At 43.2% G+C, this 288,358-nt stretch overlaps 1 protein-coding gene and 3 pseudogenes across 1 annotated transcript; 3 read left to right on the forward strand and 1 right to left on the reverse strand.

Annotated features, from left to right (window-relative positions):
- The first annotated feature begins 32,020 nt into the window (after positions 1–32,020).
- RAD18 (RAD18 E3 ubiquitin protein ligase) lies at positions 32,021–184,828 on the forward strand. Its single transcript, XM_066612984.1, has 14 exons — positions 32,021–32,074; positions 35,904–35,985; positions 42,105–42,166; positions 48,425–48,495; positions 59,500–59,846; positions 61,915–61,989; positions 63,144–63,243; positions 67,124–67,308; positions 80,479–80,555; positions 88,652–88,712; positions 105,668–105,805; positions 110,239–110,401; positions 148,220–148,282; positions 183,749–184,828. The coding sequence occupies exons 1-14, from the start codon at positions 32,021–32,023 to the stop codon at positions 183,843–183,845; spliced, it is 1,575 nt and encodes a 524-aa protein (XP_066469081.1). The 3' UTR covers positions 183,846–184,828.
- A 5,007-nt stretch (positions 184,829–189,835) lies between these two features.
- LOC136638957 (protein MEMO1 pseudogene) lies at positions 189,836–208,499 on the reverse strand (annotated as a pseudogene).
- LOC136642972 (5S ribosomal RNA) lies at positions 190,781–190,898 on the forward strand (annotated as a pseudogene).
- Positions 208,500–241,293: 32,794 nt separating the features above from the next.
- On the forward strand, positions 241,294–241,408 carry LOC136642994 (5S ribosomal RNA; annotated as a pseudogene).
- The last annotated feature ends 46,950 nt before the right edge of the window (positions 241,409–288,358 follow it).

The raw sequence follows: 288,358 nt of genomic DNA on the forward strand, positions 1-288,358 counted from the left end.
TGGGAAGGACAGAGTGGATAGAGAGATGCTCTTTACAATCTCACATAACACCAGAACCAGGGTATGTCTATTAAAATTGAGTGTTGGGAGAGTTAGGACAGACAAAAGAAAATATTTCTTTACTCAGCGTGTGGTTGGTCTGTGGAACTCCTTGCCACAGGATGTGGTGATGGCATCTGGCCTAGATGCCTTTAAAAGGGGATTGGACCAATTTCTGGAGGAAAAATCCATTACGGGTTACAAGCCATGATGTGTATGTGCAACCTCCTGATTTTAGAAATGGGTTATGTCAGATGCAAGGAGGGCACCAGGATGCAGGTCTCTTGTTATCTGGTGTGCTCCCTGGGGCATTTGGTGGGCCACTGTGAGATACAGGAAGCTGAACTAGATGGGCCTATGACCTGATCCAGCAGGGCTGTTCTTATGTTCTTAACTACAATTCCCAGGAAGCCTTGCAGGTCTCTTGTTATCTGGTGTGCTCCCTGGGGCATTTGGTGGGCCACTGTGAGATACAGGAAGCTGGACTAGATGGGCCTATGGCCTGATCTAGCAGGGCTGTTCTTATGCTCTTAGGGGCATAATGTATTGCCCCAGTGCCCAAGGCAGTGACATCACGTGATATAGTGACATCACACAATGTCATGACATCACTGCACCAGGTTCTTTCTGAAGGGTGGGGCGCAGCTGGCTTTGCGTTCCTTGTTACGACTTCTGTGGAGGCTGGGAGCCTTCACAGAAGCTGGGACGAGGAATGGAGATGTCACCGGTGCCCCACTCTCAGGGAGAATGTCACGTGATCCTTCAGGGCAGGGTGCCTCAGGGCTAGGAGCCTTCACAGAAGTTGGGGCAGGGGGCGGCAAAGCCACCAACGCCCAACCTTCAGGGAGCACCCGGACACATGCCTTTCAGGCTCTGCCTAAGTTACTCTGCTGCTGCCAGCAATCCCATGCACTGGCAACTATCAAATGACAGATGCTGCCTGCTTTCCTTTTCCCTAATGGTACTTTGAAAGTTCTGCACCATTGCAAGAATCAGTGCAGGTGTAGTATGAAATAGGCAGGGTCAGCCCATGGAGGCTGATGGACATGGTCGCCTCAGGCAACAGATGCAGGAAATGCCCATCTCCATCTACAAACTTGTCTACACTGCTACTCTTCCCACTCTCTAGATTGGAAAAGGAAGAGAGGAACAAAGCGGGAAAGCAAGTCTGGAGGAGAGAAGTGTGGTAGACTAAAACCTGGAGACACTTCAGCTCACCACTTTCCTCCACACTTCCTCTTTTTCTCAGTTTTCCTCTTCCTTTTGCAATCCAGGGAGTGGGCAGAACAAGAGGCTGGCACATCTCCAGGTAAAGGACAGCAGCCTGGAGTCACTGGGCTGCTTCTGGATACAGGCATTCATATCGGAAATGGTCATCACCAGTTCAGGAAGTCTTACCCTGAAGAAGTGTAAGAACTCCCTGAGTTGGTTTGGCAGATATTGGGAATTCATAGTATTTAGCTGAAATTATGGGTCAGTCTAGTTAACTGTGTTCTGCTGTTGATATCAAAGTCAGGACAATTTTATCATAAGTTTGTTACTGAAGGGCTCCAACTTTAAAATTTAACCTTAATTAGTGATGATTTTTAAAATTCACACACACACACACACACACACACACACACACACACACACACTTCTGCTTGTTTGAAAGATGAAAATATGGGATCAATGATCCAGGAAACCTTGACATTTTTGGTTAAGTAGTTGAATTGAGAACCAAGACAAACGTCTATTAGGGACCAAGATTAAGGTCAGCAAAGGCAATTTCAGATGTGATTAAACTGGGAATTGCCTGCTTGAACCAAAGTGTATCACATTCATCAGTGAACACTGCTTTGCTTTTCCTCTTCTTGATATTTGATCTCAACTCTGTGCAGACCCAGACTGGTTTATTATTACACACCAGGTAGGTTCCCAGTGTGATTTCCCAACCCAGCCTCTCTCATGTGTAATAGCTTCACAGAAAGATTAAATATTGTTCCTGGCTGTTTTAGAAAAAGTCTTCAGATGGCAAGTCCAATTTCCCCCCCCCCCCCAGTCTATACCACTGAGCAGCAGAGTTTGATATTCACACTAGTTGTTGTTGGCCTAAAACTGTTGGATTATATAGATTTTTCCCCCCTCGATACATTTTCCTTTACATGTCCAAGGAAAACCAATTTCATTAAATGACCAGACATTCACTGACACTTGGTATGAACTGCTGAAGAGTTGAAAGCAAAATGTTTGTTGCTCTGTAAGTCTCCTGAAGGGACCGAAAATAAATAAAAGTTGGGGAGGAAAAATCAACACGAGAAACTGTAAAAATTTTCAGTGATCGACGACAAATTACGATAATGCTGCTGTTGGACTTGAATGCTGCTTTTGGATTTGAAATTAAATAATGGATTGTTTTCCCTGTTGCATTCCCAGTGTGTCTTGCCAAGTAAAGCATAACACAGGAAGGGGATTTTCATTTTAATGACAGATCTAGGCCAAAAAAGCGTAATGCTCAGAAGAAAATACTTCTTTGTTCACCTTTACGTAATAGTTTGATCTCCTTACAGCCCAGTCCTAACTACGGTTATGCAACTCTTTATGACAGTAGAACATAGTTCATTTGTCATAAATGGCCATACAATGGTGTGCTGTGTGTGCCACAGGTAACCATTTTGGGGCCATTGTCCCAACTTATTAAGACAAGCTGGGCAGGAGGGACTTAAAAACAAAAAGAAGGGTTACAGCACCATCTTCACACAGTCTCTGAGGCCAACCTGATAGTTGCATCTCTCCAGGTCAGCTAATCTTTTCAGTTAGAGACTCTTCATTCAACTCAGTGATGAAGTTTGAGGGGGTAGTTAAGGGCCCAACTAATTTGTCAAATCATCTGGGTTAATATCGCTGGCGCTGCTTCGAGTAGACCTGGTGGCCAGGTATGGGCTTACTCGGGGCAAGGGAACAAAGGTTCTCAGATGTCGAGAAGGCCTCCTGAGGCCAAAACTCCCTCACAGGATGCAGCATTGGTGCCACTGTATCACCATGAAGGGAGTTAGGTAGGACTGGGCTATCTGCATGTCTACCATATTGGGAGGAAGGCTGCTGTCTGGAAAGCCATGGGTGTTGGCAGTGACAACTATGGTCCCAGTTTAATCCCAGCTAAAGAAAGAAAAGGGGAGTTGTGGTGAAGTGTCACAAGTTTACGTGCTGAAACTTGAATTCTTGCTTCCCTTACAATGTGTATCAGTGATAAATAAGAATTCCACAAGCATATGAGGCTGGATGCACCCTAAACATTCCCTGGCCTTGCACAATGCTGTTTGAAAGGCAAATTAAGAACCCGAGAGTTAAATTTCTGATTTGAAAAGAAGTTGATCTCTGGTAATCCACTCATACTTATTAAGTACCATCTTTCTAATAAGCCTGAAGGCTAACAAGGATGCTGCGTACTTTGAATTGTCTGTTTTCCCTCACAAATAGCAGTGGGTTTCACTTTCTCCATTAAAGAGAAGTTAATTCTGTATCACTGCGAATATGACTTAATTAATAAAGGATTCTCCATTTTCATTCACTAACAAGTATTTGAGCTGATGAAAGACAGGCAACCCTCCTCCTCCCCCCAATGTATTCTGATAAAGTAAAATAAAATAAAGCTGATACAAAATTTATAGTGCAAGCCTATGTGTTTCCACTCAGTAGTAATTCCCACTTACAGCCCAATCCTGAACCGTCGGGCATGAAAGCAGTGCCAGAAATGGCTACTGTGGTATCCTGAGTGTGCCAGGCAGCTGGTGGCAGCTCCCGATACCTCCTCGTAAGGCAATCAGCTCTGCAATGGGGTTACTCAACTCTGCATTAGCTATTTAGCCGGTGCAGAGGAAAGATGCCTCGTCTTGGGCCATGAGGTCTGACACAGGGCTCTGGATTCGGTGGAGCTGAGCTCCTCTGGTCTTGCTCTCTCCTGTCCCGCTCCCTCCTCCCGCTGCCCTCTGCCTGCCCCAGAACGCCTCCTCCCCACCTCCACTCCCACCCCAACTTACCTCTCCACCTCCTGGCACTTCACATGGAGTGTTGGGTGATGGACAATGGGGCTCCAACCAATGCTGTCCCAGTGCGGGCTTGCACTGGACCAGCTTCAGTGCTGGGTTGATGATAATGCTTGCAAACATGCCTTATGGCATGTTTGCGACAGTGCGCGCTGGCAGTGAGCTGGCATGCACAGTTCAGGATTGAGTCCTTAGTTCTGTGGGCCTTACTCTCAGGAAAGTGTGTATAAGATTGCATTCTTAGGTTTGTAGCTTACACATTTGGTAGAATTCTTTGCAGTAAAATCCACAACTTGAGAGTTACCTCAAGTTTCCTCATTATAAGTCACAAAGTCTACCTGGGTAGACATGTACCTTTCTTCCAAGTACTCCTTCCTGCAGTGCTGGTGTCAGGGCTGGCCTTGCCATAAGGCAGAGTGAAGCAGACCACTTCAGGCAGTGGGCTGTGAGTGTGAGCCACAAGGCTGAACACAGGTGGGTCTCTGGGTTAACCACAGCAGCCCACTCAGCACCCCCTCAAAGTACTTTACAAAGGAAGGAGGGCAAAATGGCCCCCGTACTGCTTTTCTTCTTCCTTTCCCCAGAGGAAAAGAGACCCCAGTGGGAAAGGAAAGAACTGAAGGTGTGGTTTTTAATCAAGAAAATGTTAAAGGGGAAACAAAGTGCACCATTTTGTGCTCTGCTTGAGGCCAGTGTCTCCCATTAAATTTGGAGTTCTGAATGTTGAAATTCTGCTTTCTTTCCTTATAGGAAGGCTGGAAGAAAAGTGTATGGACTTCTCTAAACTCCACACAAAGGAGTTAATCCACAGTGATCATGACTTATGGTGAGTTGGACTTATCTCCTTTGTGCAGAGCTTAGAGAAGCTTTGACACTTTACTTCCAGATAATCCACAGTAAGAGTGTCTCCTTGTGGTGGGCTGAACATACCTAGTTATAGGAATACTAAACCTGGGCTATTTATTAATTGATTAAGGTGTTGGCTGGATTGGAAGCAGCCTTGTAAATCCACAGGTTCAAAGATCAGTTTTAGCAGGAACAGGGATTAGAAAAAGCGCAGGTCATTTTCAAAGGGTGCTCATTCATTTTAAATATGTATCCCCCCTGTGTCTCTGATCAAGGCATCTTACAAAAATGAGATCAAAATACCCACATATCTTGGGTGGGAACTTAGGAGGCAATATCATAAGAGTGCAGCTAGCAAGAGTGCTGGCAAATTGCAGAGGTGTGGGGTGCAAGGCAGGTCCCCAACTGATACTCTGACTGTAGGTAAGGTTCAGCCAATCATAGCCAAAGTTACTGTCTGCCTGTCTGGAACGAACATCTTGAATTTTTTCCTAGCCACTGGACTATTAAAAGAATGGGGGAGAGTTTCACAAACTTCTTTGTTTCTGGTATTTGTCATCTTTGTGCCAGAAGGCAGTGACAGAATCGTACTACTGTTCAATTAATAAAACATTGCCATAAAACATGAAAATCCGTCCATAACAATAAATCAACAAAACTCAGCAGCATGTGGTCCCCATTAAAAGACCAGTCAGTCAATAGAAAAACCCAAGGTTAAAAAAATAGGGAACGTAAAGGGCAATATAAAATGCACCCATGCAATAGTTACACTGCAGTCCTATGCACACTTACCTGGAAGTAAGGTCCATTGACTACAATGGGAGTTCTGAGCAGACATGCCTAGGATTTGGCTGCTATTTGTTTATTTCTCATTTGAAACCCTTCCTTTCTGCCAAAGCCCTTGAGCAGCGGACTGCAGATAATAAGGGCAGTAGCCTTGGGCAGATTTAGGGGCCTGGCCCTGATGAGAAAAATGGGCCTTGCCTTGTCCAAGATCTTAGGAGTTATTGCTTTGCTGTAGCCAGCCATAGGAAATTATTGCATGATAAAATGATGCAATGGCTATGGCACATCGTACCATTCAAAAATAATATTAATAATTTAAATAATAATATTTTCCATTCCCTGATACCAGAAACCTGTCATATTTGACGGCTTTCACAAATAAATGATATTGAATTACGATCCAGATGAGAAAACGGCTTCTTCTCTGAAACAGGATCACATGGGCCATACCTTTAAAAAATGGGGGAAGGGAATGTTGGTCAAATGGGCTTTAAATGTTGACAGAATTCTTCGCAACGAGGATGCTGATCTATTATATGGCAAGCTTTGGGTCTCATGGAAATTGTGGAGCCATGAAAAATAGGTTTTAAATACAATTAATTGAAAACATACTTCTGTATGTTGGAGACTGTTAGAAGCTAATCTCATTATAAGTTTTCAGTTTCATTTTGCGGTTCTCAAAATGTGGTTTTTAGTATTGTGCCAAGCTGAACTAGGATATTAAACTACCATCTTCTGAAGAGAACGCCTGGGGGGGGGAGGAGGCAGTTGCTCCCTTCCCGTAGTTCATGGACGTTGTCTGCATGAAGAGAGAGACTGATTTATGGCCCAATTCTAACAACCTATGAGGTGATGCAGTGGTGGCAGTGCAGCCTCTGCTGTACTCCATGGGGCGTTTTGCCTGCTGGAGGACTCCCTGGGGTAAGGGGACATCTGTCCCCTTGCCCCAGGGTAAGAGCCAGCAGCCACCATGGGTCAGCTTGAACCTACACCATCAATATTACTGGCACAAGTTTGCACTGATCCATGAAGATGAATTAGGCCCTGGAAGGGGGTTAGGATTTGGCAGGCACCACTGCCACCAAACATGCTCCCTCCCACCCCCACACCACCCATCCCCCAACCCCAGTTTCCTTCCCATTCTGCCCTTCCCTTGCCCCTATTCCTCCCTTCCCCACATGTCCTATGCCATCTTACTTGCCTTGGAGGGTCCTCTGGGATCCACTGCCAAGCGTGGGAAGGCTTTGGCTGACTCAATGGTGGTCCAGCAGCCAGCGCTGTCAGAGTACACTTTGCAGCAATCAGTGCCAGTGGAACGCACGTTTCGTTGGCACTGCGGCTCAATAGGATTGGGTTGTTGGTGTTAGCAAATGGGTTCCAGTCTGACTTAGGAGTCAACCAATTCACTTCAGAGGATGAAAAACTATCACTGGCAGCCAATGAAGAAGAAGTCCTTGACTCATAGGACTGATTCATGAATCCATGTGAGACTCTTGAATCTCAAGGTCAGGAACTGGGCCTTGGCTGCCCAGCAGAGAGGTATTGCTGAGAGCTGCCTGTTAAGGATTCCTTTGGTTGCCTCCTAACTCTCCAGTTCTGAAATTTTCCCAGACCAGAAACAAAGCCCAATTAATGGCAAATCAGAGCCACATGCTGGTTTCAGATGGCTTTGGAAAAAGATTATTAAACTAATTAATGGGGAATAGGAGTAACAGTGGCTATCAGCTGTGCTAACCAGGTAGAACCTCCAATTTCAGAGACAGTATCCCAGTAGAAGCAACAGCATGGGAGACCTAATGGCCCAATAAGGGTGTGGCATCCCACCAGTTGTCACTCTGTCTTTTTCCAGTGCAAATAATTTCATTATTCTGGTATCAGTTTGTGTTCTGTTGGTTATCCAGCCCAGCCAGGTAGGATCACACTCAATGTCCAGTGCTCAGGAGAAGGCAGGGCTTTCAAAGTGTGGTGGTATGGTATGTATGCAAGGCAGACAAAGCCCAAAGTTTGAGGGTTCAAATATAAATGTTTAGTTAAATGTTACAAATGTATCTTCCTAAATTTATTGTTTGTGACTATGAAAAATTTCCAGTACCAAATAACTCAAATGTTTGTATCCTAAATTAAAGAGCATATTGTTGATTTCATATACCTTCCCAAACATAGCACATTACATAGCAACAAACCCAGCTACAAACTATAACCTTGAAGACAATTATAATCTCTTTACATTGAACTACAGTAAGCCAGTCTCAGTCTCAGAGATGGAACTATAAAGACTATACTAAAATATAATGAAATCAGTAGCTACATTCATCACTTTCTTCTTCTTCTTCTTCTTCTTCTGGATTTATTCTCAATTACAATAGAACCCATTTACTTTATATCTCACCCATTATACTGTAGGAAAAATTCCATCCCTCAGAGGTGAGAGATCATGTTGTATTTTGCTGAGCAAAACAGAACTCAAGACCTTGAATGCATTTTAGTGACCGCATCAGAATTATTTTCTGTGATGAGTTGGATGTATAAATAAAGACAGAGTTCTCTTTAGTGAAGTGGAAAATAGCTTTATTGAGCTGCAATGAGAGATTATAAAAGTAGGCTTATTTTTCACTGGTATGTTTTGTTTGCTTTAATATTCTGTTTTCAAAATGATATTAAAAAAAAACACAGGACAAAACGCATTAAGAATGCAATCCAAACATCACCCTGGGCTGGCTTAAGTACCTTAAGCCGGCCCAGGGGTGACACAAATGTGCCTTAAGGCACATCTGCACCTCTATTCGAGTTAGGGCGGGCAGCAAAAGGATGTGTATTGGCCTCCCAGTGCTGGAGCAAGCCATGGCAGAGGTGAGTTTGTACCGGTGGAGGGCCACTGGTGCAGGGGGTTTGGGGAGGGCAAGGGAGGGTGTTTTGAGGATGTTCTGGGGCAGGGGGAGGGTGGACCAGTGGGTGGGCTGGGCCCAGACATAGGGTGGGACTGATCTCTGGCACTTTAATCAGATCCTAACCCCTCTCCTGAGCCGCCGGCCTAAATCCAAGTTCCTCAGATCTGCACCAGCGATTTAGCTGGTGCAGATCTGAGTAGGCCCATTGCAGTGGCTGGGGTAGTGCTTGGGTTAAGGGGAAAAATATCTCCTGGCCCCAAGTTGTGCCACACCCACCTACAACCTTGCATTTGATATAGTGCACGCCAGGCGGTCTGCCTGTTCCAGCGCAGGTTAGGATTGGGCTGTTAAGAGGAAATCTTGGTTAAATCAGGCAACTAGGAAATCTGAACTAATGTTCCTGATACCTCAGTGTCTCCTCTTGTAAAATGTGCTTTTCCCTTCACTCAAGCCTATCTGCTACTAGCTCTTTAGTCTTTATACTCTTCTGTATCTGTGTCTTCTGCCATTCTGTCAGGGTTCTGGGTGTTTAAAAAAGTCAACATGCTCTACAAGATAACCCAGGTTCTGTACATGGAAAAGCTAAATTTGGCAAACGCCATAAATTATGTCAGTGATGCACCCTCAGAAGGGAGCCAGATCACCCGTGGTGAATTTACACCCTCTTAGTTCAAGAATGCATCTCTGGAGATCCTGGTTGTAAGAGCTCTGGTAGATTTGACTACACCAGTAGTTTTCATGCTTTTAGCAATGGAACTCACTTTTTAGAATAAAGTGATGTCATGACCCACCAGAAGTGATGTCATGAGCGGAAGTGACATCATCAAGCAGGGAAATTTTTAACACTCCTAGGCTGCAATCCTAGCCACACGTACCCAGGAGTAAGCCCCATTGACTATCATTGTTAAATGCATACACAAAGTAGCCTGTTAAAAGTACAAATCTATAACATTTCCCCAAATGTGGTCACATACCATGGTAGCATCAAGTTCAATATTTTAAAAATAAAATATTAAAATGAATGGGGACCCATCTGAAATGGGTTTGTGACCCACCTAGTGGGTCCTGACCCACAGTTTGAGAGTCACTGGACTACACAATGAGTTGGAAGGTAGCATTTAAGAAAGGAAGAGCAGGAGGGAAGAATGGAGTGGGAGGATTGGGGACATAACTGGGTCGGGGGGGGAGAAACGGAGGGTAGGGAGGAGATGGGACCTGGTAGATTCAGTGGTAATGGTGCACACTGGATACTACCCCCTCCATTTTGATATCTCTCCCTTCCTCTCCTCAGACATCACTACCAAAAGTGTTGGAGTATGTCAGAGGAGACCCAGCAACAGCCCCAGGACTTTCTTGGAGATAAGTGTGTGTGGGTTTTTTCCATTCAGTGGTGTCCAACTCTTGACAACTTAATAGGCGAGAGCTCTCCCTGCTACCTTGTCAAGCACACCTTCTTTCAATTGTTGAATATTCATTTTTGTATCTGATTGGAAGGTATCAAGCCAGCATGTTTAATGGAGGTAAGTACAATCACTACCTCCCAGTTGCCTTTGTATTGCTCCAACCCCCTCCCAGTTGGATGCAGCATGTGCCTTTTTGGTGTGGCTGTATCAGTGTGGCTGGTGGGGGATAGGATTGGGGCATAAGAGGTCTAGGCAAATAAAAATGGCATCACCTGGGACTGAATAGAATACCAAAATGGGACTAGGTATACTTTTTTGTTGAGGGAGTTCTGCAGATGTTGGTCTATTATGTTCAATTTTCATTTTGTTTCCTACATGGAATAAACAGACTGAATCTTCATTTGTGATTTATGGAGCAGTAAATGCACTGAGTGAAAATGACCTTCTAATTTCATCTGTTTGTATTCACTAATTAAAGGAACCTTTTAAAACACAGAAGTAACTTTTTTTTGTCATTTATTTATTTATTTAACTATAATAAACATAAAATAGAAAAACAAATACATACATAAACAAAATTCCAATAAAGCAGCACGAGCGAAGCCAAAACATTCCCATACTTATAATCCAAATACATACAGTCCAAACATTAACAAATGTTAATCTATACCACTAATACTTCAAAATCAATCTTCAGATCCAAAATACCTCAAATCCCCATCCTCTCTCTGATTCAAAAAATCAATAACTGGACTCCAATTCTTCAAAAAGGTTTCTGTTGAATTCTCCCTAAGCAAAATTGTTAATTTATCCATCTCCGCATAATCCATAAATCTTATCCACCATTCCTCCATCGAAGGTATATTCATAGTCTTCCAATTTTGAGCATAAAGTATTCTGGCAGCACTTATCATATACAAAAATAAAACTTCATTTTTTCTTTCCACATACTCATCTGTCATACCTAATAAAAATACTTCTGGCTTCAATTGTATATTTGTTTTTAAGATCAACTGTATCTGTGCATGAATTTGTGACCAATATTTTTTAACTTTTGAACACGTCCACCACATGTGGTAAAATGTTCCCTCTTGTTTCTTACATTTCCAACAACTGTTGGACATAGTTTCATACATGTTAGCTAATTTACTTGGTGTCACATACCAACGATAGATCATCTTATATATATTTTCCTTAATGCTAACACTCAAAGTAAATTTTGTCTGTTTTATCCATAATTTCTCCCATCTGTCCATTGAAAGTTCATAACCCGCATTTTTTGCCCACTGGATCATGCATTCTTTAACCTGTTCATCTTCTGTTTCAAACTTCAAAAGCAATGTATATATTTTAGATATTACCTGCTCATCTGATCTTAATTGTTTCTCCAATATTGTCTCTCCCTCTTCAAAACCATATAATTTTTTATCAATTTTAAATCTTTCTAATAATTGTAAATACATAAACCATTGGCAGTCAAAACCCTCTACAATCAATTCCTCTCTAGACTTCAAAATACATTGACCTTGATTACAGTTCAATAAGTTCTTATACAATAACCATTTATCTCTTGGTACAGTTCCCAAACCAAAATGTGCTTCTTGTGGTGAAGTTAAGAGTGGAATTTTGTTGTAAAACCTTTTCTTATAACGATTCCATATCTTCCACAGTGCATGTCTAACATAATGATACTTGAATTCCATATTCACTTTCAACTTATCATACCAAAGATATCCATGCCAACCAAATCTTAAATCATATCCTTCTAACTTCAACAATTTTTTGTTTTGCAACAATATCCATTCTTTAAGCCACAGAAAGCAACATGATGCATAATAAGTCTTCAGATAATCAGATCAGGCAGTCCTAAACCTCCTCTTTCTTTTGCATCTTGAAAAATCTCAAGTTTCACTCTTGGTTTTTTCCCTTGCCATATAAAACCTGTCACATCTTTCTGCCACTCTTTAAAAGGTTTATCAGAAAGTAATATTGGTATATTCTGGAAGAGAAAAAGCATTTTTGGTAGTACATTCATTTTAATTACAGATATTCTTCCCCAAAAAAGATAATTTCAACCTTTCCCATCTTGCAAAATCTTTTTTAATTTCACCCCAAACTTTAACATAATTATTTTGAAATAACATACAATTTGTGTTTGTCAAAATAATACCTAAATACTTAATCTTCTTCTCCACTTTGAACCCAGTCTTATTCATCAACTTCGATTGATCTTGTTCATTCATATTTTTAGATAAAATTTTAGTTTTCTGTTTATTTATCTTAAATCCTGCTAATGATTCAAACTTCTTCAACTTAAGCATCAACAACTCTATGTCTTTTAAAGGTTTTTCTAAAATCAAAACCATATCATCTGCAAATGCTCTTAATTTAAAGCATTCATCTTTAATCTTTGCACCATGTAGTCTTTCATCTTGTCTAATATCTCTACACAACACTTCTAGGGCAAGTATAAATAAAAGTGGCGACAATGGACATCCTTGTCGTGTTCCCTTTTGAATCTCAAACACTGTTGATAGTTCTCCATTTACCACTACCTGCACAGTTTGTGATGTATAAATTGACTTTATCCATTGTATAAAGTTCCCTCCAAAGTTCATCTTCTTTAAGACAGCAATCAAGAAAGTCCAACTCAAATTGTCAAATGCCTTCTCAAAGTCCAAAAAAATCAATGCTAATTGTTTCTCTATCCTTTTATCATAATATTCCAGCAAATCCAATACTATTCTAATATTATCACTCATGTGTCTTTTCGGTAAAAAACCACATTGATCTTCATGTATAAGATTTTGTAATATCTTCTTCATTCTGTTTGCTAAAATTGCTGTAAATATTTTACAATCATTATTCAACAAGAAATAGGTCTGTAATTTTTTATATCCATCAAATCCTGTCCTTCTTTAGGAATCAAAGTTATATTTGCTATTCTATATATAATAGAATAACTCTGTGTGAAGTTGTAGAGGCAATAAAGAAGATTAATATAGATAAAGCTCTGGGTCCAGATGGTTTAACAGGTAGATTCTATAAATGTTTAGAAGAAGAAGTAAGTTTACCATTGCTTAACACGATGAATGATATTTTGCAGACTGGGAAAATGCCAGATTCATGGAAAGCAGCAAGAAGTAACTTTTGATCGATTGGCTTGGCCTCACTGGAGTGAATGGCAAATCCTTGGAAAATGGACTTGGTCTCCAAATGTCCAATTTGCATCAGTTTTTTTGTTCTCATTCTATCTATAATTTATCTCTGAATTTATTTTTCTAGTCTCATTTACTGTCATTGTTATAGGCAGCAAAAAATCTTAACAAACAGCCAATACTAAAAACAAACAGAAACGTTTGCATAGAAGTAAATCCCAATGAATTCAATGGGACTTGTTTTGTGGCAAGTAAGCTAGGATTATGGCCTAGCCAAGGCATGTTAGTTCATAAACATGCAGACCGTTTGAAAAGTCATATACAGCAGTCTCCTTCCATTGTTGTTTTCCTGGGGGAAGAATGGGTAGGTCAAGCCTGATCATACTGCCAATAAAAGATTAATGGATAAAAAGAAGGGGAATTCATCACTTCACCTCTATTTAACCTGCTCCTCCTCTTGCAAGGAAGATGGAAAATACTTAAAAAGAACTTTCAAAGAGCCTGTAGTCACTATCCCATATGTCTTACATAGATGAAATGCCTATAGGGTTTTTTGAGACATCAACACAAGTTATATCTATTGATTTTTATATATCCACCAAGGAAATATAAGAGACACAAACAAAACCGTTTTCCTTCAGAGTGAGTTATTGAACCACCTTACAGTAATATCTCAGGCATGTAGGGTGGTACATGATAGCCGCCCCTAGGGTAGCTGCAATTTGATTTAGGACACTGTCCGGAAAGATGTCACCCCCCCAATCTTTCTTTCCTCTGTCCCTCCTTCCCCAACATCCAGTTTTATCCCTTACACAGGCAGTATTTGTTGGTTGCAGTAATGTCCAATTCCTCTTCCAATGAGTTTAATAAGTACAAATATATTGTTATAAGAATACTGTGAGGTAGTTTAGGATGAGACACACTCAAGGTATATTGCTGCATACACCATTGGTTTGAAAAGGTGTTTTCAACAGATTTTTAAAAATAAAAAAATGCTACTCAGTGACACTTCATAGCAGAAAGGGAATCTGAACCTGGATTTCCTGCATCCAAAGCCAATCCATGCCGCTTCATCGGGGTGATGTTGGGGCATTAGGTTGTGCATTGATGGCACAGTCATCAGGGTTCCTGCTATACTGTGTGCTGAGATGGTATGCACTGAGATACTCTGGTGGAATTACATACAATTACCATGAGAAGTATTGCTTTCCCCAATATCAGTTTAGTGCTGAACTGCTGAACAAGAAGTTCTCATGTGTGCATGTACGCAGAATTGAGGGTGCAATGGTTTGCAAGCACTAAGCATTGAAAAACGAACTTTGCAAAACAGAAAGGAAATCATGTCATTTTAAAAACTCATTTTATTCCATACTGGGGTGGTTCTGCATGTGTTGTATGCACAAATGGGTGGGATACGTGCACGTCTGATTCAGCTGTATGAATGTGCCCTTATACCAATAGTCTCTCTTGATACTGTCCTGGGCTTGGGTTACATTATATCTGATGTGAAAATACTATATAGACTTATAAAAAGACTGCACTGAGTTAAGAAACAATGGAGAAGGGAATTCACATCTGTTGCACCAAGCAAAGCAAAAGTGGAAATTAGAAGTGGAAATTAGAATTCTTAAAAGTTCTGTATGTCTTAAAAAAAAACAACAATTTAGATCTCTATGCCAAGAATTTAAAAACTCAGTCCTGATTGATGAGACTGCCTGGCAGTAACTTATGGCTTAAATTGAATTTGGTAAACATAAAATGCTGTGACATACAATATTATTACTTCTGCAATTTCTTATTGCTCTGGCATTCTGCACACCTACTGGTGGATGAATGTTGTGATTAGATTACACAATGTCTGCTAGGGCTGTGCTGGATATTCTCCAGTGAACATTTTTGGTGTGCAGGTGGTGGCTGTGGCAAAGAAGGAATATTGTCTGAATTCCTCCAATTTTTACCTCCTTTGCTCCTGTTTGCAGGCCCCAGAATAGGTTATTTTCATGAGAAAACCAACTTCTAGGTGACCAATTTTCAAATCTGTGTATCTTGACTATTCCTCCATGAATCTGCACAAAATTTGGAGAGGCAGTGGCACTTTTCACCTGGGCACAATGTGGTGAATTACAGGGGAATTGGACAGATGGTTTGGATTTTATTACTGACGGAATATTCAGCATTTATAATGCTGGAAGGAGATTGTTATGCCTCCCTTAATTTTATAGGTGGGATCTTAAGAACATAAGAACAACCCCACTGGATCAGGCCATAGGCCTATCTAGTCACAGCGGCCCACCAAATGCCCCAGGGAGCACACCAGATAACAAGAGACCTCATCCTGGTGCCCTCCCTTGCATTTGGCATTCTGACATAGCCCATTTCTAAAATCAGGAGGTTGCACATACACATCATGGCTTGTAACCCGTAATGGATTTTCCCTCCAGAAACTTGTCCAAACCCCTTTAAAAGGTGTCCGGGCCAGATGCCATCACCACATCCTGTGGCAAGGAGTTCCACAGACCAACCACATGCTAAGTAAAGGGCAGGGCAGGAGGTCTGGTCTAGAGGGTTGAACTTCCGTTTGCCTGAAGATAACATCCGAAGGTCGCCAGTTCGAGGCCACCGGCACCGTGCGACCTTGAAGCAGCTGACAAGCTGAGCCGAGTTATTCCATTTCCTCTGAGCGTGGGAGGATGGAGGCCAGATCAGAACGAAACATCTGAATTGTTGTAGCTCTTGAAAGACAGAGCCTTCTTTCAATTGTAAAAATCCCTACAGGGATTTTAATTAGCCTGCCTATGTAAACCGCCTTGAATAAAGTCTGAGGAGAAATCTGAGGACCTAGAAAGGCGGTATATAAAAACCTTTATTATTATTATTATTATTATTATTATTATTATTATTATTATTATTATTATTATTATAGAAATATTTTCTTTTGTCTGTTCTAACTCTCCCAACATGCAATTTTAGTGGATGTCCCCTGGTTCTGGTGTTATGTGAGAGTGTAAAGAGCATCTCTCTATCCACTTTATCCTTCCCATGCATAATTTTGTATGTCTCAATCATGTCCCCCCTCAGGCGCTTCTTTGGTGCTGACATGCACCACAACCACTACCTCCTTCCCAGCACTGTCTACCAGCCTGTCTAGACAAGAAGTGATGCCCGCAACCTTCGCACCAGGCAGGCAAGTCACCATGCAGTCCTCACATCCATCGCAAACCCCCCTCTCTATGTTTCTAATAATCAAATCCCCCACTACAAGAAGCCCCCGACCCCCCTCCTGCCGAGGAGTATCCTGAGTGCGTTCAGATACGGGCCCGTCCCCTGGAGAAGGGGCCCCGCCTAGGGGATTTTTTCCCTCCTCTCCAGGATGACATCCTCCAGCCCCGAGACAGCCGAGGAACTGCACGCCTGAGGTTGGGACGAAGCCTGATTGTCCCTAGAAGTCTCCCCACGGTCCTTCTCTGCCTTCCTCTGCTTCTCCAGGTCAGCCACCAAGGCTTCAAGGGAGCGGATGTGTTCCCTGAGACCCTGGAGCTTCTTGCACCGAGGACACACCCATCCATCTTGGTATCCACTTATTTGGTATCCACTGATTTGACTCACCACTGATACCGAGGTCCACCTTTAAATGCCTTGTAACAAGGAAAAAAGCACAAAAATCCAATTTCCTACCTTTGCGCTGTTAAATAATTATAATTTTATTCCACAAGATTCCATTATTCACCCCATCTAGTGACTGAATGCAGTATAGCATTCTGGGGTGACAATGGAAGAGCAAGAAACCTGGAAGTGGGTCTTCAAAGCTATTTTTCCAATGATTTGATATCCACTGATTTTTTTTGTTCACTTGGGGTTCCAGAACAGAACCCCAGTGGATAACGAGGCACGGCCTGTGCCAGCACATGGCCTGTGCCATGCCTGAATAAGACATGCATGCCATAAGATCCAACGATAAACAAATCAGGTAGAGATGCTAGACCAGTGATTCTCAACCTTTTTCATCTCATGTCACACTGACAAGGCACTAAAATTGTCAAGGCACACCATCAGTTTTTTTACCATTGGCAAGGCACTGTGCTACTTGTAGGGAGCTCAAATAACCCAATTGCCCTACTAATTAATGACCCTCCCCCAACTCCAGCGGCACACCAATGTGCCATGGCACAGTGGTTGAAAATCACTGTGCTAGACTAACAGTGTAATTCTACGTATGTCTACTCGGGAGTGGGTCCCAGTGTATTCAGTGGGACTTACTCCCAGGAAAGTGTGCATAGGATTGCAGCCTAAAAAACTAAAGAATACCAGTCAAGACTTCTGTTTCAAAAGCAATGGCTCATGGGAGTGGAGAAAAGTGATCCCATTTTGTACTTTTGCACTGGGCCAAAGAGATGATGAGGGGGAAAAGGAATGTTTTATATTTTAATGGCTCCTGGCCAGACATATCTTTTGGTGGGCAGGTTATTGGTTAAAGTTTCTAGACGCTTAGGGCTACAAATCTGTACACACTTTCTTGGGAGTAAGCCTCATTGAATACAATGGGACTTACTTCTGAAAAGACAGGCATATGCTTGTGCTGTAAGTGATGCTTCCTTAATGGGAATTAATGGGAATTGGGAGATAACTTGAAATCTTTTTTGAGTTGTAGCTGTCAGGTGTGAAGATGACACCTAATCTAAGGGAAGAGGCTGATGTGAAGCAGAGCTCGCTGTTTGGGAGGGGGGATAGGATTTGGTGATAGCTTCTGCTGCCATCTTCTCCCCTGTTCCAGGCCTGATCTGCCCTCCAGCCCACCTGCCTCTGCCCAGATTTTCCCCTCCCCGTCTTTCCCGGCCTCTCCTCCCCAAAAAAGTCTTCCTGCCACTGGACTGATGTGGGCATCTCCCCCAGTGGCGAAGTGCTTTACAGCCCTTTTGCGACACCTAGTGTCAGTGCTGCAAGGGTAGTGTTGGTGCTGGGGCTGTAATTGGGCTGTAAATGTTACATCTACCATAAATGCATGAGCAGATGTTGCAACTGAACATCTCCATGTGTGTTTTTAAATCTTATCAACATGTAAATTTTCTGTGAGTGAGTGAGTTCTGTGAGTGAGTGAGTTTGGTGGATGAAGATCTTATGCTTTTTCTTGCCCTGTGAAATAAACCCCATGATGCATTATTTGTTGTTAAGAGATAGTATTCCCTCTTCCCAAATGTCATTAGACAAATGACATTGTTCTACACAGAGCTCAGGCAATCCAAGGACATCAGTACTTCAGGAGAGACTTTCAAGCCTAGATAATCTCTCAAGATTAGCCACAGCAGCAGTTGAACAAACTTGCTCTCAGCTGCATTCCTACATGACCATAAACAAACAAGATATCAAGAAGTCTCACAGCCCAGAACACCATGTAATTCAAGACATCGATTTCTGAAGTAGAAAGCAGGACACTCAAGATGCCGTCACCATGTGATATGCCAGAAATGAACCTCAACATCAGGTGAAAAAGTTAACATTTAGATAAGATCAAGTCTTCTGTACTAGCTACAGAAGACTTTGGGCGCAATCCTAGCCAACTTTCCAGCACTGATGTAAGGGCAATGCAGCTCTGAGGTAAGGGAACAAACATTCCCTTACCTTGAGGAGGCCTCCGTGAGTGACACCCAACTGCAGGATGCAGCACACGTCCCATTGGCACCACTATGCCAGTGGTGGAAAGCTGGTTATGATTTGGGCCTTTGTTGTTTAACTAGCATGCCCAAAGAAGAGTCACTAACATAAAATGCACTGGTTGTAATAAAGTAAACCTTCAGTTTACCTCTGAGTTTTCACCATTTTGCAGTTTCCACAACAGAGCCACATTATTAGTCCATATTCTGCTTTTCAACCAAAAAGTTCACAAAGCAGTTTACAGACAAAGGGCGCAATACTAACCAACTTTCCAGCACAGGCATAGCGGTGCCAATGGGACCTGTGCTGCATCCTGCAGTTGGGGGGCAGTCACAGAGGCCTCCTCAAGGTAAGGAAATGTTTGTTCCCTTACCTCAGAGTTGCATTGCCCTTATGTCAGCACTGGAAAGTTGGTTAGGATTGTGGCCAAAATCAAATAGCTAAATGGTCCCCTGTCCCAAAAGGGATCACAGTCTAAAAAGATGCAGAAGAACACCAGTAAAGAGCCATTGAAAAAGACACTGTCTTTTTCCAGCTGTGGTGAAAAGGGACAGTCACTTTCCCCCTGCTAAACAGAAGAGGAGCATCACTTCAAAAAGTACCTCTTTGCCCAGTTAGCTGGGGTTAGCACTTCAAATTCATTTATCAGCAGCCAAACCCTGGGGAAGTAACCATTCTTAGAGAAATGCTGCAGATCCATTTTCTGCCTTTCGGAGATGAGAATGATGAACATGCGACTCCTGTGACCCCACATGTTTAGTAAAATAGATTTCACTCGTTGGCTAACAGCCCAATCCTATCCGTTTCCCTACCATAGATGCAGTTGCGTCAAAATGGGCTGTGCGGCACCACTGCTATGGTGGTGGTAGGTAGATGGGGAGGCTTGGGAGAAGTAAGGGAAAATATATCTCCTTACCTCACCATAAGCCTCCCAATCACCAAAGGGTCTCCTCAGACCAGCGCCAGCCCTTTGGCTGGTGCATGTCTGAGTAGAGAAAGGCGGCACGTTCGGAGACAAGGAAGGAGACAGCGTTCTGGTGCAGGTTGTGTAAGCCATGACACCCACACTCCTGTCCCTTACACGCCCCATTATGCCCACCCCCCCCTCCCCGTTCTGCCCATCCTGCCAGCTTCCCTGTGCTTCCCTGCAGAGCCAGGTGCAGGAGCAGGTAGCTGCTGCCATTTCAAAGGGCAGATCCAAAATGGCAGCTGGCGGCCTGCTCTTTGTGACACCACAAGGCCTTTGCGATGTTGAAAGGAATGTTATGGCATCGCAACTAACCTTATAGGACTGGACTGTTATTGCCATATAGCTCTTTGTATGCTGCGTTTGTTCACCTGTCAAAGACTTTTATTAATGACTGGTTTTATTTCACAGCCATCTTTATCATCTGTTAGACTCATTGTTCTTTCATGTTGATCTCGGCAAAACAGCAGAATAATTGAATGAGGCAGAATCTCTGCAATATGAAGCCTCTTATCAGATCTGGCCAACCAGCCCGCGCAGGCCAAAAATCTGTCAGCTTTAGAGTCATGTAACTCTGTTGATTTCATTGTGGCTGCAAAATAGCAATTGAGCGCATAAATTCAGATGGCTGCTATTGGTGTGAATATCTGACAAATGGTCGACAGAAATCAGTTAATGGAAAATGGCACATGGCAAAAAGAGACAGTCAAAGATTTAAACACCTACTGTTTCAGCGCTGTCAGCCTCCCCTGGCACACATCTTTGAAATTGTACACAATTATTTTTTACAATTGAAGTTGTTGTCCTTATTGAAACCAGCAACTTCATCTATCACACTATTACTGCTATCAAAATTTATTTTAACAGTATCTTATTTTCCAGTTCACATCACCATGGAAAATCCAAGGTGCAACTCTGTACTGTTTGGCTGGGTGATATTGCATGGTTGATATTTTATTTCTGTTTATTTCCTTTAATTCAAGATGGGCAGGAGGCATGCACTTAAACATGTGCCTAGATGCTAGAGAGCAAAAAACCAATTATGTGACCAGAACTGCCTTCCTGGACTCCTGAGTTTGGCATAAAAAACATTTGTAAAACAAAAGAAAGCTTCACACTCCCAAAGGTCCACACTAACCCCATGACTGAACAATCTAGAAATGATCCAACAGCCATCCTGCTGGATCCATTCCACACTCTATTCCCATCCATATCACAACTGGATGGGAAAACAAAGGCAGAACCCAGCAGCAGTCCAATACCAGCAATAGAAGATCTCCTGATGGGTAGCCCAATGTCTCCATGTCGGGTGGCCAGCCTGTCACAGAGGCTCTGGATCCGGAGCAAAGCTCCACCCGTCCTGCCTCCCTCCCGCCCCTGGCACGCCTCCTCCCCCCTCACTGGAACACGTGCTCGCGGCCTCCCGCCACACCTCCACCTGCCTCTCTACTGCTCGGCGATCTGTGCGACCACTGAGTGGCGGAGTTCCAATGCTCACCTGACGCTAACCCAGTGCCGGCTAGCGCTGGGCTAGCACTGGTGGAACATCAGTGCTAGGGCCCGCAAACGTGCCTTGCGGCCATTTGCGACAGTGCGCACCGGCAGTGAACCAGCATGCAAAGTTTAGCATTGGGCCCTGAGTCATCCCACCTAAGAATCACACTGGATACTGTTGGGCAAACATTTTTAAAACCCTTGGTTGTAGAACCTCATGTTTGCTTCATTGTTCATTCTACCTATACCATTGCACACTGTTTTGCTGTTAATCTGTGGAATATTAATCTGCTGGTGCTGTGTCTAGTCATCCCTATTTCATGCTCCATGTCAACCAGGACAGTTACACCCAGCCACCTCCTCTCCTTGCCAGCCTTCTATCCCCCAAGAGCTACTGAAGCTGCTGAGCCAGCCTGAACTGGTCAGCCACTTTCTGGGCCTCTCTCTCTCTCAGCACCGTACCTTCCTTCCCTCCAAGGAATGCAATGCGGCAACCATGCCTGCTCCTTTCAAGGCCTCTGTCTAATTGCCTGATAAGGGCTTGCTTCATAGTTCTCTTTCTAAGACCCCTCTTGCCCAGGGAGATTTGCTTGGTTGACCCTTTGCTGCCACGACCGCTGCAACTCAAGCCTTGCAGAATTAGAATAGCTAACCTTGGTCCGTGCTGCAACTTTCCCGAAGACCCACCAAAACCCCATTATTTTCCCTGTCTTTGCTCTGTGTAAAGTCAAATTGATTGGGCACTTAGCAGTTATCCCCTTCTCTCTGTAAGTACTGTGTGTGTGTGTGTGTGTGTGTGTGTGTGTGTGTGTGTGTGTGTGTGTGTGTGAGAAAGCTTCTTCTAATTTTTGTACAATGGGGCAGTGACAGGGGCTAGGGATGGGCAGATTGGCAGCAGTGGTGGCTGCTAAATCCTAACCCCCTTCTTGGTTCCAATCCTGCAGAGATGGTCCACACAAACCTGTGCCAGCTATTTAATATACAATTATTCCCTTATCCAGAGAAGTCCTCCTGGACTGCCCCTCCCTCATCACAGGATGCAGTTGAACCATTTTAGTGCTGCTGGATCGGTGGGGTGGGGGAGAATAGGACTGGGCTCAAAATATGTATATTCTGCCAATGTAGCAAGTGCCATTGCACAACTAAATTCAAAAGAAAATGGACAATACAACAGATAGGTTTGACAATCAAGATAAAGCCAGCTACATGCACAAATCAGGATTTGTATTCCGACCCACTGCTTACTCAGGATTCAGTGTGTGATAACCACTTTGTGTTTATTGATTTCTAGTTTAATACATCTACCATCAATTGCATTTGGCAAGCAAGATCAGCAGAACGCATTAATCACCAACACTTCCTCTTTCAAATCCCATGTATTTTATATCTGAGAGATATTGTTTCCATCTAGAGTTAAGGATATCAATCTCCAAGAGAAAGCATTTTAGTCACAGGTAAATGTACACTTCTATGAGCCATGTTATCAAAGATGCAGCCTGGTAAAGCTGCAATCTTATACAGTATACACTTCCCTGGCAACAAGCCCCACTGAAAACAATGGCACTGCCCTCTGAGTGGACACACAGGCTTGCGCTGTAATCCATTTCTCCAGTCGAGGAAATTCATCTCTTTGGCTACCAATTTCCAAATGATGAATTAATGGTGGGTTAGCAACGATAATCTTTTAACAAAGATAACCAATGAGGGTTACTTCCACATAAGATTGCAGCCTTTAGGATATTTGGGGAATTTGTTTTAAACAGATCAGGAACTGCTTGGGCGGGTTAGGAGGGCTCTTCTTTATTTTAAATGAATGTTTAAACTCATATTTACTGTACACTTTTAATTTAATTGATTTGATTTGGATTTGTGGCTGTCGTTGTTCCCTGCATTTCTCCTGCAGTTGTCTAAGGGAGAATACCATATCAGTGGTGGACCTGCTGGCTCGGAATCCGCACTGTGATTCTGGATAAACGCTCTCTGCAAGTACCTGGAGCCTCTTTAGTGCAACTCGGGCAAACAACTTTCCTACAACGCTAAGGAGAGAAATGCCACGGTAGTTGTTGCAGTCACCCCGTCACCTTTGTTCTTGTACAGCGTGATGATGTTTGCATCCCTCATGTCTTGAGGTACTTCACCTTCTCTCCAGCAGAGACAGAGGATTTCATGCAGCTCAGTAGCGATGATCTCTTTGCAGCACTTTAGGACTTCAGCAGGGATGCTGTCTTTTCCAGGTGCCTTGCCAAAGACAAGGGAGTCCAGGGCCACGTGAAGTTCTTCTAGGGTTGGTTCACTGTCAAGCTCCTCCAGCAAAGGCAGGCACTCAATGTTGTTCAGTGCTTCTTCGGTGACTACATTTTCTCTGGAATATAGCTCAGAGTAGTGCTGCACCCAGTAGTGCTGCACTGAGCGGCCCGCTTGGAGGCAGGCTGTGCAGCATGGCCTTTCCCAGTTTGAAGAGACACTTTGTCAGCAGTCTGAGGCAAAGAGGCAAAGAAGGAAGGCCCATAGCCAGGGAGACAGACCAGGCTGCACTTGCTCCTGGTGTGGAAGGGATTGTCACTCCCGGATTGGCCTTTTCAGCCACACTAGACGCTGTGCCAGAACCACCTTTCAGAGCGCGATACCATAGTCTTTCATAGTCAGACTGAAGGTTGCCAATACTGATTTGGATTTGTCATATGAGGGTTAAAAATTTCCCTGCTTGATGATGTTACCTCTGGCCATGACATCATTTCCAGGTTAATGACATCACTTCTGGTGGGTCTCAACAGATTTTAAAAAGTGGGTCTCAGTGCTAAAAAGTTTGAGAACCACTGAACTAGCTGATAAAAGGCACACCTACTTCCAATTACCAATGAATCTATAAAAGCTACAGGAAGATAGTTCATAGATCATCCCTTGTCTCGGCTTGCACGTATCAAGAATATGCCATTGTATACAGAAGATGGATTGTTTTCTTTCCTGAGGTGCAGGCCCATTTATCTTTGTTCAGTTAGGCCACATGAGACAAGCGAGGACTCCTATTTGGTGTGAAGGATTTTCCCTCCGATATAGGCATGGATATTAGGACAACAGAAGGAGAAAAAAAAAGTGATTCATCCACAATGAGGACTGTGGGACAACTTTTAGAGATGCTGAAACACGAGGCGGAAAATGATGCACCCACATGGTGCCCCTGAATCTTCTCAGATCATTATATCAGTAGCTGCCTCTTCCCAAGAAGCCCTTTGAATTTCCTATGAATCAAATCATTGTTTGGGGATTTGGAACAAGAAAAATAGAGAAATGATGCCAGAAAACCCCCAACAACCTACAGAATCTTGAAAGATTCTCATGCCAGATCCCCAAAATACTTATTCATCTGTGAGGAAATTAGAGTCTCACTTGTAGGACATATTGGTGTTTCATGAAGCAATAGGACCATGACCTATTCTGAATAGTATTGATATCCACAATGTGTCCAGAATTCCAAGCAGAAATAGGTAGTTTCTGGATGGCAGAACATAATGTCAAGCCAGTGATTCATATCATATGGAATTATGTTATTTGCTTTGTAGGATGGCTATAGGAAGGGTAAATATTACAAATACAGAGGGAAAGCGGCTCTCCTACAAGGCAAATAACATCACGTGTTATTATGTTTCCCAAACTGCTGGTTGCGAGTCGATTTTTGGTGGGTCATGGAAAGTTTTCGAAACATGAAGAAGAAAAAAAACAGTTAGCAGAAGAAAATTGTTAGCTGGTATGAGGTAATCTTAGCCCAAAATTAAAAGTCATATTTTCTGATTTTCTCTAGTAATTGGCTTGCTATAGATCATGGGTGAACTCAATTTCAGCCTTTTGTCTGGCCTGGAAGTCCCTAACTGTACAACTTGCTCTCCACTTCAGCTGGGTATCCTGGAATGACTGTCAAGGTTTTGGGGAACAGTCCTTGAGTTTCATTTCTAGAGATAGTATAGCAAATATCTACACACAGGCATACTATATGTAAGGTCCCTAGCAGCCTCAGGAACACAGGACCCCAATTATTATTAATTAATAATGTATTAATTATTTTATTAAAGAAAACATTATTTCTTTCTGGATATCTTTTCTTGTCTAGTGGATTGCGATAGATAGTTATTTTTAAAAGTGGGTCCCAGTACTAAAAAGTTTGGGAAGCACTGTATTAGGTTATATGTGTAGTATTCTTCTCCCAAGAGCAGCAGTTTAGGACACTGATGCAACTGCTGATGTAACCATAGTTTTCTTATCATAAGTGCAATGCATTTGCAAATGCATTGAATAGACTTAAAAAAAAAATTAATTCTGTAGTTCGTGGCATTATGTCATCTTGCCATTTACCTTCAGGGTAAATGTTAATCTTGTGCATTTCCAATATAGGTGAATTGCTATTAGAAATTGTATCTACTACAAATTGTAATAAAAAGTTGGAAATATCAGTGCGTGTCACAGCAAAGACTCAAAAATGTGCAACAGGAAATACAACAATGGGGAAAACAAATAAGACATTTTATATACTGAATGTTTCTAAACAAAGTTTAGAAAGTCTGGGGCATTTGGTGGGCCGCTGTGAGATACAGAAAGCTGGACTAGATGGGCCTATGGCCTGATCCAGCAGGGCTGTTCTTATGTTCTTAAAGTTGATATTAACTAAAATTATCTTCATTTTGAATAACAGAACATACTTGGAATGACAACAAAATTAAAACTGTTTCAACTGGATGATATTAAAAAAAAATGATTTTTGTAAGATGAATGACATCATTTTTCCCAACAGAATTGGAGTCTAGTTATTTGGGGAGGAGTTGTAAATTGGAGGAAAATGGAGGAAAGAGTTTACTCCTACACATACTCAGAAGTAAGTCCCACTGAGTTCTGAGAGTCAAACAAGGCATGAAGTTAGATGCATTGCATAGAATAGAATTTTTTTTTTTTTTTAAGAAAAAGCCAACCCCCTTGAAAACAGCAGTTGCAGAGGACCCAAAACAGCTTGGGGGACTGCACAGAAGTGAGGTGCAGGACAGAGGTGAATTTTTACCCCTTGGCCTCCATGTCTTTTTCTGCCCCCCATTTTCGGTGGAACCCTAAAAGTGCCATTGTAGTATGCTTCTAAGTCAGTGTGCTGAGGATGAGGCTGCAGTTTTTCATTCTAGCATGGCTTCAGGACATATTCCATAGGAGGATGCCTGTGAACTATGCTGCTTATGGTTCCATATGTGGCAGTGACATGCAACAGGGGAGGGATTCTTGTTTTTCATTTTCACTCTTTTAGAGGAGTGGGCAGCATCTGCCTTGCTCTGTGGATGTTCGGTGTAAGTGGCCATTCAGCCAATGCACAATTTCTGTATAAGTAAGTACATTGTGTACAAACAGCTGTCTAATGGAAGTAAAGTATATGAAACGCCTAATGGCAGGGTAGACGATTATGAGTGTAATGGCAGAACAATTAGAACTAAGAGAGGCGCTCTGAATCTAATGGACTGTAGAAATTAGGGCTATTAGCTGTATGGAGACGTTTGGGCCAAAGTAATGCCAACTGCCAAAGTAGTAGGTTTGTGAAAAGCCAGACATTCAACTGTTTCTTTGGGATCCCACAACTTATGAGACAGAGGCTATTGTGGAGGAACAGCCTGTCTGTAAACAGTCATTATATATAACATGATGATGAGCTTTGGAAATAAATTGAACTCCAGCTAAGATGACCTTGAATGTGTTTCAGGGGAGCAAACACTTCTGTACCAAGGTGTTGACAATTACTTCCTTGCCATTCAGAATAAAAGTAGTGGAAAAATACTGAAGAGTCAACATTGCTGAAGTCACAAGGAAGGCTGATGTCATATTATTCTTGTAGTACAGGTGCCAATTGAATCAATTTCAGGTTTACAGGACACGCTAGAGATTTCATCAGAAGAGCTGTAAAAGCCTGCTTTCCCATTACCGGGAACGCAGTCAGAGTGTGTGAGGCTGCTATCAAAAAATGACAGCATATTTGTGGTTCCTCTTGTCCCCTGGAGGGCAATATGAGTGTTAGCTCAATAAATTATCTGTAGATGTTTGAATGTTAGCAGAATTCTAAAAGAAAAATAAAGGGGGAAAAGGGCTGTGAAGTAGTATGCTTTGTGTATGTTCTGGTGCTGTACAGTTACTTGTAAACTGGGCTGGCCTAGTTATACCCAGTGTGTAATTAGTCTGTGGAACTCCTTGCCATGGGATGTGGTGATGGCATCTGGCCTAGATGCCTTTATGCCATGGGATGTGGTGATGGCATCTGGCCTAGATGCCTTTAAAAGGGGATTGGACAGATTTCTAGAAAAGTCCATCACAGGTTACAAGCCATGATGTGTATGTGCAAACGCACATACAATGTGTCACAAATGTGCAACAAGCAGCTGCCTCAGATGGCCAGGTGCAAGGGAGCGGTAACAAGATGCAGGTATCTTGTTGTCTTGGCATCAGTTGGCCATCAGTTGGGCCACTGTGAGATATAGAAAGCTGGACTAGATGGACCTTTGGCCTTATCCAACAGGGTTCTTCTTATGTTCTTAATACATATGTATGTTCTTAATACATATTAAATACTACTGTATTTCTGTGAATTCAATGGTGGCATTGTGAATTAAAGAAAAATCTGTGAAGAACAGGGCGAAAGGATGAAGGAGGAACATTAAGCATTTTTACACACTTTTGTATATAAATTATAGAATTGAGCTGTATGTTTATTTTAAAAGCACTCTGCTTTAAAACAGTATCAGATTACCATATATCAGTGGTTCTGATGCATTTAGCACCAGGACCCACTTTTTAGAATGAGAATCTATCAGGAACCACCAGAAGTGATGTCATGACCAGAAGTGACATAATCAAGCAGCTAAATTCTTAACAATCCTAGGCTGCAATCCTATCCACATTTACACAGGAGTAAGCCCCCTTGACTATCATTGTTAAAAGAATACACATAGTGGCTTGTTAAAAGTACACGTCTGAAACATTTCCCCAAATGCAGTCACATACCGTGGTAGCATCAAGTCTAAAATATTAAAAATAAAATATTGAAATGAATGGGGACCCACCTGAAATTGGCTCCTGACTCATTTAGTGGGTCCTGACCCACAGTTTGAGAAACCCTGCTGTATATGGTTATATGGTCATAATAAGGTTATATGGTCATAATAATAGCTAATCTAAAGAATGAGATACAGTTAACAGTCAAACCCAGTGGCCTGTTGGGTGGCTGCTGTCACGCTCTGCAAAATAAAAGCTTTTCTAAATTAAAAGTGATCAAGCCAAGCACTTGTGGAGGTGTCAGTTTCTAAATTTTATTTCCCATGATGTTGTTGAACTTTGCAGTGGCCTTTCTTGGCATCATTTACCAAATGTAAACTTCCGGCCACTGTGTCCTCTCCAGTCACTCTGCTTGAATCTGAGCCAGATATTGGATTTATCACTGCACAACAAACCAATAATAGATCTGTCTTGCACTAGGCCTAAACTAAAAAGCCTGTATAAGCATATTATTTCTTCTAATATACAGTTAGTAATGGGATGACTGAAATAGTTGGCAACTGGAAAATAAACACAAGGTGCTGAAGTACCTTTTACCAATAGCCATTTATGATTCCACTTCATGCCATGGGACATTTGTAATAATGTGCACTGGTACATCAGGATAGTCAGTGCGGTTATAACCATTTTGTTTCTCAATTGCTACTGATAAGCTCATTCTCCAGATTTTGTCTAGCTGGAATCTAGTCATTAAAGGCAATGGTCATAAACACACAGCCCACAGCAGCCATGAACTCAGCTGCAACCTGAACCTGTTAGAACAGTTGTTTCCCCCCTGGTCTTTGTAGGACACAGAGGTCTTTACACAGGTTATGGCCATTACATTCTGAGTGTCCTAGGCAAACAGCCTCAAGACCTGTTTTGCCCATCTAAAAGGTTTTAATTTACTTAAATGAAATAAAGACAAGCTGTGACATCATTATGTCAAATGGCTTCTTTCCCTTTTTCCAGTAGAGGGAGAGGGAGAGAGTTTAGGCTGCATTTTCAGATCTGGCCTGACATCTCTTAAAAAAAATACTACCCAGCAGGGAAATAAAACTAAAGTGGAAGTGATAAATGACATCCTTTAAAAATAAAGTCTTTCAAGGGCCTTTTGCAAAACTGCATTGACAGCAGTGTCCAACAGGCAGAATGGAAAACTGATAATTGGCTTCATTTTTTCCCCTGTTGAATATACTTGTACATTTTGGGTTTAGTCTAATAGAAATACAGTATGTGAAACTGCCTAAAGTTCCCAAATAGTCATAGGGAATAAAAAGAAGCTCTTCAGTGTATTCTGATTAGAGAACAAGTGCTTGAGGCATCAACAGGATCCTGCACCCTCCAAGGAACCACCAATGTCAGTCCAAAGAATGATCCTGTTTCATTTGGTGGCTTTGCCGCTGGGGATCATTTCCAGGCTCTTGTTCCCTCCTGTCCTAGCCCTCCTCTTTATTCTCAGTTTCTACTTGCATCCACTCCCCCTCATCCTTCTCACGGTGTAATTTTAGCAAATGAGTAGAAAACTGCATAGTTGCAGCTGGATATGAAATGCCACATTGTGGATGATACTACAGTTGATACAAGCACTAAATGCACATTTGTGCTTGCATGTTTTCTTAATTACATTAGCAATGAAAATATCCCTGCTGGAGCTCCAAAAGAGAAGCTGGAAGCTTTACTGTCCATTCCTATGCCTTATGATTGCAACCGCTGGAACAAAAACTTTTCCAGGTCTACTGGGCTTCCCAATTCAGAGTCTAGGTGTCCCTGCCCATACAGCATCGACAGCTAGATACAGTAATATGGAAAACCAAACACACTCCTAAGTGATTCTAAAATCATTGAAATATAGGAAATCACTGCAGAAAATTAGCATCATTGTTCTTAGGCTCACACTAGAATGGAAAGTGTGCACCAAAATGTAGCCCCGCAGCTGTGTCCGTGAGCTCCTGTACACTCCTTTGTGGCAAGCAAATCTACATGCCAAAGAGATACTGTAGCAGGCCACTTTCCTCTTGGATCTGACACTGTGTTAGAATTTCACGTATGCATTCCTCGGCCTGGTGCATATGCCTTTTCAGTAGTAGCAGCAGCAGCAGCAGCAGCAGCAGCTGCGATGCACCCAGCATCCTGTGTGGGCAGCAAGGCCAGGTGAGATAGGAAAATGGAAGATCTCAGGAAATTTTGAGACCTGCTCCTTTGGCTCCTGGGTCTCCTTTTTGACTCTGGACTGGGGTACAAATTACCCCCTTTACCCCCTCTCATGGGTGCTGGTGGAGCTTTCTACATTGTAGGAAAATTGCAGCACCATGAATTTTCCCTCTTGTCTGATCTCAGAAGCTGAGCAGGGTCAGGCCTGGTTAGTACTTGGATGGGAGCCCGCTTGGGAATACCAGGTGCTATAGGCTTATACCAGGGGTGCCCAAACCCCGGCCCTGGGGCCACTTGCGGCTCTGAAGGCTCCCAATCTAGCCCTCAGGGAGCCCCCAGTCTCAAATGGGCCTCTGGCCCTCCAGAGACTTGCTGGAGCCTGATGCAACTGCTCTCAGCATGATGGCCAACTGTTCAACCTCTCGTGTGAGCTGTGGGCTGAGGGCTCTCTCCAGTGCTTGCTGTTTCACATCTGTGATGCAGCAGCAAAGGAAAGGCTGGCCTTGCTTTGTGCAAGGCCTTTTATAGGTCTTGAGCAATTGCAAGACCTTCATTCATTCATATAAGTTCCATCTCTAATATATTCACTTATGTAAATTTATTCAAATTTGAAATGTAAATTAATTCTTTTTCTTCTGGCCCTCGACGCAGTGTCAGAGAGATGATGTGGCTCTCCTGCCAAAATGTTTGGACACCCCGGGCTTATACCATAGTCTTTCGAGACTGAAGGTTGCCAACCACAATTGTATTCTGAAGCTGAGTGGCTGAGGACCAGTGATTTAAGACAGCCTTTGGCTGAGATGAAGGAGGTTAGTTGTGCAGTTTCCATTCGCCATGGGTGTCAAAGTGTTGTCCTTATGCACCTCTAGTACTGAACTGTATGTGCCGTTGTCTTTTGTGTGACTCTGAGTTAGGAAACCTCTTTCCCAGGTTGCTTCCCTTGGGTCTGGGCTGGAAAGGGGCTAATAAAAGCATGCTGCTGCTGCTGCTGGAACGCTTCCAAGGCTGAAAAACTGCTCCCAAGCGTCTCTAACTCATGGTGCTGCTTTTTGCACCCGTTTCACCCAAAGCAAGCCGGATTGTACATCGTCCTCCCTGCCCCGGGCACCCCAAGAACCTTCTTTCTTCTTCCACTCCCCAGGAGTCAGCCACCCCCTGCTAGGCAGGTCTGTGCAGCAGGCACTCCAGGGTGCAGCCTGGAAAACAGGCTGGAAGTCAGTTCTGGGGACTCTCATTCATTTCAAGCCTGTGCTCCCAAATCAGCCTTCCTGCTCTGCTCTGCTGGCAAAGGGATTCTATCCAAAGAGCAGGGAATGTCCTTCCCCACCAGATGCCTTTTCAGGGGGATGCCTCTGAGCTGCACTTTCTCAGCCCCAAGAGAGGAACAGACAACACAGGGTCGTGGAACGTGATGCTCTGCTGGCTGCGAAAAACTACATCTCCCAGAAGGCTGAGCGGCGCGTCCGGAAATTGAGTTGTGTCCTATGCATTCCCGGAAGGGACTGAGAGCGCGGGTGATTTGGAGTCCTCCAGGCGGGAGAGGCAGAGTTCTGGCTGCCGCACCATGTCTCTTGCCTTGACTGACTCGCGATGGCCACGTCCTCTGGAGCCCCTGAAGGTAAGTTCAAGTGGAGGGGAGTCCAGCCTGACTGGAAAGGAGTGTGTGTGTGACACTAAGGGTGTGTGTGTGAGAGAGAGTGAGTGACATTAAGGGTGTGTGTGTGTGTGTGTGTGTGTGTGTGTGAGACACTAAGGCTTAAGTTACTTATTTTTTCTCTTATGGTTCAGCCTCAGATGAGGAATCAGTCCTGGAACCCATTTGCACTCTCAGGGTGGTGGTGGTGATCTGCTCTTAAACAGATAATACAATGAGAAAAGGGTGTCTCTGAGCATGTGCAGAGTGCTTTCTCTTTGGCCCAGAAGTAGCATCAGACATTTGATTCAGTAAATGACTGCCTGATCAGGTGTAAGAACATACACCCAGACTATCTGATCAAGAGTGTGTATGATTCACCCAGACTTGGTCCTTGCTTCTGGTACCCCCCTCTTATTAGACCTGTCTTGGGAGTGCTGTGAGGTCATTGAGGGCAGGAGGTCTGGTCTGGGCAGGAGGTCTGGTCTAGAGGGTTGAGCCTCCATTTGCCTGAAGATAACATCGGAAGGCACCGTGCGACCTTGAAGCAGCTGACAAGCTGAGCCGAGCTATTCCATCTGCTCTGAGTGTGGGAGGATGGAGGCCAGAATGTGTGACCAGAACAAGAAAGAAACATCTGAATGTTGTGGTTTCTTGAAAGATAGAAACCTTCTTTCAAATTGTAAAAATCCCTACGGGGATTTAATTTGCTTGCCTATGTAAACCACCTTGAATAAAGTCTAAGGAGAAATCTGAGGACCAAGAAAGGCGGTATAGAAATACCTGTAGTATTATTAGTATTATTATTGTTGTTGTTGTTTGCAGGTGGAAAGTGTACATGTTGAACCTCCTGTCAAAACAGCCAAAAATAGCATCCTTCATTTGATTCAGGAAATGATTGTCTGATCAGGAGTTATTCACCAGAGCTGATCCTTGCTTCTGGTACCCCCTCTTAAGAGACCTGTCTTGGGAATCCTCTGAGGTCTCTTTTTCTCATGCTTTGCAAGTGGGAAGTGTAGATGTTGAATTTCCAGTCAAAACAGCTAGAAGTAGCATCCTACATTTGATGTAGGAAATGGCTGTCTGATCAGAAGTGTGTATCATTCACCCACAGTTGATCCTTGAGTCTGGTACCTCCTCACCACAGTTAATCCTTGAGTCTGGTACCTCCTCTTAAAAGACTTGTTTTGGGAGTGCTCTGACGTTGGTCATGGGAAATTTAGATGTTGAACTTCCTGTCCAAACAAGTCTCAAGTCTCCAGAAGGTGGAGAAGATTGCAATCTTTGAACCGGTTGTAAATGCGTGCAGCATTAACTAAGGATTGTGAAGTGTATGTGTATGACCAGTAAATAAAGAAAATATAGTATTAAAAAATTTGAAAGTATTGGCAATAAGTCTGAACAATTGCTAAGGAAATTATATACAGGAATTATATACAGGAAAATAGTGAAACGTCTGCTATTCAGTCTGCTAATCATTCAATTACAGGTATATAGTTGTGTACAGTTTCTAGTGGCATCCTACAACAGCCAACAGAATGAAAAGAGTTCAGTAAAGTTGTGAATTTAATACTATGACCAGTGTTGATCACACTATGATCAGTGTTGACATCTTTATGTACACTAACTGCCTGAGAATTGAGGATCTGATGAGAGACCCTGTTAGTGCAGTTCGATATTGAGGAAGCTTCATTTGAAGTCATAACTTTTCTTAGGTCAGAACAGATGATTCTCTGTTATAAATATAAAGGAATTGGATATTTTTGTACAAATGTCCAGTAAATCCAGGAATCTGTTAAAACACTCTTCCAGGGCCAGAAGTGATAGAAAGGTAGCAGAATCTTTTCTCAAAATCTTTAAGTAATGACTTTGTCATCTTGATGTTTATGTACCTCATTGTGCATCAGTTTAATTTCTCGGGTATTTTTCTTTGTTCATTGCGGATTGCACTTCAAGCATGTTAATTGTGAAAAGAGTGGCTGTTGCCTCTTGGGTGTATAGACAAATAAGTTCTAAATTATTGAAGCTAATGTGCAGAAGAAAAATCTGTGGGTGCCAGGGCAATTTGGCATTTTGTTTCAAATAAAAGTGGTTTGGGGCTTGAACCTTCCTTATGTACCTTGTAAGAACATATGCAGAAAAGACTTCAACTTGGGTCTATTGTACGGAGAGAATGGTGTCCTTTGATTAGGATTGGGTATTTGATTGGTCAAATAGTGAGTGGTAAGTGGAAACAAACTGCAAGCCGGTCAGCTGAAGAAGCAGAGGTCTGGCACAGTCAAACCACCCAGCTCCCATGACCATGTTTTATACTAACTGCAGTTTTTGGTACACTTCACAGGCAGCCTCACATATAGCATGTTATCAAGTCATGATGTTACAGGTGTATGTGCTCAGGTTTGAATGACTTGGGTATTTATGCAAGTGGCATGCTAGCCCAAGTTGAGGCCCTCCTGGCCACCAGTGGAACTTGGGCGTCAAGGAGCAGCAAAGAATCCAGAAGAATGCCCAAGCAGCATACCTGCTGCTGCAGAGGTAGTGCAACCCCACTTAAAACAGGTTGCCGATCCAGGATCTGAATCATAGATCTCCAAATCAAGAGGAACTCTGTTTTGTCCAAATTTAATTTTAACTTGTTTGCCCTGAACTGCTCCCAGACACTGATCATCTGCATACTGGTAATGGTGACAATTCTAAATTGTCAGATTATCTCCCCCAGCAGTTTCATGTAGATGTTGAACAATATGAGGGGGGGGGGGGGCAGAATAGAACAACCCTGAGGCATGTCACAATCCTAAGGCCTAGGTGAAGAATAGATATCTCCCAATACCACTTCTGTGACCTACTGGCCAGAAGATGATCTTAATGTAAGTATGCGCATTGTCAGCCCAGACCAATTTAGTCAGTAGGTAGTTGATATGATTTTACCTAATCTGACCCATGAGTAGATAAATTCTGAATTAGACAAACTGATTACTGATCATGGTTAAAACACTAATTTTGATTTATTGCTGCATGAATTTAAAATATCAGTTTCTTTTTCAGTGTAAATGTGTCTTTTGGCTCTAATAAAGAGCCATTTTTGGTACATGTGGCATTTGGGGCAGGAAATACCATATGAATGGGAACAGTGGGGTAACTGCTTAGAAGTTTACTGTGTACGTCAGCACATATAAAGTGATCATCCACCTATAGTAAAGTGGTAAAACTAATGTTCCTGTGTATATACCAAGTATACCACTTTTTTGGATTTTTGATCCATAGTTATCCTGGGTTTCTGTGAAGCTAGGGGTGGTGGATGAGTGCCTCTGTATACTGCTTTTGCTGCTATGTAATAAGCTTTTAAGTGCTTTCTGTGTGTTTCCTGTGCTTTCTGTTTGGTTCCAGACAAAAAGAGCAAGAACCAGACATGAAAATAGTATTTCTTATGAATATTTGGACACAACAGTATTTTGTGTTGTGTGTATTTTAACTTTTGTAAGACACCTAGCAGGTTTTAAGAACTTTATACTTAGTAGTATTAGTTTTTAGTTATGCACTGTCAGTAAATTGCATTAGTAAGTGGTAATACCATTCAATGATTAGAGGCTTAAAAAAATTCTTTGTTAGGAGGTGCTTTTTCAAAACTGCTCTTTCATTCTGGATTCTACCAGCAGTTCTCAAACTTTTTGGTCTCAGGAGCCCTTTCCACTTCTAACAATGGCCCCAGTCAGAGAGAGGCAGGGATCTGAGGAGTTCACACTGAGTAACGCTGCTCTAAACTATTCATCTTGCTTTATATTTCTGAAAATGAACTCTGAAAATTCCATTTCAGGAAGTGGATGACTTGTTGCGTTGTGGAATATGCTTTGATTACTTCAATACTGCAGTGATCATCCCCCAGTGTTCACATAACTGTAAGTACAGAAGATTTTGCTTGTATTTACATTTGTGTATTTTTCAAATTTTTGAAAAACTGCTTCCTTCAAAGAACAACTGGAGGATGCTATAAACGTTCTATTTTGATACCTAACTGAAGTTGGCTCCATAATTCAAGCAAAAAAGAAAAAAAAAAAAAAGAGATATATATTTTGGCCCTGTAGTGTAGGTGGCCACCTGAGACATGAATTCCATAAGGAGCAGAGGAAGTGGGAAGTAGTATGCTAAGACTGGAGCAGGAAGTGACATTGCCTGGCAATGGCACAATTGGGAATGCATCCCGGGCCTTTGCAGAGCACCGCTATTTGCTTCCTGAATCAGGGGCCTAAAAGCAGAAGTATACCAAGGCATAGGGTGGAGGGCTATATACCGTGGGCCCTCCTCATCTGCGGGTTTGGAACCCATGGATTTGACTTACTGCAGGTTCTGAACTCATGGCTGGAGGGCCTCACCAAACCTCCTGGATGCAATTGGAAGTGCCTTCATGTGCCTCAAAACACCTACCAGAGGCTTCTGAGATGCACTTCTGGTTTTAAAAAAATCTCTGGGATGCATTCTGAGGCACGTGGAAACTACACGCAACCTCCCCACGCTTAGTAACACTTCCAAACACAACTGGAAGGCACTTATGGTCATGTCCAGATGTTGTCTAAGGGATCCCCCCATTATCTCACTATCTGCAAATTCTGCAGGGGGTATCTGCAGGGGGTCCAGGAACGGAACCCCACATATGCCGAGGTCCCACCTGTTTGGACCGTACTGTGCCCTTGGATGGCATTTCCTTAAAACTATGGCTTGTTCTTTGCCTGCAGCATCCAGCTGTCAGCCCGCACTCCATCCTGACTAACTTCTGTAATAACCCATTCTTACCATAGTTTTTAAAACCACATTTTTAACACTTAACATTTTTTTTTAAAAAATGTTCACTACCACACTACATGTGATGTTCACATCACATCACTAGCCATCACCACACCCTGTGCCAAAACTTCTCTAAGCTAATTAGACCATGTCTGCTTCAAGTTGGGTCAATTCAAGAGTGGCATTTTGCACACAGTGCCACTGGCCTTTTTGTGAAGTATCGCCAATAGTAGTGTATCACTGGTATTATGGCATTGTGATATACACGCATGCCCTGGTATCTGCGGAGGGTTCTGGATAACTGAATCCACTGATATGCAGGATGCACCTTGGAGGCTCTTCTGAGCTCTGCAAAGGCCGCTCGCATAGCCTTGTCAATGGCTATCAATAAGATTTTACTACTATTGCTAGTAACTTTTTATAGTTCTGGATGTGTTTTAAGAGCTTGGGCTGCTCTTGCTTGCTGCTTTTCTCAGAGGTCTTTTCCCCGGGTTTCTTTTTTACTGGTGTGCAATATAGTGGATGTTCGTTATCACGGAGGTGGGCCTCCCTTCTGTTACATCTTCACAGGGGAGTGAATTGAAAGAGGGATGCTGCTTTGAAATGGGATGCTCCTTTCTGACAGTTCCAGGTGCTTTGAAAAGGGACAGTCTTTCCCTGTAAAATCCAGTTTGAAATAAAGTGTGAAACTGTTTGAAGTGAGTCGGGGGTCTGCCCAGTCAGAGGAATAAATTGCCAGAGTAGATGCAGGTGTGGAAAGTTACTGCTGGGAATCAAGAGGGAGGAACCCAGCAGGTGGTTGTTATCTGAGAGTATGGGGTCTACAAGGGCACTCTCTGTCCAAGTGCTGTAAATCTGGAGTAATGCCAGAGATCTGATTAGGAGAAGGCTATATGCTGTGGCAGTGGGCGGACATGACTCAGCCAAAATTAGGATTACAGGTATGTGCAGCTTACCGATGTTCTGACCAGCAAAGAACTGTATATACATCTGTCCCTTGGTGGTCAGTATTCTGCTGGCCTCACTCCAAAACACTGTCCCACCTCCACCGCTCGTAAACCTGAAAGGTTGTTCCTGGCTACTGTGTTGCACACCTGAAAATTGCTGGCTGTTCTGCAGGCCAGAAATTGTCCCAGCAGGCATTGTGCAGGGTCAGCTGATGAACTGGTAACAAGCCAGAGTGCCACCCATTGGCTGGGCCTGCACAATGCCTTCTGGGACGATTTATGGCTGATGGAACCAGCACTTTCAGGTGTGTGGCGGAGCAGCCTTTCAGGTTTGCGAATGGCGATGGAGGTGGGGTGGTTTTTCAGAGAGCTCTCAGAGCAAAGAACTTTGTTCTTATAACAACACTGTCGGTTAACAGCAGGCTTTGGGGGAGTAACCCCATCGTTAACCTATGCATACGTGTACAGGGTGTCCACAAAAACACTCCCTGATTTCAAACAGGTATAACATGCAACTTTACTGTAATAATCTTTCACAGTTAATAGCTTCAGATGCAGGATTTCATTCAGTTTCATGTGGTATAGGGTAGCATTAAAGGCACTCAATGTGCGCCCCTCTGGTTGCTCGGCAAACATCGATGCAAAAGTCCAGTTCGGTCTAGAAGCTCTGCAGCATATCTGGAGTTATCATGCGAACTGCTTCAGTGATCGAAATTTTTAGCTCCTCCAGGGTTGCAGGTAGTGGTGGTAAGTAAACTGTGCTCTTCACGTACCCCCAAAGAAAGAAGTCACAAACAGTTAGGTCTGGTGGCCTCACAGGCCACTTGCAGAACACCTGATCATTTCGTCCAGCACGACCAATCCATCTGTTTGGCAGGTGCTCACTGAGAAATCTCCTGACAGCGAGATGCCAGTGTGGCGGAGCACCATCTTGCTGGAAAAGGTAGTCATCACCCTCAGCAGCTAGTTGTGGAAACATCCAATTGGTCAGCATCTCCAGGTAACTTTGACCAGTAACAGTTCCTCCCTCAAAGAAGAAAGGGCCATACACTGTCCTGTCTGATACAGCAGAAATGAAATAACTGTTGTTAGAGAATCGGTTCACAACATGTTTATCAATATATTTGAATTAGTTTAGATATGATAACATCGTGAAATCAGGGGGTGTTTTTGTGGACACCCTGTATTTGTTTGGACTGGACTATAAAGGGTTTTAGCTATATAAGTGGAGAAGTGATCTTATATAATGCAATGTTACTCAACATTTGTCCTCTGCCATACCACTTCACATGGTCCACCTGTTCAAAGTACCACCAGAAGTAACTGGCAATGATGTCATAACCAGTTATGTCTGGATTGGGAGGCCAGCTGCAATGTGACAAACACCAGTAAGAGGCTAAGGGTGTTCAGGAGGGCTTTTTGAGCTCAGAAAAGCATGCTTTGGAGCCTCCTACAACTGTTTGTTGTGTTGTGTTCCTGGTCTTGCTTCTGGCTGGCCAGGGTCCAGGGGTCCCACAAGTACCACCAGACACTACCCCAAGTACCACTGGTGGTACCCATACTACTGGTTGAGAAACACTGCTAAAGGTTGAGAAACACTGCTAAACACTTTGTGCCTGGAGTGCGATGGATGCTGTGCCCAACAGAACATCGACCTTGCACTGCAGAACTGTGAGGATGTTGTCCTTAGTAAGTAGCTACGTAGTTTATTTTCTGCTATCTTTGAATAGTATGTACTCACTCACTGCTTTGGAACTCTCCTTTTAGAGTTCCAGTATGTGGGATGGAGGAACTTGTTCTTACTAATATGGAAAAACTTTAATAAACCTTTCATAGTACAGGGTGACCCAAAAGTAGGTGGCCAGTAGGTGGAATAAATGTTATCATTTACTGTCCACCTACTTTTGGGTCACCCTGTATATTGCTGGGGTGTCTGCTTGTAAAACCACCAGAGGGAAAGTAGGCTGCTTCAAGGAACCCTTGAAAAGTTTGTGTGGATTTTTTGAGACCCAGTGCACCCTCCCTTCTGCCTGCAGCTGGAACCTGGGGATTGGAGAGGCACAGGCAGGAAGTAGGTGGGGGGGGAGTGCTCAGCGGGCTCAGAGATGGGGTGTGGGTTATTTAAGCTTGGGGATCATGCAAATTGCATTCTTCGTGACCCAGGATACCCTAGATACTTCTTTCGCTGCGGACCTCAGTGTTGCATTCCTGAAACAGTGACTAGAGAGTTGGGCTACTCTGACTAGATAGTTCAGCTGAGAGCTGTAATTAGTTTTGCAGATGGAGATCTATTACCTCTGTGTCACTGCAAAAGTAAATGAAGTGTAATGTTAAAGACTGTTATTTTGGTTCAGCTTCACTGTTTTATCTCTGGATGCATTTCAGCTGCTTTGGGATATGAATATTGAACATAACGTAAATCAGGCCCCCATACGTTCTAAAATGTCTTGCTTCCCACGGGATTGTGCAGTGCAGATCAATTAAGCTGATCCATATGTATGCAGCTGTAAAGCCTAGTTCATATATAGCACCCTGCATTATGTAATATTAATTGTGTGACTACTGGTTTGATCAGCGATGCAGATTTTGAAAGGAATGTTGTTAATGGCTCTGGTCCTTCTTAGTATTCATCCTGATGTCTGATGCAAATGGATTTGTTACATAATTTACATTTGTATATCAGCCCAAGGAATAGTAATGGACGAAGCATAACATCAGAGATACTTGTGTGGAGGAAGGGAAAATCTGGCTGCTACTGTAAATGACTTATGATCCTCATTTGAAAAAATATTCTGATGAGTAAATTCATCAATGAGAGGACAATTAGTAGTTGTTTCTTTTTATACATGCTTTGGATGAAAGGTGGATTAATTTAAATCAATGCAGTTTGATTTAGATTTACAGTATGACTTACATCACTGAAGAAAAGAGAAGTTTTTCTTCAGTCAGATTTCCTCATTTGTAATTAATATTACAGGGCAGGAGGTCTGGTCTAGAGGGTAGAGCCTCCATTTGCCTGAAGATTAACATCCACAAGGTCGGCAGTTCGAGGCCACCGGCACCGTGCGACCTTGAAGCAGCTGGCAAGCTGCAGCTGAGCTGTTCCATCTGCTCGGAGCGTGGGAGGATGGAGGCCAGAATGTTAAACCAGATCGGAGTGTAACATCTTGAATGTGGTGGTTCTTGAAAGAGAGAACCTTCTTTCAATTTGTAAAAATCCCTGCGTGGATTTAATAAGCCTGCCTGTGTAAACCGCCTTGAATAAAGTCTTGAATAAAGACCAAGAAAGGCGGTATATAAATACTGTATATATATTATTATTATATCTTTCCTGAGCCAGCATGAAGAAGAATTGCTTTGCAAAAACAATTAATACATACAGTTCTGCTTTGCAGTTAAATTACAGCTTTATTTTCTATCTTGAAGCATAATCCCACATTCATTTTGGTCTTTTAAAAAGTACCACTTGTTTAGAGATAGGGCAGTGCACAGATGGTGTAATTAATGGATTTTCATGTTAGTTTCTTTGTCAACATGCAAGGACACTAAGCCAGATCGTTTATTTGAAGATAGAGGCTCTATCTAAACACAGAGCTAGGTGTGCTGGATTATGGGCAAAGTGTTCCACAAGGGTTTGTAGCTACTGGGCAGCATTCTTTTATGAGATGGAAGGTTCATACTGTTTGGTTGATAGCTGTAAATCTTGATAGTTTTGCCCCACCCACAGTAAATATAATTGTTAACATTTTTATCCAGGAGTTAGAATGTTGATTAGATGTAACTACAAACCATGGCTTAGCCGTACAAAAATAAATCTTACAGAAGCCAGGAGCTTACATAATTCCATAGTCTTTCCCTTGCACACAATTCCTTTTTCCCTTATTTGAGGCAAGCTATAGTTTGCTGTTAAGTGCAAACCAGCAAACTCTAGTTTTCACTTGCCCTACAAACCAGGATTGGAAACCATGGTTTGAGCCTGGTTTCTAATTAAGTCTTTCATTTGCCTGCCAAGTCTGCCTTGTAATGCTTCTTTTTGCTTTGTGAATTTGGCTGCAGTGTGAGAAATAATCATTTACTGTTAAATTGAGAGTGCAAAGATAACAGTCATTCTTTGTTGTGGTATCCCCAAGGAGTAGGTGACAGTGGCTGTTACCTTTGTGTAAAGGAAATGAAAACTTAGCTTTGAAAATTATGCAACAGGTTTTATCATTGAAAATCAAACTGCAGCATTTGTATTCTTATCAAATAATTTTCTGTTTTCATTATGCTGTGTTCCCCCCCCCCTTTAGATTGTTCTTTCTGCATACGCAAGTCCCTATCCTACAAAGCCCAGTGTCCTACATGTTGCATGGTAAGTGTTATCTCTAGTCATATTTATTTCTGTTTAGGTTAAACAGGTTGTCTTTCTTTAGATTATTTCTCACAGGTCTATAGACAGAGAGAACTTAATCTGAATTCTATTCCAATTCATAGCTTTTAGCACTTTGGGTAGAACACCAGTTCATCAGTGACATGCACTGGACCTAAGTATATATAATGTCCCTTTTCCAGTGATCCTAGTAACTTGACATCAGGCTTCATTAGTTGTGTTGCCTACTTTCCCCGCTTTCTCTTCTGACCTTTCCCTGCTGTGGTCTTTCTTTTCTCCCTCACTCAGTAATGCCCATAGGATGTGATGTGATGGCTCCAGGTATTTGGTGGATTGCTTATCCCCTCACCTGGCAAAATCAGGTTTTCTGAGTCTTGATCGTTTATGTCAGTGTTTCTCAAACTGTGGGTCGGGACCCACTAGGTAGGCCGTGAGCCCATTTCAGGTGGTTCCCCATTCATTTCAATATTTTATTTTTAATATATTAGATTTGGTGCTACCCTGGTATGTGACTGCATTTGGGGAAATGTGACAGACTTGTACTTTTAACAAGGTACTATGTATATTCTTTTAGCAATTATTGTAAATGGGATTTACTCCTGGTAAGTGTGGGTAGGACGGTAGCCTAGAATTGTTCAAAATGTTCCTGCTTGATGATGTCACTTCTGGTCATGACATCACACTCAGTGGGTCCTGACAGATTCTCATTCTAAAAAGTGTGTCCCAGTGCTAAATGTGTGAGAACCACTGGTTTATGTTATAATCTCCATATCTGAAAAAAATATAAAATTAATGTGTGGTGCCGATAGGCGAGTCTGAATTCTATTTTAAGACAAGAAGTTCATTTAAACCCAGATGGTCAAACAAACAGATTATACTGGCACTAAAAGATCAAGTGTGTCTTGCTTGACCTCATAGTATCTCCATGAAAAAGGTCTTCTTGCCTTCTAGGTAATTTATGGTGTTGTTAAAACAACCAAATTAAACAATGTCATCCAACATTTAGAGCCCAATACTATCCACACTTTCCTGGGAGTAATCCCTATTGATTACAAAGGAACTTTTTCTGAATAGCCAAGCATATGATTGTGCTCTTAAAGTAAGTAAATAATACATGAATTAAAGCATCCAAGGGTGCAGAACAGATAAAATCAGCTAAGGGCCCAACCCTAAACAGTGTGCACCAGCTCACCACCGGCAAGCACTGTTGCAAACGTGCCATAAAGCATGTTTGCGAGCCCTTAGCGCTGGCCAAGCGTCGCAGCTAGCCCAGCGCCAGCTGACAGAACATTGGTGCTCCGCCACTCTGCAGTTGCTTAAACCACCAGGCTGTGGAGAGATAGGTGGAGGTGTGGAGGGAGGCGGTGAGGTGTTCCAGGGCAGGTGAAGGCAGTGGAAGAGCTGGGAAAGGGCAGAGAGGAGGCATGCTAGGGGGAGGGAGTGGGACAGGAGGGAGATGGGACTGGTGGAGCTCAGCTCCACCAAGGGCACTGGTGTCACTAGGGGGGTGCGGGGGGTGTGATCCACACCGGGTGACGCGCACTGGGGGGTGACGCGCACTGGGGGGTGACATGCTAAAATTGCGGTACTTAGGAGTAACCCCATCAGATTATATACTGTTGGATGCGGAATTTCGAGTGGAATGCAATGCAAAAAACCAGAGTGAAATATCTCATTTATATCAAAAGTTATGGTCAAAAAACTGGAGAACAAAAAATGCATGGATCCCTATGGAAAGTGAAAGTGAGCCATATTGTGCGTTTACTCGTGAGTAGGCAAACTTGCCTTAGTCCGTTGGAAAGGGCAGGCTTCAGCTGATAAGGTGAACTTTTTTGAGACTTGCAAAGCCAGGTGGACCCTGACAGTGATCTGGTTTAAACAGAAGTTCTTAAATTGAACTGGGCACTGGGAAGGGCTGAAAACCTTACTGGTTTTGGAGGGGGGGGATGTTATCGCAGGCAGGCTACAGAGGAAATTCACTTGGTGGAACAGGGCTGGCTTCTGCTTATTTAATTATTTGTTTTACTTTAATCATTTATACTTATTTATTTTAATTTGCCTGATGATGTCACTTCCACCATGACATCACTTCTGGTGGGTCTTGCACAGATTGTCATTCTGAAAAGTGGGTCCCAGTGCTAAAAGTTTGAGAACTGCTGCAATAAGGTGTTAGTAAGTTGACAACCTGGAGGTGTGTTTGTGTGTGACACCACTAGTGACCAAAATCACTAAAATCATAATTTGGAAGAATAATACCATCATGTTATAGATCAATCAATGCGTAATTTCATGCAGAATGTGTTCTATCTTTGTTCTATCAAAAGGTACAGCCAAAAAACCAGTGGGGGCGGAGCAATGGTACATCACTATGCCCACCACCTGGGGTGTTGCTCCACCCACTGCATGGGGGGTGACACACTGGCATCCTGCACCAGGTGACGAGAACCCTAGTGATGCCACTGATGGAGGGTCTTGATTCTACCACTGCGCAAGGGCTGCCACGGAATCAAGTAGCCCCATTGCGGGGCTATTTCCCTTCCCTTGAGGAGCCGCTGGCAGCTGCCTTAATGTGAACAGGATGCTGTGGCAGCTGTTTCAGTGCTGTGGCAGTCCTGGCTCAACAGGCAGCTTGGATTGGGCTGCCTGGCTGCAGTCTTTATACACACTAGGAGCAAGTCCCATTGAACTCAATTGGTTTTCCTTCTGAGTAGACATGCCTAGGTTTGCATGGATTTTTAAAATCCGCTAGGAGTTCTGGAACGGAAACACAGTGGATAATGAGGGACAACTGTAAAAGGAGAAAAAAAGAAAAAAAATCATTAAAGTTAAATTTAAAAACTATAAAAAATACAAAGAATACGTCTAATAATGTAGCACAGGCAAAGTCGAATGTTCTTATTACTTACAGCTTCATATCTTAATAATCCAATTTTCCACCCATATATAAGTTATATCCCCAACAGCCTGTCATCTCTCTTCTCATTATAGGTATTTCATTTCAGATTATTTCAGATGAATGTTTTCTATTCCTTTCAATCTAATTTCAAATCCACAGCTCATTAACTCATTATTTTCTCTCTCATGCAGAAAGTCAATAACTGATTTCCAGTTTTTCATAAAATTTTCTGTTGATTCTTTTTAAGTAAGGTCATAAGTTTGTCCATTTCTGCAAAGTTGATAAGTTTTGTCCACCATTCTTCTATCAAAGGAATATCTGTCGTTTTCCAAAATGGTGCATAAAGTATTCTAGCTGCATTTATAATATGTAAAAATAAAGTTTCAGATATTTTTTCCACATATTCATCTATCATACCCAGCAAAAAGATTTCAGGTTTCATGTGCACATTTGTTCTTAAAAGATGACCTTCTCTTTGATTGCATTCATTATTGAATGTGAAAGCAGAGGCACTTGGTGATGGGCCTCTGAGAGCAATTTCAGCCTTTGCGCAGGCTCACATGGAGCCCTTCTAGTACCTTAGGAGGAAAAAAAATATAATAAAATCTTGTGTAGGAGTCGCATCAAGAACATACTTTCATAAATTAATTTGCTTCTGTTTTAAAATGAATACATTTCTTTGGTCACAAAACTCTTGGTGTTGAATATGTTCTGCTTTTCAACCCGAGGTTATCTCCAGATATTTAGAATGGATTCATAGGTTAAATTTTTAACTTGTATTAGTCAAACATTTTTCATGCACATGTAAAAATATAATGCAGCCACGTATGTCCGGGTTCAGAATTGATAGCTGCTCCTGCCATGTAAGCTGTCATTGATAGCTGCTTACATGCATTGGTAAGCTTAAGTTTACTGCCATACAATGTATGGAGCGCTATAGCTACTTGTTCCTGAACCTGTGATCTTCTATAATGTAAGTAATCTTCTTCTTTGCTGTGTGCACCCATTCCCTTGTGTGAGCTAAATTCTTTGTGGTGTGAAGTCTCAAATTTTTGCCACTGGCTTTTAGATGTAGTGCCTTAAGGTGAGCCGCTGCAGGCTTGCTCAGTTGCTGGCTTAGGACCCACCCTTATCCAGCTTCCCAGCACGGATGCAGCTGCAATGCAGCCTTGAGATAAGGGAACAAGCATTCCCTTACCTTGAGGAGGCCTCTGTGACTTGCCCCCACTGCAGGATGCAGCACATGCCTTATTGGCATGGCTGAATCAGCTCTGGAAAGTTGGATAGGCTTGGGCCCTCTCTGATGCTATGTGTGCAGCATTTATGTTCCACGATTGGTGCTAGACAGTGCAGTCCTCCAGCCACTTCTGCTGAGACTTCTTCATTTTAGAGCAAAGAAAGCAAGAGACATGGCATTAGTGTTTGCCAATATTTGCACTCTGTTATTCTAGCTGCAGGAAGACTTTAATGTGAGAGAGTATTCAGAGCATGCGTATCATAGCTGGTACTATTTTCAGAGGACTTTACTATGTGCTCTGAATATTTGGGTTGCTCAGTTGTGACTTTTGATGAATTTCTCCTCCTCCAGATTTTGTTGTTGTTAAATTTTCCTTATTTTTGGTTACTTCTAATCCCCCTCCCTCCAGAAGCTCTGTGCTGGCTTATCACCCTAAAAAGCATGTTCTTGAAGCAGCTTCTGTTCTTTATTTGAAACACCATTATCAACCAGCCATGTGCTGTTGGGGATTCAGGGTTTTTCTTCACGTCTGGAGTACCTAAACCCACTGTTGAGACTGGTATGCTCCTACTGATAGGGCCTGTTTATACAGGTAAAGAGATGGGATGGAGAGGCCAAGTGGGTTCTTGTTCTCCCATCAGGTAACAGGATCAGGGCCTCTGAGAGGAATTTTATTGGGATGCAAAGTTCCTTATGGGTCCCTTCCCCAAGGGGGAGGGGCCAATGGGGGCAGGCAGAACAGGGGGCTAAATAAGGCAGGGGGAGGGTGCTGACAACCAGAATAGTCTTTGGAGCCCAGGCGTACCAGGTTTCTTGATGTGGAGCCCAAGTTTACCTGACCATGTGGCACTGGCATTTAAAGAAAGTAATATGGAAAACCAAGCACATTCCCAAGTCTCTCTAAAATCTTTGAAATATAGAAAACGCATTGCAGAAAATTAGCATCGCTGTATTTAGGCTCACACTAAGATGGAAAGTGTCTTCTGTGCACCAAAATGAATTTCTGCAGCAGCTGTAGTCCTGCAGCTGAGTCCCTGAGCTCCTGCCCACTCCTTCATGGTTGGTGGATCCATAAGCCAAAGAGCTACTGCAGGGCTTTTCAAACTGGGGTGTCGCCCAGCATGAGGGCCCTGGCCTCTTTCCCCTTAAGGGGCAGGGGCATCCAGGAGGCATGGACGCAGTCCCCAGGATTGTGCCGCTCAGGAGGCTGCAGGGGCTTAGCTGCACTTACCAGAGCCTCCTGCAGCCTCCCAGGGGTGTGGGGAGTCCTGCGAGGGTGTCTGCAGGGCTCCCCGATGCTTTAGAAGTGAAAGTGGAATGATCGCACCCCACCCCCGCTAAACCGGAAGTGGAGCATGGACACTCGTGCAGGGGTCCCCTCACCCCCGGGAGGCTGCAGGAGGCTGCTCCTGCAGCTCCCTGAGCAGCACAATCCTGGGGATTGCGTAGCTGCCTTTCCGCCATCCCTGCAATGACTTAGAGCAGTTCAAACTCTCCTCGAGAGTTTGATAACCGCTGAGCTACTGTATCAGGCCAGTTTCCTCCCAGATTTGACATTGTGTTAAGGAAGGTCATGGATACATTCCTGGTCCCAGGGTGTATGGCTTGAAGCAGCAGTTGTCACTGCATGCCTGTGGCTGTGCCCCCAGCATCATGCGCAGACAGTGAGTTCAGGTGAGATAGGAAAATGTCAGATCCCAGGAACTTTCTGGGCCCCCTCTGTTGACTCCTGGGCCCCCTTTCTGACCCTGGACCCGAGTACAAATTACCCCCTTTACCCGCCTCACCTCGGCCCTGAACAGGATGACATTTTTACACTGAAGAGTGCAGTCCTAACCATGAGTTAGGCTGCTTGCGCCTCCTCTGGAGCAAGCTGCGCCAGTGCATGAAGTGCCCTGGCACATAGAGGCTGTATCCAGCCTCTATTTTTTTTATGCTATCTTTCATATGTGTTTATATGCTGTCTTTGATGCTTTTATGAAAGGAGAAATGTGCCTGATTTGTATTTGTTTTCTTTTAAAGTAGCAATTTAAATGAGAAAATTTTGAAACACTTATAAATGTATGAGTGTAGTACAAGTTCTTGAACATTTTCTGTTGTTTTCTAGGCAGCTGCAGAACCCGACCTGAAAAATAATCGGCTCTTAGATGAACTGGTAAAAACCTTTCATTCAGCAAGGTACCGCACCATTTTTGCAAATTTCAGATTGAGAATGCAAAGGTGACCTGACTTCCATTTAGGACTGCAGGCTAAAGTGCTCTGTGAAGCTGAGCTTAGAACTCCAAATCTGTGTGTGGTGAAAGGGGATGCAAGGATTCTGGTCCAGGGAACTTATTGGCTGAATTTGAAATTGGTCACTGGGCCATATGGTGCACACAGTATTCCACTCATTCGGGCACGTGTGTGTGCATTCACACGTTTCCCATTCGTTCAGCTCGCTACATTGATTGTAAGCTCTTCTGAGCAATTAATATCAGGAAGCTAGAATGGAGTGAGGAGGTGGTTGTGTGAAAGCAGTGGAAGTGGGGAGAGAAAAAAGGAGAAGTGAGTGTGGGGGTAGTTTATTGCTTTCTCTTATCTATAATAGTAAAATGGGGAGGCTTTTTATGTCTTCTGTGCTGTCTAAATGTTCCAAAATGGAATGTAGCTGTTAAAAAAAAAATTCAGACATGGGATTTGACTGCCAGGTGTCTCAGTAGCCTAGAACAGTGGTTCTCAATGTGGTGGGTAACAACCCTAAATTGAAACCAAAATGGGTCGCTTTCCTCTTAAGGGGAAAGACCCATGAATGGATGTCCCGAAGGTGCCGCGATCGCTGCAGCACCGTGGGCACCCAGGTGCATTTCAACCTACCTGGGGGGACTATGCAGCCTCCCAGAGGGTCCTGGAGGCTCACAGTCCCCTCCGCGAGCATCCCCTGTGCTGCAGTGGGCTCTGATTTGCAGTCAGAACCCACTTCTGGTTTTGGAAACTCCGTGCTTTGGAGCTCCGACTGCAAACCAGAAGTGGAACTCCAGAAGTGCAAACCAGAAGTGCAAATCAGAGCCCACTGCAGCGGTCTGGAGGCTCGCGGAGGGGGCTGTGAGCCTTTAGGACCCTCTGGGAGGCTGCAAAGTCCCCCCAGGTAGGTTGAAATGTGCCTGGGAGCCCATGGCACTGCAACCACTGCAGCACTGTTGGGACATCCCCCCCATCCCAGTCCCTGCTCCCATGAAGACTTACCAGTGCTTCACAGATTCCCGGAGAGTTTGAGAACCACTGTCCTAGAACGTCTGGTAATCAAATTCATTGTTTATTTCTTTGTTTTCACTTAAGTTTTTTTAAAAAAAAAACAATAAGCAAAGCGTGGCCAGGACACGGCATTCATTGTCTTTTTAATAGCAATGTAACATTGGGATCATCTGTTTTTCGAGGTAATAGCCTGCTGGATGGAAGTGAGCAGCACCACAAGAAAGCTGAAGTCGCAAATAAATATGCAATGCTGAGACTTCCTGATAATGATAGTAATAAGACGAGAGAGGCCAGCTGGCAGGGGCCAAGATGGAGTTGACCAGAGATGCCTTGGGCGTCTCTGCTGCTGTGAAAGGAGTATAAATGAGCCCTCAATTGAAATGGAGTGTGACTCATGAAAATTTTCTTACCCCAGGAAAGAGCCCCTCCCCTTTTTGGAAGGCAATTTTTTTTCTGCATAGGATGGCACTCTCTGATACACATTCACATGGTTACTGCCCTCACTATTCCTGATATTTGGGCAGCAGCAGTAGCACTGCAGCACCATTGTTTGGAGGCGGTCAAAATGGCTCTTCCTATTGACATGCCCCTCCATCAGATTTAGCAATGCCCATGCTCTGTATTAGCAAGTCTGAGTGATAGTGCCACTCTTTCTGGAGAGCCATTTTGAATGGGGGGAGGGAGAAGTGCTGTAGCGAAGCTGCAAGAGGCTCACAATGAAGGGGGATACTGGAGGAGCTGCTGGAGTATTTTTTTAGGGAAATAGATACTTGGGCAAGGGACACGGTGGCTCAGTGGGTTAAACTGAGTCGATGAGCCTGTTGACCGCAAGGTTGGCAGTTCGAATTCGCACGGCGGGGTGAGCTCCTGTTGCTTGTCCCAGCTCTTGCCAATTTAGCAGTTTGAAAGCATATAAAACTGTGAGTAGATAAATAGGTACCACCTCGGTGGGAAGGTTACACGTTCTGTGTGCTTAGGCGTTTAGTCATGCCGGCCACATGACCACAGAAACCGTCTACGAACAACTCCGGCTTTTTGGCTTAGAAACGGAGATGAGCACTGCCCCTAGAGTCGGAAATGACTAGGGAACCTTTATCTTTCCTTTTTTAGATACTTGGGCATGACAGTGAAAGCTACTTTTTCCATCTCTAATGACCTGGCATGGGATAGCTTATGAGAGTTCCGTGTGTTGAAAAGTTAGGGTTATGTAAAGTTAAAGCAAGAATAGTACGAAACTATTACTGAAAACTATGTACAAATTAACATGAGCAGAAGAGTGACCACTGAGTCCTTTGTAGGATTACCAACAGAAATTGCTTTATTAATGTCATGCTGATGATAACTGGACTCTGCCACTTAGACCAAATGAGATGACTCCTGTAGTCCAACTAACTACTGGAAAGAGTTCCCATAGTTCAGCTGAGAAGTGAGAAAGGCATTGGTTGCTGTAGCTAGTGCTTCAGGAAGGATAGCTGCTTCTGTACTACCTGAAACTAGTGGCCACAGCTGCTGTCTGCACCTCCAGGAACAAGTGGGGTTCAGAAACAGCCTTATACTGTGAACCTGATCCTTGAAGGGGGATGAAACCCTACCCAGAACAGGTTGTAACCCAGTACAAAATCCACTTTCCTTCTAACACCACTTCTGTCTTGCCTGAATCAAGTTTGTTTACCCACATCCAGTCCTTCCAACTGCATGCGCTGGTTCAAGGCTTCAGAGAGCTGGCTGTCTTCCCCAGATGAATGATGCTACATCACAGACCTTCAATCTCTTCTGATAGCTTCATTGTCATCGATTAGGGAAGAATTTAAAAATAAAACTGCCAATAACTAATTGCTTGTCTACAAATCTGTGGAGTGTCTGCACTTGGAAACATTTGCTACTGGCTGTGTGTGTGTTAGAGGCATATACTACTATGCATGTTGGGGAGAAAGTGGATTGAGAGAGTTTTTTTGCTCTTTTTCACAATACTCAAACTTGGATCATTCAATGAAATGGAATAGCGGGGGAGTCAAAGCAGATAAAAGGAAGTATGCAGTTCAGGGCACAATCCCAACCACATGTTGGGCCAGTGCAATTCCCCTGTGCTGGCCCAGCGGTGTCGTCAAAGTGCCATAAAACACTTTTGTGCCACCGCTGAAGAAGAGAGGGAAGCACACAAACGTGCACCAGCTGTGCCGGCTGAGTCAGGCTGGTACAGGGAGTAGGTGGAGGACAAGAAGGAGGTGTTTCAGGATGGGAGAGGGCAGGTGGTGGGTGAGCAGGAGGTGGGCCAGGATCCGGCACTTGTGTCGGATCCTAACCCCAGTTCTGGGCAACCCTGAGTAGCGCTAGGCTGCTTAAATGTGTGCCACCTCTTGAGGTGGCACAGATCTGTGTAGCCCCATTGGGGCTGCTGCATTGTTACTTGGGTAAGGGAATTCCCCTTGCCCTAGGCTGAACCTTAACTGGCCCCAACCCTGCTCTGGATGCGGGGCAAGCTTGCCTGCTCCAGGACAGGTTAGGATTGGGCTTTCAGAGTTTGAAGCTGTGGTAGCCTCTGGCTTAGATGGCTTTAAAAGGGGATTGGAAAGTTCATGGAGGACAACTGTGTTAACAGCTGTTGGTTATGATAGCGATGAGCTACCTTCAGGTTCAGAGGTAGTTTGCCTCTGAATACCAATTCTTTGAAGCAACAGTAGGAAAGAACTTTTTGCTGAGTTTGCGCTTCTTGGCTTTCCAAAGGATTGTGGGAAATCAGGATCCTGGCTTTGTTGAACCCTTGTTTATCTTACATTCCTAAAATACTAGAAATGCAATTGTCAATGAAAAAGGGCTAGACAAACAGAAATATTAACTCGGGAGGGGGGTTTAAAACATTCTCTTGAATATTTTTGTATGCATATTGTTATTTCACTGAAACCTCCTCCATTTCATGGTTCATTTGCCTTCTCTTTTGTTTCTTCCACTGGGTCTATTTCTTGTGAAGGCAGTGCTGCAACTTGTTATCCAGAGTTCATTTCTGAATATTGTTCTTTACTATTCACAGACTGCAAGAATTGCTTGAATGTGTCAGCTTTGTTTTTTTAGTGCAATGCAGCACAAAAAGTATTTTGGTTTGAACTCTCAAAAGGAGAGCTTTTATTCTGTCTGCACATTTTGTCAGGAATGAAACTCACACAAGAAAGAAAAATGTAGTGAAAAAAGACTCTGGATTGACTAGGAAGGGATATTAAAATGGGGTGCTTATGAAACCATGAAATTTTGTACATGTGTAGTCTAGACCGGGGTGGGCAAACATTTTGGCAGGAGGGTCACATCATCTCTGACACCGTATCGAGGGCTGGGGGAAATTTACATTTCAAATTTGAATAAATTTACATAATAAATACATTAGAGACAGAACTTATATGAAATTTGATACACATATAGCCCATGCGCTTCCATTTCTTCTTCTCTAATTAGCTAATGACTTCCTGTGGAATAAAGTCTTTTGCTCCTCTCCAAGACTGAGAAAGAGAGAATTTTTAACCTTGTGTCAAAACCCCTCCTGCGTTTACTCCTGCCCATCCAAACAGAGCTACGTATTTATAATACTCTCTATCACATGTAACTGGTTAAGGACCCAATCCTATCCAACGTTCTAGCATTGTTGCAGCCACAACGCAGTCCCGAGGTAAGGGAACAAACATTCCGTAACCTTGAGGAGATCTCTGTGACTGCCCACACTGTGGATGCAGTGCATACCTTGTTGGCATGGCTGCAGCAATGCTGGAAAGTTGGATAGCACTGAGCCCTAAGTTTCTGTATAACTGACCTCTTAAGCGAAGTAAATGTTGCCTTTTTCCTTGTTTGCCTTTATGTCTTAATAAACTCCATCTCCTTTGAAAAGCGCAGCCTTGTGTTTACTGGTAGCCTAATTTAGATGCACTTTGAGGTTGTTTGCACTGCTATCTGCGTTAACGATCCCAAAATTGTCAGACACCAAACTTCTGACCTCTATCTCTATAGATATTGCTAATTCCTCCAATAAGAGTTTACTGCAGGCACTCGCCTATAAGGCAATCTCACAGATAAGGTGACGGGATATTTTCAGCCAAAAATCATGAAATGTTCCATGACCCTCAGATAAGTTGGGGGGGGGGGAGTAAAACTTAGGAAAAGGTACAGTGGTGCCTCGCAAGATGAATGCCTCGCACAACGAAAAACTCGTAAGACGAAAGTGTTTTGCGATTTTTTTGGTGACTCGCAAGACAAATTTTAATGGCTGTGCTTCGCAAGACGAATTTTTTTGCATTTGCTCACATTCACCCTAAGGAAGGGGGGATTTTCATGCCAGTTTATGCTCACATTCACCCTAAGGAAGGGGGAGGATCTTCATGCCAGTTTATGCTCACATTCACCCTAAGGAAGGGGGGGGATCTTCATGCCAGTTTATGCTCACATTCACCCTAAGGAAGGGGGAGGAAGACAGCGAAGAAAGTGATGTCAGTGATTGTGAGCAAATGAGCTTCATAAATTCTGAGTTCTTGGGGTTTCCAGAAAACTAGAGTACTCAAACCTTTAAGTCTCTCCATTTGTTAATGACAGTGATAATGGTTCTTAATGCCACTGTTGACTGCTGAGCGAAAGGTTCTTAATGCCACTGTTGACTGAGCGAAAAATACGGTATGCCTTTAAAAAGCACTTAATAAACACTTTGTAAACCAAATTTGACTTTGTTCTGACTTTTTTTGCCCATAGGAATGCATGAATTAAATTTCAATGCATTCCTATGGGAAACCGAGCTTCGCAAGACGAAATTTTCGCAATACGAAACAACTCGCGGAACGAATTAATTTCGTCTTGCGAGGCACCACTGTACTTGTGAGGAAGAGCTGCACTTGCCATGGAACCTGATTGCCCTGTAGCCTGACTGAAAGGGGGGAGGGAGAATCTGACCTGCAGCACTGTTTTTGAAGACATTAACAAGGTGCTTATGCAATACTGTATGCCATTCCCCCTTCTGTGTAAAGAAACAGCCAGGAGGGAGAGAGGAAGTGAGCGAACTTTTTTCCCCTGATTTGCAGTTGTACAGAATTTGTGGATGTTAGGCTTTAGGACCCAACCAGCCAGCCAGCAGCCAGCCAGCCTTCCTGCTGAGACATGTGCTGGCTAGTTGTATTGGGAGAGGTAACGCATGGCCAGCTGGAGTGATATTGCACAGGGTAAGCTCATGTGTGCCGCTCCTCTGGACTTTTCCTGACTTCCCTAACCCCCTGAGTGAGCCACAGGTAGACTGAGGAGATGGTCTACTCTGGATTTTTTGATAAGAATTTATTGCCTTATAGGTGACAGGTCCAGGTAATTCTGGACCAGGCAGATCCAGGCCTGTGATTGTGTTATGCGTGGCATGTGTAAGAATAGGCACACGTGCGTGTGATACCTGTTTGCATTTATGGTTTCACTTTTCCATAAGACATGGGAATTGTTGTGTACATAAGAACAGCCCCACTGGATCAGGCCATAGGCCCATCTAGTCCAGCTTCCTGTATCTCACAGCGGCCCACCAAAGCCCCAGGGAGCACCCCAGATAACAAGAGACCTCATCCTGGTGCCCTCCCTTGCATCTGGCATTCTGACATAGCCCATTTCAAAAATCAGGAGGTTGCGCATACACATCATGGCTTGTACCCCGTAATACTAACAGCTTTCATATGATCTTGCCGCTACAGCTACTTAAGTAAGGGAAACTGACTATGTGGATTGTTCCAAAGATGAGGAGGAATATTTCTTGGAGGTTATATTTGCCCCCAATTTTGCCATGTTTATCACTTACTAGTAAAGTTCCAAGCCTCTCCTTGACTGGAGAAAGACTTGTGTGGAACACATCCTTTGCTGCTTGATACTTCTAATGTCCTTAGTTTGATGCTGGTTGTTCTTTAGAAGCCTTGCAACAATGTCTTCCTTTACTGTGCATGTGTGTGAAGGGGACAACTACTGCTTTTTACTCCGAATGTCCAAAAGTCTGTACTTGAGCAAATTTCTGCGAGCAAACAGAATGATGACAACTCATTTAGGAGGAGGTGCACTTTGCCATGGTCTGTTGTCTGCAGCAAGTACGTTCACCCTCTTTGAGGGTTACCATTACCGATAAAGACTTATAGTGCTGCTGGACTTTATGGTTCTTCCTGTAAAGTTTATGGAGAATGTTGCAGATCTGGAATGTAGTAGTGACTTATTTGGTCCCTGCCCTTGGTCCTTTTGTCCCACCTGCAGGGCCTGCTCCTGACCCTTTAATTCTCCTTCTCAGCTCAACTCTCAGATGGGCTTTTTCTGGCGTCCTTAGGCTGTGTACTCAGGACAGGTTTTCATGCTGTGGAAATAAGATATAAAAATAAGATGCAGACCTTGAAAGAAAGAGTGTCTCCTCTTAATAGTAGTCCATTGTTCCAATTTACTTCACATCCAATACAATTAATGGTGTCCATAACTTTTACACACACCAGAGTGGAATGGTGTTTACAGAGGAGCCATCATCTATTTTATGAGGTAAAGAGGAAATTGTGGTGAGACTTTAATTTGGCTGACCTGTGTTTTAAGGTTAAAAGAAATAGTGCCAGCTTCAGTGGCTCATTGTTAAATGTGACCGTGAACTGCGCAGCTGTGATAATAATTGGATTTCTAGTCAAGTAATTCAGTGAAAGAAATGCAACCATTTCTTTCTTCTTTTCTGTTAGAACTGAATGTGTTTAGTCTGTGTAGGTTTGAGTCATTGATAATTATTTTGATTCATAGTGTTTAAAACTGTGAATGAAATATATAATAGACTTTTCTTATAAGTGTAATACATTTTGAAAGCCCTAAATGACTTGGGACCAGGGTAGTTAAAAGGCTGTCTCCTTTGGAATGATTCCATCCATCCCCTGAGATCAGTGGGGAGGCCTGTTGAGTTGTCCTTCCATCATCTGAAGCATCATTGGTGGGCATGAGGAAAAAGCTGTTCCTGTGGCAGCACCCAGAATGTGAAACTCCTTGCCCCAGGAGATTCTTCATGGCAGTCTCACTGTCCCTTCGCCCTGCACAGTTGCACAAACACTGTTAGCCAAATTCACTTGTTGCAATGCTGCAGGCTCAAGGGATACGAAGAAGGTGTCGCTGGTTGTGATGTGCTGGGTTGCACCACTGTCAATTAGCCAGGGGTGGCCTCCCCTCTCCTTCTTCACCTCTGCCACGGTGATCTGCACACCGCCAGCCTTCCGCCTTCCTGAACAGAGGGCTTCTTCCCCTTCTTTGCTTTCCACGCTTTAATTAAGTGTTGATCCAATCCACACCGGAAACACTTCCTTGTAACGCGGAGATCTGAAAGCTCCTGAGAGGTTTACACCAAATGCTGTTGTGTGCAATGTGAGGGTTCCATAAAACTACAAAGAAGTGTTGGGACTGGCCCCTGCAGAACAAGCTAAGTGCAGGGTGGCAATGAAAAAGGAGCTTCAGAGCATGCAGGACTTGGGAGTATTATTATTATTATTATTATTATTATTATTATTATTATTATTATTATTATTATTAACAGCAGCAGCAGCAGCAGCAGCAGCATACCGCTTTTCAACTAAAAGTTCACAAAGCGGTTCACAGAGAAAAAGCAAATACCTAAATGGCTCCCTGTCCCAAAAGGGCTCACAATCTAAAAAGATGCAAAAAGAACACCAGCAGACAGCCACTAGAACAGACAGTGCTGGGGTGAGGTGGGCCTCACCCTCCTATATTGGTCTAACTTCCCTTCTTCTTCTGCAGCCCTCTCCTTTCCCTGTGAGTACTTATGGGCAAATACTTACCCCATCCCTCAGTGCAAGCTGACAGCCATCAGCTGGACTGGCTGACAGCTGGTAGTGGGTGACAGCTGATGAAGTCACCAGTTGTTGCTCTGCCTCTGAGCTGATTGATGGGCACTTCCTGGACAGTCTGATGGAGCCCTGCGATCCAGCATGCTTCACAAGGTCTCATTTCACGAGGTTTTCCTCCCTTGTGTAAAGTATCTCCATGTAGCTTTTTTTTTTTTTTTTTGCAGGGATATGCAAAAGTTAGAATATTCACATGGCTGACCCTCCTCCATTCAACTTTCCTCAAGTACCTGACATTCTTGAGGTGTTCTAGACTGAGATTCTTTGCAGTTTGGCTACTGTCTTTGTAGTAATGGTAACATCATCACGTAGCCAGATGGATTGGGCTACTTGATGTGCGACTGAGGGCAAATGAAGCCAATCAAAGAGTCCTGATAATTTGATGCTGCTCTGATACCCTCACTGCACCAACTGTGGTGGCAGTACAGAGAAAAAAAAGAGAGCAAAGATTTAAGGTTTGTAAAAAGTGTTTTTAGGTTGAGATAAAATGATCAGAAGAGTTGATCAAAACTTCAAAAAGAAACACAGGAGGTAGCTGGCCGTTTTCTTCTCTGGAGTTTTTCACGTCTGGTTTGGTCATTGCATCCTAACCATGAAGGCTAAAGGAATCCATAACTTCATTACTTTTCTTCTACTTTGTTCCCCAGCATCAGATGCTAAAGTATTAAAAATATTGTCCATGATTTTTCATTATGAATTACCCGCTGGGTTTAGTGTATGGTGTGGTTGCACCCAAAATATAGCCACTAGATGTCTCCCCTTAGCTAACTGTAATTGTAGTGTGCTGTCAAAGGAATGAATGTCTGATAACTCAGTACCTTTGGCTGTATTTAAGTGTTAAACTATAAGTTCTTCTGAATGATGCATGTAGTTGGAATGAACCTAAGTTTTGCTGTCAACCACAGTGTCTTATTTAGAATAGTGTGTTCATAGAGGTGAGCTTCACAGACTGTTACTGTCTTTGAAAAATGCCTTTCTTGGTGGGAATATGATTCTGTTGTGTCACTTTTGGCAGCAGAGCTAATGAAAATTCAGTTTGGTGCCAGACTGTCATCAGTGTGTATTGCAGTGATGTTGTGCTGGTCAAGTATCTAGAATGGCCCTTGGTAACTTCAGTAGGGTGTTCCATTGTGCACCTGTGTTTTGGCATGTCACAAGCCATGTCAGGGGGGAGTGTCTACACTTTCAGACTTCTTTTCCTTCATTGAGCTCTCTGACTTCAGGTTGAGTACTTCCATCAATGGGCTCTTCAGCAATACTGCAATTCAGCTCCCTCACCTAAGAGTGGCTATGGAAGTTACAATTGCTGAGTTCTTCCTCTCATCTCACTTCCCAATTCACCAGTGGTTTCCAACCTTTAGGAGTGTGCAGACCACTGAGGCAAAAATTCGAATTGTTGTGGACCAAATTGGAATTGTTGTGGAGCACATGCAGTGCTGGCTGTGGGTGGTCTGTTCTCCGCCTTCTCTGATGGTCCATGGGGAAGCACTCTCCCATGGAACACCAGAGAGGGTGGAGAATGAACTGCTGATAGTTCAATGTCTCTGCCCTCTGTGGTGGCCCATGAAGAAGCATCTCCCAAGTGAGCACTTCCCCACAGACTACCGGAGAGGGTGACGAATGGACTGTCTGCAGCCAGCTGTTAGTGCTGGCTGCAGGTAATCTGTTTCCTGCCCTCTGGCGGGCTGTGGGGGAGCATTTCTCAACAAGACACTGGAAGTGATCAAAGGTGATTTTTTCCCCCTGAGACCTCGGAGACCATTTCTCAGAGTCTTGTGGACCATCTGTGGTCCACGGACCACAGGTTGTGAATCAGTGAACTAGACAGAGCAGATGGTGTAGGGGACTTTTCTCGCCTCACCCCCCTATATGAATTGGAGGGAATGGGATGCGTTTTAGAGCCCCTTGCGAGTTTGTTTACTTACTTTGTGTTAATCTTTTCCCCTCTGTTTGTCTATGCTATGGAGAGGCCAAAGCATCAATTGTTTGGGTTATTTTTCTTGGGTTTTTCTTTTTTGTAATGGTATACAAAATGCTATGGGGGAAGCGTGATGACTGCACACTGATTTAATTCCGTATTTGTTCCTAGGCGGCGGCTGCTTCCAGTGGACTTCGATTCTCCTTCAGTTTCTCCTTCAGCACTTTTTACCAAGAAAGTTCCTGTTAAGGGCCAGATTTTGGGGTCCTCCACTGGCTTTGCTTTGGAGAAGAAGAAGCAATTCACAGATTCCTTTTCAGCCAACACGGACATTCAGACACCTGCAAGACCCTTAACGCCACCTGCAAAGGGAAGCAAAAAGATCAAAATAAAGCAGGAAGAGAGTTCTGAAGAGGGTGATAAAGCACTTAGTGAAGAAACAGCCAGCACTGGTTCTGCTGCAGGCACCTGGAAAACTGAGATGCCCTCTACTTCAGCAACAAAAGTTGTTACAAAGGGTGAGTAATTGGTCCTTGGTCATTATATAATTCTCTTTTGGTGTAGTGGTATTTCGATTTTCTTACTTAAATGACAGCCTCTCCCTCTGATCTGTGGATAGCAAATCCATGGGTTCCGGAGGGACGCTTGTATCATGTGTTCATCTTTTGGCTCCAAATACCTTAGGCCTGATTAATACTTTTCTATGGGTACTTGATTACAGCTGCAGCAAGCATATATTGTGAAGCAGCCACACACATCTCTAGGCACATAGTGGGTATGTAAGGTAAAGGTAAAGGTTTCCCCCGCACAGTCGCGTTTGACTCTAGGGGGCAGTGCTCATGTCTGTCTCCAAGCCAATGGAGCCAACGTTGTCCAGAGACATCTTCTGTGGTCATATGGCCAGTATGACTAAATACTGAAGCACACGAAACGCTGTTACCTTCCCACCAAAGTGGTACCTATTTATCTACTTGCATTTACATGCTTTGGAACTGCTAGGTTGGCAGGAGCTGAGGCAAGTAACAGGAGTTCACCCTGTTCTGCAGCACCAGGGTCTTGAACTCTTGGGCTGCCAACCTTCCAGCCGACAGTCTTTAACTACTCAGTCACTGCTCCTCATAGTGGGTATGTACTGGAGAGCAAATTGAGGTTTCCTTGTCTGCTGGATTTTCCTGAATGCCCAGAAGGTTCTTTATTCCTTTGTCTGCGAAGTAAATAACCACTGGTGTATTCCTGGCAAATGCTGTGTGAAGTGGGCATTGGCCCCTGGAGTTGTAGAGGTGCACTTCTAGGAGAGTGATTTCTTAAGCAGAGTTCATTCTGCATACAGGAATGAGTTGCTTAAAGACAGACTGCATCTACAATGGTGGTCAAAGCACAACAAAGAGGCTCTTAATGAGGCAGTCAGGACGCCCATAGCCTGCAGCAGAGTGTCTGTTTACCCAACAAAGAGGCTCTTAATGCAAAGAAGAGGCAATTTATCTGTGCAGCCTGCTAATGCCTTGCAGGGAGTGTCTGTTTACACCACAAAGGCAATAGATTGGGCTGAATGTTCACTTAATGACCTAATCGCATAACAACATAGATTGGAGAATGTATCCCCGTCGTTAAGAGATGCACACCTATAGTATCTTCTGTAATTATGACTTTGTGTGGCGCAGGAGCCCATGCGAATTCTGTGATTGTGATGTAGTTTCCAATTCTTGTGACCAGAAAGTAAATCTGGCATGCTGTGCCATAGCTATGTATCTTCAGCAGCAGCCAGAGATTTCTGACTGATTGGCTCATAAATTAAAGTTGGCTGGAATCATATAGAATCTTGAACAAGCAGCCTCTTGCTGGAAGCTCTTGGCAGTTTTCCTGTGTCCTGTTTTTTGAATTCCATTTAAATCGTGCTCAGCCATCTGATGGAAGGGGATTCCTATTAACACCGAAAATGCTGAACAAATATTTAAAAGAAAAGCCTGATTTATGTAACAAGGTTATTTATGACATGTTTACATTCTTGCTCTGTGTTCTTTTGGGTCTTTAACAAAGGCAAGGGGATAACAAAGGCCCATCAGGTGATTACTGCTGAAAGGATTTTGCTGTATTTTTTTTTCAGTTGACCAATTTTCATTTCAAAAATTGACTTTGAGAGTGCTGTATGTAAGTGGCACTTTGCAATTCAAGCCTACTTTATCTTAAAAAAACTGGAAAATTCTGAACTGCTGTTTTGAAATTGGCAATAATGGATATGCCTTTACATTCATAATGTGGAGGGTGGAGTCCCTTTCATAAGCTGGGGTGAGCTGAGTTGAGAACTTCATGTCAGGCAAAATATTGAAGGAGTTGGTGAGGGGGAGGGTATCCCATGCCCATCTGCTGCCTCTGTGCAGTTCAGACTCTTTTCCTACTGTAGCATGTGAGAGGAGGATAGGGAGGGTTTACTTTTCTCCCTTCACATCCACTGCCTCCACCATGGCCTCCCCTAATGGCTAGTGGAGGTAATGCTGGGATCCAAGCATCTTCTTTTGTGGCTGTTAGGGGAAGAAGCAATGCTGAACACCAAGTGAAGGATTGGAGACAGTGGTGCTAGACTATGAGAGGAGGATAACAATGGCTACCTCTCTCCCTCAACATCCAACACAGCCGCCACCTCTTCTTCCTCTCATCATCAGTGCAGGAAGTGTTGGGAGCCAAGCATTCCTTCTACTGTTATAGGAAGATGTGGCATGGTGCTCATCTGAGGGAGAGAGGTGAGCCCCCTGTTCCCTTCTCTTACCTCTCTCCCTTGGCATCCACCACCACTGCTGCTTCCTTAGTGGCATTCACCAGCCATTGGATGATGCTTGCACAGCAGTGGAACCTGAACAGCAGGATAAGGGTTCCCTGTCCTCATCTTGGTGTCACAGCATGGTCACTGCTGCCACCTCACATGGCCAATGGAGGGCATGCTGGAAGCCTAGCATTCCCTCTGTGTTCATCATGGGATGCAGCAGCAGCAGCAGTGGCATTGGAAGCTGAGAGTGAGAGGTTAGTGAAGCGGGCAGTGGTTTGAAGTCACTGTCTCTTATATTCCAGTGAATGACTACCACAACAATGCCAAATGGACACTTAACTTTAATAAATCACGTTGTCCTTTTAAGACATCAATGTCCCTTTAAGTCACAATGTCCCTTTAAGTCTGGAGGGTGCGGGAAGGGGAAAAAAGAACATGCACACTCAGCAGGTGCTAAATCTAAATATCTGAGACGTCCTTTTAAGAGCTTGGAGGAGTAAGAAGATAATGCAGCAGTAAAGGAGAAGTGTGGCAAATTTTTACATCTAGTTCTTAAAAAGTTGAGGACTTGGATGCAGGGAAATGTATAATGGGAACCTCCTGTAAACACACATCCTTTGTTTTTATAGACTGAGTCTTGTATCCCAGATTTCTCCCCTTCAGATGGAAGGCATTTTCATTTGTGCTGGAAAGGGGTTATTCTCTGCTTCATGCCAAATCTTTCTGCTTGATATTCAGACCTCTGTACCTTATGCAACCTGCTGGGGGGTGGGTTCCTGCCTTTGCTCAGACTGAATTTTTGGGCAAGCGCTGGTCTGCTATTCTGAAGAGATGGTGGTGTAGAAGTTTTCTTCCATGACCTTTCCTCTGGGGTTGCTCCTTAGAATACAAATCAGTGTGTGGAAAAGACCTCACAGATGTCTGCATTTATTTCTGTACAAGTGCCAACACGTTTGTGTGTGATTTTTAAAATGTGAAAATGTGTTGAGTTGCTTTAATTAATAAGCAGCCTTTAGGAAAGGTCATGATAATGTGCTTGCCTGAACTTTTTCAGTGGAGTGTCCTGCCTGTGGAGTGCCTATCCAGGAACAGCATATAAACAAGCACCTTGATAGCTGCTTGATAAGAGATGAGAAGAAGGAGAGTCTTCGGAGGTAAGAAATTTGATTAGGTGAGCTTCGAATTAATGTTCCCCATGCTTGCTGCAATGAGATGCTGTTATGAGTCAGACTGTACCAAAATGAACTTTGCTTGTTTGCCTGTTCTGTGAATTACATTCTTTAGATAATGAATGTTAACAGGCATCTGAAAGGGGGGGGGAAACTAATATCAGCAACAAAATTCAGCAACAAAATTCAATTTATTGAAAATTTTGCAGTTGTGCAAGAGTAATTTAATAATTTTAATGAACTTTGCTTGTATAGGATGAAGTATTCCTGCACTAAAGTACGTTGGTGTTTTTGTTTGCCAGCGTTTGCCGCATATTTTGAATGTTTTTCTACCCTCTATCCCTTTTATCTTTTGAGACTACATGCACAAAGTTGGGATATTGAGCAGAGACACAAACCAGAATGGATTTTGACCATTTTGCCCAGATGCCTCTAAAACAGATGTCTTCCCGTCGAATGGGTTTTGCCAAGGTTTACAGAGGTCTGTAAAACCATGAATGAAGTTGGGATTCTGAATAAGGTAGTGTCCGTTGTCTTGATTTATAGTGTGAAACCAGAGGGCTTCCCATGAAATGCAATAGGCAGTACAAACAGGGAAAGCACAAACCTTTAAGAATATTTTTTAATGAAATGAACCAGTGGTCTTGTAGCACTTGTTGCTAAGGAACGTTATCAGTGGCGTTTGTTGCAAATTGCTTTGAGTGCCTCTGGCAGAACAGTGATTCATACATGTTATAAATAATAAAGAAATAATATTTCTGAAATGATATTTCAGAAGATTTTAGGTACGTTTACGGTACACAAAGAGGCCTTGAGTGCCCATGAATTGAGATAGTGAAGGAATGCAGCCCTATGTACCTGTAATTGTTCCTTGTTGTAAATACAGGGAGTACTTTAAGGAATGAATCTCTTCATCTTGTTGTAGTGTCAGATATAGAATGTGAAGCTAGAGGGGACACAGATATTGGTAATCGCAGGAGCCTTTTTTGTACAATGTCATCATGTGCAGTGTACGTGTCCTTGTTCATTCTTAACTATTATTAGCTTCTTGGTCTTTGGAGCTATATGGGAGAGACTCTTGCTTTTAAGATCTCCGTTTCACAAAAGGTGACTTATCTTCTATTGTGGCTTGTAGCATGGCCTCCAAAATGGCAGTGTCCACTTGAAGAATTTGAGCTGCGGCTCACTCTAATCTACAGTTTGTTGCTGAGAGGGGCCTTCCTGCATCTGGCAGCATTACCTGGAAACTCAAGGAAGGGCCTGATTAGGGCTTTTCAGAAAAGTTTCCTAATGCTTATACATGTGAAAAGTGTGGGACTTTCATGTGACAACTAGGGTAAGTTGGCCTGTTTGATCACCTGTGCCATCCTCCACTTCAGCCCTTGACAGCCCAACAGGCCAACAATTGCCAAACTGAATGACCATAAGCACAGTCTGTGTTATGTTGAGTATCTAGACTGCGTCCAAGCATGAAGCACCACTAAAAGGAGAGCCTTTGGGCTGTTTTTGGGCTACTGGGGTTAATATAACTTATTTTAAGCTCTGATTTCAAGTTTGCATTTCATTCTTTACTGGAACAATGAAGAGTACAAGCTGGTCAGATCTAATATGAATTCTGATTTGCAAATGACGCAATACTTGTTGAGAGTCCTGTGTCTGCTTCTGTGGGCTTCCCCTTCTGACCTTCTCTTGTTTTCTGTTAATAAAACCACTGGTTTTAACTAAAGCTTTTAGAGTTCTCCTGAATAAAAAATGTCACTGTCTGGCTTACCAAGTCTCTCAGTTTACCCTTTGCCATGGAAAGACAATTATAAATGTTTGTAAGTAATCTCATTTTTGCTGAGGTCTCTCAGAACGTGAAGAGTTCTAGACAGGTGCTAGTATCATTTTATTTTGACAGCTTTTTGAAAATTTGTTGGTTTGTTTCATTTATTACTAGCAGAAGCAAGAACTTGTATGTTGTTTCTCCCTGGAATTCTGGTTCCCCCTGAATTCTGGTTCCCCCAGAATTCTTAGTAATATGACTGTTTTGTGTAATGTGGTTTATTTTTATCTAGGCGTCATGCTGTTTAAGAGTCTTGGAGAAGGTTCTTGTCTGAGAAGATTTAGCTTCTATGGCTTCTTAAGTATGACCTTGGCAATATGTTTTGTTTGATTTCAATGGTAGTTAGCACATTTAATTTGCCTTTTAGGAATGTGATCTGTTTCTGGTTACGGTATAGAATGGTCAAAATATATTTCAAATATCATTTCCGTAAGACACATAATTATTATTCCATTTGAAAAACCTGTGTCCAACATTGTTAATCTTCTGCAAGTGTTTGCATGGAATTAGGTGCAGAATTGAGAATCTTAAACACCTTCCAGGAAAGCTTAATTTTTATTCTAAAGCAGAACTCTGATACGCATGGGCTTAATTTGGACATCACTGTAAACAAATGTTGAGGAGATGTAAGAATGATCTGGTGTGGTGACCAAATTGGCAATTCATGGTTTGTGATCAGCAGCAATCCAGAATCAGAAACCATGATTTAACAAGGTTTTGCAAGCCATAGTTAAAGCTGCATATGGTTTGATGGTATGCCCAGACTGACAAACCATAGTTATAGTTGTCACTACACCTCTGATAGCCATTATACCATAGACTGGGGAGTCCTGAGCAGAAGGAAAACAAAAGCACACGCACTAAACCATGGTTTGCTTGTATGTGCAAACCATGGTTTGCTCTCTGAAAATGCAGTTGAAAATTCACAGGACCTGTTAGCCCTTTATAAATGGTTGATAATGTTTGAAATGACCATGAAAATGATGTTTGTAAAAGAGTGGAGTAGTAATTGAAGTTGTACTCTCTACACTGGACACAAGACTGACTGTTGATACATTAATGAAAATATGCAAGGAAATAGTTGTATAGCCTTCACCTGCCAGCGTATTCAAGCAACTTTTATTCTGCTTGTGATTTAACATATGCTGTAGGATTGTTGGAAGTAATATAATATAATTGCCCATTGAAAGGTTTACAGTCCCTGTTAGAATGTTAAACAACTCCCTTCCAGAGAGGAAATGTATCTTCGAACCACCTGCACTTCATAGTAGAAAGAATACGATAATTGAAATGAAGCAATTAAAATGACCATCCAGCCTTTTTTTGGATACATTTTATCATTATTTTTCAATATGATGAGCTTAGACTTGCCAAGAAAGCACACTTCCAAAAGAAAAATATTTTTTCCTTTGCTGTGCAGCTGGATGATCACTTGGTTTGCACTGACATTGTTGAATCTCTCCAGTGACACTATGGTCCTAAGCTCAGACTTTCCCAGCCTTGTTTATATAGATTGGAAGGAGAGGATCGATTGGAGTGTTGAGAGTAGGCTCCCAAATTGCTGATATCATTATAGCATATTAGGGCAACTGCTGTGTAAGCACCATTAACTGACACTTGGATTAATTTGATCGTATCAGTACATTTCTCTTTAATACTATGGCACACTTATTCAGAGTCAGAGAATGAGAGCTGAAAAGGACCCAGCCCTCACCGTTCATACTGTTATAGATATAAGTTAATAATAGACTTCGTGAAGTTTTATCTGAATCCAACACTTTTTGATTATAAGATCAGGAAGGGTACAGCTGATTGGGAGGGATTAAAAAAAGGTGGCGACTGAACTCAACATATTGAAACAACAGGTCAGATAGTCGCAAACAAGTCAAGAAGCCTACATGAGCTTTTATTGTAGTATGTAGGCTTCCTTTTCAATTTTTTATTTTTTTTTGAATAAACGTACTGGAGAAAAACTATGTTCAAGAACTCCACAGGAAATGCTTTTGTGATGTATTTCTCCCCTTTTTGTAATTCTTTCAGCTCTGGGCACAAAAGAAAGTTTCTACCTAAAGTGGTTTACAACTTGCTTTCTGATCGCGACTTGAAGAAAAGATTGAAGGAACATGGATTATCCACTCACGGAACGAAGCAACAGCTTATTAAAAGACACCAAGAATTTGTGCATAGATATAATGCAGAGTGTGATTCTTTAAATCCCAAATCAGGTAGGCAGGTGAATTTCAGCTAATGTTTTTTACTCCAACTCTTAGCAGTATTTGCAACAGTAAACTGGTCCGGTCTTTCTTTCTTTCTTTCTTTCTTTCTTTCTTTCTCTCTCTCTCTCTCTCTCTCTCTCTCTCTCTCGCGCACAAGTGTTAAAAATACAAAACAATAACATGTCTCTTCCAGGCAATTTCTTTACCCACCATTTTAAATGACAGTAGTTAAACAAAACTCAACATTTGTTAAATTTCCTGTTTTTTTCCTTTGGGGTTGTCTTTGACTTTTCTTCACATGGAATCACTGCCACATCGGAGATCATTTTGAAATTGTATTTGTATGGCAGCAGCTTGTTTGTGTACAAATAACTGACAGCATAGATCACTGTTCACCATTTTCCTGGTGGTGTTCAGACATAGCATGTGGTGCTAGCTAATCCAATATAACTATATCACACAAGCAGCTTGTTGTTGCCACATGGATGCAATTTACAGTAGCCTCCATGGTTATGGCCATTTTAGGTGGTATCTGTAGCAATCCCATTCTGTTACATTTCTTTCATTGGTGGTGTTGTAGATACTTCTATGTTAGTTGTGTGTTTCTTCATAACAATTTCAGGGTTCAAAAGTACATATTAACAGGATAGATAGTATGTAGATTCTTGCATATTTACTAAGCACAACATTTTTAAATGTATGACTTTCCTAAAGAAACTATAATATCTGGTCACTCAGAACTATGTAACCTGACTACTAGGTGCAGGCAGCTAGTATTAACTAATAAGCTCTTCACACACAGTAGTTCATCAAAAGAACTTGACCATTTCTTTGGCTGTCTGTGGTTGTATAGAAAAGGTTGGGCAATCTGTGTGCTTACTTACTGCATATGAACCACCACCCCACGGTAACTGACAGCTTCCCTTTATAAGTGAGCTCTACACAATAACCATGAGCCACTGCTGTTGTGCAACTTGTTTATCACAGTGGAGTGTTTATAGCTGTCTTTGGGGACTGTGTTCCCTATATCCATATAGGGATATGCTCACATATTGCTCACATAGCCCACTTTGCTGGGCTTGCCACCCCTCCAGGATTGGACCTGATTGTTAGTGACACAGGAGATGAACATTAAATAGCCATACTACCTAAAAGTAGCAATGACCTATGATCCTCATGCCTATGTCCTAGAAGTGTTGTTGGGAAGGGGGAACTAGTCTTTTTTTTTTTTCTTAAGGTGCCATTCCTTCATCTCTTCAAAGAGTAACATGTTCATAGTTTTCTGAATTGAAGTGCTCTGATTCATGGTTGCAACACAGCTCAGTGTAAGGCCTCTCAAATAGCCCTGGATCAAGTTGTGTCAAATGCAATGTCATGCTTAACAGTCAAATTAAAATAATTATAGGCATTCTTATTAAGTCTAACCCTAAAGCTGAAAGGCAGTAGGCACTTTGTTTGGAAAGGCAAGGTGAGACACACAAAGCCCATGCTGGACAGAGTGAATCTGTGGCAGGCAGCTAAGTAGCTTTACTGCTCAGGCAGAAGCAGCAAAAATTCTAAATCTTTTATCTGGGTGTCTGGGAGTGAACACATGCTTCAGTTGCTTTGTTTTATGGATGTTTAATAAATTTTTGCAGGTCTTATTCCTTTTAGGTAGAGACTGCAGCCCCATATAGTATACCAAAGGCCCTAATCTTTTAATTTTTTTAAAATTTTGCACAGGTATATTGGGATTTTGTGACAAGATATCTTCTTGGGAAAATAATTATGTGCACAAATGAAAGTGTAAGTTAAATTGTGTACTTAGAAGCTCTGATAACACTGATGGTGGTGAGGCATAGAAATCATACAAAATGCAGCTGGGGCCACTAGACTAGTGCTACTGAATCTGGGTGAAGGTATCCCAGAGGGCTGCAGCAAAAACAGTCTTGTAGTACCTTAAAGACCAACCAATTTATTTCAGCATAAGTTTTTGTGGACTATGAGTCACAGATGCCTGATACATCTGTTGAAGGCAGATAGTCAACATCCTGAAATAAATTGGTTGGTCTTTACGGCGCTACAAGACTCTGTTGCTTTTAATGTTAGTTACAGACCTTATTTGTATTGGCAAACTTCAGTCTCGAAAGACTATGGTATCGCACTCTGAAAGGTGGTTCTGGCACAGCGTCTAGTGTGGCTGAAAAGGCCAATCCGGGAGTGACAATCCCTTCCACACCGGGAGCAAGTGCAGTCTGTCCCTGGTCTGTCTCCCTGGCTATGGGCCTTCCTTCTTTGCCTCTTAGCCTCAGACTGTTGGCCAAGTGTCTCTTCAAACTGGGAAAGGCCATGCTGCACAGCCTGCCTCCAAGTGGGCCGCTCAGAGGCCAGGGTTTCCCACTTGTTGAGGTCCATCCCTAAGGCCTTCAGATCCCTCTTGCAGATGTCCTTGTATCGCAGCTGTGGTCTACCTGTAGGGTGCTTTCCTTGCACGAGTTCTCCATAGAGGAGATCCTTTGGGATCCGGCCATCATCCATTCTCACGACATGACCGAGCCAACGCAGGCGTCTCTGTTTCAGCAGTGAATACATGCTAGGGATTCCAGCACATTCCAGGACTGTGTTGTTTGGAACTTTGTCCTGCCAGGTGATGCCGAGGATGCGTCGGAGGCAGCGCATGTGGAAAGCGCTCAGTTTCCTCTCCTGTTGTGAGCGAAGAGTCCATGACTCGCTGCAGTACAGAAGTGTACTCAGGACGCAAGCTCTGTAGACCTGGATCTTGGTATGTTCCATCAGCTTCTTGTTGGACCAGACTCTCTTTGTGAGTCTGGAAAACGTGGTAGCTGCTTTACCGATGCGCTTGTTTAGCTCGGTATCGAGAGAAATAGTGTCGGAGATAGTTGAGCCAAGGTACACAAAGTCATGGACAACCTCCAGTTCATGCTCAGAGATTGTAATGCAGGGAGGTGAGTCCACATCCTGAACCATGACCTGTGTTTTCTTCAGGCTGATTGTCAGTCCAAAATCTTGGCAGGCCTTGCTAAATCGATCCATGAGCTGCTGGAGATCTTTGGAGAGTGGGTAGTGACAGCTGCATCGTCGGCAAAGAGGAAGTCACGCAGACATTTCAGCTGGACTTTGGATTTTGCTCTCAGTCTGGAGAGGTTGAAGAGCTTTCCGTCTGATCTGGTCCGGAGATAGATGCCTTCTGTTGCAGTTCCAAAGGCCTGCTTCAGCAGGACAGCGAAGAAATCCCAAACAAGGTTGGTGCAAGAACACAGCCCTGCTTCACTCCGCTTCGGATGTCAAAAGGGTCTGATGTGGAGCCATCGAAGACAACAGTGCCCTTCATGTCCTTGTGGAAAGATCTGATGATGCTGAGGAGCCTGGGTGGACATCCGATCTTGGGGAGAATCTTGAAGAGGCCATCTTGTTTTTAAGTGCCTTTAAAAACAAACTAAAAACCACAACTTTCTAGAAAGAAAAATGAAATGGTTAAATTATTTTAAAGTTGATCATCTGGTTTGCATTTCTTGCTTGCTAAAGAAACTATAGCAGAATAACCTGGAAGCACAGCAATAATTCTGACTAAGGGTCACTGTGATCTTTTGTACCTATACTCAGGACTTTAACTATGACTAATGGAAAGAGGATCAGCAAAGACATTTTCAAAGAAATAAATTGTCAGACTGTTGAGTTGTCTTCTTTTGCTGGAGATAACTACTTGTGCCCTCAGGTCATGTTTTTTCACTGCAAGACTAGTGGTTATATTAACCTTCACTGGGTTGCTCTGCTTCCACCTTATAATGGGAGAAGTATTGGGCAATATTGAATCAGGTTCTCCTTCCATGTTCTTTTCGAGACTCTACAATTATAAAACATTGCCAGTAGTATGATACTGTTTCAAAGTATCTGAAGGGCTGTCATGCAGGAGAAGAATTTACTCTTCCAAGCTCCTGAGAACATGACTAAAACCAATGGGTTTAAACCAGTGGTTCCCAAACTATGTGTACAGTGCCGTAGGGTGCCATGGCGCACTCACAGGGGTGCCATGGGATGTCCCCTGTTACCCCTCCTACCAGCTCTTCTGGGCCAGCATCTTGGATCTCACAAGAATTGGGCACTGCCATCTTGGTTCTTACGAGATTTTGTGAGATCCAATCTGGCAGCATCCAGCCGAACTGGGAAGAAGAGGCTATGGGGGCGAAGTGACCCTGGTAAGTTTGGGAACCACTGGATTTAAAGTCTAAAGAAAAGAAATATTTTCTCTGTCCTAACTCTCACAACGCTCAATTTTAGTGGATGTGTCCTGGTTCTGGTGTTATGTGAGATTGTAAAGAGCATCTCTCTATCCCCTGTTGTGTCCATCAATTCCTTCTCTCCAAATTCAGGATCCTGTATTATGTGTAGAGAACTTGAGGAAATGGAAGAGTATTTTTTTCTTCTTTCCAACTGAGCTGTTTTTTGTTTTTTCTTTTAAATAAAGCAAGGGAGTGTTTCTTCCTTTTGCCAAAGTGCAGGGGGAGATAAAATATGTTCTCCTTCCTCCTCCCCCCCCAGTTCTTTGTGAACGTCAAAGAATGTAAATAGGTGTATGAAGGAGTTTTTCTTTTTTCCTTTGCCTTTATATTATATTTCAAGCAGCTCAGATCCTTAAAATCATAAGAGAAAAAAGCCACACCAGCTTCCTAGATTTACACATACATTTGTTGTTGTTTTTGAAAAAAACACCTCACACCACTTCCTCCTACCTGGATCCTCAAAAGAGCAATTATTTTCTCATTCTCTCTTCCCTCTTCAAACAAAAGGGGGGAGCAGGGGAGGACATACAGGAGAATCATGGGGCACCTGCGTAGGAATCTTGCATTAATGATACCCCTGTCGGTATTCCAGCTGACCAACAAGGCAGCATGAGAACTTATTTTCACTGCAAGACCCATTCCAAGAGCATTACATGACTCCTGAGCAAGTGGCATGAACTTTTCCTATTCCATTGAATAGCCATAGCCAGGCTGCATGAAATACGCTGTGATAAACTGCATACAAAAACTGTTCAGGGCAGCTGCAGTTGGTTTATCAGATGTTATCAGTAATCAGTTAGTAATCAGACAAGCATTTGCAGACCTCAATACTCAGCTAGCAAAGAGAAATACTGAGCTGGTGCAGAGTCACTGCCAAGTCCCACATCCTGATTAGGCAGGAGGCTTTTGGCACAGTCCTAACACATACTCGAAAAGTTCCCTCCTCTCTATGTCTGGTGCCTGGAGCTGGAAATGTTGTCATTGGTGACCAAGCAAGTGAAACTGTAGAATTCTGCCCACAAGTGAGAATTTTGAATAATTTAGTTTAATGCCATCCAAATTGGTTTAGCTCTTATCAGATTTGGAGAAGGATAAGCTGAGGCATTTTTCACTTTATCGACTGGTTTGCTTTTAGATTTGTATCCTGCCCTGTCCGTAGGTTCATGTTGGGCTACAGTAAATGCAAATGGTTTACGTAAATAGGGAACTTTGTTTCTGAAGGTCTCAGGCTATTTCATAAAGAAATCAAACATACTTGCAAGTAAATGGTGAGATTCCCTTCAGCCCCTCATTCCAATCCTGCATTATTTCAATAACCTGAGCCAGAATAAGAACCCTAGCCTAGCCGTGCCTGCTTGGAAGTAAGTCCCATTGAGTTCAGTGAACCTTATAGCCAGATAAGTGTTTACTGCAGTGGTTTCCAAACTCACCTGGATCACAGAGTCACCGCAGCTTCCTGGCTGAGCCAAGCACTGCCATATTGAATCCTGTGAAATCTCTTGAGATCCAAGGTGGCAGTGCCCAAATCTTGTGAGATTTTGCAAGATCCAAGGTGGTGGCACCTGGGGGGGGGGGGGAGAAAGGTAGGAGGGGTGACTGGGGACATTCCGTGATGCTCCTGTGAATTTGTCATGACACCCTGAGGTATCGTGACACATACTTTGGGATCCCCTGGTTTACAGGATTGCCTCCCAGGTGCAATCCTGGCTCCTTTTCCTCAGGACTGAAAAAGGCACCTAAAAAGTTTTCCTGGTTTGTTACCTTCAGATGAAAGGTTAGTATGAGAAGCAGGTAGGATAGCATTTGCAGCTATTAGTGCCTCCTTTCATTGAATGGTGCCTCTGTGGTTAAACTATGGAATGAATGCATATTTGCACTGTGGTAAAGAATTTCAATCCACAACCCATTTTCTCCTCTGTAATTCAAAACGAAATCTTCTGAACAGTTCCTTCTTCCAATGTGGTAATGGAAACATTTCAGCAGTGGATATGGTTCCAGAGAAATTGGTAAGGTATCTTGTGTTCAGTTAATGAAAGGTACTGATTTCCATTTTTTGCTGCTGCAGTTTTCTGACAAGCAGTCACACTCCAAGCGTAAACCATGTGAAAATGCTGAGTTGCTCTTTCTACCCATGTTTGGCTTGCCTTCTTAGAAATTTTGCCCATGGAACACGAATGTGACTTTATCTAGCATCCTGCTTTGTTTGTGAGATTTTTCTGTAGCTATAAAATAATTGGCATCGCGTGTTGGAAGAACTAAAGTTAACAAACGGAATTTGAGAGCGACTAAGATGATTACGGGGCTGGGGCACCTTCCTTATGAGGAAAGGCTACGGCGTTTGGGCCTCTTCAGCCTAGAAAAGCGACGCTTGAGGGGGGACATGATTGAGACATACAAAATTATGCAGGGGATGGACAGAGTGGATAGGGAGATGCTCTTTACACTCTCACATAATACCAGAACCAGGGGACATCCACTAAAATTGAGTGTTGGGCGGGTTAGGACAGACAAAAGAAAATATTTCTTTACTCAGTGTGTGGTCGGTCTGTGGAACTCCTTGCCACAGGATGTGGTGCTGGCGTCTAGCCTAGATGCCTTTAAAGGGGGATTGGACGAGTTTCTGGAGGAAAAATCCATTATGGGGTACAAGCGATGATGTGTATGCGCAACCTCCTGATTTTAGGAATGGGTTAAGTCAGAATGCCAGATGTAGGGGAGAGCACCAGGATGAGGTCTCTACCTGGTGTGCTCCCTGGGGCATTTGGTGGGCCGCTGTGAGATACAGGAAGCTGGACTAGATGGGCCTATGGCCTGATCCAGTGGGGCTGTTCTTATGTTCTTATGTTCTTATGTTCTTAATTATGGAAAACAACTTTTGTGCAAAGTGCTTCTAGGCAAAGGTTTCCAAGTCATGTTTGCCAGGCAGCTTCAAACTCTGAAGGTAATGCACACTACTCTCTCCTGGGAGTGCAGGACATACGAACATAAGAACAGCCCCACTGGATCAGGCCATAGGCCCATCTAGTCCAGCTTCCTGTATCTCACAGCGGCCCACCAAATGCCCCAGGGAGCACACCAGATAACAAGAGACCTGCATCCTGGTGCCCTCCCTTGCATCTGGCCTTCTGACATAGCCCATTTCTAAAATCAGGAGGTTGCACATACACATCATGGCTTGTAACCCGTAATGGATTTTTCCTCCAGAAACTTGTCCAATCCCCTTTTAAAGCGTCCAGGCCTGTCACCATCACCACATCCTGTGGCAAGGAGTTCCACAGACCAACCACATGCTGAGTAAAGAAATATTTTCTTTTGTCTGTTCTAGCTGACTTTCTCAGAATCAGCTCTCTAGGGTTTCAGACAGGAATTTTTTATGTCCTACTTGGAGATGCTAGGCATTGTACCTGGCAGAGAAGGGAGTCAGAGAAGGAGAGAATGGAAATAGCCTTGTTATTCTCTTTTGGAACCGAATCAGGTTCACGTGGCCCCTTGTTTGCTTTGCCTCAAGGATTAAGTAGGTGCCTTTTGCCCTGACCAGAATGAGTGCCTGGAAGTATTTTAACTTGGTCAAGGTGCCTCTGCTGGAGAACTGCCAGTCTTTTACTTTTTGACCAAAACCCTGAATTTCTTGAGCTGAACAAGAAGCAGTCTGCTAGACAATTTTGGTCACTGCTATTGTGTTGCTGTATATACTTTCTCCCCATTCTTTTTGATTTAAATAATTCCCCCAGTAAATATGTATGTGTTTTACAGCCAATCTTAACCTGTGCTGGCCCAGCCAGGCCACATGGCCTGCACTGTATCCAGCGCAGGTTAAGAGGCTGCTGGAGGTCCCTTTGCAGTATGGGGATATTTTTCCCCTTACCCTGACTAATGCCTAGCCAGATCTCTAGGGCTACTCAGATCTCTGCCAGCTATATAACTGGTGGAAGTCTCGAGGGCCCAGTGTAACTCCGGCTGGCCCAGGTGGGGGGTTAGGATACAGCAAAGGAGGCCTCCGCCAATCCTGCCGCCTGTTCCACCTTCCCCACCTCTGAAACACCCTCCTGCCACCATCTCCCAGCCCCTGCACTGCTTGGCATAAAACTCACCTCTGCTGGTAGCCCTGGGTTGCAATGCAATGTTGGTGGGGTGGCACAGGATGCTCTGTTGGCTCTGTTTACTTTCTGGGTGTCGCAATGTGCCTTATGGCACATTTGCGACGCATTCCACCAGTGCAGGGAGTGCTGTGCTGGCGGAGCTTGGAGATAGGATTGCTCTGTGAGTCAAATTTATGCTCCGATTGCCTTTTCCCTCATACCAAGTTGGGAGATGGGTGTGCCATGTCAACGGCCCTTTAGCATGTATGTCTTGAGGAATGTGTGTGTCATTTGTACACATTCTGCCTGGATATTTTTGGTGTCTTCTAACAAATTCTAATTAGTAAAAAAAGTCATGTCTTCAGATTATTAGCATACGGGGAGTTCTGTTCCTTGAGACAGAGAGAAGCATTACATTAGAATATTTTGTGTCTTTGCATCACTTTAAGGATTTTACTTTATTCCTGCCTGATGGTGAGTAGTAACAGCAGGATGTGGTGTGTTGATACACTCTTGCCTGACAAATAAGTTGTTGAACTTGGACAGTTTAAATTTAGATTGCAGATCATCAGAGCTGGAGAGCCTTCAACTGGAGACCTTGCTATTTTCTAATTAGGCACCTACTCTTAGGAGTTAAATACATACTCTAACCCCTGCTAACTGGGTAAGAGGCACTCTTTCAAGTGGGTGCTCTTCTTCTTAGCAGGGAGAGAGTAACTAGCCCACCTCACCCCAGCAGCGTCTTTTCTAGTGGCTGTCTGCTGGTGTTCTTTTGCATCTTTTTAGATTGTGAGCCCTTTTGGGTCAGGGAGCCATTACTTATTTGATTTTTTTCTCTGTAAACCGCTTTGTGAACTTTAGTTGAAAAGCGGTATATAAATACTGTTAATAATAATAATAGAAGAAGACGAAGACGAGACCTAAAGGCCCATTTAGTCCAGCGTGGTGGTTCCTTTGGCCAATCAGCCGCAACAGATATTCAGAGGCATATGGTACTGAACCTGGAGGTGGTGCTGGGCCATCATATATAGAAGCCACTTATAGACCAGTCATCTGTAAATTTGTCTAATCCCTTTTCAAAGCCATGTAAGCTGGTGGCCATCACTATATCCTATGGCAATGATTTCCCCAGATTAATTATGCATTGCATGAAGTCCTTCCTTTTGGCTCTCCTTTATCTTCCACCAGTCAGTTTCATTGGATGACATCTGGTTTTGATGTTGTAAGGAAGGTTGTCTCCACCCCATGTATCAATCTTAGATGTCTCAATCACGAAACCTGTTGCCTTTTTGTTTTTTTGTTTTTTCATTTTGGCTTGTTGTCTATTCCAGCAAATGATGCTGTTCTCTAGCTGTAGACTTCTGTGGTCTTTGTGGAGCTCTTCTTTCAGCTCTGTGACTATGTTCATTTTGCCTGTATATGTTACAGATCAGTCCAACTCCTTGCTAGAGGAATGGTTTACTCTTCAGTCACATGGATCCTGATGTTTCTTTAATCTTTGGCTCCTGCAAGGCGGTTGCTCATTCTACCATATCCTTGCTCCTGTCTTCATCTATCCTCTGTTTGTTCTTGGTCTTGTGGTCTGTGCTTCCACCCTGTGATCTGTCTGGTTCAGTCCCTTAAGGACTGGGATCCTTGAAGTTGGGGTATTGGCTCTACTACCAGGCTTCTCAGATCTGACACTGTGTAAACCATTAAAACAAGGTGCTTGACAAATTGCAGATGAGTAATGGGCTTATTGAGTGGCCTTCATCAAGTCACTTGCTCTCTTTGTTTTCCTATCTGTAAATAGAATTAGAGAAAAGGCATCGCAAGCATGGACATCATAAAAAATTGAATATTGATCTCTGAAAGTGCTTCATAAAAAATGAAATAAAAGAAACATAAGAATTGCTTTTCTCCAGCAGATTGAAAGTCTGCTAGATCAACATTCAGTTTCCTAATGTGGTTTGCACAAATATATGTTTAAAGGAACAGCTGCTCATAATTTGACCTGGTGTTTGCAGAACGCTAAAACAACAGTGGGCTTAAAAAGAGGGTCTACTTAATTTTTTTAAACCTACCTAAGAAGATGTCTTCTATACAGTCACAGCATTGGAATACAGGCTGTCTTCATTTGAGTGGCAATGACTTTCCTGCATCTTAGGAGGAGTTTCCCCCCCAGCTACCTTTGATTCTTTTAACTGCCAGGGATTGCAACTGGAACAAAATTCATGCAAAGCACACACTCATGGCCCAATCCTAAGCTTCCCCGATGCCCAGGAAGACAGCGGCACCAAAATAGCCGCCACTATATCCTATGGGGCAAGGGAAGGGAAGTCTCTTTGGGATAAGGTAACAGCGATTCCCTTACCTTGTGTCAAGCCCTGGTGGACCCTATGGGTCTACAGATCTGCACCCACTATTTAGCCTGTGCAGAATTGAGGAGTCCTGGGTTGATCTCCTTGGCTCTGAAGGGGGCATGGGATGCAGTGGCAGCCTCTGCTGCCATCCCAGCCCCTGTCCCGGGCTGATCTTGCTTTCCCTCTGCCCTGCTCTGCCTCCTCCTCGCCTTCCCTGTCCCCCCTGCCCCCAAAAGCCACCTTGCCACCTGACGGAGGACCTTACTGCTCTGTGCTCCATCTGGGCGTTGCAGAGGCCCAGCTCTGACTGGTACTGGCCTCTCCTCCCATGCTGTGAGGTCACTGCTGCTGCTGAAGTTCTTTCACAATGGCAGATGCTCAGGTAGTGCAGGATCATGCTGTCTGTCAGTAACCCAAACCCTCCCTGGTAAAAGCTCACATTGTAGTCTGAAAGGTTCTGTTAGAAGACAATTAAACCATTATGCAGTATTTTTTCTTCTTCTGTTTTGGAAAATCAGAAGTCTATGTTACAGCATAAGAAAAGGAAAACTCTGAGTTATTTATTTGAGCTTCTTGTATATGCTTCCAAAGTTGAGAATCTAAACTCTTCCATTAGTTTGTTGATGTCCTTTTAAAGCCAGACTTCCCGTGTTACCACCAGAGATATACTTTCTATCTGGCATTGTGATAGTACAAGGTGAAGATTGGAATAGAATTCCATGTTGTAAATCTCTCCTCCGCTCTTCTATCTTTTATACTCACTTTTAACCTCCCTTGATATCTGATAACTGCAATAACCTTGTATTTTTCCAGGAGTTCTATGCCCTGGGTTGCACCCTTAAAAGTTAATTGCTTTGGTCTGACATGCTTTTGGGCTGCATTTGCTGACATACTAACAGAATTTTGGTATTAAAATCCATAGACTCTGAAGTAACTGGTTCTGTCCTGGGCATTTTAGGTCATTTTAGGACAGGCTTTAAAATCAACACACACATTATCCAAATGGAACACAGTTGGAGAAGCCAGAAAATTCTGGTGGTGTAACATACTCTCAAATATTCTGCCTCTCTTTACTTGTTGTTCCCAGAAAGACAGTCATGTAAGTAGAATTCTGCATAGTGCTAACAGACAAGAGGCCTATTAAAACCATTTTCCTTCATGTTTTGAATTCTTATAATTTGTCATCATTGTAGCAGTCCCTCCCATTCTTGGGTTATTTGATCTCTCAGCAACTTACAACAGATCAGTTATATTTCTCTTTCATAAGAAGGGAATTGAAATGGAACGGAGGCTTTGCTCAGCGTTTTGGTCCATTGAGCTGATTGTAGGGCAGGCGTTCAAGACATGTTCTCTTAGGCTCAAATCCCACATGCTGACTTACCCCATCAGCTTTTTATTCATTACGAAACATTAATTTTAATACAGCAATAATCACAAATGTTGATGGAAGAAATCCAAATGTTTCCTCCCCTCCCCCGCAAGTACACACATTTTTACCTTTTGCATGCACAACTAGTGTTCATAGGCTTTGTTTTCATTAAGGTGGTAAACCTGTGCCTCAGCTGGGCAGACAACTGTGTGCTGTCAAAGCAGGACCTAACAGTCTTTGTAGATATTATGTAGGACTTCTGAACTTACCTTTGGCTTAACCAGATCGCAGGTGAGGCAATGCATGTTGGAGGACGTGTTTTGCAACAAGCAAATTCCCTGCACATTTGAAGCTAGGACGTCCTGGAGAGGGTTTTAGCCTTGCCTCATCTCTGTTGGCTTAGTTTTGAATGTGCAAGCAATTTGTTCTTTCACTTAAAAAAGAAATAGCACACATTTGATCTTCCGCCTGCACTCCGTATGCAACTGATAGCATCGCATGAAGCTGCTGATGTACTGTATGTCTTTTGCTTCCAAGGCTCATTGCTGTGGCCCTCTCTCCTAATTCCCCAGTGGAGCACACAATAAGCAAGAGTGATAGATTGTTTATACAATTCTTGGAGTAATAGACCTGTTACTGCCAGAAGCCATGATTATCCCTCTGCCTTTCCTTCCTGTTGCTCTTAGAGTTTCCCTTCTTTGTCTCTCTGTGGTCTCCTTACGCAGCAGCTATTACTGCATTTGTAAAAGTTCTGTGATGCTGAGAGCTGTCAACAGTTGGGTATGTCAAGAAGGTCCCTGAGCTCACTCAGAAAAAGTTAGTAGTTCAACACAGGAGAAATCCATATCATTTCTGACAGCTAGCATGTGCTTATTGATTCCTTCTCTCCTTTTACCGGTTTCCATTGACTCAGTCTTGCCTCCCCAACAGCCTCTCGACTCTTTCCCCCCGTTTAGGAAGAACTTCATTGTTGTTCAAAATGTATTTTTTACAGTCCAACATTTGTACCTGATAGGGAAGTTAGAATATGCTTTTATTTTTGACTCAAGTAAGAATGCCTGTGGTGTTATGTTGCTGCTTAATGGTGTTCATTCATTTCATGTTCACAGTTTCCGATATAGTAAAAGAGCTGGAAAACGACGAGAAAATTCGAGCACAGCTTGAATCCAGTAAACCCGAGAAAGAGGTACGCTTATAAACTTTGACTCAAACTGTAAGTATATGTCTCTTCATTATTAAATGAAGATTCAGTTGGGCTCCGCCTGCCCTGTGGTATTGTTGAGCTTGAAAATACATCCCTTCACAGATAACTTGCACCCAAATTCTAATCAGGCTGCTCAGGTTGAGGGTGACAGTAGCACCTTTGCTGAATTGTAATGTGCCCTTCTCAGAGGTATAACTAGGTCATTTGACACCCAGGACCCATGAATTTTTGTCACCCCATATGACATAATTAATTAATGAATTGTTTATTATTATTAAATATATTATTAATTAAACTATTGATTAATTAATTCACATTTTTATACCACCCTTCCTCTAAGCAGCTCAGAGTGGTGTACATGGTTGCTTCCCTTATTTTGTCCTCACAACAACCCTGTGAGGTAGGTGAGACTGAGAGATAGTAGTAGTCATGACATGAAATGAATAATAATAATAATAATAATAATAATAATAATAATGGCCAGAAAATAAATGCAGTGAATATTTCCCCACAAGCAATGGATGAAATTCTGCATCAAATGGTATATAACATGATGGTATTATTCCTACCGGGTAGATGGGACTCGTCAGCCTAGGAAGGCAGCTCATCTAAGAGAAGGAAACTCTGACCTCAAACCTCCACTGCCTTGTGGCTACATCCAGTTGTGGAAAAGGCTTCAGGAGTCAACCTCGAGGCAAAATCAGGAGCCGGAGTCCCTTAGGCAGTTCATGGCTGAACACAGTCACGTTCTGGCAACTCCTGCGACGCCGCTGGAACCAACCGTATTGGCTTCTGCCTTTCCATTGGACCATTCCAGCGACGTGGAGAGGGGGGATTTGCTGCATGGGTAACAGCCTATCCTCCATACCTTCTTTACCCAGGCTTCGCGCACTGGAGAGGACACTCCAACTTCGCCATACGGCGTCGGCACAACACGGGAAGCAGCAGTTTACCGGTTATAAGTCTTTGCTCGATTGGCGTAGAGCATGACGCCAGGGGCTGCTTCCGACGGTGGGAGAGATCATTGCATCTCATTGGGCAGCTACCGCCCGCCTTAAGCTGGGCAGTCCCCAGCCAGTAAGGTGTTGCCTCGCCACGGTCCGTTAACCTCATGGGGTGCGTGGGGTTTAGGGTGAAAACCGACAAGCGGATCGACAACTCTGCACCATGCAACAGAAAACAGAAAACTACTGCCCTAAAGCTGGGCACCTGGAACGTTAGGACGATGACACCTGGCTTCTCTGATGACCTGCAAGAAATAGACGACGCACGCAAAACAGCTGTCATCGACATGGAGCTGAGCAGACTGCAGATGGACATCGTCGCCCTTCAAGAGACTAGGCTGCCAGATTCCGGATCTGTCAAGGAGAGAAATTTCTCATTTTTCTGGCAGGGAAAACCACCAAACGAAACCAGGGAACATGGCGTTGGCTTTGCGGTCAGAAATACCCTGCTGAAATCCATCATCCCACCTACTGTGGGAAGTGAAATAATTTTGTCCCTGCAGCTCCAGTCATCAGCAGGACCTATCACTCTCATCAGTGCTTATGCACCAACTCTGTCGTCTCCAGCAGAAGCCAAAGACAAATTCTATGATGACCTGGCCACCACTGTCAAGAAAATCCCTGTAAAAGAGCCATTGTTCATCCTCGGCGATTTCAATGCTAGAGTTGGTGCTGATAACAGTTCATGGCCCACTTGCTTAGGTCAGTTTGGCACTGGGAGGATGAACGAAAATGGCCAACGCCTGCTAGAGTTTTGCTGTCATCACGGTCTCTGTGTCAGCAACACATTCTTCAACACAAAGCCCCAACATAGAGTCTCTTGGAGACATCCAAGATCAAAGCACTGGCACCAGCTCGACCTGATCCTCACCAGACGCTCCGGCCTTCCCAGCATCAAGATCACACGCAGTTATCATGGTGCTGCCTGCGACACTGACCACTCCCTGGTGTGCAGCAGAGTGAAACTGCAAACAAAGCGACTGTATCACACGAAAAAGGAAGGAAGACCTCGCATTGATACCAGCAAGACCCGGGATCAGAGAAAAGTGGAGGAATTTGCACAAGCGCTTGAGGAATCTCTTCCAGGCCCGGCCGACGCAAACGCATCCAACAGATGGGAACATTTCAAGAATACCGTTTACAACACCGCCTTGTCCATATTCGGCAAGATGACCAACAAGGCGGCAGACTGGTTTGAAGCCCACTCTGAGGAGTTGACACCAGTCATTGAGGAAAAGAGGAGAGCTCAAGCAGCATACAAGGCCTGTCCCAGTGAGCGCAACCTGCAGGTCCTCCGAACTGCTCGCAGCAAAGTCCAACAGACTGCCAGGAGATGTGCTAACGACTACTGGCTCCAGCTCTGTTCCGAGATACAGATAGCAGCTGACACGGGCAACATCAAGGGGATGTATGATGGTATCAAGCAGGCCCTAGGTCCAACACAGAAGAAAATTGCCCCTCTGAAGTCTGCCACAGGCGAGGTCATCCAGGATCGGGCGCAGCAGATGGAACGCTGGGTGCAGCACTACTCTGAGCTATATTCCAGAGAAAATGTAGTCACAGAAGAAGCACTGAACAACATTGAGTGCCTGCCTGTGCTGGAAGAGCTTGACAGTGAACCAACCCTAGAAGAACTTCACGTGGCCCTGGACTCCCTTGCCTTTGGCAAGGCACCTGGAAAAGACAGCATCCCTGCTGAAGTCCTAAAATGCTGCAAAGAGATCATCGTCACTGAGCTGCATGAAATCCTCTGTCTCTGCTGGAGAGAAGGTGGAGTACCTCAAGACATGAGGGATGCAAACATCATCACGCTGTACAAGAACAAAGGTGACAGGGGTGACTGCAACAACTACCGCGGCATCTCTCTCCTTAGCGTTGTAGGAAAGCTGTTTGCCCGAGTTGTACTAAAGAGGCTCCAGGTACTTGCAGAGAGCGTCTATCCAGAATCGCAGTGTGGATTCCGAGCCAACAGGTCCACCACTGATATGGTATTCTCCCTTAGACAACTGCAGGAGAAATGCAGGGAACAACGACAGCCACTCTTTATAGCCTTCATAGATCTCACAAAGGCTTTCGACCTGGTCAGCAGAGACGGCCTCTTCAAGATTCTCCCCAAGATTGGATGTCCACCCAGGCTCCTCAGCATCATCAGATCTTTCCACAAGGACATGAAGGGCACTGTTGTCTTCGATGGCTCCACATCAGACCCTTTTGACATCCGAAGCGGAGTGAAGCAGGGCTGTGTTCTTGCACCAACCTTGTTTGGGATTTTCTTCGCTGTCCTGCTGAAGCAGGCCTTTGGAACTGCAACAGAAGGCATCTATCTCCGGACCAGATCAGACGGAAAGCTCTTCAACCTCTCCAGACTGAGAGCAAAATCCAAAGTCCAGCTGAAATGTCTGCATGACTTCCTCTTTGCCGACGATGCAGCTGTCACTACCCACTCTGCCAAAGATCTCCAGCAGCTCATGGATCGTTTTAGCAAGGCCTGCCAAGATTTTGGACTGACAATCAGCCTGAAGAAAACACAGGTCATGGTTCAGGATGTGGACTCACCTCCCTGCATTACAATCTCTGAGCATGAACTGGAGGTTGTCCATGACTTTGTGTACCTTGGCTCAACGATCTCCGACACTCTTTCTCTCGATACCGAGCTAAACAAGCGCATCGGTAAAGCAGCTACCACGTTTTCCAGACTCACAAAGAGAGTCTGGTCCAACAAGAAGCTGACGGAACATACCAAGATCCAGGTCTACAGAGCTTGCGTCCTGAGTACACTTCTGTACTGCAGTGAGTCATGGACTCTTCGCTCACAACAGGAGAGTAAACTGAACGCATTCCACATGCGCTGCCTCCGACGCATCCTCGGCATCACCTGGCAGGACAAAGTTCCAAACAACACAGTCCTGGAACGTGCTGGAATCCCTAGCATGTATTCACTGCTGAAACAGAGACGCCTGCGTTGGCTTGGTCATGTCGTGAGAATGGATGATGGCCGGATCCCAAAGGATCTCCTCTATGGATAACTCGTGCAAGGAAAGCGCCCTACAGGTAGACCACAGCTGCGATACAAGGACATCTGCAAGAGGGATCTGAAGGCCTTAGGGATGGACCTCAACAAGTGGGAAACCCTGGCCTCTGAGCGGCCCGCTTGGAGGCAGGCTGTGCAGCATGGCCTTTCCCAGTTTGAAGAGACACTTTGCCAACAGTCTGAGGCTAAGAGGCAAAGAAGGAAGGCCCATAGCCAGGGAGACAGACCAGGGACAGACTGCACTTGCTCCCGGTGTGGAAGGGATTGTCACTCCCGGATTGGCCTTTTCAGCCACACTAGACGCTGTGCCAGAACCACCTTTCAGAGCGCGATACCATAGTCTTTCGAGACTGAAGGTTGCCAATATATTATTCCTAAAAGCCATGATTTCCAGAATTTTGGTCACTAGGGTTAACCCCCCCCCCCCCAGGATGTCTCATTGGCCTGTTTTGAGTTAAGGCAGTGGTTCTCAAACTTTTAACACTGGGACCCACTTTTTAGAATGATAATCTGTCCAGGACCCACCAGAAGTGATGTGATGGCTGAAATTGACATCATTAAGCAAAATAAAATAATTATAAATAATTAAAGAAAAACAGATAATTTAGCAGAAGCCAGCCTTGTTTCACCAAGTGAATTTTCTCTGTAGCCTGCCTGCAATAACACCCCCCCCACACACAAAAAAATCAGTGAGATTTTCAGCCCTCCCCAGTGCCTACCTTACCAACTCAAGCCTCTGTTTTATTCTATGGGGGGGAGGTGCTGCCTTTTGGAGCATTTGTTGAGCTCCACTTTCATCAGATTGGGACCTTGCAGCTAGCCTTGCATTCCCCTTTGCCTGACTTGACCAGCAGCCAAGGCACTTTTGTTTATTCGCGAGTAAACGCGACCATGTGGCTTACTTTCACTTTCCATAGGGCTCAATACATTTACATAAGTAGAAGAACATAAGAACAGCCCCACTGGATCAGGCCATAGGCCTATCTAGTCCAGCTTCCTGTATCTCACAGCGGCCCACCAAATGCCCCAGGGAGCACACCAGATAACAAGAGACCTCATCCTGGTGCCCTCCCCTGCATCTGGCATTCTGACATAGCCCATTTCTAAAATCAGGAGGTTGTACCTACACATCATGGCTTGTACCCCATAATGGATTTTTTCTCCAGAAACTTGTCCAATCCCCTTTTAAAGGCGTCCAGACCAGACGCCATCACCACATCCTATGGCAAGGAGTTCCACAGACCAACCACACGCTGAGTAAAGAAATATTTTCTTTTGTCTGTTCTAACTCTCCCAACACTCAATTTAGGTGATGTCCCCTGGTTCTGGTGTTATGTGAGAGTGTAAAGAGCATCTCTCTATCCACTCTGTCCATCCCCTGCATCATTTTGTATGTCTCAATCATGTCCCCCCTCAGGTGCCTCTTCATTTGTCTGCTTGGAGGGAAGGACTTCCTTCTTGGGTGTTTTTTGGGGGCTCCTGTCTTTGGATAGGAACCATTCTGGTGTTGTTGGATTCCTCTCAGCCTGCCCTTTCTGACACACTAAGGCAAGTTCGCCTACCTGTGACTAAAGGCACAATATGGCTTGGTTTCACTTTCCATAGGGCTCCATGCATTTTTTTTTGTTTCCGGCTTTTTGGCCATAAGTTTTGATGGAAAGGAGATATTTCACTCCGGTTTTTTGCATTGCATTCCTCTGGAAATTCCGCATCTAACGGTATATAGCATGATGGGGTTATTCATAACTTCCGCAATGTTAGTGGTTGGCTCATTTGTGGTGTCATCTCCCCAATGTTGGTACCTGGGGCAGAACGCCCCCCCGCCCCTCGCTAGCTATGCCACTGGTCCTACTGACCTCAAAGTAGGGCAGAGGTTTCTTGTGACTTACTTTCACTAGGCTAGTCTGTATAGTGTTGGCATTAAGTGCTTGGTGATGAAGATGGCTGTATCACTTAAGAATGAAGGAGCTGTGTGTTGATTGCTATATCCTCGTTTGCTCAAAAAATCTCTAGACCAGTGTTTCTCAAAGTGTGCTCCTAGAAGCCCAGGGCAAACTTAGAGGGTAACAACTGGTGGTGACGGTAGGCCTGCAGCAGTGGCACTTCTGGGTTTGCACAGCTGCCGCCGGGCAAGTCTGAAACCTCTTTTTTCACTCAGTCAGTGGTGGCAGAAGTGGCACAAACTTGGAAGTGCCATTGCTGCCGAGTTACCACCCCCCATAATGGCTCCTTAAGCACTCAGTGGTTTCCTTACCTTTGCGTAAAGTTTGGGAACCACCGTTTTAGATAGTGAAGCTGCTGTTGCGCATTAAATTACTACAGTTTGGTCATCCCTTATCCGAAGTGCCAGAAGTGTTTATACTAGAAGTTTTTGGATATTGGATTTTTCCATATTTTGTAATACTTGCATATACATAATGAGAGATCTTGGGGATGGGGCCCAAGTCTAAACACAAAATTCATTTATGTTTCATATACCCCTTATATGCATAGCCTGAAGGTAATTTTGTACAATTTTTAAGATGATTTTGTGCATAACACAAGGTTTGTGCATGAAACACAGTCTGTGATTTTATTTCTTTAGGCAAAAAAGTTTATTGAAAAGTCAGGTTGATGATCATAAAAGTTCTGTATTTTGGAATATTCCATATTTTGTAATTTCGGATAAGGGTGCTCATCTTGTATTTCCAAATTGAAAGCTGCTGGAGATTGCATAGATACACTAATCTACTGGATATGCCGTGGTAATGTCAATTCATTTTGTCTGATTGAGGTGAGCGGTATACATATTATACCTAGACACTTAACATTTCTTAATGAAAGCAGGGGGTTCTCGGTATTTTGTATTGGATTTTGTGTTAGATACCAGTTCTGCCTGACGTTCTATGTGTATGGAATTGCAACCGGTCCTTCGCAGCTGCAATGGTTAGAAAATGGCACAAAGCTTCCAACTTTTAATGGGAGCATGGGCTTCTAAGCATTATTTATCCTCACCCTAAATTATCATTTATACCAGGGGTGTCAAACATAAGGCCTGGGGGTGGAATGGGGCCCTCGGAAGCTCTTTATCCAGCCCCCTGGCTCTCCTAGCTCCAGCATCAGCTGCGGAGCTGTCCTGAGGTGTCATGGCTGAAAAGACAGCCCATGCAATAATTGCCTCTCCCATATCTTGAAAATATCAAAATTTGTGTATTTTCTCTGTTGTCATTTGCAGCTAACGATTTCCTAAGTGAGAAGAGGGGCTTATTTGTGGTCATGACCTGCTTAATATTATCACTTCCTGCTTAATGGCATCACTTCAGGGTCTCAGTAGGCGCCATGAATGCTATTCGGCCCGCTGTATGAAATGAGTTTGACACCCCTGATTTTTACCACCCCTGATTTATACCACGTCTCTGGATAGCTTCAGGAGTCTGTCCCAGAAGAATTTGAGCAGGTTACCTGTGGAAGTTCCTGTGCCCTCATTCTGCCCAACACAACCATATCCAAAGGCTACCTACTTGGTTCTGTCTTCGAGAAATTATATACTCAGCTTTCAGAGATAAAAATGAGCATATTTAAGATAGGAATGGAACTACGAGTATTTGGGGTTTTCTCTTAAGGGTAAGCTCTATAGCTACTGTCAGCTTTTGTGCATTCTGGACTATATATATTACACAGAAGTACACAATCAATGGTATATATGTAAAAAGATATAAGATATTTATGTAAAAAAATAAAAAGAGAGAGATATTCCCAGTTATAAGGCTAAACAGGGCTTTAGGGAAAATCCAAACTCTATTTTGTTTCCTTGGAAACATGGAGCACTTTGCTTGACAGTGAAGAAAAGGATCTCTCCTGAAGTGCTCAGCATATGTTAAATACAACTAGGCTGTTTGGATGTGGTAGGAAAGAGCATTAAAACATAAAAAAGCAATAGCTAAGTGAGTGATGAGAGATTCTTCTGGTTTCAAGACAATTATGACTTAAAATGTTGGTGTACTGTTTGATAGTCCCCCACCCTTTCTTCATGAAAAAACCTAATGTTTGCACTACTGTTGCAGAGCATGACATTTACAAAGCACCAGACGGAAAATGAAATGGATGAAATTCATAGAGATTACCGTAAGTAATATGATTATTTCATTTACATTTTTTAAAAAAGAAATGCTCTCTTAGCGATTGTGTGTATACAAAATGAACTGGTATTGAATTATTTATTTCCCCCTTATGATTTTTCTAAAATATTGGCAGAACAAAGGAAAAGGAGTGACTAGAGCATTATGGGATTGCAGTGACACATCATTGGGAAACAAACTTCTGGCGTTCCACCGCCTGCAAGATTTTTTTAATGCACGCTAGTACAGGTGTGACCTCAGTATCAGCTGATCTGACATCCATGAATTTAACTCACCGTGGATGCCAGTAAATACTAGGGTTGCCATTTTAATCCCTTTAAAATGAGAAAGTGCCAAAATCACACTTCTTACCTTCATGTGTCAAACCATATGGTTTCCAAGCCTCTTAGAGCTAAAAATAGCTCAAAAGATACTTCTGGGTTTCGCAGAGGTTCCTTGTTCCTCCCAGCATCACCCCAGAATGCATCACGATTCTTTTGAGCTATTTTTAATCCTTTTGAAAGGATTTAAATGGCTACCCCCGTATCTCTGGGGGGTTCTGGAACAGAGCCCTCCATGGATACGGAGTTCAGACCTTATTAACAATTGTGCTCAAGAGATAAACAAGTTGATCCCTGTCTTTCTTTGAGTGAAAGCAATGTGATGTGGGCACATCAGCACTCTTGGATTCCTGTCAGACCTACCTTAAAGCTAAACATAGAAAAGAATCAATATTTTGTGGGATTGGACTTTACCTCTTCATTTGTCTTGTTCACCATTTCTTGGCATGAGGTAACTTCTCTTGTTGGACTAAGAGTGACTTTGGGGGTGCCATTTTTGTGAGGATTACTGCAGAAAAGGATTATATACCCGCTCTGTGGTTCCAATATGTTTCACTCTCTTCTTTTTCTTTTTGAACTGTTGCTATTTAACTTAAAAGACTGCATACTCACAAAGCCAAACTAAATATTTAACAGAATGTGTGGCCTGGTCAATTCAATATTCTACTCAGTACATTATGCTGAGAGCCACAAACTACCAATGTGCAACAGCTGCCACTTATGGTTGCAGTCCCAGTCCTTTCCCAGTCTTTTCCAGCACTAATTACCACACAAGAATCACCGTTGTGATTTATTCCCACAAATCACACAAAATATTGATTCTTTTCTATGTTTAGCTTTAAGGTAGGTCTGACAGGAATCCAAGAACCCGTGGACATTATATATCTGGACTTTCAGAAGGCGTTTGACACGGTCCCTCACCAAAGGCTACTGAAAAAACTCCACAGTCAGGGAATTAGAGGACAGGTCCTCTCGTGGATTGAGAACTGGTTGGAGGCCAGGAAGCAGAGAGTGGGTGTCAATGGGCAATTTTCAGAATGGAGAGAGGTGAAAAGCGGTGTGCCCCAAGGATCTGTCCTGGGACCGGTGCTTTTCAACCTCTTCATAAATGACCTGGAGACAGGGTTGAGCAGTGAAGTGGCTAAGTTTGCAGATGACACCAAACTTTTCCGAGTGGTAAAGACCAGAAGTGATTGTGAGGAGCTCCAGAAGGATCTCTCCAGACTGGCAGAATGGGCAGCAAAATGGCAGATGCGCTTCAATGTCAGTAAGTGTAAAGTCATGCACATTGGGGCAAAAAATCAAAACTTTAGATATAGGCTGATGGGTTCTGAGCTGTCTGTGACAGATCAGGAGAGAGATCTTGGGGTGGTGGTGGACAGGTCGATGAAAGTGTCAACCCAATGTGCGGTGGCAGTGAAGAAGGCCAATTCTATGCTTGGGATCATTAGGAAGGGTATTGAGAACAAAACGGTTAGTATTATAATGCCGTTGTACAAATCGATGGTAAGGCCACACCTGGAGTATTGTGTCCAGTTCTGGTCGCCGCATCTCAAAAAAGACATAGTGGAAATGGAAAAGGTGCAAAAGAGAGCGACTAAGATGATTACGGGGCTGGGGCACCTTCCTTATGAGGAAAGGCTACGGCGTTTGGGCCTCTTCAGCCTAGAAAAGAGACGCTTGAGGGGGGACATGATTGAGACATACAAAATTATGCAGGGGATGGACAGAGTGGATAGGGAGATGCTCTTTACACTCTCACATAATACCAGAACCAGGGGACATCCACTAAAATTGAGTGTTGGGCAGGTTAGGACAGACAAAAGAAAATATTTCTTTACTCAGCGCGTGGTCAGTCTGTGGAACTCCTTGCCACAGGATGTGGTGCTGGCGTCTAGCCTAGACGCCTTTAAAAGGGGATTGGACGAGTTTCTGGAGGAAAAATCCATTATGGGGTACAAGCCATGATGTGTATGCGCAACCTCCTGATTTTAGGAATGGGTTAAGTCAGAATGCCAGATGTAGGGGAGAGCACCAGGATGAGGTCTCTTGTTATCTGGTGTGCTCCCTGGGGCATTTGGTGGGCCGCTGTGAGATACAGGAAGCTGGACTAGATGGGCCTATGGCCTGATCCAGTGGGGCTGTTCTTATGTTCTTATGTTCTTATTAAGAAGGGTAGGGAATTTGGTACAGTGTTTGCTTCTCTGTTTGTTCATAACATTCACAAGATCCAGGCCATTATGGAGGTTCTACTTATTCAGATAATGACTCACTTCTGTCTCAGGAAACCTTTTGTTTGTATTTTGAGAACTGATGAGTCCCAGTGTATTTGGCCTTTGACATCAGGTACATTTTTGCACCAGAAATATCCTCTTTTGTTTTATAAAAGCAAAATTGTAAAGGTGCCCTCTTCCTCATGAGGAAGATTATGGCACAAAATGTTTCTCTCATCCATGTAAACCAGGGGTTTCCAAACTTTTCAGTATGAGGGCCACATAGTATATTTTACACATTTATTTGTGGGTTGAAAAAAAAAAATCAGTTTTATAAATGAATGAATGAAATTTAAATGAATGAACACATTTTGCTTGGATTTTTTTTTACCAACATGGTATGATTCAGAACAAAAGAGAAATGTGATATTACAAAGAAACAATGCCATGCTTAAACTGAGAAACGATATACAAGGAGTAAAAATGTCAAACAGCAAATACTCTGACAAAAACAAAAGTTGCTGGGGGCCAGATAAAATCTTGTGGTGGGCCAGATGCGGCCTCCAGGCAATATTATTGAGACCCCTGATGTAAACCATAGCCTCTTAAAATGGACTGTGAATGATATTAAGAGCATAGTAGGTGTGATACCGCACTGCCATGGATTCTAAGCATTGCATTAGCAGCTTCACTCAGTTCCTTGAAAAAGGAATGGCCATGGAAAGCTGGTTTGCCAGTGTTGTCATTTGTTGCATGACTTTTAAGATGCTCACTTAAAGGTGCTGGAAGCGAAAATCAAGCAGCAGGCATCTGTTTTATCTGGAGACCAGATTTTTGCTGAAGTGTGTCTTAGTTTCTTGGTTTGTACAAATAGCAGGATGTTTTATAACATTCTGGAGCAGCTGCTTGAACCTGTCTAGTTTCTCAAGGGAGTTGAAGGAATGGGTTTACTTCTTTCTAGGGATGTTACTGTGGATAAGATAGTACTCAACAAGGGCATTGGCTTCAAAAAACCATCTCGTTCATGAAGACTTACAGGAACATTCAGCAATAGACATCATGAGCCTCCTGCCTGGTACTGCATACATATGTATAAACCTGAGCTTTCAATAAATTAAGATTTACTAAGCATTTTATTACTTTTTAAAAAAACTACAAGAAATTTTAGAGTATGTATTTGTCTGGTTTATTCTATTTTTTTATTTAAAACATTTATACCCTGCCTTTCCAGAAGCTCACAGCGACTTAAATTACATGATAAAATATAAAATATTAGTATATAAATTTCAAAAAATTTAAAACTTCAAAGCCAGCACAGCAAATAGTAGCCACAATTCTACAAATCCGTAGGTAAAAAGGCAATACACGACAAGTGAAAACTAGTAAGCTGGCCCGAATCATATAAATACACAATAAAAGCAACAGACCAGATTAAAACAGCCAAACATATCCTACACTTAATCAACCCTAAAAGCAAATGTAAATGAAAATGTTTTTAGGCTTCACTGGAAATTCTCTACTAAAGAGGCCAATTTTAGATACTCAGATAGTGAATTCCATAAAAATGGTACTGCAACAGAGAAGATAATTTATGATAACTGTCTGGATAGATGTAAGTAATTTATCTGACTCACAGCACAATCCTATGCATATCTACTCAGAAGTAAGTCCCACTGGACTCAATAGGGCTTACTCCCTGGAAAGTGTGTATAGGACTGTAGCCTTAAATTAAATTAAAAATCCAGTGCCCACCATTCCGGGTCCTGCATCTGCACACTTTTTGCTTTTCTAGTGCTACTGTTGCTGCTGTGATTGTAGAAGACTACATTGGTGTAGAAGACTGGTGGGTACAAAGGAAGAAGCAGAAAACCAGCATTATGAAAAGTGGTAATTAAACATGACTTTTGTGAGTTTTTAGACAATGTGGCCTTGCCACCAAACGTATTGATAGACAGAGCTCAGAACACTCTGTACTAGAAACTATGAGTAAACGGTGATGCTCAATTAAGCAGCTGCAGAACCACTGTGACTTTTCCAGAGTAGTGCAGTGAACTTAGTTGTGTGCGACATGACTGTTTAATGCCCTAGTATGGCACTGTGACATGCTGAGTATAAACTGCCTTTGTTGCATTGAAGGGATTATTTTTCAGAACATGAAAGCTCAGGGATGTGTCCAAACAAAAAGTGGAGTTGCCAGACTGCTTGGATCAGATATTTTATCATCTAGAAATCTGTACAACTGGTCAAACTGGGTAAATTAGCAGCTCTGCTTCCTTTGGTTTCAGAGAAGGGGACTTGGGTGCTGGATAAATTTGAAACTACATAGCTGCCAAGACTTTTTTTCAGCAGACTGCAAATTGTACATTGCTTGCTTTAATCCAGTTGAATGCTTTGAACCCATTTGTCACAGGCATGCAACCCGTGAAACTGTAGAAATGGCATGTAATGTGTAAATCTGACCTTTGTTTCTCCTTATTTCCCCTATGCCTTCTTTCCTAAGTGCAAAAGTGCACATTGTTACATTAGGTTGACCTTTGTTTCACCCTGGTCAATATCATAAAGCAGGTTATGCCGCTGCATCAATTTCTCAGACAGGTTCCTATAAATGCACAACCAATTCTTAGGTCAGGGTCTTCAGCTGGAGTTAGCTAGTACTGCTTCTAAGATTCAACACTCTGGGAGAGATAAAACTTCTAAAGTAAACCTACTTTTGGAGCTTTGGATCAAGCCAACATTTTTTTTTTCATGTACTGCATTTCTGTGTTTGTAAATAAGACTAACTTTTTGGTTAATTAAACTAGGGGGAATTCTAATATCTCATCCCATGATGGCGGCACCCAAAATTCTTTAGGAATTATACAGGAGATACAGCTGGATAAACTAGCTGAGTTATTCACTCAGGAACCTACTTAAACAGAGGAGTAAATACTCTCCAGAGGATGCCAGGGACATTTCATCCTTCTTATGGAGACAGACAATTGACAATAAAATTTGCTGGCTTTGCTATCCCCTGTGAGCAGATGTTTTGTGGTACAACTGTTCATTTCCTTTCTTCTCCGCTTGTATACTAACTGCAGCTGATTATACTATTAAGTTATAATGTGATAATATAAAGTGTAGCACAGAAAAATCCACTTAGCGTGTTGATCTCTTGCTTTTGTTGTTTCACACTTTTTCTAATGTCAAGCCATTAAGAAAAAGAAAAAAAGAGCTAAGAGCAGCTTTACATTTTATTCCAAATTAGTGGGCTAGATAAGAACCAAGAAATCTTCTTTACTAGGAGAAGCATGTTTGCCAGGCATTAGTGCTTTCTGCTTCTCCACTCCATCAGGCTTCTTGGGCACAATGTTTCAGCACATTTCAAGCTGTGCTGCTTGCACACGTTAAAGAGTAGAATTTTTTTTTTTTGCCATTTTGTACTTGTGTGTTACTTGAGGCGGTACTCGCAGGATCCCTGCTGTCCAGCAGCGAGACAAGGAACACGACACAGTGAAACGCTTGGTGGGCAGAGCTCCAAAGCATGCTTTTCCACATTCAAAGAAGCCGTCTTGTCCACCTTGAGCCTCGTACTGGTGTTTGTCATTTTGCATCTGACCTCCCAAACCCAGAAGTAACTGGCAATGATGTCATTGCCAGTTAGTTCCGGTGGTACTTCAAATAGATGGACCATGTGAAGCTGTACAGCAGAGGACAAACCTTGAGAAACACTGATTTACAGCATTTTAACACAAGCAAAAGACTGCTGTTTTACAGATTGCTATGTAAGAAATGGCTGTGGACCAAAGCATTTTAACACAAGCAAAAGACTGCTGTTTTACAGATTGCTATGTAAGAAATGGCTGTGGACCAAACTCACTAAGGGCCCAGTCTTATCCAACTTTCCAGTGCTGGTGCAGCTACAATGCAGCCTTGAGGAAAGGAAACAAATGCTCCCTTATCTGGAGGAGGCCTCCATGATTCCCCTCCCCCACCACCGGATGCAGCACATGCCCCATTAGCATGGCTGCATTGGCACTGGAAAACTGGATAGGATTTGGTCCCAAGTTGCTTTTATGCAAAGTCCATTCATTTCCATATGACTTTCATGCATGCTTCAACCTCTTTACAGTTCAACCAACTGGTGTGGTTTACATAGTAATAAAAGAGTGCTCAGGAGCTATTCATGATGGTATGTTAAAATAGCTCCTTTGTTGCAATTCTTAGTGAGCCCCTCACTAGAGAAGCCTCCAGATTAATCCATGTTGTTTATGCTCATTAACACAAGCTCACAAGCATGCTCTAATGTGAGTTTATTTGGGGATAAAAGGCCAAGTCTTTTATTATGTTTTCACCAGGTCATTGCATACATGAAAAGGTGGCTAGGGTAAATCAATAAACCTGAATTAATGTTGTCTTGAACACATACCATGGAGTACAAAATGATTGTAAAATCTAAACTGTAATAGTTACACAGCCCAACACACATTTTGGTGCCTTAAAAGTTAGATCAATTGGATATATTTGGGGTGCGAGTTCTAAAAATGGCATCGGTTTTGCCCTATCAGCTCTAGTTTTGGAGGTACAGCATAGCCAACTGATATGCTGATTGAACGTGCACATCAGCATCTGAGGTGGGTACACATACCTCCAAAACTGGAGCTGATAGGGCAAAACTGATGCCTTATTTGGAATCAGTGTCCCAAATATAGCCAAGAATGTGCTCTTATTTATTAAGATACCATAATGCTTGAACCTGTTTCCCTAGTGAATTTGGCCCTCGGTCCAGTTCCCTTGCCAGCATCTTGCATTTGGCAGGCAGACTCTCTTTAGTCCCACTGTGCTGCCAGGCCAGGTTTTTCCTCCCTTCCCAGCTCATTGCTCAAATTGGAAGTGACGTTGAAATAACAACTGCTCTGGCTTGTGTTTTAAAGTAGGCACGTGAGGAATAAGATAGGAGAAAATCTAACCTTGATTTATAGTCTGATTTTGAGAAGTTCCTAATGCGTGGCTCTGCCCTGTGTGTTTCAGAGGCAGATAGAATTTTTGTTAACTTGAGATGGCTGTCAAAAGTATATATAGGAATTTTTTTCTGGAGAGTAAATAACAAAAACAAAAAGAAATGACAATCTTTGTGATGAGGTAAAGTGAGGATACAAACTGCATAAATAGAATAGCAGCTCTGGAAAGCACACTTAACAAAAATTTCCCTCTGGGTCTTAGTGCTTCAAATTATTTTATGCCTTCCCCTGCCCCATTTTCCCATCTTAGCGGTCACTTGAAATGGTTGCTGATGTAGGTTTGTTGACAGAGACTTGCAAAGGGACCTTCGTAAGAACATAGAAGAGCCCTGTTGGATCAGGCCAAACTGAACTTTCATGTCCTTAGTTAAAACTCTTTGTGGCTTGGTTAGGAAGTTCTTTCATAGCTGATGCTGAATGATACTGGGGGTGCTTTTGTGTACACTTTCAGAAGCATGACACTCCATAGGTAGAGGTGTTTGAGAAACAGTGCTTTTTATTTTACTCAGAAGTAAGCCCACTGTGTTCAGTAAAACTTAGGCTGTAATCCTATCTTACTTTCTGGAAGCAAACACCTCTGTCCATAGGGTTAGCATGGAGTCTTGATTGGAATCTAAACCTGTCAATTTTTTAAAATAACAAAGATCTTTGAGCTGAGGTACCAAGGGGGGGGGGAGAGAGATCTCATGTCTTCTCTTCTAGAAAAGACGACCTTCGGTCTGAGAAATCTGTTAAGTTTTCCCACCTTCCCAGGATCTCAAATCTATGTGCTCTGAAGGAAGGGTAAAAAAAAAAAAGAAGCTCTAGACCATGAACCTCTTGTCTCAGACTATTGATGGTTCACACGCTGATGACAACTCTACCTTTTTTTTTTTTTGGATTTGTTTGTGTTGTCGACCTTACGTGGGTGCCTTAGCAAAGGCAGAAAGGTGTTATAGAATTGCAGCATGTAATAGTATAAAGATTTTGGACTGACGATCAGCCTTAAGAAAACACAGGTCATGGATCAGGATGTGGACTCACCTCCCTGCATTACAATCTCTCTGCATGAACTGGAGGTTGTCCATGACTTTGTGTACCTTGGCTCAACGATCTCCGACACTCTTTCTCTCGATACCGAGCTAAACAAACGCCTTTTCAGCCACACTAGACGCTGTTCCAGAACCACCTTTCAGAGCGCGATACCATAGTCTTTCAAGACTGAAGGTTGCCAACTACTATAACTACTACTAATAGTATAAAAAATAAATGCTACAGCAGGGGAGTGGCTGATGTTTGTGTGTTTTGCTACAACAACACAGGTTGTTGTAGCAACCTGCTGGGTCACTATCTGGTCCTGATGCCTCTTTCTGATCAAATGCTCAAGCACCGAGGTCTGGCTTAGTTCTAGGCTTACCCCTTGCAGGAGAGGGAGAGAGGGAATTCTTTGTTTGTTTGCTGGTTGACATGCTTGTCAGTGCTTCTCATGTTTCTTTCTCCGCAGAGAGGGAAATGCTCTTGAATCTGTCGTGTTTGAAGAACTAAGGGCGCAGTCCTAACCCCTTATGTCAGTGCTTTCCAGCACTGACATAAGGTCAATGAAACTCGGAGGTAAGGGAACAAACATTCCCTTACTTTGAGGAGGCCACTATGAGTGACACCCAACTGCAGGATGCAGTACATGTCCCATTGGTACTGCTATGCCAGGGCTGGAAAGCACTGACATAAGGGGTTAGGATTGCACCCTAAGGCTCCTTCAGCATTGAATTTGGCGGTTCTCCTGCAGAGGACTCTGTTGCCTTGATCTCTTGAAGGGCCTGGACTGTGTTGAAGGGCCTTTCCCACTAAAGATCTCGGGGTCAAGACTCTGTTTGACTATATGCACTCTAAGTCATCGAACTCCGAAAGCCAGAATGTAATAAGGCCCTTGGGTTATTGCATCCAGGACGTTACTGCGTTGCAGTTATTATTATTGTCCCTTTTGCATCCTGTTGCATTGCATGCATTTTTATTATTGCATTTGCTATTGAAGATACTGCTTTTTATTATTTTACATCACTTTTTAAGTTGCATTTCTTTGTTTTAGATAAGACTGGGTATGTGTGCTATGTATAAGCAAATTTTGTGTTGTTCTAATTTTTTCCTCCTCCTCCTCCTCCTCTGCGCTCTCTCTTTTGAATATCCCAATCCCATTTTTTGGAAATAGCAGATAGGTCAAGGAGAAGCAGTCTCCATGAACTTGGTGATGCCACCCAATTCTGAAAAGAAGCTACAGGTTGGACCTTGTCATCTGCGGATTTTACTTCCGCGGATTCGACTCAACATGGGCGCCCAATTCGCATTAAAGCCTGACCTGTACCCTCTGAATGTGGCTGGAGTTGTGCTTCGGTCATGCCTGGAGGGTGTTCTGAAGTGCAGGGAGGTTGCACGTGGCGTCCCTGTGTCTTAGAACGCCTGTGGGAGGCAACTAAGACGTACTTCTGTTTTTTTCAAAAAACCAAAAGTGCAGCTAAGAAGCCTTTGGCAGGGCCTTGGAGACACAAGGAGGCTCCTTCTCTTAGGAAAGCAGCTTCGACTCCCTTGCCCTACTTCCCGTCTTGAAATCAGCTACAGCCTAGCCACTGGGTTTGTTTTCAAGCCCTTTCCAGCTTTTGTTTTCAACCCAGCCCTGGACAACCAAGCTTAGCAGTGCCTGCAATGCTTTGCGCGTGCATCAGCAGAAACTGATTGGTAAATGTGGTCTTTGCACAGCCTCATCGCTGACCCTTTTCCTTGTCCTGTGTGCCGTCAAATTGATGACATGCTCACTGCTTCTGTCATTTTCCTCCTATATGTAAATTTGAGTGGGGTGTGTGTTTGTAAGTTCAATAACTTTTGGTCTCTCCTCCTAGCTCTTCTCTCCTCTCCCTCCCTCTCTTCTTGTCACCACAAACCCCTAGTTTTCCAGCTTGAGTTCCTGCTCTAGCAAACCCTCATTTCCCCACATCCCTCCCTCCCTCCTTGCACCATCATATTCCCCCATTCCCTGTAAGAATTTCCTTACCTTCTGTCTCCTTTCTCTGTGCATAGTAACGACTTATGGTTTGGGCCTAGTCATATGACTGGCTAAGGATCAGTGAATTGCTTTTTATTTTTGATTCTACTTTCCTATTTTTATCCCCACAGTAGCATCCTTCTTGCTTCACCTTCCCCCTTGATTCCTCCTTCATTCTTTGGCAAACCATCGAGCTATGCCATGGTCCACTGCACGTGTTCCCAGCTTGCAAAACAAATTTGCCCCATGTGCACGTATTATTCATGTTCTGAAAAGCTCACCTGGGAGCATCTGTGTTATGAGAACTTGTGAATAATTCACAGTTGGGTGTGCATCAATGTCAAGGGCAGTCTGAGGTATGTGAAAGGTATCATTTAACCCTTGAGAAGGGGTGATCTTATTACTTTGTACCTTACTATTCTGGACATTCATTCTTTTTCGTTTTAACCCTCCAAGCGCAAAGGAGAAGCCTTGCTTTTAGAGTCTGAGTAGCTTCCTTTCTTACTGTAACAATTGTTGAGCTCTGTGGGTATAATTTATCAGGTACATCTTCAGCCTTCTGCTAAACACAATTTGAAAAGAATGGAGATTGTACAGGGTGAGTGTTTGGTGAATGGGACCTATTATTGCCAGTTCACCTGCTTTCCCTTTGTCTGGTTTGTGCGTCACTACAGCTAGAAACCTTGGATCATCAGTATTTAGTCCTATGAACAAAAGGTAAAAGGATGATGATATCTCGCTGAATGGCTTAGAAGTTCAACAGCTCACTATTTTGAACTTGCGGGAGTGTGCGGTTTTTTCTCTTTTTGTATGCTTCATTCTCCTCTCTGAGAGAGAGAGAGAGAGAGAGAGAGGACCTTAAACAACCCGAACACCTGAATACTATGTGCAACAACGCAAATAAAAATATTGCTTGGGTATTGCTAAGGTTAAAATACAAAAAGGAAAAATCATTCTTAAGAATATTCATATACTACTTTTCAACCCAAAAAAGTTCACAAAGTGGTTTATAGAGAAAATCAAATAACTAATGACCCCCTGTCCCAAAAGGGCTCATAATCTAAAAAGATGTTTGCATCTAAAAAGATGCATAAGAGACACCAGCAAATAGCCACTAGGAAAGACACTGTGCTGGGGTGAAGTGGGACAGTTACTCTCTCCTTGCTAAAGTTAAGAGGAGCATCCACTGAGAAAGTGCCTCTTTGCCCAGTCAGCAGGATAGTTAGTGTTACTATAATATTGGGTCCTCCCCTTGCTGACAGGGCCAAGCCAGACAATCACATGTATGTATGTGTTTGCCTTATTTGCATATAAAGTGGGGGTTGAGGCGTCTCTTAATACAAAAAGGAGTGTGCAGAGGAGGGTAGAGGAATGTGCCCTGTGTCTCCTGCCTTTCCTCATCATGCTGTGCTGCTTTTAAGAACTTTTTCCCTCAACTTGGTTCTGTACTGGAAGTGAACTGGACATAAAGAAAATTGCTTCAAGTGATAGAGAGCAGTAAGGTAAGCTGAGCAGGATGTTGCGCTTCATTGTCTTTTTCCACGCACTCCTTTTTGTATACAGCTTAGGACTTCCCCCGCCCCCCTCCCCAATGTGTATATGAATGGTCTGGACACATAGGTAACATCATGTGGGTGCCCCACATGTCTATTTTGACCCTGAGTAGAAAGCCGTAGAAAACAAAAACTTGTTATTTCAGGATGAAGGTGTAAGCTGCTGTACTTTTACTATAACATAGAAGTTAAGACATGAAAGCTAGCAATTTGAAAAGGCCAATTGAATCCTTGCAGCCTCAAAGTTAGTGATCATTGTGAGAATCAGGTGGCCTCTGAAGGATCAAGAGTTTTTTGCACTATAAAGTTTTTATCGAAAGATGTGGACCTCTTTTTTTTTCTTTTAACTGTAACATTCATTCTAACATGATCTTAGGTTTGCCTTTCTTAGGGCGCACAATTTTGTAATGAGTTTGGGACATTTTAGCTTTCCACGTCTATAGTGCCTTCAAAAGGAAGCAGAGAAGAAGATATTAAACTATCCTTTTTGAGCAATCAGCAATGTAACTAGGAAGAAGATCCAGTTTTTTCCCTCCTCACAACACTTTGCCACAGTTTAAACAAGGGAAATCTCTTTGGGAGGCACATTGTGTTTGAAAGAATAGTGAACGTTTGCGTCTATAACAGATTCATTTGTATGTTGTTAAAATAACTTGGTGGTGCCAGAATTGGTGCTTCAAAAACATTAAGGATTTTTATGTAAATAAGATATTTGGATAGAATCCATTCTAATTTATTTGTAGTCTAGACCAGGCAAAGGGAGACATATTGCTGGAAAGCCACAGCTGATGTACATGTTTGTTTACAATTTTCATGGAAATGGTAAATGCTAAACTTTAATTAGTGGAAACGCTGCCTTCAGAATTTAACAACCTGCTGGAGTCAACTGCAGTTGTTGCTTCTTAAAATCGTGAGAACTGAGAAGATAAAGTTGTTTAACATTTTTATGCTTGTGTCCAGCTGTTTATTTCAAAGCAGCTAGCAAACATATATTGAGCCCATGCCTAAGGATTCTGATACCTGATGGTATGGTACAGTGTCTATTACCTGATACCTGGTGGTACAACAGGGCTGCTTTTGGCCCTGATTGTTGTTTTAAATCATGTTTAAGTCATGACTCCATGTCATGACAGAAGTCGAAACCAAGGGGAAGGATAGGGGATATCCTCATAGCCAGTTCTCCGAGAGCAGGTGCAAAATGGGAAATCTGGATATCCCAGAATTTTCAATAGGGATGTGCTGGAGCCACTTCTTTAAGTTGAGTCTTGAGTCTCCACACTTCCCTTGACTTCAGAGCCATTTTTTGCATCATTTTGTCTCGAGTCTGAGTCCTTTTTGAGAAACAAGTAGAGTTGCGGAAAAGGAGTTGTGAAAATAAAGGAAGCAAGCACATACATGAAACAGAGCGAACGTTGACTCAAGTCTATTTGAGTCTTTTCATTTTTAGGGTAAAACCCCTGAGTCCTGAGTCAGTGCCCAAGTTTTTGATATGTGTGACTTGAGCCGATACGAGTTGCAAAAAAAAACCATGCTTTTGAGACTCAAGTCTGAGTTATTGTAGTCACGGCCCATCCCTGGCTTTGAAATTGTCAAAATGACAGAAGCTGGTCCTCTACATTTAAAGTCATAAGCACTCTATTAACACAACTGAAGTAGACAATTCTTGATGATTTGAATCACCAGTTATCAGAAATTATTCACATAGTTTGGCATTTAATATTTCTTGATAATAACAACCACCACCACAACTACCAGCACAGCAACAGAGGCCTACACACATTTTGTTATTGTAAAAGTTTAGGCCTATTCTTGAGTTTGTTTGGTGTGCTGAATCCAAAAATGGCATCAGTTTTGGCTGATTGGCTCTAGTTTTGGGGGTATGGCATAGCCACTTTATATACTGAATCAAGCAGCTTTCTCATGAGGAAACCATGGCATTTTTGGATTCAGCATGCCAAACAGACCCAAGAAGAGGCCTAACTTTTACAATAACAAAATGAGCTCCAAAAATATCCTAAATTTGTTCAAACATCCTTGGCAACTAAAAAAGTTTTTTAAGGCCTGTGTAGTAGTAATAATAATTATAATATAATTATAATTATATAATTATATATTATATACTTATAATTACAACTTAATTAAATTAAAATTAGAATATAATTTATTATATAATGGAATGGACACTCTTCTTCCTTTATATCTGAACTAACAGATGCGTCCTGCCACAAATGAAGTGTTTGACAACAGATCTGCTGCTCGTAAAATCCTCTTGGCAACAAAGAACTTGGGGGGAATTATAACAAGGATTATAGACTTGTTCACTGGGTGTTCTAGTTACATAAAATGATGATGCTGTTTAGAGAAAGGGACAGTTCTGATGTATGAGTTGTATATGTCAATCTTCCTTTAAAAGATTTCACTGTAGATATCTTTTATTTACATGTGTTTTGTAATTTGTCACGTGCCTACTCACTTGGTATAAGTAGCTTTCCCTGTTGGATCGAGTGCCTCCTTGATAAATGGTGTGTCTCATGCAGTGCCCCGTTCTTGTGCCTCTTTGAGCTTCAGACAGTTAGCAGAAAGGGAGGTAGGGCGCACTGTGCATCCAACTCAATTTGAGGTCTCTTTCCCTTGTCTTCCCTTAGCAAAGCAGGGAACATACAGCAGGAGTGGGCACCTAGCCCCTAGATGAGCATTTGGGCTACAGGTATGATCTGAAGCAATATTAATGATGCAGCAGCTCTGCTCAAGTGAAGTGGGCTTGGATTTGGTTAGTTCCTAAATGGGAGATTGACTGTGAATCTCATGGACGCTACCTTGATCTACAGGGAAGGGAAAATCTAACAATGAATCAACATTTTGCAAGGCTGATTTTAAAACCTGATCCCATTTGATCTGGCTGCAAGTTACTACAGCTCTTCGGATGAGGCTTAAGCACCGAAACCTGATCCTAGCAATGGCACATCAGCAGCATTCTCACTGCTGTACCTGCTCTTGGTGATGCGGCGGGCTTAGATCTGGGGGAACCAAGATACAGATCTCTGTTCAGCCATGCTAGGGAAGCCCTCTCCTTCTCTTGCCTACTGCACAGCGATATTGTGAAGTTGAGCATTTTCAAGTACTTGGGAGGGGGATACAAATGTTAATAAAGATTCCCTTGGATGGCATCTTATGAGCCTTTCAAAAATCTGTTCCAGCTGGATCAAGAAGTGCAGACTGGTGAAAAGCTTTGCCTGTCTAGGAGTGCCCTGTTCTGTTGACAAGGAACAGAATGCTAATATTGCTACAGCTGCTGCCAAGCTATAAGACCTAAACTGCTCACCATCAGAGAGCAGGAGGGGATGGGAGATAAGCTGTGCAGGGCTTGTGTTATAACTGCTTGATTGTGATTAGGGAAGTGAAGTCCTGGAAAAACAGAATGAAAACAGATTTTCTGCACCCCCACCGTCAAGGTTTCTTCCACACACAACCATTTTTCCAGAGACAAAATCGAGCATTTTGGGAAACACTAAAACAAACAAAACAAACACTGCTTATGAAATGTTTTTCTCTCTGAGAATGACTGATGAATGAAAGGCAAGGTTGTAAAATACAATTTTATCTTCTCTTTACTCTTCCAAACATGCTTTCTGATAACTATTTAAGACAACTTACAGCCTGAGGTAATTATAATTCCTGTGAGCTGCAACTCCGTAAAGGGTACAGGTGGAGCAGTTGCTCACTCCCTACTCCAGTAGCTTGACCGGTGTTCTTGCTTCTTCCCCCATGCACAGTTGCCTGAGTTGCCTGTCCTTGCCCATGACTAATACCAGGGATAGAACCATCTGTGCAGACACCAACATACTCACACAAGCCAGTTCCCTTGGCTGGTGCAGATGCAGTTTTCCATTCTGGTACTCACCATTGGCCAACTGCTACTCACTAGTTGGCTACTCACATGGTCCTGACTGCAACCCAAATATGGGTATTAACATGTACAAGTGCATACTTTATGCAGCTAAGCATCCGCTTTATGGATTCAAATTCCTGCTGTGCCAAGAACTCTAATCCTAATTTGCATTGGAACAGGCCGGGTGGCATGCCTACGCTGTATCCAGCGCAAATTGGGGCTGACTGCAGGCCAGCCTTGGGTAAGGGGAAATAATTCCCCTTATCCCGGGTAACATTGCAGGAGCCCCAGTGGGACTACTTGGATCCTTGCCACCGATAGAGGTGGCACAAATCTGAGCAGCCCGGGGCTGCCCAGGTTCCCTGGGAACAGGGCGAGGATCTGGCATAAGTGCTGAATCCTGGCCCTGCCTCCCACTTCCTGGCCGCCCATGGGACTGCCCGCCACCCTTCCTCCTCTGCCGTGAAGCGCCTCCTTTTCACCTCCTTCTCACCTCCTCCCCCCTCTCCCCATGCCCCCCAGATTCCCACGCCAGCCTGAAAAGGCCGGCACAAACTCACCTGACTCAGGGCCCATGTCAGCACGGGAAGGCTGGTGCATGTCCTTGCGCTGGCCTCCTGGACTCTAATGGAGGCAGTATACTTTATGGCATGTTTGCGACCCTCCTGGGCTGGCAGAAGAGACTTGTGCTGGCCTAAGGGCACTTCAGGATTGTGCCTTCAGTCTCCCTTTTCCATCATTTTAAGAATGGGGCTGTTAATAACAAAACTTGGCAGAGTTGTTCAGCTGAATTACTGTGTATCAGTTTAAATGAAGATGCTGTAGGAATGCTAAGTGAATGATACAGTAATTATAGGCATCGTACTGCGGAATGAATCTTTGAGCCCTTGTTGTAGTAATGGTATCTTTATGCATTCAGTTTGCTTCTTATGTATGAGCGTAATTTGGTGTTTCAGGGAAGAAACACAAAGCTGAATTCCAGCGTTTAATTGACCAAGTGACTAAGCGGAAGAAAACAGCAACTAAAATCAAAAAAGAAGTGGAAGAGCCAGAGCAGGAAGAAGCAACAGCTGAAGATGTTCCGGGAGAGACTGGTATGGAATGTTGATTAAGATACTACTTGAGTTCTGAGCTAATGTGTTGTATCATTTCATTGATAAAGGAATGAAATGTTTCCATGAGTCTCTCAGCTTCTGCGAGTCTCACTTCATTAGGTTTCTTACCACGCAATCCTATGCAAGTCTGCTCAGAAGAATGCCCCATTGAGTTCAGTGGAACTGTGGCCAGGTAAATGTGTATTGCAGCCTTAAACACTTGCCCAGCTTCATTTTGTGTATTAATTCCAAACTGTCTGTCTAAAGCTGCCCTTGGTTCCGTGGTAGGGTGTGTACATGAGTTTCTTCTGGTAGAAAGATCTACCATTGGTAACATTTCATTAGAATTCCTCTCTGTTGGCAAAAGTGAGCATGTTAAAGCACTGACTTGGATCCTCAGGGGGCATCCATTAAAACTGAGCATCAGGAGAGTTAGAACAAATGAAAGAAAATATTTCTTTACCCAGCATGTAACTGGTCCTGTTAAATGCCACAGGATGGGGTGATGATGCCTGGCCTGGATGCCTTTAAAAGGGGATTGGACAGATTTCTAGAAGAAAAGTCCATTCCAGGTTACACGCCGTGATAAGTATGTGCAGCCTCCTGGTTTTAAAAGTAAGCTACTTGAGAATGCAAGGGTATAGCAGGTATTTTGTTGTCTTGTGTGCTCCCTGAGGCATCTGGTGGGCCACTGTGAGATACAGGAAGCTGAACTAGATGGGCCTTTGGCCTGATCCAGCAGGGCTCTTCTTATGTTCTTAACTCCTTATGTCTTGCTAGTCCTTGAATTGGGCAGGCACTTCTGCGCCCTGCTGATGGGACACACAAGCTAGGATGGGTCCTCAAGTGTGTGTTGTGGTTTGATGGTATGGTTTAGTTAAAATTTGGAAGAGTACCCAGCCCGCCCCTGAATTCAAGTTCCGTTGTTTAGTGCTGAGCAGCAATAATTGCCAAGAAAAACAGTTCAGTCTCTTAATGCTCTTGATCATGCACTTGTCAGCGGGAGATGCTGCATATGGAATTGGGAGTGGCTAAAGTAATACATGCACATTAATTAAATTATTATTTTAGTGCAATTCACTGTGTGTTTCTCTTTAACATTTTACTTTCAACCAAATCAGATAGAGTCACCTGCCCGCCTGCCTTCCTCCATCCCAGTAATTAATCAAAACTACAAAGAGTTTTTTCACCTCCTAAAAAGTGTTTTGGTTCCTGTCTATCCAATTCCTTCTGTTTCAGTTTTTTTTTTACTTCTCTTTGCTTGCATCTGAAATTTAAGCCGCTTTGATTACAGCTTCTGTTTTTCCTCCTGGCTTGCACATCTTTCAGCCAATTTCTTGTCATAATCAACAACATGCAAGGATTAAGTGTCACTTAATCCTTGCACGTCCCCTTCTTAGTTTTAAGGCATAGCCAGGGCCATCCCAGTCTATTGCGCAAGGTTTTGAACAGCTGATGACCTGTCAGTGCTCTTTATCCTATGTTTAAGGAAGTGCTGGTTTTGGAGGTGAGAGCAGAGGCCAAGCATCATTTGAGGAAGGAGGGATGTGGGGGCATTATGCAGCACTTTCATTTTCCTAAAAGCTGAAATTGTTCGCACTAACTCGTGCGAACGAGTTAGTGACCAGGATTAGTTTGCACAACACTGTACACTCTTTTTTCCCTACATCACATACCATGGGGAGAAGGTGGCTCAAGTTTCTTATCAACACTCTCCTGTGTAACACAAAGGGTTAACAGTTATTATTTTTCACCTCATTTCTGGATAGACCATTTTGATGGTATCTTTGGAAAATTTCCTTGCACTTCTCATGCTGGCAATCAGCATCATTTAGGCTGTCTAAATCTCAGCCATTCTCAAGTTAACAAGATTGCTTTCTTGGCCTGTCAGCGGCTCTTGACCTCTTGTGAATTAAAATAAATGGAAATTTCAAGATGCTTTTTGAACCACATTGTTGACATCTTGCACAACTCTTGAAGCCAAGCAAGCTTGAAATGGTTCCAAGAGTCAAAAATTTCTGCCTTTAGCCTGTCCTGCGCTAGTTGTCTCCCTTTGCATTTCAGAACTCTAACTGGATGGAAGAACCCCAAACTTAATGACGTATTAGCCTGTCTCTGCAGTCTGAATTGAATTGTTCTGCAGAATTAGAAACCCATTAATATATTAAATAACATAACAAAATGACTTTGTTATAAAGTAACCTTGGGGTCATACTATTCAATTTACAACAGATTGCATTGATGGTAAAAAGCATAATGTGCTTACATTACAGTGGTGACCACTTCAGCAGCTTCTTTTGGTAGATGTTGGACAGCCCAGTCCTGAGCCCAAAATGCATCCTCCCCACCTCCCCTCACACCCCCACCTACTTCTCTGCCGCCTAGCGGTTCGGGCAGCTGTGGAGCAGCGGCGGTCCACTGGCGCTAGCCCAGCACCAGCTGGCACTGAGCGCTGCAGACGTGCCTTACAGCACATTTGTGACACTCAGTGCTTGTGGTAAGAGCTCAGGATTGAGCTCTCAGTCTCTTCGAGCAAAGCTCTCTATTTATGCCCAATAGATCAGTTTGGACCTTCAATAAAATGGGCTCCTGCCACTGGTCCCTTTTGCAATTACCTAGTAGACATACCCATGTAGTAGGCCCTCCACCTCCCCATACTGTAAATGCACAGATTTTCCTCGTATAAAACAATACCCATAATGTCAGAATACTTGTAGAAGTATTCTACTGTTATATTCTCGAATGTTAGTAATTACAGCAAGCAAGAGATTACTTGTTTCTTCCCTTCCAGAATGAATCATTTGAACCTAAGTAAGCGAGATCCACTGTTCTTGGCCTTCTGATTTATCCTAGTTTAATGATAAATTGGCTGGACAAGTTCAGAAAAGAATCTCTTTCTTGGCTCAAATTTTATAAAATATGCATTATGATGATTTGCCACAAGCTGTAAATATTCTATATAGATTGTGTGGATTTGGATCCTAGCTTCCATGAATGCTTCCTTTTGCAGCTCCCTGTACCCTGAAACTTTGCTCCTAGAGCAGTGGTTCCCAAACCTTTTAGCACTGGGGACCATCTTTTAAAATGACGCTCTGTTGGGACCCTCCTAGCTTTACGAGACTTTAAAAAAAAAGTTTCACCTTACCAGCTCAAGCCTCTGTTTTTATCCTTTCTACTATGGTGGGGAGCGCCTTGTAGAGCATTTGTTGAGCTCCATTGTCATTGGGTCAAGACCATTCTGGTGGCCTTGCATTCCCCTTTACTTGTCAAAGGCACAGTTGCTTACTCATGAGGAACAGTGCATGTGAGGCTCAGTTTCACTTTCTATATGGCTGTATACATTTGTCAGCTGGGGAGATTTCCTTCTGGAGTGTTTTTAGGGTCTGCCTTTATCAGATTAGTAGTGTTACGTTCCTCACAAAATGGTAGTGTTACGTTCCTGCCCTTCAAAATGGAATGTGGCATGGTCACCTACACATGAGTAGGAAGGCAAGCAAATGTCCAGTGCAAATCAATTTCATTTTCCACAAGGCTCAACGCATTTTTCTAATTAGCAATCAGCTTGTCAGATTCATGACACAACAACAATCAGGTGGAGGCGAATGTTAGATCCTCCATGACACCATGGAATGTTTCAGAAAAACTGTACAGGGTGCTGTAGCAGGAATTGACAGAAAGTTGGAGACTCTCCTTCACACAAACGGAAATGCCTTCCTCTTTCATTGAAGGCATCTTTAGAGCACACTTTAGAGTTTGCACATAAATTGTTGAATACAGCTGATAATTGTTTTCAATTATCTATTACTCTGTTGCCTCAGTTCTATACCCCACCACCAGCTTTGATGCACATGTGCCAAAGGGTGCATGCTGCGTCATATTGTGTGTGGGGGTGTGTGTATGTGTATGGGGGGGGGGCACTTGGACAGCCTCTAGAAGGTAAGCAAAAATATTTTCTTCATACCCCTTGGTTGGCTGCCTGAGTAAGCGGCAATGGGTCTTCTCAGATATACAGCACCTATTTTGGTGGTGTATGTCCGAAGAGAAGAAATGGAGGGGATAAAATCTGGCGTGTGCCATTGCTGTCCAATCCACCCCCTCCTGCCTTCTCTCCCAGAAACACCCCTTTCCCTTACACCGCCCACCCCTACTACTTGATTCAGCTTGGGCCAGTGGACAGAGGCCTCACTGCTGGCCTGCATCTGTGGCCACCAGTGATTGTTTTGGCAGCTTGCTGTGCTCACTGGTGGAACTGGCCAATTATTGAGATGGAAAGTAATTTCAAAGGGATGGATTTTAAAAGGGCCGTGCAGTGTGCACAGAAGAACAATGTTTGCTTAGTGAATGTATTCAGGGGAACACAAGTATCTTACAGTATAAATCATTTGAAACCTAGGTAAAGTTAACCTTTGTTTGGGTCATGCTTTCTCTGCTAGGAGAAAAAATGAGTGTGGAAGGACATGCAAACTGGGAGTCCCTTAAAAATCAGCCATGCAAAATGGAAGCTCTGGACTGTGGAAGAAACCTATCCCTTGATTTGTCTGAAGTTAGGACAAAGCAGGAACCAAGGCTCTCTCAGTCACCTGAATCTTCATACAGGTTTGTTGAAGACCTTTCTGGAATTCTCCATTCCCTCCCTCCAAACTTTCCTTTTATTCTCGTGCTCCGTGGTGACAAAATTTTACAAATGTCCATTGCAATTGAAATTGCTACATATGTGATGACAGACCCTTAAAATGATGAGATGTTTTGTCCTGTCTGTATATAGAGTAACTTCAGGGACATGTTTTTTTCTATGGCTAAAATAAAGCCTAATCTCAATATATGACACTCCATGATGTTGAACCACAATAGATCTGCTGTACGGCATTGTCCTAGCTCTCCTCTCGGTCTTGTAATCCACTTAGCACGTTCCCTATTCCAGCCCCTTTTGCCTACATCTCCTTCTCTTGTTCTTACTTGCCTAAAACTTGCAAGATGCAGCCTGATCCTGATTTCTGACTCATCTTCCCATCATATGCACCTGTTGCTCTTTTCCTGCCTTTCCTCACCGGGGGGGACGGGACGGGACGGGACGGGACTGACACTTTCAGTATACTTCTCTGCCTATTTCCTATGCTATGAGAACTCCTTACCAGTGGGTCTTCTCATTATGGGGAATTGAAGTACCACGTGGCAATGAAGTGGATTATTTATTAATTACAGTATTGATATATCGCCTTACTTGTAGACTTAAGATTCATAGATTTAATGTGGTTTACGTAGGCAGGCTGACCATACCTCCCCTTTTTTCAAATGGGGTTTTTACACATGTTATTCTATGAAAGTAACTTATAGAACCCTCCATTTCTCCAGATGCTTCCCTTTATAGTACAATCGTTGTCCTGGTTGCACAGCTCTTGCTCTTTCCAGGCTTCCACAGGGAGCTGTAAAACATGCCTCTGGCGGCTTCTTATGAAGTTGTCATTTCTTGCCAGCCCACATTCCTTCTCTCTAGCCGGAGGCTTCCAGTCTCCTGTCCAAGGCGAAACCCCAGCTGATCCTGTTAGCTTTTTCAGTCAAGGCAGTGACAGTGGCTGAACCTTATTAAATATGTTCTTGGTTTTGTTTTCTTTGTACAGCAGGCTCTTGTGCCATATCACAATCTGCTTCTGAATGTCCTTCAGGTTCCAAAGTGTGTTACCCTGTGGTATCACAGGTTGCTGTTTTAGAAACAAGACCTCAAACTCCTTGGGTACCTGGAACTAGCTGTGCAATTTTTTTGAATTTCAGCCAGTAGCTTCTTTCCATTGGGATTGGATTTCAGAGCCTGTTGAGAATACAGGCGTGTGTCGCTTAACAATTGTCTACTTAACAACTGACCGCGTATACAGTGGTGGTCAAAGCGCAGCAAAGAGGCTCTTAATGAGGCAATCAGGTCTCCCACAGCCTGCTGCAGAGTGTCCGTTTACACAACAAAGAGGCTGTTAATGCAAAGAAGATGCAATCTATCTCCAATAACCTGTGCAGCCAGCCAGTGTCTGGCAGGGAGTGTCTGTTTACACAACAAAGGCAATAGATTGGGCTGAATCTTAACAACTTAATCGCATAACAATGGGGATCAGCGAAAAGTATCCCTGTCATTAAGTAATGCCCTCCTGTATAATTGTAGGCAAATTAAGAAGTTCCTCTGAAAACTATTAGATTTAAAAGTCCTTAAATTTAATCCCCCTCCTTTAAGATGTTGCTTCTGCATACATGACATTGAAGGTCATAGTTTTAGAGGGGTAGTGAAGGTCTTAAGCATTCAGTGTTCACATCTTTTTCATGGATGCATATTGCACAATTAGTCCCTAGTATCTTTGGGGGGACGATGACATCATGTGCACATGATTGCTTTATTCATGCTTCATGGATGACCTCACTTTGACTTCTCCTGTTTGTTTTCACAAAGGCACAAATAATTAAGCAGATAGGCACTTGAGAATGTAAAGTATGCAAAAGAATTTGAGGGGGGAAATTGGCAGACTTTGGTACATTCTGAGAACAGCTTTTGAAAATGTAAATGGGTAGCATGCTTCAGGAACAGATGTTTTGCATTGTTTCAGTATCTCTTGCTAGCAGAATGTTAGTCTCTGTGCAATCAAAAAACTGACCATTGTTATGATATTTTATGTAAAATACAATTTGGCTATTGGAATGAAGAAAGTTTTGCCTCAGTGAACGTGCTTGAAAACTCAAATATGCAGGTGATTAATAGGAAATACTGGGAAAAAATGGCAAATGTTCAGCCATTCTTGCAGCGACTGCTTGTTTAGATAGTCACATTAATTCTATAACATTGTATATAAGGATTAAACCAGGGTTCTTCAACCTGTGGGGCACAACCCCAATGGGATCTCATTTGGTGGAATTGTGGCAACCTGTGGAAGACAGGACTTGGATCCAATCCAATAATGGTATTAACTGCCTTATCAAAACTGAGTTCTTGATACAATCCTACACAGCCTCTTCTTACAGTCGTGCTCTGCAGCTCCTAAGGCTGGCTCAGGTCTTGGGGTGTGTGTGTGTGTGTGGGATTGCCCATGGATCTCCAGTCTTATATTTTAATTATTTATTTATTGGGGGTTGTGGCATAAGAGAGGTCTTAGTCCAAGACCACTGGACTAAACTAAATGTACTTAAGAACATACATAAGAACAGCCCCACTGGATCAGGCCATAGGCCCATCTAGTCCAGCTTCCTGTATCTCACAGCGGCCCACCAAATGCCCCAGGGAGCACACCAGATAACAAGAGACCTCATCCTGGTGCTCTCCCCTACATCTGGCATTCTGACTTAACCCATTCCTCAAATCAGGAGGTTGCGCATACACATCATGGCTTGTACCCCATAATGGATTTGTCCTCCAGAAACTCGTCCAATCCCCTTTTAAAGGCGTCTAGGCTAGACGCCAGCACCACATCCTGTGGCAAGGAGTTCCACAGACCGACCACGCGCTGAGTAAAGAAATATTTTCTTTTGTCTGTCCTAACCCGCCCAACACTCAATTTTAGTGGATGTCCCCTGGTTCTGGTATTATGTGAGAGTGTAAAGAGCATCTCCCTATCCACTCTGTCCATCCCCTGCATAATTTTGTATGTCTCAATCATGTCCCCCCTCAAGCATCTCTTTTCTAGGCTGAAGAGGCCCAAACGCCGTAGCCTTTCCTCATAAGGAAGGTGCCCCAGCCCCGTAATCATCTTAGTCGCTCTCTTTTGCACCTTTTCCATTTCCACTATGTCTTTTTTGAGATGCGGCGACCAGAACTGGACACAATACTCCAGGTGTGGCCTTACCATCGATTTGTACAACGGCATTATAATACTAACCGTTTTGTTCTCAATACCCTTCCTAATGATCCCAAGCATAGAATTGGGCTTCTTCACTGCCACCGCACATTGGGTCGACACTTTCATCGACCTGTCCACCACCACCCCAAGATCTCTCTCCTGATCTGTCACAGACAGCTCAGAACCCATCAGCCTATATCTAAAGTTTTGATTTTTTGCCCCAATGTGCATGACTTTACACTTACTGACATTGAAGCGCATCTGCCATTTTGCTGCCCATTCTGCCAGTCTGGAGAGATCCTTCTGGAGCTCCTCACAATCACTTCTGGTCTTTACCACTCGGAAAAGTTTGGTGTCGTCTGCAAACTTTGCCACTTCACTACTCAACCCTGTCTCCAGGTCATTTATGAAGAGGTTGAAAAGCACCGGTCCCAGGACAGATCCTTGGGGCACACCGCTTTTCACCTCTCTCCATTGTGAAAATTGCCCATTGACACCCACTCTCTGCTTCCTGGCCTCCAACCAGTTCTCAATCCACGAGAGGACCTGTCCTCTAATTCCCTGACTGTGGAGTTTTTTCAGTAGCCTTTGGTGAGGGACCGTGTCAAACGCCTTCTGAAAGTCCAGATATATAATGTCCACGGGTTCTCCCGCATCCACATGCCTGTTGACCTTTTCAAAGAATTCTATAAGGTTCGTGAGGCAAGACTTACCCTTACAGAAGCCATGCTGACTCTCCCTCAGCAAGGCCTGTTCGTCTATGTGTTTTGAGATCCTATCTTTGATGAGGCATTCCACCATCTTACCCGGTATGGATGTTAGGCTGACCGGCCCATAGTTTCCCGGGTCCCCCCTCTTTCCCTTTTTAAAAATAGGCGTGACATTTGCTATCCTCCAATCTTAAATCATGTCACTGGCCCCACAATGTAAGTATTATTTATTTTTCTTCTGTAAATAGCGCTCATTTGTGAGCTGATCCATGGTGGGATTATAGAATAGAGAGACTTTAACTCTGTCCTCAACTACCCGGATATGGATTCCCCCCTCACACACACAAGTGCTGTTTGCCCAAGGACAGGAGAAGCATCCATTTGCTCCAGTGAGAGGTTTTGATCAAGAGCAAAATACTGCATGAGGATGGGTGGGTGGCTGGGTGCTGATCTGTTTCAGAACTTTGTTGTGTGGAGACACCTTCGCAGTCTCCATCTAGATCCCCCCATGAATGCTTCTTAGAGAGAAGAGAAAATGCATCAGAGCCATTGATACAATTAAAATTTGCCCTTGGAGAACAATGCTTTGGGGGAAAGCAAACAGGTGTGCAGTCAGCAAAGAACTTCATCCCTTCAGAAAGAGGTAGTTTATAGCAGTGACCAATGCCTATCCACCTCTGTGATTGGGTCATTTTCCTGCATCTACATCATAAATTTTTAGATGACTGAACCATACGACACTGAGAGATAGTAGAATTATCTCTCCTGCCCTCCCGCTGGGCATGCAGAGAGGCAGCAGGCAGCATCCTCGGTGCATAGATTGCTTTGGGCTCATGAAAACCGATATTTATTTTCTTGTGCTGTTTCAGAAGTTGTACCCTTGGTATTACTTTTAAGCCTTTGTTTTCAAAACCTGTCCTGCTCAGTTTTCTTATTTGACCCTAGGTTTTATTCACTGTTAAGTGGCTAGTGGTAATCTTGCTGTGAAAAAAATTGTTACCAGAATAACTTTTCAATCCTAAATTGACTCATACTTTAGTTTATGCAGTTGGACAGCAAAATGGCAATATTCACTTTCAGAACAACAAAATAGCAGCTGTTAAACAGCACAGAACAACTTGAGACATAGACCTTTGGGAAAGAATAGCTGGTTATCATGTGAGCGCTGAATTTCTTATAATTTAATTTATACAATCAGTCTTCAATCTTTTGTAAACCATACTTGATTATTTTTCCTGTTTGGAAACATTTGAGGTTTTCTTTTTCTTTGGTGATGCCCTGAAGATAAGTGACTTCTTAAATTTCGAAATAGTTAGAACATTTGCTTATATTTACAGATACAGTGACTGAATGTGATGTACTGAGAAAAAACAAATGACGTTCAAGAACATAAAAAGCTGTCAACCTTGTTTCCTTCCATGATTTGATTTGAATAGTTTATGGATGTGTTATCCTTTGGTTGTGTCTGTAAACATGATCAATAGTGTAACTACTCAGTGATAATTAATTTTTCTTAAATTCATTTATGTTAACGTCAAAATCAATGGCTTGGATCCGAACTTGTAACTCCGCTTGTGGTAGCTCCTATGAATGGAAAAGGTTTGTGTGTGAGTTGGAGGGGTCTTTTTGTGAATGCAACTTTCCCTCCATGCATGGAAAGAAGCACTGTGAGCAGAATGGTAAATCTGGATCCAAGACAACATATTTATGATGCCTTTATAAATGGTAGCACTTCCTCTTGCACAAGAGAACTTGCCCTCTGATTAAGAGTTTAACTTATTTTGTTGTATGAGGTTTTGCTGAAATATTGTGAAAGTCTGTGGTGGAATTGCTTCGTGTTTATCAGTCAATAATTTTCCTCCTGAAAGAACCTTTCAAGCTGCTGAGCTTCTTTTTCAGAAAGTCTCCTCCAAATCTAAGCTACATACTCTTTGAAGAAGATACTTTGCAAATAGGAGCTCTAATCCTAAACACATTTTCTAGGAAGTCCTATTGATACTGGAAGAAATGAACTAAGATTGCAATCCTATGCATACTTTTCTGAGAGTAAGCCCCATTTAACACAGTTGGACTTGCTTCTGAAAAATGTATAGCAATGGTTTTCAAACTTTTAGCACTGGGACCCACTGGAAGTGGGGGAGTGATGTCACCGGAAGTGACATCATCAGGCAGGAAAAAATTTTAACAATCCTAGGCTGCAATCCTACCCACACTTACCCAGGAGTAAGTCCCAATGACTATCATTGTTAAAAGCACATATATAGTAGCTTGTTAAAAGTACTGATCTGTCACGTTTCCCCAAATGCAGTCACACAACAGGGTAGCATCTAGTCTAACTTATTAAAATAAAATATTGACATGAATGGGGACCCACCTCACGACCCATCTAGTAGGTCCCAACCCACAGTTTGAGAAACACTGATGTATAGGATTACACTGTTTTTGTAGTCAGGGTCTAAACATATACACATAAATACTTTTAGGATTGAGGTGTCATGATAAATACTTTTACAAAAGTGTTTCAAAACTTTCATTTTTATCTACCTGAAAGTCTTCAAGGGACCATGGATCTATCCTGCCAAAAAGCAGGCCTATCCTAAATGTTGTAACTTAACATATTCACATAACTCACATAAATATGTTTTCATACTGGAAAGCTTATATAAACAAACCTTTCAAAGTGGCAAAATAAGGCCACTTTTCTTTTTGCCCTTGTACTATCAATCTTTTTAAGAGGTACTCTGAATAGACAGTCTCCCTGGGTTTTTCATGAAACAAGGGATCCTGTGTATTACAGCTGTGTTTCCAACTTTGCCAAGCTTTAAGCTAGAATTCCAGATATTTTTTTTTCTTTCATCAAAAGGAGCCTGTCTTATTAAGGCCAGCGTCTGGAACCACTTTGCACAGTCCCCTTCTTTGACATTTGCTTACTGTTTCCAAAACATGAGACAGTATGTGGATGATCTGATTTTTCAAGTGGGTGCTCCTTTTTTTTAGCAGGGGAAGAGTAACTGGCCCACCTCACCCCAGCAGTGTCTGTTCTAGTGGCTGTCTGCTGGCGTTCTTTTGCATCTTTTAGACTGTGAGCCCTTTTGGGACAGGGAGCCATTAGTTATTGATTTTTCTCTGTAAACCGCTTTGTGAACTTTTAGTTGAAAAGTTGTATATAAAATCATCATCATCATCATCATCATCATCATCATCATCATCATCTAAGGTGATTTCAGCCCTGTATCACAGAAAACTGAGAGTGTGTTTTAATTTTTAATCCGAAGTCCCAGAAAATAAATGTTGAAATCCAAAACTTTAACTAAGCTTTAACTTTAACTTTAAATCCATTAATTTAACTAAGCGTTAGGATTACCAAATTTGGATATAAGCAGAAAAGAAGGTCCATCACATATCAAGTACTAACACTAGCAAAACAATTTAAGTGACATCTAAAGCTCTGTTTTGAATTTACTTGATGCATTCTGGGGCAGTGCTGTGAGGGGCAAGGAATCTCTGTGTGACCCAGAAATGGGCTTTTCAGACCTAAAAACAACTGTAGAGGCTGGGAAACGTATGCCTGACTGCACAAAGGTACAAAATACAATTTTGGTGCTTTTCTTCTAGTTAAGGCATTTAAATGTGGATCCCAGTATCTACTGGCATCCATGGTAAGTCAGAAACCCAGATGCTGAATTCGTGGATACCAAAGTCTCACTGTAGTCTCTCTGAAATATAATTCTTCCAAAACCAGTAGAACTATAAAAACAACTTTCATGCCATCAGTGTAATTCTGTATCAGTAGATTCTCTGCATGTGTGCATTCTCTGGGCTGAGTGCCACATTTTATCTGTCCTGCTTCTACAATATGTAAACTAGAAACAAGGCCCAGGAGATGATGACAAGTCAATTAGTGAGTGAGCTGTGAAGAGTACAGTTTTCCACCTTGTCCAAAATACAGAATATGCCAATTTTTCACACTGTTTTCAGGTGGGTCTAGATCCTGTAGTTATTTTCCTCAGCATTTCTCAGTGTACAAGAAAATGTCAGTTAATAGGAGAATGCTCACATATGAGTATGCTAAGGAAATAGTTTACAAATGCTACCATTTGTGCCTTAGTGGCTCAGCTAATGCTGCATACTTAATTAAACGTAATGGCTTGATAAGATATAAGTTGAACAGAGTGTTTTGTGGTGGTACATTGCCTGTGAAATCTCACACATTGTACAATAATGCACCAGGATGCTAGATCTAGTGCAGGAGTGTCAAACCTTTTTCACACAGAGTGCCGAAGTTAGCATTCATAGTGCCTGCTGAAGGTCGGAAGTGGCATAATTAAGCAGGAAGTTACATCATTAAGCATATGATGACCAGAAGTAAGCACTTTGTTCTCACATAGAAACTCATTAGCAGAGGTGTTCCTGGGGGTCCCTGCACCCGGGGCAACCCCCATTTTCCGCCCCTCACCCCCCTTTGCCCCCCTTCTTGCCCCGCCCGCCGCTGGCCCAGAAATGATTGCGGTGACGTCATCATCACCATAATTACTTCCATGCAGCTACCTCCTCCGTTCCCCCTTTCAAAACAAAGGGGGAATGGAGGAGGTAGTTGAGGCCCCCCTGGAGCCTTCCCCGCTGCTTACAGGCGGCAGGGAAGGCTCTATGAGGACCAGGAAGCTGCACGCGTCTCCTTCGAGTCGGAGGGGGCGAGTGCTGCTTGCCCTCCACCTCTGAGGGACATCCTCAGAGGTGGAGCAGGGGTGCCCTGGCAGAGCATTCAGCACCGCTTGCAAGCGGCACGGAGGTCTCCTCTGGAGCGCTCTGGGGCTGCTGCAAGTGGTGCCCCAGACAGGCGGGCTTCCAGCAGCCCCAAAGAACTCCAGAGGAGACCTTCGTGGAAGGCTCCTCTGGAGCGCAGGAAGCAGCACGCTTCTCCTCCGAAATTGGAGGAGGCGCATGCCACTTCTGCTCTGCCTCTGAGGGACACCCTCAGAGGCGGAGCAGGGGCATCCAGGAGCGCTCCTGGGAGGCAGAGGGAAGCAGTGTCTCAGTGCCAACTGGGCCGCCCTCCCTCCTTTATAGGAGGAGACAAGATGGGCGCCCTAGAGTATCAGTGCCTCTCTAGGGCGCCTGTCTCCTATCCTCCAATAAAGGAGTAGGGGAGGGGGCAGCTCGGTCGGCGCCAAGGCACTGACGGAGAGGCAGCAAGCTGCCTCTCCGCAGTACTCCTGGGTGCTCCTCCTGGGGTGGCGGGGGTGAGGCTCCGAGAGGCGCCCCTGGAGGGTCGGTGCTCGGGGCATTTGCCCTGTTTGCCCCCCTCTAGGTCCGCCAGTGCTCATTAGCTACAAATGACTGAAGAGAAATCTTCAAATCTTGCAAATTTTGTTCATATTTTCAAGATATGAGAGAGCCCAATTATCACACTGGGAGAACTCAAGTATCATGGGGGCTGGATAAATTCCTTCTGGGGGCCACATTCAGACTATGGGCCTTATGCTGATGCCCCTGTTCTAGTGCCTCCTAGGAAATGTAATTGGCATACACGGCACAGGGTAAGGAGGAGAGGCCTCTTTTCCTTCTTTCTCTTCACAGCTGCTCGCCACCACCTGCAGATAGGATAATTGGAGTACTGTGTCCAATTCTAGGCACCTCACTTTAAGAAAGATGCAGCCAAACTGGAGTAGATTCAGAGAAGAGTGATAAAAGGGCTGGAGAACAAGCCCTTTGAGGGAATGTTGAGCCTGGAGAAGAGAAGGCTGAGAGGGGATATGATAGTGCCCTTCAAATATCTGAAGGGCTGTCATATGGGAGAAGGAACCATTTTGTTCTCAGCTGCCTCTGAGAGAAGAACTAGATCCAAAGGGTACAAACTACAAGAGAGAAGGTTCCAGCTGAGCATCAAAAAGGCATTCTTGATGATCAGGGTGGTTTAGCAGTGAACAGATTGCCAAGGGAGGTGGTGGATTCTCCCACACTGGAGATCTTCAAGCAGAGACTTGACAGGCATCTGCTGGGGATGCTTTAGGAGGATTTACTGTTACAAGCAGGAGATTGGACTAGATGACCTTGTAGGTCCCTTCCAATTCTATAATCAACCCAGAACTCCAGCCCCATGGTTTGAATTTTGCCAGCATCCTTCAGGATGAGGGAGTTTGTGTTAGACTTTCCTTTCATGTTTATGGATTTACATTTGTATCCTGCCCTTTCTACAGGAAATTTTCACAGTCATCCTGTATTATCTTGTCTTAAATTTAGCGGATGTTAATTGAACCTAGAACCTTAATGAGGTTTTCCTGAGTTTAAGCTGGTGCACCCACACTGTCTTTTCTTACTTCAGTCAGATCTGGCTATGGTTAGCTTTGTATTGGTTGGTAAAATGCTTGTGTGGGGCTGTCCTTGAAGACCATTTGGAACTACAGTTGGTTCAGAATGCTGCTACTTGATTCCTAACTGGTGCAAGATGGTATATTCCTGTCATTCTGTAACTATACCAATTACACTGTCTCTTAGTTTGTTTCTGGATGTAATTCAAGGTGCTAATCATTAACTCTAAAACCCCAAGTGGCTAGAACTATGGAACCAAAATGACCTTCTCCCCACATATGAAAAAAGCTCATTCATATGGAGGAGCCAGTGTTCCACCAGTGGAAATTTGGCTGATGGTAACAAGGGAGGATGCCTTCTTTGAAGTGGCATCTCTCATGTGGAACTCCCTGCTGGTGGAGATTAGAATGGCTCCCTCTCTCATTCCCACAATAACTGAAAACCCACTTTTTAGGGTTGCTTTTGAGGCTTTGTTTTTGGTGTGTGTGCATGTTTGTGTGTATGCAGGATATTTATGTACTAAACTGGCAACCATTATATCTTCATAAAATTGGCAATCTTTTTTTCTGTTTTCAAAGCGTAATTTGATGTTTTAATTGGGTTTTTTCCCCTGTTTGTTTAAACAGACTGTATGCTGCCTTAGGTGCCTCCTAATTGGAGAGGGAAGGTGGGATGAAGATACTTTGTCTCAAGTTTTGTCACAGATTGCTTTCTTAGATAAAGGCAATACACAACTGTGCCCATATACTGTGATGTAAAAGCTACGTGGGTGCACACAGAGAGCTTTGATTGAGAACTTGCTTTCCTATTAGATGTCAGGGATCAATCGTGTTAGTTGCTGTGGTACTTTCCACAGCTTTCCCTGACATTTGAAGTGTCGACTTCTTTTGATATGAACTGCCAGTGGATCCCCAAGCAGATCAATCGGAGTTTGATTCTATGAGAATATCAGATCTTGAAAAAAATATTTGTTTTCAAGACAAATTGTTGCATGATGAAGGGCCATAAAGAGACAGAGCAAGAATGGTGGATAGTGGCGATGGGATGTGCCAGAGGAGAAGCATAGGAATTATGCAACAGAGAAAGAATAGTTGAAAAAACTTAATGCTTTCATTACAACGTACCTGAGAATCTTTTAGGGAAATGGGCTCCCTGGTTGGATTACCTCATATCACGGTACTTGCATTCATAAAGCTAACATTGTGGCAGTGTCACTTCAGAGCTGTGTTATGTTATGCCTAGGGGCCCATTTGACCCAGAAATTTCTGTTTTGATTGACAGCAGCCACTGAGATTTCAAGCAAAGGTCTTACCCAGATCTGATTCCTGAGATCCTTTTAATTGGAGTTGCTGGGGATCACACCCTGGGTCCTTCAACATGCAATGCATATATCACTGATTGCATCAATGATTCCTTTAACACAATGTTTTAGTTGTTTGCAGGGTGGGTTGATTTAAGTCCCCAAGGGGGGCAAAAAAATAGCATTAATAAATCATTGATTTAAATTGCTTCAAATTTTGAAATTCACATGCTTCCTTCACCATTGTGCATATTATAAATAAAATATATTGCTTTGCCAAATGAATAGATTAGCTATCCTGGGGGCATTCCAGGCAGCCTGCATTCACAGCACTATTATGTCTGCTTAGAGACCTGAGACTGCTTTCTGCTTTTCTTTGTCTGCAGAGATACTGAGCAAATTATTTGTGTGAAAATGAAGGCTGCAATCCAATGCACGTGCTTTCGGGAATCCCACTGAACAGAATGGGACTTCCTTCTGCATAGGATTATGCTATAGTGTCCTAAAAAATTTCATAAGCTGGGATTGGTAGTTACTGGACAAAGTACTGTTGATACTCACCCATAAGGCAATGTCACAGATAAGATAAGGGTAGGTTTTCAGCCAAAAATCATGGAATATTCCATGACCCTCGGATAAGTCAGGGGTATAACTTAGGGAATCGTGCTTGTAGCTTGCCCTGTGGTCTGATTGAAAGGGGGGAAAGAATCTGAGCCACGCCGCTGTTTTTGAAGACATTAACAAGGTGTTTATGTAGTACCATATGCTATCCTCCTCCCTTAAAACAACAGAATTGAACGTTGCATTGAAATTTAGGTTTGAAACTGCAGAAAAGCATTTGCATTTTTAAAAATTTTCCAAAACAAATGCATTGACAATATAAAGCAACATAAACAGCTTACCACCACACAACACCCTGTTTCGATTGCTGCCTGACAACTTTTTATACTGTTCACTGTTGTTTTAAGAGGCACTTCTGGATTTGGCGTTAACGGGCATGCTCAGAAGACTGCAGTGGAGCTCCGACAATTGCAAACAAAGGTGCATGTTTGTAAGCTGTCTACAATCACTCAATGTCCCTCAGATGCTTCACAGACCTTCTGCAGGCACTTTTAAAGCTCCTCCTGGCTGCCCCGACAGCCCAAACAGCCCTGACTCCTGAGTGACCCGCAGATAAGATGAGGAGGTGATCTACACTTGATTTATTGGTAGAAATTTCTCGCCTTATAGGCGAGTTTCTATGGCGGTTTTCGCCATGAGTTAGATGGCAAATGTCTCTGCGGTTTGGCTGATAGAGTCACACGCATTCATAATTTGAAACTGTACAGATTGCAGAGCTCTGGTAGTTGGAGGGCTTAAAATAGTAGTACCAGGTCAACCTTATTGGCTCCTAATATGTTTATGGTGCTACACAGGATCTGCCTCCCCCCTGCCCCCAGGCACGCTTCTGGCACGCTCCCCCTCCCCGTGTCATACCGGCCTCCCCACCCCCTCCCCACATCATGCTGACCTCCCCCCTCCCCGCAACCCCTCCATCCCTGCCCCGTTTGCTGTTCCGCAGCCTGGCAGTTGCAGGCACTGTCGAGCTGTGGAATGCGGGCGCCCGCCGGGCAGTTGCTCAGCGCCGGCTGGAGCTGAGTCACCTCCGGTGGGAGCCTGGCGGTAAGCCCTGCAAACGTGACCATAGGATTGGGCCCTAAGTAGCTGAAACCACAGATTTTGTTATCAGTATATTTCGTTATCCTCGGGGTGACTGAGAACAGCTCCCTTGTGGATACTGAGGCCCCATGTGTAGATAATTTGTAAAAATAACCTGGATTAAGAGCAATAGTAATTTAAAAAGAGGAAAATAAAATGTTTTATTGTTATGTAACCTATGTTACATAGGTTGCAATCCTAACCACGTTTTCCTGAGAGTAAGCCACATTGAACAAAATAGAACTTACTTTTGAGTAGACCTGGTTAGGATTGTGCCCTTAGTTTGATAGTCCAATCTGTTCCCTCTCAGGCTGTAGCATGCAGGCACACCATAAGAGCCAGGGGACAGGGTGAGCAAAAAAATGGGGTATACAATCCAATGTGCACATCTGCTACCAGATCTACCCTTTCCCTCCCTGGCAAACCTCCCACTTCTTCCCCTGAATCTTCCTGTTACTGCCCCTTCCCATCCATGGCCTACCCCTGCTGATAGCGTACCAGAGTCCTGGAGCCACTGCTGTGCATGCTGCCCCTCTTACCATTTGTGTCAGCAGCCTGTCTTTTGTGCCACTGAAAGGCACCTGTGCTGCCAGAACATGAGTTCTGATAGTGAAGGTCGACCATAGGACTGAAGCCTTAGACACTGTATTCAATTCTGATACTGATTTAAACCAAGTTGTTTTTGAAAAGAGATGCTTTCTACCACCGAAATGTTTTTAAAATGTCCAATTTAACATTTTTTAAAAATACTGTTTTGGAAGACACATGGATTTTTATTCACTGTGATGGTTTGTCAGGTTCAGTGGCATCGTGGAGTACAGGAGAACCTATTAAGTTGAAAAACATGGAGTTGTTGACAGTTTTGACAAGAGTTTTGCAATTTGAAGTGTACTTGTGTTGTCTCTCCAAGGGATAGCTTCCAGCTGTAGGACGGGTGTTGTTCGATGGAGTCAGCCAAATGTGGTGACAAAGACCCAAGTGCAGGGAAATCCTTGAGAGGGAATTCAGCTGCTTTCCTCACATAACAGGGTCACTACATGAACAGCCTGCATTAAACATGCAATTGAGAGCCTTTAGAACTGCTGTACCATTATTCAGAGCTGGAACATCAGGTTTAAAGTTAGCCGCATGAGCCAGAACTTCATTTTCAGAGGCAATAAATGGGGGGATGTAACTTTGTTGGAAATCACTATGGAGACTAGATGAGGTCTCTGGAAATCTCCCCCAGTGTGAGAGCAGTCCTGTCCACAGATTTGAGGCATTCAAATACTGATTCAAATATTCCATTGTAAAGCTGGAAACTAAAGGTGGACACTTTTTGTAAACAGAAAGTTTCTAAATGTTTGGTAAGGTTTTGCCTCTCTCTCTCTCTCTCTGTGTGTGTGTGTGTGCGCGCGCGCACAGAGACCACATTCTCGGTTGCAGTCATAGGTTGCAATATACGTACATACACTTTCTGGGAGTCAGTCTCCTTGAACACAATCAGTCTTGGTTATGAATAAATAGAGATGGGGGTTAAGGCACAGAAACCTGCAGTGTGCCTGATGGAATTTAGATGGGCAGCCCAATCCTAAAGATGCTGATGCCGCCAGGTGTAGTGGGCACCAAAGTGGCTACCAAATGCATCCATCAGCAGCCTCCGAAAGTTTCCTTGGGGGAAGGGCACTTTCGTCCCCTTCTCCCAGGAAAAGCCCCAAGCCCTGTAATGGGGCTTCTCAAGTCTGCACCAGCTATTTTGACGGCGCAGAGTTAAGAGACTCTGTGTCAGGCTGGAAGGCCCAACACGGAATTCAGGATCTCACCCACCCCACCCTGGTTCCTGCCCCCATCCTGGAACACCTTCCCCCATTCCCAAAGCCCTTATCACCACCCAGACCTGTTCCCTAGCTCCAGGTAGCATCTGATTGGCACTGATTGGCGCTGGGCTAATGCCAATGCTGACTCGACTCCAGGTGTCATGGGCGTGCCTTATGGCATGTTTGCAACACCTAGTGCTTGTGCTGGCCCAGCTCAGGATTGGGCCCTAAGGCACCTAGATCCAGTGATTTTGAAAATCCTGAAAATGCAAAAATAATATTTAAAGCAGAGACTGAGGTGAAGGATGGGATGGAAATCACCTCATTGATAACATCCCTCCAGAATTCTGTGCAGTCTTTCTTACCACTGGAGGCAGAGCAATTTCTACAATCCGAAGGAAGCAAGGTTCTATATCATGTGGGTGAATGTTTGTCTTGTAGATGCAGATTCCTTTTAGTTCTTTCATTCTTTAATAAATTAGCCATGGGACAGGTGAAAAATGTACTTGGTAATGGTGTCCTCAGAGCAACAGACAGATGCATTGGTTCCTATAGAGAAAGTAGTTTTGCTATATTAGGTAAGCTCTTGCTGAGAGCTGGTGCCTCATTTAAGATGTCCCCCCCCCCCCCAATGGAGGAAAATTGCTGGAGGACACTCAATGAAAACATCTGTGAGTAAAATAGGATCTCATAAGGGAGCAGATAGCGGGTGCTGGAAAAATTGAATACTGATGCAATGCAGAATTTATTAATTGTTTCTGCAGTGGACAGCAAAACAATTTCTAGCCCTCACTGTATTATCTTCCCTGTGACTCTCAAGTAAATCTTTGTGACTTTTCCTTTTCCTATTTAAACATTTTTTCACTGGAACCAGAACAACTGGAAGATAAAACAAGAAGGACTGTATTTGCACCTTGATATGCACAAACAGCTAGGAAAAGATCTAAATTTGTTTTGATGGTTTTAGGGCATTGCCTTTCTTAACTACTAATACTTGGATGTGATTTGTCTTGTGCATTTTGGTATATTTCAAATCCTTTCTGCCAGAGGCCTGGGGGTGCTGGAGGTACACTGAGTACCTGGAGAGATATGGCTGTATGATTGAATCTTCCTTAGTCATCACCCCCCTACGATGCATCTCTCATGTCCGGATATGCACTACTGTTTTGTATAATGTGGCCTAGCAGGTGGTGAGCCATAAAACTCCCACTCGACCTACCTACCTTTCTGTCAAGGATTTAACAAATTGAATTTCTGTTCTTATTTTCTACAAGAACAAGTATACAAAGGAATTGCCTAATAAAATCATAGGCACCAGTCTGACATCTCCTATAAATTAACTCTCCACAGCTCCAAATTACATGGAGGACATGGAAATAATCCATAATTTCAGACAATCATTCATAGCACACGTGCTTTGTTATGTTTTATTTGAGCATATGCCACTTAACTTTGTGACAGGTTAAGCTAAAGACATTGTGCATTAAGCTATGAACTCAATTATAAACTTCATTAGCTCCTCCCTGATGCAATTCATTTCCTAGGTTTATTGCAATTCTCCACATATGTCTCTCAAGTCATCATGTTCTATCACTTATTAAACTTCTGTGCAAATTCAAACGTTGAGGGCAATGATAGTGGCTGAATTGCCAGAATACTGTTTGAAGCTATTTGTATAGAAAGTGTGGATTTGTGAAGCCAGTTTTGGGGTGGGCCAGGAATAATCTAAACCAGGGTTCTCCAAACCTTGGCCCGGGGGCCAGATGTGGCCCGCAGCAAGCCTCTATCCAGCCTCTTGTCCCCTGAAAGCCTCTCGCCCACTCAACTGAACATGACCAGAGCTGTGCTCTGATTGCATCTGGAGAGGGCCGGAGATGCTGAGTAAATGAGCCCATTCATTCATTTATTCATTCATCCAAGTTCCATCTCTAATTTATTTAAATTTTATATTTAAATTCTTTGGAGTTTAAAAGTTTGGAGACCCCGAACTAAACTTTACTCAATAACTTAGAAGGATTTTTATTTGGGAAAAAAGTGGCTCCAAATAAATTCATAGACAAGAGGGAACTCCCAAGAGAATGCAGGCTGTCCTAGGGAAGTAGTGCCCCCCCAAATGCTCCCCCCTTCCTGCTCCCCACTTTTCGTTGTCGTAAAATCAGCTGGATGGAGGAAAATCAGCTGGATGGAGGAAAAAAAACTTGGTAGAATATATCCACTGCCACCAGCCCAAGCTATAAGACCAGATATAGGGAGGCACTATGGGCAACCCCTCCCCTTTTTTAAAAGAACCCTAAGCCCAAAAGGTTCCTATTAGAATCCTGTGCAGTAGATTCTGCCGAGCGAGGAGATGTGACAATCCACTGAAACTTGCTGTGACCAGGGACCTGGCAGAACTGGGGTTGAAATACAACCAGTTTTATTTTAAGTAATAGGAGAAGAAAAGTAATAGATTGAGGGAGAACGGAAGCAAAAGAAGAATGGGAAGCATTGTATAAGTGCGGTTACCACCAGTGCCCAGTAGATGGGTCTGCAACTATTCAATTTGCTTACCTCACTCAAGAGATGTTTCTGCTAGTTGGGAGGACTTTGCAAAATGGACTGAAATGAACCAGAAAGCCTGACGCATTCTAACTAGACATTTTGCCTGGATAAGTCGCCTCACCTACAGGAATTTCCAGCTCTTTTCACCTGCTTGTTTGGCAAATGGGTGCTCCTCTCTGAGTCCTACAAAATGGGTTCTCAGGCTGCTGGAAGGAAACTGCAATGACTTCTTGTGTGCTGGGAATCTTTACATTTGCTGGAAGGATAACTTGGCTCTCCCTGTTTGGAGAAATGGAACAAAACAGATAGGAATGTGAGCCAATCATCAGACACCTTCCAGTTTTTGGTGAGAAAGTTTAGGGAAACATATCACAAGTAAGTTACGACTTTGGACCTAGAAAATACTCTTACTTTCTTCCTCTGTCCTTGCCCTAGCTCTTGTTTGCTGTTGCCTATGAAGAACCTTAGGTCACTACTTAATGTCATGTTATGTTTCTGTGGCTGGAGCTACACATAATGGAGGATTGAGGTCACATGACTCAGGGTAGATAGGGCAAGAACTAGATTCAAGATAGAGCAGGACAACCTCGACAGAATTGGATTGTTTGTATTATTCTGTGTTAAGATCTTGGTTGTAGTAGCTGAATTTAGAATGATGCATTTTAACATAGTTTATTGCTATTTGTTTGTTATTAACAACCCAATCCTATTGGGCTGTTGTGCTGGTGGAACATGCATTCCACTTGCACTGGCTGCTGAAAATTAACTGTATAGTGCTGGATGCCAGTGGTAAGCTGGTGGACCTGAGAAGGCCTGCTGGAACAGGTAAGCCTGGTGCAGGGAGTGGAATGGGGTGGGGAATGGGTGAATTGGGCCCAGGAGGGGTTGGGTTTGGTGGCAGCAGCAGATGCCAAATCCAAACCCCCTCCCTGGGCCTGATCCACCTTCACAAAACAACTCAGACTTGCACCAGCTGTAGAGGTGGCACAGATCCCAGTTGACCACAGTGGCTATTGGGAGTGTATGCTGGGGCAAGAGGGCAAATGTTTCCTTACTCTGTGGAGACTTCCAGCAGCCAAAACCCCCCTGCAGGAGTAGAGTAGAGGCTACTCTGCCATACGGGGACTTAGGTAGGATAGGGCAGAAAGTGTTCTAAGCTGTTCTGAGACCTCTCCAGAGATTGCATGGCAGGATATAAACCATTATAAAAACAAACAAACCAAGAATCCTGCTGTAAATGTCAGCTCAAGTTATGAGCTTGTAGTCTTGCTCTTGAGTGTTGAAATGTGTTCCTTGTCTTTATTGATTGACATTGCCATAGTTAGTCATGAAGCCACTGTGACGCTGGAAATCTCAAGTACACCATGCCCTGGCACTTAACCATCATCTGACGTTTAAAGAGAACTTTCTGTTAAGAGAACTATAATTGGAAATAGAATTTCAAAGGTTGATAATAATTGATTCTTGAGGCTTTCAAGCCTATTCATTCAAAAGTGGGTTCAAGCTGCCTTTTGAAATTCAAGGAATTGAAAAATGTTCAGACCCTACTATTTCTGTGTTGCATTAAAATTCCCTGGAAGCGTTAGTCTTTCTGGCAAAGATAGAATATATATTCCAGTTGTTTGACCCCATGTATTTGTTCTCTATAGATAATGTATATGAAGAATTGCAGTTACCTGGGAAATAAAATGCAAGAAAAAACTGATTTTTAAAAAAATATAATTATGAATATATTATACTATACTTCATCACAGCCCAAGCACATATGCCAAACTGGTTATATTCTGCAATTCTAGCCAAGATTGTGAGAATTGCAGGGGTATCACTGTAGGATTCTTGCTGTTTCAAGCAACATTGTTTTGTGGAGCTGGGCTGCTGTAATTTTCTCAAGGCCAAGAATGCCGAGGTGTTTCTTCAGACTTCTAGACATTGCTCCAAGGACTCCAATTGTTATTGGATCAACATATGGTCAGAAAAATGATTTTTGTTGGCAGGAAAAGAATTGTCACCTATTGCTTAGCTTTCTCATACATATATCTGGTCTTCCTGAAGTGATGAAAGTTAACTTAAATCTTGGTTTCTGCTGTTTTTGAGATCAAAATCACACCTGCTGCATCCATTGAAAAGGAAAAGATAGCAATGAACAGTAACTGATGATTTACATTTTCATTAGTATTACACATTCTACTCTTTAGGGAGCATTGTGTGTGTGTGTTTGAGGAGGAGGACGACATAGGAAACAGTACTGCTTAATTATTTGTTGAGCTTGGAGTGCTCAAAACAACTACAACAACAAAAATTGGTTTAGTATAATAGGCTGATGCATTCAAGATGGCCGTTTCTTGGTGCTGGTTCTTTTTTCTTAGCAGCTCCACAGTAAGGCAGAACTACCAGCCCAAATCTACCTAACTCCCTATGCAGCAATGCAGTAGCGTCAACATGGCATCAGCTGTATTCCATGAGAAAGTTTTGGCATCTTGAGGCCTCCTCTGGGTAAGGGAACATTTGTTCCCTTGCCCTGGGATAAACCCCTGCTGGGATAAGCCCCTGCTGCTGCCATGGGTCAACTCAAACCTGCAATAGCAGGTTATCAAACTCAAACCACTCAAACTCAAACCTGCAACAGCAGTATCACTGGTGCAAGTCTACTTTGACTGCTGGAGGTGGATTTCATAGCCCCACAAAGGGTGGACTCTTGTTCTAGAACAGGGGTCGGCAACCTTAAACACTCAAAAGCCATTTGGACCCATTTTCCGGAAAAAAGAAAACCTCCGGAGCCACAAACCCTTTTGACATCTAAAATGAAGATAACACTGCATATATAGTTTGTGCTCCCTTCTTATAGGTTCCAGTTATATAATACACTCCCCTCTTGTAGGTCACAGTTATATAATACACTCCCCTCTTATAGGTCCCACTAAAAATCAGGTCCAGACCCACAGTTGGAGAACAACTATTTTAGATTGTGCACAGGTGAACTGCTTGTGAAGGATACTGTCATTCTTTACAGTCATTTACTTCTGTACTTTTGTAAATGCCTTTACACACAATAGTACCTCTGAACAAGACCACTTAGTAACACTGTTCACAAAAGTGCTCCTGAACAAACAAGCTAAGAGTTCAAAACTGCATAAAATAAAAGGCATACTAACAGTGATTACTTCCCAACAATGAAATATGCTTTGGTGCTACATATATAGTATGTAACACATACAGTATACAAACATACAGAATACCATCTGGTGCAGGGGTCTCCAAACCCCTTTCAAGCTTCCAAGTAAAGGAAATGGAGCAGTGAGAGTGTGAGTGAGTGACGGGGGAATGCTGAGTAGGGAGTAATCCTGGGCACACTTTCCTGGGAGCAAGCACAATGGGACTTACTTTTGAGGAGACACGCACAGGATTGTGCTCAGAGCTTGGGAGGAGGACTGAGCAGCTGCACTCAGGAAATGGGGCAGAGAGGGCAAGTAAGCGATGGGGGAATGCTGACTGGGGAGCTTGAAGGCTGCAATCCTGGGCATACTTTCTTGGGAGCAAGCACAATGGGACTTACTTCGGAGGAGAGATGCACAGGATTGTGCTCAGAGCTTGGGAGGAGGACTGAGCAGCTGCACTCAATTGCTTGCTTTTACGCAGGAGAGGACGTGCGGCGGTGGTGGGGGGCTCGCCCTCAGCGGCGGTGCGGGCTCTTTGGGCAGGTGCTGCTCCGCCAGCCCGTTCGCGCCCTCTCCTATGGGGCACAGCCGCAGGACACGTGGGAGCTGCACTCGGGCTGGTGAGACGGCCCCATACAGAGCCACAGCAAAAGGCTGAAAGAGCTGCTTGCGGCTCCAGAATGGCAGGTTGCCGATCCCAGTTCTAGAAGTATTTAACCATGCTACAGGACCTACCCACTTGGAAACATTCAAACTCCTTGTGCTTCAGAGAGCCGAAGACAGAACTGTTTGTCTTTCCAGCTAACATAAATATAGGGTAATTCATGGTCTGTTCAAGTGGCCTAGGGTCTTTTCAAGCAATAGATGCTCATCTCTGGTTTAAGCCATAAGAACAGCCCCACTGGATCAGACCATAGGCCCATCTAGTCCAGCTTCCTGTATCTCACAGTGGCCCACCAAATGCTCCAGGGAGCACACCAGATAAGCCACACAATTGTCCAGCCCCAGACCCCTCAGGCAGGGCACAGACCTTGGTCCTACTGGCTCTGTCGCCACCTCAGCCAAGACTGTTGCTGTGACCAGTAGCTTCACTTTCCAGGACCTTACCCAAGACTCAAGGAGTTTCTAGCAGAAGAATCAACTGCAGCAATGTGGTCCTGTCCCTTTCATAATCTTTTCTCAGCTGCGTCCAGTGAAGGCATTCACGACAGCTGTAGGAAGGAGAGGGGAGGAGACTAAGCAGGTGGCAAGTGATAGAGGAGGTTAAAAATGGGATCAGTGCCTGTGATGAGGCAAACAAGGAAGGATGGTTGTGACAGATGTCTAGGGAAGCTGCCCTCAGGAAAAGGAGGAGTTGTGTTCTGTTGGACCCTCTCCCATTTATTGCCTCTCTGACAGCCCAGTTCTAACCAACTTGCCAGTGTTGACGCAGCCCTGTTATGTTCCCTTACCGTGAAGAGACCTCCATGACTGTCCCCCTGATATAGTGTGTGCCCTTTCAGCACAGCTGCATTGGTGCTGGAATGTTAGGATTGTCTGTGACACACCAAAGCAAAGGTAGGTGGATGAGTGTTATTCCCCACCTTTTCTTTTTCCAATGGGTTTTTCTGAATCCTTCTGAAGAATCCAAGGCTTCCACCCCATGCGAGTGATGGTTGGGTCATGTGAATGTGGGGATCCTGTAGAGGGCGCTTGGTCACCCTAGAATGTCCTTGCGTTCCAAAAACACATAATTTTGTTCTTGATTCCAGAAACTGGATTTACTGCCGCCCCCTGGTTCTTTATTCACAATCGTTAACATACCTTAGAATCACGCTTATATACAGAGCTTACTTTGAATTAGTGTGCTTAGCACCCTTAAACATCCTTGATGGTCAGTACAGATGGGTGCGTGAACTGTTAACTAATCACCGTGGAATGATTTTGAATATATTGATACTCTTCAGTGTGCAAAGTGAGCCAGTATGGTACAGTGAATAGAGCATTGCATTATATCCTGGCAGGCCTGTGCTTTCTGTCTGACTGTAACTGAAGTGGGCAGCACCAGCTGCCCTTCTGCAGGAGGAAAATAATGAATGATAGGCCTGAACATTGAAGCCAAACTTCTAGCAAGCTGAAATCTAAAAGTGCTGTATAAATGATTAGTGGTGCAAATGAGAAACAGAATTAGGTGTTTAAAATAGGCAGCAGTTATTTATCAGAAGTAGCCATTCATAAATAACTTAGATATTCATGAAATGGCCCCCGTTTCTCCAGCTGTCAGAAACGATAGATCATTCCCTATCTTCACTTTAGGGATCCAGGCTTTTAGCACATGCCTCCAATTTTAACTGAAGCCATCTCACATTTCCCAGCTGTTCTCAGATTACCTTTGCAGCCCAGGCCCTGGCTGAGATCACTGAAAAAGGATCACATGAATCCAACTACTTCAGCTCTTCTGGGTGTGTCCACAACCCTGTTAAATAGGTTTATCCATATAAGTTGTTGCCAAGGTCAGGAGCACAGCCCTAATAGCCATCATTTTGAGGAGAGAGAGGTTAGTGAAGAGCTACTCTAATAACTAGCATGTTTTGCCTGGACATTCTGTTGGAAGTCAGAAATAATGGCCATTCAGGCGAAAAACAGCCTCAAAATAAGGAGAATTATAAATATTCCTGTTGCTGTAAGAAGTAGGTTTTTTTTTCTTATTTTGTAGAAAATGTCATATGAAAGTTATGCGTGTGTTTACATGCATTTTTGCACAACTGTGCATTATTACATGCATCTAAGTTCTTACAGGGACCTAAGTCCTCCCTCCCCCTTTGAAAACAACGTTTTATTTATCTAAGCATAATGAGGCACACTCGATTCATTGACAGTTGTAGGCAGATGGCATAGATTTCAGATGGCAGAATCATTTCAGTAGTTGAAATTGGTGTTTGAACTGAATTTTGGTGTTTCTACCCTAATGCCATTAAAAGTTGCAGATCTCTCTCTCTCAGCAGCATGTATCCCAAGGTAGAACGCCTCTTTTGCCCCATGTAGTAGAGAACTTCACTAGTAACTATATTCTGCAAATTCTTTGATCTTATACACAAAAAACCATCACAGAAAGAGAACTATCCTTTCCAGTATCGTTGGGCAGTTAATCTGTTCTCTTCAGCCTAAGAATTCTATGTTGTCGGAGAGGAACATCAATGGCTGTCCCTGTGAAGAGGAGGGAAAATATTTTTAATCCCATTTCAGGTGCAATCTAAACCCACGCTGGAGCAGGCAAGCCAGGAGGCAAGGGAAAGCTCTTCCCCTTACCCTTGGGTAAGGGCTGCTAGTCCCAATGGGTCTCCTTGGAGCTGCCCCACTTCTGAAGGTGGCGCAAGTCCAAGGAGAGCGGAGTGGCTCAAAGCCGCTCCATTCTCCCCAGGGATGGGGTTTGGGATCTGGCATAACCGCCAGGTCCCAGCCCCGCCCCTGTCTCCCCACGCGCCCACCCCCAGCTCCCCGCGCACCTGCCCTACGGCCGCCCATCGCCAACCCTCCCCCGCCCAGAAATGCCCACTCCTGCCTCCTCCACACCCCCCACACCTACCTTCACCACTTGTGTGAGCCCGAAGGTGCTGGCACAAGCGGCGGGTAGGAAGCCACCATGGAGGCTTCTGCTGGCCTGTGTGCATCAGTGCATCTGGATGCGCCGACGCAGCTTCCTCCCACAGAGGCGCAAATGTGCTTTACGGCACGTTTGCGACCCTCCAGGGGCTCCTATGCCAGCATAACTGCCGGTTAGGATTGCGCCCTTCTTTAGTTCTACTGACTTCTCTAACCATATTTTTACTTTGTGACCAGTAGGACTGCTACTAATATTGGGGCAGGGGGAGATGTACTGTAAGCCACATTGGACACTTCCCAATGTGGAGGAGAAAAGTGGAATTGTAAATATTTTCAAGAGAGAAATAAACATACCCAGTTCTCCACATTTCTCAGGAAGAGGCTTTCTCAGTCAGTTTTTAAAGAACTTTGTAACAGAAGATGCCTCCCTCTGCCATACAGGCACAGCATTCATTATGCTGTTGTGGTTGAAATATGTTAACATGTATTTCAGAGTCCTGCAGAATCTCAGCAAAGTGTCACCCTTGAATCTGTCTGTCTGTCTATGTGTTGTAGTAACCTTTGACTCTTAATAGAGCTTCCCAGCCATGGACATCTTTAGCTGTTCAGAACTGCTTTGTGTTTTCCTTTTGAGATGACTCTCCTTCATCTCAAAAGAAAGGGGTGGTATATAAAATATGGACTAACCAACAAAATAAAGTTTGTGCACATGTCAGAATTACTGAGTGTTCTAAGGTATGGCATGTTAAAAACTTTCTTTCCTTTCCTTTTCTTCTTAGCCATGTCATGCACCCAGTAGTATACAAAAGGGTGTACTTGAGTGTAACCCACAAGGTTTTCTGTTGTCTGCCCAATGGAATGAACCAGTAACGCCACTTTTTTATGGAACGGGCGTTTTAACTTTGTGGTTCAGTCTCTGTTTCCCAGAAACATCTGAAGACCTTGATTAACCTATTTGCATTGGGCTGGAGTTAGGGCAGCAATTAACTTTTGGCCTTTGTTTTAAATATGCTTTCTTGTGATGGGAACTGAAGAGAGGATAAATTAGGCATGCTTTCAAAAATGAAGTAGGTGCCTACCTTGCTTCACCTGCTTCAAATTAGCTTTCTGAGTTGTCATACAGTAAAAATTTAGTTGCTTTTCCTTTTATCTCCTAAATAACTTTTACAGCTTGTTTGATCAGCAGCCACCCTTAGCTGCTGTGATACACTGTGCTTTTTAACTCTGCTAACCAAGACAAAGTACAGAATCTTGTTTTTGTGCAAGTACCACTGACAGCATGAGGAATGGATATATGAAAACCTAGAGCTGAATGTATGGCAATATTATATATAAGAAGTCTTTGTAAAGCATGCAAAACAATATTGGAGGCCAGTGACAAATCTGATCAATGAAAAGCTGAAGGTGCAAATGCCAAAGATAAACTTGTTAAGCATTTACCAAAGGAAGCTCAGGAATCCATATTATATCTTTTAATTGCAGCTCATTTAACATATGTAAAATAAAAAGCTTACTATGGTGATTAGAAGTGCTTAATTACCATTTTAAACTTCTGAAGCTCAGTTTGGAGATAAATGAATTTTGTTAGCTTCATGGAATGCATACGAGGTGTGCAATTCAAATTTGGAGGTCTTTGATGCCCTGACCAAATATTTGCAAACCCTTCCCTTTATAATACTGATTTTCAACCTTTTCAATCTAACGGCATACTTTCAGGTTGCTAAAATTGTCAATGCACACCATCAGTTTTTATTTATTTATATAAATGACAAGACACCACATTCCCCAATAGCCTTCCTAATACATGATTGTCCCCTAAACTCCCATCGTATACTTGTGGATCATTCACAGCACACTGATTGAAGATTGCTGCTTTATAAGGAGGCAGATTTTTTTTTAAGGAGGTGTCTCCTCTGTGTTTTCACCACCTCGACTGGCTCCAGCGGCAAGGGGGAAGGGCCGCTTACACTGCACGGTCAGTCACTGTAAAAGACTTCGCATTTTGCATCTCCCACTACACCACTGCCGGTCAACCTACAATACAAATTCCCTAGGTTTTGAGTCTCATTAGTAATAAAGGATTTTTCTATTTCTGCCAGTTCTTCTAAAATCACCAATTTTAATTTTAGATCTTAGTTCTATAGTACTGTTGTATAAAATGCAGTTATTGGCATTTTCTCTAGGTTGTACAAAGTTCACAGGGAAGTCTATTATCTTCAAAATCCTCCTTCCTTCCCCTCCACAGGTGTTCTCTTTTGTTATGTGACATTTTGATTAAACACATATAACTGTTAACACGGCACGCTGACCTTCTCTGGTTGGTTTTGTCACAATGCTTGTGTTTTTGTGGTTTTGTTTTAAAGTGCATCCATAATGTTCTTCCATGCTGTTAGATTTCTTAATAAGATTTCTGCCTGTATGTTGAAGGTAAGTAATAAGAAGACATGAACTTTCTAACTGATAAAGAGAATCCATCTTCAAATTCTAATTTTGGGGTAAAGAATGCACTCCCTGCCCCAACCATCTCTTTAGTAATAGTATTGTGTGATAAACATGTAAACAGTGCTTTTGTTTTTTGTTTTAAATCAGGGTGTGTTAGGACAGTACTTGATCTCCATATAAGCTTGCACTTAACCTATAGTACTGCCTTAGGAAGTTGTTGGTTTGTTTTTAAATAATAATGGCACTGTGATTCCATTTTAGCATTGCTAAGTACTAAAATTTAGTGCTAGTGCTAAGTGCTAAAGTTTAGCATTGCTAAGCAGTGGATGGTGCCAGTTTAGGCTGGATGCCATACATCATCTTAAAACAAAGATGCATGTATCATCTTAAAACAAAGCTGGTGGAAGAATAGCCTAATGGAATTCCTGCTTAAAGGGAATTATGTGACTCTGACAATCCAGCACCATTACTATTCTTAATGTCCTGACATCATGCCATGAAGGCTGAATGGATAAGAGGAACGTGTGGTTCAACACAGATCAGCTGACGGTCCAATTTGTGTGTATGCGGACTCCTAGCAGATAGAGCCCATTGGCTTACAGTGCAATTGTATTCATGTTGACTCAGAAGTAAGCCCCATTTTCAATGGGATTTACTCCCACATAAGTATGTATGGGATTGCAGGGTAAATGTACAGATAGAATCCAGTTGACTAGGCTAAATAATGGTAGGCAAAAGAGAGACAATACTCTGTACAGTCTTCTACAGGAAGGAGCACATTTCTTAGAGGCCTGAACCTGGGTAGAAAAGACTTTGCTTTAGGTGGGCAGTAAGATCAGGTTCCTGCATTCACAGGTTTGAAAATATCTCCTAAGAACATGTCATACAACTTTGCAATAGCAGAGTTTACTAGTCTTAAACCATCCATCTTAGGGGTTCACTTATTCTTAGGACTGAATCTCACATTTGTTCTGAATTTGTTTGTTTTTTAATGTGGAAATGTTCAGTTTTGCATGGTGCGTATATCCTTAAACATCTGTGAAGGGACTTGGGGTTAGCTGTAACAAGATATGCTCTAGATTGCTATGGCGTGCCATGCAGTGGCATTGCTAGGGGGTGTAGGGGGTGCGAACCGCACCTGGTGACGCACACGGGGGGTGAAACGCTAAAATCGCGGTGGTTAGGAGTAATGCCATCATGTTGTATACCATTGGATGCGAAATTTCGAGAGGAATGCACTGCAAAAAACCAGAGTGAACTATCGCCTTTCTATCAAAAGTTATGACCAAAAAACTGGAGAACAAAAAATGCATGGATCCCTATGGAAAGTGAGCCGTATCGTGTGTTTACTCGTGAGTAGGTGAACCTGCCTTAGACCGTTGGAAAGAGCAGGCTGAGAGGAATCCAACAACACCAGAATGGTCCTGATCTAAAGAATGTAGCCCCCAAAAACACCTGAGAAAGAAGTCTCTCCCTCCAAGCAGATGAATGTATTGAGCCCTATGGAAAGCAAAACTAAAAGTTTACTTGCGAGTAAGAAAATGTGCCTTGGCTGGTGTGGAAGATCAGGTGAAGGAGAATGCAAGGCTACCAGAATGGTGCTGATCCTATGCACCTGGAGCTAAACATGTGCTCCAGAAGGCAGCCTCCTCTTCTCCCCCCCCCCCTAAAAAGGATCAAAACAGAGGCTGCAGCTGAGACTTGCAAAGCCAGGTGGATCCTGACAGTGATCTGGTTTAAACAGAAGTTCTTAAATTGAACTGCGCACTGGGTAGGGCTGAAAACCTTACTGGTTTTGGAGGCGGGGGTGTTATTGCAGGCAGGCTACAGAGGAAATTCACTTGGTGGAACAGGGCTGTCTTCTGCTTATTTAATTATTTGTTTTACTTTAATTATTTCTACTTATTTATTTTAATTTGCCTGATGATGTCACTTCCACCATGACATCACTTCTGGTGGGTCTTGGACAGATTGTCATTCTAAAAAGTGGGCCCCAGTGCTAAAAGTTTGAGAACTGCTGCAATAAGGTGTTAGTAAGTTGACTTCCTGGGGCTGTGTGTGTGTGTGACACCACTAGTGACCAAAATCACTAAAATCATAATTTGGAAGAATAATACCATCATGTTATAGATCAGTCAATGCATAATTTCATGCAGAATGTGTTCTGTCTTTGTTCTATCAAAAGGTACAGCCAAAAAACCAGTGGGGGCAGGGCAATGGTACATCACCACTCCAATCACCTGGGGTATTGCCCCGCCCACTGCATGGGAGGTGACACGCTGGCATCCCACATCGGGTGACACGAACCCTAGTGACGCCACTGGTGCCATGACATGTTAGTGCTACAAATCCAAATTCCAAATTGGAACACAGCATTACTGTATATTGAATTCAGGAATTTGGATTTATAACCCCAGACTCCATTCTGCAGTGGAAGAAAACTGTCTGAAAAAGTCGATCAACTAAAACTGTAGCTTTGGAGGACTGACTGGGTCCTGTTGGGATCAGCCTCTGTTCTCTATAGTTTATCTAACCTTCCATGTGGCCTGGATTGATCACATGCTCTTCTTCCTCTTGTTCCTGATTTCCTTCTTCACATTCAACTCCTGTCTTGGCATTGGCTATAACTGAGTATGAAAAGCTATACTGTGAAAGGCCATTTTGACTCCTGTTCCTTCTAAAAACTGAACATGCCCATATGGGACAAGTTAAGAGGAACCTGAATAGGTCACCAATAGGTTTGGTTGTGTGTCAGTCCAAAAGCTCAGGCTCGTAGGCAGGTGTTAGTTTTCTGCCTACCTGTCTAAGTATCAGGACTTAGAACAATGGTGCAGCCTTGAAAAAAAGTTGGAAAGTACGTATTTTGTCAAGTAATTACAAAAGTCTACTTTATGAATCCTCTTAACCTCAGCATATAACTGCTGATGGGTTTTAGGTGACTTTCAAAGGTTGTCCAATGTGAACTGCTTTGTGAACTTTTTGTTGAAAAGCGGTATATAAATACTGTTTAATAATAATAATGTACTTTATCATTCATAAATGACAGGCAACCAATATCATGCCACTTTAAAAATAAATAAAATGTATCCTTCAGTTCCTTGTCCCCTGTTATCTGAACAAGCTGAGCAACTTTACTTCAACTACTGAGGTCATGCAATCCCATCTGAACAGGTATTCTTTCATAGATTCTCAGCATTTTAATATTGTAGCAGAAACGTTAAATATTTTGGGATAGGAGCTAGAGTACAGCAGGAAAAAAAGATGTCGTAATGCAATTGGTAGTTCTTCGTATTTTTGAGTAAATCAGAAATATTGCCTAAACCTAAAATGTCTAAAAGTTGGGGTGATTTTGTGTGGTGATCCCCCTACAACAAGGGGGGGCACCATACCCCTAGTGTCATATTTTTCATTTATCCTACTTAAAACAAAGAACAAGGTCGAAAGTTATAAGCTAAACTCTCAGTTGTAGAGGTGGCTCAGTGTGCAATCCTAAATTGCGCTGGAACAGGCAGGCCAAATGGCCTGTGCTGTATCCAGTGCAGGTTAGGAAGTGGCTGAAGGTCACCTCAGAGTAAAGGAATATTTTTCCCTTACCTTGAATAAAGCCTAGCCACACCTATTGGGCTACTTGGATCTGTGCCAGTGATTTCACTGGAGCTAATCCAAGCAGTCTGTGTAAGGCTGTTCAGGCCAGGGATGGGGGTTAGGATTCAGCCTGCGTTGCTACTCCCCTCCTGGTTCTGTTCTACCTCCCATTCTGCCTTCCCTTAAAAACACCCCCTCCCTGCCTCTATTCTGCTGTCTCCCACCCCTTGTGCTGGCCTGCCTGGGACACAAACTGGCAAAAACTTTCTGGCAAACTAGAACAAACTTTCCATTCTGCCTGGCACAGACTTACCTCATCCGGGTCTGAATCTGCCCATGTTTGTGACAGTCAGGAGCCAACTCAGGGGGCCTGCCCTGGCTCAAGTGCTCATTTGGATTGCTCTGCCTGACATATTTTATTGACTTGGGAAAGCCTAGTATAACATGATTCTTTACATAAGAATAACCCAGGATGTGGGAGTAAACAAGCCTTTGGTCTGATCCAGTGATTTCTCTGCAGTGGCCAAACATATGCTTGTGATAATCCCCGACAAATTGTGTTTAGAGACATTGGACCATGACTTGGGCTGATGTGACATTACCGTAAATTATACTTAGTTAATCACTGCTTCTTTTGCAAAAAAGTCGTCAGGATCTTTGAAATGAGGCTTTGTTTAAGGTAATAGCTCCTGTCCATAGAAAGACTTGGTGATTACTAGAACATCAAATTTTCATTTTTAGACTTCTGGATGTTGTAGAGCTCTAGATGCCATTTTACAATTTTTCCTGAAAGGTTCAGCCTGCTTTGAAATAACATGGTAAAAATCAACATACTTTAATATTTGCTCCATTGCGCAAAATTTTATCAGTCATTAGTTCTTCAATATTTATGTATAATGACATACAGTAAAGGGAGAGTAAGTTATTATGGGAAACCCTTAAAAATTCATTCAGGATTTGGTAAATAGCTGCTGGTGCAAGTTTTCTATGTTAACTGTTACAAAACAAAACAAAAACCTCCAAATTACTGTTTGCTTGAGATTTAACATAAGAACATAAGAACAGCCCCGCTGGATCAGGCCATAGGCCCATCTAGTCCAGCTTCCTGTATCTCACAGCGGCCCACCAAATGCCCCAGGGAGTACACCAGATAACAAGAGACCTCATCCTGGTGCCCTCCCTTGCATCTGGCATTCTGACATAACCCATTTCTAAAATCAGGAGGTTGCACATACACATTATGGCTTGTACCCCATAATGGATTTTTCCTCCAGAAACTTGTCCAATCCCCTTTTAAAGGCATCTAGGCTAGACGCCAGCACCACATCCTGTGGCAAGGAGTTCCACAGACTGATCACACGCTGAGTAAAGAAATATTTTCTTTTGTCTGTCCTAACCCGCCCAACACTCAATTTTAGTGGATGTCCCCTGGTTCTGGTATTATGTGAGAGTGTAAAGAGCATCTCCCTATCCACTCTGTCCATCCCCTGCATAATTTTGTATGTCTCAATCATGTCCCCCCTCAGGCGTCTCTTTTCTAGGCTGAAGAGGCCCAAACGCCGTAGCCTTTCCTCATAAGGAAGGTGCCCCAGCCCAGTAATCATCTTAGTCGCTCTCTTTTGCACCTTTTCCATTTCCACTATGTCTTTTTTGAGATGCGGCGACCTGAACTGGACACAATACTCCAGGTGTGGCCTTACCATAGATTTGAAGCCTCTTGAGAACTATAGATAACTTTAAGACCAAAATTACTGGGCACAGAAGAATTTATTCAAATACTTTTCCCTTTCATGTCCTGATAAGGGCATGTTTCACATATTCAAATATGTGGTTTGCTACTGTAGATCTTAACAAGCTAAGAAGTGCCAAGTACTTCTTTGAATTATTAGCTGATGTTTGCCCGAGTTGCACTAAAGAGGCTCCAGGTACTTGCAGAGAGCGTTTATCCAGAATCACAGTGTGGATTCCGAGCCAACAGGTCCACCACTGATATGGTATTCTCCCTTAGACAACTGCAGGAGAAATGCAGGGAACAACGACAGCCACTCTTTATAGCCTTCATAGATCTCACGAAGGCTTTCGACCTGGTCAGCAGGGATGGCCTCTTCAAGATTCTCCCCAAGATTGGATGTCCACCCAGGCTCCTCAGCATCATCAGATCCTTCCACAAGGACATGAAGGGCACTGTTGTCTTTGATGGCTCCGCATCACACCCCTTTGACATCCGAAGCGGCGTGAAGCAGGGCTGTGTTCTTGCACCAACCTTGTTTGGGATCTTCTTCGCTGTCCTGCTGAAGCAGGCCTTTGGAACTACAACAGAAGGCATCTATCTCCGGACCAGATCAGATGGAAAGCTCTTCAACCTCTCCAGACTGAGAGCAAAGTCCAAAGTCCAGCTGAAATGTCTGCGTGACTTCCTCTTTGCCGACGATGCAGCTATCACTACCCACTCTGCCAAAGATCTCCAGCAGCTCATGGATCGTTTTAGCAAGGCCTGCCAAGATTTTGGACTGACAATCAGCCTGAAGAAAACACAGGTCATGGTTCAGGATGTGGACTTACCTCCCTGCGTTACAATCTCTGCGCATGAACTGGAGGTTGTCCATGACTTTGTGTACCTTGGCTCAACGATCTCCGACACTCTTTCTCTCGATACCGAGCTAAACAAATACATCGGTAAAGCAGCTACCACGTTTTCCAGACTCACAAAGAGAGTCTGGTCCAACAAGAAGCTGACGGAACATACCAAGATCCAGGTCTACAGAGCTTGCGTCCTGAGTACACTTCTGTACTACAGCGAGTCATGGACTCTTCACTCACAACAGGAGAGGAAACTGAATGCTTTCCACATGCGCTACCTCCGACGTATTCTCGGCATCACCTGGCAGGACAAAGTTTCAAACAACACAGTCCTGGAACGTGCTGGAATCCCTAGCATGTATTCACTACTGAAACAGAGACACCTGCGTTGGCTCGGTCATGTCGTGAGAATGGATGATGGCCGGATCCCAAAGGATCTCCTCTATGGAGAACTCGTGCAAGGAAAGCGCCCTACAGGTAGACCACAGCTGCGATACAAGGACATCTGCAAGAGGGATCTGAAGGCCTTAGGAGTGGACCTCAACAAGTGGGAAACCCTGGCCTCTGAGTGGTCCGCTTGGAGGCAGGCTGTGCAACATGGCCTTTCCCAGTTTGAAGAGACACTTGGCCAACAGTCTGAGGCAAAGAGGCAAAGAAGGAAGGCCCATAGCCAGGGAGACAGGCCAGGGACAGACTGCACTTGCTCCCAGTGTGGAAGGGATTGTCACTCCCGAATCGGCCTTTTCAGCCACACTAGACGCTGTTCCAGAACCACCTTTCAGAGCGCGATACCATAGTCTTTCGAGACTGAAGGTTGCCAACTAGCGGGGTACTGTCCTGTCCAAGGTAACACATGTCCATTTGGGAAGTTGATGATAGATTTGATTTTTATTGCCTCAACAAATATGGCTGCTTCCTACTGAGTAAGAGCAACCCGAATTGGAATTTCTTTAGTTCATGAAATCAACACCATTTGTTCAATCTTTCCACACCTCATGTGGAGTCATTATGTTCATTACTTCCACAGAACTGCAGAAAAATGAATGAGATGGAACAATTTCATTCTCAACCATTGCTGTACAAAGACAATACCCTTTTTACAATTTTCCTGAAATCTGGTTCAGAGTAAGTTGATATCAGGCTTACCCACCTCCCAAAATCTGGTCAAGGTGGTGTATTTTTTTTCCTCCTTCAAACTCACAGGATGCAGCATTTGAAAACCTCCTAGGCAACAGCTGTTTCTGACTGTATCGTAGTAAACATTAGCAGAAGATGAGATACCATTTCCCATGGTTAAACCTATGGGAAGAAAAGAGGATTGCCAGATGCACAGAAGATGCAACACATTCCATCGTGTATTTACTATGAAGATTATTTCCAGGTACACAAGATTGTAATTCACTTACTTGAGAGTGAGCTACTTTGAACTTAATTCTGAGTTCAAAAATTGCAGTTTGCTTTCTCTGAATTTCTGACAACCTTACAGTATTAAAAACTGTTTTTTGTTCTTACTATGTTCCTTTAATATAACAGCTTGGGGCCAGAGTATCTGAAGTCCCGCCATCTCCCATATAGACTGCAGTGGTGTAGCTAAGAGGGTGCAGGGGGTAGCAGTCGCATTGGGCAACAAGCTTTAGGGGGGCAACAAGCTGAGCTTGACACTAGTGGGCAAAATTGTGAAAATCTTGGTATGTACGAATAATACCATCATGTTATATATCATTGGAAAGGTAATTTATTGCAGAATGCAATGAAACAAACCACATTAGGATATCTGTTTTCTATTTAAAGTTATGGCCAGTTAGCCAGCAAACAAAAACACAACTGCCCTAAGGAACAAAAAGTGGATTTTCTTAACTCGAAATCGACCTATAAGACTGATTGTTCTGAGAGTCAATGAGATGTTACTATGATACAGCATGGAACCAATAAGGTGTTAATATGAGACAGCTCTCATTTCCATATATTATAATACAGCTACTCCTGCTAACTTGTAAAGAGGCACTTTTCAAGTGGTGCTCCTCTTATATTTAGCAGGGAGAGAATAACAGTCCCGCTTCACCCCAGCACAGTATCTCTAACCAATAAGGGGCACACTATTTATTTATTTTACTTACTAAAATTTGATTTTTTCATGGGGGGGGCTACAAAATCTTCTTTGATCCCAGGTAGCTGATAAATGCCTTAGCTATGTCACTGACTGGGACAAGGTGACAGATCAAGTGGGTGGTGAACTGCTGGGGGGCGGAAGAAGGTTTCCCTCCAATTAACACATTTTGTAAAGCCTGGGCATGATGTCACTTCCGGTTGTGACATCACTTCAGGGGCATCATTTTGAGCTGGGCACCGGGCTACACATTCATTAGCTACACCACAGATATACTGTCTTGTCCCCAAAGATCGTCAGAGGGGGGCCATTCTTTTAGTTTATTCTGGCTTTAAATATTGCTTTTATTCTGTGTGTTTTTACCTTTTATGTTGTAAGCCACCTTGAGGATCAGGTTTTGTTTACCTAGGGAAAGGCAGTATAGAAATCTCCAAATTTGGAGAATGTGACTTGGCTCACTTTCTCAAGTGTGGCATCCTAAACTGCAAATTGTCTTGGTAAAATCAGTGAACTTCCTGGAGGGTATTGTGCTGTGCCCATGTATTTTAATGAAAATAACAGGCTTACGTTTGAACTACTGTGAGTTTGGAATGCCATACTAGGTCATAAAGGTGAATTTCTGCCTGGATGCATTCCTTTGCAGCCTAATGTTGAGCTGAAAGACCCAGTCAAAATATGGATGCGTTGAACCTAATTTGTAAAACCTAGTGTAATATACAAGACACTACACAAAGTCTTTATTACTTGTCACAGAAATTGAGGTGATCCTCTCAACTTTCAATTTTCCATTTTTCTCAGAGCATGAAGGAAAATAGTTAAGCACCATAATACAGTATAAGCTTCGTTATCTGCCATTCACAGGGAATAAGGGTTGCTTCTTTGTTAAATGTACTTTATTTGAACGTGACACTGATAAATCATGAATTTTTTCACCACATGCAAAAATGTTAACACTAAACCTTTTAACAACTTTTATCATCATGCATAATGGTTTACTGTTTGTCTACCTTCTGGGGATCATCAATATTAGTAACTTCTACAGTCAATGTCAATGACACTGGACCAAGCTGCAGAAAAGTTTTGAAGCCTCTATTGGATGTCTGCCTTCCTGCAATGCAGTTACCTTTTCTTGGTGAAATTGTTGTGGATAATGTGCAGGTGTGTGACTTCTTGAGCAGATTAAGAAGACTGCCACTCAGCAAACTTCACCAGTTTTCAGACACCGCAGCGGCAGCCCAAGAAATTTTGGTTTCTTCACCATGGTCTTTTTCCTATGAACCTATTTCATCTGCAGTACTTTCCGCATTGACCACCATTTTATAATTTCATGGTTTTTTTGTGACATCAAGATCTTGGTGGATGTTTACACACTCTTGAGCTTCACTGTCCTTCAATTTGGTGACTGGGTTTGGAAGGGGGGTTATCATTTTGAAGGCTGTTCATTATCTCCTTTAGTGCTCTCTTTTTATGGTCCAACATTGAAGCCTTCAAATTCTTCTCCATCAGAAGACCCCTCCACAAATATCATTTCTGCCCACAGTTTTTCTACACTTTCTTTAAAGTTGTACCAGGCACATGTTCAACCTTTATGCTGTACTGGAACTGGATCTCTTGGCTGGTGCCTTCAAAGTTGAGCAGCTCCTTCCTAAAATCCTTTCTACAGATTGCTTTTAGGTTTTGAATAATTCCCTGATCCATTGGCTGAATGATTGAGGTGACATCTGCAGGTAGGAAGACTGAAATACTGCCAAACACAAGCTATGCCTTAGAAAGGTGATCTTGATAACCTTTGTTCTGGTTTCTTCAGATGATCTTTTACAGAAGGATCAAAAATAAACACAAAAATAATTCATTGTCCTCCCACACATTAGGCTCTGCTTTCTATTCCAGCAGCAGATGTACGATGTCCTTGAATGCTCTTGGTGGCTTGAATTTTGAAACCAATGCCAACTTCATTTTGTGTTCACCAGCAGCATTTGCGCATGTAAGCACAATGTTGCAGCCCTTGTTGCCCTTGAATCCAGTTACATCAATTCCACCTGCACCAGCAAGGGTTGAAGACAGCAGGCAATGTCAAAAGAGTTCTATTCTGTCAGCACTGTAGATGATCTCTGAGGTTACGCCATACTCCCCAATCAACTTCATTAAAAATACCCAATATGGGGGCACTGTGGAGCAGGTGACTTGAGGGTCCTGCTCATTCATGAAACTCCATCACCTTAAATTTTCATTGGGGGGGGGGCGATTGGATGGGCGATCTGGCAATTGAAGTACACACAATTCTGAACTTGAGGGCCATCTGGTCATATCCCAGCTGCACCTGCCTTATGGTTCTTTTTTCCCCCACACTAATTTTAGTAGCAAAATATTTGTCTCTGTTCTTGTGCTGCCTACAGAGCCAGTTGACATTAAGCTACTGTTATGGGCCTGCTGCAACAGCATAATACCCCATGTTTGTGGGTATGTTACACGGCCCAAAACGAGTCTTCTTGATTCTATGCCAGCTAAACAGCCACCACAGAGTCAAGTGACCCATTGTAGGGCTACTTCCCTTACTTGGGGGAAGGGGATGAATGTTCCCTTCTCCCGAGGAGCTGCTGGCAGCTGCCTGGTGTGCGCAGGATAATGCAGCAGCCATTTTTGGCGCCGTGGCAGCCCCGTGTGCTCAGGATTGGGCTGCCTGGTAGCTGATGTTTTCATTCCTTTCTGCCTGAAGCACAGATTTTTTTTAACCTACTATGTAAGAATTCCTGACAATTTTTAACCAGTAGGCTAAAGATAAATCTTAATTTATCTTTCAGCTCAAGTTCAGACATTCTAAGAGATCTGGAAATGGCTGGGATGTGTCCAGGCTCATCAGATAAGTAAGTGCAGCACAGAGTAATCCTTTTTCCTGCCATAAAAATGGTCATTGATTTATATTTGTCACTCAGCTAAACCTGGCCAGTGTAACTGGAAAATATGCTAAATATCATAGGTTCCTTCCCCCACCCCTTGATTTTCTGCTAGAATTCTTTTCATTCTGGAGTAAATTGTGGTCTGAGATGGCACATAAAAGGCCTGCTTATAGGAGGAAGTACAGTACTTGATTTAAGCATGATTCCAAACAAAAACTTTTTTGCTAGAAACTATTCAGAGAAAGGTGTGCGTGCGTGAACAGCATGGAAATGAACAGATACGAAATCTTCCTGGTGGATATGAGTTCACTGCTTGAGATTTTGTGTTATTTTGATGAGTCCTGATAAGACTAGAATGTGACTTTAGGATGTTTGCTTACGGGCCAACATGGGCCAACGTTACCTAAACGTCTCATCAGTATTTCAGTGATCTGTACATTGGCTTACTAACTATAACTTTCACTAAAACAGAAACCTTTAAGAGTGTTACATATTTATGTTATAGTGCCCAAAACACAATTAGAAATGTGATGGAAATAACTCAAGGAATACAAAGCATTTGTATGTGTTTTTTTCTTCATTATAGTTAGTTCCCTTAAGTTTTCCTGCTGAGTTTGGTCAAAGTGTTGTGTAGCATTGTGAAAAGTGATCGTATGGCTTGGTCGAGTTTGTTTCTTCCTATAGACCAGCCACTCTCAACCACTGTGCCATTTAACACTGGTGTGCCGCGAATAATCCCCAGGTGTGCTGTGGGAGTTTGATGGAGGGTCATTTATTAATAGGACCATTGGGGATATGAGCCCCCCACCAACAGAAAGGTGTCAATTGTCCAAAAACTGATGGTATGCCTTGACAATTTTAGTATGCCATGAGACGAAAAAGGTTGAAAATCACTGCTATAGACCAACAATCAGTCCAGAATCAATCCTTGAACTGAAGTATTCAATTGAGAGAGGCTATTATATGTATGAATGGCTTGATAGTCTGCATATATGTATGTCAGATCAGCTATAGTCTCTTTACAGTTAAAGAGAAGAGACTGAAGACATATGCACTGTTATTTACCTGCATTATATATCATAATTACATCTTCTTTAAGACGTTAAAGTGGCATCGCTGGGGTGGGTGGGCTGCACTGGGTGACGGGCACAGGATTACACCACTACCCGCCAGATTTTTAAAATCTTGATATTTTCGACTACTACCATGATGTTATATATCAATCAATGCATAATGTCATACAGAATGTAATGAAACAATCCGTATTGAAATATCTCTATTCTATCTAAAGTTATAGCGAAAAAACCAGTGGGTGTGGGACAATGGTACATCACTTCACTGACTGCCTGAGGCATTGCCCCATCGACTGCATGGGAGGAGGTCCATCATAGGGCAGATGTACTGGCCTCCTGCAGTGAGTGATGCAAACCCTAGTGACACCACTGGGCGTTATTGATGTATTATATTGATCAGTTTGAAGGACGAGTATATAAAGAACAGTATCTTGAGATCTTTGCCAAAACCTTTCCATGGTCTCATTTTTTTCAATTAAAATATGTTCGGTTTACATGAACCTTTGGTTACCTGAGCACAACACATTTTTGCCTTCACATTGTAATAGGCCTGCTGATTGGATGGTGGCTAGAGAGTCGCAAGGATGTTCAACCCCAGTTAGAAGCTAAATGTCTGTGTTGATTTTTCCAACAAATGACTGCAAAAAAAGAAGATAAAAACATCTCAACCTTACCATGAATCGCCTCTTAGGCTTGATAATGCAAAGGTTTATTGAAGCACAGTATGACAAGGTTTGACTGGTGAATTGAGCTTAGCAGATGATGGCACCTTGAAGTTTCAAAATAGGTCCTGACAGACGTTGGGGCAGATGACAAATGTAATAAAATTTGATAGTGTCTATGACATAAGGAAAGAGAGTTGGTATTTGAAGCATTTGGATTGGTTTTCAAATTGTCCTCAGTGGTTTCACTGAAGATTACCATGGCTCTGTTGACTTGCAGTTCTTTTTGTGGGAACTACAAATCAACAGTGAGGTTTTATCTTATCACCAGCAGCATTAAAAAATGACGTTACTAGTTGCACGTCAGATAAGGGCCCAATTGTAGTGTGTGTTTGGTGCATATCTTGGCTGAAAATTGACATATAAATATAACCAAATATTTACACTTATTACATTTCAGACATGAAAATTCACTTGTAGTTAGACTGTGGGAGCCCATAGTAACTGCAAAGTGATGTCTTAAAAATTGTTGCCAGACTTTATTCATTCCAATGTTTGTCATATTTCCTTACATAATTGCATTAAAATCTGTTACCAGTTCTCTGAACTTGCAAGCCTTAATTCCACTGAATTCAGTGGAAAAAAATTAATTCATTCATATGGGTACACTGCAAGCTTTCCTTCACAGTTGGTTTTTAATGACTGGTGGTTAATCTCTTCCACAGAACTGGAGAGGTTTCTGCCTCCTTCCCATAGATAATGAATGAACAATGTTCCATTTTGGTCTGTATTCTGTGACCTTCTGCTGCAAGTATCAAAATAATGCTTTTGCTCTATTAAGTGGCAGTTTCTAGTCATTACAAGATTGCACTGCATATTGTTGAAAACGGCCACCAAAAGATGAAAAAATATATATGTGAGAAAATGTGTGTCCTGTTCCCCCCAAATCTGCAGTTTAATCAAGGTAACCAAACAACAGCAAGACAGCCATGTATAAGACTGTATGCAGGAACCTGATGAAGAATGCTAAGCTGTTTCATTACTGGCTTGGGCTAAAAGTCGGGTGCTGTGTCCTGTAACTTTCTGATTACCCTTGAAATTTCACCAATTTACTTCCAAAAATTCTCCTGTATCTCCTGCCCAACACACCCCAATTTTTTTTCATGAAGACATGTGGCTTCTAGTACCACGTATACAGAAGTGATGATGGAAAAGGAGTCTGCACCATTAATACCCCTGAGCCATACTGAAGCATTTGAGGCATTTGTCATATGCCTGTCAATAGAAACTTAGCACAGAGAACTGGATGAGAACCATTGTCCCAGTGTTGTAAGTTTCTTTAAAGTGTGAGAGTATTCAAAAATGGCACCCCTATCTGCAGCCTAAAGTAATACAGCCTAACATTACAGGACTTTTACCATCATATCCTGCAGTATGTGTGGAGACCAGGTCATAGTTTTTTGACATTAGATGAAAACGGTGACAGCCTCCTTTTGGATGAGGTTCCTACGTCCTTGCAGTTAGGTATAGCAGGGCAGTTTGCTGTGGGCAATTTAATAGTAGGGCAGTTTGCTGTGTGTTTGGGTTTGCTGTGGCACTTGTGTCTGAAAAGTTTGTATTTTATGTGTGTGTATTTATACTGCCCTGTGTGATATCTTAAGTTTCTGTTTCTTTTATTATAATATAACTTGGTGCTTTTAACAGGATTGCCCTGACTGCACCTTGGGTCTAGCAATTAATTTATCCAGCAAGCAGCCACTAAAATCTATCACTCCTCAAGCTAATGTGTAGTCAGAGCACATTCTTCTTCTAGTTGGATGATCCTTATCTAATTAAATATAACTCAAAAATAGACAGTGTGTTTCCCATTAGCAGTACCTTTAAAACAAATCTGCAAACTTTTGTGCATACTAGGACAGATCCCCACTATAAGATTTTTTTTTTGGGGGGGGGATGCAAAGGATAATTGTCATTGATTACAAATGGGGCATCTAAGTTATGAATAACTAGAGAAAAGAATGACAGCGTATAAGGGAAGATGTGTCTGTTCAGTCTGTGCCTTTGTTGCTAGGAGAACAGGTGTAATTGAAGGAAGGATGTGCCAGGCATCAGTATTGTGGCCATAAGGCATTTTTAAAAGATTGAGGACAGATGTGATAGAAATTTCAGAAGTAATAAATTTATTTGATAGAAACAAACCACACAGAGCTGTCAGAATGTGAGTTCTGGCAGCGCAGGTGGGGGATCAGATTGGGCATTTGGGCGAGTTCATGTGATCAAATAGGACAGTCCGCCTTCCAAGGGTTGTAGATTTCTGTCTCTTGATTAAAGTAGATGCCCTGTGACTTCAACTGAGATTATGCCATTTTTTAATCATTGAAATAAAAATGGAAAGCAGTATTCTGAACAAGAGAAACCAGATCTCTTTGGTCAAGAGGGAAATGCTTTGTAGTATAAAGTGTGTAAGTGGCCACTTGAATTCAAAGCAAAATTAGCAGGCATATGTTGTTTTTTGAACAAATTGCCTCCTCTTTGAGCTTTTAATAAGTCATATTTCAGATGTTGCATTTATTGCTCTGTATTTTTTGACATACCCAGGTTAAGAGTTAATGGCGGAGCTGAGTCTGAATATGTGAGTGGTTTTTCTCCTTGTTTAAAATGTCAGTGTTAGTTTATAGATGAAGCACTGCAAAGTGAAGCTAGTGGACAATTTATTTCTTTTTCTTTCATATTTAAAGGAAAAAGAAGCAGCAGAGCTAGGGACCTTCCTGAACTGTATCCATACAACAAGTTATATTTTTTTCTGATACTTAATATTTAATTTTTGATCTTTAGTCGGCAGTCTCATTCCATATGAACAAAAGAAATCTGCTTCTATCCCCCTTCTCTTGGTATGCAGTTTGCATTGCACTCATAGTTGTTTGGAGTATTTTATGTTGGTCTATTAAACCCTTGTAAAAATGAAATAACAGAATTCACATTCCAAATATGACCATGTAGACTTATTCCATGTAGACTTAGAATCCTGTCCTAGTGCCATGTAAGTTTGAGTCAGGCAGTGCAGGGGCTGGGAGAGGCTGGTGGGAGGGCAGTTTAGAGGCTGGGAGGAAGCATTTTGGAGCAGGGGAAGATGGAATGGGGGAGGATCAGGCCCAGGAGGGAGGCGAGAACAGTGGAGGCCTCCTCTGCTATATCCTTACCCCCATTCCTGGGCCTTACATGGGCTTCCTAGATTTGCAACAGCTAAATAGCTGGTACAGACACACACATACATATTTATATACTGCTTTCTCTGTTTTTACACAGCATTCAAGGTGGTTTACATAGGCAGGCTAATCTAAACCACCATTTTTCAATGGAGTTTTTAGAATATGTTCTGTGGAAACAATTCACAACTCTCAGTTCACCATATGATCCCTTCACAGTGTCGCTCTCTCTTCTGGCTGCATGCCATCAGGCTTCAGCAGGCAACTATCTTTCAAGCTCAGAAGCTCCTCAAGGCCATTTCCGTTCTGTGACAGCTCACCTCTCACACTCCCCTGCTCTTTTGCTGCAGTGGCTCATCAACTCAGCAGTGACTCTGTTCTGTCACAACATGTAAACAGCAGCTTGTCAGCCTAACATTCCATCCAGAGCAAGACCCTGGTTGTTTCTACTTAGCTTTTCAGGTAGTACAGCAGCTCCACTATCAGAGCACACCTCCTGCCTGAGAAGCCCCATAGGGGTGACCTATTTTTTTTAGGGGCAAAATATCCCTTTACCCTGAGGTGACCTCCAGCCACCTCCTAAGCTGCTTTGGATGCAGAAGCAGCCTGGCTGCGCCTGCACAGCTTAGGATTGGGCTGCCCAGCACATGGTTGCATAGCCTAACATTTTTCTGGCTTGCCGTTGGGTGTTTGCCAATCTGAATTAACTAGAAATATATTACAACCCTTACATACTCTTGGATATGGACATATTAATGAAGACATGAATATTGCTCCGTTTCCATTCAGGGCCATCTGTTGTAAAGTACCATTTATATACACTATTGTGAGACTTCTGTTTTTAGGTTCTTTCTGCCCCATGTTGGTATGATTACTTTTCTGTGAGAACAAGATCCATGCTAAAAGAGTGTTTCAACTATGACTTTTATTACCCTTAGCCCTACTTTATTTGATTAATAGCTAATTGTCCTAAGCAACTAGGTTGGATCATTGCCCAGAAGATGAAACTTGCAAATTTGGGGGCGGAGTTGTATGCACCAAAATAGCTTGACAGCCACTGTTGAATGCTCCATTCCTTTTGGAATGCATACATATTCAGGATGCACACTGTGCCTTACAAGTACTTATTTCCTTTTGTTTATTAAAACATCTCCCAAAGTTGCTCTTCAGTATGCAAACAAGTTTCCAAATTAGCTTGTTAAATAGATGATTGAATGGACTTCATGTGTTAAATGCTATTTCAAATGTTCTGTACTCTTTGGTTAAAGGGTTTGTAATTTAAAGAAGGGTCATCAGCATCAATTAACACTGGACTTGTAGCTGGCCAGAGTGTGATAGATTTCAGTGACTCTAGTTAACCTAAGTTGATTGCTAAAACAGGCAACTCTTGGTGCTTGAAATGTGCCATTTAAAAGAACTGATGGGACAGTTTTTAAACTGTTTTAAAAAGTTAACATCTTCCTACTTTTTAGACATCTACTGGGAGTGATAAGCACCATATCCCAGTGTATTCTGGGATCCGTTTGGTCTAGCCTTGGGCAAAACACCCCCATTAATTACCCTGGAATTTGTTGGTGTGTGTAGGTATGAGTGTGTGTTTTCAAGCTTTCTTAGACAACATTTTGTGTTCCTCAGGAAAACTAGGTGGAAAAAACTCCAACTAGTATTCTTGAGAAAGGCAAAATTCAAAAAGAAGCATGTCCCTTCTCCTTTCCAAGCAAAAAAATGTACATTGCGTGATGGGAGTAGACTTACAAGTACATGAAGATGCGTGCCTGAAATGACACTACTGAGCAGACAGATAGAGAGAAGTGCAATCCAGCTTGTCCACCATCATTTAATACCAGGGAGCACAAGACTAGCTTTCTTTGGCTCCAATCCTAACCAACTTTCCAGCACCAGCGCAGCCCTGAGGTGAGGGAACAAATATTCCTTTACCACAGCATTTTTCAACCTCTTTTATCTCATGGCACACTTGACAAGGCACTGAAATTGTCAAGGCACACCATCGGTTTTTTGACAATTGACAAGGCACGTTACTTTGCAGGAGGGTGCTCACATCCCCCAATGGCCCTACTAATAAATGACCCCACCCAAAAAAAAATCCTGTAACACACCTGCAGGTCATTCACAGTACAGCAATGTACCATGGCACTGTGGTTGAAAATCGCTGCTTTACCTAGATGAGGCTTCCACAACTACTTCCCCACTGCAAGGTGCAGTTGTATGCCCATTGGCATGGCTGCATCAGTTGGATAGGATTAGGACCTTTGTCTCCTAATTCATTTTGGAAGATAGAGCAACCTACAGTTAAGAACATAAGAACAGCCCCACTGGATCAGGCCATAGGCCCATCTAGTCCAGCTTCCTGTATCTCACAGCGGCCCACCAAATGCCCCAGGGAGCACACCAGATAACAAGAGACCTGCATCCTGGTGCCCTCCCTTGCATCTGGCATTCTGACATAACCCGTTTCTAAAATCAGGAGGTTGCACATACATATCATGGCTTGTAATCCATAATGGATTTTTCCTCCAGAAACTTGTCCAATCCCCTTTTAAAGGCATCCAGGCCAGATGCCATCACCACATCCTGTGGCAAGGAGTTCCACAGACCGACCACACGCTGAGTAAAGAAATATTTTCTTTTGTCTGTTCTAACTCTCCCAACACTCAATTTTAGTGGATGTCCCCTGGTTCTGAGAGTGTGTGAGAGTGTAAAGAGCATCTCTCTATCCACTCTGTCCATCCCCTGCATAATTTTGTCTGTCTCAATCATGTCCCCCCTCAGGCACCTCTTTTCTAGGCTGAAGAGGCCCAAACGCCGTAGCCTTTCCTCATAAGGCAGATGCCCCAGCCCAGTAATCATCTTAGTCGCTCTCTTTTGCGCCTTTTCCATTTCCACTATGTCTTTTTTGAGATGCAGTGACCAGAACTAGACACAATACTCCTGGTGTGGTCTTACCATAGATTTGTACAACGGCTTTATAATATTAGCCGTTTTGTTCTCAATACCTTTTCCAATGATCCCAAGCATAGAATTGGCCTTCTTCACTGCCGCCGCTCATTGGGTTGACACTTTCATCGACCTGTCCACCACCACCCCAAGATCTCTCTCCTGATCTGTCACAGACAGCTCAGAACCCATTAGCCTATATCTAAAGTTTTGATTTTTTGCCCCAATGTGCATGACTTTACACTTACTGACATTGAAGCGCATCTGCCATTTTGCTGCCCATTCTGCCAGTCTGGAGAGATCCTTCTGGAGCTCCTCACAATCACTTCTGGTCTTCACCACTTGGAAAAGTTTGGTGTCGTCTGCAAACTTTGCCACCTCACTGCTCACCCCTGTCTCCAGGTCATTTATGAAGAGGTTGAAAAGCACCGGTCCCAGGACAGATGCTTGGGGCACACTGCTTTTCACCTCTCTCCTTTGTGAAAATTGCCCATTGACACCCACTCTCTGTTTCCTGGTCTTCAACCAGTTCTCAGTCCATGAGAGGATCTGTCCTCTAATTCCCTGACTATGGAGTTTTTTCAGTAGCCTTTGGTGAGTGACCGTGTTGAACGCCTTCTGAAAGTCCAGATATGTAATGTCTATGGGTTCTCCCGCATCCACATGCCTGTTGACCTTTTCAAAGAATTCTATAAGGTTCGTGAGGCAAGACTTATCCTTAGAGAAACCGTGCTGATTCTCCCTCCGCAAGGCCTGTTTGTCTATGTGTTTTGAGATTCTATCTTTGATTAGGCATTCCACCATCTTACCCGGTATAGATGTTAGGCTAACTGGCCTATAGTTTCCCGTGGCCCCCCTCTTTCCCTTTTTAAAGATTGGTATGACATTTGCTATCCTCCAATCTTCTGGCACCGTGGCCGTTTTGAGGGACAAGTTGCATATTTTAGTTGCCATGTTCCACAGTGAGAAGTGACATTTCTGAGCATGATCAGTAGTATCATTTCTAGTTAAGGAGAGACCTTCTGCTATTGTTACCTTGTGCAAAGACCCAGCCTATATTACCATTACATCATGCAACAGGAATTTGCTAATGAACTTGAGAAAGTGAATAAAGTGTGATCTAGCCAAGCCAAGTGATCTAGCCAATTGACTTTCATCAGTGACAGATCAGCTTCTGAAAGGGAAACACACAAGTGGGTTGCCAACAATCTCCTCCCAGCAGGGCAGTTGTGCCATTACAAGTTATCCAACAGATAGCCAAGTAAGAGGTGCTTGTGAGATCTGGCTGCAATAGTTGGGTCACTGTCTGTCATGGAGTTTGCAAAGCCACAGGGGCCTAACTGGAACAAGTAGGTCAGCAACCTCACAGCACAACAGCTGAGCTCACACTGGTCACTTCAGGCAGCGGTCAACTTCCCTTAGGGTTTGCACACTGTCTTCACCTGTGGGACAGCTGCCTTTGGGGAGCAAGGAGAAAAACAGAAAATAACAAGGAATTGATAGCAGCATCAATCACATACTCAGTGTTCATGAGGGAGAGTGTACTTGCTGTGGTTCTCTATGGGGGGTGAGAGCGTGGTGACATTAGATTTCCCTCTCTTGGACTGATACCGTGGGGCAAATGTTCAGTCCTCTGTTGCAATAATGCAGTCCTGAACAAAGGGATTCAGATAAGCGTTTGGCCAGCTGTAGCAATATCAGGAGCCCCTAGCATTCCCCCAAAGGGAGCAGAGACTCCCAGCTCTTAGCTGTTGCAAAAGAAAGGGATGGTTAGGCAATCAGGAACACGTGATAATCCTAAAAGTCCAGGAGGGGAGGGTATACACCTGAGAGAGAAGCATCAATTCATTGTAGCATGAAACTCCCACCCCCACTTGCTTTCCTGTGTGTGTTGAATTGTCCTTCCCATGTTGGGGAGGTAAGGTGGAGGTTCCAGTTTGGGTGTTTGTGCGTGGGGACATCCTTGGCAGAATACCAGCAATAAAATTCTGAAAAAAGTGTTAAAATACCCTGCCATATAAGTTGTTAGGGACAAGTGTAAAGTACTTTCTCTGCGAGGCACGCGCCCTTTCACCAAGGTTCCCATTTGAGAGACCAGAGAAGACCATTCGCATGTTTGATCTTCCAAGCTGTGATCTCCAAGAGGGGCTTTAGTACTGGGATAGGTGCAATGTGATAGATTACACAAAAATGTCACTGCCAAATGTAACCTGTAGTCTATGCTTCATCATAGGAAAGTGGGGAAGGCAGAGGGAGCAGGAGGTATAGTTTTCCCCTCCCTGTTCTTCCTTATGGCGTTACTGCTACGTGTGCCAGGTCTGTTGTTGACATAGCATTTTTCTAGAGTCAGGAGTGTGTCCGTCATCTGAAGGGGGGCGTTAAGATATGATGTATATTGACTTCTCATCCCTCCCATGTCACGCCCCATTCTCCTTCCTGTTTGGGCCTCTCCACTGGTAGAGTTGCACTGGCATCCAAGTGATGTCCAAACATTGTCAGTGCATCATTTTTCTGATGATGTGCTGGCATCCATAACACATCCTTTGGTGTTAGTACTTCTACTCCAACAGGGCTGTCATTGCACCCATGTACTTAGGGATATGCTGGTGTATCTCAAGGATAGAACTGAGCCTTTATTCCAGCTATCTGTGCAGAGGTCTTCAGAACAAAACCTGTTATGCTTTTACATATAACAATGACCATATTTGTAATGCATTATACTTTGCTTAATATAAATCATGTATTAAAATCTGTTAGGAGATGTTGTCATCTGTGTGGTTTGATCTCTGTAGAAATATACTGGACATGCTTCAACGTCTTGCAATTACGTCTTTACGTTAATCTGCCTACTTTTCCGAGAAGATTAAGCTCTCTAGTGATGACAGTTAAGTTATTGTTCCAGAAAAATTGGCTTAGCCTATTTAATCTCAGGCTGGGTTCCACCAATAAAGCATAACTATTAAATTAATCTCCAAACATTTCAACAAAGCCAACCCACCAACTTGAAAAATGTTGGCTTCATGACATATGACCTCCTGGGCTCACTTTGAATTTCTTTCCAAATACAAAGTGTATAACAATGTATTAGGTTTATCTTTCTGGGTAGTTTGCTGAATTACTGATATAATCTCCTTGATGCATTTATGGAGTTTTCTGGTGCTGGGGAAGTGTTGGAATTGTCATTTGTAAAACTTTAATAGGCCACATTGATTTAATTAGCTATACTGGTTTATAGGGGTGGGTGATTTTGTTTTAACTATCTGTAGATTTATTCTGTATTTCTTTGGTGATGGCATTGCACTCCCCCCAGAAAGTCCTAGATCATTGTATCTCAAACTGTGAATCTGGGAACCATCAGTGGGTTGTGATAAATTTTTTGGTGGTTTGCGAAACGACAGGCCTGACGAGTCTGTGTGTATCAAGGGTTAAACAAGCTGCTATTGGAAGGGAGAGTGCTGCTGCCCAATCACCATTATAGCCACACACTTTGGCATTTAAAAATCAGGCAGCAGCCCCTAGGGTAGCCATTTTCAACCACTGTCATGACACACTGGTGTGCTGCAGATAATAATAATAATAATAATACAGGTATTTATATACCGCCTTTCTTGGTCTTTATTCAAGACTTTATTCAAGGTGGTTGACATAGGCAGGCTTATTAAATCCCCGTAGGGATTTTTACAATTTGAAAGAATGTTCTATCTTACAAGAACCACAACATTCAGTTGTTACTTTCTTGATCTGGTTTCACATTCTGGCCTCCATCCTCCCACGCTCAGAGCAGATGGAATAACTCGGCTTCAGCTTGTCAGCTGCTTCAAGGTCGCAAGGTGCCAGTGGCCTCGAACTGGCGACCTTGTGGATGTTATCTTCAGGCAGACGGAGGCTCTACCCTCTAGACCAGACCTCCTGCCCTGTTACACACCAGAACACGCATTCCAGTCACATAACACAGCCCTAACAACTTTAAGAAATTTAATGTTGCTCTTATAGTCTTATATTGGGGGGGGGGGGTGTCATAACAAGCTGCTGCATTTTAAAATTTATTACTTCCCCACTGGGGAGGGATTATATTTCTGCGGTAGAAGACTAGTTTTGCGTGAAAAAGGTTACAGGTTCTATCCCTGGCATCTCCAGGAAGGACTGGGAAAGACTCCCTGCCCCACCTGAAACCCTGGAGAGTTTCTGCCAGGCAGAGTACATGATATGAGTTAGATAGACAAAACTGACTTGACTTCATCTCTGTTTCTGGGACTAGGTAAATAATCAAGAGAAAGCTCTGCAAGATTTTCTGTTGCTGTTAATATGGGAAGAAGGGGATTAAAATGCCCTTTGCAGCAGCACAGAGTCAGTGGGTAGACCCAGTATTGCTTGTCCACTTGCCTTCACTCAGGTCGAACAGGCGACCTTTGGATGTTATCTTCAGACAAATGGAGGCTCTACCCTCTAGACCAGACCTCCTGCCCCACGTGTGCTGCAGTAGTTTGGGGGAGGATCATTTGTAGTAGGGGGATGCAAGCACCTGCTGTCAGTGTGGTGTGCCTTGTCAATTATCAAAAAACCAATGGTGTGCCTTGACAATTTTAACGCCTTGTCAGTGTGCCATGAGATGAAAAAGTTTGAAAATCGCTGCTCTAGCGCCTCTGAAAAGACAGAGAACCACTATCTTACATAACTCTTAATTTTTTTTAAAATCACATTTATACTGAAAGGGTTAAACAAGTCCACACAGGACAGGTGTGATTACCCGTAGTAGCTAAATTTCTGCATTTATTTACTTGTGAAATTATGTTATCGAAGTTCTGTCTGAAGGTGCTTAAGGCAGTGTTGAATAATAACACACAGATGTACAGATTTTTTTTATAAAAAGATCTTTTTGCAGCTAAGCATGAAAGGGAGTGGCTTGTGGAAGGCCACCTACTGGGTTCATAGCAGTGGCGAGATTTGAATTAGAAAAGTCTTGATTCACCGCTCTGTCTTTTAGCCACTACCCTGTACTAGCCCCCAATCTGCATAAACGAAAACGTTTTCCATGAGAGCAATGCCATCCTCTGAAATTGTCAGTATGAGACCAGATTTACATATGATGACTGTCAGTTGAGGCTGCTTATGTATGCTTTTAAAAGGCTCTTGGTACCATATTGCTTCAACATTGCATTCAGCATTGCTTCAACAGTATGCTGTGGCATTATGCACTAGATGTCAACATACGGAGAGCACATGGAAGATCAGCCTTTTAAATTCCACATGTGGGGTACTGACTTGAGTGAAGTCTTTTGGCAGCTGCCACGTGGTGACTGTCATGTCTAACATGATTTGGAGGCTAATTATTCAATGGTGCAGTTTTTATTGTGAGTGGAAATCTGCAGCTTTTGACTTACTATTTCAGATTATCCAGCAGTATGTTCAGATTTGTCAGCTTGAAACCACAAATCCTGTACGCCATCTGATCGTAATTGCTGTGAACAAACAGCACTTGATTGTTGCACCCAAGCATGAAGGAATAGACAAAAGCATCTTTGCACACTGTCATTACCAGTAACCGGTAATAGTGTTATCTCTTTAAAAATAATGAAATTGGTCAACTTTAAGTTGAGCAGCAGGGATGGGCGACTTGCAGAAACAGGATCACATTTCTGCTTTGGGTGAATCCTCTGTTGCTCTCTGTTGGAGTACCAGACTTTGGATAATCTATTGGAGAAAAATGCTTTAGTGACCCAAGTTTTGTACTCCACTTTTACCAGTGCATGCCGATCTTCCTCACCTGTCAATTGGTAGGCTTAAATCCAGGAAGCCTTCTCTGGCACTCACACAACATCTACACAACAATTTTAACATCAATGCCCAATGGAAAGCTAAACAGGCAGTCGAATGTCCAGAAACAAGTAGTTATATAGACAATCCTAAACTTAAGGTGCCAGGTTTCGACTTACCTCTCCAACACTGGAAAACTTTAAACAGGATCCGTGCCCTACATGGTGTTTGCCAGGACTCAGTGTTTAAATGGGGGCTAGTATCTACCTCACAGTGTGATTGCGGGTTCTCCCGCCAAACCATTTACCACATTGTGTCTGGCTGCAAACTGAGGGCGTATACTGGTCCATGGTCTGACTTTTTCAATGAAAGTAACTCTGTGCTTGAATGGCTGCATGAACTGGACATTGACATTTGATCTAGTCTAATTGTTATATAAATCCATGTATTATATGCCATATGCTAAATAAATAAATAAATGTACTCCACCCAACTTGCCTGAGGTTTGTTGACTGACTGTTGAGATATGTATACATACGTATGAATACATTACGTCTTCTCCAAATGCAAAGGTATGTTTTTAGACCTTTTGAGCTCTCACTTGACAACACATGGGAAGCTACCACTTGAACATAGGTTGCTTTCTGTGTAATCCCTTGGAGAATAACATAAATCAATGTTCTTTGTCCTGACAGAAAGTTAAATGAATCTCCCAGGCAATTTATTTTAGTGCCAGCATATTCTAGTGTTTCTGAATTAAATTGATTTGACTTTAAGGGATGTTAATGTTTGTACCTTTTGTCTGCAGGTACAGTGTAGGCTTATAATATAATTATATTGAGGACAACAGCTCAGACCATGTTTCTCTATTTTACTTATGTGATAGTAACAGGAAACTCACAGCTCTTTTCATTTAAGCAGTATTTTTTGACAGCAGTGGGAGCAATTTGTTTTACAGACAGCAGCCACTGAAATATTAATATTTAGATGTGTTTTTTTTTTTTGATCAACAACAGCCCACAGCATTGGCACCCGGTGAAGAAAGACTCGTGTTATCTGGCCCTTTCGCTGCTCCAAAAAGTGGATGTTAGGCAAATTCATAAAAGATAGCTATTAATAAACCTACTAGTCATGATAGCTAAACATAATCTCCAGATTTCACAGTCCCACCCCATACCAGTTGGTGGGAGCCAAATAGCAGGATAAGGCTGGTGCCTTTATGTTCTGTCTGTGAACTTTCCAGCTATATTTGCTGGCCATGTTTGGAATCAAAATGTTAGACTAGGTCAGAGGTTTCCAAAGTGTGTGTTGCAATGCTCTGGAGCGCCACAGGATGTCCTCAGTGGCCCCTCCTACTGGCTCTCCGGATGCTACCATAGTGGATCGTGCAAAATCTTGAGTGATCCAAGATAGTGGCACCCAAATCTTGTGAGATTTGATCGCTTCCATCCTGGATTGTATGAGATTTTGTGAGATTTGAGTGCTCCCAACTTGGATCATGCATGATCTCGTGAGATTTTGGTGCCACCGTTTTTGGATCACGAGAGATGGTGGCACCCGACTGAGCCAGGAAGGCTGCAGGGATGCCATGAACCCAGTATGTTTGGGAATCACTGGACTAGGTGAATGCTTGATGACCCAGCAAGACTTCTTAAGTAGCTCTAGTATTGTGAGATGAGTGTGAGAAAGGGAATTTGGGAAAGGCTTGATCGCAGCTATTTTTAAAAGGGCAAGCCTCAAAATTCCTCCTGCATTCATGGAGCTTGTTACACACATCTTTGGACCCTGACCAATCATCATTTGATTGTAGTTTGTGCATTAGGTTTTGTGTTAGTTTTTTGTTACTGGGGGGGGGGGGGGGGCAAAATAGATAAATGTCTTTTGTTGTTGGTTTTTAAACATCAACTCTTGCAGGTTGTTGTCAGATATTAGCCTTCCATCTGATCTTCAGACCTGAAAACATTAACTGTGGGTAGTTCAACATTTCAAGATATAGCAAGGTCTACTCTATGTTGTGATTACTGTGTCTTCCAGTATATTCACCTGCCTCCTGTTCCTTTTTTTTGGAGTAGAGAACGTCTGTGTGGGGATGAGTAGAAAATGTGAATGTGTGCTTAAGCAGAAAAGAAGTCCTCAGCCTATTTATCTCTTGCTGAGATGGTTTGTGGAACTTGATTGGCAATAAATGAAAGGAAACTTTTGAGTATGGTGTCAGTATAGGCATAAACTGCAAGACAACTGTGTTGGCAGCCAATGTTCTCTTGAGTAGGTTAACTCTTGGTTAACACTGTCAATTTCTGCACCACAATAATGGAATTGGTAGCCAGACTCCACAGTCATTTTGTGTGAAATGGGTAAGCAGCAGGCAAGGTGAAGTTTAGATGACATGATAGTTGATGGAATCCCTGATCTGGTTTTTTATCCCATTCCTGCCCTGTTGACCCTCTCATTTGGTTACCTTTTTAATGGACTTTTGAGCAGTGTTGTTGTTGTTGGCTGTTCTTACTGTCTGCATATATAAACTCCCTCTAATTATGGATAAAGAAAACAGATGACGTGGTTTTGTTTTGAAGCAGTAGGTAGTTAAATTTTACAATAGTCTTTTCTTTCCAATTGTGGTAAGAGAGGCATTAATGTAGCTTTATTGATTTGGGACTACAGTGGCATAGTCATGGTGTGTTTTATGAAACAATATTTTTATTATGCAATAAATTATCACACTAAGAGAAGATTAATACTTTGGAATGTGCAACTTTGGCAGTAAAGAGGGGAAAGGGAGAGGCAGCAGTACCAATTTTATTGCGGAATGACAGTGTAGTTGTGTAGTGGCAGTGAGGTGCAAATCTTTCTAGTAATAGCTACAGAGAGCAGTGATTCTTGGTTGGTTCATGTTTCTGCTGTTGGTTCTGTTTCAGGTAGTGTTTAAATTATTGGGCAAAGATTTACTTTTTTGAAAGGGTTTTTTTAGTGTAATCCAGGGGTGTCCAAAGTTTTTGGCAGGAGGGCCACATTGTCTCTCAGACACAGTGTTTGGGGCCGGGGGAAAAAGAATTAATTTACATTTAAAATTTGAATAAATTTACATAAGTTTTCATAAATGACTATATTAAAGATGAACTTATATGAATGAATGAGGGTCTTGCAATAGCTCAAGACCTATAAAAGGCCTTGCGCAAAGCAAGGCTGGCCTGTCCTTTGCTGCCGCTACTGCATCACAGACATGAAACAACAAGCAGTGGAGGGAGCCCTCATCCCACAGCTCACGCGAGAGGTCAAACAGTCTCCCTCAAGCTGAGAGCAATTGCATCGGGCCAGTGTGGGCTCCAACAAATCTCTGGAAGGGCCAGAGGCTCACTGGAGTCTGAGGCTGCCTGAGGGTCGCATTGAGAGGCCTTGAGGGCCGCAAGTGGCCCCAGTGCCAGGGTTTGGGCACCCCTGGTGTAAACCATAGGCTCTCTTCTGGGCTCCCATTAGTTTTAGCCAAATTGTCACTTTTCTGCCCCTTCTTTCTTTCTTTTGTTAAAGAAAAGGAAGAATGTTGTATTGGCAACAGGAGATTGTGTATTGTGTGCCAAAGAGCAACGGTAGTGAAATGTTTGTTGCATTGGTAGCCAAAGACTGGATATGTGAAATGTAAATTTTCTGCATAGTAAAGAACATGGGCTACTGTTGTATGCTTGCTAATATACAGTACTGTTCTGACTGCCAGTGATTAATGTCTGGTCTGATATCCTATGCACTTAGAGATGATTTTCTTAGGTTCACTCCCTGCCCATTGGTTTTCAGACATCATAACCTCAAAGATCCTTTCTCCATTGTCTTGCCTTCCAAAGAAAACCTTAGAAAGTTTTGGGACATATTCTAGGTCCCAGAGTCAGTTTGCACAAACTGCTATTCTGATCTGTCCAGTCCTACCATTACTCTGTGTGAACTGAGACCGTGTCCAAAACATGGTCACAGTTCTCCTGTGCCTGCGTGTTTCAGGCGAAAAGAAATAGGGCAATTTGCCTTTCAGGAACATAGGGAGCTAACAGCTGTCTACTGGGTCAGGCGATTGATCCAACTCCCTGTGGCTGGCACTGACTGACAGTGGCTCTCCAAGGTTTCAGAAAAGAATGTTCCTCTGCCCTTCATGAAGATTGCCGAGATTTCATTCATTCATTCATTCATTCATTCATTCATTCATATTCCTCCTTTCTCCCACGCTCAAGGGCAATCAAGGTGACTTACAGAATAAAGACTACTAATTAAATTAAAACAATACAGATGGGCCTTGGAATCCATGGGGGATCTGTTCTCGGACCCCTTGAAGATGCTGAATTTCGTGGCTAATTAAATCTGTAATGGGCCCCACCAGAGTCCTCTGGAGTTTCAGAATGGACTCTGCAAACTTCAGTATGGCCTTGTCAATGGAAAAAAAACTAATTACTGGAAGTGACATTTTTATGCCATATAAGGCATTCTGAGACCCGGGGAAATCCTGAGCTTCCCTGGGCATCAGAATGCCTTATTTGGCATAAAAAAACATCACTTCCAGTTTCCTTTGGGAAACTGGAACTACCTTTTTTTTTGCTGAAAAGGCCATTCTGAAGCCAAAAAGGGCAGATGTGTGGTGCCTCTGAGGGCTTCAGAAAGCCGCTCCAGTCACCTTTGGAGGGCTCAGATGGAGCCAAGCCTGGTTCCATGTGGGTCCAGCGGGACCTTCATTGAGCCAGATCCATGGATGAATAATCTACGGATATGGAGACCCCACCTGTATTTAAAAATGTTAACCCCTATCTTAAAAATCACTCCAAGATCATACAAAAGAAATAAAATTACATCTCATTAAAAATGCCAGCCCATAATCTCAGTCAAATGCCTTCCTAAATAAAAAAGGTCCTTAAGATTCAGTCTGGGACATTCTGCATGCAAAGCAGATGCTCTTGCACTAAGCTACAACCTCTCCCTAAGGAAGCTTCAGGGAAAAGCTTGTACACCCCATGATTAACTTATGAGAAATTCTAGCAAACCTATTTGCCTTTTGCAGAAGATGGAATCAAGTCATGACACATTGGGTTTCATCAGTACAAATCCAGTTGTGTTGTAGCAGTCTTGGGACAGGAATTTGACGTCTTTTGAGCCTCATCCGGTCCCCCCCCCCAAAAAAAAAGTCTGGAAGTGTGATGAAAGAAAATTAGATTCCACTTTGAAAATGCCATCTAATAATTCCAAGCCTGAAACATATCACCTGGGAAACATTTTCCGAGCTCCAGATTAAGACCAGAGCCTGAGTATGAATAAAATTGCTTTATTTTTCCTTTTCACATTGCATTTCAAAAATATCATTTTATGGAATAAACATTTTGATCTTGCATCTCTGGCATGCTGCAGAATGCCACACCTTGGATGAATTAAGGATATTGAGAAATTGGAAGGGTTTCAAGAGAGAACCAAAAGGGGGGGCATGAAAGGACTAGCAGATAAGGAAAAAAAATTAGCAAAGCACTAGTCTTTGAGGGAAATAATTGCTTGTCTCAGCAGTGATCATGGGAGCTTGATAATAAATAGCCTTCCAAACCATGTAAAAGCTTTCATGAAGTAGGAGGAGAGGTTAGGTTTTATTTATTCACTGTCCTGGAAAGCGTCCATAAATCTGTGGCGGAGTACGTGCTCTGTATGCAGTAAGTGTCAGGTACAATATCTGGACTCTCCAGGTGGGGGAGAAGGAACTTTCTCTGAAATGCTGGACTGCTACTGCCAGGCAGTGTAGACTCAGTGCATGCAGCTTCATATGTACATTTGATGCTCCATGTTTCCCCTGGGATGCCCAGGTTTGCTCTGCTTCACTTCTGCTTTCCAAGTGGCCTCTCATTCAGGTTTGTTTATTTATTGAAAGACTTTATACCCTGCCTTTCTATCACAATCAAGGCGGCTTTCAAAACCAAACATCAATACAATTATAAATAAAACAATACTAAAACATTAACATAAAAACTGTTAAAAGAATAAAACACCACAGACTCCAAAGGATCACAAAACATTTTCATAAGAAGCAGGAGGTCTGGGCAGGAGGTCTGGTCTAGAGGGTAGAGCCTCCATTTGCCTCCATCCACAAGGTCGCCAGTTCGAGGCCACCGGCACCATGCGACCTTGAAGCAGCTGGCAAGCTGCAGCTGAGCTGTTCCATCTGCTCGGAGCGTGGGAGGATGGAGGCCAGAATGTTAAACCAGATCGGAGTGTAACACCTTGAATGTGGTGGTTCTTGAAAAAGAGAACCTTCTTTCAATTTGTAAAAATCTCTGCATGGATTTAATAAGCCTGCCTGTGTAAACCGCCTTGAATAAAGTCTTTAATAAAAGACCAAGAAAGGCGGTATATAAATACTGTATATTATTATATTATATTAAGAAGCGCCGGCCTCCAATATCAGCATTCAAAAGCTTCCCTAAATAAGATTTAAGAATCTGTTGAAAGGACTCCAAGGAAGGAGCCATTCTTAATTCGAAAGGGAGGGAATTCCACAAATGCAAATCCAGAAGGCAAATGGGGTGCCACCACTGAGAAGGCCCTATTTCTTATTTTAGCGATGGAACTTATATGAACGAATGAAGGTCTTGTAATAGTTCAAGGCCTATAAAAGGCCTTGCACTTTGCTGCCACTCCTGCATCACAGATGTGAAACAGCAAGCAGTGGAGGGAGCTCTCATCCCACAGTTCACGCGAAAGGTTGAACAGTCACCCTCATGCTGATAGCAGTTGCATCGGACCAGCGCAGGCTCCAGCAAGTTTCTGGAGAGCCAGAGGCTCATTGGAGACTGGGGGCTCCCCGTGGGCCGGATTAGGAGTCCTCGAGGGCCACAAGTGTCCCCCAGGCCGGGGTTTGGACAGCCCTGATCTAAGAGGACGGGTAGGAATATATGGAAGAAGGCAGATCTGCTTTGGCCATAGAATTGCACTGCATGTTTTCATCCTCTTGATACTGTGGTTTTTTGTTGTTTTTTATAAACTTAATGGTTTAGAAAAGACTTCATTTCTGTTTCTCCTCTTTGGCTCTTAATGTGTGTTTAAAGGAGGATTCTGATGGTGGTGGGATTGCTCTCCCTGCCTGGCCTCCAGTCTAAGAACTTGTGCAGACTTGTGAATGCATCATTGGCGGTGGGGAGGAAATGGTGACAATTGCTTTCTCCGAGCAGGAGCCAAAGCTTTCACCCCTTCTCGTTTTGATCGCGTGGACTGTTTCTTATTTTTCCTCCCTCCCCTTTCAATTTGCAGTTAAACAGCATATCTATGATAAGTGCTGCCTTTGCAAACTGGGGCAAAGCAAGGCATTTAGTTCTATTAATTTGTTTTATTGAACTTGCCGGTTGGAAACATCGGCATATGATCCATTATTTCTCCACGAATCACCAGCAGACCCTTCGACCGGGTGGCAGAGATGGATTAATTCAGTATGTAGATACTTAATGAGTTTTGAAAAAAAATCTTTGCTAACATTTCTAAGCAGACTTGATTATTAATTCTGTTAAAAAGTATGAAGGTTGATGCTTTTTAATTGAACCAGTGTGCTTGCTGGTAAAGTAATTCACAGCTGGGTTTTAATATCCAGCAGGCAAAGCCTTTTGCCTGACATAGGGCCCAGTTCTGTCTTTGAAATGTGCCAGTGTATCTGCCCATCAGTGAACAGGTCACAAATGCTGATGTAATGCTGAAAAAACACTGTGCCAGCGTAACTTGGATACTGGCACAACCCCTCCTGTGGAGAAGCGAAAATGGGGAGGGAATTGGGGCATAACGTAGAATGACAAGACAGGGACAAGGAGGAGTCAGTGTACACCATATACCAGCCCTGGGCCCTGCCCCCTTAAAGGGTGGGGCAGGAGGAAGGCAGCAACGCGATCCCCAGGATGGCACTGCTGCAGGTGCAGAGGGGGCTTTCCGTAGCAAGCTTTACCTACTACCAGGGTCCGAAGAGCCCCACGGGGGGCTCTGCTGGACTCCCTACTTCTTGTAAACATTGACAAATGCAATCATGACCCACTTCCGGATTGTGAACATGAAACCTGAGAAGATGTAACAGGCTCATAAAGAGGTTTCATACTCAATACACCCGGTGGTGAGAAAGTGATTCATGAGTAGAGATGTTCTGTTTCCAGTAAGATAGGATTACCATCTTGGGCTTACTTTGAGTAAAATAAATAACACAATTTTCAAGCACCACTACTCATGAGTTTCCATTGGGAATCGCCTTCTATCAATGAGGGCCCAATCCTATCCAACTTTCCAGCGCTGATGTAGTCTCAGTGCAGTCCTGAGGTAAGAGAATAAACGTGCCCTTACCTTTAGGAGGCATCCATGATTGCCCGCCCACCTCAGGATGCAGCACACTCCCCATTGGCATAGCTACATTAGAGCTAGAAAGTTGGATACAATTGGCCCCTCAGAGCTTCATTTAGTTAAGACATGGTGCTTACATCAAATTAAAATGATAATGTGCCATCAATGCTCTCTGATATGCTCAGGGATCTTCGGGTGTATATTTTTAGTACTTCATTTATTAAAGAGAGGTTACTTTAATAACCTTTAATAACCACAATAACATTAAGCACAAAGAGTGAATAATGATCAGAACTAGAATCAGGGGGAGGAAGTAGAGGGAGAACTTGGGGGATAATATTTAGTCTCAATCTCCCCCTATCTTTTCAACCTCTATCTTTCAGTCGCTAGATAACTCAGTTTTTTATGCTTGTACCTCAGAATACTTACCTTCTGAGTGTCTTTGTTCCTGTATTGTTACTGATTGAAATTAGAAAGCCATGACAATATCTGGATTCCCCAAACAAGGATGATCCGGTGATCTGTATGGTAGATGGAGCACAATAGGTATAAATCCGTATTTATATAAATCCGTATTTCACCAGTCTCCTCATATTTCAAGTAAATCAGTGAATTTTGTAACCAGTGAGCACAGGGAAAAGGCTGAAGGAAAAGGATCATAGGGCAAGAATTCAAAATTATGGATTGTGAAAATGCATGCTGCTTGATTATCAAGCCCATAGCGTTTGAGACAGTTTTGTTTTATATACCTTTCTGTGTGTTTATAATGCTGCCCCTCGCTGCTTAATGATATTCATAAATGCCCATCCTTCCATTTGCAGCCATTTTATTCTGTTATGAGAAATGTGGCAAAATTCCCTTTTGGCTCTGATAGATGTAAAACCAATTTTTAAAATTACTTCTCGCTTCTTAATATTCCAAATTAATCTCTTAATAATTTGCTACTTAAGCAATGAGCAGTGCTCAGTGAATGCGTTTTAAAAGCAACAACGATAATCACAAATGAAACTGCCATTGAAATAATTTCAATCAAGTCTCTTAAAAATATATATATATATATATTCCTGGATACAAGTGTTTTCTCTAACCATCACGTTCCGTCTAGAGTGAATAGTGTTGTTTTTTTTCCAGTTTGCCAACACTGTGTGTCCAAATTTGTATTCCGTTTTATACTATATTAGAGATGTTCTAAGAAAAAAAAATCTTTGATAGCAGACATTGGCTGCTGTTGTATCTAATGCAGTGATTTCCAATCTTTTTTATTTCACAGCACACTGACAAGATGCTAAAATTGTCAAGATACAACCATCAGGTGTTTTTTTTTTTTACAATTGACAAGACACACCATGCTATTGGTGGGGGGGCTCGCATCCCCCAATGGCCCTACTAATAAATGAACCTCCCCCAAACTCCCACTGCACCCCTGCGTATCATTTGCAGCATACCAGTATGCCACTCACAGTAGTTGAAAATGGCTGGTCTAATGTAAAGGTGAGGCTGATAGGCAAGCAGTGGGCTGGAGTTCCATGAGCCCAAAAGGTGCCAGGAAGCAAAACACAGTAATCAAATTATTGGTTTGCTCAGCTGCAGATCCATGAAACAAACATGAACACAGACCAATTGTAGCAAATCCCACTTAGCCACACTGCAATTGAGTCTACATTATCCCTCTGCACTACGTACCATTGTGCCCAGTTCTTGAGATGCTACCTTCATCCCTCTACAATGACTTCTTAAAGAACCTCTATCCATCTCTGGATGACATTGTGCTGCATCATTACTTTGTTTATTTGTGCCTGTGTGGACTAAGCCTCTAGAAAAATGTTAATCTGTGGCATTCTGAGTACTCCCATGCTCAACTTCAAAGGGAAGAGGCTTCCAGTTATGCAAGGGAGGGTGGAGACTGGAGGAAAGGGGAGACAAAAAAAGTCCTGTTCCATGAGCACAGATTTACTGATGGAAGTTAGGATACAAGTGTAGTGTTTTTGTTAATTGTAAGCCTAAGGGCAGGACTGTACAGGGGGGGCCGGTATCCGTGGATCCTCTATCCGTAGAGGCTTCTCCGGGCCTACCAGTGCCTTTTAAATGCCTTAAAAAAAAAAAGTCACTTCCGGTTTCACAGAGAAACCGTGACATTTTTTTAGCTCTAGGGCTCAGTCTGACCCTGACAGAGCTCATGGATGGATGTCCGCAGCCTCAGAGCACCTTCCAGAGACAAGGGAACCAGAGTTCCCCTCTGCTCTAGAGAGTGGGAGGGGGGCAGGCTTTCACCCATATCCATAGTTTCAGTTATCCGTGGGAGGTTCCAGAACAGATCCCCCATGGATATGGGGGCATGCCTGTAGTACTCGGTACATTTTAAGTACATTCAGAAATCTTAGGTGGTGATGAAAAAAGTGACATTGCATGTGGATTTTTTTAAACCTGTCTGTGGGATTTCCTGCTTGTGATCATTATCATCTATGCTAAGCATGAATAACTTTTTAATAGCTTTTTCCAGATGGGTGAATGCTATCTCATTATTTCATGCCCTACATGAGATTTCGAGCCTGTTGAGTTGAATTATGGAACTCAGTTGCCTAACAGCAATAGCTAGTGTCATACACTTCACTATGTGTAAATGAATTATGTTGAGGATCATCTTAACCCCTGCTAACTGGGTAAGAGGCACTTTTTTCAAGTGGGTGCTCCTTTTTTTAGCAGGGGGAGAGTAACTGGCCCACCTCACCCCAGCAGTGTCTGTTCTAGTGGCTGTCTGCTGGTGTTCTTTTTGCATCTTTTTAGATTGTGAGCCCTTTTAGGACAGGGAGCCATTAGTTATTTGATTTTTCTCTGTAAACCGCTTTGTGAACTTTTAGTTGAAAAGCGGTATATAAATACTGTTAATAATAATAATAATAATAATAATAATAATAATAATAATAATCTTGTTGAGCCTCTAGTACGAAGTTCCTTGGTCATCGTAATGATGATTTTCATGGATCAAAGAAATGCTTTGCAGAAATCTTATTTTCTGCCAAGCTAACTTGCATTTCTTTTGGCATTTGTGCTGTTACGTTAGATTTGTCAGGGGTCGGTCGATCTGTCTGTCTGTCTGTCTGTTTTACCTACTTGGTTTTATAAAGAACAATTCGTTATTTCTATAGCAGCCTTATGTGTATCCTATCTCTGGAGGAGGTAGTGTAGTTTTCTGAGTTGTGTTGTCTGCTTTGTGGAATTCTTTGTCCTAGAATTTTTGGTTGTCTTCCTCATTTTCTGCTTTAGTCAGTGGCCAAGATGCTGCAGCTTTAGTGTGTGTTCTCCCTGAGCACTGATTGATCTGGGAGATAATCTTGTTGGAATTTAGTTCTGTTTTTTGTTCGTTTTCTTTTTAAATATTGCTGATGGGAGTGTTACTTAGGATGTGCAGTCATAATAATATCTTCAAGGTCCGCTGAAATAGCACCAGCTGGAGGTGTCACAAAAGCACTATAATTTGCTTCATGACACCCGCCAAGTAAACAGCACTGGTGGAGAGGCCTGTGCTGCCCAGCAAGCTCTACATCCATCCAGCAGCACTGGCACAGACAGCAGCACTGGCACTGGAAGAGGGTGGTGGCAGGGAGTTTCAGAGTTGGGGAAAGGGCATTTTTGGGTGTGAGAGGGCAGAATAGGGGCGGATCAGGCCTGGGAGGGGGCAAAATTGGCAGAGGCTTCCTCTACCTTACCACAACACCCCTCCTGGGCCAGCCAGCATTACACTGGGTTGCTTGGACTTCTGCCAACTAAATAGCCTGCGAAGATCTGAATAGTCCCGTAAGGCTAACTGGGACATTATTCGGGGTAAGGGGGGAAATATCCCCTTCCCCTAAGGAGATCTCCAGTAGCCTCCTAACCTGCACTGGATACATGCAGCCTGGCTGCACCAGTCCAGATTGGGATTAGGCTATGAGTCTTTTCATCTATGTTCTTAAACAATTGATAGTTAGCCACCTTGGTAGTCTGTATAGATGGAAAAGTGAGATGCTGAACTTTCAATAAAGAAAGTCTGTTTAGGGGTTCTGTGGTTCAGGCCATCAAAACAGATCCTGGGACTGAGGACAAGTTATGCTGAATGAGTTATTCAGTTGCAGTTATGCTGGTGGTTGTACCTGTATTTAGACACAGTCATTAGCAAACTAACAAATAATATTTTTGCAGTAAAAACAGATTTTCAGCCTCCAGTCATTTTCTGTGGAGCCAGAATAACAGCAACTGCATATTCTGTGACTGGTCCAGTTTTGCATTTTTCTCTACATTCTCATTGTACTTTTCTTCCAAAAGTCACTGTGTCATCATTCTCTTCTTACACTGTTTACAGTTTCGTGTCACTTCTGGAGTTACAGTACTGAGGTGTACATTCTAAGTATGCCAACTATTTAAGAAAGATATCAAGTGATTGTGGGCTTACATTTGCAGCTGTGGTGCTACTGCTTAGTTCTCTAATGCAGGGTTTCTCAAACTGTGGGTTGCAACCCACTTGTGGGTGGGTTGCGAAGCTTTAGCTGATAGCTGAGAAGGCAAGTGCAAATACTTTCCAAATACTATGGAAAGTGAATCTGAGCCATATCACATGTATACTTGCGAGTAGGACTGCTTTCCATAGTCCAGTGGAAATGGCAGGCTGAGAGGAATCCAACGACACCAGAACAGTCCTGATCCAAAGCCCCCAAAAAACACCCAAGAAGGAAGTCCCTCCCTGCAAGCTCACGAATGTACTGAGCCCTATGGAAAGAGAAACTAAGCTACACCTTCGTGTTTACTCATGAGTAAGCAACCATGCTTTGGCTCTTGGTCAGGCCAGGCAAAGAGGAATGCAAGGCCACCAGAATGGTCCTGATCTGATGAAAGTGGAACTCAGCAAATGCTCCAGAAGGCAGCCCCCCATAAAAACATAAAACAGAGGTTTGATCTGTGAATAGCATCCTCTTTAGATAGTTTTTTTGGTAAGATTTAAAAACACAGCTATTTTGCTTGACTTTTGAGGAGGGAAGATGCCCCCGAGGACCCCTTTCAAAATCAGTGTACACAGGTTTTTCTCTGTGCTGCTTTCATGGTCTAACTGCAGGCACTCGCCCATAAGTCGATCTCACAGGTAAGTCCAGGGCAGGTTTTGAGGCAAGAATCATAGAATTTTCTATGACCCTCGGATAAGTCGGGGTCATAAACTTAGGGCGGTGTCTGATTATAGTTTTGTCTGATTTTACCCGAGGCCAGATCCTGAAAAATAACCTACCAGTAATTGTTACCTAAGAACTGGCAGTCTCTAATTTATTAAAAATATAGTAAAAGATCATAAAATTCATTTTCATTCATAAACTTTTAAATTCTGCTCTTCACCATCTTTTTGTAAACACTATCAGAGAGTAACTGCGCTGTAAACAACATACTAACCTCGGGTTCATGTACCCCAGGGGCACGCAACAGGACCTTTAGGGGTACTCGAAAGAGAATGGAATAATGGCAGTGCTCCAGAATGCCTTGCAGGGCCAGCAAGGCAGGAAGGGAGGTAGCTAGTTGACTGTGAAAGCCCCACCAATAGCTAATTTTTGGTGATCAATTCATGTATGAACCAGTGATTGAAAACCAGCACAGGAAAAAAACTAAAACATAAAAAAGTGATCTATCACTCAGAATTTCTCAGGACACTTCTGGTGCAAAACAGTGCAAAGGCAGAGTCTTCTGTTCTTTGAACAAATAAAGAGAGAAAATACTGTGAAGAATATATGAAGTTTGGGTTTTCATATGGAGGAGATGAGGGCTTGTATTATTTGCTAATATGAAGGGTACAATTTATGGAAATGGGCTGCCAAGGGATATGCAAGTGAGAAAGGTTGGGAACCACTGCAGGAGAACCATGAATCCAATCCACCTTTAAGGTGTCTGGTGTGTTAAGCCAGAAGCTCTACATATAACATACAACTTAGAACACAACTGCGATTTGGTTCACAGCTCCTGCTGCCTCCCTATCCTTGCTTCTCTTTCCTGTCCTTGCGAAGTCTAGCAGGGCAGGAGAGGAGGAGGAAGTCAGAGCAGAGGAGACCAGGAGCCTGAGTGGGCGGGACTGCAATGCCCAGGAGCAGCGAGGAGGAGGGAGCAGCAGGCGAGCTGAGCAGCTCTGTCAGGCTCCCCACTTGAGGTGTGGAGTCGCGCGCTTCCTAAGCATGCAGTGGGGGAGCGGGTGGCGCGTCACCCTTCCCAGCAGCACCACTGCTGCTCTGCAGCGTTCCTGAAACAGCCCTGCCCCTAAGTGGCGCCGCAGATAAGGCGAAGGGTTGTTTCAGGAGCCATCTTTTGGGACAAATTTTTCACCCTATAGGCCAGTATCTACAGTAATTATGTTTTTATAATCCACTCTTGTATTGCTTTTATTGCAATACAATTGCTTGTATTTTATTTTATTGCACTTTTATATTTTTAATTGTTTTATAGTGTGTTGTACACCTCTTTGAGCTTCAGGAAAAGCAATCTATAAATCTTTTTAATAAACACATTTTCAACTATGTCACAAGGTTGGACGCAGGAATGAATATTGATTCGAATTGCCCCTCATTCTTCAAATGGTATCTGGGTTGATAAAGGTACGTAACATGCATACCAAGAACAGTCTCTTTAAAAGTGTTTTTGTGCAGTCTTTGAAAAATGGTGCCACTTGGCTTAAGTTGACCACATTTAGAAATCCAGCAAACAGAAGCTATATTGGCATCTCTCCATTTATCCAAGCTTGAGTTTTCCAAGCTTATCATTCCCTCAAGCTGCAATGTGTTCATGCAGTCATTGACAAATGGTCCCAGGTCTGTTTTCCTGAATATTTTAGAGAAGATCCAGACAGTTTTAATGAATGTTATATTTTACATTGTGCTTTGTTACTATTTATTATGTTACATGGACTTTTGTTTTAGAATCAATAGCTTGCCCTGAGTTCTGTTTCCTTCGCTTATACCTTAAACATCAACCATGTATTGGTTGAGTTTTGCTTCAGATATCCTTAAAGCATGTAAAGATCTATTCATCATGTCTCCCTTCATGTGATTTTCTTGCCTTGGAGATTTGCTGTACTGAGTCTGATCTTCACTAGTAAGCCTTGTCTGGATTAACTCTAAGTGACTAGCCATTTCGGGCAGGAAAACGGTGCAGGGGCAAAGGGTTAAATATGATCTACTTCTTTGTAATGGCCCCGCATAGTTACTATACAAAAGTTAGATCCAAACTATGGTAGCATTGTGGACTACCATTGAGTTTAAGACTCATACTACCTTCTTCGCCTTTTCCCAGGGGTCAAGCTATGCAAATTTCTCTTTTCCAGGACCTGCAATTCTTCCTCTCTTAGCAGCTAATTTTTACTATGACCTCTGCAGACCTAGCGCTCTCTCTCTCTCTCTCTCTCTCTCTCTCTCTCTCTCTCTCTGTGTGTGTGTGTGTGTGTGTGTGTGTGTGTGTGTGTGTGTGTGTGTGTGTGTGTTCTGTTTCTTTAGCAGACTGACTGGTTATGGATTTCTCGAAGAATCTGAGAGCAAGACTTTTGTTTAAAAGCAACTCTTGAGAAATCCTGTAGTTACAGTTAATTTTACATGTTCTGATTTGTTGTACATTCCAGGCTAGGCTGCACAAATAACTCTAAATGCATAAAAAGTGTTGATGTTTTCCAGGCCACATGATTTATAATCAAATGAAAAACGCTCATCAGATATCTGTGTGTTTTTCATTTCTTTAACCTCCATGGAGTTCTATATGTGGGAGGTGGGAAGAACTCATTCCTTTGTAAAATTAAAATCCCAACAAATGTGATATTTGCAATTGTCTTTTCATTAGAAATAAAAGGGTGACTCATAAACAAAGTAAAAGGTTAAGCAGTGAAATTGAAATGTAACATTTATTAAAACAGAAATTATTCACAGACTTTGGAAAAATTCAGCTGATGGAAGAACTTAGAACAAGAGGACTCCTGAACAAAAGTTCTGGAAAGTTCGGTAATGTTACAAAAATCAAATTCCACTTTGTAGGTCAATCGTAGAACAAAATTCTTTCGTCTGAAAACTTGACTACAGCAAGAATCTCAGGCTTATTTTTTAAATTGCTTATTTAAAACTCAGTTTTGTTTGGTGAGAACAGTAAGTATATCCTCACATATATACATACAGGACAGCAGTCATACAAATTGTCTTGGACAATTATTAGTTTACTTTGTAAGATTCTTTTATGACTCTCTCCCAAAACTATTTTGTGTTGAGAAGTGGCTAGAAGACTGAGCCGCAAACCAGAATTTCCCTGGTTTGAATTTCACCATTGGGTACCATTTCCTGAGTTGTCATACACATCTCACGAGCTCAGCTCTCCAGCCACAAAATGGGGATAATATTAAAATTACGAAGTTGTTGTGAGGACTACTTCTAGATAATACATGTGAAGCACATTGTGCACTCAAAAAGCGCTACACAAATGTTAAGTAATTCAGGCGTAGTTTTACCTATCAATTCAAGTTGATAAGCATATGGATCAAAACTTTTGCTTTGATCTACTGTTCGTAGAGAGCATAAAGCTGCTTGCTTTAAAAGAAGTTCATTGAACAACACACTTCTCTGCTTCATGGCACTTTCTAACTGAAAGCTAATTTTTGAAAGATTTTTATTTGGACAACTAAACTAGCAACAGTTATTAATGCTAAAAAGGAGTGTCCTGCTAAAGCATTTCCCCTTTTCTGTAAAGAGCGTGTTGCTCATGAAATGTGGATAGTAGCAATGCTATCTTTGGCTTTAAGTTTACTGGGTTCCTTTGGTCTTGAGACCATTTGCTGTTCCCTGGCTTTTTGTCTGATATTCCATCCCATGGAAAAGTCATTGTGACATGGAATAGCCCTTTGGAGAACCATCTGAAAATAATTGATGCAGTTGTTTTGCACATAGAGCCAGACCGTGAAACACAATTCAGAATGTTGATTTGTAAGGGCAATCCTTCTTGCCCAATAAAGGAGGGAGGAACATTCACAGGAGAATGGAAAGGAAGCCTGGCTTCCTAAGATGTGAGGTGCTGGCTTCCTAAGATGTGGGGTTCACTGATTTCAGTAGGATCTTACATTCTAGTAATCAGTGTGCCTGGTTGTGCTTTAGCCATTAGAGTTTTCATCAGTTGAGGATCTGTATCCTTGATTTTTGTTGGGTACTACAGTATATGTTTAAGGAACAGGAAATATATCTGCACTGAACCCCATTATGTAATGAAGAAAAGTTATTGCTTTTAATTCAATTGATGGTCATCGTGTAATAGGCAGGGCATCATGGAGAGGGAAAATGGATTTTGTCTTGCCAGACACAGGAAAGTCTAGCATGAGCCTCAGCAACTGGACTTACTTAAGGGGCATGATACATGCTTGGGGGAAAGTATGTACCTCAGTGGTAGAGCATGTGCTTTGCATACAGAAGGCTCCAGGTTCTGTCCCTGTTATATCCAGGTATGGCTAGTAAAGGCCTCCACCTGGAAACCTGTAGGCAGTAGTGAGCTTCATGTCCATCCTGATTCAGTCCAATGAATTCTCATTGTACCTTTGAATGTGAGTTTGAAAGACGGGTCCTTCTTAGTATAACAGCTTATTTTGTTGTTGTTTTTCTTATATGCCCCATTTTTGCCTGTAAGGTATATAAAAATGGCAGAAATTATTTGGTCCTCTTAGAATAATATGCTGGTCATGCCTGAAAAGCACTTGCAAATGAGACCAACTGCTTAATAGTAATGAGGAGAGCATTAATGGCTAGTTCCTCTGTTGGTATAAGCAAACGCGTTTGCTGAGAGTGTCGATTGCAACAGAACTTTCTTCCTTGTAGGTGTGCTCAAGTTTGCCCTTCTATGAACCCTTCATCCATTGCGTCAGTTGAGGACCTGCATCACCGGTCTGAGTTGTGTAATTTGTGCAGCAAAAGACATGGTGTGCATTTTGAGGACTTGTTGGAGCTTAGCTTTTCAGCCTGTCCAACAGACTCCTCTAGTCATTTAGCAGTAGCATGGAGTGTGCTTAAGTAGCCAGTATGGAAATGGCAATCCTGACTTGGAGGAGTGCTATGTTTAGATGCTTGCATCAAGGGCTGTTTTTCTGTTTTTGTTTTTTGCTATCCAGTATTTGTTACCTTTGTTAATGAGCATTCTGCAGTTCAAGAAGTAACCATGTTCTAGGAATTAGTGATCATGAAGGAGGAACATTCCTTTTGGGATTACGTGTGGTTAGTGCTTATGTGTTAATTTGATGCGATCCAGTCTGGCATAGTTATGTTGGATGCCTGCATAACCTTCACCAGTAGAACTGAGATGATGCATAAACCATGACCTTGGAATCCTGGAACTTGGCAGCCAACGCCAAAGCTTTAAAATGTCAGTTCACTGGAGCGACTTTCAGAAACACCACACATTTCAAAAGCACTGTCCTCTTAGCATAAGTCAAATAGACTCTGTATCTATTTGTAAAAGAATTTTTTTCCCAGTCCAATAAATAGAATTATGAATGGGATCCTAGGAAACTTGGATCCCTTCCCCCCTCCACCTCATTTTGCCATTGGAAAAAGAGAAATAGTTAATGACAGTGTGTGTAGTGGTGATATGATGAATATCAGAAGGAACTTAAGTCAATGGCTTTGCTAGGGTTTGTGTCGCCCGGTGCTGGACACGAGCTCTTCAGCCCTATGATGGACCTCCTCCCATGCAGTGGGCGGGGCAATGCTTCAGGCAGTTGGTGAAGTGATGTACCATTGTCCCACACCCACTGGTTTTTTGGCTATAACGTTGGATAGAACACAGGTGTTTCAATGTGGTTTGTTTCATTACATTATGTATGACATTATGCATTGTTTGATATATAACATGATGGTAGTATTCGAAAATATCAAGATTTAAAAATTTTTGGCCAATAGTGGTGTCAACCCCCTGTGTGTGTCACCCCATGCAGCCCATTCCCCCTAGTGATGCCACTGACATGGGGGAACAAAAGTGAAAATACAATATAGAATAATAAGCAATAAAATATATAAACTGCTAGAACCTGGATACTTAATATCTACACTTGCCTGTACACTTAGTGCAATGATTCCCAAACTGTCAGCCAAGGCTCCTGGCGAGCTGCAGAATCCCCACAAAGAACCACCAATGTATAGGATTGTAGCCTTAATGGGGAGCTGTGGCCAATGGTCCACTAGGTCAAGGGAGCCACCAGTCGAAAAAGTTTGGAATCAACTGATTTAGTGGTACACAAGATTTGATGATATCCTATATTACTTCTTTTCCCACCCACGGAGGAACGTGCACAAGAGAGAAAGGAACAAGTCTGAGAAAAGCTTCTGATTCTGAAGAGAGACTGCTGTTCTGCGTCATTATGAGGCATCTCCTTGTATCTAATGGGAGAGCTACACCTCAGTGATAGGACACGTTCTTTAACATGTAAAACTTCAGTTCCTGGTATCCCACAGTCAAAGGATCTGAGATAGAAGGATTTGGAAGGGTCTCTACCCAAGCCTACCCAAGCTCATTTTCATAGTACTAGGCTGGATTGGCCTATACTGGGAATATGTCAACTCTGAATAATCTATTTTCTGTAAAGAAGTGAAATGATGAGTTTTCTTGTTCCTGTGTTCCTTTGACTGAGGATTTGAGTGTGCTGCCTCATTAAAACTTGATTCAAGAAACTACTTTTAGCACATAAATGTCCAGTCATGTTGGCGCTGCTACATATGGTTCAGCTTGTGTTTGAAGTTCCCCTAAATTAGAACCATAAATTCTTTGGTTATAAAATAAATGTTTGAAATTCACCCTTTCAAATAAAAACTCTGTAGCAGACTTTACATAGATGGTTGGGCTTTTATCTTAAAAGTATATATTAAGTTTCTCCTCTGAATTCATTACTATTGCCTCACTTTCCCATTTGTGCCTTTGTTTACTTTATTCTATTCCTGCTCCAGTTCCAGCAATTTTACATTTTGAAATCTGGGGCATGTGGATGTGTGTGTGTTTCACCTACTGTGAAAAAAATTTAATTGCCTTTTCTTTCTGTAATATTAAAGTAGGGACTATGCTTGGTCATCACTGATCCTCATTAACACTGTTAACATTTTCATTTGTTCAACTTTTCACTGCTTTTTGTAACTATTCAAATTTAATAAATGAATTTGTCAGATCTTCTACTTTGGTCTTCTACTTCTACCCCCTTTGCTATTGTCTTGATTTTGCATTTGAGCCATACAGTATCTAGGCTGGACAGTGGGAAAGGAAATTAAAGGAATGGTGGGGTTGATTCATTTTTATAGATTCATCATTATGGATGTTTGAAAAAGCACAGCATGCAGTTAGAGAGCTAGTTTATATTCTGCAAAGTGATCTATTCTCTAGCTGCTGCTGTTCAGAAAATCGGAGGGTATTGTACTAGCCACGTGACTTTACTTTGCACCACCAGTCTCAAAATAGTTGCACTTTGCATCAGTATAATCTCATTTTTGCCATTATTAATTCAGTTTTTCATTACAGTTTTTCCCTACGTTAGCATAGGTGGCTTTAAAAGAGTTTGTGGCATCATATAATAACTAAGTTGAGTACTAAGGAATGTGGACAAAGTGATCTCTTCGGGGATTAAGCTTTGAGAGGGGGTTGCTCTGATAGTCTTAAAATTGGGACAGAATGTCCTTCTATAATGCACGCATTAGCTAAACCCCACTAAGTGGACTTTTTGTAACAAGTATTCGTACATAGGTAGTCATATTAGAGCAGTGTTTCTCAAAGTGTGGTTCAGGACCCACTATGGGGGTCGTGAGCCAGTTTCAGGAGGGTCGTGATTTATTTCAATGTGTATTTTTAATATAGCAGACTTGATGCTACCATGGTATATGGCTGCATCTGAGAAAATGTTACGGTTCTGCATATCTATACAGATATGCTTTTAGCAATGGTAGTTAATGGGGCTTACTCCTAGGTAAGTGTGGATAGGATTGCAACCTTTGGGATGTTTAAGGAATTTTTACAAACAGATAAGCAACTACTTCGGAGGGTTGGGAGGGTTCTTCTTTATTTTAAATAAATATTAGAACTTATAGTAAACTTTTAATTCACTTACACAATTTACTAGTTGATTTGATTTTGTCATATAGAGGGTGTTAATTTTTCTGCTTGACAAAGTTTTTCTACTAGTCCAGCCATGACATTGCTTCCAGCTTAATTACTTCACTTCTGGTGGGTTCCTACAGATTGTAGTTCTAAAAAGTGGGTCCAGGCACTAAAAAGTTTGAGAACCACTGGATTAGAGAATTTGAGAAGTTTTTTAGTTATATGAATACAACCTCAGTGTTTGTCCATGACTTATATGAGATTCAGAAAAAAAGAAATAACTTTTGATCATCACAAAGAATATACTACCTTTAAAATCCACTTCCCTTATACTCTGCATTTAAGATGCATTTTTGTCTCTTTTTTTCCCTCTCCTAGCAACAGTATTCCAGATGCGAAAAAGACCAAGCAGAAACCACAACACTCTAGAAGCTCACCATTACCACCTAGGAGTAAGCGAAGGAGAAAGAAATAGTCAAGGTGCAAATGTTTGACCCTTGGAACCTTTGCTCAGTGATCTTAATATTGTACAATAAGAAAATATTATGAATGCTAATATTGTATGATGAAAAATTCTGAAATGTCTTTGTTCATACAATGCATTGATAGTACTGGAAATAACCTCATTAAATGTATATATGTTCACAGAATTGTTTAAAAAGTACTAAAAATAAGCATCTCTCGATATTTCAGAGACATTCCTATGACTGTTTTAAACTTTCTATTATAAGTGTTTTCATACATTATATGTGTTAACCTGAAGAATATTTACAGTGTTTGTTGAGGAAGTCTTCCCTTCTGCTGTTCTTCTACCTCCAGCCTTCTTCCATAACCCCCGTTTGTCTTATAATGGTGGATTCAGGATAGCTTACTTACTGCCCAATCCTGAGCTGCCTAGGGCTCCCAGGCTTGGTGGCACCGAGAACAGCTACTGCCGGATCCTGCGCGCCCGGGCTACTGCGGGAGGTGCCTCAGTAGAAGGGGATTGGGCTCTTATGCAGCACTTGTGACCAGATCAGGATTTCCTGCAGGAGACAAACATAACTCACAAGGAGCTTTATAAAAAATGTTCAGTTGTTTTGTATAAATTTACCATCTGCCACCTTTGTAGGCCTTATCATCCAACTGTAGTATGCAGTGGTTCCTAACTGTAGCTATTTGCTTCCAGTTTTTGTTTTATCCAATAACATTTTTTTGAGCTCAACCCTCTCTTATTTGAGAGAAACTGCTATTGAAGCAATTTCTGTTCATTCATAATCTCATAGTAGCCTGTTAGTAAATTAAATATTGGGGGAAAAGGTGGGCATGAAATTTTGCTTGACAATAACATAAAACAGTTTTGCATAAATGTGTGTAGTCTCACATGTTTTGAAATCAAGAGGTTTTCCTAGTTTCTTAGTCCAGTGATGTTTTTATAAAAGGCCCTTAAAAAAAAAACAAAGAAAATCTTTGTTAAAAGCTAACACATGAAGTACTTCAAAACATTTGAAGTATTTCAAATGTTCAATATATTTGTCTTATTAGAAACAATAATTGTTGTTTTTTTATTGTTGCATTAAAAAGAAAAATGGAAGTCATTGCTTTGGGTCCAGTTCATTTTAAAGTAAACAGTTTTAGGTTGCATTGATTACCATGAAAGAGTTAAGCACCAATTTAGTTTCTCCACTGAAATGAATGGACTTAAGGATCTCAAAATTCTGTGCTTATGGTGAACTGGGCAGACGACAAATATGCCAAACGGTATGAATTCAGGAATCCCTTCGACATAGTAGTATAGTAACCTAGTGGATGACTCATCTTGAATGGCCATGTCAAAGAAATACAAGTCAGAAGACATCTTCCATGTTTTATAGCAGCGCTTCCCGAACTGTCGCAAGGCATTTGGGAGCACTGTAAGTGCGTGCAGGGGAGGGGGGAAGGCAGCCATGTGATCCCCAGGATTACTCTGCTGCCAGGGATGGGAGGGACGTTTTCCACTTACTTGCAGCCAATGCTGCAGTCCTGGAAAGTCTTGAGGGGGACGGGGGGAAGCTTCTGCAAGACTCCCCTTGCCCACAAAAGTCTCTTAAAAAAGGGGAAAAGGGGGCACTTCCAGTTTCATCGGAAAAACCAGAAGTGCTCTTTTTTTTTTTTTAAAGGCTTTTGAAGGCAAAGGGAAGCCTGCGAAGGGCTCCCCAGACCCCCTGCACCCTCCAGGTCTGCAACGCTGGCTGCAGGTAAGTACAAAACCCTGCTCCCATCCCTGGCAACAGAGCTATCCCACCCCTGCCTTCTCCACCTCCCTGGCCCTTAAAGGCAGCGACAAGTGCTTACCTGGCTAGTGGACTGCAACCCACCAGTTTGGGAACCACTGGTTTATAGACCCCTTTGACATCCAACCACTGGTTTATAGACCACTTTGACCACTGGTTTATAGACCCCTTTGACATCTGAAGTGGAGTGAAGCAGGGCTGTGTTCTTGTGCCAACCTTGTTTGGGATTTTCTTCGCTGTCCTGCTGAAGCAGGCCTTTGGAGCTGCAACAGAAGGCATCTATCTCCAGACCAGATCAGACGGAAAGCTCTTCAACCTCTCCAGACTGAGAGCAAAGTCCAGCTGAAATGTCTGCGTGACTTCCTCTTTGCCGACGATGCAGCTATCACTACCCACTCTGCCAAAGATCTCCAGCAGCTCATGGATCGTTTTAGCAAGGCCTGCCAAGATTTTGGGCTGACAATCAGCCTGAAGAAAACACAGGTCATGGTTCAGGATGTGGACTCACCTCCCTGCATTACAATCTCTGTGCATGAACTGGAGGTTGTCCGTGACATTGTGTACCTTGGCTCAACGATCTCCGACACTCTTTCTCTCGATACCGAGCTAAACAGGCGCATAGGTAAAGCAGCTACCATGTTTTCCAGACTCACAAAGAGAGTCTGGTCCAACAAGAAGCTGATAGAACATACCAAGATCCAAGTCTACAGAGCTTGCGTCCTGAGTACACTTCTGTACTGCAGCGAGTCATGGACTCTTCGCTCACAACAGGAGAGGAAACTGAACGCTTTCCACATGCGCTGCCTCCGACGCATCCTCAGCATCACCTGGCAGGACAAAGTTCCTAACAACACAGTCCTGGAACGAGCTGGAATCCCTAGCATGTATGCACTGCTGAAACAGAGACGCCTGTGTTGGCTCGGTCATGTTGTGAGAATGGATGATGGCCGGATCCCAAAGGATCTCCTCTATGGAGAACTCGTGCAAGGAAAGCGCCCTACAGGTAGACCACAGCTGCGATACAAGGACATCTGCAAGAGGGATCTGAAGGCCTTAGGAATGGACCTCAACAGGTGGGAAACCCTGGCCTCTGAGCGGCCCGCTTGGAGGCAGGCTGTGCAGCATGGCCTTTCCCAGTTTGAAGAGACACTTTGCCAACAGTCTGAGGCAAAGAGGCAAAGAAGGAAGGCCCATAGCCAGGGAGACAGACCAGGGACAGACTGCACTTGCTCCCGGTGTGGAAGGGATTGTCACTCCCGAATCGGCCTTTTCAGCCGCACTAGACGCTGTTCCAGAACCACCATTCAGAGCGCGATACCATAGTCTTTCGAGACTGAAGGTTGCCAACACACACACACTGGTTTATAGAATGTATAATTGAACTTTTTTCTTGATATGAGGTAGATTATCAAGGTACCAATCCAGCAGACACAAAGTTTATGCCATAAACCAAGGTTGCCTTTCTAAATTTGCCTGTTTTCTTACATAAGAACATAAGAGCCTTGCTGGACAAGGCCAAGGGCCCATCTTGCTTCTTATATCTCACAGTGACCCACCCAATGACTCTGGGATCACACAAGACAACAAGATACCTGTGCCACTCCCTTGAATCTGGTATTCAGAGATAGCCTACTTCTAGAACCAGGAGGTTGCATATACCCATCACAGCTTGTAACGTTTGATGAACTTTTCCTCCAAAAATCTATCCAATTCCCTTTTAAAGGCATCTATGCCAGGTGCTATCACTACATCCTGTAGCATGGAGTTCCACAAATTAGTTACATGCTGGGTAAAGATGTATTTTCTTTTGCTCTGTCTCTCCACCAGTCAATTTTAGTGAATGACCTCTGCTTCTGGTATTGTAGGAGAGTGAAATCTGGGGTATTGTGTCCTATCTGGAGTATTGTGTCCAGTTCCTGTCCCCACATCTCAAAAAGGATATAGTGGAAAAGATTCAAAAGACAGTGTAAAAAATGATGAAAGGCTACAAAATTTGGGGCTCTTCAGTCTAGAAAGAAGTTGCCTGAGGTTGGATGTTGAAATTTATAAAATTATTCATACAATGAATAGAGGGAAGTTTTTTTTCCTTCTCACACAGAACCAGAGGATATTCACTAAAATTGACTGATGGAAGAGTTCAAACAAACAAACGGAAATATTTGTGTTTGTGATATCTTCACCTAAAAGGATAGTCTTTGAAGATGATGGATGATCACTTTTATTTCAATTGGGTGAATGTTACTTACGAGTACCATTCGTATTAAGTAATTCGTATTAAGAATACTACAGTATATCTACAGTGTTTCTGACCATTTAAATATTTTGTTTTTATAGGAACAAGGAAGTTTGTATGTACTCATAGGTAACATAAGAATTATGGAGAGAATCTGGGGTAGCTGACTGTTTCCATCCCTAATGCAATCATTTCATTTTGCTCTCTTTTACTAAAGTTTAATTGTCAGAGTTCATTACTCAGAGACAACCTTGAAACTTAACATCCCCTAAAGGAAGAAAGATCCAGACTGTTCCAATGTGGGCATTGTTGATTCAGTTAAGTGCAATTCAATTGCAAATAAAACCCAGTATGTCATACATACTTTGGAACACAGTGTGGAGAACTTAAGCGTTTAATGCTCTTTTTCAGATCCAAGCTCTGACATCATAGATTTTTCTTCCGGACTATAGCACACAGTTCTCCTTAGGGAAGAAAAAGCACCCAATGCTTTGTCTCTGCATGGGCCTTCTTCCCAGCAGAATAAAATGGTTTATATTTCCCATCCACATTTTTCTGCTCTTAAAATATTTTCCATTCTAGATGCCCAGAATTGTAACCAACGAAGTTCCAATCTGGAATTCTAAGAACTGATCTGAAATACATAATAGAACCTCCCCTGACCCCCAACTTTCCTCAGTGCTTCCTCTTTAACCACACGGTCTGTGTCTTCATCACTATTCAACAGTCTGTTGCCTTCTCTGTTAGGCAGAAGCGATGACTATCATATTTAAATGATTTTTTAAAAAAAATTACTGGTATATAGCTTCAAGTATATTACATTGTAGTTTATATAGGTGGGCCCCATATCTGCAGATCTAGTATCTGCAGATTTAGTTATCCACTGATCTGGGAGCTCCCGTGCACCCCCTGCAGAGTCATTAGCATTAACTTCCTGCTTCCTGTTAATGTCAATCTAGTTTTTTTTTCTTCAAGCATTCAGGCTGCCAGCAGCCTGCTTTCATCACACTATATGCTTATAGAAACCTGATAAAGCAAGAAACACTTCTCTGGTAAGCTTTTAAATAATGCTAGTGGACGCATAGAGGGCACATGCGGGAGATACTATTAATACATGTGTCACCCACATCCAAGTGGTTATGTGTGTCCCTGGAATGGATTCCCCACAGAAATGGGGGCACACCTGTATTTTAAATGGAACTCCTGGGCGTGTTTTTGGTTTTTGTTTTTTTAGAGGGGGAGAGACCAGACCAGAAGCACTTTACAGATGAAGGTTATTATTATTATTATAACACATTGTTGGAGAACTGTTCAGGATTTTTGGCAGATTTGTAATTGCAACAGTTCCTTTCGACTGTATTTAAGCCAGCCGTTTCCAAACTTTTTAGCACTGGGACCCACTTTTTAAAATGACACACTGTCAGGACCCACTTAGCTTTATGAGACTAAACAAAAAGAAAAGTTTCACCTTACTAGCTGCTCAAGTCTCTGTTTTTATCATTTTTATGTGGGGGTGGGGTAGTCACCTTCTGGAGCATTTGTTGAGCTCCACATTCATCAGATCAGGACCATTCTGGTGATCTTGTGTTCCTCTTGACTTCCCCACAAAGTGGTTTGAGACATGATCACCTACTCATGAGTAAACACACACATGCAGTACAGTTTCACTTTTTGTAGGGCTTAGTGCATTGTCTTTATCAGCTATCAGCTTGTCAGTTTCAGTTTCATGACCCATCAACAGTCAGCCAGGACCTACAGTTTGGGAAACACTGATCTAAGGAGTTTGGTTCTGAAATAGGAAACCTTCTAATCACATTCCCTAAAAAATTGAGTTGAAAAGTATATTGGTCAGAAATGTCGTAAAGGAATTTTGTCCCTGGAAAGCTTAAAAAGCAAACCAAAAAAGATTGACTTCAAGTAGAGTACAGGTAAAGAGTAAGACTGGGACCCCATTGGTGTCATCCCTGAGGAGGCAGAGGTTTAGGGGACTTTTAACGCTTCTGCTGTGTAACTCACTGAACTTTTGTACCAGGTTTTGCAATGGCTTGATTGGATGTAATTCAAAAATGAGAAGCTTGTGCTCATCTCATTCTTTGGGTCCTTGTAATAGCATTTAGTAAAACTCCATTAGGATGTCTTCCACATTTTATGGCATTCTTCAAGCAAAGGACACAAGGTCAAGTTACTCTACAGTACTTATACCCATTTTGTGTAGGGGTTCCGTGAGCACCTAAATCTCTCCATGAGACACACAATGGTAACTGTATCTGAAATGTGGGCTTCAACGGCAAAGGTCAAAGAAAACCACAAGGAAGTTACAAGGATCTGCTATATATTTGCTGAAGAATTTTCCAAATTTCTGTTTTTTTGTCTCACTTAGTGCTCCACCCAAGACAGGAGCAAAGGTAAACTCATCCTTCACAGCTTTCCAAGGCTTTAGTAGTACAAGGCAAATGTGTTCATATTCACCTGGTTTTTCACAGCTCTGCATAACCCTTTTCATCAATTCACAGATTGTATAGAGGGATTCTGTATACTTACTGGCTGCACACCATTGAGTACAATATCTGTCCCCTGCTTTTCATCCCACCATACTGTGAAAACTATCACGATGATGATACCCCCAAAAAGGTGAAGAACAAAGTTAGAGAGGTTAAGAATTTGTAGTGGGTAGCTTCTGTTGTATGCATTTGAAAATAAACATTGAAGGAGCTCTTCAGGCTGAAATTAGCTTCGGCATTCTTCATAGAAAAGCGTTTTGACATTCAAAATTGTGAAGCTACTTAACTCCTGCAATACAGCTGTTTTTATGCGGTGTTTTCCTTTGTGTCGACCATGGTGATTGTTTTTGTGTCTCTAACAGTTTTTTAGAAGAAAGGTCATGGTATGATCCAGAGAATAAATCTTACTTAAGCTAGGTGTTCAGTTTAGTTTCTGTTACCCTGCACATGCCTGATCTCGTCTGATCTTGGAAGCTAAGCAGGGTCAGGCCTGGTTAGTACTTGGATGGGAGACCGCCTGGGAATACTGGGTGTTGTAGGCTTATACCATAGTCTTTCGAGACTGAAGGTTGCCAACCACGGAGTCTGGAATATCAGTCCAGCTATCTTTTACAAGACATATTCCTCACTTTATCCCCAGCCTGGGTGTGAAATTTTTAATAGAAATATAGTATGGGTTCTGCGCTTAAATAAGCATGCTGATTTCAAGAGACACTTATGAAAAGAAATACATGTTTTCTTGGCAAATCCACATCTGCAAATCCAAGTTGACTGCAATGATGCATTTTATTTATTTGTACGGTTTATGTGCAGCCTATGCCTAAAGCAGGTCAATACAATCAATAAAATATTCAGTAAAAAAAGAAAAGCATTGTAAAAAGTACAAAAGGCAGTCCAATGAAACCCTAATCCAGGCATGTCAAACATAAGGCCCGGGGGCCAGATGTGGCCCACAGAAGCTTTTTAGTGCTGAGGTGTGACTGCTGAAAGGGCAGCCCACATGAAAATTGGTTCTCCCATACCATGAAATATAATCGACATATTTTCTCTTCTGTCATTTGCAGCTAATGAGTTCCTACACAAGAACAGAGTTCTTATTTCTGGCTTTGGCCTGTTTAATGATATAACTTCCTGCCTAATGACATCACTTCCGGTCCTCAATAGGAATCATGAATTTTTTAATCAATGATATTCAGTCTGCTGTACTTACTTACTTCAATAAACCTTTATTAGCATATTGGCTGCTGTATGAAATGAGTTTGACACCCCTGCCTAACCCATAAGACAAGACACGGCAGCGACTACTGTGCAATGATCTACAGCCAGACATTAACCTCCTCCAAAAGCAAAATGAAAAAGTCAGGTCTTCCCACACTGTTTGAATGAGTGCAAGATGGGGGCCACCTGGATCTCTGTAGGGAGGGCATTCCACCACGCAAAAGCTCCTATTAGATGCCCAACAGATTTTGGAGAACACCAGCACCTTGAGCAAGACCTCAGATGACTATCAGAGTACAAAAAGGCATGTATGAGTGCAGTATGAATGGTCTAGCAATGTCCTTCTTTGCAAGGAAGAAGCGTCAGGAAGGAGAGATGTTTAATCTGTGGGTTTCTCCCTTCGTGTGTCTTTCTCCCTCCTTATGCCATTCCAACACCCCTACTTGGGCTTCATTTCAGAGCTCAACTAAGGAATAATGCTCCTACAAAATCTTGCCTCCTCAAATCCATGGAGAGGCAACTGCAGTGGAACCAGGAGGGAATGAGAAAAAGCCATGAACAAGAGAGGTGGAAACAAATTGGGAAGGTGGCAGATGGCAGCCACTTATGGTGTGTGTTCATGGTGCCCCTGAAGGGTCTCAGGGACCCCCGGGGCTCCTAGGAGCACAATTTGAGAAATGCTAGACTAGGCTAAACTCTGAACTAGACAAAGGCTTACCCTGTCTGTCATGGTTGATAAGACTATTAGACACTAAGGGCCTGATCCTGACACATGCATGCAGGCTCACCACTGGCACGCAGTGTCACAAACATGTCGTAAGGCACGCCTGTGACACGTACCACCCAGCCAATGTGGGTGCTGACTCAGTGCACACCCACACTGATCCAGCGCCGGGCAGAGGACGGGTGACTGCTGCCCAGAGCTCCGTGGGAGTGCTGGGTGGTGGAGAGGTAAGTGGGGCATGGGGAGTGGCGGGCAGAGCCTTTCGGCCCAATACAGAACTCTGTTACTCTACAGCTGCCCATTGCGGGGCTACTTTCCTTACATGGGGGAAGGGAACAAATGTCCACTTCCCCTGAGAGGCTGCCGGCAGCGCCTGTGGCAGCCATTTTGGCGCTGCAGGAGCCCAGCATGCTGAGTAGCTCAGGTCTGGGCTGTAACCCATCAGGGTCTGTGTTTAAATCTGGTCACATACATACATACCAATGTTTTGATTTTGTCTTGTTTTCCCTGAGGCGGATTTGTGGTAGGCCTGGGACAGACTTTCCTCTGGACTTCCCAAAGCCTCCGAGTCTTCCTCCTCAAGCTGTGTGGAATGTTCTTTCATCCAGATGTTGGCAGCTTGTCTCCAAGTCCTGTTTGTGAAGTTTGCCTTCCAACCACTGGCATGATAAACACTGGTGTAGGAGAGCAGGGCTTCACTTCTGTTTGCTTAGAACTCTTCCTTTCAAATATTTCCTCAGGCACTTCAGATTCTAAATAAAAAGTATTCACAGATTGAACAAACTGGCAGGATACTTATGTTTTGAGGATAAAACTGTAATTTTATGTGTTGCATCTGGCAGCCGGGTATTTCCATTGGGTTTTTTTAAAGGGGATATTGTCAGATATCCAATTACCATTATTATGAAACTAGGGACCAGTTACAAGATTGCCTTTGGGGAAGGGCATAGGGACTTTGGCATCTTTATACACTGCCAAGATTAAAGGCTCAGACATCTGATCTGGGCTTAGGGCAAAGAAAAGTAATTTTGTACCATGAATTTGGCCCAAGTTTACTCAACTTTTTGGTTAAATACAGCATAAGGTTGGCACTTCAGAGAAGGAATCTAAGCACCCATGCTTTGTAGTTCCAATGTAGTAAATAGCAAAAGTTATATAATGTTGTTTTGATTGTCATTTGATACATTTCTTTGAGCAGCCATTATTGCTGAGTAGGATGTTTCTTAATCTTGTGATTTTCCTCTTTCTATCCAACATGTTTTGTGTATGTCACTAAGGGCACAATCCTAACCCCTGATGTCAGTGCTATCCAGCACTGAAATAAGGGCAATGCAGCTCTGAGGTAAGGGAACAAACATTCCCTTACTTTGAGGAGGCTTCCGTGAGTGACACCCAACTGCAGGATGCAGCACATGTCCCATTGATACCACTATGCCAGTGCTGGAAAGCATAAGGGGTTAGGATTGCGCCCTAATTTGCACTGATTTGGGAACTTAAATCTGCCAGTTTGTGGGTGGCCTAAAGATTGAGAGAGAGCTCTGGGGGAGGGGGGCTGGTGGACAGCTCTATGAAAGGGTTGACCCAGTGTACAGTGGCTGTGAAGAAGGCCAATTCCATGTCAGAATAATTAAAAAGGAATTGAGAATAAATTGACCAGTATTATGCCATTGTTGAAATCATAAGAATGTAAGAAGAGCCCTGCTGGATCAGGCCCAGCGCCCATCTAGTACAGCTTCTTGTATCTCACAGTGGCCTACCAGATGGCCAAGACTACAAGATACTTGCATCTCACTGTCACTGCCCTGCGTCTGGCAATACATCTGGAGTATTGTGTCCAGTTCTGGTCGCCACATCTCAAAACAGGATGTAGTGGAACTGGAAAAGGTGCAGAAGAAAGTGACCAAAATAATTCCTGCACTGAGGCACCTCCCTTACAAGGAAAGGCTACAGCTCTGGGAGCAATTCAGTCTAGAAAAAAGTCACCTGGGTGGGGGGATATTAGTCTAAAAACTAATGGTTCTAGGTTCAGAACTTTGCTGGCCAAGCTTGTTTCTGTAAGTGTGATCACAAAAATTACCAACACATTTTCTCATCACAAATGTCTAATATACGTTATACCTCACAAACCAAATGGTCTGATTATAAAGATTTGACATTTAAACATTTTTTGAATTCCAGTTTTTATTACTCGCCATGTGTTGACATTGGGTTTCCCAGGAAAGGTTCACATTTAGCTGGACAATTGCGAACAGCTTTGTTTTTGTTCACTATGGTTTCCCTTGGTGGGGGTGTTTACATCTGCCCCACAAATTCAACCACAGAGAGTGACTTAAGAGGATCGTGTCTTACTGGAACAATTTGTAAGAGAAAATGCCAACACAGTGTTTTAAAAGCAGCTTTTGGCTTTTTCCATTTTCAACATCAAGCAATTCCTATCGAAATTCAGATCCTTCTATCTCATCGACTGCCCTTTGCATGGTCAAACAGTTACTGATGAATAGAGAAGCAATTTCCCCTGACCAGATGTCTCCAGTGCACCACAAGTGAGGAGCTACCCACTTTGTTCTGCTTAGGAACATGTGCAGTTTCAAAAATATGTTTTCAAAAGACCGTGGACTGTGGACATCATGGCGATGTCACCATGGAAACATCTATAAATAGAAGGAAGATAGAAATACTTTCTGATGCTTGACTATCTTGATCCTTTCCAACCTGATTTCAGGTGTGATTTGGGAATTGAAACTGCTTTGGCTGTCCTGGTTGATGACCTGCACTGGGAGCTGGACTGGAGGAATTTTGTTGACTCTGCAGGACCTTTCAGTAACGGTCAATAGCATTGGCTCTGTTATCTTTTGGGCAGCCCAATCCTAACCCACACTGGAACAGGGACGCCGGCTGGCCTGCCCCATATCCAACACGGGGTTGGGACTGAATGTGGCTCAGTCTGGGACAAGGGGAGTGCAGTCCCCTTACCCCTGGTAATGCTGCTGCAGCCCCAATGGTGCTACTTGGATCTGTGCCACCTAAAGAGGTGTTGCAGATCTGAGCAGACTAGAGCTGCTCCAAGCTTCCTGGGACTGGTCTTACCTAGCCCTAACTCCCACTCACATGTGACCTGCCTGCACGCCCTCCCTCCCTCACCCCAAAATGCTTCCTTCCTGGCCATCCCATGCCCCCCCCCCCGACTCTTGTGCCAGCCTGACACGGCTGGCACAGGCTTACTTTCCACTGGTCCAAGGGGTTGGGCTGGCCTTACTCATCCAGAGTTGTTGCAGAAGTGCCTTATGGTACTTTGGTGACACTCTTTGGCTGGTGCAAGGGATTTGCGCCGGCCAAGGCACCTTTGGGATTGTGCCCTGAGCCATCTACCGAGGGATGAGGGTTACCATATTGCAGTGGCTTTTGTTCTATGTGAAAGATAGGACCCAAAAAATGGTGCTGGGACTTATCGCTCAGCTCCATGGCCAAAAGGCACAAGCTGTTCTGCAGGATTCCATCTTGTCTCCCATAGACATGTTTCAGCTTTCATGTTGGAGAGACTGCCTGAGGATTTGAGTTTTGCTGTTTCTGATCAACTTGTTTGTTCACAACTCTCCCTCTTTCTGTTGAATTCCAGGGGGAGAGTGCTTGAGACTGGTTATGGATGGAACATAGATGAATAAACAGAGAATTAAGACAGATAGGACAGAATTGCTTTTAGTTCGTAAGAAATCCAATCTAGAGTTAGATGTACAGCCAGTTCTGCATGGGTAGCATTTCACTTAAAGTCCAATCCTTTGCATGTCTACTCAGAAGTAAGTCCCATGATAGTCAAATGGGCTTACTCCCAGATAAGTGTGGATGGGATTGCAGCATTACAAAACCAGATTTGCAGTATGGCTGGACTCACTGGCATCGTTGTGCTCCTAGATGACCAGGGAGTGGCCTGTCAGGAATGCTTTTGAATCCCTAGAAAAGGCTTATCTGACTACCATCTTATTCAGATTAGATTAGTATGACAATTCTCGGAGTGGGGGGAGCTGCCCTTGAAAAGTGTTCAGAAAGTTTAGCAGGTACAAAATGTTGCTACCAGACTCTTGACTGGTCCATTGTTTGAAATACAGTGTTCCCATTTTATTCCATCTTTATTGGTTTCCTGTCTGTTTCTGAGAACAATTCAAAGTGCTGGTGATCACCTTTCAGGTCCTAAATGGCTCGGGACCAGGATATTGAAAAGAATGCCTTCCTGCCACATGATTCTGCTTACTCGCTTTGCTGGAGAGCCAGCTCTGTGTACTTTCGCTATTGGGGGTGTGTGGTTAGTGGAATGCAGAACCGAGCATTATTGGTTGGGGCGGGCACTGATACTCTTTGTTTTGGAAAGCTCATCTTACTTTGGTGTGCTATGTGCTGTGAAAATGCTCTTATTTCCCAGACTCTGGGGATTGAATGCCTCCTCAATTAATTTTGCTACTACTGTTGCTTTTTGTGAATTCGTTGGGTTGTGTTTTTTTTTTGTTGTTGTTGTTGTATTGCCTATTTTATTGATAGATTCTCACTTTTAATAACTGGCTACCCGGAGTCCTGTTCAGTGAGTCCTGTTCCGTGCCAAAAGGCAGAATAAAAATATATTAACAGAAATGTTGTTCCATACAATTAGATGGTAGCTTCAAAAACTCCTTAAAGATGCATTTGTGTCACTGTGGCATCCCTGGTGGTCTTTCTTGCATTACCCTGGGAGTCACTGAATAAAACGAGTGTACAGTACCCAAACTTTTACAATGATGAATAGATCTGCCCTGACATGTCCAAATAACTGATAGCTGCAACACCAATGTGGGGTCAGTTGCAATGGTTCATTGCAGTCTATTAAATGAGGAAAGGATTGCTTCTAGTGTCTTATAATGTACCCTAGATGATGCACTAGGCAGGCAATTCATCTTATGCGTTTCAAAATATCAATCCCAGAAGGCAGTAACTGAATCTCGAATCCAAAATGTTCTCCTGGCAGAAGATCCATCAAGCATAACTAGTTAGATAACTCCACCAAGCTCTTGACAGCAGATTTGGTTGTGTCTTAATAAGCAACTGTCTGCTTTAGGCTGAAGCAGTAACATTAGACCCAGGCTGCAATGCAAGTGTTTCTCAATATTTGTTCTCTGCCTTACCACTTTGCATGGTGCACCTAATGGAAGTACCCTTGGAAATAACAGGTGATGACATAATCAACAATGACTGCCAGGTCTGGAGGCCAAATGCAATGCAGCAAACACCTGTAAGAGGCTCAGGGTGGATTGGAAGGCTTTTTCAAGTGCAGAAAAGCATGCTTTGGAGCTCTGCCCGCCAAACCAAGCCTCCTATCTGATGTTTGTCGTATCACTGGTCTTGCTGCAAGGCAGAAGGGATCCAGGGGTCCTGTGTGTACCACCAGCCACTACCTCAAGTACCACCACCACCACCACCATCCATACCTCTGGTTGAAAAACACTGCTATACACACTTTCCTGGGAGTAAGGTCCATTAAATGTAATGGGACTCAAATAGACGTGCACAGGATTTTGCCGCTAATAGATGAAGTGACTGAAGGGAGCCAAGAGCAGCCAATGGCTAAAGATTGTACTGTTGTCCTATAGGTGGGGCGACTGGGTAACTAAAAATGAGATAAAACTTGGACGGTACAAAAAAATCCTCAACTGCTTTCATTCCTAACTCTCCTTGACAGCCACGTAGTGAAGTAAATGGCATGACAGAAGGACGAAAGATAAACCTGTTCCATGGTGCCTAGATGATTGGAATATAAAGGATAATGCTTGTTCTGATCCCATTAATAGGAATTTCAGTTACATTGCTAATTACATTGCTAAAGGACATGGCTAAAAGATACTTTGGGAATTCTTTCAGGTTTCCCTTTGGAACATCAATTGGACATCATGATGCTTAACTAGTGAGAATGTGCAAAATACTAGTACCAGTGGCAGAAAATGTCATCAGCATCTTAATGGAGAGGCAAATACACCAGAAAATTAAAAGGTGATATGAAATACCACCTTCCTTCTAATAGAAATTCCAACTCATTGTATCCACATGTATCATTAGCTGTGGCTAGGCTTATGACACAAAGAACTGGATGATAAAGGGCAGTGAAGGGAGTAATTATTCAAAATATTTGAGGGTCACAGCAATGGGGGAGAGAGAATTGAGAAAAGGGATCTATTCTGGTTGATAATAATAATAATAATAATAATAATAATAATAATAATAAACAACTTTATTTCTATCCTGCCCTTCTCCCTAACAGGGACCCATGGCGGCTTACAACATGTTAAAAACATTAAAACATAATTTAACACACAAATAAAAACATATTAACAGAAACCATAAAAACAGTAGTCAGAAGAGTCAGAATAAAAGAGCATAAAACAGCAGTTCTTAGAGGAATTGGGCCTGTAAAAAAGCAACTAAAAGACATATAAAAGATGTTAAAAAGGCCAGAACGTCAGAAGGCTTGGTTAAACAACAAGGTCTTCAGGCCTCACCGAAAGGACTCAAGAGAGGGAGCCATTCTCAAGTCAAGGGGAAGGGAGTTCCACAACGTTGGTGCCACTACTGAGAAGGCCCTATTTCTTGCCGCCGCCCCCCACGTACCTCCTTAGGCGGCAGCACTTGTAAAAAGGCCTTCTCTGATGATCTAAGAGGACGAGCCGGATTGTACGGGAGTAGGCGATCTCTAAGGCTATCCGTTCTCTAAGGCTGTTGATTCCAAACAGATTTTTAAAAAAATCTGGGGAATGGTGACATGGTTCCAAATGAGAGAAAGAAATCGGGTGGCATGAGTCAAAGGGCTTGTTCGCACATAAAGATGCGTACAATCTTTGTTACTTTGCACTTGGATACAATCATTCACACATTCCATTCAATCAGTTTGGTGTGCACCGATTGCTGATCTGTGATACAGGCATTCACACAGAAATGTGTACTCGGGTGCAGACATTCTGTACTGAAGTACAACATAATATGTAAACAACCCCAACTAGATACGGAATGGAAAGCTCCAGTTCACCATCCTAGGCAGACAATTCACATGAGAACGCTGATCCATTGATTATTGTGACGTGACCACCAATCAACAGTCATCCACAAAACCTTCACAGCAAGGAATTTCAGTACTTACCTGTGGAAAGAATCATATCAAGTGCTAAGCTACCAACTGAATAAATATCGCTGCAAATGATTCTGCGCATTGGCCCTTAGAAGCAAGGGCTTTGAACTATTTTCAGTTCAGTTATTTTTGAAGATAAGCTCTGCCATGATGCTTAAAGTCAATGGTTCATTTAGCATAGGGCCTTGTATCGAGAGAGGATAAATCCTTCAGGTAAGGTTCACAGGCAAAGCATGTGGAGGATGACATCCTTTCTAGTGGTTAATTCCTTATATTTGATCTTCAGGAGTTTTTGACTGTAACCCATGTGAGAAATTAGCTATCATCTACGGATCAGATGAACCTGTGGAATAAGCTAAAATGTTCATGATGGGCCTCTGAAATAAGATTAACTGCCCAATATGGGCTTTAATGCTGGTGGCTCTACCAGCGTCAGTGGTCTTATGGCAGTTGCAAAAGGTATTCCAACAGTGTGCAAAAGCAAGTGATACTGGAGTGCCAGCACATGGGAGGATCACTAAGAACCTGCCAATGCAGGTAAGGCAGTGGAGGAGGAAGAACAGGGACGGGGAGGGGAAAAAAGGAGGTGAGTGTGGGGGGACAAGGGCAGTGATGGGGCAGTGGAAGGGTTGATTGGCTCTGGGAAAGGGGTGGGTATATTGGCAATGGTGGCCACAGAATCCTGGCCCCCTTCCCAAACCCAGTTCTTTGACCTCTTACCACATGGAGCTGCACCAGTGATTTTGCTAGCACAGGTCTGATTAGACCCTTCCATACTGCGGATGCTTACCCCCCGGGCAAGGGAATGGATGCAGCAGTACCAATTTTGGCATTGCTGCATTGGATAGCAGTGGGAGGATAGGATTGGGTTGTAAAAGAAATAATATGCTTTAGTAGCCCAACTGATAGCCTGAAAGAGCGCTGAGCTTTTGTACCTTATTACAGTCTTTGCCTGAAGTGGCCAAAATGCATCTGTCTGTTTCCAGGTCAGAGTCGAGGCCATGTTCAGCAAATTTATGCAGCAACTTAGGTCTGAGGCTATCTGAGGAGTCAAAACATGGCAGATAAATCACAAGGGAAAAGGTCAAAGGATAGCCTAATGAAGGAAACGAAACTGATGGTGTGCCCTTATAGGAGCAAAAGTTGGCATGCTTTTGTTTTGAACGTGGAGAAAGCAGGAAATGATCATATGAGACCAGTTGCTCAAAGATCCAGGCCAGGAACAGGAATTATTAGTTTGCAGGACAGCCAATGGGCAGTCAGATGGGAGTCACCTGAATGCTCTGGCAGGGTGGCACTGCATTTACAACATATCAGAAGACAATGTGTATGTGTGGCCATGCCACAAGGGGGGATTCAGTCCCTTGGTGTCCTTCATGTTGTACAACATAGTAATAGAAGTAGTAGTTGATGATGATATTTGGATACCACTTTTCCACAGGAGTAGTTCACAAAGCTGTTTATGTAGTCAAATCAATAAATGTTCATGTTGTATGCAACATTTATATGCAACATTTCATATTCCTTTTGTTTTGAACTTTGCCTACAATCGTTATAGGCCATCATAAGAACATAAACATAACCATTTTCTTCTGGATCCGGCCAAAGGCCCATCTACGTAGTTCATCTTCCTGCTTCCCACAGCAGCCAGCTATTCACCTAAGCCTCCAAACTGGGCAGAAAGGCATGCCCTTCTCCTGCCATTGTTCCCTGCAACTGGTTTTTGGAGGAATATTGCTCCTGAACCTGGAAGAAGCACACAGGCATCATGAATAGCAGCCTTTGATAGATTTGTTTTCAAAAGAAAATGGTTTGCAGTTTTAAAAAATACAAACCAACAATCCATACCAGACTAACAGCCCAATCCTATGCCTGCCTACTCCAAAGTAAGTCCCATTAAAGTCAATGAGGCTTACTCCCAGGTAAGTGGGGATAGGATTGGGCTGTCAACCATGAAATGCATAAAAACAGAAACTTAAAACAGTGAAAGACACCTGTAATCCCCCAAATCTCTGATGGAATAAAAGTGTTTCACTTGTCAAAAACACAAATGGACTTCCCAGAGGAGGAAATTTCATAACCGTCATCCCGCAACCAGATTATCCTGCTGGCCATTTGAAGAGACACTTGAGATCAGGCCTGCTGCAGCTTTAAGAAACAGCGGTAGCAACACATCTGGACTGGAGTGAGGGCTGTTGCCATCTCATTAAACCTTTCCGCATCTTGGAGCCGCAGCAGAGAAGAGATTGCATTGGAAGCCACTTGGTATCTATGACCAGAAGAAAAGCTCAGTTTTTGTAACTATCCTCTGCTGCCAGGTTCTCCTGGTAGCTTTTTTTCATGGGGGTTATTTAAACTTGGACCTGTTGCAGTTTTAAGAACTAGCAGCAGCCCCCAGAAGCCGTGACCATTAAAAAAAAAATTGCACTAACTGCTTTAACATGCCCTGACCTGAAAGGCGGTATACAAACATAAATTAATGAACAAACTCTGGTGCCACCATAGAAAAGACCCTGCTCTTAGGATATGAGAACCTTATCTTCCTAAAGGAATATGGAGCAGATAAAGATCTCACTAGTGAATCTGAAGCCCCATGGGGGGAGTTGTACAGAATAAAGTCCTCTCTGGAATACTTGGGGGCCCAGACCTCATAAGGTTTTAAAATTTAGCCAGAAATCTGTGTTTGTCCTTAAGACTGCACTCCTATATACATTTACCTGGGAGTAAATCACATTTAATTCAGTGGATGAGGCTTGCACTGTAAGTCGCATTGTTTTAATGAGAGGTTTCAGTGCCTGCTTAATTAAGCCATTTCTGCCCAACATTACATGTATACAACAGGGTCAAATGTGTACACCTTTGGGCCAGGCAAAAAAGGTTTCAACTAAGCCCCATCAAAATCCAAGGAAGGTAGAAGTACTTCACTTCTGCTAGATGGTGCTAGGTATGTGAAAACATACACATGCTGTTCCTGTAATCCAACTCTTGGCAAACTTGGGTTTAAAAAAAAACAAACCACAGTATTTATGCATGACTAATTATGCCAGAATGTGGACTGGGATGTGTGTTCAATTGAAATTAATGTCATATGGCTAGAGAGCAACAACCTTCAGAGGTGCGTTCCAGCATACATTTGGATGTCTGGTTCTTCATCTAGCAAGTCATCAGTGACTTTTTGCAAATGGCACAATCAGCAAGGGTCCACAACTGCTCAGAGCTTCCTGTCTCATTCATGCATGGTGGAATGTAAGATTGGGTCACACGTTCCCAAAACTTTTTTAACTGGTTCCCAAACTTTTTCAACTGGAGGCTCCCTTAACCCCGAATAGGGCCATTGACTGCAGCTTCCCATTAGGGCTACAGTCCCGTATGTTGTATAGGGCAGCAGGGATTTTGTGAGGATTCCGTGGCTTCCCTGGCTGGTTTCCACAGCTCCCTGGGGAGTAACAGTTCACAGTTTGGGAACCATTGGTTTAGGGGGAAAGTCAATGATTCAGATCTTCACAATCTGGAATAAAATTGTGGTGTCTTCGAATCTTTCTGGATGGCATTTGTGTATTTCCTGGCCTTTAAAACTGTCAACCATTAGGGCACATGCCAGTAGTCTCTTTGTGAATTGCCACCTACCTCTTGTGCACAGTTAGTTTGTGACACCCCCTTAAAATGTGTACGCCCCCAGGTTGGCCCCAATATTTCTAGAATCAAGGTTAATTTGACTTACATTGTTTGACAAATGGTATCCGTGACCCGATAATGGATCACCTGCCCTTGTTTCTTTAATCATTTCCTTTTCTTTTTTCCTCTGAGCGCAGATCATAAACTAGAGTGTAGAGACAAGCCTTGATGACTTTCAGAAGAGCAATAATATATGCTGCTGCTGGGGGAGGGGTTGACCTCAGCTGAGCTGTGTATCATTTATCACTCAAAGTAGCACTAAGAGATGGTGTATCCTACACCACCATTCATCTCCTGTCGCTAGAGTGTCTGACTTCCTGATTTAGCTGCTTTTTTAGTCTTGTTCAGATGTTCCAAATCTATGTAGAAGAATGTGTGGAGAGACCTTGGGTTAGTGGTTGCAGACAAGTGCTGACCACATGGACGGGAAAAGGCAGATATTCTCCTACACAGGTTTGAACTGTCTAAAGAACTTTATTATTGTTATATAATATATAAAGTGTTATACAAGTCATTTTTCATAAAAATTTATTCATTAAGTTCATTAAGCTAACATGGATGCCAATATGACATTCATTTTCTTAAAACTTTCCATCTTGCACATAAATGTAAAGGTGTGTGTGTGTGGGGGATGAAATCTGAGGTGAGATCATGAATGTTCCTAAAATAGACTAACATTTATTTTTCACATTTTTATACCACCCTTTCTCCAAGGAGTTCAGGGAGATGAACATGGTTCCTTCCCTCCTTTTGTTCTCACAAAACCCATCTGTGAAGCTGATTTGCTGAGAGAGAGAAATTGGCCCAAGGTCACCCAGGAAGCTTCATGACTGAGCTGCGATTTGAACCAGGATCCCAGTCTAACATCAGAACCACTATAACATCCTGGCCTGTGTTCAGATAACAATATGCAAATTTTGTATGATTGGCTAAGTGTGTAACTGAGGGGAGTTAAAGGGCAAACTGACAAGATGATGGAGATGAGTGATTTGTTCTCCTGTCCCTTTAAAATTCCATACTAAAGTTGGGAACATGCCAATAGCAAGAAGTTAGCATATCCAAAGTATGTATCCATGCTTATGTGATTAAAGACAGAGGAGACAAGGGAGGTGCTCTAAGAGAAATCAGATGCATTATGGAAAGCAAATCACAAAGTAAAACTTGCTGAATAGATGTGGGCACATCATGTAGAAATATGATATTTAAAAAGTCTATTACCTGCTATATCCTGTTACAGATAAATCAGATAAAATACTACCTATTACAGTATCCAGGACAGATACCAAACATTGGCTTCCAGTAAAGGAAATGCTGGAAACATTTTATTAAAAAAAAAAATTAACAATTTTGGAAAGTTTAATTTTGGAAACTCTCCAAACCTTCTAATGTTTCTTAAGAAATCTGGCATTTCCTTTACAACATTACTTCTAAGTCATCATGTTTTGGAGAAGATTGCTCCATGTGCATCTTCTTTTTACTCTTGATCATTTAAATTATGACAGACAATCATATAGATAGTTATCTCTTTCAGCAGAAATCTGAGCACCGGATCCAACACATCAGACATACTTTAGAGGGGATATTAACAATCCATCATAAGAACTGGTGCAGGTTGTGGCTCAGAGCCTGAGCTGTAAATCAGAACTTCCACAGTTTAGATCTTGCCTCTCTTCTGCCCTGAGTTCATTAGGTAGTCCTAAGCCAGTCACTTCCTCTAAGCCCCATTTGCAGTATAGGAATTTAATGTACAAAGTTACTGTAAAGACCACAAGAAGGTAGTATATGTGAAGCACTTTGCTCAGAAACCACTTAACCGCTATCCGTATTAAGTGACAATGCAAATGTTGTTATTTAAAGTGGTGATACATGAATATAGAGACAGTTGGTAGGAAGAATAGAAAGTGTACGAGCAACCTAATCCTAACCTGCACTGGAACAGGCAGGCCAACTGGCCTGTGCTGTATCCAGTGCAGTTTAGTTAGGAGGTGGCTGTGGCACAAACCAGATATTTATCCCCTTACCCCGACTAATGGTCCATACACCCCACAAAGCTACTCAGATCTGCGCCAGTGAAATCGCTGATGCAAATTTCAGCAGCCAGGTGTAACGCCGGGTTGGCTTGGAGGGGGTTAGGATCTGGCCTAAGATGCTGAAGCCAGCCCCACCCTCTCCCAGGCCCAGTTTGCCCATCAACCTGACCTCCCTCACTCAAAAGTGCCCCCATTCCACCCTCCTACCATCCTCTTCAACTGTGTGTGCCGGCTGCCCTCAGCTGGCACAAACCTACTTGTTTTGGGTACCTCAGAGGCCGATTTTGCCTCTGCTGGGATCTTTGCCCAGCCTCCCTGAAGTAGTCATGTATGTGCTTTATGCCACATTTGCAACACTCTTGGGCCAGCACCAGTCCTCTGGACTGAACTCTGACGGAGGTCCAAACAGAGTCAACGTTTTATCGATCTACTTACCAAACTATTTACCATATTTTTCGCTCCATAAGACACACCTAGTTTTTAGAGGAGGAAAACAGGAAAAAAATATTCTGAACCAAATAGTGTAATAAAATATTTAATAAACTATAACAGAATAACATTTGAACCATGTAACGTGAACAGCAGTCAACAGTGGCATTAAGAACCATTATCACTGTCATTAACAAATGGAGAGACTTAAAGGTTTGAGTACTCTAGTTTTCTGGAAACCCCAAGAACTCATCATGGCTAGAGTCAGAATTTATGAAGCTCATTTGCTCACAATCACTGACATAACTTTCTTCACTGTCTTCATATAAGATACCGTCTTCACTTCCATCTAAGGCATTGCTAATGCCACATTTTTTTGAATGACATTTTTTGAATGTGAGCATAAAACTGGCATGAAGATCCCCCTTCAATGAAGGGACCCCCTTCATTAAGGTCCCCAACATGCACTCTTTTTTGCAGTATTCGCTCCATAAGACGCACACACTTCCCCCCCCACTTTTTGGGGGGGGGGGAAAAGTGCGTCTTATGGAGCAAAAAATACGGTATCTATTGACCTATCTATCGACCTTTTGATCAACCTATCAACCAACCTGACTGCCTACTATCCACCTATCCCATCTAAGGAATATATATATTGCTTTTCCAGAAGCTCGAAACAGTTTTACCAGCCAAAATGCAAATGGATATTCTCTTCATGCAAGATGAAAAAAAGCTGAACAGCCGTGGACATTTATGGATGCAAACAACACATGGGTAGTTACTTGCAACCCCTATGTGCTAGGGTTCCAGGCCCACATCAGTGCTGAACTGAGTTGGAGCAATACTTTTGTGAAATGTTTGCACAAGTACATTTCAAATAGATACCATTGTGCAAGTTTTGGCACCGGCAGCAAAGGACGGTGTCCAGCATGGTGATGAAATCACATATGGAAATGCTCGATATGTTGGGCTTGCTGGAGCTTTGTGGGGAATATGTTCTGAGTATGCCTTGGACGCAAGAGATCACATACAGTAACCAGACTCTCTGTCTGTCTTCCAACAAAGCAATGAATTTTCAGAGAAGGTGCTGAAAACTTGGCTTTAGAAACCGCAGGAAATATCAGCAAGCGTGTTACCAGCATGGTACTAAAGTAAAAGCTGTAATGGACGGAAGATGTCGAGCTGGAAGGCAGTTATGACATTTGAAGAGATTATCTGTACCCAGAAGTGCCTCATCAGTACAAATGGGATGGTGCAGCCCAAGGGGGGGAGAGAAAGAGTTGGACAAAAACAGCGTAATTGGAAACAACACATAATCCTTCCAACCGTTATTGAGTGTTTTTACTTGAGACTTCTGATCCTTTATGTTGCAATTCAAAAAACACAGATTTGTGAATTGTAGAGGAGATCTGTCATCTATATCATCTGGGCGAGAATGAAATGGATTTCTGTCAACCTGGGATAGCAGCCTCTGAAAGGGAGGAAAAATGGCACGTACTTCGTTTAAGTTCCCCCTCATGTCATGATGACAGAACACTTACAGTGCAATCCTAGAGGGTCTACTTAGAAATAAGTTCCACTTAGTTTAATGGAATTTAATCCCAGGTTGCAACCTGGCAGCCCAACCCTATCCCTCACTATCAGTACTGATGCAGAGACCTCCTTGAGATAAGGGAACTTTTGTTGTCTTACACCCAAGTGAGTCCCCTGTCACCCTTTGGGCCTACTTGGATCTGTGCCAACTCTTTGACTGGCACAAATCTGAGGAGGCACAAAGGGGCATGGCATGGCAAGGCCAGGCTGGAGGCAAAGCATATTGGCACACAATTGCCACTGATATCACCCTGGCATGACACCTGATAGTCCCAGACTCTGTCCTGCTACCTCCTTCCCACCCACCACCCGCCCCCACGCAGCATTCAGTTGATAGGGTGATAACTTCAGATCAGACAGTGAACTGCCCTGCTAATTCTACCCTGCTAATGCTAATTCTTCAACACATTGAATACCTCTGGAATACTAATCCACCTTCTTTCTCTCCTGGTTGGTGCACGTAATTTGAATCTGCCAAAGCTCTGTAATGACATGAGGTGTCAATTCAAGGTCCTCAGGTGCAATGTCATCAAGGCTACAGTTTATACAGGAAGTTCAGAAGGCAAAACTGTATTTATTCTGCTCATCCCAAGCATCCAGTCAGGCTACCCTTTTGAATTTAGAAGACTGCTATTCCTGCTCAGAGTATGCTTCACATCAATGTCCCAGGGACAATCCTTAAAACAGGCTGGTATCGATGTAAGGCAGGATTGTTTCTTGTATGTAGTGTGTTCAAGGGGTAGTAAAGCAACTAATGTGGTGATATTCACACCAGCTAGTAAAACTGTAAACATACTGTACCTAAAAGCACTAGTCATGTAGCTATGTAATTATTTAAATCTTAGATGTTTGACCACCAATAGGGTAGAAAGGGGTCCCTTTTTAAATTTAATTGAAGAACGGGTACTTCTGCCATATCTGATATAATGATTTCAGTCTACCATACGGAATCCTCGGAGTTCTAACAACCACCTATTATGTGAACCAAATCATGGATACAAAAGGGAGTATACAGACCTCTTCATGGGATTCCCTTCCACGTTCATTGAACATGTCAGAGGGAAGAACATGCACTGGCAAGCCATGCCCTTTGGACTGAGATTCCCTCTAGCCACTTTGGAAGGCACCCTTGTATTCAATGGTTGTCTGCACAGAGCAAAACACAAAGTAGGCAGAGTTTCTCCACATGATTTAGAATCTCAGCTTTCATTGTGCCTCCAGAGGAGGAGGAACGGAAGTGGCAGCCAGATTGCCGAGCCGCCAAAATACGAGGAGGAGGCCTCTACATACCTGTGACCACGACTGGTGCTGCTGCTGCTTCTCCCACCACCGCCATCTTGGCTGGGTGGCTACCTCACAGCACCCCCTTCCAGCCTGGTCATCATCATGATGGCTCTTACTTGCTTTGTCATGGCTCCATGTGAAAGAATCCACACAGTCTCATCCTATTTGTGTTGCTATGAAAGTGAGGGGCAAACCACGAGACACTGTCATTTCTGCTGGTGTGCATGCCTCCGTTATTTAAAACAGAAGCTACTGGGGGGAGTGGCAATCCAGGTGCATGAGACAGAAGCACCTAATCCTTCCCCTTTCTACTGCAATCAGATTAAAATGGTGCTTCAGCAAAGTTACTGTAAGCCACAGGAGGAAGCTTCCAATGGTAACGGTCAGGACCATTGGGCAAGAAGAAAAATTAAATTCCCCAAACCCCACCTGAAGCCTGGTTGGACCCTTCCGCAGATACTACCCTAAATAAGAAGAAATGTAAGCCCTAATGACACAGTTGACATCATCTCTGATTTGACCCCAGGTCCCAGTATATTCAGTAGGGCCAAGTCCCAGGTGAGTACACACTTGGTATTGAACAGATATCTTTCCTTGTCAGTAAGGAGATAGGTTTTGGAATTATGACAAAGTTTGGTTGTATTTAGCAGCCTTGAAGCCCCAGGACATTTATTTCAGTAATATCTGGCAAAATTAGTTGACGTACCCAGCTTACGCAACAAAATCTTGGGAAAATAATTAGAAAATGAATGGTCAGAAGGAGAATAAATACAGTTTGGGACTTCAGAGACATTTGGCAAAATGAATACATTTGAAAGGTAAAAGAATAAAAAAAAAAAAGAGGGCAGTTTCTGTTTTCAGAAAGTAATTAAAATTAAATAAAGAAAATATTTTTGCAGACCGCATCAAAAATATAAGAGAGAATGGGAATAGGCAGCACGGAAAAAGTGGCAGAAACAATACAAAGGAAAGGTAAGCATAGAGGACAAATGATTTAAGCAAGCTGAGCATCTATATCAGAGAATAACAACAACAAAAAATAGGAATAAAATAATAGCTATCATTTAATATAAGGAAAATGAGAAGAGACATCCAGTAAGAAAAGAGCATTTCAGAAAAAAGTACTTTTCTGTAAGGACTGGTAAATTTATTTTTCTGCTAGAAGAAATGTACAAAAATATTGATTAAAAATCACTAAAATAGAATTTAATAACACAATGCTGGTTCTACTGTAGTCAGTAAGCAAAAAATGATGGCTGCCATGCATCTTTTGGGGACAAGAAGGCAAAGAAAAACCTCTATCAAGCTTAGGGTAGAAATAGATATGTACAGGTTTCCCCTGCTTTTGTGATGGTTTGTTTTTTTATGATGACCCGCTCTTTCAACACACTTCAGTTATCCCTGGAAGTCATTCATTCAACGCATGCTCCACTCTTTCAACCTATCTCTGCTGTTCTAAAGGCTAAAATTGCCCTTCCCTATGTTGATTTGCACATGACATGGTGATTCAAACTGTTTGGGATTGTGTGTGTGTGTGTGTGTGTGTGTGTGTGTGTGTGTGTGTGTGTGTGTGTGTGTGTGTGTGTGTGTGTGAGAAAGAGAGAGAGAGAGAGAGAGAGAGAGCCAAGTTTAGCTCCATGAGAGTTCATTTGCAGAAATCTTCGTTGACAGCAGAAATTTGTAAGATAATTTGCAAGATTTGCACACACTTGCAATTTGCTAGCTAAAAAAGCATCTGAAGCCTCATCTGTAAATTAAAAAAAGACTGGCTTCTGTTTTTCAACCATTTCCACTTTTCACCACTGCTCGTGTCCCTAACCTGTCAAATGAGCAGAGGACGCCTGTATATTGAATGTGCCTCAGTGAATCTTTAGTTAGGATTCATTTAGCTGATTATGCACCTTTCCAGGAAAGTCTAGTTTGGCCCTAAAAGGGTTCTGTATCTTACAAATTTAAAAGTTAGCCGATTTGAAAGGGGGACATGTGATTAGAATTGTGGAAGCAGCCTGAGGAATGGCATTAACCCTTACCTCCATGGAAGTCTTTTCCTCACCCAGATACAAATTGTTCCCACCCAGCTGTTCTTAGTCACATAGAGGAAAACTTTCAGGCACTGAACATGTGGCCCTAGGAGTGCTAACAGAGCATCCAAGAAACACAACAGGTTGGCAGCATGTATATATGACATCTGGTTGTGATGCAGGGTTAGAAGAATCTGATGAGTGTCCTCAAAATGCGGAGGGAAAAGTATATCCGTGACGATAGCAGAACTGGAACTATTTCTGGACTGACTCATGTGCATGTTCTTAGGGACCCCAGTGTTCATGTAAGCAGCAGATGGTCCAGGGACTTGGACTCAGCGCAAGACATCCTGCACAGGTCCAGGCCAATTTTGAGAACTGTGCTGAGTAAGTCGCACATGGAATGAGGCGGTAGCAAAATGTCACGTTGCTTAGGCTTCCTTCTGTCTGCAGAGCATGCCAAATGGAATTATCTGGCTCATGCCGTCTTTTGCCAAATTGATTATGACCAGAAGCTCTTGCGGTCCTTATTTATAGGCAGGAGAGTTTGGGGGTTTTCTCTTCTCAAGTGTACTTCCTGGCTGTTTTCCTCCTAAACCAGGTTTTTACATAGCCAGTGAGTACAGATGCAAGTTCTTTTCAGAATTTGGTGCAACTCTTATTCACCTAGTTGAATCATACCAGGTATTCCTGAATATAGTTTTCAGGCATCTATGTTTGGTGGGTTAGTGTTAGTCCATGAAGTTTTGCTGCAAGAAACAGAATACCAAGCTACACTCTTTCCTTCCCTTACTCTTTATTTTTTTCCCCTGTTATCCCCCACCCCACCCCATCACTCTTCAGTTAGGAAGAGGAAAAGCACCATCTGATATTTTTCTGTTCCTTCCTCTGCCATGGCTGCCACACCCTATCCCTAAGAACTGGCCCACAATGCAAGGCCTGACATGTGCTTGCATTGTCACTGATTGCACACTCACAGGGGTGCTGGCAGTGCTTTTTGAAGGACTCCTGTGAGGCAGTTCTGCCCCACACTGCATGCCCCTGAATCTATGTGTTGTGGTTGTGTTGTTTTTCAGTCTCAAGTGTTGAAATTACAGTAGGAGAATAATTGGATAAGATTTTTAGAAAGCCAGGCTTTCCCCCCCTTTTACTGGTAGGTAAACTTGCATCTTGCATCTTCCCCTGGGGGCTGGGGATAAGAATAGGCCCTCCGTTTGGCTGTACTTGTCGTAAGAGGCAACTAAACAGCCACCGGGTAGATGGGACTCGTCAGCCTGAGAAGGCAGCTCATCTGAGAGAAGGAAAACTCTGATCCCAAACCTCCACTGCCTTGTGGCTACATCCAGTTATGGAAAAGGCTTCAGGAGTCAACCTCGAGGCAAAATCTGGAGGCAGATTCCCTGAGGCAGTTCATGGCTGAACACAGTCACGTTCTGGCAACTCCTGCGATGCCGCTGGAACCAACCGTATTGGCTTCTGCCTTTCCATTGGACCATTTCAGCGACGTGGAGAGGGGGGATTTGCTGCATGGGTAACAGCCTATCCTCCATACCTGCTTTATCCAGGCTTCGTGCACTGGAGAGGACACTCGGTTCCAGAACCAGCATTCAGAGTGCGATACCATTGTTTTCCGAGACTGAAGGATGCCAACAAGAAAACTTGCATCTTATAATACTGTTTGTGTATTTCACTTTCCTGTTATTTAATGTTTCTATTTGTTTTAGAATATTTATTGTGGGTAAATGAACATTTATATTCTTTGTTTGACTGGGAATATTAACGATCCATCCCACACTGTTATGCTCTGTTTGTCTCATTGTGAACAGTTCAGAATTTAAAAGGCAGAGCCCGCGTTTGAGAGGGGTTTGTACACACACTTAATAAGGGTGCTCTTTCTCTCCTGGAAGGGTTCTGGAAATGCAGACTGAATATCACCCAAGTTAGCAGTGATGCTAAGAAGTGTAAACACAAACAGAAGAATGAATTGCATGGTTTGGAAAACTGCCCTCTGGGGAAACAGATTCTGTCTTTCTGGGATTATGAAAAAGGGTCCTGAGAGACTGGGTAGGTTCAAGTACAATCATGAAGTCAGTTGGTTCTCTAGAAACCTGATAGTAGGGTAATAAACTCCATGCTAAACTTCTAGACATGTTCAGTCTCCTTCCCTCAGAATGAGTTTATAGAAATTCAGGATTTCCAGAGGCAGTGAACCAATCATTTTTTGTATCAGTTTCAGTGTGTTCTAAGGCATGTATGACATGCCTTGTTGACCAATGGAGACTATGTGGAATGTAGACCCAAGAGGGCTGGATTCACATCTGTGGACTGGGTGAGTAATCTTGACAAGTTATTTTGTCCCAATCTGCATATGGAAAGAGTAATCAACTAGTTCACAAAGAACTGGGAGATCTGAGAAACAGGATATGAATTTTAGAGCACTGTGCATATTGAAAGCACTATAAAGATTAATAACTAACATATCCATAATCAGACAGAAAATTGAGCAGGATTGGGTAGTTAACTGCCTGAAACCTATCCCTCACCATTGGTCCCAATGCAGCCACACTGACAGAGCACACACTACATCCATTGGTTGGGGAGGGGGATAGCTAGGAGGTAATTAAAAAATATTTGTACTTACTTCTCTGGATGGCTGCTTTCTTGTCATTTACTTGGAGACAGGCTGTGCAACATGGCCTTTCCCAGTTTGAAGAGACACTTGGCCAACAGTCTGAGGCTAAGAGGCAAAGAAGGAAGGCCCATAGCCAGGGAGACAGGCCAGGGACAGACTGCACTTGCTCCCAGTGTGGAAGGGATTGTTACTCCCAAATCGGCCTTTTCAGCCACACTAGACGCTGTTCCAGAACCACCTTTCAGAGCGCGATACCATAGTCTTTCAAGACTGAAGGTTGCCAACTAACCTTCCAAATTGCTCTGCAGAGCACATCCAGGTTCCCTTACACACACCTTGCAGGGCCACCTATTTCATAAAGCAGATGAGTGCAGACATTCATCCTCTCACCCTCCTCCCCACACACTTTGACAAAAGGAAAACCTTCTGAAACAGGCAGAAACTTTCAGTCTTTGCCGTAGCCTGAACCAAAACTCAGGGGTGCCATTGTGTAAGTCAGATCAGGCACTGGCTGAGACCTCATGCCTGTTTAGCAAGGTGAAACTTCCAGACCAGTGGCAATGGTAGCCAGTGGCATAGCTAAGGGGAGCAGGGGGGTACATTGCCCTGAGTACCACACCTTGAGGGGGTTTCTAAGAGGTCTCCGAAAGGTAAATTGTTTTTTTTCTGAAAACTAGAAGTGCCCTTTGGAGACTTCTAAGACTCACCTCAAGGCATGGTATGCAGGGCCTCAGAAGGCCTCCTGGAGACTTTCTTCCGATTTTGTACGCCTCTTAACAATGTCGTGTGGGGGGTGCTAAAAATTGGGGATGTTATGGGGCTATGGCGAAATGCTAAAAAATTTTGTGACCTTGGGTGCCAGATGCCTTACCTACACCACTGATGGTTGTGCTTGATACATCTTTGGGGAGCAGGCAGGGAGTGCAATGGGGAGAGGAGGCTCAGTACAAGGCTTTTCCACAGGACTCCCAGCAACCTGGTGTTGGCACTGCAAACCCACCAAAGAATTCAGGCAGGTGAATTTCTTACTTGTTTTTGCATCCCTATCCAGCCCAGGTGGATTTCCCCTATATCACTGCAAATCTCTTGCTCTGCCCCCTTACCTTTGAGATAACTAATTACACAGATCTTTGGTTGCGTCCTGGCCTGGAGATACAATGTGCTCTTTGCTGTTCAGCAGACCCTTATGACTACATGCCTCTTACAGAAATAGGAGCCTGCTGGAAGACACTGGAAAGCTGTCTGAATGCCCTGCGTAGCACATTGGTGCCAGGATGTTGCAATGCAGCTGAATCTGCCCTACCTGCAGCAAAAGATTGAGCAGCAAGCAGTTTCTCTAATTCTAGCTGAGCCATTGGGGTGGGAGAGCTCAAGCTGGGTCAGGCAGGGACACCAGTCTCACCAGTCCATGCCTGCCCAGGGCTTTTATTTTTCTTTCTGTTTGCTTGTTATTAACATCCTCTCTAGCTTTTAGTTTCCATTACTAACAGTGTTACTGAGCAATTGAATACTGCTGGTGTTTTGATTTGTGTTACTCCAATGTTATCTAGTGATCTGATTCCGGTGGTGACCCCAATCAAAGCTTCTCAGACAATATAAGGCGGGGAGGGCGGTAACTTCATTGACATTGTCAGCTTGGGAGAACTGATACCCAATAGCAGAATGACGGATTCGGGTTGTCCAGTGTGGACTTTCTGTTCTTTCACTGTGATTATATAAATGCTGTGTGTTGTTCAAGCTAGAGTGATTGTTTGAGTGTGCTGTGAAATCCTCAAGCAATTCAGGTGCCCCTCTGGGCCAGTAAACAGAGCGTTGGGTTTGGGAGACACCATTTAAAATACAGCTGACATACATAAGATTTGAGGCATTTGAATGTGCCCCAGTATTTGGCATCCAATGTTGATAGTTCACATGCAGTGTTTACTTATTGTTGAGACTCTGACAATATCAGAGAACTGACAGTTTCTGACATTTGAGATTTGCCGCCTGATGAAAACCAATCAAGAAACTGCCAACAAGGTTCAAAACACTCAGTCTGAGGTTGACATTTGACATTAAAACATTACAGTTTTAGTCTTGGCCATCTGTCTTGGTCAAACCTACTTCACACAGGGTGTTCTGAGGATAGATACATTCCATTCAAATGTGCAACAGCCATGCTTGATTCATATGTTGTGCGAGGTTCAGCAGAAGTCTGGCCAAAGGTTGGTTTGGTGTGACATGTGGTCTCTTGGTTGTTTGGTTGACTGAGAGTTGCCTTCTGCAAAAAAAAACAAAACAAAAAAAACAAAAAAAAAACTGTGCTGGGGAACTTTGCAAAGGATATTTATCAGACCACAGAAGATGTTCTCACTGATTCTAAGCACATCTGATTATTGATGAATGGAGACCCATTTTCAGAGCACAACAAACAGAGAATGTAAATGCTTGCATGCCCCAGAATCCTCTTTATTGCTACAACTGCTTCATCCATCTACTTCATTGCTGGGACAGCTGAGTTGGGTATGGCATGCCCCCAAAATACAGTGGAAAAAACACAGCCCAACAGAATTAGGAGAAAGATGGTTACAGGCTTACAAGAAAGGCTCTAGTAGTGGCACCCTGAAAGACTACCAAATTTATTGCAGCATTAGATTTCGTCCACATCGTCAGCTGCAGGAAGTGTTATATAATGAACTGTAGTCCATGAAACCCCCTGGGGGCTGGGAGATAAGAATAGGCCCTCAGTTTGGCTGTACTTGTCATAAGAGGCAACTAAACAGCCACCGGGTAGATGGGACTCATTAGTCTGGAAAGGCAGCTCATCTGAGAGAAGGAAAACTCTGATCCCAAACCTCCACTGCCTTGTGGCTACATCCAGTTATGGAAAAGGCTTCAGGAGTCAACCTCGAGGCAAAATCCGGAGCCGGAGTCCCTGAGGCAGTTCATGGCTGAACACAGTCACGTTCTGGCAACTCCTGCGACGCCTCTGGAACCAACCGTATTGGCCTCTGCCTTTCCATTGGACCATTTCAGCGATGTGGAGAGGGGGGATTTGCTGCATGGGTAACAGTCTATCCTCCATATCTACTTTACCCAGGCTTCGTGCACTGGAGAGGACACTAACCACCATTCAGAGCTTTATACCATAGTCTTCTGAGACTGAAGGATGCCTATGAGTCCATGAAAATGTATGTTACAGTAAATTAGGTAGTCGTTAAGGTGTCAGAAGATTCTGACGCAGCAAAAGCAATAAATGCAGCTGTCTCAATGGAAATTTTCACAGACTTCTAATGCTTGTTTTACTTGTTGATTCAATCTGAGCAAGTTGTTCCCAGCTCTTAAATGCATGACTGGGTCATGTGTTCACTTACACAAATCGGTTGGTAAGTGCAAAAATGGCAGAGACTCGTTGGTGCAAAACTGTTCACGTTCCAGGCATACCAACTGGTTCCATTTCCTCCCTTGTTTCACTACAGTGGTTTCCATCACAGGGTACAGTAATTCCTACATGAAAATTTGGTCTGAAACTGTATTCCCGGGTATTCCCTCCCCCCACAAGTGCATGTGAGACTTAATTTTGGTACAAAATAGAGCCGTTTCTATTGATTATAATGTAGGAAAATCAGTCAGTAAAAGCAGCACATCCTGTCTAGGATGCTCCGCCTCCCATACTATTGTCCGTCCCCCTCCAGACAATTGTACAGGCACAATTGACTTTTGTGAATTCAACCAGAGAGAGAGAGAGAGAAGAAAAAACAGTTTAAATACTGAATACCACTGACTAAATAGTATACCTGCCTAAAAGTAAGTCTAAGATTGGAAAATAAAGCTTGTTTCTCACTGGCTTCTCATAATTTTGATACAGCCAGTACCTACTTTTCCCACGTCAGGAATTTTCAGTGAAATTTTGAGTATGTGTGATTTTAGTTTCACACACTGACTCTCCAGAACATAACCCTCGACTAGACAAGGAGCAATTGCATTTACAGTTACTAGACAAAGGGTATAATTCTAATCCTTTTTGGTGGTGCCAACAACAGGGGTACTCTGGAAGCAGCACCAGTAGTTGTCAAGCTCAAATGCCCTATTTTTGAGAAGGGGCAGAATGCTCTAGCCTTGATCGACCAGGATAGGGAGCAGTCCGTCCTCTTATGCACTTACTAGTGGTCTCAAATGGAGGAAGGCAGGCTTGAGCTGACACTGCACTGCATATGGAAATCACTTGTACATATGCATGAATGTGCATTCTCATATAGCCTATAATGGTGGGATTCAGTGTTTTAGCAGGGTGAGATTGGTTTGTGCAGAGCATCCGTGAGTGACTTTCGAAAAGGATATCACGCTTAACCGGCAAACAAATTGCAATATGTTATCCCCCAAAAAAACCTGTCAAACAATTTTAGAGGGTTGTTGTTCCTTACAAATTGAGTCAAAGGAATCTGTGACATAGACAAGGTACTTCAAACAAGGGCAGGAGCATTTACAAGTCTGCAAACTTTGACAAATGTTCCTAGTGTAACTGAGCTTGGTTCCCAAAACAAACTGCTTAAACATACCATAATTAGACAATGATCCAGTGGTGCAGGTAGACAGGGTGCAAAGCACCAAGTTTTGCCGGGAACCTCACTGCAGCGTGCATGCAGCCCCTCTGTACACTTCCATTTTGCACCCACCACCTGGAATGGCTCCAACAGGAAGGGAGAGGGGCCGCTTGCATGCTGTGGCCAGGCTTCCTGCACAACTTGGTGTTTTGCACCCCCTCTAGCTACAGCACTGCAATGATCCAGTTAAGTCCAGTGTCCACCACTCCTCCTCCTCCTCCCCCAGCTACAGTCCTCACTGTGATTACCCACTTGGCAAATGTAATATTCCTTATTGAGTAGTTTAGCTGGGAAAGGAGATGTAGACCCTGAGGTCAGCTGGCTCATTGGTCTAACTATATTGAAGCATGTAGATTTGGGAACAGATTTCAGACACGCTAAGAACATTTGTCATAGTTCTGTAGTTTTGTAAATGTGACTGGTCTCATTTGAGGTCAATTGTCTGTGCCACATACTACTTATCATTCTTCTGTACGCAACTGACAACACTGCAAATAATTTTAAGGCCTGTTGGGATAGGCAGGTATAAGAAAAACCCTACATATGATCAGTGTCAGTCTATTTTGCACCTTAGGCAGGACTAACTATTTGCACCCTCCCCCCATTTTTTCTTTTCTTGTAAGACATTTAAAATTAATTATATTCCATTGCACCGTTGTGGGATACATCTCAAAATAAAATATAAATTGTCAGTTGCATTTTTACATGGGTTAAAAAAAAACTAATCAGTATTAAACCGTACACCTCAAAAGACAGTACTGTCGGCTACCTAGTTGGCCTAATGATTTATTTATTTATTTTTTCACATTTTATACTGCCCTTCCTCCAAAGAGCTCAGGGCAGTGTACACAGCCGCTCCCTTCCTTCTTGTCCTCACAACAACCCTGTGAGGTAGGTGAGACAGAGAGAAAGTGACTGGCCCAAGGTCATCCAGGAAGCTTCCTGGCTGAGGGGGGGATTTGAACCTGGTTCATCCAGGTCCATCTCCCAAACCACTACACCACCCTGGCTCTCACTGACCCTGCATATGATTACCCTGCTTCTAGTAGTAATGTCTGAGGCTTCTTCCTTCTTCTGCATCTTTTCCATTTCCTGCATCCTTTTTCAATCCAGGGATTAGGAGAAGGAGAGGTGACAAGTGGTATGTCCCCAGGTAAGGGGTGGCAGTAGCATTTTGCATGCTGCCTTCGCTGTTGGGGGATCTTGGGCTGGTCTGAGAGGACATCTCTGCATAGCCCTTAAACGTTAGTCCTCTGTATCCACAGGATATAAAGGTGTCTGTGGGCCAAATCCTATCCAACTTTCCAGCCCTGGTGTAGCCGTGCCAATGAGGTATGCACAATATCTTGTGGTGGGAGGGTAGTTATGGAGGCCTCCACAAGGTAAGGGAACATTTGTTCCCTTGCCTTTGGGTTGCATTGCACCTGCATCAGCGCTGGAAAACTGGATAGGATTGGGCCCTGTACTTCTTACTCTACTCTTATTCCCCTCTCCCCAAACCTTTATATTTATTTAAATATTCATGAATGGATCCTGGTTGGGAAAAATTAATCTGGTTCACGAATTATGGAAGCTTTTATGTTTGTTGTTTCCAGTATAACAAATAGATGCATCATTTCTGAGACAAAATTAAAGCGTGCACTGAAATTTAACAGCTGCATAATGAATTCATGGAAACAAAATAAGGTGCGATCACTCTACTGGCAGAGTTCTGTGACTAGTTATATATGAAAGTCCAAACTGGACATGTTCACACAGTTCAGGTGACAGCGTCCTGCAGAGCTGCCTGGAGGTAGTTGGAATCTGGATGAGGGCAAACAAGCTAAAATTAAATCCGGACAAGACAGAGGTCCTCCTGGTGCAGAAATCCACAATGCGGGTGCTGGACTATTGCCCTACTCTGAATGGGTCTGCACTCCCACTGAAAGAGCAGGCTTGCAGCTTGGGGGTTACCCTGGACTCACAGCTGCTCCTGGATGCCCAGGTGTAAGCTGTGGGCAGAAGCGTCTTTTTGCATGCAGCTTCCGCTGGTGCGCCAACTGTGGCCTTGCTGGCCTCAGTTGGATCTGGTCAAGGTGGTCCATGCCATGGTGACATCAAGATTAGACTATTGGAACAGCTCTATGTGAGGCTGCCCTTGAAGATGGTTTGGAAGTTGCAGCTAGTACAGAAAGCGGCAGCTTGTGTGGTTGCTGGAGATTGGCAGTTTGACTCTGTCACGCCACTGCTCTGGCAGCTGCACTGGCTGCTGGTTCATTTCTGGGCCCCATTCATGGTGCTAGTTTTGACCTTTAAAGCCCTAAACGGCTTGGGACTAGTGTATTTGAGAGACCGTCTTCTTTCGTACAGTCCTCCTGTTCTCTTTGGTCATCAGAGAGGGCCATGTTGGTTGTGCCATCATCAAGAGAGGTTAGGGAGATGGTGGACAGAAATAGGGCTTTCTCAGTGGTGGTGCCTATATTTTGGAATTCCCTCCCCTTTGGATTCAGAATAGTTCCTTCATTGTTAACCTTCCAGCGAGGGCTGAAGACTTTTTTATTCCAGAAAGCCTTTGATGCCTGACAGAGGGCATGGTGGCTGCTTATTATTATTATTATTATTATTATTATTATTATTATTATTATTATTATTATTATTATTGTTAACAGTATTTATATACCGCTTTTCAACTAAAAGTTCACAAAGCAGTTTACAGAGAAAAATCAAATAACTAAATGGTTCTTAATAATTGTTCTGTACTGCTGGTTTTATTGCTGCTGGCCTTATTGTTATCTGTTTTATTGTTTTATGTATTGTTTGTATTTTAAGTGTTAGCTGCCTTGGGTACCCTTCGGGGAGGAAGGCAGATTACAAATTCAATAAATAAATAAATAAAATTGTCCCGTTCTTAACCTCTACAAATGAAAGGAAGCATGCTATTGTCCCCTGAGGTCTCAGGTAGGGTTTTTGGTGGCATAGGAAGCTTGTCATATATAAGAGCATCTACTGTAACAGGCCAACTCTCCTGTAACAATTATGTGCCATTCAAGTACGATATGATTATATTTTCTGCCCAACTTGTTCCCCTAACAGTCCCTGGAATCATTGCCCCTGAAATTCTGTTTTTGCATTTTTTAAAAATAGCTAATGGGACTTCTTGGAAGAAGTGAGAAATTCATTTTCAAGAAATGATTCAGGCAGCAAAGTTTAACTATTTTTGCGAATGAGGAGCAAGCCACTTACAGATTCAATTCATAGGTTCTTGCTATTATTTTTCAAATCAGTCTTTGAGGCAGCTGAAATTATTCAGGGGAGCGGGGGCTGACTTCTGAACTTTGTGCAGCATGAGGAAGCTCATGAGGAAGCTGCTTGAACCATTCACTAAAGAGGCTATGCCGTGTCTCCAAAACTAGACGTGATAGGGCAAAACGGATGCCATTTTTTGAATCAGCACCCCAAATATAACCAGGAATTAGTGTAACGTTTAAGGAAGTAAAATGTGTGTTGGCCTTTGTAATCCATCAGTCTCTCTCCAGGCACTTAGAAAGGCTTCACTCAGAGCCAGCAACCCCTCCCTTCACCAATGCAAAGTGATTATCTTTCTTTCATGTTCTCAGGGGGAATGGGTGGGGTCCCTTGCCTCAGAGTGAAGCCTTTCTAAGTACCTGGAGAGAGACTGATTGATGACTTGTCAGCCAGCCGCTCTCTCTCGCATTAATGAGGCTACCGTTTAACGACTATTTTCCTTTAATTTAAAGGGCACTTCTCATCGTGTTGAGATAGAACAATTCATGGATTTTTTCATGGGTGAAATATCCATGGATAATTATTATCCATGGATAATTATTAAGTAATCACGTGCATGACTGTCTCTCTACAATAGTAAGAAAAGCAGTTTTTTATACTGATATTTTAAAGGGATGCATTTTTCCTCTTCTCCAAGGATCAGCACAATCCTTCTCATTTGCAGTGGCCATTTGTGTTGAGTCAAATCCGTGTATAAAAGATCCGTGTATAGCAAGGCTGGACCTGTACAGGTGGACCCCAATATCTGTGGGTTTGGGATCCACAGATTTGATTCACTGCGGATGCAAGCAGATACCGGTGTCAATTTTAAATCCCTTTAAAAACAAAAAAAGCACCAAAATCGGGGTTCCTGCCACAGCCAAACGGTGCCATTTCCAAGCCTGTAGAGCTGTTTTTCGCACTGAAAGACCCACTTTCAGATCGTGTGAAGGTTCCTCTCTTCTCCCGGCTTGCCCCAGAATGCACCCACAGATACTGGGGTCCAACTATACTTTGAAGGTTCTTGTAAGGATTGCATCAGATGAAATACGTTCTGTGCTTTGCACACTCCAAAAGCGTTGTGTAAATGTCAAGAATTATTAAGTACTGACTGAGAGCAAAGTCCAAAGTCCAGCTGAAATGTCTGCGCGACTTCCTCTTTGCCGACGATCAGCTGTCACTACCCACTCTGCCAAAGATCTCCAGCAGTTCATGGATCGTTTTAGCAAGGCCTGCCAAGATTTTGGACTGACGATCAGCCTAAAGAAAACACAGGTCATGGTTCAGGATGTGGACCCACCTCCCTGCATTACAATCTCTTCGCATGAACTGGAGGTTGTCCATGACTTTGTGTACCTTGGCTCAACGATCTCCGACACTCTTTCTCTCGATACTGAGCTAAACAAACACATCGGTAAAGCAGCTACCATGTTTTCCAGACTCACAAAGAGAGTCTGGTCCAACAAGAAGCTGACAGAACATACCAAGATCCAGGTCTACAGAGCTTGCGTCCTGAGTACACTTCTGTACTGCAGCGAGTCATGGACTCTCCGCTCACAACAGGAGAGGAAACTGAACGCTTTCCACATGCACTGCCTCCGACGCATCCTCGGCATCACCTGGCAGGACAAAGTTCCAAACAACACAGTCCTGGAATGTGCTGGAATCCCTAGCATGTATGCACTGCTGAAACAGAGATGCCTGCATTGGCTCGGTCATGTTGTGAGAATGGATGATGGCCGGATCCCAAAGGATCTCCTCTCTGGAGAACTCGTGCAAGGAAAGCGCCCTACAGGTAGACCACAGCTGCGATACAAGGACAGCTGCAAGAGGGATCTGAAGGCCTTAGGGATGGACCTCAACAAGTGGGAAACCCTGGCCCCTGAGCGGCCCGCTTGGAGGCAGGCTGTGCGGCATGGCCTTTCCCAGTTTGAAGACACACTTTGCCAACAGTCTGAGGCAAAGAGGCAAAGAAGGAAGGCCCATAGCCAGGGAGACAGACCAGGGACAGACTGCACTTGCTCCCGGTGTGGAAGGGACTGTCACTCCCGGATTGGTCTTTTCAGCCACACTAGACGCTGTTCCAGAACCACCTTTCAGAGCGCGATACCATAGTCTTTCGAGACTGAAGGTTGCTAATGCAATCCAATGCAATTAAGTACTAGTCTTATTGTTACTTAACTGGATGAGGGTCACCATTGAGAACATTAGCCTAGGAAACAAAACAAGTCTGCCTAGTGGCAGTAAAGCTAAAAGATGTGCAACTAAGAGCCCAATCCTATGCATGTCTACATGGCAGTAAGTCCTATTATAATCATTGGGGCTTACTCCAATGTAAGTGTGGATAGAATTGCAGCATAAAGGCCCAATCCTATCCAACTTTGTAGTACCAATGCAGCTGCAATGTATAGCTGAGGTAAAGGAATAAACTTTCCCTTACTCTGAGGAGGCCTCCATGACTGCTCCTCCACCACAGGATGCAGCACTCATCTGCATCAGTGCTGGAAATTTGAATAGGATTGGGTCCTAAGTCTACAGTCCAAAATGCACTTATTTGGGAGCAAGCCCCATTGAACCAAATGCCGTTTACTTCTGAGTAGGCATGCAAAGGATTGCACAGTGAGAGTCTGTAATAACATTGCAGTCCTGCAGCCACAATGTAATTTTGATACCGTGCAGTCTGCTGGATGGCATCAGGACATAGGTACTTGGAATGAGGCTGCAGTTGTAACTTTTGTTGTGCATTAACTAGTTTGAGGTGCCAGAAGAATTTCAGAAATCAATATTATTTTCTTGAACGTTAACAGAAGCTGGCTCTGAACTTTACTCAAACAAGGAATGACTAAAAGCCCAAAGAGAGACATCGATCCAAGTACTGTGTGTTTCTGTAATACAAATCCTTTCAGGAATAATATCTAGCCGGCTGATATTCGTGGGAAAAAGAATAAGAAGTTTTCCAAACAATTGGCCACATATCTTCTTCTGAGCTGGCGTAGCCTGGTGACTAAGAGATTGAGCTGCAGCTCAGGACTTCCCCAGGTTGAATCTTGTCTCTGCCATGAATTCACTAGGAGCCCAATCCTAAGCTTCCCTGGCACCTAAGCTTCCCTGGAATCCTAAGCTTCCCTGGCATTACAGGGGCACAGAAATGGCTGCCGCCGTATCCTGTGAGGCCAGGGAAGCTACCGGAAGTCTCCTTGGGGTAAAGAAACAGCAGTTCCCTTACTCTGCTTTGAGCCCTGGTGGCCCTGATGGATCTGCTTGGACCTGCGCCTGCTATTTAGTGGGTGCAGAACTGAGGAGACCCGTGTTGGTGCCTGTGGCTTGGGAGGGGGTATAGGATGCCGTAGCAGCCTCTGCTGCTGGCCCTACTCCCTCCTAGGCTCAATCATCCCTTTGCTCCTGGGGAGCAGCATTGACTGGGCTCAGGATCGGGCTGCCCATGGTGTTCGGCAAGATGCTATCTCCACCTCAGCTGCAATATGGGGATAAGAATACTCACATTCAGTGTTGTTGTAAGGCTTGCTTGCATCAAGGTAAAACAATGCAGTGCACCTTGCACACTCAGCAGGCACTCTACAAATGCTGTGGTTGTTATTATGTACCGCACATATACACATATTTCCCTGAGCAATATTCCTTTCTCACTTGATGTTCTACAGCAGTTCCCAATGGCTACCATTCTCCAGGCAATCACTAGATCTCGGTAATATTATAATAGGCTTTTGTGAGCATGTCATTTCTCAGGAAGCTGCAAGTACTTGGGCTGATTTGGAGCTCTTGCCTTCACTTTCTTCGATGCTCAATGGAGAGAGAAGAGCAAGGAAATGGTGTCGACTACCAGACGAATATTTGGAATCACAGCATTTGCTAGCTGCTTTGTTGACCCCATTGAGAGCTCCTGGCTTGTGACAAGAGGAAATTTCACAAACACAGAAAAATATGCATTTTATTATGCTGGCGTTCAAACTCTGCTTGGGGATGTTAGATGTCTGACGCTGCCACGATGCTACTTCATTTATTCAGATGTTATGAATTTTATGCAAGTGCCAAAGCATGGGTTTCTCGCCTGAATTCAATACGTTGTGTTCTGGGTGCTCAGATGATTACCATGGAAGAATTCCATCATCCTATATATGCACTCTGTGTATGCGTGTATGCACAAGCTCGTTTTTAAAATAAATGAGCATTGAATCAAATGCTCTGTTTCTTTGGCAGGTAGCCCAAGTTGTCTTGCAGAAAACACATGCTTGGATACATAAACTGTCTCACCACGTTAATAGTACAAATCAACCTGTTGTGTGGGGATGGGATTATTTCTAAGTACTCCTATACAAATGAGGCCAAAGAAACGCTGGGGTGAGGCCACTGTTGCTCTCCTACCTAGTGGAATAGTATCATGTTTGGTGGGACAGAGAGATGGGCTGTGCAGCGCTTAGGTGGAATCTAAAGCCACCCAGGCTCATTCTTATCCCCCTTGCAGTGGTGTAATGTTATGCCTGAAAAACAGATAGCATGCTTGAAAATAGTGGTGTCAATGGCAACCTCAATCTACTTTTCCATTGCCTGATCTTTCTCTGTCCCTAAGTCTGTAACAGAGGATAAGATTCCCACTAATTCTGGGGCCAATAATGTCAGTAAGACCCAGGCAGGGTCTATGTCAAAATACATGTCATGGAGCCACCTTGATCTGTTGTCATGTTCACAGAACTTAGAATTATGACCTTGGTCATGGCCAAAGGACACTACATATGCAGCCAACATTCTTCTAATGTTTCTCAGCAAATTTTGTTGCAGCTACAAACATGCGTGTTCCTTTAGTGTCCATGTTGCCAGAGAGAGTCCAGTACAGGAGTCTGCTTAATCTGTGGTTCAGAATTTTCTCTGAAATGCAGCAGATCCTGAAGACAGTACAAGATCCCTGTCATCAAGCATTCTCTTAGAGTCCTCATACTGGTGAAACTACCAGATATCTAAACATGAATGAGCCCCAGGAAAGCAAGAAATCCCTTCTGTTATGATAATGGATGATGATAAAGAAGAAGATGAAGAAGACGACAACCACAGTCCAGTGAAATGTGAAGCAAAATAAAAGGTGGTGGAAAAACTATAAAAAGTTGCATGAAGTGCAACCGATGTGTGGGCAGTAAGTTTGCAGACTCCCTTCTAAAAAAGAAATTGCATAACTGCTGTACTAGATGCAGAAGGACATAAAACAGAGAGGCAAATATGTGGTAAACAGAATGTGTATAACAAGAGTAAACAAAGGCCTTGTATAAATGCTTGCTTATCCAATTAACATTCAGAGGTTGCTGTCCTGAGAGAACCCCTTACAAGGAAGGTCTGTCCAGGAAGTTACTTCAAAATGGCTGATCATTCTCCTAAGCTGTGAAGTAGAAAGTGAATGGACCATAGCTATGCTTTGTTTTCACAGAACCTTGTCTTTTGTATTTGAAGCTGAAGTAAATCAAAGGGAAAGCAGAATAAAAATCCTGCTCACTTTTCAGCTTTAAAAAGGTCCAGTGCATCCAGAACCCTGAGATCAGGGTGACCAGATGTCATTACTGCAAAAGAGGACAAGGCATCCCAAAATGTAGGACACCCAAGAAAAATGTAGGGCATGACAAAAGCTAAAAACCCTATGTATTTAATAAAGTAAAAATCCTTTTACTAAGTTGTTTCATTGTCTGTTGGGGACAAAGGTTCAGAATCCTGCCTAGCTGTTCAGCAAGCTACCAAATACTATTGAGGACTAGTAACTTGAGGACTGAGGCTTTAATTAAAGAAAGTGCTCAGTGCCTGCAAGGGATAGAATTAAGCCTAGAGGGTCTCAGTGTCCCTGGACTGAGGCACTGGCACATACAGGGTGGTGGCAGTACTACCGAACAGGGGTCCTTGAGGGCTCTAGGGTTCGAGAACCAAGAACTCAGAGCACCCCAAAACCCTGGGAATGTACGACGTGTACGACAGCCCTGCCTGAGATTTTGTCCAGATTTGGTGATATCTCATGACTACTAACCCTTGAAAAATGGGGGGGGGGGGTTCTGAGACCAGGGCAGACCCTAGTTGTAAAGCAGTGGCACCTTTTGGTGGCCTCCAAATGGCCTGAAATTAATATTTGCTGCCTGTCAGCTTGAGACGAAAGCAAAACAAACTGGGCCATTGCTTGCAAACTGGCAACCTTCCTGTTTTCCAGGACATTCTACATTCCATAAATATGTACCTGATCTGCAGTATTATTATAGTACCACCAGAATTGTACAGATCATGACTGCCTATATTTGAGACTGAAATGTCCTGTAGAGAACTGAAATATTTAAAGTAGTGGCTGTGCATGTAATGGGCCCTTAGGGCTCCACCACCCCCAATGGTTTTGGGACCATAGTGTGTCAAACATAGCTTGGAGAGAGCTCTGAAATTGTAGCACCTTCACTGCCCCCAGTGTGTTCTTATGAGATTTTCCTCCTTGTAGCTTTGTTGACCTGGATTCTTTGGGCCATTCTCAATATGTAAAAACAGGACAATGTACAATAGTGTCAAAATGGGTGAAGTATAGCTTACACATTGAAGAGCAAGGATACACTTTTTACCATACTTCCTCAAACAGATTCTGACAACCAGAATTGGGTTTGTGTGTGCGTATTTGGGGTTATAGTCAACACACAGTGCTCTGGGCAGATTTATGCATGTGCAGTCTTCACATTTTTGTCAAAAGGGGGGGGAACGTTTGTCACAAGGGATTACAATTTATTATCTGTATGAGGAAAAGAAGGTCTCAGAGCGAAAGCTTAAATATTATGCCCATTTTCAACCCATCCAAGAGGACACATTTTTCTTGCTTCCAGTCCAGCCCTCTAGACTGGCTGTTGTAGTCTTCCCTTTGCCATTATCTCTTCCATTGACTCGCTCCCTAGGTACAGCTGAAATGAATACTCATAAAGCATCAAATTAAGCCTATTTTCCCATGCCGACCTTCAGAATGCTTGAAATGAGAAATGTTTCACCTTCTGAAATGTTTACCTCAGAATCCCAATTCAAATGCTTGCTGGTGCCTCTTGATTGGCAGGCTTCAAATATGAAATCTCAGAAGCTGTCAACGGTTGATTATCTTTGCATCTCAACTCTCAAGAGTATCTGCTAAAAATACCTCTCCAATCTGCCACTACAAGGGAAAGTTGAGGGCTCTAGGGAATATTTAGTTCATGACAGATGGTCCCCAGGGAGTTCGGTACATGAACTGGGTAGGCCCCTTCGCTAGAACATGCCTTGGAATCCTTTCCACTATACAGAAGTTCCACAACAAGTGCACAAGAAGTCCTTGACAGACAAGTTGATTTTGAAAGTGTTTCCTGAACATAGTAAGTTTGAAAACCACTCTAGCATGCTGTGATGTATCATCTTTCAGTTACTCTGTGAAATGTTACCTTTCCATTTGTACTGTATTTCTTTTTTGCCATGTCACTCAATCGGCCCTTTCTTGTCCCCGCAGTGACATGATCTCTGAGGGTAGCACCATACATCAATTCTGATTGGCTACATAATATCATTAGATCACTTCCTTTCTGATCCCTGAGGTCACCCTAAGACAGTTGCAGAGAACAGGATAAAAAATAGAACATGATATTTTTTAAAAGGTAAATATTTTCACAATTACAGTTTGTGGGAGAAAATTATCCTCCCTGCTACTCTTTCAGAGCCTTGTTTTGATACCCCATATCACTGGAGAATATTCAGCAGAAGCTCATGGTCAATACTATTATGTACACACAGAGCCATTATGGTATGATTGTTGGACCAGAACCAGAAAGGCCCAGGTTCAAGTCCCACCTCAGCAATGAAAGTTTCTAGAAGATATTGGGCCAGAAGCTATTTCTCAGCTTAATTTACCTCATGGGGCTATTGTGCAGATAAAAGGGCAGGGGTGGAGGATGTGTGCCACACCTTGGGGCAAGCAAGGGATACAAATGCGATCAGTTCTAAAACCCTTGCCTGTCAACTTTTAAATCACATCAAAGCACCAATGGTCTGAGATCAAATGCTGCAATTAAAATATAATTGGGTGAAAATACACATTAAAAATAGAAAACATATATTTTTTTTTTACTGCTGGAAAATATCAACTATCAAAATTTATAAGGAAGCAAATTTGTTTCAACTCTGCTTCTTAGTTTATCTCTTGTATCCAGTCAGAGCTGGGCTGTGGGCAGCTGTCAGGGTGGAGACAAGAACCAGAAGTTAGAAGCCTGAGGAACAAAATCTAGACAACATCCTAGCCCACACAAGAAGTTTTATATAGTGTTGCCTATCTGGGAGAATCCAATAAGCAGGGAAGCCGCACACAAAGATGAGAGTTTTGAGTTCTTGTCCTAGTGGCTGGATACCAACCCATTGTTCCTCATTATACCAGTAATGGGCAAAATCAAAGATCTCTCTGCACACTTGATATCCATCCTGCCCCCCCAAACAAGAAACAATAAAAAAGCCTGATTTCCATGTCCAAGGTACTCCAAATGATCCTTAATGGAAGGTAGTCTCAACAGTGCCTACCAATGTTGCTGTGTGATGAGTGAACAAACTCAGCACTGCTGTTAATCAGAACAGATGGATGTATTCAAAAACATCTCCAAGGGGCAGATCAGACAGAGGAGGAGATGACTTGGAAAAAGTGGTGGAACAGACTGCAGGGCACCCCACAGAAATTGACCACGAATGAAAGAGAGGCCATTGATTTCAGTGGAATGCAGTTGGCATTGCCAGTTATGGTGTCTGCATTGAAACATCAGTGCTCCTGACTGTGCGCCAAGCTGAAAATGTGGACACAGTAGTTCTAGATTCCCTAAAAGAGAGGATGGGATGTTGCATGGCATTTACCGCATGAACTTTTCTACTGCTAACTCCCCATTTCATGCTGCAGGTTCTGTCAATTCAGCTATTGCTGAGACAAATCTCAGTCGCTCCTTAAACAGGACTGGTGTTGGAAGGATTTGAATTCCTTTTCATAGTTGTATGTAGTTCAACCATGTATGTATGTAGTAAACATGGTAATTTCTAAACAGAATATAGAAAACTGTCTGATATGGAGTGATCAAGCTAATATTGTCAGCAGTGACTGACAGTGGCTTTCCAGGTTTTCAGAAAAAAATGTTTCTCTGCCTTACCTGAACATGCTGGGGATTGAATCTGGGACTTTCTGCACATGAAGGATGTGTTCTGCTTGTGAGCATTGCCACCACCACTCTTATAAATGTCACTTTTAAGGCCCTTCAAAATTCTTTTGCCTGTGACCAAACATTGTTTCTATTTTTTTATTTTTTTTTTGTATTCAAAGTGGCTATAGTCGTATTTTGTACTTCCTCATTTTATCAATACTAGGAATAAAGGATTTTTAGGTCTGGCACAGGTTAAAGTGCAAGGGGCGGACGACAGAGATTCAGATGTCTAACTGGACTGAATTTCCTCCACCTGAGATGACCCAATGAGAGATTGGGCACTGGGGATGAAGTTTTTTAGAAGAGAGAAAGGGTTGATAGGCAGGGTGAAAGAGTGAAGGTGAGAGAAAGGAATTTACCTATCCTTAATCTCCCTTCTAGGACAGTGGTTGCCAAACTCACAACCACTGTGCCCTGCAAAACCAGTCCCCATTTAAACCAGAGCTTGCTGTTCTGCCTCTGCACCACATGACTGCCATGTAGATCTGGGCACAGGGACACTCTGGGCAGTCTCATCTGTTGCCCATTATCCCAGAAAGCTGTGTAATAGAACGTCCAGGCAGATGTGACTGCCCAGGGTGTCCCTGTGCCCAGATCTACATGGCAGTCACAAGGGGCAGAGGTGGGATGCACAGAACAGAGGGCATTCCTCAAACCCTGGATCTGGGCACTTGGGCTGAGGTTTGAAAAACCCTGTTAGGACAGGTTAGGTTGGATGACTCTGGATCTTAGGGAAAAATGGGAAAAGGTGGCCAAAAAAATTGGCAGGGAAGTTAGATCCTCTGAAGATGAGGGCAACTACCTCAGCTGGATGCTTTCAAGCAGGAGAAACCGCTTAAAAATGGACAGAATAGTAGTCTCTATTGGAAGGAGAGACTACCAAAATGGAAACTGTGGACACCTTCCATGGGGAAGAAAAATGCCCAAGTTCTGCTTCTGGAGCAGAAGCAGAAGTTAAAGGGATCTGAATAAAGAATAGAAGGTTGATCTGGATAAATATTGGTATCTGGAACATATCCTGGGCTTGACTGAGTTAAGGTGTTTCCTTCTAGGAGGCCACAAAAGTTTAACTGCACCCCAATCAAGGAGGTTCCTGAAGAGACAAAAGATATGGCAGACTGTGAGCTGTACTCATGTTTGAATTCTTGGTTGGAAAAATATTCCAGAGTGGAGTTTGAAAAGACTGTCCAGATGGCCTGGTCACTGGGCAGTTCAGTTTAATCTAGTATTTTGGAAGAGTTGGGCTTGCAAGTGATGTCGTGCCATGGAAGACAGTCTGAATTTATGCTATAGGGGATAGCAGGAGCAGGTGAGTGGTTAGGGAGTGCTCCTGGATTCACAGCTCTCCTTGGAGAGCCAGGTGGCAGTGGTGGCCAGGGATGTGTTTGCCCAGCCCTTGCTGGTGCGCCTAGCTGTGGCCATACTTGAGTCAATCGAACCAGACCATGGTGTTCCATGCCCTGACGACTTCAATATTGGACTACTGGAAGGCACTGTACTTGGGGCTGCCCTTAAAGACGGTTTGGAAGCTGCAATTAGTGCAGAATACAGCAGTCAGGGTGTTTACTGGAGCTAGGTGGTTTGATTATTGTAGGATATGAATGGTCAGCCAGCTCCAGCAACTGCATTGGCTGCCCATTCATTTCCAGGCCCAATTCAATGTGTTGGCTTTGACCTTTAAAGCCCTTCATGGTTTGGGACCGGATTATTTGATGGACTGCATTCTGCCATATATTCTGGCCTGCCCTCTTAGATCATCTGAGGGGACTTTCCTGCAATTGCTGCCTTCTTCCAAAGTTAGGGAGATGGCGGCAGGCTGCCAAGCCTTCTTGGTAGCAGCACCACAATTATGGAACTCCCTACCAGGGGAGTAAAGATCTACCCCCTCCCCTCATGGTGTTTCAGCAAGGGCTCAAAAAGTTTTTGTTCCGTCTGGTGTTTGGGTGATGGGTTGTCTGCCTCCTGGGCCTCTGTACAACCTTGGTTGGAAATAGTTTGCCCTCCTCCAAATGGTTTTATTTATTGTTTTCATATGTTGTATATTTTAACTGGAAATTGTAAGCCACCTTGGGCATCTGCTCTAGCAGAGAAAAGGCAGTGTAAAAATCTTTTAAATAAATTTGCAAGACATTTGATGGCCCACAGTACTGCCTGCAGTTTTCCACTCTGATCAATGGAAGATTACACAAGCCAACAAAACTGAGGATCAGAAAAGTTTTTCCCAAACTTTATGGTGGTGCGAGATGAATTTGGTGTGCTGATTCCAAAAATGGCATCCGTTTTGCCCTATCACATCTAGTTTTGGAGACAATGCATAGCCTCTTTAGTGAATGGTTCAAGCAGCTTCCTCATGAGGAAGCCATGGTGTAGGCTTCCTCATGAAGAAGCTGCTTGAACCATTCACTAAAGAGGCTATGCCGTGTCTCCAAAACTAGATGTGATAGGGCAAAACGGATGTCATTTTTGGAATCAGCACCCCAAATATACCCAGGAATTGGTGTAACATTTAAGGAAGCAAAATGTGTGATGGCCTGTGTTATTGAGTTCATTATTATTGATGATGTGTTATTGTCTTCATTAGAAGGAGCTGTGCCTTGCCCCCTCCAGGGCAAAGTCCTGGCTGTCTCTCTGGAATGTTGGAACCAATGTGGAGCTAGAAATGATTGTGCACATTTGGAAAGGGAGGTCAAAGGCGACACTCTAACCCACAAGTTACTGTTATCTGCAAGGATATCATGGGAGCCTTTGTTAAATGCTTTACCGAAATCTACGTCCCACAGTCTGCCAAACTAGTCACTATCAAATAATGAGATGAGATTAAGTCTGGCACAACATGTTCTTGAGAAAGCCATGCTGGCGCCTAGAAATCACCCCGCTTTTTTGTAAGCACTCAGAGACTTTCCACTTAATAATCTGTTTCAGGATCTTTCTGGGATTGACGTCAGGCTGAATGTTTGTACTTTCCTGAATTCTCCTTTTTTTAAAAATAGGGGTGACATTTCCCCATTCCTCCAGTACTCCAGTATGTCACTCATTTACCAGAAGTCTTCTAAGATTACTGAGAGCGGCTCCTGGATCACATCCACAAGCTCTTTTAGCACCACAGGTATTGTTCATCTGATTCTGGGGACTTAGGGCCCAATCCTAAAGCTTCTCAGAACTGGCACTGAGCTCCAGCTCCGGTGCTGGGTGTTGCAAAGGTGACAGAAGGCACGTCTGCAGCACCCAGAGAAAGGTTACTGCGGCACTGTCAGGGTTAGAAAACAACCCAGGAAAATTTGGCCTGGATAAGGTAAAGCCTAAGCTATGTGAAATGCTGAGTCATCATGAATCAGGTGAACTCACTAATTGTAACAGGTGTCGAGCTTGAATCAGGAGGAGGAGACACCACCCTCCTAATTCCAGCACAGTACTTTCAAAGGTCTGCAAGAACCATCATGTCCCTGGGAAGGCAGGGAAGGCAAGGAAGGGCCGGGAAGCTGTTATTGTGTATGTAGCACGTTGTGCCGTCTTTATGTTTCGTTATTATGCTGCTGTTATCTACATTGTAAATATAGACTGAACTAATGAAAAATTTGTGTCCGGAGTACTCTTTGTATGGGCTGAGAGTCTGAGGCTGCATTCCGCTGGCAGCAAACAGATAAGACGCTGCTCCTTCGCCGACAGGGGCCACTAGCACTGGGCCAGTGCCGGTTGGTGCTGAGCCTTAGCGCTGCGAGGTGTGCTGGCCAGTGCTTCAGCAGCACCGACTGGTGGTAAGTAACTTTGGGCGGGGGGGGGGGAGAAGGGGAGTGGGCAGAATGAGGCAAGGGGAGGGCAGGGTGGGGAGAGGAACTGGGGCAGGAGGGGTGTGGGACCGGCGGGGGTTTGGACCGGAAGCTTTGACACAGAATCTCTCAAGTCTGTGTAGGCAAACAGCTGGTGCAGACTTGAAAAGCCCCTTGTGGGACGTGGTGCTTTCCCTGGGGTAAGGGAACAGAAATCCCCTTCCCCCAAGGAGACTCATGGTGGTTCCCAGCACCTGCTGGATACAGCAGTAGCTGCTTTGGTGCTGCTGCACCAGTAGGAAGCAGGAAGCTCAGGATTGGCTGCCCAGTACATTTAAAATAACTAGGTATTCCCTTACTATGTCTTTACTATTTTGAATGGTGATTCCCCCCCCCCCCCCCCATTAGAGCAACTGTTGTTAGGTTGGACCACCTTTTCCCTTTAGGAAAAGACAGATTTGAAATAAGAACTGAGCAGCTCCGCCTTCTCTACATCTGTTTCTACTTCACCGTCTGCTCCATGCAACTGGCCTGCTGCTTCCTTGACCTTCCTCTTGTTTTGGATGCAGGAAAAAATAAAATAAAAGCTCTGTTTTTGAGGATCTCTCACTACACATCAGGTGGCATATTGGCAACCTTCAGTCTCGAAAGACTATGGTATCGCGCTCTGAAAGGTGGTTCTGGCACAGCGTCTAGTGTGGCTGAAAAGGCCAATCCGGGAGTGACAATCCCTTCCACACCGGGAGCAAGTGCAGTCTGTCCCTGGTCTGTCTCCCTGGCTATGGGCCTTCCTTCTTTGCCTCTTAGCCTCAGACTGTTGGCAAAGTGTCTCTTCAAACTGGGAAAGGCCATGCTGCACAGCCTGCCTCCAAGCGGGCCGCTCAGAGGCCAGGGTTTCCCACTTGTTGAGGTCCATCCCTAAGGCCTTCAGATCCCTCTTGCAGATGTCCTTGTATCGCAGCTGTGGTCTACCTGTAGGGCGCTTTCCTTGCACGAGTTCTCCATAGAGGAGATCCTTTGGGATCCGGCCATCATCCATTCTCACGACATGACCAAGCCAACGCAGGCGTCTCTGTTTCAGCAGTGAATACATGCTAGGGATTCCAGCACGTTCCAGGACTGTGTTGTTTGGAACTTTGTCCTGCCAGGTGATGCCGAGGATGCGTCAGAGGCAGCGCATGTGGAATGCGTTCAGTTTACTCTCCTGTTGTGAGCGAAGAGTCCATGACTCACTGCAGTACAGAAGTGTACTCAGGACGCAAGCTCTGTAGACCTGGATCTTGGTATGTTCCGTCAGCTTCTTGTTGGACCAGACTCTCTTTGTGAGTCTGGAAAACGTGGTAGCTGCTTTACCGATGCGCTTGTTTAGCTCGGTGTCGAGAGAATGAGTGTCGGAGATCGTTGAGCCAAGGTACACAAAGTCATGGACAACCTCCAGTTCATGCTCAGAGATTGTAATGCAGGGAGGTGAGTCCACATCCTGAACCATGACCTGTGTTTTCTTCAGGCTGATTGTCAGTCCAAAATCTTGGCAGGCCTTGCTAAAACGATCCATGAGCTGCTGGAGATCTTTGGCAGAGTGGGTAGTGACAGCTGCATCGTCGGCAAAGAGGAAGTCACGCAGACATTTCAGCTGGACTTTGGATTTTGCTCTCAGTCTGGAGAGGTTGAAGAGCTTTCCGTCTGATCTGGTCCGGAGATAGATGCCTTCTGTTGCATCAGGTGGAGGTGTAAGGTAAATGGCTGTCTTTTCTACCCCATGTTAGTTCAGAATTATGTGCACTTATGTGACTTCACATTCATGACCCAAGTGAAACATAGTCTTTTTCTTAGGGCACAATCCTAACCAACTTTCCAGCACCAAGGTAAGGGCAATGCAACTCCAAGGTAAGAGAACAAACATTGCCTTACCTTGAGGAGGCCTCCATGACTGCCCCCAACTGTAAGATGCAGCTCATGCCCTGCTGGCACAGCTATGCCAGTGCTGGATAGTTTGTTAGGATTGCGCCCGCAGTTGGGTAAAATAACATAAACCAATGCTTTAAAAGCAACTCCAAAATAAAAATATCTGATGAGAGGCGCTGTGCTCTCAGATAGACGTGCCCATGAGAGCACAGTCTATCATTGTGAACGTCAAACCTCACTGGAACAAATCAGCATTGTGCAAGAGGAGCACCTCTGGGACTGATGTTGGTTTTAATGCTTTCATGACAACAATTTGGTATGTTTGTACAACCCTACTTTGATCCTTAAAAATACCAAATTAAATTAAAATAAAAGCATAGTGCCTCAAATTAAATTATCCGTATTTTTCACTGCTTTCTTGAGAACCAAGACCAAAAGAACACAGAATTGATGAAGCCATTTATGATTTAATGTGATTACCATGGCTCTGTTTCTCTAAAAAGGTAGCAATGGCTGATTTGGAAGACAGATACCATGCATATACAGGCGTGCCCCTGTATCTGCAAGGATTTCCATTCAGGAACCCCCTCAGTTATGTGAAACTGTGGATGCAAGTGAATGTGTCCCCTCCACCCTCCGGAGGCGAGGGGAGCTCCCCTCGCCTCTGCGTGAATACCATCCGCAGATAAGTGAATCCATGATTACAGCCCCCCCCCCCCATGTTGCTAAATAGGAAATAATTCAATGCATTAATCCAAGCACCTGTGTGGTATAAGACAAGTTAGGTTTTCACAGTTTTCTTAGTGGAGGTTGTTTTAATGCACAGACCATGATTCTATTTCAGGTAGCTTCTACTCTGAGCTATATTCCAGAGAAAATGTAGTCACCGAAGAAGCACTGAACAACATTGAGTGCCTGCCTGTGCTGGAAGAGCTTGACAGTGAACCAACCCTAGAAGAACTTCACGTGGCCCTGGACTCCCTTGCCTTTGGCAAGGCACCTGGAAAAGACAGCATCCCTGCTGAAGTCCTAAAATGCTGCAAAGAGATCATCGTCACTGAGCTGCATGAAATCCTCTGTCTCTGCTGGAGAGAAGGTGGAGTACCTCAAGACATGAGGGATGCAAACATCATCACGCTGTACAAGAACAAAGGTGACAGGGGTGACTGCAACAACTACCGCGGCATCTCTCTCCTTAGCGTTGTAGGAAAGCTGTTTGCCCGAGTTGTACTAAAGAGGCTCCAGGTACTTGCAGAGAGCGTCTATCCAGAATCGCAGTGTGGATTCCGAGCCAACAGGTCCACCACTGATATGGTATTCTCCCTTAGACAACTGCAGGAGAAATGCAGGGAACAACGACAGCCACTCTTTATAGCCTTCATAGATCTCACAAAGGCTTTCGACCTGGTCAGCAGAGACGGCCTCTTCAAGATTCTCCCCAAGATTGGATGTCCACCCAGGCTCCTCAGCATCATCAGATCCTTCCACAAGGACATGAAGGGCACTGTTGTCTTCGATGGCTCCACATCAGACCCTTTTGACATCCGAAGCGGAGTGAAGCAGGGCTGTGTTCTTGCACCAACCTTGTTTGGGATTTTCTTCGCTGTCCTGCTGAAGCAGGCCTTTGGAACTGCAACAGAAGGCATCTATCTCCGGACCAGATCAGACGGAAAGCTCTTCAACCTCTCCAGACTGAGAGCAAAATCCAAAGTCCAGCTGAAATGTCTGCGTGACTTCCTCTTTGCCGACGATGCAGCTGTCACTACCCACTCTGCCAAAGATCTCCAGCAGCTCATGGATCGTTTTAGCAAGGCCTGCCAAGATTTTGGACTGACAATCAGCCTGAAGAAAACACAGGTCATGGTTCAGGATGTGGACTCACCTCCCTGCATTACAATCTCTGAGCATGAACTGGAGGTTGTCCATGACTTTGTGTACCTTGGCTCAACGATCTCCGACACTCATTCTCTCGATGCCGAGCTAAACAGGCGCATCGGTAAAGCAGCTACCACGTTTTCCAGACTCACAAAGAGAGTCTGGTCCAACAAGAAGCTGACGGAACATACCAAGATCCAGGTCTACAGAGCTTGCGTCCTGAGTACACTTCTGTACTGCAGCGAGTCATGGACTCTTCGCCCACAACAGGAGAGGAAACTGAGCGCTTTCCACATGCGCTGCCTCCGACGCATCCTCGGCATCACCTGGCAGGACAAAGTTCCAAACAACACAGTCCTGGAACGTGCTGGAATCCCTAGCATGTATTCACTGCTGAAACAGAGACGCCTGCGTTGGCTTGGTCATGTCGTGAGAATGGATGATGGCCGGATCCCAAAGGATCTCCTCTATGGAGAACTCGTGCAAGGAAAGCGCCCTACAGGTAGACCACAGCTGCGATACAAGGACATCTGCAAGAGGGATCTGAAGGCCTTAGGGATGGACCTCAACAAGTGGGAAACCCTGGCCTCTGAGCGGCCCGCTTGGAGGCAGGCTGTGCAGCATGGCCTTTCCCAGTTTGAAGAGACACTTTGCCAACAGTCTGAGGCTAAGAGGCAAAGAAGGAAGGCCCATAGCCAGGGAGACAGACCAGGGACAGACTGCACTTGCTCCCGGTGTGGAAGGGATTGTCACTCCCGGATTGGCCTTTTCAGCCACACTAGACGCTGTGCCAGAACCACCTTTCAGAGCGCGATACCATAGTCTTTCGAGACTGAAGGTTGCCAATACAAAGCTTCTGCATATAAGAGCAAGGGGGGTATCATCTTGGTAGATGGGAGGGCTAGTGCCTTTCTGGCATCCCAAGATAATGGTAAGATGTCGATTGGCAGTTTCCATGTAAGGAGCATCCAGATCAACTACTGAAATAATGATCAGTTGAGTTGCATGGAACATCAGGAGTTTGCCTATTCCTCCATTACCCCATGGATACAGAATACTGCACTCAGCAATTGTTCTGTAATGGCAAAAGCCAGGGTGGTGCCTGCCCCATGTGTCTCAGTCAAGTGGTTGGAGTGTGACATTTTTGCCCCAGGTAAATTGGCAGAAAGCATTATTAAGAATATAGAAGAACAAGCATTGCGCAAGAAAAAAGAGCATGGTGTCTCCAAAGGAAAGTGCTTTAGGGTGTTTGCTATAGATAGGAGAGTCCCAGGAGATTTTCAGAAGTTGTTGACAGAGTCCCTTGCCAAAAAACAATCCTAAACTAATATAGCAGTTAAGAATGAGACCAGTTCTTCTTATGAATCAGTAGCTGGTTAAAGACAGGAAACAGAGGGTGGGAATAAACTGACAGTTGTCTCAATGAAGATAAGAAAACAGTGAGGTCATCACATGATCTAAATTGGAATCATCAGTACTACGTATTTAACTGTTCATAAATGTAGTGGATACCTCAAATTTGCAGATAATGCCAAATCATTCAGCATTGAAAAATTGCCAAAAGACTGCGGGATGCACAAGAGAGTAACCCAAAGAACACAGGCCTACAAAATTGAGGGTCAGAAAAGTTCTTCCTAAACTTTATGGTGGTTTGATATGAATTTGGGGTGCTGATTCCAAAAATGGCATCCATTTTGCCCTATCATGTCTAGTTTTGGAGACGCTGTTCCAGAACCACCTTTCAGAGCGCGATACCATAGTCTTTTGAGACTGAAGGTTGCCAACAACACGGTGTAGGCTTCCTCATGAGGAAGTTGCTTGAACCATTCACTAATGAGGCTATACTACGCGTATATCTCCAAAACTAGACGTGATAGGGCAAAACAGATGCCATTTTTGGAATTGGCACCCCAAATCTACCCAGGAATTGGTGTAACGTTTAAGGAAGCAAAATGTGTGTTGGCCTGTGTAATTAGTGTGCTGGTGCCCCTTCCTTTCAAGGAAAGCTACAGCATTTGTGGCTCTTTAGTCTAGAAAAAAGGCACCTGAGGAGGGATATAATTGAGACCTATAAAATTATGCATGGGAGCTTCCTTCTCACACAATACCAGAACCAGTGGAAATCCACTAACATTGACTGGCGAGAGAGTCAGAGCAGGTAAAAGGAAATGTGTGCAGGACACAGTAAGTTCTGCAATGGGCAGTGCAGTGGCAAGGGGAGGGCAGAGAGGGATGAAACAGGGCAGAAGAGGGGTGGGGAGGGGATGGGGTAGGCAGATGGACATATTCTATCCCCCTGTCAGGGCCTGATCCACTGACATGGATCCATTCAGACTCATGCCAACGATTTAGCAGGCACAGGTCCAAGAGGCAGGTCCATTGCTGGGGCTGGGGCTTCCCCCAAAGCAAGGAAACAAATGTTCTCTAACTTCGAGGAGACCTTCAGACTACAAAATCCCCCTGCAGAATATGGTGCAAGCCTGGCTCATTGGCTCAGGACAATTTCAATAGGATTGGACTGTGAATCAGGGTTGTCTTTGGAGATAACTCCATGAAATTGGCAAGCTGTAGAGACCCCCCCATAAAGGTACTCCTAAGTTCAAATGAGGATAATGATAGTATATACACACAGACTTGTCTGAAGCATGCTTTGAAATTCTGAGTGGGAAAAATACATGGAAGCACAGAATGGGTGCAAGATTTTGAAGTATGTGCCATTGCTTGCTAACCCTTATAACTTACTGCATTGTATTTTTTAGGCAAGGGCAGCAATATTTCCTGCCAGGATCCCTCCGGACTACAGAACTGATCATCTCTTGGGAGCCACCGCCTACAATTTCTATTCTGTTATTTTTATTGAAATTCATGGCAGTCTTTGTTAAGAAACAACAAAATATTGTTGTTGTTTTTTTCACAGAACAGGGAGCAGCTGCTGAAACTTTTAAGAAAGAAACTGGGCAAAGTTTCAGCCATATCATCTAAGCTGTGGTCAGAGGCTCAGTTCTGCTGTTACTCTTTCTTAGGATTAGTTTGTAAAATCCATTGCAGCTGTCTGCTCATAAGGAAATGCCTGGTGTTTGCAGGTGATTGAGAATGGAAGACTGTTTCAAAAATGTTGGCGCAAGTGCTGCAGCTTTTGCTCATATGAAAAGAAATCTTTGAAAATGGAGTTACTATTGAAAAAAATGTTCCCGGCAGTTTAATTTACATAATAAAAAAGATTTTGCCTGGTGTATGATAGATGCGCTCTTGGGAAGGCGTTTGCTGCTCCTCTCTCCCTGCAGTGAGCTCAGAGTTTGCTTGGCTTCAGATTTTTCAGCTGCATTGTAATAGCCAGACTTATTATATACTCAGGGAGTGTTCAGTAAAAGGAAGACCAACAGCCCAATCCTGAGATGCCCGGGGTGCCCAGCTCAGTGGCACTGAGGAGGGCTGCCGCCGAATCCAGCGCCTCCCGTGCTACCGCGGGAGGCGCCTCAGGAGAAGGGGACATTTGTCCCCTTCCCCTGAGTAAGGTAAGCAGTCCCGCAATGGGCTGCAAAGAAAAAGGCGGTCGTGTAGGGCGTGTAGCCCTCCACGAGTGCCCTGGATCCTGCGGAGTACCCTGCACATACCCAATCTCATCTGATCTTGGAAGCTAAGCAGGGTCAGGCCTGGTTAGTACTTGGATGGGAGACCACCTGGGAATACTGGGTACTGTAGGCTTATACCAGAGTCTTTCAAGACTGAAGGTTGCCAACCAGTCACCATTCATCTTGTACTTGTTAGTAACCGGTGATGATAATTCCATCTTCCTCGCTATGCTAATAATAACTTTGTTCCTAACTGAGCCTAAATAGGCAGAACAACAACTTTGCAAAACTATAGAAATGTTGGTTATTAAGACTGCTGTGCTCTGGATTTAGAAAACAAACAAAATATCACTTGATCTAACTTACGATTGTGCAGTACATTCCTTCATATGTGTTCTCCAGCACAACAGCTTAGTGATAATAGCTTGCTCTAGTTTATCCTACAAGTAAAACTGTTTCCAGTAAGTAAAATAGACTTGCAGCCTACATCTTACTGACCACAATGGGCTTACTTCTGTGTAAAATAAAGAACAATAAAGAACACTGTTTTCAAACTCCTCTACTATGTCTTAGTCTGTAATCCTGACTTACTTGGAGGAAACAAACACCTCTACCTATAAGCTCATGGCTGAGCAGGAATCTGAGGTGCAGACTTCCTACCTCATAGGTCCTACTTGTAGCACTACAATTGCTTCCTATACTTCTATAGTCTGCAGAGGTTCAGGGCTACGGAAGACTTTCCCTGTTCTTTCAATGGCACAGTTATACCTGTGCCACAGTAGTTGGGACTAGCAATGCACCGTTCAATTCCAGTACTTTTACCCAGAGATCTGAATGCTTTCTCTGTGCAAAAGGCATGTCCAGGCTACTCCATTTATCTCACCAGAGGGGCAATTCAAGACCTGCAAGGGAATGCATGCTCAGAGTTTTCCTGTCCAGTAAATGAACAAGTTTTGTGTGCAAAAAGTGAATAATGTATGCTTGTTGGACTAATTAGCCCTGACTAATAATACTATGGGTGCAATCCTAACCAAATTTCCAGCACTGGCATAGCTGTGCCAATGGGGTATGTGCTGCATCCTGCAGTTGGGGGGTAGTCATGGAGGCCTCCTCAAGGTAAAACAATGTTTGTTCCCTTACTTCAGAGTTGCATTGCCCTTATGTCAGTGCTGGGAAGTTGGTTAGGATTACAACCTAATACATTTATGTAGCACTTCTAGCATATGCAAAGAACTTTGTTCATTATCTTGTGGCAAAGAAAGTCAATATTATTACCTTCATTATGCTGATACTGGGGAAGGCTAAGGCTGAGAGAGAATGCTTTGCCTAAGACAACCTAGTGAGTTGATTGCTGAGATGAGCTTTGAACCAGATTCAAATTCATAGCTCAGTCTCCTTCCCATTAGTCTACAGAGGCTTCCACTAGTGCAGTACGTCTCTATGAGCATGCAAGACTCTGAGAAACCAACACAGTGGCAACATAAGAAATGCCCTTCTCTTGATTTCCCCTTAGGAAAAAGTGGCAGCTCAAGAGCTGAATGACTAGAGTAACCATCTTCAGATCTCTGAAAGTCAAGGAAAAACAGTCCTCAGATCAACTCAAGATAAACAGATAGTGGGCAAGTGGTGATAATTGTGCTCCTTAGTTTGGGAGATGATGGAGCAAGGCCATTGTCCTGTCCAAATATTCTGACTCCCTTCTAATGTCCCCTTTTAGCTAATTAACACCCTTTTCCAAGAACAGCAGCTGTGCTGTGCAAAGGAATGACTACAGAACTCATTATCAGTTTGAGCAATTAACACAATTTATTGCTCCAAACACACTCCCTGCAATTCCTCTTGTCCAGAGGCTTTCTCCTCCCCAAAACTCCACTTAATTTAGTGGTTAAAGGTCTGAAGCCTCCATTCCAAGTCCAATTCAATCTCCAGTCCAGTCGACTGCAGCAGAGTCCCTCCTCTGTATCTTCTCCAGCAGAGAGTCTCCTCCTCTGTGTCCTCCAGCAGGGTCCTGGCAGTCCTCTCCTCCTCTGTGTCCTCCAGCAGTGTCCTGGCAATCCCCTTCTCCCAGTGTGTGGTTGTAGGTCCATCTGTCCTGTAGGTCTGGGCCGTGTCCCATAGGTCTGGTTCCTTGCTCCTTCTGAAGCTGCCTTTTATCCTTGGATGTTCCATTATCCAAGATGCAGCCCAGCTGTGAGCTACCTCATTAGTCCATGTCCATTCAAAGTCCCATCAAGGTCAAATGAAGCTCAGGTGTCCATCAGCGTCTCCATTGGCCTTGATTGATTACAGCTGTGGATTACAGCCCAGAGCTGTCAACCAGCTGTCAAAACATGGAATCGCTGTCAACACCACATCATCCACCTTTTAATCTTCTGATCTTCCATTAGAGCCATGAGCATTTATGCCCCATGAGATTTGTGTGGAAAATTGCTTGGGAAGCACAATTTGACAAAGCAGGAAGCTGTAGAAATGGACTTCCTATAATAGAAGAATGTAGGACTTCCCCTAACACTGACCTGTGTGATCAATACACATGCAAAGGCTGGGAAGAATTGAGAGTGAGGAGCTGTATTTATCTTTCAACATGCTGAGCTCCCTTACAGAGAATTGTCTTATTCTATGAGAAATATCTGAGGAGACCGTCTACCAGCATTTCGGTATTAATATGGTGCAAAGCTGCTTTTGTGTAGCAGGAAAATAAATTGTAAGATTAGAGTTGGTTTGATGCACAGGGTGTAAAGCACTTCTGCAAGTGACTCACCTGTTTGCAATAACCTAGAGTTGTATTTGGAAGGAACACTCCTCGCCTTCTTTCTCCCCTTTACATTTGCTAAGAAAATCTGAAAATCCCTGCTGGAGCATACCAGTGTCCCATCCAATCAAGCATTCTGTTTTCCATAGTTGGCTCAGCAGCTGCCACTGAAAAGCCCACATGTAGGAGAGAAGATAATCCGACCTCTGTTCCCCTATAACTGGTGTTTCATGACATATTGCCACTGAACCAGAGAGAGCACATAGGCATACTTAGTAGCCACTACCAAACCTGTCCTCTATTAATTTGTTTAATCCTTTAATTTAATTGTTTAATCCTTTAATTTAATTTGTTCAATCCTTTTTTAAAGTCATCCAAGTGAGTGGCCATCACCACACCTTGTGGCAATGAATTCCACGGACTAAATTATGTGCTGTGTGGAGAAGTACCTCCTTCTGTCAGTCCTAAGTTTCCCACCAATTGGTTTTCTGGTTCTAGTACTGAGACAGAAGGGGAGAAACTATCCACTCTCTTCACACCATGACTACTCATGGTGGCCTCAATCATGTCACTCCTTAATCACCGTTCTTCCTGGCATTGTAACATTGTAACCCCAAACATTGTAACATTTCTTTGTAAGGAAGTTGGTCCAACCCCTTATCACTTTGGTTTCCCTCTTTCGCCCCTTTTCCAGCTCTATAATATCTTTTTGGAGGTATAATGGCCAGAACTGTACACAGTATTGCAACTGTGACCATACCATAGATTAATATAGGGATAATACATATTTTATAGGGAACTGTAATATGAGTTTTGTGCAACCATAATGACTGGCAGATTTACTGCAGCATAAGCCTTTGTGGCTTATAACCCATGTCAGGATGACCCATAGCCCCTAATGCATGTACAACCTTTAATGATTCAGATCTATTATCTAGCAAAACCAGACCTGCAGGAATTGCTGTGAAATCTCCCTAGTGAAAATGTTTCTCAGTGACATATAAATGCAGCCAAGTGCAAACAAAGAATAAATTACAACCATCCCCAGAAAGGCTTTGAATGACTACATTTACTAGATCTGAATATGAGATTATGGGCATAGGTTAGGTGTGACCAACTGTTGGCATATCATCAGACTGAATTCATGCTATTTAGAACAGAAGGCACACAGCAGATAGCCTTATCCACAACTTTCTGAAGAATGACATTATAGGTAAAAATTGCCATTTACAGAGTGAGTTTTCAGAACCTTTGTGTGGGTAAATAATGCTTCGGCTACTCCATCTTTTCTTCTTGTCAGTGCTTGTTCAAGCTATGAGTCACACCTGCCAACTTGAATTCTTTGGTTCTGATCTAAGTTATTAATTTGTTGCCGTGACTCATTTTCAGAAGAGATGGCACAAAGGACAGTTGGCTAGGTTTAATCATCCCTCCACATCACTTTTGTAGCTGGAGCTATGGGGGGGGGGGGGCGGCAAATGCATGACATTTTAAGAATAGCCATGACAGAAAACACCAGACAGTCGACAGCACATTTTCTGTGGTTGGAGCCTGGACCATAAAGACCACATCCTGCCCTATGTGGGAGAAGATACAAGTGGAGGTGGGAGAAAATGGTGAAAAAACAAACACAGAAATCTTTGAAAAAATAAAACCATTTAATCTTGTTTTTATTTATTATTTAATGGAGGGGTGCAGGGGTAATGACTGTGGCTGCATCTGCAAACACTAGCCACCTCTATTACCTACCTAGTACCCTTTTAAAGTGATTATAATTTACAATTATAATGAAAATTTTGAATAAAAACACACTACACCACTTTCTGCACTTCTAACTTTTAGAAAACACTGATATCCACAAAAAAATAAAACAAATTTCTCCCTCCTCTAGGTATAAGGTGTTTGGAGTGACAGATTCCTGCAGCCCATGAGATGGCTCCTGTATCCTTAAAAAGTTTAGTAAAGATTGAATTTCACCCAGTGCAGCTTTTCAGTGCAATGGTGGAAGAAACCTTCACTGAAGCTCTTTATGGTATGACAATAATTTCATGGCTTGGGCCTGACGGCCTTACCAACTATATCTCATTGGCTACATTGACTGCTTGACAAGGAGGAAAATGAACAGATGAAGGTTGCCACAATAATGAAGGCATTTCCAAGAGTGGGTGAGAACCATAGGTCTGTCACCATTCTGATTGCACTGCTAAATTGCACCATCTTCACAGTTGCCCCCAAGCCATATGCAACAACTCTTGGAAGAAGGAACAATATGATCACCAACAACTGGGCAAATCTCAATAGGATCCAGACATGCTGGCCAATCATGTGGAGAAGAACAGGTGTGCACAAGTCAGTCCTGCCTCCTGGCATACTGTTCCTATTCCTGACTGCCTCTAGGTGCACATGCTAAGTCTGTGATATTCAGCTAGCACCTAATGACATGGTTAATTTACCACACCAAGTAGACTGGCATATCCAATTCAATTCCCACATACCATTCTAAGCCATGATCATTTGCTTGATCTCAGGAGAGGCACCTTGCTTGAACACTTCAGCTGTTAGCTGTTGCCAATAAATGGTCACAGCCCCTTTGTCCGTCTTCCTCTTCAGCCTAGAAAAGAGATGCCTGAGGGGGGACATGATTGAGACATACAAAATTATGCAGGGGATGGACCGAGTGGATAGACAGATGCTCTTTACACTCTCACATAACACCAGAACTAGGGGTCATCCACTAAAATTGAGTGTTGGGCGGGTTAGGACAGACAAAAGAAAATATTTCTTTACTCAGCGTGTGGTTGGTCTGTGGAACTCCTTGCCACAGTATGTGGTGACGGCATCTGGCCTGGATGCCTTTAAAAGGGGATTGGACAAGTTTCTGGAGGAAAAATCCATTACGGGGTACAAGCCATGATGTGTATGCACAACCTCCTGATTTTAGAAATGGGCTATGTCAGAAGGCCAGATGCAAGGGAGGGCACCAGGATGAGGTCTCTTGTTATCTGGTGTGCTCCCTGGGGCATTTGGTGGGCCGCTGTGAGATACAGGAAGCTGGACTAGATGAGCCTATGGCCTGATCCAGTGGGGCTGTTCTTATGTTCTTATGTTCTCTCTATATAACCAGAACTACTGCAAGAGATTTTTCCTTCTGGGTGAAGAGTGAAAACGAACTGCTGCAGCTCTTGAGAGTGACTTCAACTAATGAATATGTGGCTAGATCTTTACAGCTGACTAAACCACCCTCCCCCCCACTCCTTAAATCAGTTCCTACAGTACATTAATTCAAAATGTTGAAAGACTCGCTCTCCTCTGTGACTATCCATGCTTTTCATCCTTGAGTTTATTATGTTTTCTAGTAAAGAAAAAGGACATGGCTAACTTTCATGCAGGCTCTTTGATCAGACACGGCAACTCTCTCTCTCTCATTGGCTAGTCCCTTTGATAATTAATTTATAATAGGTCTATTTATTTCAGAAGCTTGATACGTCAGTATTAGCATACACAGCCCATTTGATGGTTGGTCCTGGCATTTCTCAAACAAGCGCTTCCTGGCATCTGGAACCAAATTCTGACTAAGAGTGCCAGTTCCAGGTTACTAGTTCTAAGTTGGGCTTCCTATGGCATGTTGGACTTCAATGTCTTCCTCAAGTATACCAGCACTAACTCTTTCTACCCCTCTAGCTAATGGGAACATCCCCTGAAGTAAGAATATCAAACATCAGACCTGTGGAAGCTCTTTATCCAGTTCACATGATAATTTGGCTTTCTGAGCACTGCCATCAGCTGCTCTCAGCTGTTGAGCTGAGAAGTGACACATTGGCAGAAGCTACACTGCTGAAAGGGTAGTGCTGGGAGAGCCCAAATATCATGCAGGTCATTCTTTCAGCAGCACCACTTCTGTTGAGGAGCTGGGGGAGAGAGAGAGAGAGAGACAGAAGAAGGCCTCAGAAGGCAAGGAAGGGTCGGGGGGAAAGGCAGACGAAGAAGGATGACAAAAGGGGGAGCTGCCAAGGTGTTGGGAGAGCCCAATTTTCACCTGGGCCCTTTCAGCGGCGCCACTTCTGTTTAAGTATCACTTTGCAGAGAACGCTTCAGCTGCTAAGCAGCAAAGTGACAGAAGAAGCAGCAGCGCTGAAAGGGTGGTATCACATATCCCATGTGATACTTGAGCTCTCCCACACCTTGAAAATCAGATCAAGATTTGCGTATCTTCTCATTTGCCATTTGCAGCTGTGTTCCGAAGTGATAAAAACATGCTTATTTCTGGTCATTACCTGCTTAGTGACATAACTTCCTACTTAATGACATCATGTCTGATCCTTAGCAGGTGCCATAAATGTTATTTGTCCTGCTGTACAAAATTAGTTTGACACCCCTGCCCTAAAGGCCCTGCAATGATGCAACATCCTCTGCTGTACACCCCTATTTCTACATGCCAGGTGCAGTGGTGGCGTGAGTCCCTTGGTGAACTCATGGCACCAGGACTGGGAGATTCAGGGGTTACCCTGGCCAGGTGCCTCCTCCAGTGAAGATGAGTCCTTGAGTATTGCCCATTCTAGCCAAACCCTGGCACTACTCCTGCTGAATAGTGAGTGGTCCTATGGAAAACAGATGACACACCTTGAAGTAATACAATTTAAAAATATGTATTGTATTAAAAATAAGCACCTATGTGCAGCTCTCTAGTTGGATGAGGAACTGGGGATACAATTACTGTAGGTATAGAATGCACATTGCCTATCCAGTGCCAGCACCCAACAACTGCTTGCTCTGGGGATTATGCTCTGAATTTATCCTTCACAATCTTGGCTCCACCTAAAGAAGCAGCCTGGTACTGTCCATGCAGCTCCATGGATGGTGTTCATATTAAGCCCAGCTTTAAAAATCATACCTTCAAAAATTACAAATTCCTCACCTGCCTCTTTGTTTCTCAGATACAATGGGAATGACAGCCTGGTTAGCCTTCATAATTTGGATGCATTCTTTCCTTCTCCAGCAAACACTTTCACTTTCTGAGCCCCACCCCACCCCCGGGAAGATGAACTTGGTGGTAGAGCACATGTTGACCCTCCCCCAAATTCCCATAGCATACCTGCCAACCATTCATGGCACACCAATGTGCCGCAGCACAGTGGTTGAAAATGGTTGTCTTAGATTATCTATCTCCCGTGAATTTGTTTCTTTCTTCATTTCTTTGCAGTTATAGTCTTTTGCTAACGGCCCAATCCTATCCTCCCCCCCCCCCACTAATGTAGCCATGCCAAAACAGGCTTGCAGTGCATCCTATGGGGGAGGGTGACATTTATAAACATTTATACTTACCTTCTGGTAAGCCCTGGGGCAGTGACGTAGCTAAGGGGTGCAGGGGGTAGCAACTGCACTGGGCAACAAACTTTGGGGGGCAACAACTTGAACTTGACACCAGTGGCCAAAATTGTGAAAACTTTGGTAGTTTCAAATAATACCATCATGTTATATATCATTCAATGCAGAATTTGATGCAGAATGAAATGAAACAGTATCAAAATCTCTACCAAATTATTCTACCAAAAGTTATAGCCAAATAACCAGAAAATAAAAACACAACTGCATTATGCAACAAAAAATGGATTTTCTTAATTCAAAATTGACCAATGAGAGTGATTGTTCTGAGAGCCAATTAGGTGTTATTATGATACAGCAGGGAACCAATAAGTTATTAATATGGGAGAAGTCTGGGGGGAAGGTGGCAGAGTAAATGGCCGGCGAGCTGATGGGGGGAGGATCCAGATTTTCCCCCATTTTCACGTTTTTATAAGCCTGGGCATGGTATCACTTCTAGGGCAACATTTTGAGCTCAGCACCAGGCTACACAATCATTAGCTATGCCGCTGCCCTGGGGCCACTTATGGGTCTCCTCAGACAAACATCACAACTTTTGGTAGCTTATGTGCACAGACAGAAAAAGGGTGGGGAGCTCCTTAATGGAGGGGATAGGATCTGGCATACACCATTGTTGCCAGATCCTCCCCCAGTTTTGCCTCAGTCTGCCCCGTGCCTGCCCACAAGCCACCCACACTGCTGCCTTACCTGGTCCAGAGGAGACCTCTGGAAACAAAAACTCTCCTGCAGGGCACTGCAGATGCCACATTGGCACCACGACATTGTCACATGGGGAGTTATGGTGGATTGGGCTGCCTGATACATCATGATCTTTTCAGCACTTTCTGACTTTAAATGTGTGAGCTGTATTGACTCATACAGCTGTATTAACACATGTAAAACAATTTTTTTTTGTGTCCATAACATTTAACTGGAAAATCAATGAATAAAAAATCAAAAGAAAATGAAGGGGCTCTCTCTTGCTCTAAGAAGTCATTGTCTATTGACTTCCTTTGAGAAACAGAAATTCAAGCATAATTCATCCCTTTGATATATTTAAGGTAACAGGAGTGATGACAACTCGTAGAGCAGCATGGATGCCCTCTTTGACTCGGAGTCTGCAATCAGAAAGAAGAAAAGGACCACTTTTCAGAGACAGTCATCCTCGCCTGACCTTTTTAATTGGGCATTTAACGCCTCCTTCACAAATACATTGTAATAAATTGGCCCTGGTTTTGTGTAAACAATATCTCTGTCAGAATTCTCCCCAATTTGTGATGACACTGTTTATATGCCTGAAGAGCTTCTTAAGATTCAAATAAACACCACGTTGACAAAAGAATGCCACAAAGAAGTATCAGGCGAGGTCAAGTAAACTCCATTACTGGCAGGAGAAAACAGTGTTTTACATATCCTCATTGAGGATGAGGACTATCCTGAGGCCTGCGTCACAGAGAAATCCAACCTTGCTGGGCTTTGAGGAGGGCCCAGCTAGCATGAAGGACAGCAGGTGAATTTCTCCATATCTACCCCATCTCTTATAAAGTTAACATGTTGGAAGGAGTCTACTCTTTTTCTGAGAAGGAGTGTACTGGGGGAAGCAAAACCCAACTCCACTCCTGCTGTCCCTTCTTGTATTTCATCAGTGCAGTGAGGTATGATGGGAGTGGCCTGTTTTGCTGTTTCATATAGATAAAGGGTGCAATCCTACCCTCTGCTGGAACAAGCAAGCCAGGAGGCTTGTGCTGTATCCAGCGCGGGCTAGGGACAAAGAGAGGCTCAGCCAGAGGCAAGGGGAAACTTTTCCCCTTACCCCTGGGAAAGGCGTCCTTTCCCCTATGGGTCTCCTCAGACATGCGCCACCCCTTGAGGTGGCACAAGTCCAAGGAGAGCAGAGTGGCTTGAAGCAGCTCTGTTCTCCCTGGGAACGGGGGTTGGGATCCGGCATAACCGCCAGATCCCAGCCACGCTTCCCACTCCCCGCCCGCCCACCCTCAGGACTGCCCACTGCCTGCCCACTGTACCTTACGGCTCGTTTGCGACACTCCTGGGCTGGTGCAAGGAACTTGTGTCGTGCCATGGGAGCCTTTGGATTGCACTCATAGATATATAAAATATGCTGCCTTGGGAATTTTTCTTGGATATTTTCCTTGGCATTTCCTTGGGTGTTTTCTGCAGATATTGAACACTGTGGATTCCAAAACCCATGGGATCAAGCCCTTTTAAAACCTCCAAAGGCAACTGGAGGCTCCCTCCAGAAACCCAAAGTCCCCTTTTTTGCCTCTATGAGACATTCTGAAGCCCGCAGAGGCCACAGCCAGATGCATGCAGACTCTGCAGGCTTCAGCGAGTCTTCCGGAGGCAACTGGAGTGCAACTCCAGGTTGCCTTCAGAGGGTTCAGGTGGAGTAAAGTCTGGCTCAATGTGTGTGTGTGAGTGCACACGTCAGGGTAACGCACATGGTGCCAGGGAAGCCATCTGTAAATCTCAGGTCCTGGTGATGCTTCTGAAGGGTAGCCCTCAACCAGTCCTTTGGGCAACTAGTTCCGTGGCTTTCACCCTTATAGCCATTTTGCCACAGTCTCTTTCTCTTCTCCTCTTCTGATTTCCTTTTCCTTGCCTCCCATAGAACTTACTCCTTTAGCTGGCAGCCCTATGCTCAGAGTGACCAGATGCAATGGAGGACGGAGTGCCTATACCTTTAACTATTTTCTAGAGGCAATTTTGGCAGCTGCCACTCAACATGGAAGGGCTTCAAAAGCTGCACCTGTCAAAATCCCCTCTTCTAGAGAACAGTTAAAGGTATAGGCACTCTGTCCTCCACTGTATCTTGACACCCTGCCTGTGCTCTTCCCTCTTCCTCCTTCCCCCATTCCTGGGCCCTTTCCTCGCTCCTCCTCATTCGATGCCTTCTCTCTCCAGATAGCTCACCCTTGCCCGGCCTCCCCGTTTCCCCCTCTGCAATTCCCTCCCTTCCTTCTTCCCTTTACCAAAGTCTGAGGGCCAGGCCTCCTCTGGCCCCTCTATAATTTAAGTATTGGGTTTAGGAAAACAAAAACAAAACACAAACCAGTTTCTGTTTTTGGAAAGGCAAATAATACTATCCTGATATTGTCACTGTGCAACTAACATGCATCTTCCTCTGGGGAAGGAAAGGTAACAGTTTTTCTAGCAGCCTATAATAATGTTGCCCTGAAGCTACATAGAGTATGAAGTTGAACTGCATCCAAAAGCAAAAGGATGGTTTTTCCTGTAATTTTCCGTGGCGCCTATATTGGTAAGTGGGCAGCATAGCTCAGGCTGTAAGTTGGTCCAAATGCATTAACCCCAAGCAGGAATTTGGCACGGCTCTTGTAGGGAAAAAACTCTTGGGGGGAAAATGCTATGGGAACTTTAAAGATAACTACCCTGGGTCAAGACCTTACATTTTTAATATCCTAGTCCATAGCTGATAAAAAGTACAAAGAAATAATTGGGAATGCCAGATAAACAAGTGCTTTCTTTGACAAACAAGAGAAAAAGAAATGTTTGGAGGAGATCAAAAGCCCAAACTGAGATAAATTAATGAGGTTGCATGACGATTGACAGGGGCACAAGCAACTTTAAACAAACAATATGAGTGAAAAAGAAAGAGCTGGCCCGGGAAGCTAGCAATAGATTTAAGTACAAATGAAAAAAAGAAATTAACCATCTTGTCTGTCTCAGGGGCTAAAGAACAAACTCAAAAGCCTGCTGTATTAACTTCAGTATGGACATGAAATGTTTGATTAGTGGTGGCCAACATGAATGGTGGCAAGTCCACACAGAAAGCAAGTCCACTTTAGAGACAGATTGCTGCCCTCGTGCATGATGCAGTACAGTGCAGTCCTCCAAGTCCTTAATGCACTTTTGCCTTAACTTTCCAAGGTGAGGACCCAGCAGCACAACAGTGCAAGAGAAGAGCAGAGGCCCAGTGGCTTGCTGGCCTTCCTACTTTGGTGTAGGTAGTATGATGGAAACCCCACTGCCTATATTATTTAGCACCTGTGTCATTGTTTAGCCTCCTATGTATTAATGGTAGGAAATGGCTTCTTAAGAACATAAGCTCTGCTAGATCAAGTCAAGGGCCCATCTAATCCAAACATTTTAGGTAAATGAAGAATTTGGGCAACCCAATCTTAACTAAATCCCTGCATGGTGAAGCAGTGGCACCAACGTGAAATATGCTGCATCCCAAGGAGGATTTTCAGCTGCTGGAGTTCTCCTCTGGGTTAGGGGATATTTATCCCCTTGCCCCGGGGTAAGCTCCAGCAGCCTCAATGAGTCAACTCAGACCTGCGTAAGCAATATCGCTGGCACAACTCTGCGTTGATCTGTGCAAGCAGATCAGGCCCGGGAAGGGGGTTGGGATTTGGCGTGTGTCACTGTTGCCAAACCTGCCCTCCTCCTGGGCCCAATCTACCCACCCCTGTCCTATCTCCTCCCCCTTCTACCGTCTCCCACCCCATTCAACCCCTTGTCCTTTTCCATCCCCTGCGCTGGGCTTATGTGCTCCAGTGGGCCTCCATTGTTCCACTTACATGCATGGGAAGACTCCAGCCTTTCCTCTGGGGTACCAGTTCCCTGCACTGTCACAAAGCACTTTATGGCACTTTTGCAGCGGTTTGTGTCAGCAGAATGCACATTCTGCTGGTGCAGGCCTTGGATAAGATTGGGCCAAAAATGAATGCATGTTTCCTGCATTGACATGCAAGACACTAAAGAATACTTGTAGGATTCACAGTACTTCAGGAATAACCTTTGAAGTATTTGACTTCTGGGATGTCTGCTGGTAGTCATGCGAAATACATTAGTCACATTTGCTGAGGAGAAATGCCCTTAATATGTGAAATAAATGCATCCTACAGCATGCCAGGGCAAATTCCTGATGCATTGTCTTGTCAACCCGATCCATGTGTTAGCCAAAGGAATGTGAAGTAGTCAGAAAATGTAATATGAATTCAGCAATAAAAAAAAATCTTACCGCCAAGATGAAACATGTTAAGTTGCCTCTATTCCAAGAGAACATAATATCCACTGACTTGCTACGCAGAAGGCAATTTACAGCCTGATCCTATACATATTTCTTGGGAAGCATGTTTCACTGATTTGTTTGGGCTTACCTCCTAGTAAGTATGCTTAGGTTTACAGCCTCACTTTCAAATTTAACATTGCCCAGGACTGAGACAGAATTTTAAAAGGTCAATCTTTAAAAAACAATCTTAAAGATTCATTTAGTTCCTGACTCACCAGAGGTTCTTGCTCCAAAGCCAATTGATGTCCTAATCTGAAGGTGTTACATATTTGAAAAATTACAGATCCACAGCACTACCTGGGTTCGGTCTTCCTTTGGAAAGGGAGATCAGTGGGAGCTTATGGTGCCTTTGTTTGAATTGCTTTATTTTCAGGTGTACAGATTGAGCTGTACTGCGTGGAATACAGGTGGTAACAGAATTCCCTTACAAGAAACTTCAGGTTACATCTCTTTTATAGTGGCACTCTTCTCAGTAGTGGCACCAACTTCTCAGTAGTGGCACCAACGCTATGGAACTCCCCCTTGACTTAAGAATGGCTCCCTCTCTTGAGACCTTTCGGCGAGGCCTGAAGACCCTTCTGTTTAAACAAGCCTTCTGAGTTCTCGGCCTTTTAACATCTTTTTAACATCTTTTAATATTTTTTACAGGCCTGATTCTTTTATGACTTGCTGCTGCTCTATGCTCTTTTTACCTATTTTTACTCTGACTGCTGTTTTTTTAATGATGTGTTAATGTTTTTATTTGTTTTTTAAATTATGTTTTTAATATGTTGTAAGCCGCCTTGAGTCCCTTCGGGGAGAAAGGCGGGGTAAAAATAAAGTTATTATTATTATTATTATTATTATTATTATTATTATTATTATTATTATTATTATTATTATTATTATTATTATTATAGTCATTTCTGATACCCAGGTCATTTGGGGTCCTAGCTTCTCTTTTCTCCACAGCTTTTCAACTGATCAAATCCTAGTTGCATTATGTTGATGAATATTGATCTACAGGCGTGTCCCCATATCTGCAGGGGATCTAAGAACATTTGAACATAAGAAGAGCCCTGCTGGATCAGTCCAAAGGCCCTTCCCCACAGATACAGATGCCACAGATACGAGGCAACCCTATAAATAAAACATTTTGTGCCCCTCATGCCTATTCCCTTCTGTTTTCTTCATTAACAAGCAGGCACATTTCTTGCTTTTACAGATGTTACAAGAGGAACATGACATGCAAGCAGGCAGCCTGAACACTAGCAGCAGGAGACAAAGTGAACATTAACAAGCAGCGGCTCCTTGCTGCCTGTTAACATTCTGCTGTGTTCCCCTAGCATGCAGGCCACCTGCCTCCATGTCATGTTCCTCTTGTTGTATCTGTATAAGCAAGAAACATGCCTGCTTGTTAATGACAAAAATGGAAGCTGAGGCAGTGCGGGGCGGGGGGGGGGGAGAGAACCACACTGAAACCATGGATACCAAATCTGTAGATACAGGGGGACTCCTGTATAGCTTTTCAACACATTCACAAGGCAAAATGCTTATATATAAACATCAAAATATAATGTTAGCAATCAGTTGATAATAAAGAAGCAGTTAAATATAACAGAAGCATTACTTTAAAAATACCCATACGCCAAGTTTGCAGAGGTGTCCTATTCATATACTTGCCCAAATTCAGTGAATTGGTACAACTGTCATAGCTCCGGTATGTACCAACTGACAGAGCAGTCACATCCACAAAAGCTTCCTCATTTATATAATGGCAGAAGGTCTGGGTGCACTTTCCTTCTGTTCTGTTTGTTGAAATAGTTGTGTACAAGACACTAAATGTGGATGAAAATCAGACGTGGAAATAAATAAATAAAGTGAGAATGCACTTTAGAAAAAAAAAGGAAGAGAGCTACGTGTGACAAAGGGTCAGTGAATGAATAGATATTGGCACTAATGAGCCCAGCAAGCATTATATTACTCCCATGATTGGCATTCATATAGAGGCACAATATTGGCAGAAAACAAGAACTACTGAACTGATTTTCCCCCCCAATATGTCACTAATGGTTTTTAGAGAACTCCCAAGCTGAAACATTATCAAGACGTCTGCTATTTCAGAGACAGATAATTGGTGTTGGTAAACTAAAGTGCTCCACAGGTCACTTTTTGAATCTCACCTTTAGAAATACTCCAGATCAAGGCTCCATGAAAAATCAGCACTGGTGATAGCTTTATTAATTGCATCTCGTGTTCTCTGTAACTCACCCCTCATTTCATAACTAGGAGTTCCGGAAACACCATCACATGAAAGTATGTTTCATCTGGAGGAGCAAATTTTAAACAGATTGCTGTACATTTCATGGTTTGCCTAGTGTTTTCATCAGATGAAAAGTGTTTTCATCTATTTCATTAAGTGGCAAGTGCTTAATTTCACCATTCTTACTCATACAGAGATCCATGTATACAAACTCATGGAAGGTTGGATGAAATTGGACGAAAGAGGAAAGCGTGTGGATCAAATTAGCAATGTGGTTATAACTGAAAATGGCTGAAAGAACAAAGCAATGAAACTCAAACAGTTGCTGAATATCACAAGAGTTGCTTGCCGTGAGAACTGCATCTATTGGCCCATTGTTTAGGGATCATTTTATAAGATAGATTTAGTTCTTTAGTGTCATTCTGTGTATTTAAGTTATTTTTGGTAAGGTGTAATATAATACATTAAGACAATCCAATTTACTGCATTTTATTATTTCTTTTTCAGTTTTTGGCTGAAGGATGAAGGAAAAAGGATATTTCAGACTGGGACAGCTTGAATAGTTCTTTTCAAATCTAATATAAGCAATTTCATGGGCATTGTCGAAACCAGCATTTATGACAGTGCTCATTTGGAAGGGGGCAGAGAGGAGGAAGGACTAATATTTGAGGAAACTAATAATTAAAATCCCAGTGCCAAACTTTGCTGTGAAGTATCCAAAACATCTCAACAATTTTGAAACCTTACTAAGATCCGGAAGCAATTAGTGAGGTAAGAGATTCAGCATGGAGGTTTTATTGGAAACAAAAGTTATTTTAAATTGCTGAATATACTTTTTGTCCTGTTCTTTTCCTGTTCTGTATCCTTCACCTCTACATCTCAAATTATTTCTTTTTGTATGGCATTTCCAGTGTGAAATGGAACAGGAAGGATGTGGATTGTTGCTGGTTTGGTTGCCTTGGGTGACTCAATTTTTAATGAGAAAAGGAAGGTATAAGTGTTCTAAACAACTAACCAACCAAACACAGAGACAACATGATAAGTAAACAAATACAACAAAAACAGCAGAATCACACACTACTTGTAGTAAGGGATGCTGTCAAAAATGGAATCCTCAGGTCAAGTTGTAGAATTATTTTGCCCTGTGTCTTGAGCTTATCACAGATTTGTTGCCTTTGCCCTCAGGCTACAAGTTTCTGCTGATCTGAGGTGGTGGTAGAGAAATGTAAGGTGCAGTGATGTCACAAAATAGGTTTATGTTTATCCTACATAAAATGGGGGAAGAGGAAGAACTCAACAAAAGGAGGCTGTTTTTGGTGGCAACCTCATGTTCCATGTAATTCCGTCTTGAGGAAAAGGAAACTGGACAAAGAAACACAGAACAAAGACTATATTAACGTCTAAAACACATTAAAAATCAGACTGGAAGAGGTTGCTGAAAGAGCTAGGCCTAGAAACACCAATTTCCTTGAGGGGGTAATATGCTATTACCATGTTACTTTGTATGGACAATTGTGTGAGCTTTTTGCCTGCCAGATAGTGTGGTATACTGGTTAGAGACAATTGGACTAGAACTTGGAGATCTGAGTTGAACCATGAAGCTTACTAAAACGCCTTCATTCACAATCCTCACAGGGCTTTTGTGAAGGTAAAATGGGTGGGAAGAGAATCCGGGAATCAAGTACTCTATCCCTGGAATTCCCTGAAGTCCTTAGAGGAAGGGTGGGCTTAAAATGTAGTGAATAATAAATAACTGTGCCAGCATGAAAGTGAGAAGCTTTTTCACCTATCTGTGATATTTGTGCCCATGTCAGGTTGCTTGGGCCCTGGTGCAAAGCCCTGCCCTAGACGCCCACACACCCACAAGCTTCCAGCGGAGGGTGATGGAGGGCAGCTGCTCCCTCCTACCTGGCTAGTGGGAACTCTCCTAGCCAATAGCCCTTCCAGCCAGCGGGAGCATTCCCTGGAGATCCTGCAATGATGCAGAGGGCTTTGAAGTACTGCTCCCACTTGGCGATGCTTGGTGCAGTGATGGCATGGGTCTTTAGGTCAAATTGCTCCCCCATTCCCACTGGTGCTGAAGGGGTTCAGGGACCACCCTGCTTGGGTGGGTGTTTTGATAGGCATGAGACCTCAGCCAGTGCCCACCCTGAACACTCTCTGACAATACTCTTTTATGATCTTATCTGCTTTCTCCAGGTAATCAGAGATGGCCACGAATAGAGATTTGCATGCACACATGGCTATAATTAAGATTAGCTTAGATACTGATGTCTTTGACTTGTCCATCCATTCCGTGCTTGTCTCTTTGCAGGGATGACATCGACTGGCTCTGTGTGTCTGGTGTTAAAGCAAACAGACTCATCAGTGTCTCCAGTGAATTTTTCCACTACAGCCTAACCTTGTGCATGAATGAAAAGCACCAAGGCAAAAGGGCGAATCTTCCCACTTAGCTACTTACAACCTTGTTAAAGGTGCTGTGAATTCCACTTCTGAATCACATGCCCTGGGGAAATGATTATTGGGAACAACAGAGTGACCTTTAAAGCTCCATGTGAGCCTGGCATTAAGACACATGCTTGTTAGTTCGGTATTAAGCACAAAAAGCATTTATCCTCTGCAATTAGTGGCTGTCAGAATGTGCTGGGCAAACAGCTTCATTGCACAGAAAAAGTTCAAAATGGCTAATTATTCAGCAAAGTGCAATAGGATAACAGAATGTTGTATAAGTAAATTGTTGTATAAGTATGCCTTTTATTGCCTTCCTGTTTACAACATCATAATGAGTATGTATTGGCTAAAAATAAAATTTGTAAAGGAGATCCAGCTATTCAAAGGGGAATGTGAAATAATGGAGAAATTCCACAATGATGTCAAGACATTTTTTTTTGTCTCCAACATATTAAAAACAAAATTTGTGAATAGGGAGCATTAGAAACTAATTAGCTTGAATTATTGTGGATTTGTAGTTTCTCTATGACTGGAGGTACCATTAATGTGCATTAGGGATTAGCAGTTCTTTTATTCATCATTCAGAAACATTTCTATATCTGATTGGGATGCAGGTGATCCTGGACTAGCAAATGATAGGGGTGTAATGGCCATAATGGAGGTCAGTGTGATGCCAGTAGGTGATGCTTGAAGCTATATGTGATTACCAGGTTACATTCATTTTCTCCTCTAGGGAAGATTAAACCTACGTAACTGAGTAGTCATTTCCCAGACTTGGGATGCTGGCTGCCAGTGCAGCTGCTGCTATATCCTGTGCACTGGCTGAGACCAGGCCAACGAGAAGAGTTAAGAAAAACTACTCACTGCCCTACCACTGCCTGGGACTCTACTTTTGCTGGTGTAGATTTGAGAATCTTGCCAGGGTACATCAAGTCCAAGATGGGAGTCTTGGTATAGTGAATGCTGGTGCTGCCAGGATCCTTGCCCCTTTCTGACCCCTCTGCCAGCAGAAATGGCTCATGGCCTTTCAGCCTTTGCATCACTGGGAGCATTGCACAGACCGGTGGAGGGGCCGCTTTCCTGGTGGACCTCATAGTAAGATGACATACTGCATGGATAGAATTGGCCGTTGCACTGCAATCCCATACACCAGTGATTCTCAGACTTACTACTCTTACTACTGCTGAGGCACCCTCCATCCATAGCACCCTGTTGCAATGGTGCCATCATGCAAGATCTCATTTGATCTCAGCCTGGTGAGCTGGGAAGAAGAGGCCACGTTGCACCCCTGTGAGTGTGCAATGGTGCTCAGTGCACGGTGTGCACAGTTTGGGAACCATGGCAACGTACACTTACCTAGGTGTAAGTTCCATTGAAGTCAATGTAACCGATTTCTGGGTAGTCCTGTACAGGATTCCTGGTGGATCAAATTGAAATTGCTTCAATGTGCTAACACCATGCAGTAACCGTACTTTGTGAAAATCATTCTTCCTTGAACTGGCCCAATCATGTGGAGAGTCTCCAAACCGATGGCAGAAATGTGCGCTACTAGTGCTGATTAAAGAGGTCCATAAAGTATGTAGTTCTTGTGGATGTTGCATAAGTGTCTCAAGTGAAATCCAAGGGCCAAACATAACATAAGAGTAAGTACAGAACTCAAGTTTAAGCATACAGTTTCTTCAACTTTTCACAAACCAGCATCTAAAGAATAAAAAAATGTATTATAGCACAATCTTTTGTGAATTACAGTCCACTTCATTAATTACTTTTTCATGAGATCATTCGGAGGTAATTTACCTTTAGAGCCGGGATCTCCAAACTTTTTGGTCAGAGGGCCACAACAAATCTATGGCATGGTGTCAAGAGCTGGGAAAAATAAAAGTTTTAAATACATTAGAGATGGAACTTAGATGAATGAATAAATGGGCTTGAATTTCCAGGATTTCTCCAAGCACCAACACTACCACAAAAATAAAGCACACACTTGAATGGATTTCCATTCTCCCACGCCACAAGCAGCTTACTTAAATGTACAGGAGTAAATATCTCAGAACCATCACATTACAGGAAACCTGGAGCATGTTCTGAGGGCCGGGGAGGCCTCCTTGACCCCCAGAAAGCCTAAGTGCCTTCAAGAGGGCACAGAAAGTTACTTCCAGAAGTGATTTTTTTGCCCTTAGAAGGCAATCTGGAGAGGCTGTGTGCAGCCATCCCGGCCCTCAGAGCACCCTCCAGACATGACCGGAGCAAAGCTCTAGTTGTGTTTGGTCAAGTGGGCCAGTGGCTCTTAGGGGACCAGAGGCTGGCTGTGGGCCGAATAGAGGTTTGCCACAGGCCTTATCTGGCCCCCGAGCCAGGGTTTGGAGACCCCTGCTCTAGGGTAAATTGGCTGGAGTATCCCATCAGGATAAGAGCTCACATTTACTACAGTTCAAGTCTTAATCTGTGTTTTGAGATTACTTCCATGAGGATATTTAATAGTACATACAGGAACTCTGCTAAGGGAGCCACAATAAAGAGACAGCATTTAATCCGTATTCGTTTTATCAAGTTGTAGCTGGCATTGACACAAACTTCAAAACTATGACATGGCAGGAACCCAAAGGATCTTCTATGCCAACCCTCCCTCCACCCATCCTGAGGCCGGATATGCTGTACCTCAACCATCCCCAACAGATCTGGGTTCAGTCTTTCCTTAAAAGTTTGTAAGGAAAAAGTTCCATAACTTTTCTGCTCTTTCCCTCCCCAGTTTTCCCTACTTCTCTTTCATTTTTTTAAAAAAATCATATTACTCTATGCAGCAGAGGTACATACAGTAGGACGGGGATTATTATCAAGAAGCAGAAATAACACCAATAGCAATTGTTGTTGCTTAGAAACATTGCAATCCTCCAAAGGAATGATGTTTTATAAGAGCTAAGCTACACATGAAAATTAATGCTTGAGCTGGCTTTGTAAGTGTGCTTTTGTTTTAAAAGGGTGGGGACACGCAACATGGGCAGATCTGTGGAGGAGGGGGACTTTCATACTATGCTATGGTTCCAGTCTGGATCACACACACTCCCTGCTCTTGTAATAGTAGTAGAAATGCTTCCATTGAAATCTGGGTTCTGCTTTAAACAAAAACCTAAGTCCTACAAGGTCAGCTCGAATGCATGCATTCGAATAAGTAGCTTGGTTTTCAGATTTGCAAGGCATCCTTTAATAGTACAGAATAGAAAAATGTCTTCTTTCAGCATTCAGTCATTCACTAAAAGAAAAATATTCATTCATTACCATGTGAACTTAAAATTACATTGCCCAGCGCCTTACCAATGTGCAGTGGAAATGATTTGTGCCATGTAAATTGTTTTAAAATCTTCAGTGAAGCAGACCTTCAGTCTAACATGCGTTTACAATTCTTTTAGCAAGCTGTCTCATAAAATGTGGACGATTTATGTGGCACGTTGGATTAAAAAAACAATGTTAATGCTGGACTGCTAGCCATTTCAGATGGAGAGTCTGGAGCATATATAAATGTTTAAGTAAATAAAATAAGTTTACTTTGCATGATATTGTTTTGGGAATGTATCTTCTTGGGAATGTGATTCCCAGCATTGGCTGAAGAAATGCTTGAGATGTAGCAATTAGGCTGTGCCCTACATGGAGCCAAGTCACCACAATTTCCTTTGCTGTGCCAGCCCCAGAGCTCGGACTCATCTTGGCTGGTCATATATAACAGAGAGGTCTTCTAGAATAATGGAATCAGATGTGACAATGTTTGTCTCTGCCTTTGCTTGGTCTGGCTGCTGTCTCCTTTCTCCCAATACAACATACGGAAAGTTACACTTGTTTGACACTATGTGACAAAGTAACTCTACCATGAGAAAAGAGTAGGTAACTGAAAAATTGACTCCATGTTGTATGTTGGATGGCCAAATTGGATCAATTTGATTTTCTGTGGATAGGCAGTCTAATCCTATCCCTGGTGGTGCCACTGGGTGCACCTGGAATGCTGCTGGAAGTCTCCTCAGGTGAAGGCTCAAGCCCCGCAACAGAGCTTCTCAAGTCTGGTGCAGACTTGAGAGACCGTGCAGACTTGAGAGACTCCGTGTAGGGCCTTCCGGCCCAACATGGAGTTCAGGATCTGGTGGAGCAGAGCTCTGCCAGTCCCACCCCCCTTCCACCCTGCCCTCACTCATCCTGTTCCACCCACTCCCCACCTCTCCCCCGCCCCAAAACTACTTACCGCCAGCTGGTGCTGCTGGAGTGCAGGCTGGACCTCCACATGGCGCTGAGACTCAGTATCAACTGGGGTTGGCCCAGTGCTGGTGGCCCCTCCTCTCCGGGTGTCACGAACATGCCTTATGTCTCATTTGCGACACCCAGAACCAGCACTGGGGCTCAGCGCTGGTGCTGAGGGAGTTTGGGATTGGGCCCTGAGTCTTTTACATTGCAGAACTTTGATTGCATCTTCTCCAGCCACTTCTTGATGTACTTCAGAGTGGGATCCCAGTTGCCAACGTGGGCCTTAAACCCCCTTACCCTTGCTTAAGCCTCCCAACCCACAATGGGTCTCCTTGGACCTTGGAAAATGGGTGGGGATGCTGCTTTTGGAGGGGATAGGATCTGGCGTGCACCTTTGGGGCCAGATCCATCCCCTCCTGCAGCCTCTTCACCCTGTCATGTCCCTTCCCTGCCCCATTTCATACCCTAACTTCTCTGCCACTGCCTTACCTGCTGAATAGGATTGGGCAATTCGAACAGCAATTAGTTTCTTTTACACACCTTGGGATGAAGCCAATGTGTTTAGAGACCTCATCAGCACTACTCAAGAGTAAAAAAAAAAATGCACATTTTCAATTGAATGCATATAGAGACCTCTTCCTTTGAATAAGAAGCACTTTTGGAAGTGAGTGAAGGCATTTTGCATTACTGGAAAAACACAGCATATTATTAAGTGTTGTACAGAAGGACAATGTGGAAAGGGAGGAGGAACATGGGTGTTCCGTGACCCACTGAGCAGGCCATGCAATGACTACTGCTTTACTTCTGCCTGGTAACCGTATTGAAGTCAAAATAATGAAGCACAATGCCAAGAATCTTGTCTGCATTCTTGGTTGTTTTGCTTGAGAAAGACACAAAGAACATCTTTTGAGCTCTTAAATGCATTGTGGAATACTTTCTACTAACTCAATGGCATTTTAAGGTTGATTCCTTTCGAGGATGTCAGCTACTGTTCCAGCATGAAGCTGGAGGGCATCTAAGTCCTCCTTGCTCATCAGTGAGGATCAAATGGTTTCAAAGACAATATCCACTGGTAACACTGGATAATGTTAAAGAATTGTGTGGAATGGAGACTGGAGTTTCTACTGTTGGCCTTCAAAACAACTTGGAGCCCTAGCTGTAGTTAGATGCACAACAACATGAGCTCTCTAAAACTATTGAGTACTGGTTTTTCCTAATCTTTTTGTTTGTTTCTTTTCAGATGGCAAATAGATTACAGGAGATTTGTATTGTCACATATGCTTGGATTTAAATCCAGTATACTGGATTGCCAGTTTTGTCTAAAATGTCCCATTCTCTTTTTTCTCAGATTGACAGGAATCAACAGTTGATCTCAGGCCATTTTTGAGCCATTGCTGGGCTCCACTTCTTCACTACAGGGCCTCCTCCCCAGTGGTGCAGCTAAGGTAGGTGGGGGGGTGGGGTACATTGCCCCAGGTATCATGACTTGAGGGGGTGTCTTAGAGGCCTCTTGAAGTGACTTGCAGAGGCTTCTAAGAAACCCCCTCAAGGTGTGGTACCTTTTGAAAGCCTCTGAGATGTCCTATGGGGGTGTTAAAAATATTTGGAGGGTGTTATGGGGGGATGGGAGATATTAAAATTTTTTGTGCCTCCAGATACTGGACGCCTTAGCTATGCCTCTGCACTCCCCCATTTTTCAAGAATTGATAGTCTTGCAACATCACTAGGTCCCACCCCATAAATTTTAGATTTATGGGAGCATTCAGTTTGGTAACCCTGGTGTTATAGCTCATTCTCACAAAGACCCTGTGAAATAGTTATTATTCTGTTAATGAAAACTTTCTACAACTATATTTTATGGGTTACAAAAGAACATAAGATGATCTCCACTGGATCAAGCCAAAGGCCCATCTAGTCCAGCTTCCTGTATCTCACAATGGCCCACCAGAAGCCTTAGGGAGCACACAAGACAACAAGACACCTGAATCCTGGGTTACCATCCTTGTGGTGTTTCTTCTTGGGATTGGTTTTTATCTTTACCTAATACACTCATGAGGTGTTTTTCTGACCTGAAAATGTTTGAATCTGTTGAAGCAGAAGAAAAGCAATCAAAATGACTAGTCTAATAAACATACTGTAGTAAAGTGATTTCCTTCAGTATATGGAATATAAACACTTAATTTCAGTAACAGCCACATTAAAATATTATTAGACAGAGTAGATTTTCTGAGGAACTTGACAAAAGTATAAATGATATTTTGTGGTAATGGCCTGTATGTATAAGCAAAACAATGAGTGTTTCTTAATACATTATTCTGCAGTATGAAGATCATTATGTTAAACCAAAATAAAGTGATTTCTATTACTGGTTTACATAATTGATAAAACAAAGGTGAGGGTCCAGAAAAGTGGTTCTCTTTGGTGTATGCCATAAATTATATTGTCATGATTCTAGAAAAGTAGGAGAAAGGTACAGTTCATACATACCCAGGCACATTCATCACTAGAGTCTGGATAATACCACTTGTGATCAAAGTGGCCCAGTTTAAACACCTGACTACACGGAAGACCTGTTTGCTATGTTCTCAATTCCATTTTGATAGCAAAGTTCATGCAAACCGGACCTCCAAATGATGGTGTATTTGTGTGGGGTGCCAACACATGCCAGTTTTGCACCATGTGTCACCTGTCACCAGAATATACAGGTACAGAGATTAAGCTGTCTGCATCTGTAATAATAGGTAAGGGAGAGTGTATTCTGAACATCGTGTCTATCACATATTTATTTCATTTATATGCCACACGTTCTTCAAGGAATTTAGAGTAGCATTCACTACAACAGTGGTTCTCAAACTGGTGGACCATGACCCACCAGTCTGTGTAAAGGTTCCCTCATCACTTTAAGGGGTGGAGGAAGGGGAGAGGCAGTGACGCGATGCCCAGGATTGCGTTGCGAAGGGGGTGTTTCTTTTCATTTTTATGTAGTTTGGAGTGCTGGAAGTTGCAGGAGGTGCTGGGAGCCTAGTGCAGCCTTCTGCAGGGCTCCCTAAGGTTTAGAATGTTTGAATGGAGTGATCACAAATCACCTCTCCCTTGTCCCCCCCTTAGCGACATTATCCTGGGCATCGCATCACTGCCTTAGCCCCTCCCCCGCAAAGACTTACTGAGGAGTAAAGCTGCCTCAAAGTTTGAGAACCACTGCACTAGAAAACCTTATGAGAAAATTTTCCTTCTCCTCACAGTCCTGATTCATGTGAACTAAAAAAAAAGTCCTGAGGAAAAGACAAGTGAAAAATACTAGATTTTATTGCCTCTAGTTCCTCAGTGAAATTTCACTCTAAAGCGGAAATTTCCACAGGTAGTTAAGTCTGGTTTTAATGACAGAAAACAATTGTTCCTGCTAACTAGGCAGTGGCTCTTACCGTGTCCTTCTCTCACCTTGTTTTCTATTCAGAAATTTTATTGGGTTCCTACTTGATTGCCTCATATGAGAATTCAGAACAGTTTTATTGCTTTATAAAAACCACATGGGAACCCACTTGAGGGGAATTATTTTAATTTTATTATGCATCTCGTAATTCCCTTTCAATATATTCTTTCACACACATAGACATAGCTTTGAGTTGCTTTTTATTAGACTAAAAAATGAAAAAAGTTAAATAGACTTATAGTATTGTCCTATAGATGTTTATTTGGAAGGATGTCCTCTTGAGTTCTATGGGGCTTAAAATAAGAATTCCAAGTAAGAGTGCGCAGGATTGCAGCCATAAAGTCCATCCTGAAGTATAATATTTTACCTTTGGAATAAGATATTAACATTGATATAGTTAAGATCTAAGCAGTGTATCCACCAGGTCTCTGGAATAAAAATTTGCAAAAATTTTTTGGAAAAATATGGTTGTATAGTAATCTAGAAATTAACCTCATGGGAAGCTTGATATTTATTTATTTAAAAGATTTCTATATCCATTTTCTAAAATTCAAAGCAGTGTACAACAGAACATAAACATCCAAAGGATTAAAACATCAGCAAAGAATATTAAACTAAAAACATTAAAACAATTTAAAAAAAACAACAGCAATACAAGAGCAGATTAGCATGTAACATGGCTGTAAAATCATGTAAAAGGAGTCAAAGAAGTGAAGATATTAATTTTATTTAGTTAAAAGATTTATATCCTGCATCATCCCTTCTGAACCAGGCTTCTGAGGAAGCACAATTACAGAATTTGAAAAGTGAAGTTACAAAGGTGGGTTTTTTCTTTTCTAAATGTCAGTAATCTCAATGATGGAAATGAAACACTTTTCTGTGTAAAGTCCTAAGTAAGAGCAATGAAATTGGCCATATTACTGTTTTAGGGACTTGGCTTAGACTCTGGGTTTTACAGTTATATATATTGTGCCTCTCTCCATTGGTAGGGATACCATTTGTTGGATTTTCCCAGGACCAAATGGCGGTGACTTCCACATACAGGTTCAAGTTCCATTTCTGCTGCAAACTTTATATATTTTGCAAACTGCACTCTACTCAGCTGCAGTGCCTCAATTGCATATAGGACCTTTATGAACAGTCCACCTTCAAGGTTCCTCTTTTCCCTTCTTCTGGTAGACTAAGAGGAACCTGGCTACAGGTCTATTTTTTTAATGGCTGCCGATGAGCTGTGCATAACTCTCTTAAATAAATGTATTAGGGCACAAATCTTAACCAGGTCTACTCTACTGAACCAGGTTTTATTTTGTTCAATGCGGCTTACTCTCAGGAAAGTGTGGTTAGGATTGCAGCCTTATATTGCCAACTCCTATGTGGAGCCTGAATGTGCAAGCAAAGTTTAGCATACAAACGGAAGGCTGAGCTATGCAACAAAGAAACATTACTTGAAAGACCCAAGTGCTTACCATTTTAGTATAAGCTGTCTGTTGCTCTCTCTCCTTATTCTAAATTGAGTGTTTTCCAAAATTATATCCCCGATAAAAACCACAGAGAACACATTAGTTCCTGCTTTGAGTCTTTCTCATTATGGCCAAAGACAGAAATCTTAACAAGGTGAAGTGAGCTCTTTGGAGGAAGGGCGGTATAAAAATGTGAAAAATAAATAAAATAAAATAAATAAATGCCAGGATGAAGAAACGGGGTGGGGGGCAGGGAGCAAACGGCCATGACTGGAAACAGCAATCAAGGAAAGGCAGAACTTGTAAGAAAAATTGTCATCGAGGATTCAGGACAAGCTAAGCATAATAGGAACCACCTTTCAGACCAGAACAGCCATCTACTTCAACTCTTGTGAGAATCATTCCAACAAGTTTACTGGGGGAGCTCAACTTGTGACTGAGGCTAATGTCTCGCCTCTTTGGAAAGAAGCCTGGTTTGCATGTAGGCATCTATTGGGGCGGGAGGGAGGGGTGAAGTGGGAAACAGGTGGTAGGTTGGACTTCACCACTGTAGGTAGGAAGGCCATTTTTTCAATGTCCGGCCACATAAACACAATGCACAAATAGAAAGCGCAGCAGGGAGAAGGAGCTGCTGCAATGGTTCTCTGTTTGCAAAGTGTATTTAACAGAAAGGAGCATTTGAACATGTGATCCACCAACTGCAATCTAAAACTGCCTTGAGACCCTGAAACGGGGTGGAAAGGTGGGGTGTAAATAAATAAATAAATAAAGTGGTACAGTCCATTCTACAACTCAGGATTCTCTCACGTCATTTCATTGTATGTGTAGTCTGGGCTGATAAAGGATTATCCAGTGGTTCCCCAACTTTTTAGAGGCCCTAGAGCAGGGGTTGGCAACCTGACAATTACAGGTTGACCAATTGATCGTGGATCCATTTTTTGTTGCTCGCTGTCATCCTGGTGCAGATGTGGCACTGGCAGAGAGGCGAGGGGGCGGAACATTGGCCATTGCCAGGGAAGGGAAGCCACGGCTGCAGTTCAACTGGGGAATGGTGCAACAAGCTGTGGCTGCCCCCAGTCAGCTGGGAGGCAGGCAGGTGGCTGGCAGCTGCAAGGAGTGGTTCTCTCAAGCTCCTGTGAGAGGCTGGGAGTGGGCAGCAGCTGGAAGGGGCGGAGTTGGCCAGGAGCAAACACAAAAAGTATGCAAATAACAAAGGATCCAATTTTTATTTCTGTAGATACTGTAGATCTTCAGCAGTTAGTCATTTTGTTAAGTAGTTCATGTATTGGTTGCCAACCCCTGCTCTTGAGGCTACTGCCTCTTATAAATGCCAAGGGGTGTGGCTATAATGGTGATTGGACAGCAGTCCCCCCTCCCCAAGTAGCAGCTTGTTTAACCTTTAATGCGCATAGCCTAATTTGCCATCAGTTTCACAAATCGCCAAAAATTGGGTCACAATCCAGTGGTGAGTCTCAGACTCACAGTTTAGGAACTGCTGGATTATGCTATATTTGAAACTGGACACAGCATCCAACATATGGGAAATGTTCTGTGCTTTTAGGAAACAAGGCACGTTCCTGGGGGTTGGGAGGGAGAAACATTACATGGCTTAGAGCAGATTTCATTCATTATGTACTCTAAGGATATTCACACAACGTATGCTACATATGTACAATCTGTACAATACATACACATTGTTGTTCTGTACACGCATACAACCATTCACACATAAAGTTCAACATATGTATATAGTATTTATACTACATATTTGAGGGATCCAGCCCCCAGGTACACTTTTAGAAGTGACCACACATACAGTCATTCATAGAAAAATATGTATGCACAGACACCTGTACAAACACATCAACATAATGAGTGTGACTTGTCCTTCTGAGTGGTGCAAATACCTGTTCACCTCAGAGGTCTCCAACTGTGAGGAGTGTTACTCCATGAGTAAGCTTCTCTAACAGTACATTGCTGACTGGAATAGACTACTCACGGGAACAGATATTTGTAAAGGTCAAAGTTGATGCGTAACATATGAATCAGCATTGAGTAACTCCCTAAACCTTTGTAGAAGTTGGCTTTCTTATTCAGAGCCAACCTTTTCCTGTGTCATATCTCCTGCGCCTTTCTTGCAAAGGGAAAGAGCCTCCCTGTGGCTGTTTTCTTAAAAGAGCTAATTTATTTACCCAATGGCATATTTCAATAGCCCATTTTGTTCATTATTAACTAGGAGCAATTGAGAATGTCTGCTGCAGGAATCAACAATTTGTACATGGGAAATAAATGTTTGGGATTTGATTGTTCTCGATGGAACTTGGTATTCCATTAACAATGCCATTGGCCCTGTAAACCGATCTCATGCAAGGAATGGAACTGCACTTTTTATGGAGCCAATAATCCTTGTTCCTCAAGCTTAATTAGTTTGCAGGAGGAGCTGTGGATTTAAAACTATTGGTAACAGTTAAGTCTACATGGAACAAGCAATTACATTTTTGCTTATGGCAAGATTGGGAGACCTCAGACTTGCAGGACAACTCAGAAACACTATCTTTCCCCATCTTGCTGCTTGTTTACATTTTTTGCAAAGTTTTCCATTTTGCCTTTGCCCCTAGCCTCAGCCCATCTCATGCCAGTCAAGTAGTTCCCAAACTGTGAGCTTTGGTGCCTGATGACACCCCAGTGAACTGACAGTGGCACTATGGGATGTTCCTAGTGGCCTCTCCTTCCCAGCTCTCCTGGATGCCATCATCTTGGATCATGCGAGATCACACACAATTCTCACAACAAATGTGTGCAATCCAAGATAGTGGCACCCAGGAGAGCTAGAAAGAATAATCAAGGATGAATGGCCCTCTCTGCTCATGAGTAACATTTTACACTCTAGAGTTTGCCAGTTCAGATTAAAACCAATCTGATTCTGATGGAAATGGACTCAGGTTAGAACAGAGCAACTTGATCACAGAAAAAGTCAGCTTGACCCATCTGTTGCATCAACAAAATGAGAAAGGTTTCATTCCATAGTGATTTTCAACCTGTGGGTCATGATCCCAATGGGATCACAGAGCCTCATTTGGGGTGTCATGACAAACTTTCAAAGCCTGTGCAAGAGAGTGTTTGTATCCAATTCAGTAATGAGTTCTTGATATAATTCTGCGCAGCCTCTTCTTGTTGTCTTGCTCCACAGTTCCTAAGGCAGGCCCTGTTCAGCCTTTCTGAGGCTCCCGACAGGGTTGGAAACGGTGTTTCCATTTTTCTGGAAGCACAGTTTAAAGCAGGGGTGTCAAACTCATTTCATACAGAGGGCCAAATAGCATTCATGATGCCTGCTGAGGGCCAAAAGTGATGTCATTAGGCAGGAAGTGATGTCATTAAACAGTTCATGACCAAAAATAAGCACTTTTTCTCACTTGGGAACTCATTAGCTGCAAATGACAGAAGAGAAAATATACATATCTTGATCATAGTCAAGATATGGGAGAGCTCAGTTTTCAAGTGGGTTGCCTTTTCAGCAGCATGGCTCAGCAGCTGAGAGCCTGAGGGACGGATAAAAAACTTCTGTGGGCCACATTCGGCCCCCGGGCTTTATGTTTGACAACCCTGGTTTAAAGCGTTGGGGAACCACAGAGAGGCTTCTCCGATGTGTCCTGGAGTCACATGATGGTCTGTGAGCTCCAGGTAAGGGGGGACATTTGTGCATGGGGGCAGCAACATTTGCAGACCTTTGCCCCAGGGCTAGGAAGGTCTGCCACTGGTGAAGACACAAGCTGTAGAGGGAACAGGGCAGGTGGGAATTGGGTCCCAGGAGAGGGGTGAGATTGGTGGTTGGTCCCCAGTCTCATACTTTACGTACTTACTTTCTTACTTTCATACTTACTTATTCATTAGGGTTGTGGCACAAAAAAGGCTGAAAACCTCTAGACACTAGAGCAGAGCATGACTGGCAGAGCAAAAAACTGCATGATGCTAATTGTGAGTTTGTGCCAGGAGATTTGGATACACAAAGCAACATTTTGGTGAAGTTGATGCCTTCCATATTTTCTTGATCTTTTTACAAACAGTCTGAAAACAAATTTGTCTTTTATTTTCCAGTCCAAAAACCTGAGGATGCCTATTTGGCAGATCCACAAGTGCTTTAGGTGCCTCCTTCCCTTCTTTGTGAGACTGCTTGCCAACTACATGTTATCTAAGAGTCCCTTGTGATGTGGAGACCTCCTTCACAAAGCACTGTGGAACTCATTTGGTTCAATTAGCAGTGGGAAAAAAATTGAGAGAACAACCTGTCTGTACAGAATGTAACTTTGAATAAAAATCTCAAAAGCACTTGAAGTATTTTTTTCCCCCAAAGACAATGTTGCTGTTCCCCTAATCCTGTGACTTCATTTAAATAACTACACACTATCCAAATTCCTGAGCCGGTGTGTTTTTGTGTTGTATATTGAGTTTGTGTTTGTTTATATTTGTTGTTTTGTTTTTATTTTGGAAGATTAAAAAAAACAAAACAAATTCCTGAACCTGAAAACTCAGAGAAGAGTCACTTTAGTATGGCAGTCTTATTGGTGGCCTTTAGATAAGCCACTGGCTTACAATGAAAGGGTGTTGCAAGAATTACAGAAGGAAAACAGAAACCACCCGGCAAAGTTACTTCTCTGTCTAAAACAGGGGTGTCAAACATAAGGCCTGCGAGCCAAGATTTACACATTTTCTCTTCTGTCTTTTGCACCTAATGAGTTTGTCTGTGAGAACAAAGTGTTTATTTCTGGTCACCAACTGCTTAATGATGTCACTTTCTGCTTAATGATGTCACTCCTGGCACTCAGCAGGTGCCATGAATGCTTTTTGGCCCTCTACATGAAGTGAGTTTGACACCCCTGATCTAAAAGAAGCCAAAAAGAGTCAGTAGATTGCATTTCTTCTGCTTTTTCCATCCCCCCTTTCCTCTAGTTCCTCCTTGCCTGGCTGCACCCTCACCCCCAACTCTGTTCCCTCATAGGAGTTTGTGGGCAGTGGTTTGAGTTCCATCACATGTGTCCAGGTACAAATTACCCCCTTTACCCCCCTCTCATGGGCCCTGCCGCAACCTTTTATGTTCACAGCATGTAAAGGCTTTACAAGCCCTTCATGAGCATTTGAAAAGAACCTAATTTTCAACAGCGGTTTTGTATTATGTCTGGGTAACAATATCTATTTGCATGCAGAAATAAATGTAGCTGTGAACTAACCCAGGTGTAAAGGGCAATGGAAATGAATGTTGAAACAAAATAAGGACACAACACTGCTTCCATTCATAGGCTAAGAGAATAGATATCATTGGGCTGGAATAGGAACCCAGCAATATAGAAATAATTCTCAATAGCCACATGTTTTGTAATTGCTCCCACAAGACGTCCTCTGAGTCTGACAAAACAACAGCAACGCATTTCAAGCCATTCAGAGTGGTACGAAGCTCTTCGGGGGATGTCTGTTAAACAGATTGTGCCATGGTGACTAACATAGCCTTGAAAAGATAGGTTTTTTTAAAATTCCCAATATGCATTATAGGAGGGTGGCCACCCATTTTAAACGGTGTATTTTTTTTTTTTGGTTCTGTATTAAATGGTTGATAATGCTCTTGCAATCACTTATGTGAATCAGGCTCATCATTTTACAATCTACCCACTTTTTTACCGCAATCTACCCCAAGAGGAAAAAGCCCTCTTTTATCTTGCTTTAACCCTTCAGATGATGTGTTCAGAAGAATGAATAAAAACTGAGTGAAAGGATAAAGCATGCATTCAAAATACTCAAGAAAACCCTTCATTTGAAGCTGCTCACATTGACGTAGTTCTGTGGCTCAAGGATCACTGCCTTTGTATGTTTGCCTTTGAATATCTCAGCCTAGGCACAGAAAGCAAATATTTTAGTATCCATCAGCTGCTGAGAATAGGGAAGGGATATTGAATGTATTTATACTGTGTGCACTTAAAAATATAAAGTCATGGTCATCATTTCAGTGCTGTTTTTCTTCTGCTGAAAGTCAATGTTTTGCCACTGTTTACTGGCAATCATTTAATTTGCCCATCTTTCGCGCCTTCCCCATTTGGCAATAAAAGCTGTTCTTACAATTAAATCAATGCATTTTATATACAGTTGTATGTTTTAAGACTAGAAACAAAGGCAGGCTGACCATGCACATAGTAGTACTATTATTTTGGTAAATTTAGGCTGTAATCTTACACCAACCTGCATATATCTGACTGCCCAATATTATCTCCCACCATTGGCACTGATACTGCTGTGCTGGATAGATGGAAGATATCTATCTAGGATATCTATGGGATAGATAGATATACCATGATAGAGGAGGGGTGAATCAGGAAGTCTGCCAAAGCCACGTAAAAGTATTTTTTACTTTCCTCTGTGTAAGGCCCCTGATGACCTATTGCTCTCCTCGAACAAATGGCAGCCATAAAGATGGTGTACATCTGAGGAACGAAAGAGGGATGGACAGGCCAAAAAAATGGGGGATAGGATCTGGTATGTGTGTTTTCCGTTGAGATCCTGCCCTTCTGGAACACTCCCCACTCTTTGCCAAGTTACCGTTGGCTATGGAGCCTCCTGGAGCCGCTGCTACATGTGGTAGCCATATGTAGTAGCCATTTGTGGTAGCTGCCCAGCAAGGTGTAGCAGCAGCCCGGCTTTTGCTCTGCCATAAGGGATCTCATACTGCCAGAATGCTAGTTTCAGCAGTGTATGAACTAATATGATTGGGGCCTGAAAGCCCAATCCTGAGCTTCCTGGTGCCTGCTGGAGCAGGGTGCCAAAGCGGCTACCATTGTATCCAGTGGGCACCAGGAGGCAGCCAGAGGTCATCGTCTTCCCCCAGTGGGGCTGCAATGGGGCTTCTCAAGTCTGCACCTGCTATTTTGACTCCATGTTGGACCAGTTCCCCTCTTCCACCCTCCTTCTGCTCTGGTTTTGATAGCAAAAGCAGAAATGGATTCCAATCATTATTTTGAGACATTTGGAGGCTCGGAGAGCTCTGCAGAGGGTTCCATGGGGCTTCCTGCATGCCCTGGAGACTGGCACTGGCACTTACCTATACTTTAGGTAAGTATAATCTCCCCATCCCTCACAGCGGCATAATCCTGGGGATCATGTTGCTGTCTTCCCTCCTCAACTCTCCTTAAGGGAGTAGAGATAGGACTTTCCAGGCTGGTGGGTTGTAACCCAACATTTGAGAACCCCTGGCCTAATGAATGAACATGGAAAGTGTGTAGCATAGAGTACAGTTTCCACCTTTGCCTGAGCCACAGAACCATTGTTTAGCAAGCCAGGATGTCCTGCAATGTGAGGTAAGGGGAAAAGGGGAGAAGGAGGATTCAAGCTCAGCTCATGTTCCTCATCAGTAACGGCTTACCAGTTGTATGTGAACTGGGTTGCAGTCTCTCCACCTGTTCTACCTGTTGTGAGGATACAATGATGCCCTGAATACACTGGATTCAAATGTTAACTTACAAATAATCAAGTCATTTTCAAGCAATGCATTTGCAAAAATCTAGTTTCCAGTACGTGTGCTTTGTTGTGGGATGTCCTGCTACCTTCCATGCAACACTGATCCTTAATTTCTTAGAAGTCCCAAAGTAACATGAAGTATCAAATAACGTCTAGAGAGGAAAGAAACTTGTCCCAGAAGAAGATTTATCTCAAAGAGGTTGATTTGATTGAACCCATTTACTGACTTAATGATGGCAATTATACTGATTGGTTTCTACTGACTGGCTCATTACAACTCTGAGCAAGGTTTATTACTTCATTTCCTTGGGTTTCTACTACTGAATATTTCTCCTATGATTTTATTTATTTTTGCATTATTCCACATACAATCATGTTGAATAAGATGAGTCCTGACTTTTCCATTAGTCATCAATTACATCAGAGCATTCTTTAGGTATTTTGTAGGACAATAGCTTAAAAAGCAAAAGGACTGATCGCGCATAGTCAAAGTTGTTTATGTATCAAAGTTTGGCTACAAACTTCATTAGTAGATAGAATATTCTCCTGGCAGCTCCTCAACTCTACCTGGGGAAGGAAGCGCCATAAAAGTTTTTAATAAATAATCAAACAATGGTAAAACAATCACAAGAACATCTCTTCTGTGCCTTCATACACATGCAACACCACACAAAGGAAATCTTTAGGGTCAGCATAAGATCTTCTAACCTCTGAAGCAGTGTGCCAAATGCTACTGCCCCCTTACCTACCAGTGTACACATACAGCTGGCCCTTACTGTGACTTCCAAACCCACAACTGGAGTGTCTCACCAAACCTCCTGGGCGTGACCAAACATCAGAACGTGTCCCAGCGCCTTCCAGTTTATGAAAAACTGGAAGTTCATCTCAAAAGCCTCTGAGAGGTGTTTTGAGGCATACAGAAGCCTTTGTTATCCACAGGTTTGGTATCCACAGGGGATCCCAGAACAGAACCCCCAAGGAAACCGAGGTCCCACCTGTACACATGTAAAAAATCAGCTGCTGATACTTCTTCCACATGTGCTTCCTGGATTTGAAAAGGATGTGGAAAATAGAGCAGATGCAGAAGTGGAGAGGAAGAGTGGGACTTTCCTCCATTCTTCCTCTTTTGATCCGTTCCCCTCTTCTTTTTAAAATTGAGGACCATGGGAGGAGGAGGAGGAGGATCAGCAGTGGTAGGTGGCAGTAGTGGGCAGTGAGTGGCAGCAGCAGTGTCGTGTCGTTTCCCCCCCCCCCCCCCCACTAATCCATCACCTGAGGAAATGGCTTCAGTTTGTAACATGGATGGCCCGGCCTTGTAAAGCATAATGATTGCTCTGGGTCCCAGAGAACGGACTGACCTAGGTTTAAAGGGAGCATCCTATTAGTAGATTTGAAAACCATGCATTGGAATGCTCCTAGAAGAATAAAATAGGAAAGACTCAAAATTATTGACATAATTGTTTCTCAACCAGTGGTACAGGTACCACCAGTGGTACTTGAGGTGATGGCTGGTGGTACTTGTGGGGCTCCTGGACACCTGGCAGCGACACAGCAAAGAGCAGTAGGAGGCTCCAAAGCATGCTTTTTCACTCTCGAAAAAGCCCTCCTATCCACCCTGAGCCTCTTACTGGTGTTTATCATGTCACATCTGGCCTCCCAACCCAGAAGTAACTGGCAATGATGTCATCACCAGTTATTTCTGGTGGTACTTCGAATAGGTGGACCATGTGAAGTGGTACAGTGAAGGACAAAAATTGAGAAACACTGGCATAATACATTCTCGATAAGCCAGCTCTCTCCAGTCAATTCAAGCTGATGCGATCTCCTCAAGCCACAGTTTCCAGACTCTCATCAAGGACGCATTGAAGAAAGAAGTCTAGCCTTAACATTCTGAAGGTGGAAAGATGTTGGTAACCTTCAGTCTCGAAAGACTATAGTATCGCGCTCTGAATGGTGGTTCTGGAACAGCGTCTAGTGTGGCTGAAAAGGCCAATTCGGGAGTGACAATCCCTTCCACACTGGGAGCAAGTGCAGTCTGTCCCTGGTCTGACTCCCTGGCTATGGGCCTTCCTTCTTTGCCTCTTTGCCTCAGTCTGTTGGCCAAGTGTCTCTTCAAACTGGGAAAGGCCATGCTGCACAGCCTGCCTCCAAGCAGGCCGCTCAGAGGCCCAGGTTTCCCACTTGTTGAGGTCCACTCCTAAGGCCTTCAGATCCCTCTTGCAGATGTCCTTGTATCACAGCTGTGGTCTACCTGTAGGGCACTTTCCTTGCACGAGTTCTCCATAGAGGAGATCCTTTGGGATCCGGCCATCATCCATTCTCATGACATGACTGAGCCAACGCATGCATCTCTGTTTCAGCAGTGCATATATGCTAGGGATTCCAGCACGTTCCAGGACTGTGTTGTTTGGAACTTTGTCCTGCCAGGTGGAAAGAATGGTTGCCAGATTCAAATACAAAAGGAACTATTATAGCCTTCTCATCAAGTGACTTAAGTGATGACTTGTATTGTGAATGGACTGTCACAAACCTACTGGATCACAAAGAGAGCTTTCCTGTCACCTTGCACCACCTCCAATGCAAGACTTTTCAATAGTCACTGAGTTCACATTCAAGTGGCAGTCATCAAGGCCTGCTTTATGTGTGCTGCTTTATGTGCGCATGTACATTGCACATGAATTGACTTCACTGGAAAGCATCATGTTTGCATTGTGTTGATACAGGAGCTCTATTTTTTTTTCATTTGCTGAAGCTGAAGGTCAATGAAAAAGCAATGAACTTCATACAGAAAATACCACTTCTTATCTATATAGTTCAGTGTATTGGATTCACAGTTGCTGAGTAATATTGTAAATTATTATAGCCATTATTATAAAGCTGAAAATAAGCTGGAAACAAGATTTACATTGGCAACAAAACTACTGTGGTAATATTTCAGATGGTCTCCATGGCAAGGTACTTAAATCAAATGTGCATATTTATATTTGGGTTTTCTTTTCTCAGCAGCAACTGTCAATATCATTGTCTTAGAAATGATATATTTATCTGAATAAGTGAGCAAATAATTGATTTTTCCAGATCTGTTCACCCAAGAATACCATTCAAAAGACCTGAGAAAAATCTCTCTATGGAGATATATAATGGAAAGTACAGTGGGCCCCCATATTCACGGATCTTGTATCTGTGGATTCACTTACCCACTTAGCTCCCCTTGCCTCCAGAGGGTCATCTAAGCCCAGTAGACCATGAACATCCATCCGCGGCCTCTGCTGGACTCAAACCAAGTCCTAGAGGCAAAAACACATGACTTCTGTTTTTTTCCAAAAAACCAGAAGTGATGTTTTAAACACCTTATAAGGCATTAGGAGGCCTGGGAAAGCTCTGCTCCACTCGCCTCTGGACAGTGGGGGTCAATCATCCATATCCATGGTTTTACTTAACCACAGGGGGTTCTGGAATGGAACCCCCATGGATAAGGGGGCACACCTGTCTTGACTAAACTATGTCCTTGACCAGGGGTCTCCAGAAGGCCACATCAAATATCTGGCATGGTGTGGAGGGCTGGAAAAAAATTTAAATATAACATTTAAATAAATAAATTAGAGATGGAACTTAGTTGAGTGAATACGTGAATGAATTGGCTCATTCATTCAACCTCTCTGGCCCTCAGAACACCCTCCAGACACCAGAACACCCCTCAGAGCACAGTTCTGGTCTTGTTCAGTTGAGTGGGCCAGAGGCTTTCAGGGGACAAGAGGTTGACTGCAGGCCGCATCTGGCCCCCGGGCCGGGGTTTGGAGACCCCTGTCCTTGACAATACTTTGATTGACAGCCCAATTCTATAGAGGGCTGATGGATGGCAACAGGTCTCCCAGTCAGGGCCTAGGAGGGGGGCAGTAAAGGGGGTAATTTGTCCCCGGGCCGAGGGTCAAAAGGAGGGCCCAGGAGCCAAAGGAGAGGCCCTAAAATGTCCTGGGATCTGACATTTTCCTATCTACTCAGACTTGTCGCCCATACGGGATGCTGGGGACACTACCACGACTGGGGATGCTGGCATGACTACTGATGCCACATGGGTTAGTAGATCTGGGCTCCAGAGACTTTGCCAGTTATCTCTACCCTCCACCAATCCTGTTTCACCCCTCCCTGCCCCCATTCAGCTCACCCGTCACCACCCTCGTTGTTTCATCCCTCCACTTTGCAAAGGGATCCAAAAGAAACTTTACACTCCCTGATAAAATTCCTCTTGGGGCCCTGCTCCCAGTCCACTGCTGAAAGTCCTTGAATGGCAGTGCAACAGTTGTGTGGGCTGCCATGTGCATCAGAGCTGGCAGTGGAAATAGTCAGAGGTTCCATGCATCTGCAACACAAGGACCCCGCCCATGTCAGAGCAGGTAAGTTGCTGTCAGGGACTGGTCGTGGGCAGTTTGGGGAGGTTCAGATAGGGACAGGGGAGGGCAAGTGGTGGTTTGGGAGATGGAGAAGTGGATCACAGCAGCAGCACTAGGGTGTTATCCCTATTTTTCCAGCCCAACATGCCTCCTGCCTCTACTTTGTGCAAGCAAAATAGCTGACATGGGTCTCAGGAGACCCACTGGCTATCAGGCAGCCTCCTGGGAGGTAAGTAAGAAAAAATTTCTCTTCTCCCAAGCTGTCTGGTTCTCTCTCTCCCCCCAATGCATGCACAATGTGCTCCATCAGTGGGGCTGTGTGGCTGAAGATAGAGGAAGTTAGGGCTGTGCTCTCAGTAACATTTTTTATATCTGCCATTCAAATATGTTGAAGACACTGTCAGAAGTTCAAGTATGTGTTATCACACATTCTTTCCCTGCTTAACCCTGTCTTCGTTCCCCTCTACTTGCTCAGTTGTTTCCCTTGTAACTGTCTCGACTGGAAGGCTGTGGGCCAGGGACCTGTCTTGTCATTCTGTATGAAGTGCCATGCACATCAGTGACATATTTATAATAACCTCAATGACCATATTTATAATAACTTCCCAAGCACCCCAATAAAAGCAGGTTGAAAAGGTTATTATAAACAGAGCAAAGCCTTTCCTGGCTCTTCCCTGGCCATAATTTATTAACAACCACTATATACAGAAGGGCACATGCAACTGACTCACAACTTTCTTCAGTGGAAAAAAAAGTTCCTGCAAATACCATTGAGGAGCTTGGTTTTTCTTCACAAAACTTCACTTCACACAAGTGTTTGGAATGATTTTGTATCTTATAGCATATTCTTCCAAGGCATCTTTTCTTTAATTAATGTCTCCCACCACCTCAGAATCTAAGTGATGATCATGTTCACAGCAGGCCATGACATGACAATAGTGCTTCACACTGCTAGCCCAACTGTTCATAGCAATTTCAATGGGATATTTGCTCAGACATTTCACCACTTTACCCAATACAGAATGAACATTTGGTGCACTCTTGCCTTGAAAGAGAGAATTCCAACTCCTTTGTGCAATATAGTTTTGTGGTTTGTGTATAAAGATGGAAGTTCTTTCTATAGAGTTAAATCTATGATGGCCACTTTACCTACATGCAATCTTCACTGTGATGCTTTGGTCATAAAATGATGACTCCACCTCCATCTCTGGGGATCAGAGGTGTAATGGATTCTTCAAGCTAACGCTGAGGTAAGCACAGTTTAAAAACAGTGACATTTAGGCTGCAAATGATTAGCTCCCTTTCCTGGGAGTAAGTCCCATTGAACACAATAGGACTTATTTCTGAGTAGACCTGCTTAGGATTGGTTCTGTCCTCATGATGGCAGGGGAGTCTGCTGATTTTGATCTTGATTTTGATCTTAGGGGAAGATTTGGGGAAAGGAGAGGGTGCCAGCATCAGCACCTGTTCTCCCCAAATCACACACACTACATCTACAATAGGTAAATCTCCCAGAGGTCCCTGTTTCATAGGGTAGCCATTTTCAACCACTCCCCATGACACACTGGTGTGCCACAAATGGTCTGCAGGTGTGCCGCAGGAGTTTGGGGGAGGGTCATTGATGAGAAGGGCCATTGGGGGATATGAGCCCCCCCCCAACAGCATGGTGCGCCTTGACAATTTTAGTACCTTTTCAGTGTGCCAAGAGATGAAAAAGGTTGAAAATTACTGCTCTAGGGGATGCTCCCCTTGGCTGATGTAAAAGAGCTGTTGCCTGAACCTCTTGGGCAAGAGGGGCCAGTGCAGGATTTTGCCCCAGGAACCCCAACAGTCAGCTTCAGCACTGTACTGGATCCCAGTGGCTTTTCTGGTATAGAAGAGGAAGCTAATGGAACTTTGGCTCCTGACAGGATCTTCCCTCTTTATCAGCTTAAAGAGGTTGAACACTTGTTAGAAGACTCCAGGAAGAAGATTAAACTTTAAAACGAGGGGAACAATGACATCAAAATTGTATGCCATGGATAGTTTCAGATTATCTAAAGCAAAGGAAGAAAAAAAAAGAGCCCACTGGAAGCCATTTTAAATGACTGAGCTCTTTGAGAAAAAAAGAGACACGTATCCAATTGGAAAATGGTGCCTTTCTTCAAAAGCAGCCTCTCCTCACTGATGAAAACAGAACAAAGGGGAGGCACCTGCTGATCCATTATCGAGAAATGATGGCTCCTGCTAGTCTGCAGATCAAACCTATATTTGGAATTGCTGAAATGTGCATGTGGGGTTTTTTTTTTAAAATAGGCTTCTCAAAATAGACTTCCTAAATCTAAAGGTTGCTTAGCAGGTGCTGCCAGACATAATGCCTCCTGAATTTTTTATAAGTATCTTATTTTAAGCCAAAGAATAAAAGTCACGTGGGTCATTTCTATGCCCTCTCTATTCCAGCACATATTTTATCATTCCTTCTGAAGCAAAGGAACAGTTATGGATCTCTGCCAATTGACCCCACATGTTGCAGAACAGTGACTCACAGCATGAGCCTCATTTCACTTAGAACCCTGAATTTCAGAGAGAAGCAGATAACTCCACTGGCAGCAACATAATTGAATGGCTTCAATGCTTTCTCTGCCATGAACTTGGGACCAGACCAGACCATACTGTTGTGCTACTAATGGGCTTGACCCTGATGGGATTAATTTTTCTTTTGTAGATATAGCAAAACCATACTGTGGGCAGTGCAGAGTCTTTAACCCCTTTCCCCCTCCATGGCCTTGAATTGGATCTACTCCTCCCCCCTTCCCAGCAGCTGCTACTTGCCCTGGGAGTACTAGTGGTACTTCTATTAGTACCAATGGGAGTATTCATCCTGGGGAACTGGATCAGACCATCACAACACAAAGGGTTAGAGACCCTCTCCCTCCACACTGTAATCTCAATCCAGATGCTGCTCCAGAACTTAATGGTTAATTTACACATTCAGAATGAACACTGATTATGGTCCTTCAGGATGGCACAATCCATGCATCTCTATTTAGAAGCCCCACTAAGTCCAATGGGACCAACTCCCAGATAAGCATGTATAGGAGTGCAACATTATTAGACATGTTTGCATTGTATCCATCCTCAAAAAAGCTCAAGGCACCATATGTGTGTTTCTCCAATTATATTTTCACAGCCAACCTGCAATGTAGGTTAGGCTGAAAAAAAGGACAACTACCTGAAGTCACATGATGAGTTTCATGGGATTGGAATGAGTATGAATTTGAACCTAGGTCTCTACCTTTGACATTCAGTACATCAATAACTATACCACATCAGTTCTCCAGGATCTCAGGGTGTGTCCCTATCAAAAGCTCTCTGCCCTTGGAAAACTAGGTTGTCAGTGAGGAGCAGTGGTGTTGCAGTGTGGGCGCTGGCTAGAGTGGGCGTCACCCCCCTGTACCACACAACACCCCCATACTTCCCTGGAGGAACATGTGGCACCCACACGTAAGTGATTAGGTGGTGATGCAATTATGCCATTGTGTCATTGTGTGTACCACTGAATTGCTCCCAGGGCAGCCATTTCCCTGTTCAGAGCCTTGGGGAGGGTAGGAAGGTTGATCTGCCACCAAACGTGGCATGGGCCTCCACTCAGTGGGGCACACCTGTCACCCCCCCAGGGAGAGTCACCCAGGGCAGGCCACCCCCTGCCTTCCACTTGCTACAATACTGGTGAGGAGATTCTAGCCTAGCCTACTTCCTCCTATGCTAGACATCTGAATGCTGGAGCATTCAAATCCTCCTACCCCAATTCCCAGGATGGCTACATCATGTGCTTTTTCTGACAGTGCAGACTGGCTGTGTATGAAGCACTTATCTGAAACCAACTGCAGTACCCATAATCCTGAATATTTGTGCTTTGGGTGTGTCTCTGAAGTTACTTCCACAATTAGAGATTTGAGGTTCTAGGCTGTTTCTGGTGTTTTGTCTTTTTAGATTGTAAGCCCTTTGGGGAACAGGGAACCATTTATTGATTTATTTTCCTATGCAAACCAGTTTGTGAACTATGCCTGTTGAAAAACTGTATACGAATAAATATTCTTAATAATATTACATATTCTTATATAAGAATATAATATTACCGGGATCTTGGCTAGATCCTGAACTACAGACTATAAGCGGCCCAGTACAGGCTTTAATGAAGTAGTAAAATGATGATGATGATGATGATGATGATGGGTGCAGAGTTCAGCAGCAGCCCCCAAATGACCTGAGGTTAATCTGTGTCACTTGAGGAAAAAATTAAAAAAAAGGAATAAAGCTGGAAAAACAGAGTCATTTTGGGCAAACTAGGCAATTCTATGCACACTGAGCCAAACAGTTCAAAGATTTGGTGTTTATAGCAAGAACACACAACAGAACCTACACAGATCAATTATGGTATTTAAAAAAGCCCTCTGCTCCATTCCTAGAATCTTGTGCAGGTGTAGCCATTCATCTGCTCTAATTGCTTTTGATGTTCTGAGGGAAACATTTTATCTTGCTGCAAATTAGAATGCTGTTCTGGTTCCCTTATTGCATGGAAATGGAAATTGGTGGTGATGGCGGAGGAAAGCCACTTTGGTTGGACTGCTCAGTCATGTCAACTGAGCGGCCCTCCATGGCTGTGAAGCCTCACTACAACTACCACACATGAGCTTATGTTGTGGTGAAGCTGCATATTGTGACGCAAACTTGGGATTCTCAATTTGCTTTCTAATGCCAATGCAGGGGTAAGAAGCATTGGCAGCTATGACTGTGTGGGGAGAGGTTCTTAACCCACCCTGCTCCCAGCGATTCTCTCTGACAAGTTCACCTGGAATTGTTGTTTTGCTGTTTTCTTCCTTAGCCACACTCTGTGGCTAGAGGAAATCTGGCAGTGGGGGAAAAAAGCCTAGGGAGAATCAATGGGAATGGTTAAACACCCTCAAATTCATACCCTCCCCCCATTCAAACAGCAATCATGAATTTAGGAAAGTCATTTTTTTTCTCCAGTACAGGCACTCCCTGTATCCACAGGGGATCTGTTCCAGCCCCCCCCCCGATACAGAAACTGCAGATAGGGAGGAACCATGTCTCTGCAGCTCCTGTGCCCCCCTGCCCTCCATGGCCCCTGAGCCCATTAATGTCCTTTAGATGTTTACATCTTAAAAAAATTTTTTTTCCTTTTACAGGATGCTATAAGCATACAAGCTTATAGCGCATGCAGCCAAGTTGTAGGCAGCTTAAATGCTTGAAGAGACTAGATTGAATGTTAAAAACAAGCAGGAACTAAACTGCTTCCTGTTATTGTTCAATCTAGTCTCTTCAAGATTTCAGGCTACCTGCAGCCAGCCTGCACGTGCTATAAGCTTGCATGCTTATAGCATCCTGTAAAAGAAGAAACATCTTCCAGTGGTAAGCCACTAAGGGTACAATCCTGACCAGCCCTTGGGCCGGCACAAGTCCCATGCGCCGGCCCAAGAGGGTTGCAAATGATTTTACACCTCCTCATGAGCAACTGTGCGCCGTGCACTGGCACACAAAGGCTGTGGTGGCTTGTGCAGCGAGCCTTGTGTCAGTTCAGCTGGGCTGACGCAAGGCATTGGGGTGGGTGCGGAGGAGGCAGGGAAGAGGCAAGAAGTAGGCATTCCTAGGTGGGGGGGAGCAGGTGGGGGCAGTCCCAGGGGCGGGTGGGCGGGAAGCGGGAGACAGGGCTGGGACTTGGCAGTTATGCTGGATCCCAACCCCTGTTTCTGAGGAGTTTGGAGCTGCTTCAAGTTGCTCCGCTCTCTTCGGACTTGTTCCACCTCAGGAAGTGGGGCAGGTCCGAGGAGACCCATTGGGGCTAGGGTGCCTTACCTGGAGGTAAGGGGAAAAGTTTCCCCTTAGCTCTGGCTGAGCTAGTTTGGGCCCCTTATCCTGTGCTGTATAGAGTGCAAGCCCCTTGGCTTGCCTGTTCCAATGCAAGGTAGGATTGCACCCTTAAGGATGTTAATGGGCACAGGGACTACATGGGGAAATTGAAGAATCTAAAGAAGTGTTTCCCAAACTCATACAAGGGAGTTGGGAGCAACATAAGTGTGTACAGGAAAGGGGCGATGGCAGCAACATAATCCCCAGGATCACACAGCTGCTGGGGGGGGGGGAGCAGTTTTTTAAAAACTTACCTGAGGAAGTGCCAGCCTCTGAGGGGTGCAGGGAGCCCTGTGGATGCCTCTACAGGGCTCCCCAAGCCTCCAAAACAGTTTTTTAAAGTGATCGAAGTTCAATTCCAGTTTTCAATTGAAAACCGGAAGTGGTTTTCAATTGTGTTTTTCACTATTACAGAAACTTGAGTAGCCCTGCAGAGGTATCTCCCTGTGCTCCTCCTGGAGGCAGGCACTCCAGTGCAATCCAGTAGTATGATCCATATTGCTGCTTTCCCCCTCTTGCCACTCCTTAAAGGGGCAGGGCCAAGTGCTTCCTTGGCTGGTGGGTCGCGACTCACCAGTTTGGGAACCACTGATTTAAAGGATGTTAATGGGTGGGGGATTGCAGGAGGTGGCAAGGGGCAGCGGAGACCTGCAGCTAATTGGATCTGTGGATACTGAATCTGCAGATGATGGGGAACACCTGTATAATGTATAGTTATATCCTTAGTGACTGCCCCAAAACACAAAAGAAGAGTAAGAGTTCTGTATTTTCTCTAATGATTTTCAAAGTTCTTCAATTAATCATCTCCAAAAGAGACCTAATCTTACCCTATTCATTCAGAAATGTTTCTCCAAAGATTCCAATATTCAGACAAAAATCCGCTTTTCCTGCTCTGAACGCTGTTGTACCTAGTAGAAATTTTGGGTTCAGCAAGAAGCATAGAATGGCTCTCATCCCTTCAATGATCTCACTATACTGCCCTTCTGGAACAGCACATCTGAAAGATGTGCGTTTTATAATTCAATAAAGGCAGTATTATATTTGAAGGACTATCATGTGAAAAGAACAGATTGAGCCAGGAAGAAAATGATGGTCTCAGCCACTGTGATGAAATATTTACTTAGTGCATTCAGAAATTCAGCCCACCAGTATTAGACCAGGCTTCTCTTGGCTTGCTAATCATAACATAGCAGCCCTAGTAGTGGGCTCTCACACTCCCATTTTGTATCTGCATAACCAGAATTTATTCTTCCTTGAAACGTACTCATCCCCCGTCCGCACCTTCGGGCATTAAGCATGCAAGGTGCATGTAAATCATTGTAAATGTTCATTCAACTGTGAAAGCAAGAAAGATGTCCAATGAAGCAACAGACTTTGCTTGCCTTAAATCAGTTTTATATCTTAACATTTTAAAATATAGCATGAAAATCTGAAGGTCATATCACTTGCTGAAGGAGGTGTAATGTGGAGTAATTTTAAAGACACACATTACCTAAATTCAAGGATGGGCAAATCCAGCGCCACTTGACTCAAGCTGAGTCACAAGTCTCTGCCCCCTGTGACTTGAGTCAAAAATGAATCCCAACGGGGGCACTTTTTGAGTCACCTGGAGTGTTTTCATGACTCGAAAAGACGCGAATCACGAGTCTTTTTTATACACATATCAGGCATGGAAGAAAAAATAGGGCTAATGCCGGGGTGTGTGTGTTAGAGGAATCTTTAAACACTCCCCTGCTGCCCCATCCCGTCTGGAAACAAGGCAGGAGGGGGTGGGACAGGCAGAAGCAGCAAGAGGGAGAAGGCTCACACGCAGCCTTATTGGAACAACCCAATCTGTGCAGCTCTACTAAGAAGTAGTTCCACTGCAGCTGGTCATTCAGTGGGGCTTCCTCATCCCAAGTAATAATGGAGCTCACAGCAGCCATGCTATTGGAAAGCATGATCTCTACAAAGCTCCCCCCTTCCCCACCTCCACTTTCCCTGAGCTTCTCTAGCCAATTCCAAGGCAAGAACTTCCTTGGGCTCCTCCTCTTGCCTTCCCTCAGTCAAAGAAACAAACCAGACCACCCATCCTTCATCCAATGACCATCGGTTCCTTCCTGTCAGAGATGGGCAAGACAGCCCGCTCCCACTTCGCCTCCTTCCTGCTTGGATACAAAAGCAAACATTAACCCTTCCTGCCCCCTGGCCAGAACTTCCCTGATGCTCATCTGATCTGAATGATGGCCCCATGAGGTTTTTCACACCGCAAACCCAGTGTGAACACACCCAGACAAAAAGTCTGCATGCGTGGGGACTGAGTGCTGAGT

This window comes from Tiliqua scincoides, chromosome 2 (genome assembly GCF_035046505.1).
Source record: "Tiliqua scincoides isolate rTilSci1 chromosome 2, rTilSci1.hap2, whole genome shotgun sequence".
In the NCBI taxonomy this organism is placed as follows: domain Eukaryota; kingdom Metazoa; phylum Chordata; class Lepidosauria; order Squamata; family Scincidae; genus Tiliqua; species Tiliqua scincoides.

Coding starts and splice junctions, on each gene's coding strand:
- RAD18 (XM_066612984.1), top strand. CDS start 32,021: ATGTCTCTTGCCTTGACTGACTCGCGATGGCCACGTCCTCTGGAGCCC. Junction 42,167..48,424: donor AGTGTCCTACATGTTGCATG/GTAAGTGTTATC, acceptor GTTGTTTTCTAG/GCAGCTGCAGAACCCGACCT. Junction 48,496..59,499: donor AAAACCTTTCATTCAGCAAG/GTACCGCACCAT, acceptor ATTTGTTCCTAG/GCGGCGGCTGCTTCCAGTGG.